The following is a 279870-nucleotide window of genomic DNA, read 5'->3' as shown; positions in this document are numbered from 1 at the left end:
GATTTCAGCGCCCACATTCCTGTGTGGAGTTTGCATGTTCTCCGCGTGCCTGCGTGGTTTTTCTCCGGGTTGTCCAGTTTCCTCCCACATTCCAAAAACATGCGTGGCAGGTTAATGGAAGACTCTAAATAGTCCCAAGATGCGAGTGGGACTGCGGATACGATAGCTTGTATCTTGAAAAGTCGGGGGGGGGGGGGGTCCACAGAGGGCCTTGAAAGGAAACCCTCAAGTTCAAAAGCACAAGACAGTATAAATGGGCTACTACCAGACCCCATACTGCTGACAGTGTCCCACATTCTACTAAGCAATTTTCTAGCCCCTAACCTGCTCAGGGTGGCAGCAGGGAACAGAGTCTATCTGATGTGGTACCATAATCTCATTAATTTAACAAAAATGTTCAAAAGTATTCCATTCAATCTCAGACTTTTTTTTTTGTTGTTAATTTAACCATTTGCAAAATCTTGTTAGAGTCAGGAAGATAACAATATAGTGTCCTCTCACTATCCATGGGAGGTGCATGGGGGCAGAACCCTGCCATAAATAGTGACCACCCAAAAAGGTTTGTGATATGTCTAACATTTTCATGTTAGACATTGCCATTTTTCAGCAAATAACAGGGAATAGGTTGCACAACCAAAAAAAATCCACAAATGGGCAAATTCCTTTACATACTGTAGAGTTTCCGTATCGTGCCAATCTAAAGAAAGTATTATCTTGGCAATGTTTTATAACATCCTTTGTCTTGGTCCCCAACAAACAGCATAGTCCCTGCTGAACTATGTCTAAATCGCACATACCTGTATGTCCACAAATATGTAGACTCACTGTAATCCACATGACATCATTCTTAACATGTAATTCAATGTAAAGTTATGGTAAACAAATGGCATTTCAACCGATCATAAATGGGAAATTTTACACACATGGTAATTCAATGTAAAGTTATGGTAAACAAATGGCATTTCAACCGATCATAAATGGGAAATTTTACACACATACATGTGTGTACAAATGATAGGAGAGGCCATCTGTTTTTAACCCATGTCAGACAATTTTGTGAGTTTTGTGAACAAGGTAAATGCCCATCTAAACATGAGGTCCAAATAGAAACGTGAAAACAACCCTCCAAAATGGAAGAAAATTACAACAAAGTTCTGGAAACTTGCACACAATGCACACACACTCACAAAGACCAAACAGAAACGATCTTACTGATGGAGAAGATGATGGGCAGCAGTAGAGCCATGGCGCCTGCCCGCGACTTCATCATTGGGCTCAGCAGAGTCCCGGGGAGATGAGTCCCTCTTACAACACAGAAGATCTAATGTGATGCTCTTGATGAATGGAAATCCACAAAATGTGAAGCGTCCTTCCACCATCCGTTGGGAATTCATGAGATTGCAAAAGCACAGAATGCGCAGAGGCATGAGCCTGCTGGATTAGCGTGCATATGTGTGTGTGTGTGTGCGTGTCATGAGAGGGTTGGACCAACACATCCTAGCGCAGCACACTAGATTAAAGCATTCTAATTTCCGGTCTTTAGTATTTAGAACCTTTATTGCACACACACACACACAAACACACACACACATAAATACATATTATGAGAAACTATAATAATGTGTCCAACAAACACTGACCTGGAGCAGAATCCTTCTTTCACAAGTGTGACATGGGAGATGTAAAATAGAAACATGATGATGAGTACGTTTTTTTTTTCCAAGTGAACAGATGGTGTCCCAATGCAGATGAGAGGATGTGGCAGCACAGCACCCTTTGAGAGTATAGTACCAATCCAGTGGGCGTCATGCAAAGCCATAATGTGTTGGTCATAAGTTATTTGAAGAGGGCAAAAAAGACACTCTACGCTGATGTCGCCGTAAAGTGATATTTAATATATCTTTTACATTTGACGTTCTACAGAGAAGAGAGTTGTTAAAATACCTTGCCAGTGATTTTAAATGTACTGGTTAACAAATATTTACAATTTTTCTAACCAGTGATGCAAGTAAATGTTTTTAAATACTTTTTTTGGGGGGCGGGAGGGGCGATTTCAAATCTGCCCAACCAATCAAATAATATTTAAGACAAAGGTAAAGACATTTTTAAATCAGCATCAAAAATACGTTTTGGGAATACGGAATGCAATCTCTGAATCAAATTTGCTCGTGAACACTGAAATTTATTTCAATTAAGACTTCAAAATCGTTAGAAATCAAGCTCGCGTTGCCAAACGCTGTGGTCATGTCCACTGAAAGTGTTGAAACCATGTACCGCTGTCAACTGCCAATCAAATGATATTACCGGTACTATGACCTGGAAAATGGTTGCTTCATTATTATGCCTACACATAATGACATGTTTGAGCCAATAAATATACAATACCACCTTAATACATCCAGTGGATGGAATAATGGAATACTGGACATCCCTCACTATAACAACGAGGCGCTCTAAAGCCTCCACCCCCTCCTGCTCTTTTGTCGTTCTCTGCGTGACTAGGGAACACTCATGGCTGACAGCGAGGCGCTCTTACGCCGCCACACCAGCGCACTATCTGAGGGAAAGATAGTGGGAGGTGGACGACTTATGCTAAGTGCATCACTAGGGACCCGTTTTTAGCCACAGCCCATAAAAATCAGGAAAATGGAGAAATGCGTTATCTCTACAGCTGAGTACTACAGTACACTTTCAGCAATTGTCTTCAAACATGTGTCATATGTTTAAAACCAAGACTCTGAATTCACTTAACAGGGTCCTAATGATGCATTGCCTTTACCTGGGCTTGACATCCTCTTCCTCTATACCTGTTGGCGTCCAAATCATGTGCTACACCCATCTACAGATGGCTCACACTGTGCATTAGTGTAAATCCTGGTTCACATCTGTACACTGACAGAGGAGAAATGGGAGCCCATTGTTAATCTGCGGTTTAATACAACCATTAACTGAAGACTAATCTGTCTGTGTCTGACGTTGCTGGCCTAAATCAATACATCATCATGGAAGCTACTTCAGCAGCAGCTGTTAGTTTGGCAGACACATTTTCACATTGTCACTTTGAACATATGCTTAAGACACATTTATGAAGTATGTTGCATCATTAACATTCTCAGGAATTTGAGCTAATCTTACTTTAGGCTTTTTTTAATTGTGGGTTTTTTTCTGCTTCCATATAAAATCACAATCATAAGCATGTACTGATATTTATATGTGAAAGGTCAAACTTCAACAAAAAGGTATGGATAAGAACTTTTCCACTCATCAGCCACAATATTTGGTGCCACTCTGTAATTCATTCAGACTTAAAACGTATACCTCAACAAAGTGGAAACTTCAAAATTGCAATGGGGCCTTGAGGTAAGAGCTTACTTCATTCTGTCAGCACGTTCATTTCTCAAAACTGTTTTATTTAAAACGCCTTCATGACCCCAAAATTGCAATGTGCTTTTTTTGCACTCTATAATATTGTACTCTACAAGAACATACAATAATGCCATCATTAAATAAGTTTCTTTAAAAAAAGAATTAAACAGTTGTTGCTGCATTTTCTGCTTCAATTCAATGAACATTGTGCAGTTACTTCTGCACACAGCAAAGCAGTGTAATACAGATATATGGATACACGTGGGATCCAGGCAAAACTCCTCCGCAGTAATATTAGTTGTTCTTCACAGAGGATAAATAACATATCGTACTGTAACTAAAAGATTTTCCAATAAAAAAATTGTGCATGAGCAGGTCCTTGGTCTGGATGTAAAAGGTTTGCGTTGTAATAATGGCAGCTTTTGAAAAGGAAGCTAGTTGGGTAAATTTGATTGACAGGCCTGGATTAGAGCATTATGTAACACAGAATCAGAAAAAAAAATCCAGATGAGATTAGAGTCTGGGACCTCACTCTGTGGAATACTCACCGCCCGTGCATTCAACCTTACCCTTGACGTCATCATCATTACTTTGTTGTGATTGTCATGACACTATCGACCCACACAGGGGCGGTTCTGGATCAATTTCACTGAGGGGGCCGGGCTGGGGCCAGGGGTTTTGATGGGGGGGCACATTCAACCCAGGGCTAAAAAGACAGATTCGAAATCTTATTTGACTTTTTATTTCTTCAGATTTGGGTGTCTTGAAAGGCGCTTATAAATAAAATGTATTATTATTATTATTATTATTAGGAGGGCTAAAATGTCTGCAAGCGTAACAATACGTCTGTTGAGAATATTCAAGCCAGGGGATGATATGGTACCAGCCTGCCTGGGACAAAAATTGCAAATACACTGAAGCTGATGTTTTACATGCATATAATTATCCAAATTTTAAAAGGCAATGTCTTATATATTGATCCTGTTAAATAAAAATTAAAATAAAAAGGGAGACTAAAAAAGTTACACGCACACACACGCGCGCACACAAACACACGCATACACACACAGACACGCACACTCACACACACAGAGACACGCACACACACACAGACACGCACACACACACACAGAGACACGCACACACGCACGCACGCACACGCGCAAATAGCACTCGTGTCGTGGTAATTTCCTTCTCTGCGGACTGCTTCTCCTTTTCCCGCTCATTTTTAAATGGCGCAGCGCACTAAAGGGTCCGACTAGAATGTTAAATCACCCGCTTTTGTTCCACCTTTCGCGTCGGCGACTCGGCACGACTGCGTAATCTGCGCTCGGAGGGGGGCCACATGAGGGGAGATATGTGTCATATCTTTGTCGTAGTTGCTTGTTGCTACAAACTAGTGTAACTCATAGTGCTGGAGACAAATTCCTTGTGTGATTCACAGTACTTCTTTCTTCTTTTCTGATTGATATAAAAATGATTTATTAGATATAAACACATAACGGGGTAGGACTAGATAAGTTTTTTACTTCTTCCTACTCCCTTGAACATAACTGTGTTGAATGAAGATTGATTTCTTTCTTTTTACTTTTTTTATCTACCTTATTTTCTGTCAAATTATTACTGTATATATGTTTTATGTTCAATAAACAAACAAACATGCTTGGCCAATAAAGACACTTCTGTTGATTAAACCATTGTGCTTCTTCTACCGGTGTACGTAAAACCGCAACGATCAATGCTAACTGTTAGCATGTATTTGTTGCTTATTTTAAATACACAACATGTAATTCTCTTTGTTTCATGTGTAGTTTGAAAATAAATTTACAACGGGAGGGGCATTAAACAATTTGAAATCTCATTTTTCAAGATTTCTTTTCTCGTCAAGAGAGTTAAGTTCACATCCACTGCATGGTGCTCAAAGCAATAATTTTTGCTCTGAGGTCAAACCATAAAATCAGCCGAATGATGGCTGCTACCTCAAAAGGATGCTTCAATCATTTACTCTGCATGCTGAAGAAAGGATTACTAATACAGGTTCTTCCTGATTTATAAAGCCAATGGGACTATAAATGTGCAATTACCAAAAGCAGTTAATCTGTAGGTTTGTGTCTTGATACCTACTGGAAGAGCCAAAATAAGTTAAACAGATGCACTTCAAAATGTCATTTAATGACATAAATATCAGTCCAAAGATCAGAAATGTCTGTAACATATTGTGCATAGAGCACTTGTGAGGCAGCCACAAATCAAATTGTGAGTCGAGAAACACCTCATCATAAACAGGGACGTTCAATCCATCAATTGCACACAAACATGCGCTTATGAAAGACGAAAGCAGAAAGTTAACATGATGCAACTTAAATGCGCTGTAGTCTTGACATCCGTAAGTGAACAAAATAGTCATGTGTTCAAGCACTGTTTTTTTTTTGTTTTGTTTTATATATTCAGAAATAAAATTTTAAAACAAGATGACATTGAAGTTTGATATGGATTCATTGCTTTGAAGAAGGGTCAAAGTTTATTTTTAATTATTAAATGCTGTAAAATATTTTATTGATCAGGCACACAAAGTTTGTTGTAATACATTAATGTCGGTTGTTTTGCATCACATTATGTACAGTCCAACGGGTCAACATTATGGCAATAAAAGATGTCATGTAGTAGTACCGAGAGGTTTCCAAATTTCAAATCTGGGTATTGAGCTGAAATGTTTTTTGAAAAAGCCTGCATAAATGCCTCCGTAGGCATATAGCCAAATCTATTTCTCGGCATGGTAATCTGTCACCAAACACTTCTAATTTCTATCCACTCAAGAATAATGAACATCCTGGACTAAAAATATTCCTTCCCAACTCTCATATTTAAAGTCATCTATCTTGTAAAGGCTAACTATGACTGTAAAGTGGATCAAACAACTGTTAGAGATGACACTATAGAATGTCATTTAAGCATTTACTCGACATTCTTCAAATCCATCATAAATTCTGTGTACTAGTAAGCCAATTCCGCGCACTAGAACTGAAATGTTACAACTAAACTACTGTGCTGAACTCGTAACAGTACTCGGCCCAAATAGGTCATGCAGTAGTCGCCTCCTGGAACTTACTAGCAGCATCAAAATGCTCACTAGTAAAATGTTGTTCCAAAACTGTGTAGTAATTGGTGTGTAGACATGTCAAACAGTCATCGACAAAGATGGTGGTGAACCGCCCCCCCCCCCAAAAAACCACTGCAAGTAAAACAGTCATTCTACAAGTGCACTGAATTTTCTTAGTCCTTTGTCCTCATAAATTTGAGAACTTTTGCATACGAGGACAACCACATGATATCAGTGAGACAAAACTGTGCACTTGTTGACAACTGAGAGCTACAAGTACTCCATGGTCATTCTTCCAGTGCACTGAATTGTCTTTTCAGGAAGGTCAAAGACCATACTTGTACCTGGTCTTTTAGCTGAGCATCAGGATATCGAATAATTATTCATCAAAACGCTTTATGGAAAGCGGGCCAAGTACTACTCACTACTATTGACTTTATAAAATTGTACTATTTAACATCTTGCATTTCAACTGTAGTATGAGTGGCACACAGATTTCAACAAGTGCCTAGCTGCCTCACTAACAACAAGTAGTTGTTCTACTGGTGTGCAAAAATGTCATATACTGTAGTAGTGAAAGGCAGTGAAGGCAAACATGCGACAAAAAGGAAAACATTTAATTGGTTTATGTTTGTATCATTGTTAATGTTTTACCATGTGCTCTGCAACAGCTGCAGCTGTTGTGAAAGCACTAAATAAATAAAATTAAGAGACACAGTCGTTCTACTAGTGTATTCAATTGTCTTACTTGCGAGGACAAAGAACGTACTAGTACACTGATAATCTATACTGGATAATCTAGGCTCAATCCTTGATATGTGCACCCACATGTCAACGAGTGCAGTTTTGCCTCACCAGTAATATGTAGTTGTCCTCTTGGTAAACCAAAGTTTTGCTGTTAGTGTGCCGAAATGTCCGAGAGTAGTAGGGGGCAAAAAGTGAGACAACTGTTGTTCTAGTGCGCTGAATTGTCTATAGTTAGGACAAAGTTTGTACTAGTACATGGACCTTCGAGTGTAAATTGAATAACATGCTCAAAAAGCTTTTCATATGACACTACCAGTTATACAACTACAGCTAAACATCTTTATACATGATCAGGTCTACGAAAATCAGATCTGCGGTTATTGAAAATACAATTGTGTACAAAGGCTGAATGTTCCTCAGTTCGTCTGCACTCCCTCGTCTCCGGCTAGATTTTCTTGTTGACGTTCAGAGGCACCGGGTGGCCGCCCAGCAACCTGTCCCGCTCCCGCACCTCCTCCTGCAGTTTGGCCTCCATCACCCGCAGCTGGCGGATGGTGGCCTTCATCTCCTTCATCTTCACCTCCATGAGGGCGATGATGTCCCGCTGCTCGTTGAGTTTGCGCAGCAGCTCAGCCGACGTGGTGCCGGTGGTCAGCGAGTACGAGTGGTCCAGCGGGCTGCTGGTCACGCTGACGTACTGCACGACCGTCTGCTTCGCCTCTGCCGAGGAGGAGGAGTCCACGGCGACGGTAACGGTGCTGAGTTCGGCGGACGCGCCGACAGGCGCGGTGAACGGCGCCTCCGTCGCCACGGGCAGCCGTGCCGTACCCAGATATTCTCCGTTTTGGCCGATCTGCACCACCGTGATGCTGTCGTCGATGGCCTCGCCGCCGGCGTTGGCCTCGGCGCCCTCGGCCGTGTTCCCCAGCACGGTGTTGATGACGACCCCGGTGGTGGCTCCGGCGGGGGCTGCAGCCGCCGTCGTGGACAACTTCTTACCTCTGCCCCGCCGACTCCTGCGCTCGTTCACACCCCTCAGGGGAAAAAGCGACGGCACTCGGATACTGTAGGTTTTCCTTCCGCCCACGAAGTGCACGCTGCAAACCCGGTGCCCAGTGGTGGGCTGGAAGGTGCTAAAACAGCCGCTGACCCCGGCCCGGGAGATGTTCCTCAGCCACAGCTCTCGGAGTGTAGTGTCCTTCGGAAACGTGTAGAAGCGCAAGTCCCGGTCGCGATGCGAATTGCTGTAGCAGCCGGGGACACAGCACGTGAATCCAGGCATGGTAACACCGACGCCTATCGCCCTCAAAGTCAATGCGCACGGCTAATTGCGACGCTTTTATTGCACTTTCTTTATTGTGCGCGGTATCTTCTTCAGCGGCCTGTAGCCGGAACTACACGTCCCACAACGCTAACCACTTCCTGTTTTGTTTTAGGGCGAACGTGGTGAAAAATCTGCTGGCCCAGATCTTAACTCTGTGCGACTTCATCTGGAATAAGCGCAAATAAAACCTACAGGTGTAGTATATTCGAGGCCTATGGTTTGTAAAAAAAAAAAAACGCTTAGTTATTTTTATTTTGTACGATGTCAACACGGCAGCCCGCCATTTAGGACTAAAAATCCCATAATGCTTTGGGTTTCATGACCACGACTGACAAAAAACTACTGCCACTGCTGGTCATTTTGTGCTATTACATGCGTTTTTCAATCGTACTCATAAATTGATAATTGTATCTATCTCAACGTCTTAATTACAACTTAAGCTAGAAATAAAATGATTTTGCAGCATTGGTTGTGTTTTTAAATGAACTTTTGAAATAGCTTGTTATTGGTACTTCCGGGGAACGATCCCGAGTGACACAACGACGTCAACGCCCCTGTGAACAAACCTCACTTGGATACTTAGAACACATATTGATTTTCTACCATTAATCATTTTCTATCATTAATTTAATAAACGTGTTAATAATATACATCTTGAATATAAACGATGACGAGGAAGATAATGATTTGTAGTCTTGCTCGAAGGGGTTCCTTCTTTGCAAGCATCTTCACTTTTTTAACATCTCTGGTTGAGAATTCACTTCCATGGTCTATGCTGAAGTTACCATTAGCAACAGGGCAGCGCCCGGCTGAGCACTTACTGCTGTTGTCGGGGAAGTCGCCTGCATAAAAACAGTAGGTAGCAAAAGTTACGTGTGGATATTTACATAAATTGACATATGTCAAGGGGCTATATTTTTTAAGAGTTCAGTCGTAACTTTGCTCGTACTCTGTTTGAAATGTTTTTGTCGCGGCTAGCTTGTTAGCTGGTAAACGTGCTAGCAAACCTTATCACAATGCTCACTGACTCGTCTGTGTATGAGGTCCGCCTTGTCATGTTAATCATTGAAATACACTGCCGCGTTCACTTGTAGTTATTCGTGAACAAGAGGGCGTCTGGTGCCCACTATGCTGCGTATATGGTAGGTAGCAAAACAAACATAAATAGCTTAAATGAACCCTGTTTTCCCCCCTCCTCAGAACACAACCAAGAGTGAGCAGTTAATGCGAAAGGTTTAGGGAGGTTTCAGCTAAGCCTCCCGCAAGGAATAACGTTGTTGTCAGGTGCTCCTGCCACATTCCAAGTGCTGGCTCCACAGTTGACATATTTGACCTGAGCCATGAAAATTGGCCCTGAAACGGCCTCAAGAGAAACGGAATTTACATTTATCTTATCAAATAAATATGCCTGATGCACTTTGCGCCAGGCTTTACAAAATCAGGATTTTGCCGCAGATCAGCAAGTTGGGGAAAAATTCCCCATAAATGATCAGCGATCTGATCAGAATATGGAATAAACTTCCCAATCTCTTTAATTGAACAACTTATTTGTTTACTGTACAGTCGAACCCTTTTATTTGACCTGTTATTTGATTCGGACCGTCTCAGCCCAAATATAGGCTAAATCCACGTATAATTGGCACCCATTGAAATGCATTGGGAAAAAATAACGATTCAACCTGGAATATTCTCCCAAACAGACTAATAAACATTCATTAAGTGGATATTGGAGGGTAAAACCGACTCCGGCCCCTCCCCCAAAAATAAAATAAAGCTATTAGAAAAAATACTTGTTTCCTCTCACTTGTCCTTCAAGCTGGTGAGAGAGGACTGTAAGCAGAAATGGGGCTCCCTACTAAAGTATTTACATTTCAGTTGCCTTTTTTTGTTTTTCAGGGGGAAAGTCTCACTTCCAGGGACCACAGAGGATACTGGCACATTGGTGACTTTACAATCACGATGTATGTTTGCACCGCCATGATTTTGACGTAAGGCTGCAGCAAGCTGCGCCGTCATGCTGCCAGGAGTCGGTGTGTTTGGGACAGGAAGCACAGCTCGGGTGCTCGTCCCTATGCTGAAAGCGGAGGGCTTTGAGGTCCATGCGCTCTGGGGGAGGAGCGAAGAGGAAGCGTGCAGCCTGGCAAAAGAGCTCAGTATCCCGTTTCACACAAGTCGATCTGATGACGTCCTGCTACACCAAGACGTTGACCTTGTTTGCATCTATATTCCACCCTCAATGACACGGCAGATTGCTGTCAAAGCACTGGGTAAGAGGTCAGAAACACACACGCAACACTTCTGAACGGTAGCATGGCAGCTGCAGTTTAGGTGTTGTAATTAAGAGTTGTTGCAATCCACTCACATCATAGGAAATCAGGGCCAATCACGTAATTTTCATATGATTGTTTGGTTGAAGAAGATGGGATTTTCTTAAATTGTATTCACTTTCAAACATCACAATGTGACAAAATAATCCAGGGGCCAAAAGATCTTTCCAAATAAAAGAGCAGTGGCTTCGTTTTATGTTAAACAATGTAATGCCTCAGGGTTTTTTGTAGCACCGGTAATTTAAGACTGACAGTGACAAAGCATCAGCGTGTCTACAGCCAGCCACAGCGCTCTCTGTGGTGAGCGGCGTCTCCCAAAGAGCATCCTTCCCCAGGACATGAGTTCGGACTTCAAGCTTTCCCAAAGCCTGCTAAGGTAAAAGAGGCGTAGAGTCAGATGTGGAAGCATTTTACTTCCACAGCAAACAGTGAGGCAACCTCAAAACTGAAATACATTACAAGTAAGTCCCCAAAGCCTGTTATAACATACGATGTGGTCAGCCAACTTGCTGAAAGGCATCTCAAAGGTTAGCAAATGTGTCACATTTATACGACTTCCCTTCAAATGGAAGTGTGAATTAATTTGTGACAAGCAAACTTGTGCCATGCTGGTCGCGTTTGATCAGGCTATTAATCAAAGGTGTTGTATGTAGATGAGTGGAATCGATCCCTCACCCATCAACTATGCGACCGCATTGACTCGTAATAGATTTAAATAAGACAAACAAAAGGAAAGCTATACTCAAGATGGCCAGATGACCAGCATGCTCAATACGAAATAGAGCTACTGTATCGAGTTATCTAATGGAATTCCTGAGCATTGACCTCGGCTTCCTCTTATAGTTGCAACATCCTGGCTGAGGGTGTCCCACCCAGCGTGGAGGTCCTATGCTCGGAAGCCTTCTTGTCTGTGTATTTGATTATCTCTGCACCACATCTCTTGTTGCAGGAAGTTGAACATTTGGCTAATTCATTTCGTACCTGATGAATGTTACTCTCACTGTCTAAAAGCTGAGAGTCGAGCCTTGATCGATTCATACTTGATTAAAAAATTTTTTTTTAAAAACTCTGCTTTCTCACTGCCTTCCCGGTAAATTGTGATTCATCCATTTGCGTTGGGTTATTATCTGAATAATAATAAGAATACACTCTGCCTTTTGTCTCTCTGTAGGCATAGGTAAAAACGTTGTCAGTGAGAAAGCTGCGACTGCTGTGGATTCTTTCCAGATGGTAAATGCAGCCAGGTATTACCCGCAGCTGCTCAGCATCATGGGTAACACACTGCGTTTCCTTCCCACTTTTGCGGCGATGCGGCAGCTGCTGATGGAGGGATACGTAGGTGAAGTGCAAGTATGTGACGTGCGTGTGTACGGGCCCAGCCTTCTGGACCAGTCGTACGGCTGGACTTGTGAAGACCTGATGGGAGGCGGGGGCCTGCACACGGTGGGCTCGGCCATCATCGACCTTTTAAGTTACCTGACCGGGACACGGGCCCAGCGTGTTCATGGCTTGCTGCGCACCTTCGTACAGCAAAATGACACCATCAGAGGCATCCGACGAGTCACCAGTGACGACTTTTGTTTCTTTCAAATGTTAATGGGGCCGTGCACGGGCGGCGTGTGCTGCACGGTGACCCTGAACTTCAACATGCCAGGTTCCTTTTTGCATGAGGTGATGGTCGTTGGATCCACGGGGAGATTGGTGGCGAGAGGGACGCAACTGTACGGTCAGCGCAACGGCAGTAAACGTGAGGAGCTATTGCTTAGCGACGGCAGCTGGGCTGGACCTGATGTGAAAGACATACCTTTGCCGCACCTGCTGGGGCTGGGCGCCATGGTCAAGGCCCTGAGACAGTCCTTCCAGGCACACCAGGAGCGCAGGTTGTGGGCGCGTGGTCCGGTTGCCATGGCACCCACCTTTGAAGACGGCCTCTACGTACAGACGGTAGTGGAGGCCGTGAAGCGGTCCAGCTTTAGCGGAGAGTGGGAGTGTGTTGAGATCATGAATAAAGAGCCCGATCCCAATCACAACATGTGTGAGGCTCTGCAGAGAAATAAGAACTAATATTTGGATATTAGGCTTTCGGCTGATATTTCTGGATGGCCCTAAAATGCCCTTTCACGTTTACAGGTGAACTTAATTTGACCTTCTCTCAACTTTTGAACGCACTTGTCCAATTGTTCAATATTTCAGTCCTGTTTGCGCAATGCGCTGTTCTCTAAGGCCCACCGGGGCTTCACAGCGACGTAAAACTGACTGAACGTCACGTGTCAAAAAACAGGCGAGCTGTGACGTTCACAATGCAAGCCCAAGGGTCCTTTGATTTCAATTTAGGTCAACAGCAGAGAAGACAAAATGTCAGTGCCCTGATATTGATGACTGGATGGATTACTCCGCTTAATTCTTACTTCACAAACGTAGTACTAATCAGAATATTGTGTTTGGCCTAGAGGAGGCACAAAATTTTCCTTGAGTTCCCCTTCTACAATATATTCATAATTTCATTATATAGTTATGACTCAAAAGCAAGGCGTGGAGAGTCTCTGTCACCAAATGTATGAGTTGAGACTCACCAACTAATTTACCAATCGTCTAACTCAGTCGCCTCCGGCAGTGTCACTCAGTGTGTGGCAGGCCAAGCAAGGCGCTGAATGGCAACATTCGCAACACTTGTTCGATTGAGCTCTTTTTTAGAAAACAGTATGAAGTACATAAACATTGGCAAAATGGGCATGTTGATTAAAGTTGAGAGAAGTTCAAATGAAGTTCACCTATAAAGTTAAAGAGCATTTTTTTGATGAATCCTAAAATTGCCAATGAAAGCCCAATATTGCTAACTTGTGAGTATTTTAAGAGTGCTACTACTAAACATGTCTGATGCAACAGGGGCCTGAATGTTTTCACTTCAGCCGCAGTTTACACCACACGACTACTTGGAGCTTTTGGTTTTTGTTTGTTTTTTGCCACCTGTTGAATAGAATGTTGTGCTTGCATGAGGGTGCTCCTCTTCACTATTTTGTTTCTCTATTGAAAACTTTTTTTTAAGACCTATTGCCTCTAAATACTTGGGCTTAAAACTTTTTTTTGTTTTTAGATTGTGCTGTTTGAAAACCATTATTATGCATCCAAGTCCAATGGCACCTTATTTGAAAGCAATGCTGTGATTTGACAAAAGAAATTGCATTTGTAAACACTGGCAGAATTCTACTGATGCTCCATTGACAGTGCTCAGCTTTTTTGAATTTACAAGCGGAATAATGCCGTTGTGCAGAGAGTTTCGTATGTGTTTTCATTTTATAGGACAGTTGTAGGTTTTGGGCAGCATGGTGGTGCAAGTGGCTAGCGTGTCTGCCTCACAGTCATGAGGTTCTCGACTCAGGCCCTCCCGTGTGTAATTTACTCTGGCTTTACCCCACTTTCCCAAAACATGCATGTTAGGTTAATTGAAGACTGTAAATTGTCATAAGTATGAGTGTGAATAGTTGACTATATGTGCCCTGCGATTCACTGGCTCGAGCTCACCAGTGACCTCAAACAGTTTAGAAAATGAATTTTGATGCCATGCCATTGATAGACGAGGGTGTAAATTATATCTGGAATGCTACGGGCTGTGTTTAATAAGCTATGTCAGAAAAGTGATCTCAAGGTAGATATGTGTTCTCGGTCAAAGTGGCTTCAATCCACCAAACAAAAGAGGCTGTCAGCAATTTGCGGTCTCCTTTAAAAAGCAGTGGATGGTTCGGGGAAAATCACATTTTCCCTGCAGCTATCTCATGCTGGAAAACAGACTAATTCCATCAAGTTGTGATTAAAAATAACAAGCAAATATGTGGTTGTGTGAAACAGCACATTTGACAAGTTTTTTTCCCCTATCTGTTACACATTGATGTTTACTCTAAAGAAGGGCCCAAGCCGCTTTGAATGTGTGAAACATACAAAGCGTGCACAGTTCATATATTTTCTCCCTTCCATCTTAATCTTGCACCAGATGAAACAAAGTTTATCAAATCTGCCGTGGAGCAACATTTTAATATTGTTTTAGTTGACCTATTTGAAAACCAAATGGGGTGAAACTCAGTTGTTTACATTTGTTGTCCTTTTTATAAGACTTTTAATTGGTTGCAAAAGCATATTAAGTGATGCCTCAAATACAGCCTTTATTGTAATTGTAATATTTGAACCCTTAGATGCGGTTTGACTAGGATGATGTCATAGTTGTCGTACAGTAGTCACTGATAACAACATTTAGGATTATTTGTTATTACTGTAGTATCCCCCATTTTTGACCGTGACAGTGCATTACTGTACTATAAAATTAAGTTTACATGATATACGTCATATTTCCCAGCAGTGATGCTCAAAGTCCTTTCAGTAAATTAAAAAAAAGCATTACAAATATCTGACTTAGTTTAATCATCATCTTTTTTGCACTGATACTGTAAAATTAATTAGCACACGGTGTGCTTCCTCGACTAGCCGACACACTGCAAAATCAGTTTAACGTTTGTCAATATAAGGAAGATTGTTTATTTATGTTTTGGTGTGGAAAATAATTTCTTGTGTTTGGTCTGTTCCCTTTTGTCAGTCAATCTGTGAATTTCTTTTGAAAACGAAATATTTATTTTTTTGTTTGTTGAATTCAGGCCAAGCCTCATTGAGCACAGTGTGTTGTGTTTAAATCGGGGAACTGTTCATCTGACAGACATTACCTTTAATAAATACAGTTGTATTCATGTCAGTGTTTTTATTGATTCCTGCTAATAAGATACAATTATTTTTAGGAAGAAAAGCTGTTTCAATGTGGCAGGTAATCAAAACGGCGAACAAGTAAGTTTTTCTTAATTTTTTTGCCGGTGTACTTTGTTGACCCCTAGTGTGGAACTGCAGAAAATTGCACCAACGGCTTCTGAACATTCCATTTCTATACTTTTATTTTAAATAAATGCGTTGAAACAGTTTGTCATCTGGGGTTTGGTTTGGTTTGCTTTACTACCGCATCCCTTTTCTATTCTCCACTTCCTCTTCTGCTTGGAGAGAGGGTGAGAGTTGCTATGAGGATTCTGCATCAACCGACCGGAACCTCAGAAAGAGCATTTCCCTGGAACCGTATGCATTTATTTTCATTGAATGGACTCTCAAGATGTTTAAACCAACATTCACGTGCCTATCGTGTGATGAACATTTACCCAACCGGCATTCCTTTGCAGCCTGGCTCATCTGGAACGGGGATTGGCCGGTCGGTTCTTTACATGGCCACTAAGAAGCAGTGTAGACCTTTTCGTGTTATTTGTCAGCATAGAGTGAACAGAAGAAGTCGACGGTGTCCGTCGCAGCCTAACCTACTCGACAATAAAGAGACGCCATTAAACGAAGAGTTTGAACAGTTAAAGGAGAACTAATTTGAGGTTGTACGACAAACATGACGCGCAAAAGAAGTGTCGTTTGGGATTATTTCAATGACGTCTGTCCCGAATCGGTTGCGTGCCTCCTCTGTAAAAACTTACTGTACAAACACGAACAGGGCAGCACCACGGGAATGTGGAGACATCTGCGGGCACAACATCCAACAGAGGCGGCTATGGCCGCCAAAAGAGAAAGCCGGAGAACCTCCATTTCCTCCAACCACGAACAGGAGCCTCTAGAAATTGGCGAAGCACAAGGTACCGGTCGCTAAAGTCATTGTGTTATTTTTATTTTGACTTCAAAATGGCGCCGCGAGAGTGGCTGCCTTTCCAGTAGGTCCTATATTTTGTTGTTCTACTTCTTCCTTTCATAACTTTGCTGCTGTGAATTGGGAATTTCTCCATTGCGAGACTAATAAAGGTCTTCTTATCTTACCTTAAAGGAAGGAACGGAAGTTGTTTTGACAGCACTGAATCCTTAGAATCGATTCATTGAAATTCGTTCAAAAGATTCATTTTCCGAGTCGTTCATCATCACGAATCAGTCCTCACTGCTTCACAGTCACTGGCTGAGCGGCGGTGATTCCCGAATATTATTAACTATGAAGGCTTTAAAAAGAGACAATTAAAATAAAACATCGCAGCCAGTGTTGCTACTTGGAAACTTGTCTTGATTTAAACTAGTATTATTCTACATGAAATATAGCTTCACTACGTTGAATGTACCCATCAATGGCATGTCCACAGCTACTCCAAAACTACTTCAGGTGCGTGATTTTTTTAGTTGTACTCTTGTAGTATGAATGAACACTTGTTTGAAACATTTGTCGATGTCTTGAACTAATGCAGTGTAAACACCGTGTTCTTAAGTGAGCAGTGTACTAAAAATGGGTTACTGTATATTTGCAGATGTGTAGTCATTGTTGTCAATGAAAAGCGCATCTCTACAAAGAGCAAGCCGTTGGAATCACTCGGGGAAACTTTGTTCAATGAGTGACACATAATATTGCATTTGTGGAACATCAGAACGCCATCTATTGAAAGTGGAAAGCTTTGTGGAAGAATATGCTCTGTGTCCCCACTGTGTATTCTTATTGCTATTACATTCATGGAATAATAATTCACAATATCTTCTCAAGTGGAGGTGGAACTGGAGGACGGAAATGGTGACGTCGCCACCATGAATAATGATGACATTGACTCTGCAATGGATACCCTCCTTGCAGCTGCTCAAGGAGAAGAGCCTGTCAAAGAAAGGCCAGAAGAGGTAGTAGTGGTTAGAGAGGAACGCCCTTCCAGCGGTAAATATCACCGTCGCAGCCTGATCTGGAAACGTTTTGAGCCTTTGGGCAGTTTGAATGCTGCTCAATGTTTGATTTGCAAGAAGAAGATAATGTGCTCTGAGGGCAAGACCAGCAACCTGTACCGACACATGGCAAAGACTCACCCACAGGTGAATACACGATCAGGTGAAGCTGTGAATGAAGCTGGTGTTCATTCTGAGTTGAACGGTATCCTCGAAGCTGTCCAAGGAGAAACTGCGGGAGCTGGAGTGGCAGAAAAAAAGTGTAAAGAAGAAAAAATCATGGTCGAAAATCCCCTCCGTTTCAGGAATAAATGCCACCGCCGTAGCTCGATCTGGAAACTTTTTGAGCCTTTGGGCAGTTTGGATGTTGCTCAGTGTTTGATTTGCAAGAAGAGGATCAGGTGTCCTGACGGCAAGACCAGCAACATGCATCGACACATGTCAAAGAGCCACCCGCAGGCGTATCGGCAAGCGGGCAAGGCGCTGAAGCTGACGAAAACAAACTCGCCATCACACAGTTCCAATGTTCAGCAGGAGACGTGTCCAGTCGAGGTAATGAAGGGGAAAATTACAGGTAAGCTTTCATGATCACTATGGGCACTACATAACAAACTCGTTTTTGTTGTGGGCAACTTTGGAGTTAAGTCTTCCCTCGGAGGGCCGTTACAACAATGTAACCGAATAAATGTTTAATCATCACATCGTATAATTACTTGTATACAACAAATCGATGGATTATTAGTTTTGAAATCAGTCAACTATATGTTTTTTGCTCAATTATTGTTCAAGTGAGTGTAAACAGGGTAACAAAATTATTGCAAAATCTCAATGTTATTTATCACATGTGACGATTTTACATTTCGCTGAATTGGAGCTGAAACAAACTTTGAATGAGAATAAAATGTTTAAAAAAGATGGCAACGGCTCTGATCGCAAGCTGCAATTTGACTGCTGAGCAGCTAAAACTTCTGGTGATGCAGGTCACGCGCCACCGTAAGTTAAAGGTGACCTGCTTTTTTATTTACTTTTTTTAATACTTTTTGTGAAACTGATAGGATGCTTAGGGTGCAGTTTACACTAACACAAAAAATATATATTAATAACACGCACGCAGACGCACGAATCTTTCCCCACCGCCTCCCCCTATGCCCCACGCAATCGACTTGGGGCCAGTACACGGGCTAATGGTCGATCACAATTCACTGGTTGGGCACCCCTGCACTAATCTTTTTTATATTACTACAGTATTAATTGTGTATTTTGTGATTTATTTACCCACATTTGAGCTGCTATTCAATTTTGTTGCGCTTTGCGGTACAATGACGGTAAAGGTTTTCAGATTCTGCCAAGCTTCTCAAACTGGCGCTGAACTGCAGTCAGGGAAGGAAATAATTTTTGCCCGGCACCAATTTTGCAACACTGCTCAAATGAGCCTACTCCAAAACCTAATGTGTCAAAATGCTGAAGGCCTCAGGCAGAGATGGTTCCATGATTTTTTTTCTCCTGGGACTCAAGGGAGGCTAGACTGATAAATAGGGGGCCCACTGACAACATTGTTTACAAAAATATTTTATAAGATCAAATAAAATTCTGGAAGCAAAACAGATTTCTGACGGAGCTCTGCCCTGTGGGAACAATAAATCCCTCCCTGTGTGCTCCTTCTTTACCAAGAAAATTATCATCTTTCAGATATGGTCCAAGTTTCAAAGGATACTGCAGCAGAGAGGCGCGTTTTCAGAAGAGAGCGGGAGTTGATCGAAGCTTTGAGGAGGACGCAGAGGGAGGAGGCCAAGGCTCTGGACCAACAGAGGGAGCTTGTCGAGAGTCTGCGGGCAGTCAATGCCAGAGAAGCCGCCGTAGAGAAGAAGCAAATTGAGTCTCTCAGGAGAGCACAGCAGGAAGAAGCTAAAGACTTAATGAGACAAAGAGAAGAGCTGGAGAGAGAAAGGACTGAGCAGCAGAAGAGGTGGGAGGAGCTTGAGCAGGAAAAGAAACAATTGCTCTTGCTTTGCCACGAACCTGCAACGCCAACTTTGGTTTCCCACCAACAATGATTTTTTTTTAACCTGTGCCATTGTGTACCATTGCAAATGCCTCATTACATTAGCATATATAGAACATTAGCATAAACATCTCACACAAAAAAAAGTTGGGAGTTTTTGACTCTCTGGTTACATTCTAAAATGCACTATAATCTTGACAGGTACACTTGACCTTCTCAGAAGTGTCAAACTGTTCGGTCTTTTAGCGCTTTTCGCGCTACTTGGTGATCTCTAACAAAGGGATGAACCGCCAAATAAAATTCCTGGTTGAATTACGGTTGTTATTCACAAAGTCATATTTCCTTTTCATCAAATGCGCTTTGTAAGTCATTTGGATCATTGTTTTTTTCCCCCCACTCAAGATATACACACACATAAATCTGTCAGGTTCTATCATTTTTGTCATTGTTCAGTAGCCATGACAGACAGCACCATTACTGAGTAGGAAATGACTCCCACACCGCCTGCTCAGAAGGCAGGCAAATTAAAGAAAACATTGATTTTGCTTTTATACAACACCTAGAAATTCTAATGAAAATGATCGGCAGTTCCTTGTCCACTGTTACGTCAAGACAAATGAAGCTTATTAAAGTATCCAACGCAAACTCTCTCCAACCAACAAAACCCACAAAGGTATCGACAATTTGTCTCCATGATTAATGATTATCAATAATTTGGCGCTTCAACAACGAAACGAAACATTCATTATGTTGGTCACGTGGTTTTCCTTAAAATGACACACGCACCGATAGGCGGCGTCGGCATGCACCGAGGTTCAGTGTTGTCAGACCCATTACAATTGTATGTTGGGGGGAAGAGGGAGGGTCCTCTTTTTATGTTGTATTTTTGAGTTGCGTTTTTTTATGTATGAAAAGTGCTATATAAATAAAGATTGATTGACAAAGTTGTTAACGCATCTGATGTTTCTTAACAGCGCGTGAGTGAACTGTGTATGGTCTGTTTCCAGTCTTTTTTTGAAGTTGCATGCAATGACTTAAAATCCAAAAGATGTCGCAATTAAAACGACATCAGTCTCAGCAGTGTCGACACAGTTTGGGAAACGTGCCATACACCCAATGAGGCCTCATTTGCCCATCACTAGTTGTGTATTAAAAATATCGCATAAGTACTTGTTGGTTGTTTTTGTTTTGGATTTGTCGACAAAGAATTAAGTAAAATAAAGTTTCAGTTCGGATCATTCACTGGTGGTGCGTTTAACAAAGGCTACACTGCGCATGCGCAAAAACATTCTCCGATATTTTTCTGAAAGGTAAAACGTTTTCCAAAATGCGGGCCTGCAAAAAATGTTCCATTCAAGATATTATTAAAACGTAATGTGTGTAATTTGTACTATGCAAAGTCAATGATTGCGTACACAGTCACTCCATTTCAAGAGGCGGCCGAACAGACTACGATCAGGGAGTAGGATTTTTCAATTCAGGGTGGTTGACAGCGTCTTCATACCAACGAAAAGATGCGATTCTGGCAATTTGTCGTCTGGAAACTTAAGATATTAATAAAAAGGTTATATTCTTAATTGGTACTATCCAGAATCAATTATTGGGTGTCATTCTGTAAAAAGTCACTCCTAAGAGACTAAGATCAGGGAGCGAAAGGTAATACAAAAATGGCTGACACCTTGTCAACGAAAAGATGTGATTCTGGCAATCTGTCCTCTGTAAGTATGGACACAATTTCGGCACTCACAGAGCTGGACGACCTGGAGAGAGTTTATCAGCAACTCTGCGTGGAAGAGGTTCGTATACAATGGCAATTTGTGGCGTTTTAACAGTGAGGAGTATGGTCGACGTGTGCACTTACTTACTGTCAGGTATGCTAGGTAAACTTCCGGATGCGGTCTCGTGTGTGTTCATCCTCACTCACCCACAGAAAAGAAGACCCGAAGCTATTACGTTTGGTCTTACGTGGTAATATTTTTGAGACAATGCAGAAGAAAGACAGCCTGGCAGCATTGCGTGGCTTCTCACGTCTTGTGTCAGGTTTGCAAGTTACTTGCTAATCGACAGTTCAAACCACAAGAGCTGTACAGTACAAATGATATCTGCCTTAACAAAGATGTATGCAAAATGTGGCAAAAGTATTTGATGAATGCATTTATGGAATATTGCGCCTCACATTTGAATTCGACATCACACGGTTGTCCAGTAGTACTAGTTGATACAAATGAGCTTGACATCAAGTAGCAGTTGGTAGATAGTGAACATATAATTGCGTGCTTCAAGCTGTTTATTGCAACTCTCATTTGAGGTTCACTATAATACTAAAAGTAAATCACTGTGAATTACACGCCGTGTATCCTAAACAACCACAAAAAGCTAGCGTACTGCCTTAAGGGAGTACGCTAGCTTAATGCTAACACACAATGCAAAGGATATAGAGGGACGAGCATCGACGTCCTGTCTTATAACTCTATAGCAACTGATATTTCAACCTAAATTGTGCAGCAATATATGTAGGAATACAATAATCATATATTCTTTATTCTCTGTGGGGGGGGGGGCGTTACAGCAATTTACTGAGCAGTTATAACTGCCTTCTTAAATATATCTGTATGTATCTGATTTATTGACCACAAGTGGGTGAGCCGGGCACACCAGAATGAATTAGTCATCATGTTTAATTCTTGAAATTCCAATTCACTATTTTATAAATGTATTTTTTAAATCAAATGTAATGTTGTGCTGTTTTTAAAAACCCCAGAAACATGACTGACACATTTTTTATGTGTTGGTGTTTTATTGGTGGCCTGAAACTGATTTAATTTTCATTAATTCCAATGTGCGATGTTGATTTAAGATACAAATGTTTTCATTACAAGCGTTGTTACAGAATAAATTAAACTTGATTGCCTTATGATGCTGCTGACAGTCCTGTTTTTTCTCTCTGATTTGGTTTAGAAAGCAGTAGAGGTTGAACTGGAGCAGCTGATGGGAAAAGAGGGAACCATTCACACAAAGATGTTGGCACTCCAGAGGATGGGGTAAAGTTTTTAGCTGACCATCCTTTTGGGATCACGCACTGTCAACCTTCAGACTTCACAGACTTTCTGACTTCTTTTACTTTAGAAAGCATGAGCTGACATGGCATGCGTTGCTTCTGTGCTTCTCAGGCCCAACCTACAGTTGATCGGAGGAGATGCCAGCCAGCTTTCCGGCATGATCACATTTACCTGTAGCCTTGCAGAGAACGTCAGCCGCAAAGTCAGACAGCTTGACCTGGCTAAGGTACACACATCAACAACAAAAACCCAAATTATCGGTACCATTCCATTAACATTTATATTTATTATTGCTCTGGTTATTTAGGTAACTGCAATTTTGTCTACATGTGCATAGTAGACATAAGTAACAGGCTAATATAAATTTATGGCTGTCTCAAAGGATGGAAGCTACGGTGTTAGAATTTTGGTAGACGATATTGGAAGTTGATTTTTGATTTTATAGACACGGCTGTACAACGTCATCCAGCGTGCTGATGACATCCTGGATCTGAAGTTCTGCACGGACGGCGTTCAGACAGCTCTCCAAAATGAAGACTATGAACAAGCTGCTGCCCACATCCACAGATACCTTTCTCTGGACCAGTCAGTCATTGAGCTGAGCAGGCAGGGAGAAGAAAGTATGGAGAATAACTCGGTTCACTCGCGTAAACAAGCAGTGTCAAGGTCTGTTTGGCATCACGTAGGACACATGTAACCCTCACATTCTTACACAGGCAGCGCAGTAGATGCCAGTCTGCTACTGCTGCAGGAGGCCGAGAAAAAACTGAAGGTCATCGTAGCGAACAAGTTGGATGAAGCTGTGGCAGCGGTGGACCTGGCACAAGTAGACAGGTTTTTCAAGATCTTCCCGCTGCTTGGTCTTCACGAGCAGGGCCTGGCCCGCTTTGGACAGTATCTTTGTAGTCAGGTCAGTAGGGGGGAGGGGCAACATGGAAATGTGTCGTAAGGGGGTATCAATCGGTGACTCACACATGCTGTCACACACAGCTTGCCTCCAAAGCCGAAGAGAACCTCCTCTTAGCAACAGGGGACTTGGGCGAGAAAAGAGCTCCACTCATATTTGCAGATACGCTGACATTATTGCTCGAGGGTGAGACGACAGAATGGATACCATGAGTTTGATGGAACCCCAGGGGTTCGGTGAATCGGTCTGAGGGGTTTCGACGGAGCCTCTGCCGTGGATCTTAAACACTCCTGGTCATTTGCAGGCATTGCTCGTGTTGTTGAGACCCATCAGCCCATCGTAGAGACGTATTACGGTCCAGGCCACCTCTACACACTCATCACTCACCTGCAGCAGGAATGTGACCAACAGACGCAGAAGATAGTGGATAAGTTCATGCAGCAAAGAGGATACCTCGGCAAAGTAAGCGTCTCAATAAAATTGAGGGTCTCCCGTTTTATATTCTGACACCTTCTGAACACTGGCTGTAGTTTCAGATTATCCAGAGCGGCATGATGAAGAGCGTGCCCGGGGAGAAAATTGAGCCCAGGTATTGCTTGGTTATACACTCATGAGCCACAATATTCGGGACACCTAACTTGCTCCAATTTCAAGAGCCGTGTGGAAAAGTTCATACAAACACGGAAAGGTCTTGGTAATATTTTGGTTACCCTGCTTAGCTTTCATGACAGAAGAAAAAAAGAAATCTTACAATGGGTGCATCAATTAATCGTATCCGCCTCCAACAGAGAGCTGGACCCAGTCTTGGCAGAAGTCACTTTAATGAATGCGAGGGCGGAACTTTACTTGCGCTTTCTGCGTCGACGTATCATGGCCGACTTTGAAGTTGGCGACCAGAGCATCACACCGGGTAACTTATACATGAGCGTGTGCCTATATCTTTGGAATGGAAAATGTACTGATGGATGGGTGTGTGTGTGTGTGTTTGCGGATCAGAACATCACCAGAATGTGGAGAAGCTGCTTAAACATTGCGTGCTGAGCAGGAACATGCAGGAGCTGATCGGCTACTACATTCCAATGGAGGAGTACTACATGAGGGAGTCAGTCAACAAGGTTCACGCCACCATTTTATGGATCATTTTCACACTTTATACATGCACAGTGTAAAGTTTAAATGTACGTTTGTTTAATCTTAAATTTGACTTATTCCTCTGATTTGAGTTGAAATATTCTATTCTAAAATAACATTACCTGAATGCGAGCCTTTTCCTTCCGGGTCCCTCAATTTAAGAGTAATAAAAGTAATAATAATCATAACATTAAATACATATCTATTGACTGATGTGAAATACTTCTGTTGTGATACATTTTTCAGTTTCAATTTACTTGTCGCTGCTTTTTTTTTTTTTTTTTTACATTTTATGGTTGACTATAACAATAGTTTCAATACAAAATAACTAATTTCAAACTCATTTTACAACATGACCCTTAAAAATAGCTTACAGATGATTTGGTTCATATACGTCGCCTTCGAAACCTGTCAAATATCAATGATGGAGTATTAATGAGACCTCATTTGTCAGTTTGTCAGCTATTCACAGGGCCCAACCACGAATAGCAAAAATCTGCAGATTATTGTTGCCCTTTTTACTTAGTGGCATTATAAACATCTTGAATGAATTGGAATTTACTGCCAATAAGGTTTTTCCAACAAAACCACTTTTTTCCCCCTCTCCTTATCAGGCTGTTACAATGGACACATATGAGAAAGGTCAGATGACATCCAGCATGGTGGATGATTGTTTCTACATCGTGAAGAAGTGCATCAGCCGAGCTCTGTCCAGCTCCAGCATCGACTGCCTTTGCGCAATGATCAACCACGCCAACTCGGTGCTTGAGTCCGACTTCAGGTCAGCATTTTTGAAACGCTCTTTATAATCCCGGGCTTGTCATTTGACTTGCCGGGGTCTCCGGCTTGGGTCGCTCTTCCCCCCCCCCCCGGCCTGCCAGGGAGGTGTTGTACAACAAGCTGAGGCAGGGCTTCCCGGCCACCACGCTGCAGGACATCCAGCGCGGCGTCAGCAGTGCGGTCAGCTTGATGCAGAGCAGCTTACAGCAGGGCAAGTTCAACACCGAGTTCAACATTGAGAGCGCCGAAAATGCCAAGGCTGCTTTTTTGGTGAGACCAACACACATTCGAATCACGGATCTAAAAAATAAATATTAAAAATAGATATGATCTGACTACTGTATATCTCTGTCCGAATCAGTGTCATGCCATTCATCGGAGATCAAACCCGCAACATTTGGTCAAAAATGAACAAATGTTGTCAAAGATGATGATCAAGTGGGTGTCATTTGACGCCTTGTTGAGTTTTCAAATCCATTTTGTTTTGTTGCATCTCAAGTGGCACACGTGGTTTCACAGATGCCCAAATTCCATGTAAATATTTTTCACCATCTCAATAGCAGGTAGTGATGACATGCAAGGAATAATACATAAAGAAAACCAATATTAAAATAACGTCAATAAGTTTTCGTCTTACCTACTGTGACGTTTGTCGATTTCAGGTCACTCTAAATAATGCGGAGGTCTGCAGTGACAACATCTCAACCTTAAAAAGGAACCTCGAGGTACAACTCATGTCACGTGCCGCGGATCTGTTTGTATTCCTCCACTTGATTTCGTTTTTGGATTTCGTGTGCAGAACGACTGCTCCAAGCTGTTCAGTCAGGGGGCCAGTTCCGGTGACCGAGCCAAGATTGAGAGCTGCTTGTCCGACCTCGTCAACACATCCACAAAGTTCAAGGACCTCTTGCAGGTTGGAGGCACAAAAACACTCATTGGAGCTTCTCCTGACTGGAATATTTCAGACGAAAGTGCTGTATTATTACATACTCGTTCTAAAAACTCTGTGGATGTTCCAACGCTTGACTTTGCTCTTTTAGGAGGGCCTGACTGAGCTGAACACGACAGCCATCAAGCCTCAAGTCAAGCCCTGGATCAGCGGCTTCCTGTCCATCTCGCACAACATCGAGGAGGTCAGACGATCTTTGGCAAATTCGAAAGCCCTTGGCGCAACCCCTCGTAACGGCCGCTGTCGCTTACAGGAGGAGTTCAATGACTACGAAGCAAATGACCCCTGGGTGCAGCAGCTCATCGTCAATTTGGAGCAGCTTATGGCCGAGTTCAAGGTATTGGCACCATCAGTTAGCATAAAGAGCACGTACACATTATTCTGTACCACCCCCACCCTCCCACCCTTTTTTTTTAAATTCAGACAATTTCCCCATTCTACTCCTTCCATATTTCTCTACCATTCGAACTATTCCAACGTCACAATATTCACAAAATTCATTACATTGCACATATTCTGTATACAAATTTGAAATTAAAATGTAAAATTCACAAATTGCGAGAAATTTTTTTTCCTGCTCTTTCCTGATTTCTTCATAGATTCAAACCATTTCAAAATTCAGCTCTCTTGGGACATCTTGGGAACTGTTGAGCACGTTCCCAAATTTTCACAGTAAAACTGTCCAATAATTCAGGGAATGTTTTTGAATTTTCATTCTTTTTTTTGGTTCTTTATGTTTTTTATTTGAGAGGTGGCAGAGATGTTGAATGTGTTTAGTTCCTTCTTCCAGATTTCTTGACCGACCCAAATCATTCCAACTTCAAAATAACGCTGCTCAATGGGATATGACCACATTTAGCCAGTGCACATTTCCACGCTTCATTTAATTCCCCTTTGACTTCAGTTCTGTTCATTCTGTTTGGTTTTTTTTTTAACTTCTTCTCTATCTCGTCGCCAGACAAGCCTTTCTCCCGTTATCTATGACACGCTGACCAGCCTGATGACCAGCTTAATATCCATCGAGATGGAGAAGACGGTCCTCAAGTGCTCATTCAGCAGGGTAAGGCTCTGCGCTCGGCCACAAGGTGGCAGCGAGCACCTCGTGTGGCACATATGGGGCGCAACTGAATTGAAAAGCCTTCGGGCAATAATTCATGAAGTCCCTCACTGGGAGAAAGCCTCTGGCGTGATCGTCTCTCTCCATTTACAGTAATGTGTTTATTGCTGGTATAAATAGAAAAGCGTTGCAAAAAGTTGACAATATTCGAAGCATTTGGGGCGTTTTTCCTGCAGCTGGGAGGGCTGCAGTTTGATAAAGAGCTTCGTTCTCTTGTGGCCTACCTCACCACCGTCACCACCTGGACCATCAGGGACAAGTTTGCTCGCCTCACGCAGATGGCCACCGTCCTCAACCTGGAGCGGGTAACTGACCTGATGCGCGCGCACTCACACACTCCTGTCACACTCACTCTCACTTTTGTCATACCTGTCACATACACACTTGTCGCACTCCTGTCGCAGATGCACTCGTCACACATGTCGCTCCTATCACTCACTCACACACACACACACCTCTGGTTTTGTGTCGTGTGTCATCACCCAATAAAGGAAACTGAGTCAAGTGATGTAATCAAACCTTGCTTTCATGTCATGGGATTAGCCTCGGAGCATAGTGGACTAAGCACGTGTGCCTCGCAATTCTAAGATTTAGGGTTCGAGTCTCTGCTCCAGCCGTCCTCTGTGGGGTTATCATGAGGATGTCCATCCCTCCAGGATAAGGCAATTTGATACTTACCTCGATACATCTTAAAATGTAATGATTTAGTTTGGCGAGATGAAAATTGATTTTTCTGATTCAAATTGGTTTTCATTACACCCCTAGTTAACATTCATTTCCTCCCTGTGCTTGTATGGATTTTCTCCAGCCACTTTGGCTTCCTCCCACTTTCCAAAAACACGCATGTCAGGTTCAGTGAAGTCTCAAAATTGTCAGGTCTAAGCGTGAGTGGAAATGATTGTTTGTATTTGCCCAGCGGCTTGTCTCCAATATTGCATATCGATATCACAGATTTAGACCTATCGCTGAAGGTTCTGTAACAGTTCATGTTCACTGTACTGTACTTTGTTTCTGTGTCCCGCAGGTAACAGAGATCTTGGACTACTGGGGGTCAAACTCCGGACCCCTGACGTGGCGTTTGACCCCGGCGGAGGTGCGTCAGGTTCTCGCACTGCGCATTGACTTCCGAAGCGAGGATATCAAGAGGCTGCGACTGTGAGCCGTCGACCAGCTAGCTTCGCGGTACATTTCGCAAAGACGATGCCGGCTAAAAAATATATATGTTATAATTAATTCAGGAAGGCAAACGTCTTCTTGTTGGACATTTGCTGCACTCTTGGATGCTGTAAGACGAAGAGCTGTCTACTGAAAGTCACCTTGTATTACATTACTTGAATCAAATTATGTGACATGCTCAGATGTACAATAAATCTGGGGTGGAATAAGTAAGCATCTGTAATCTTGATCATTTGTATTTATTTTAGTTTACTCCAGAACATGGTAGCATGACCATCATGTTAACCATCTGCCGATAAAAAGCTCATGACGATAAAAATACTGACGTTTGATGTCACTCTAAACTTGCCCATGTGTGCGTTGAGTAATATGAAGTTAATCTTTGTCTTAACTCAGAAATGACAGTTACCGCTTATGCAATTAATGTTGAAATCGGGGATCAAAATAAGGCTTAAAAGCTTAAAAGAATATATTGATCACCATTCATAAATGCAAGAAACTCGGGTAGTTACAATCGATTCGTAAATGCACTTTAAAATAACATCGGCATTCATTATACCAAATAAAACAATCACAAGGCCGTCTCTCTTGAAAGTTGAGTTTCTTGGTTTTATCTGACATACCAGCTTGTATGTTTCATTTCATTTCCTGGTTTGCCACGTCCACTCCTTGCGTGATCTTCCCTGTCATTTCAGAGTAAGAGCTCGTACCTGTTGAGCAGCTCGCGCCGGTAGGACTTGACAGCACAGGGTGTGTAAGGTTACCCTTTTTGTCACCGCCACCGGTGTAGATGTTTTAGTCACTTTCTCCTGGAGGTGTTGTGTGCGCAGAAGTCAGCAGCCTGCGCGTAAATTGCGTGCCTCGCTCTAGCGAGGCGGGACTGTTCTTCTGCAGTACGCTCCGCAGTTCAGGCATTTCCTTCGAGTCATTTCTTGTGATTTGATTTTGCAGTCACAAAGATGGAAGGTCGGAAATGTAATGGAGTGAAAGTTACCAGCAATATTAACAATGAAGTAATGAACAGAGATGTGAACATTTCACTGTACTCTGTTATAAGGTTCCATAACGTGAAAGGCTGGCGTCAATCTGGTGCAGGTTCTGACCTACATGTGACTGAGTGCTCGTGTTAAATATGAGAAGAGTTTGAAATGTGTAATTAAAAGGTCTATTAATGGTGTCACGTGGGGAGAAGCAACCCGTTAACCTGTAATTGTGTGAAAGGAGGCCGCCCCGGCAAGACGAAGCGATGCTGTAATGAACATCACAGCCGTGAAAGTGACAGAAGCGGGTCAGACAGCTGATCCAGCCTCGCATTCAATAAAGGAATGGCCGCTCGTCTCTGAGGTTAGAACACTTTTAACCTAATAAATGGCGAGCCGCTCGCCCGTGTCACATTTCTCATGTTCATCCCGATTGGATAATGGGTTTCAGCGCCGCCACACACACACAAGCTGCTCCCAATCTCCTGGATGCCCGACACATTCTCATTCCGCCACCTAACCTAAATTGACCGCGGTGTGGATGTTGAGAGCATGAACGCGCACACTCGGGAATAGTTAGGAAAAGTGTAGCTTTAATGTAAACACAACATTCGATTGGCTCAGCACAAACATTCCACATGAGAGCAACCAATGAACTACAGAATAAGATGGGGTGCAGCACAAAAACATTTACAGTAAAAAAAAGAAAAATCCGGTCTAATCATAATATATTTATATACAATACGGTGCTTTTAAGGTGAGATTGGATGGGATATGAGGAGAGATGTGTATACAGGGAAGGAGAGGCGGAGTTTGGGGTGAAAATGGAGAGCTCTACTTCTGCGTGGTGAGGAGGATGAGATGGGCGGTAGGGGAGAATGTTTTAAGATGGAGGCCTGGAATACGATAGTCCCCTCACAGACAGAGGCTGCCTCCGATGATATTCTCCTTGTGCAGTCTTCTATGTCTAAACAGATTCACATTGAGGGCTACGAGTACAAATCCAATGTGTGGTTGGAGGAAGGGGCGTGAGGCTTGAAACAATCAACAATTCAATGGTCAGGACCTTAAATAATAACCAAGTGGGATCCTGATCTGTTCTTAGATGGTTGGCACCAACATGACGTCCCCCCACCTCCCCCATGTGAGATATTTTCGGCCTACAGGCGGTCCTCGGAGTACAGGAGGCCACTCTACGCAGGATAATACTCTCTTTCTGTCAAAGGACAAGAGAAAAGGAGCGGAAAAGACCTGCGGGCTACTCGGTCATGTGAAGGGGAGGAGAGCTTCCTGGCCATGAGAGCGCCGCCTCCCCTGATGTATTGGCAGCATCGTCTGCGCCATCTTATCGCTCGTCGAAACGGAGCAGCAGACAATACTCGGGGAGGGTTATTTGCTGCTCCTTGCCCCCTCCCCCGGTTGTTTGTTTACGCTCATCAGCAAATCATTCAAACATTCAAAGACAAAACTGGGGGTCGTGAACTCCTAAGAAGAGGAAGGGGAGAAAATCATGACATGAATCCGACCTGACGTCTGGCGGCAGCTCTTTGGGTTCATTTCGGACGTGTTGAACTACATATTTTTGTGTGCGTGTGTGTTTGTTGGTTTTTTTTGTTTGTGTTTGTTTTTTTTAAGTACCATGAAAATGATATAACGCCTCACGCTCTCTGCGACGACGGCCGTGCTCAGTATAAGCCGCACCCTCTCAGGTTGTTTGCGATAATGATGTCGGTGACGGCGTCGAACACTACCTGGATATTTCCTGTGTCCGTGGCACAGGTCAGGTGACAATAGATCTCCTTATTGGGAGAGCGGTTCTTACTTTCGAACTGAACCTGAATGTAGGCAGTAGCGTCATCGTAAGTGTTAGCACCTGGAGGAGAGAAGAGGAATGCATGTTAAGTTTCAGGGAAGTTGGTTTGGCAAATGTCAGCCAAACAGTCACCTGTGTATTCGGGAAAACAGATCGTGAGCGGTGATTTCTTGATCTTCTCCGCAAAGAGGTCCTTCTTGTTGAGGAAGAGGATGATGGAGGTGTCAATGAAGAACTTGTTGTTGCAAATGGAGTCGAACAGCATGAGGGACTCGTGCATGCGGTTCTGCCATAAGAAGATTTGTTTTATGGAATCAGGTGATGCCTTCAGATGCGAGTTTCATTTGTTCCGTTACCCTGCTTGTAATTGAAAACAATCATGCATCTCCTTTGAAATCAACAAATGCTACAGCCTTCCTAAAAGAACCAACAAGAATTGAATTTCTGTGATGTGTTCTTTAATAAGGAAAATAGTACTCGGTATTGTCATTAGTATGACTGGCAAATGTTCATTTTGCAAAATCAATGTGATCAAAAAAAGATCATGAACCTCTGCAAAATCACAGTTCAGCAGTCATAAAATTACCTCTTCGCAGTGTTGTTTTGTTTTGTTTTAACCATTCCTCACTGATTTGCTGATTTTGCGCGTTGACCAAAATATTAGCTGCATTTCCAGTACAGTTTTTTGCAAACAAATAAAAGCGATATTTCAAATAAGTACAGTTGCGACTTGTAGGTGTTCCCTTTAAAAATCTACTGTTGTCTTTTTTTTTCTTTTTCTTTTTTTTAATTAGTTTTTAAACACGCAACCAATGTAAGATAGCAAAACTTCTCCACAAAACATTTCAAATTAATTGCAGGTGTAGCTATTCCAATTCATCAAAGCCAGATGCCTTTTAAAGCTTGCCAGAAGTGCATTTAAAAAAACACACACACACTGAATATACTTCTTAATATATATAACCCTTCATTGGAGTCACACTTACAGTTGTTTCGTCCTCATGGAGCACTTGGTCGTAACCACTCAGGGCCACACAGAATATGATGGCGGTCACATCCTCAAAGCAGTGGATCCACTTCTTCCTCTCTGACCTTTGCCCTCCCACGTCAAAGAGCCTGCGGAATGGCGGCAAATGGGAGCTGAATTCTCTGAACTGGGTTTTAAAGTAACACCTCGGCTACAAGGATTGACCTACCTGAAATGGAGGTTTTTGAAGGTGAAGTGAGTTTCCACAATGCCGGTGGTCTTCACTCGGGTTCTCAGAATGTCTTGCTCTGTAGGCTGGTAGTCTGCAGCCCCGATCCGGTCTAAACTGTCCAGGTAGCTGGTGACGACAAGGAGCAAGAAATGGGAATCATTCAGAAACAATTACAACTCATCCATCCATTTTCTCTTGCGTGTATCCTCAGTAGAGTCATGGGTGAGCTGGAGCCTATCGTATCTGACTTTGGGTGAGAGATGGGGCACACCCTGGAATGGTCATCAGCACCCTCACATTCACTTTTAAAGGGACACCCTGTAAGCATTTATTGATTTTTCAATGTTCATTATTTCAAAAACCCACTATTAATTTCAATAACATGCAAAAGAAATACATATATCTTTTTTGATTCTTTTATGTAATTGAACGTGAAGTAATTGCTAATATTATAAAGGGCGCGCCTCCCCTACAGGAAGCTGCCATGTTTTCCCGCCATCCGTCTGTTACGAATACTCACAGGAGTCAAACTTCCTCAACATGATGATTACAACAAATGTAACAAATGCAATGCACTTACTCCATCACTTGTGGGAATACTAGAATTCGTTTGGGATGACATTTTGCTTGCTCTTCTGCTGAAGAAGTTGGTGGTCGGTTTACAAAGTTTGGTCTCTTCGGCACCAAATTCGCTCGATCTTTGGTCATTGCATTCTATTGGTTCTAGATGGCACAAAACTTTACAGACTCTCCCTTTAAGGACAATTTGGAGTTTTCAATGAACCAAACAAATGCTTTTGGAGTGTGAGAGTAAGCCAGAGTACCATTCCGCCAAAATTCTTTTTTTTCCTACTTTTTTTATGTGTAATTCTGGCCTCTTACTATTGGGCCGAGTCGTTGAGCTGGTATTCGCGGGCCCGGTTGAAGCACTCCTGAGTCCCGGCGTCAGCCCAAACCCGCTTCATGGCGCTGAGAAGCTCCGCTGAGTATGGCTCCGTATCCTCCATGCGACTCACGACATCACACACCAGCTTGGCATCCGCCTGCAAATGAAACCATGATAAATTGGAAAGGATTAGTGCATTTCACATGACACATGCCTTTCCAGGCCACGATGAAGTTCTTCAACTTTAATTTGTTCAACAACCTAAAACAAAACAAAAAAATATGGAATTAATTCTAGGTTTTGGCAGCGGGGGAGTGGGGGCAAGTACCTTATTTCAGTGTATCGGCTAATCGCGACAGCAACTGATACCAGTCACTGACATCAAGCCACTCTCTTGTGACGTACAACCTGAACGGGTTGCCAGCCAATCGCAGGGCACAGACGAGCCTTTCACCAAAGTAGCTCAAAGGGCTTCACAGGTTCACAGTTGACAAATATGAACGACATCCCCTGATCTTATAAACCCAATCCAATGAAGTTGGGATGTTGTGTTAAAAAATCAATATAAATAGAATAAAATGATTTCCAAATCATGTTCAATCTGTATTTTATTGAATACGCTAAAAAGACAAGATACTTTATGTTCAACCTGATCAACTCTATTATTTTGTGCCATTCATCATTAGCTTGGAATTTGCAACACGTTCCAAAAAAACTGAGACAGTGGCACAAAAAGACAGAGAAAGTTAAGGAATGCTCATCAAACACCTGCTTGGAACATTCCACAGGCGAAGAGGCTAATTTTATTTTATTTGACAATAAAAACTGACGACTTTATTTGACTAACTGGGAAGTGGTGGGTGCCATGACATGATTAGGGGGAAAAAAGGAGCTTCCCTGAACTGCTCAGTCATTCACAAGCAAAGATTGGAGCGGTTCACTTCTTTGTGAACAACTGCGTGTGAAAATAGTCAAATCGTTTAAGGAGAATGTTCCTCAATGTACAATTGTAAGGTACTTTAAGGATTTCATCATCTACGGTCCATAATATCATCAAAAGGTTTCGAGAATCTCGAGAAATCACTGCATGTTAGCGGCAATGGCGAAAACCAACATTGAATGCCCGTGACCTTCAATCCCTCAGGCGGCACCGCATCAAAAACTGACATCAGTGTGTAAACGATATCACCACAGGGACTCAGGAACACTTTAGAAAACCAATGTCAATTATTACAGTGGGGCGTCATATCTGCAAGTGCACCTTTCCTATGCGAAGCCAAAGTCATTTTACCAACAACACCCAGAAACGGCGCCGGCTTGTCGATCTTAGATCGACTGACTGACTGCAAAGTGGAAAAGTGTTCAACTGAGCGCATAGGTCGACTTTACTTTCTTTTGGTATTTTCGTAGCCGGGCGCGGTCAGAAACGTGGGTTGGTGCAGTTGTGGGAGTGAATTTAGCCAAATTGAAGTGGCTCATTCTCTTTAAATTCAGTGCAGGAGAGGCGCGCAGTCTATATGGCAGATGCATAGCAGACTTGTTGGAGGCCACACAGCAGATTTGACCATGCAAAGTTTTTAGCAAGCAACTGCAAGATCTCCACTTGCGGATGTAAAGTTGGCCATTGTGAAGTGGGCACTTTTCCATGAGCCCCAAACACCACCACACCACTCCGTTAGGCCCGGCACCACACCACACAACCTCCTTTGCTTTTTTATTACCACAGGCTCTGGGCGAGGTGGGGCCGGGATCAACTGAACTGTGCAACCTTGCACTGGACAGTGCCCACTCGCAGAGTGTGGTGTTCTGCCGTAACATTTCACAAGTGGCGAGTCTCAGCCACTGTTTTTGCAGCGATTCAAAATATGAATTGCAGTTGTGGCGACATCACAAAGTACAGCCTATCAAAGGCATGGAAACTTTCACATATACATCAAAAATCTATTTTCTGGTTTAAAGCAGCCAGACACACTACCGGGACACAACCAGTTGCTGACTGCCCGTCGTCAAGAGAAAAATACAGCGTAAAGACACATATTTTGTGTTTTATAGCAATAATGAACCATATTTACAATTTCATATGTTCCATGGAAGAAATAATGCGATAGTGATTTAGGGAGTGACACGCAAGCGCTCATTCATTCTGAATGGAGAGCACACTCTCATTCATTTAACCACCTCTCCGAGCCAACGGCTCTTAGTCTTCACTCTGCGGCATCCGAAGCCCTCCGGCATCCGCCCAATGCGAGAGCCACAACCATTGTACCAGGGGAGTGGCGATGCTCCAGGCTGCGACTAGAGACCTCATTCAAGCGAATGGGACCCAAGCTTTAAATTTTCAATTTAAATATAGTTCAGCGTTGTTGTCAAACACTATTGTTTATTTACATATTGTATTTATGACTTTGGTTACGACCCGGGGGCGGCTCTGTCTCGCTCATGTAAAACCAGCAAATGGGCATGTGCAACAGAGTTCCATGCTACATCACTGTTGGCTAATCTGCGCACAGTGACAAAACAACCCCAACAGTTGCCCTTTTAGAACCAAGTCTGAGATTATTCTGAAAAGCCGTTCCATTGTAACTGCTCAACGCCAAGAAAGTCTAATGTAAAAGCGACCACTTGGGGCCAAGCAAGGCCAGCTTGGTGTGGAACCGGGCTAATTGAAAAGCGGCATTAGAGAGTGCCTTTCACCTCTAGTCCTGCATCTGTGATAGCACCCCGGGGGTGCTTTAACAAATATAGTAAAGACGATAATAATAATGAAGTCGATGAACTGATACGGCCTGCCATACTACTAAACTAGACTTGCACCAGCACTAAAATCAAGTTGCTACAGTTTTTACCCTGAGCGGACGTCTACTGTATACAAAGATGAAACATGCTTAACTGTCAATAGCAAGAGCAGGATGCTCTTGCTAGTTGCAGGAGCACTGCTGTCAGTGTCAACCAAGGCAAATTCAGTGGAGATGAAGTGGAAAGTGACACAATGTGTGAGTATTAAAGTGGTCCAAACGGTTAATATTAAATATTGATTAATGTTCTTATTACAGCAAAACCAGTGAGATTATTTGCTTAGCAGACGAATGTAAAGCTCTGTAAATGGGATAAGTGTTTTCGAATTCTACTTGTACAGTCCACAGGTGTCAAATTCAAGGCCCGGGGGCCAGATTTGGCCCGCCACATCATTTTGTGTAGCCCGCGAAAGCAGCTCATAGATGTCAACTTCCATGATCCTTTCTAAAATGTGGACCAAATTTTTAAATTCTCATAGCTAATAAATAAGAGTATATTATAAGCATTTTCTTGTTACCAACCCCCTCATGATAGTAACTTAAAAAATATTTGAATCAACAGTTGTTCTTGACTTCATTATATGGTTTCAGTCATAACGGCCCACCAAGTGAAACGGTAATTATCATGTGTCCCGAGACAAAAATGGATTTGACACCCCTGGTATAGTCGCTGATGATATTCAAAGTTTTAGCAGTACTGTACACAGATATGGCGGCCTATGACTGGGTTTGCCTTAGGCCGCCAAATGATCAAATACACCCCGATGCTCATTTATTGCCGAATTTACTGTTTAAGATTTATTTACGAAAATAGTTTTTCCATACAAATATTTACTGTAGTCTGAATTTACTACAGCGGCATAGGTCAAGGCTACATTGTCATTATTTTATATATATACTGTATATATATATATATATATACCTGTATATATATATATATATATATATATATATATATATATATATATATATATATTATAGAGAGAGAGAGAGAGAGAGAGAGAGAGAGTATATAATTCCCTGTTTAATTGTTATATGTATACATTATTATTATATTTAGATGTAAAAATGCTAATGCATTTGCAATATATATCTTCAATGTTGCTTTTAAATCTCCGACAATTTGTGTCTTTATGGTCATCCCTCATCATTTTAGTGTCGGAGCATTTCAAGCCCGGAGGCAACTGACTTTTCGATCCTTGTCTCCAAACTCGATTCCCAGCGAGTCCATGGCTCGCAGGATGGCTGCCAAGCTCTGGATGGTGTTACTGTAGACCACGGGCTTGTACTGCTTCACGTCATCCCCAGAGAAGCCATCTTCATGGATAATCCTGCAGGCGCACACAGATATCAGCACAAGGAAATGTCCCATTCTGCCATATGTTCCTGTTGGACCTCATTTCAAATCTCTCATTTGAATACACATTCAAACTGTAAAGCGAGAGTAAAGAGTTTATCCCAAAGTCAGGGAGGGGACGGGGGGTGCTTTTTAATATTTTGTGCAGCTGGCTGTGTGAAAAATTGTGTAATTATGGATGAGAAGTGGAAAAGACGCACAAACCGCAGCGAGTGAGGATTGAATTAATAAAGAGTCCAGGCTGCGAATAACCATTAGTAGTTTATGCAACAATTTCATCAGCATGGTTTAGATGCTCAGATTATCTTGTTTCAATGTTTGATTTATTTTAATATGTACAGTGGTAAACCTCACACACTACACTGGTCAAAATGTTTAGATCGAAGGCAATGACTGTGCTACTTAAAGGCAGCTTCTACACTCGGCATCCTTTGCACGATTCTATTCAGTTTGATCAGTGTTACTACACGATTGCACACGTTTTATATTGCTTAATGACTATGTGTAGGCGGCCCGGTGGTTAGCGCGTCGACCTCACAGTGCAGAGATACCGGGTTTGATTCTACTCCGGCCTTACTGTGTCAAGTTTGCATGTTCTCCCCATGCCTGAGTGGGTTTTCTCCGTTACACCGATTTCCTCCCACATTCCAAAAACATGTATGGCAGGCTGATTGTACACTCCAAATTGTCCCTCGGTGTGAGTGTAAGCGCGGATGGTTGTTCGTCTATGTGTGCCCTGCGATTGGCTGGCAACCGGTTCAGGGTGTCCCCCGCCTAATGCCCGAAGATCGCATAGGCTCCAGCACGCCCCGCGACTTTTGTGAGGATAAAGCAGTTCAGAAAATGGATAGATGGATCGATGGACTCTGTGTACTCTGTAAATGTGTGAAATGTAGGGCGGCACGGTGGTTGACTGATTGGCTCGTCCGCCTCAAAGTGCAGAGGTGCAAGGTTGGATTCGGGGCCCTGGCCTTCCAGTGTGAAGTTTGTATGTTCTCCCCGTGCCTGGGTGGGTTTTCTCCGAGTACTCCGGTTTCCTCCCACATTACAAAAACATGCGGAGTAGATTAATGGAACACTCTAAATTGTCCTTGGGTTTGATTGTGAGTATGAATGATTGTTTGTCCAGGTGTGCCCTGTGATTAGCTGGCTCGCAGTTCAGGGTGTACCCTGCCAAAGACAACAGGGATAGACTCTTGCACGCACGCGGCCCTCGTGAGGATACGCGGATCAGAAAATGGATGGATGGATGTCCTAAATGTAGACTTTTGTCATTGTGTATTGTTTGCTATTGTACAATCGACTCCCAACTACAGCGGACAAATTCCTTTTGTTCCAACATACTGGCCAATAAAAAAATGTTCTGGTTCTCAAATGTCATTTTCAAAGCTTTTCAGCATCCGCCGCTTGGACCAATCACACGTAAGTGTAAAAATAGAAATTCTCAGACATATCTGCAGCTGTGAGTGACGATCGCAAGTTAGTGCATCGCTGCCCCGACCCCTCCAAATGGGCTGGCTTTTTTCAGTTCAATTATTCATATCCTGTGAGACTCAATTTTTACCTCCTCTGTGTTACGTTACCAACAAGAGCCATTTTGAGCCTTTCTTTTTTTATGGCTTTACCAAGGTTGTCTTCCCAGCTGACATAAAATGGCAGAACATATTTTGACAATATCAGGATCATCACACATGATATTTTTGCGCTATATTTTCATGTAAAATACATACATGTACAGCCGTTCAAGTTCCATCATGGGATGACGAATATACACGACCATTTAGCAAACCTATCCATGCATTTTTCCATCTATCTATATTGATCGACTGGATCTATACAGCATACCATCTATATACAGCATCTACTTAAATCAAGATGTACAGTATTGTATTGTATTATCATCTATCTTTGCATCCAGCTTTTCTATACTGTATCTCAAACTAGCTTTCTACCTACCCCTCTATCATCTATCAAGCTACCTACAAATGATCGATTCATCCATCTTTCTATCTTCATAATTATTGGTACCCCTGGTTAAGATGTGTTCTTTAGCACTGAATAAATTTATGTTGAGAGGGAAGAAATTTCATTTGACAATAAAGTTGTATCCAATCCAAATTCACCTTTTTATCTAAATAATATTGGACATTTTTCAACGAGGAAAATCCAACATTTAATTCAAATGTATCTATTCAGTGGGAGAAAAAAAATCTCACATGAAGAAACAATTCTTTTTCATTAAATTATTTGACATCAAATCAGAGGTGCCACAATTATTAACATCTCTGGTGTTAATTCTGTACAACCCCTTTTGCCCAAAAAACAGGACATAATCTTCTCCAATACTATTTCACAAGATGGGAGAATACAGAAAAGGGGATCGAAAACCATTACTCTTTGCACAATGTACGCACTCTCCTATTTAGCTTTTTCCACAGATTTATTTATGGGGTTGAGGTCTGGGTAGGGCAATTGCCATGCTAAGAGCTAGATTCTGTGTGGTGAACCATCCATCCATTTTCAACACCGCTTATCCTGAACAGGGTCATGAAGGGTTGTTGGAGACTATATCAGCTGACTTTGGGCAGAAGGCAAACTACACTGTGAACTGGTTGTGAGTCAGTCGCAGGGCATATAGAGACAAACAACCATCAACACCCACAACACCGCCACCGAGTGGGGACGATCCCAAGTTGCCCACACACAAATCAGGCCAGTGTGCTGCAACACAATCAGTGACCTGTCTGGCAAATCTTTCTATAATTTTCTGTATGAGAGTATAACTTTGCAATAAAAACTGAATTTATTTTAAGACAAGACACGTTAACCATATGTGCCAATGATTATGGATGGCACTGGATAGATCTACCTATGCAACTACCGTTTCCATCTATCTCTTAATTATCTTTCTATATCTACCTCACATCTTTGTGATGCTGGTTTAAACAAAAAATGAGGGAGCAAGAGGGCGGAAAAAACTAGGCGGCACAATCTAGCCTCGAATGTTGCGTTCAGGGTCGTTGTGGAAAACAGAAATCTGAAAGGGTAAAGAGGTGAAGGAAGAAGAGGAAGCAGCAAAGGGGGGGGGGGGGGGCGAGGAAGCGCACTGCGGAGAAGCTTCACATTACAAAATATACAATAGACTCCGTGATTCCTCCTGAAAACATCTCGAAACTTCACTAAGAGGTTTAGGACCGAGCAACAACAGTGATTTAAAAACATCAAAGAGTGATTTAGCTTAGGTTTAGATGCGGTTTTCCGAGCCGTATTTCTACGTAAATCCTCTTTTATAGGCAAAGTACTCGCGCCGATATCGGGCACTTAAAGCCATTAAGATTAAAAGCAGAGGTATTCACTAATGGAGCCGCGCTGACCTCACACACGAACGCACACTCAGAGAGAGGAACAACACCCACACTACACTACAGTCACTACACTAGCCGAAAGTCCCCCCCCCGCCCCTCCCACAACCCTAAAGCCTCGTTAAGTACATTTCAGCACCAGGGCCGAGCGAACAGCGCCCGCCGAACGGGGCCTCTCCTCCCGGCCGAAAGGTGCGAAAACCTCCGGGCACTTCTCGCGGGCTTCGGCCTCTGGAAACATGGCGGCTCAGCCGAGAGGAAGGAAGGGGAGGAGGAGGTGCAGGGTGGGGGGGGGGTGTCTCGAGGCCCTTTTTAAGCAACAAGAAGCAGTAATAATAATAAAATAAAATGACAAAAAAAAAACGGAGGGACTTACTTCATTTGTTTGACGATGGTGCTTTTGCCGGACTCTCCACCGCCTGGAAAGAACACACAGGGAGGGGGGCGGCTAATGGTAAAATCAGTACCACGGAGAGCACCACCGGCCCGACCGGGAACGGCGTGTGGGGAAGCAGGGAGGGCGGGCCGAGACGGTGGGCTGGTTACCGATTAGGGGGTAGGGGGCACCAAGTCTTACCGAGCAGCAGCAGCTTGACGTCCTTGGCTGCCACCAGCCCGTCCTCCTTCAGATTCTTCTCGATGGCCTTGCTCCGATCCAGAGCAGCTCGCTCCTCGGCGCTCAGCGTACATCCCATGATGGTAACGAACAAGCGAATGAACAAGCGTCGTGTTCCCCCCACGGGTTCCGCCTTGGTCCACCCCGCGACGCCGACTCCTCAATCAGTGCGTTGTCGTCGCTCTTCCTCTCTACGCTACAGCATTAGTAGGCCCGGATTGAGGGCAACCCGAAGCGATCTTCTTCTATTTTTTTCCCTTCTTCTTTTTCTTCTTCCTCGGTGTGTGTCTCGCTCCGTCCCCTCTCTCAGGGAGGGTTGGGGGCGGGGTGGGGTCGTTGTGAGAGAGCCTAGCTGCGGGGCTGAGGTTGTTAGGTGGGGAGTCTGTAGAGGAGGGATGGGAGGGGGGTCTGGATCTCTCTCTCTCGCTCGCTCGCTCTCTCCAGGGCGGTGCTGGTGCTGATGATTTCCGAGTGTCTTTTTTTTTCTCGTGGAGGAGGAAGAGACACACCTCGCGCAAACAATCTTGCTGACGTCAACGCTAGGATCACGTCGTGGAAATATTATATATTTATATATATAGATAGATAGAAAGATAGAGAGAGAGCGATAGACAGATAGATAGATAGATAGATAGATAGATAGATAGATAGATAGATAGATAGATAGATAGATAGATAGATAGATAGATAGATAGATAGATAGATAGATAGATAGATAGATAGATAGATAGATAGATAGATACACACACACACACAAATATATAGAAAACTCCTGAGTGGAGTTTGCATGTAATCACTGTAACCACATTCCAAAGACATGCATGGCAGGTTCATGGAACACTCTAAATTGTCCCTAGGTGTGAGCGTGAGCGTGGATGGTGATTCTTCTATGTGTGCCCTGATTGTTAACCAGTTCAGAGTGTAGTACCGCGCCTGCTCGAAGACTCTCTCTCTCTCTCTCTGTGTGTGTGTGTGTGTGTGTGTGTGTGTGTGTGTGTGTGTGTGTGTGTGTGTGTGTATGTATGTGTGTGTGTATATATATATACACACACACACACATACAGATACACCGGGATGACCAATGGCAAATGACGCTTTTTTAGCAAGTCTAGCCCACAGGGCCTAGTACGACTCTTGAAGCGGTAGTCGAATTTTATGTCACTTTATATGCGGTTTAAAACTCATTCACTGCCAGTCCTTCCAGATAATATTGATACTTGACATCTATAGCCGTCATTGGCACTAAAACAGACATTTTAAGGTACTTGTACTAGTGTGTTCAATGTCGTTACAAGTAAAACAATTCACCGCATTAGTAGAATTACTCTGTCTTTCTGGGAAAGTCATGCAGATGTGCCTAATGATGTGGCTGCTTACAATGAAATTAGTTTGTATTCAGTTTCAGAGTTTTGTAATCCGTGTGTTGAAATCTGAAAATAGATCATTCTATCAAGTTGGCTATTAAAAAAGATGCATGTGTGCCAGTGTCACTTTCAATATAAACTCTCAAATATATAGAAATAATCATCCGCTGTACTGCTGAAAGACGATGAATGTATTTTGCATAATTTAGAAATCTATTTATGTCTGTGTTGGAAAAAGTGTGGGTGTTAAAAGCTTGTAATCCACAAGTCACATCCGGATGGACGGCCAAGTGGCATAAAATAGAGAGGGGGTTGGGTTTTTACACTGGATCTGAATGAAACCAGACAAGATCAAGCTGCAGCAACTGCATCCATCAGTGAATTTGGCCAGGGATAAAACCTCGAAACACACACACACACACACACACTTCAACTATCTGCCTCACTACCCTAAAACAACATGACACAAGCACATTAGCAGCAGCATCAGTAGTTTAATCATATGAGTGTTCGCACGTGTGTGTGTGTGTGTGTGTGTCTGTGTGATGGAAATGAGAGCGAGAAAGTAGGGGGAGGGACGATTAACACAAAATTATACCTGGGGGAGTTTGGTGAAAGTAATGTTTTTAGGTTTAATTACAGTAATGCAGTTATGAGAAGTAACAAAGCACCAGTACCTTGGTTTCTCTATTTATGTCGATTTTTTCGGGGGGGGGGGGGGGGGGCTAGAATTGATTTATCTCGCTGTCCTTTGCTTAATTATTCGTTTTGCTGGAGATTTGTAAAAACCTTTTCATGCCCTATTTCAAAACAGGCATCTGTACTTTTTTTCTTACGTTAGTTAAATGCTGAATCCCAACAAATAAGTTTTAAACACACTAGTTCTCAGTCTTTGCAAATATCCTTAAAATGCCTTATGTCCTAAGAACTACATTTACTGAATTCCCTTGACAGGGCTGTTACTACTCTTTTTTTTTCTGTAATTAGTCGAGTGGGATGACTTTTTCCACCTCTGTACTATCGCATCCAACATAAACACGGATAAAATATTTTAGAGCATTTAATTTGTACACACCCATTTTATACAGGGGAAAAAAAGAAAATCACAAACCTTCAGTTGTGCAGTCATTAAAAAGGAGATCCAACAGGTTCCACGTGTGGAAACTAAAGGTCAAATCATTCAAATAGTGCTGAGAAACGACTTGTGCAGCAGCACCATCCTTCATCTAAATCAGTGTCAAAACAATCAATCGGGGTTCAATCGGGCCTGCAGGACAAATTTGAAAATGAAAAAAATGCAGTTTTGTGTTGTATGAAGAATTATCATTCTGGGAGTCAATTTAGATTTTAAAAACTATTATGAAAGTAGAACAAGGAGTGAAAATTATTTCTTGATCTGTATACATTTATTTTCTTTTAATGTGCAATACTGTACAGTGGACCCCTGCAAAGTCACAGTTTGGCATTCACAAATTCACCTACTTTTACTATGTTTTTCAGTACCAAAAACCTGTGACTTATGCGGGTAGTTTTATGCCTTTATATCAAATCACTGTAACCCTTTATAAACTGAAGCAATTTTCTTAATAAATCTGAGGTAAAACTTATGATCAGAAACACATATGCACGCAGGAATCATTTGCAACAATTTCAATCAAGATCAGACATTCCGTATGTAAAAGCAGGAAAGACAAAGTCAACAGAGACCAGACACGCCCCCTTCATGACCAGTCCACCTTGTGTTCATGTACGCCACAAAAAGTGCACGGCATTAGTCTCGTGGCTGTATGTCCAGAATAGACTCGGCCAGGCCGGTGAGTTTGCAGTCCTCCAGCGCTTTGATCAGCCGGCTCAGCTTGGCCGCCCTCCCCTCCGCCTGGACGAAGCGACTGAGGAGCTGATAGGCCTGCTCGTACAGGCCTTCTCTGGCATACTCGTAGGCCAGGTTTTCAATGGCCGTATCCTTCAGAGCGCGGCACTCCCTCCCCAGGGTCCTCCCCACATGCTTCCACTGACGGCCCACTCCATTAGCAAAGCTCTGAACATCTGCTGTCGTCAGCATTCGATCCTCTGATGGAAAAAAAAAAAAAACATTAACGCAAACTGTACTTAATAGCGATTACGTAAACAGAGGTTGATATAACAACCAGAAACACTTCCGAATCCATTCCGGCTTGAAATGCTCTTTCAACTCACAGGACAGTTCCAGAATATACTTTAGAATCTATACAATGAGATTCTTTGTAGCACCCACTCCATTGCTTATTTACAAAGTACATATAGTGGCACTGAATTAGGATTTGACTTCTTCCTGATTTCTGTGCTCTTTGCATATTTATCACATATAAAAGTTTCAGTTCATCAAACCAATTTTAATACTACACAGAGTACCCAAGGAAACACAAAATGTAGTTTCTAAATGCCAATTTCATTTATTACGGTACAAAAAAAAAATCCCAAACTACCTGCCCCTATATGAAAAAGTAATCGCCGCCCCCCCCTTTGTTAAATCACAAAGTAAGTGTAACTAATGACAGTTTTGAGAAAGGCAACAGGCAACACACAAGCACCACATTTGATGAATCAAGACAAAAAAATTGAATCTGTCAAGACAAAGTGAAGTAGTCAAAAAGATCTCAAGGAACAAATACGTCATGCCACGATTCGAAGAAATTCAAGAAGAACTTTGAAATGTTCCCGAAATCTATCAGTCTGGAAAAGGTCACAACGCCATTTTCAAGACTGTGGGGCTTCAGCAAACCACTGTCAAAGCCATTGTCCATAAATGGATCAAACTGGGAACAGTGGCAAACATTCCCAGGAGTGGTCGATCAGGTAAAATTACTTCCAGAGTGTGACGACAACTCATCCAGGAAGATGCAAGACAACCGAGAACAACACCCAAAGGGCTCCAGCTCTCACTGTCCTCAGTTCGAGTCAGAGTTCATGACTCTAGCACACAGGTGTCAAAGTCAAGACTCGGGGGGCCAGATCTGGCCTGCCACATCATTTTATATGGCCCTCGAAAGCAAATCAAGCATGTCAAGTTCCATGATGCTTGCTAAAGTCTGAACCAAAATTTCAAATTGTCATATGCAATCCACAATAACAGTCATTATTCTTGACTTCTGATTTAAAAAGTAGTTATTCATCAATTTGTTGTGCGCTGTGTATGTAATATGTGGAGGGGATTAAACATTTATATGCTTTCCCAAAATTCATAACGGCCCTCCAAGGGAAACCCTAACTACAATGTGGCCCGCGACAAAAATGAGTTTGACACCCCTGCTCTAGCATAAGAAAGACACTGACCAAAGATGGCATCCATGGAAGGGTTCCCAGGCAAAAAGCACTGCTGTTCAAAGTCTAAATCAAAGTCTGGGTTTGAATCCAAATGAGATGCTGCAGTTGAAGTAATTCTGCGAAGAAGAGTAGGCCACAATTTCTCCACAGCGAAGTGAACGACTCACCACCAATTATCGCAAACGCTTAATTTCAGTTATCGCTGCCAAGGGTGGCACAGCCAATTACTTTTTCACATAGGGACAGGTAGGTTTACTTTTTTTGTGTGTGTGACATTTTGGCATTTAGCAACTGCATTTTGTATTTCCTTGCGTTGTCTCTGTGTGATATTAAAATTGGTTTGATAAACTGAAATCTTTGTGTGTGATATGCAAAAAACACAGAAACCAGGAAGGGAGCAACTACTTTTTCATGGCATTGTACACTTGCAAAGGAAATCGAATAGCATTGCTTTTACTACGGTCGGTTATTTAAAGTAAAATAATATTTTAAAAAGGTAGATAATACTGATTTCTGCATTTCCGATCTTTTTTGTCATTACTGTGAAATGTGGATAAGGAAAAGCAAAGATGTGAAGTACAACTTAATATGGCATTCGGAAACACTAAGTTATGGAGTATTAGTACTAACAATGGCAGTGTGTACTTTAACAATCACGTTAAGGTTAAAACAATTAGCATTCTTTACTCTAGGGATGGGCGAGTACGATAACTGGTACCGAGCCAATACAAGCCTAATTTCAAGGTATCGGGTATTGTGGAGGCTGCCGATACCAAACACAGACACTCAATACAATCCATGTTGATTTAAATAGCACTTTCACAACTGAGGCAAAAATAACCGAGGTGGTCCACCTCGCCAGTAAATGGTGATATGACACAAGCATTGGCAACACATCATATGCGTCAGAAAGACAGAAAGGTCTTTCTTCGCAATTATTTGTCATAATGTTAATTGAAATTTTAGGTATCAAAATACTAGTAGCATTGGTACTTAATATCGGTAGTTGCATCTACTGAGGAGCGAATAATTGCACAGGAATTGGTCGCAAAAACCTAACACCATTTTAACTACTTTAACTAACAACTCAGGTTAAAAATCAGACATACAATATGACGTACTATCTTGACAAGAAATAAAAGCATAAAATATAATAAATAAAAGCTACTGTTGCATAATTTGGATTTATATTAATTGGCCATTGCTTTACATTTGAATCTATAGTGTTAGCTTTTCCATTCCAAGAGTTAACCGTTAGAGCACATCTAGTTGTAATATTGAAGGTGATTTTTTTTCCATTGAAAAAGACCAATAAAGGCTAGAATTTAAAAAAACGTTTTCCCTCATAATATTCAGCGATTACTTTTTGTCAAAGATTTTGTTGTTAGCCCCCCCCCCCTCTTGAAATGTTTTCTTCTCTCCTAATATTGGAACTTTATTCTCATAAAATTAGAACCTTTTTTTGCTCATAATACTGCAATTTTGTTCTTATATTACTTAGATTTTTATATTTTATTTTTTGGGGTAAGGGGATACTTTTTCGTAGCTGACAGCTACTACTTTCAGCACTGGTTTGACCCTCTGTAAAAATGACAATTGAATAGAAAGCTGGCAATTTCAAATTAATGCACTAATCTCCCTTTAGATTGTGACCATCAATTCATAAATGGTTGGATTAGAGAATCATCTGCCAAACGGCAGAGTTTATGTGCAGCTAGCAAACTGAGCACAAAACAAATGCAGCAGATGTTCACTGACATATATACATAGTACATGATTTTGTTTTTTTTGAACCACTTGATCAGATGAAATGAGACCGTCTACATTGAAACACCACATTTTCACAAATTCAACTTTCACTAAATAATTGTCTTGCGGCTTTTGCTGAAAAACCCGCCTAGAGTATAGTTCTTGTGCTCAAGCCAAAGCCAAAAATTGCCAAAGCCAAAATCTTGTGCCATTTCGTCAGGCCGCGTCCTTTGTTCAATACAAAAAAAAGCGCTTTGCTGCCATCTTGTAGCATTTACAGGCAATTACCTTTTGGCATCAATTACTCGCAGAATAATTCAGGTGTATTTGAAAGTAAAACAGCACTCCATAATATTGCACTTCATAAAAACGGAGTAATTACATCATTATTAAGAATTAAACTGTTTTTGTCACACTGCATCAGTTGAAAGCGCTCCTCTTTCAAGTGTGCATGCCTTGGCCACCTAGTGGCAGTAAAAGACAAAAAGGCAGTTAAATGAGATGTTACTATGAATTCCACTTCAAAACAGTCTTGCCTGGATGCAGCAGCCTATCAGATTGCAGCGGAGCACATCCTGCATAGAACTGTAGGATTCATAATCACGCTTCATTGAAACGTCTCCTCTCTAGGTTCGTCGATCCAGCACTAATATTTAGAGCTCAACCAATTACTCGCCCGGTAAACTTAAGTACATTATCTACGCAGATTGGCTGTATGCGATACAGAAAATGCAAACCCCAGCAAAATGGGCGAAGAGGCAAAAAATAATAATAATAATTCACTTCAAATGCTTCATCTGTGCCGACTGGCATGCATTGGTGCCTGACCGTGAAAACTGCATTGACTATATATGGAAATGCTGCGTCAGAAAAAGCTCGAGTTCAGTCTGACCGCAGCATAAACGGTGAAAGGACTGATGCAAGTGTCAATGCTAATACTGTCTGCATGAAACTAGCGGTCTGAAAAGCTAAGATATGGGGCTGTTTTTAATAGCACAAGGTGTAATTCTTTTTGTTTTATGTTTAGTTTGACCATAAACTTCAACTGGGTGTGGCATTGCAACTCTGCACCCGTATATTATCAATCATCCAAATGTATTTTTTCTGCTCAGTCGGTGAACAGCGAGGGTTTACTGTGATTTCTTTTTGCTGAAAGATATCGCGACAAGACAAAGTGAGACTCAACTCACCAAATACTTTATTCTGAAACGTGAAGCAGTTGCTGGGGACTTGCTGTCTGATCGTGATCCGCTGGGATGGAGGAGGCCCGAGGACCTCGAGCTGCAGCTGCTGCTCCAGCCGATCGATCTCTTCATCACGCAGGCGCTCGGGCTGTCACAAAATTTGAGAAAATGTATTTGGACTGCCTTAAGCTAGACACGAAAATATACAATGATACAATCCCAACCCGCCCACAACAAGTGAAACTCTGCTACAGAGATCATTATTGCCCCTCCCACATACTTTAAACACATTTAAACTTATTAAAAGAGACCTTTTAATCATATTCTAAACATATCTGGACCACTATTATAGTTAACAAAAACAAAGTGAAATGATTGAAATAAAAACTACAGTAAAAAAAGTGACATAAAATAACTTTTTTTTATGGTAAGTGACTGAAATTCGATTTGACATTTACAAAACTAAAACTACTATATATATGTGTGTGTGTGTGTGTATATATATATAGTATACCTGTGACTGGTGAATTTGCTGTAGACAAAGCTCGAGCTTGTCCAGACATCGATCCAAGACGTGCGTTCCGGCCTTCAGCTGCGTCTCCACGGTGAACTCTTGTGCCACAGCGAGGAGCCGACAGGCATGTTGGGAGATGGAATGACGCACCGCTCCAGAGCTGTAGCTCTCCAGGAATTGCTGACACACTACTACGTCCATAAACTTCACCTCCACTCCGAGGAAAGGATCGGCATCGTGAACCTTAAGTATCTCGTACCCGCCCAGACCTCCTGCAGAATCTGACCATGAAAAATAGCAATGGAAAAAAATGGCACCTTGTATGACAGTGTACATTTCTCATCCCTTCAAAATAAACTCAACACACAGCCATCAATGTTAATTTATTATTAATCAAACGAATATGTACAGTAAATGTTGAGGTGCAGATATTATTTGCAGTCACTTGGGGTCACTATCCCCATGTTCTACTGAGAATCTGTGACTTTGAGTGTATGTGGATGGCCTGGTGAGTGATGTGGGTGTCAGCGATTGAAAGTGCTAATTACATGCTTGTTTTCTTACTGTTTGCTCAGCAAAACAATGGAAAGTGCTATCGTGTTCAAAATTGCATTGCATATTTTCTTCTTTAAGAGTGAAACAATCCAAAGTTCGGACATGCTGTCTTTTTATGAACTTCTTCCTCCCATCTTGTTCACAGGGTGGCTCATGCTCTGCTTCAGTATGTCACAGTACCTATTTTACCTCAACAAATCTCTAAGGGGTGCGCTCACTTTTCAAGATACTGTACATTTATATAGTGTAGGTTTAAATTAAAATGTCACTGCTCACCTATGAGTGTGAGTTTGATGACTTTAAAAAAGATGAACTTTCCCTGCTGGTTTTTATAGAGGGAAAGCAGGTTTGCATCCGGACAGAGCGACTGCAGAAAGAGAACGGCACATCCTGTCCATGGTTCTTGATCCAAAACTTTGTCTGCCATCCTATGAATATGGAATGATCATATTATCAAATCAGACAACACTCTCATGAGTGTCAAGAGCTCTACAGTTGGAGCACTTCATGTACCTGGGACCTTTTAAAAAACAGCTGCTTCCAAAATAATATCTATTATACTGTGTACAGTTCATACCCATATCATAAGACTGCATCCACCTAGCAAGAGGTACGCTTTGGTTCATGAGAAGCTCCGTCCCTTCTCTATATATTCCTCTTCCCATCATCCCATGGTTCACGGTGACCTTGGTTTCAACAACCTTCAGACCTTGGATGACCGAATCCCCGCCTCCTCCCCCACCACCACTCACCTTTGTTGGATTTATTTGTTTGTTTGTTTGGGGTATTGTTTTGTTTTTTATGGGATATTTTTAGCTCTTCCTTGCCGGTTTTACCTCTGCGGATGTTGCTAATATTTGTCAAATGTGGATTAATGAAGCCCTTTGAGAATTGTATCTATTTTTTTTTTAAATGTGATTAAAAGATAGCCAAATAAACTTGACATGTCCAGCGCTCATTATCAGCTATGGGTGCACGCTGTTATTTGTTACTGACTAAATATCCATCCGACGTCTCTACACAGACCCCAGTGATCAATGCAGCAATTTGGATAGTGGATGGATCTCTCTGGTGAGTTTTAGGTACAGTAGTGTATTTAAATTTTTTATCTTTTCACAATTCCATAAATATTTATTCTGAACTGCTCCAGATGATGGACTGTATGTGGCACAGTTGCGCGATATTATATTGCGTTTTTGTATCACATTGATGGTTTCTATAATTACTACGTCATAGTGGTGGTATTAAGAGATGGATTAAGTGGGGTAAGTCCCCACTGAAGGCTCAGGTACCAATAGCATGGCCAGTCACTGACATTTCCTGTAGTGGTGGTGGCTATTAGCAGATGCCTCATTCCACCTTCCTCTCCATCTTTGCCCCGGGCTCTTCTTGCAACCTTCATTACATAAAAACATGTTTAATCTGAAGCCTCCCTCCCCCAATAGCAACACAGCCCCAATCTTCTGTACTCTGGATGAACTACAGAGGCTTGCTCACTTACGCCCTCTCCATGCACAGGATGCAGAGGGCGCCGCATGGAAAGAGCATCATTTGAGCTGGATTATGCACGTCCTCATATTTCACTAATACACAGTACGCTTGACTCTTGGGTTTGCAGGAATCTCAATAATTTAGCCAGTATTTAATTATATGCAATCTAATCTATCAGTGCTCTGAAAGTATACTGCGAGATTAGTTCAGCAGCGGTATGAGGATTAAATGATCATCGGAGGCTTAAAATATATCATTCAGCTTTTGCTGCCAAAAAGACAACATCTACTATTCCTGCCTGGACAGTCTGCTTGGCTGATGTGGAAAAATGCTAAAGAATGTTCATATGAGGTTTTGCTACCACAAGTTAGTTGTGTCATCACATTGCGATGGTGTTGGGAATTTCTTTCTACCCGTTATTACAAACTAGAGCATTATTACTTCAGATGATGGGAACACATGTGTTACAACAATTATGTCCCATCCGGTCATCTTGTACAACATTTGTCCTCATTAGGGGTGAGGGACAGCTAGAGCCTATCCCAATCTGACTTTTTTGAATTTCCAAAAGTTAATTCTTTACTCAGTCCAAAATTAGAGAGATGCATCAATCAACAGTTCCATCTCAACCATAGACTGAAGTGGAATTAATCAGTGACTCCTCCAATTAAAGTGTCAAAACGCGCAACAGGAATCTAAGTGTTTTTTTCCCCCAACCATCATCAGTATCAACAAAAGGTATTTTTAATCCTGCTATTGCCTTTCATTTAAGTAGTTTTTTCCAGTAATTTATATTTTGAGTAGTTTTTATATTTTCCTTGATTTAAGCAGTGTTAATATTCAAACTTCATAATGGTAATGGGGTTTACGTGAATATACAAAAAAAATACTAATAGAATACAAAAAAATTATTGGAAAAACAAACAAATCTGGAACATGTACACCATTAGGACATTTTACCCTACTAACAAACAACGTGAAAATTAAGCTTTAGACATCAAAAGTTATCCAATCAGTCTGAATCAGACTGCAATAGGATTGAATTCGTTGAAATTAATTTTATTTTGCTGGCTGTGCAAAATAAGGCCGAAATATACCGGTACTCAAATATGTTATTTCATTTCAGCGAAAACTACACACTTAAATGTGTTTAAAATGATTTACATCCAATATCAGCACAAGGGAAAACAAACAAACGTGACTGTTCCCTAAAGTTTAAATACATATGCGTAATACTGTATATACTTGTAGTTGTGTTGTTGATAGTCAGCAGATGAGACAGTAGGAACAACTGCAACACCGTAAAACTTAATCGATGACACAGGGGGGTAGGATTCAAAATCAACTTTACCACCAACTACGAATGTTTGTCAAACTTTTTCACCGTGCCGAACATGCGACGTTTTTTGTTCCCTAAAATCTACGCGAACTTACCTAAAAACTTTTGTTATACTGTTCGGTGACGCTTCCTCCTAAAAACTGACCCACTCGTACTGTAATCAGATTCTCTCGTCCTATTGGCTGAAGGTGAGAATAGAAACCATTCTGATTGGTGAAATCCCATTCAGGGAGAGGCAAAAACCGGAAAGAAGTGATTGTTTCTTTCCGGCAAGGAAGAGAGTTCGAGTTTCTAAGTAGGGCAGCGGTGCCATTCATTCTGGGTGGTTTGCAGCCACTGATAACGCATAAATATTTGATGACAGGCAAGATGTGAATGTATTCCTTCTTTCATACAATTATGAAATGATTAGACCAGATAATTTTTGTCATGCGCTCTATTTTAAAACCAGTGTAATTACCATATCTTTTTTTAATGTTTTACATTTGTTAGGTGCAGTTCACTTGTACTTAATTCCATTTGTCCTTCATTTTAAGTAGTTTGTTTTCTTTTCATTTTCCCATATGTTTAATGTTCCTGTATGTTCATGTTTTTGGAACGTTAGAGGCACTCAGACAACACAGTGGAAAGCAGACTGGTAACCGCTAAACCTAAAAAAATAAATAAATAAACAATGTAAGAGAACTGTATGTCAAACTTTATTCATAATACACGAAAGAGAAGTCATAGAATACGCCAGTAGAAGAATTGCTCTTGCTTCTGTGGTTGACATGCTTGACAAATTTGAGGGTTTCCTTGTCTCTGTAGACCAGAGCGAGGGAATTATCTTCAGGATAGATGGTCAGCAGCTTTAAATGAGAAGAAAAACACAATATGATACTCAGCTAAGTATTGATGGCAGATTTATCTAAAAATGTGCTTAATATACAAATTCACAACACTCACCTCCTCATCCTCTTCATTTGCAACATAACAACTGAAGCCTCCAAACTCAGACTGCCAGCCTAAAATGAAAAAAAAAATTGTCAGTCATCATTTCTATCCATCCTCTTGCTGTCCCTTACGACTGGTTAAATAATGAAATAAAATACATCCTACTTACCACAGATGCTGATAATCAAATGTGTCAATATGTGTAGATTGGTACAGATGTGATTTGATAATCAAATTTGCGTTTGCGCTGACCAACCAATCAGAAGACAAAAAAAATCATTATATTGTTGGACCACGAGCTATAATAATCGAATTTATGTGTAAATGTGGGTTAGTGAGTGATTGTGATAGTGATACATGTGTCTGATATCCCACCATTTCACTAATTTCACTCAAAAGGTCATTTGTTGTTCCCTTTGTATTGACTGACCAGCGCAGCTGAAAGGTAAAATGAGGTCGAGTGCGTATTCCGCTCGTGCTGCCTCTCCATCGTGCAGTAAAGTGTAGCTGCTGTGGGACCATCGTCGCAGTTCACCACAACACGTGGGTGTACTCGGCTCTAGGAAGAGGAATACAAAAACATTCACCGGGAAGACAATAAAAGGGAGCAAAAGAAATCCCACCAACCTGACTCTATGCTTGTTTCATTTGAGGACCCCGTTGCTTTGTCGTCCTTTTCACAGCTTTCCTTCTTCCCTTTGTCTTTATTTCCACCACCATCATCACCATCGTCATCATCAGCGGGACAGAGGTAGTGCAAACGGAGGCCCGTGAAGTTGGACAGAAGCAGGAAGAATGCTTCTGAATGAAGCAGCTCCCAACAAGCACTCACACACTCGGGTAGAGTGTCCAGACGGGCTGATTCATAGCATCTAGAGCGTAGAAATGCAACAGTGATCACCATGATACATCGTGGTTCACCTTTCAGCGGCAAACACCCCTTTCCCCACACCATTACGGCACAGATCTGTATCCGATCATATTGATTAGTCATTATTTTAGAGACGATAGCCTGAATTTAGAGTTGGGCGCCTTCAATGTGCCCCACAACATGCCAGGCAGTACTGAGGCCTACTACTCCATGTGTGTTAAAGTAGCAGTTGTTTGAATATGTCAATGCAAATTTCTATTAGCCCATCGATACCATTTCCCATTATGTTTAAACGAGGGGACATTCATTGTTATATAGTTTGGGTGACCAGGCAATATTTATCTCACTCTCTTTTGTTTTGTGCCAGTTTTTCCTTTCATGTTGCAAAAATGGGTACACGTCAATGAAAGCCTAGCAAAGCAACGTTTTAGATGATAAAGAAAAAAGTATTCAACCACAGGTGCGTAAAATGGTCATCAAAATTCAGAAAATCGTTCCTGTGTTCATTGAGAAATGGACAACAAAGCATACTTTTCAAAGGAGGTGTACCAGTGTAATCTAAGAACCTTCCCTACCTCTTATTGGCCGGACCTTTCTGCGCCCACTGGATCTGAGCCAACTGTAAGGCTTCACACACTTGGCTGAATTTCTCCTCCTGATGACACAATCATGCACACAATCAGGAGAAGGAACCAAAATGAATCCTCCGAAGCACACTTCTGAGGGGTTGCTTTCCTTTTTAGCTTTATTTCAAATAGAATCACTCGTCATTATTAGGATTATGAGAGACCGTTTGGGAAATTGGTTTAAGGCAAAAATAAAGAGTGCTTTACCCTGAGAAAATCTTTCAGCTGTATTTCCGAGCTTTTTTCAAACTCTTCCTGAATCTGTTCCTGGTAGGAAATATCCAAGTAGAGTGGATTGATCCACTCCAGCAGCAACGTCTCCTGAAATGGACGCACAGACACCAAATCAGCACGTAGATCAACTCACCTGGTCATGCATGTTTCGACTCACGTCTCTGGGTAAGTGTTCGTTCCGTGACACGAGAGGCTCGATGTGGCGAGGAGGACGCTCCAGAGACGGTCCGTGAAACCATCCGCTTAAAGACAGACGACACTTGTCCTGTGACAACACCTCGGAGACCTGGTTAAGCACAAAATATGTCAATTTGTTGACTCCTTGGTAGGACAGACGACGCGTATAACTCTTACTTGGTGAAAGGAGACTGGAGACACTTCGAAAAGTACAAGTGTATTCCAAGAAGGCACCAGAGACTTGACAACACTTTGTGGTTGGAAATGCCCTGAAGACATTTTTTTTTTTAAACAAAAGACATCGGGTCACATCACTGAGGTGAGAAGTAACAAGTTACAATATTATTTTTGTTTTTGCAGTTCACCCAAGGAAGAACAACCTTACAAAGAGATAAGGCCTTGAACGAGGAGATGATAATTATTTGTTGTACACTCACGGGTACACTCCTAAACGGTTACATACACGTGCTCGCAGCCTTGCTCTGAATGTCATCAAGGACTTTAGCAGATTTGCTAAACTACTTTGGAAAATCAACTTCTGGGGGAAAAAAAACAGCAAGGATTTAATAAGCCGTACATTCTCTCCTCCCTACTTGGTCAAAATAGGCTTGTTATTTCTTAAAACTTTGCGGAACATGATAGATCCAAAAAAGAAGAAGAAAAAAAAAGGTAGGTAAAGTTTGCTGTCATGTTAACACAGGATTTGGATCAGAATCAGAATTGCTTTATTGTCACAACAAAATTAGGAGTGCTTTGCTACCAATTGCATGAAAAACAGGAAACAATAAGATACCGTGCCAAATACAAACAGAGCAATGAGAGACACGCTGAAATTGTATTTTACATAAAATACATGCTAGTGACAGAAGAGTGCAACAATTCCTGCTAAATACAGCCTATAAATCCTCAACTTAATAGTGTGCTGCATGCTGCTATTTTAAGTGGGTATTTAAAGTTGTGAGACACTGGGGAAGAAAAAAATGTCTCTAAATCTGGATGTGCGAGTTCTGGCAGACCTGTATCACCTTACTGAGGGAAGTAGCTGAAAGTGTCCATGACCTGGATGTAAGGAGTCTTTAATTGTACTTATTAGCTCTGCTGAATGTCACGTTATGAGGCGATGTTGTGCAGTGAGGGCATAGAGCAGTCGATGATCTTTTCTGCCGAGCGGATTACTCTCGCCCGCGAAAGACGTCGGGTTACAGTATGTCACAGAAAGAATTATTCCTCTACAAACGCCATCATTTTGGCAATTTGTAATGCCCTACCTGTACGTGGTTTTTTTTCTTCAGCCCAACATCTTTCTTTTGGTCTACAGTTAAACGACTGTACTTTTTTTTTTTAACTGTGGGCTTCTTTAGTGAGTGAATTGATGATGATGGGCAAGGTTTTTCTTCTGAAAGGAACAAATTTCTATTTGAAAGAGTCTGAAGGTCAGGTGCCGTCAACCAATATAGCGTCAAATAACTGCAGTTATGCTGTACAGTTAAGTGTCCTTAGTTTGTTCAGCATCCATTTCTTGAGATTTTCCCTGTTCGTTTTGGCCTTCTCTCTGTTCAGTGCCATTCAAACACTCTCACGAGCAATCACATGATATACAAAACCGCATCAAGTGGCTTACTTGTTGGCCACCAAAAATATTCTGCAGATTTAACAGCAACTCAAAATGTTGCACTCAGTTCCGCAATCATTTCCTGTCTCTTCCTGTCAGGCCGCATTAGGGTACATTCCCTTTTCTGGGTTATGTGAATTGTAATTTGTTGTGGCTTTTGTTCATTTATTTTCTGAAGTGCAAATTTTTTGGGAGCTTTTGTTTGTTTTGTGAAATGTACCTTTGTTTTGTCATTTGTTTTCGTGAATGTAAATTTCCTTTGGCTTTTATGCATTTTTGAAAAAATGTGAATTGTTTTTTCTTTGTTTTCTGGGAGGGACATTTGTATCATCTTTTCTTTTTTGTGTTCCTAAATGTAAATTTGTTTTGGCTTTTGTTCCTTTACTTTTCTGGAATATAGGTTTTGTGTCAGTTTGTTATTTTATTTTCCACCATATGCCGCCACTTGCCAAACTAAGACAAAAACTCACCATCTGTTGTGTAAAGATCGAGGGAACCCCCATCACTGCTCAGCCACGAAGGGACAAGATAAAGAATGAAGGCAACACGCCTCCCCTCCAGTTCATCATCATGACACAAAAGAATATCTACAAACAGTTAGGAAAGACATACACATCAAATCAATGACACAAAGAATAAAAATATTGTTAATTCTGGTTAAATGCTCACCTGTGTATTCATATTTGGCACAAGAAATATCCACAGTGGGCTCCAGTTTCACATCTAAAACCTCTTCAAGCCATAGCCGGAACTGACTAAACAGCGCTGATCTGGAATTTGACAAAAAAAAAAAAATATTCAAATAACAATGGATATAAAAAGTCTACACACCCCTACTCACATTTTTTTGAGATGATTTTTAATAGTCTTGTTTTTTCACATCACATAAACCAAGCATTTAAACTGCATCAACTTTTTTTTATCCCATGTGTCTATTTTCATACACACTCGCTTTGTACATGAGAATGTCAAACAAGCAGATGATGGGTGTAAAATTTGAGCTGCTGGAGGTCTCAACATCGAGGCAAATTCATTCACTGTTCGAGCCTGCCATGACATTTTGTTGCAGTATAAATAATAAATGACCCCAAGCGGAAGCCTTCATTTTGCATTTCATCATGGTTTGGATTCACCAGGGCGGATGGCATGGGGAATTGTATTTCATAAACACATATTTACATCAAGTTATACATTGCTTATCTTGTTTCTCATGGCTGGTATGGACATTGAGTGTGAGAAAAGCTAACCATCCTCCTGCATTAAACGCGATTTGGTGTTTGATCAATTAGGCTTAAATAAATACATTTTGGACACAGTAATGTGCTGTAAAATATTATTGCCAATTTTGGGATTTATCCCTTTCGAATAAAAAAATGCCCCATTATTCTATCTGGGTGTCAAATGTAATCTCTGGCTCCCTCCGGTGGCACTAATGAACCGTGCAACGTCTCCAATGAAGTTTTTCTGATGTTCACCTGCTGTATTTGACAGTTCAAACTCAGGTAGGGCTGGCGCGACTGTCGAACAATTTTGGAAAGTGAGGAGGAAAACAGGATGTAGGCTTGTCAGTCGGTGTCCTTAAGGTGTTACCGGCTATGATCACAAATACGCCATGAAAAACTCACCTCAGCCCTGCTATGTGTGGTTTGGTTTGCTTTCTCAAGTCATCTGACTGCAGGTGGAAAAAAATAAACAAATGCTCACACAGCAGACCCACCTGCTGGAAAAGTCATGGACGGATCAGTTTGAGGCTCACCTGTTTAAACTTGTAGAGATCATTGGACTTTGCCTGAAAGTTGAGCATGAGCAGTTCTGTCTGCAGATTCTCCAGGAAATTCTCACTACTGATGAAGTTTTTGATGACGCAGTGAGGGAAGGGATCGTAGTCCAATTCCAAATCACCTGCAACATTTTTAAAGACAGTGGATTTTTAAATTGTCTGTTGAAAATGTCATTAATATTCAACGTTGAAATATCACACACACATGTAGGACGTCCTTTTGTCTGACTGCCAGTGCCACATTAAATTAAGCAAATTTTGGTCTACATTTTTACCTTGAAAGTAAACCAAAATATATATTTTTAAAACCCCCACCCACCCACCCAAAAAAAATAGTGGCAGAGTAATTCAATTCACTTGTACATAGTATCTGCATTGGTGACATATGTCTCCCGGGCAGGTGGAGTCGGAGCCAGGTCAGCCGTGTGAAGATACTTTAAGGTAAACATGGATGACAACACTTGACTGACATGCAATTGGATGCTAAAATGTCAATAATGACAAGCTGTTACTCAAAAACTACTCGGCTATTATTTGAAACTTATGCTATATTCACAAAAAGTTTGTTTTTCTTCCTGGATAACATTTGATTAAAATAAAACCAATTTTCCTCATAACAGCAAACATAGGGTATTATATCAAGTATCCATGATATCGATAGATTCATAGATCGATAGATAGATAGATAGATATAAAATGTATGAGTTAGTATTCACGTGTAAGTAACTCGGTCTTGGGAAAAGAATCTTTGTAAATTTACAATTGATAAAGCAGGAAATGACTGCATGATTTCAATGTGACTAAATAATATTGTGGAAAGAAATGAAAGCAGCCATGGATAGATGAAATCCATGTTAACAGGAGACAAACATTGATGAAATATCTTAAATTCTCCATCCATCCATCCCCCCAAAATGCAGTGCAGCTGTTTTTAACAGACGTTTTAGTTTAATAAATACATGCATAGCAATTGTCAAACTACGTGAATGTTCTTTGCTGTCAGTGTTAGCATTGCTACAATCAGCGAGCTAACTAGAAGCTAAGTCATTTGTGTCTAGGTCTGTGTTGACTTTACGGACCATGGGTGTAGTGAGACTTAAGGCTCCAAGCCTCCTTCACCGCCCTCTTCACGTTCTCGTCTCTAACGACTCGACAAAGTTCTGCTGTTTCTTCGCAGTTATTTACTTTCCTTTTCTTCTTGTTTGACTTCATACATTCGCCCTGTTGTCTTTTAGACGCCATGGTAGAGTTTGGCTCGTGACTAATTGAATACAACGCATTAAAATGTCCCCATTACCGTGACGCCACGGAAGCAGTCATCCAGTCGCATTAATATGACGCATTCAGTTCACGCCCCCCCCCCCCCCCCGACGTTACTGTATTCAAGGCAGGTTAAGGATAAAGCGCCTATCTTTGAAATATCGTCCCACGTCACCAATCTAATAGGCTGGTTATTTTACTAAACCCTTAATTCAATTCAATGTGTGTAGGATTGAATTATTTTTAAAGAGTGTTTTTTTTTTTTTAATACAGTGTTGAACCAAATTCTCGCCAAATCCAAATGATATGTCATTTCTGCATGGTTATGGAATTTGCTTTCAATCATTTTAATAAAATTAGAGATAAAAATGACCTCCAGGTTGAATCCTACAACTCCGGACAATCTAGGAAACTTATAAAGGTTGGATTCAAACAGAGCCCTACGGACACATTGTATTGACCCAAGTATGAAACGTGAGCATGGCACATTCGCCCACTGACCTCTGTGAGGCTACCGCTCCATACACTTTCACAGAGCATCACCTCACACTGCCAAGTTTGCAAAGCATATCGTATTCTGCCGCTTTATTTTGATGATCTCAAGTAGGACCACCAATATATGCTATGCAATGTTTAAAATCATCATCCAAGTGGGAGCAAATAACCAATTGCTCCTGCACACTTCATGAAAAAAACCACATGTATGCACACTATTAAATGTAGTTTTTTTATTAAAAAAGAAAAAAAAAGTAGTTTAAAATAACAGTAAACAAAGTAATTGTTGGTTTAATCAAGCCTTTTCCGAGAAGGTTTAAAAGCTGAACATAATGCAATATAAATGTACCTTCTACAAAAAAGAAAACAAAACAATAGTTCAACGAGATTAAAAGAAAAAAAGATTTTTTTTTCTTGACAAAAAGTGTAGCTAAACATCCCCATGGACTCTCAACCATGGACTCTGGACACATTTCTCTCACGTGAAAGTGGAGCCCAAGGTGAGAAGTATAATTTCTCTGCTTTCTCCACATGATCTTCAAGTTTCACTTTGACTGGGCTGCACTCACAGAGACAGCCAAATTGTTTTCACTTAGTTGTAGATGAAATTGAACCTGTGAAAGAAAAGACAAGGGGAAAAAAGTTCAGACTAATTTCAAGAAATATTCAGACAACTTTCCGACTCTCACTCCAATCAGTCATGCATGGTTACATGAAACAAACAGCCCACTAAAGCTACAGATTGAGAGGATATGGAATATATTCCTTCAGTGACATGTAATATAATTACTGGCTCGATTTGGATTATCAGTAGACACAATAAAAAGAACATTACCTGCTCAGGAGCTGCGGTAGACTGGAAATGATGGGTCCATAACCAGGGGCGTTGTCATACAGCTCAAACAACGGGGCTGCCACCAGTTTATAATTTTTGGGGACAGCAAACAGTGCTGTAAACACAACGAACCACACACATCTCACTCACATTCCGTTTGTCATTTATTCAGCTTCGCATGTCGACGATATATACCAACCTTTTTCCTGTAGTTGAACCAGGAAAAGTTTTTTATGCTCCTTAGGTTTGGTAATGTGAGCTGGAATGTAGGGATACTGCAAGACACAGAAATATAGAGAGTAAAGATGCAACTCATTTGCTTGAAAAAGAAACAATGCTACGAGAAGAAATGTAACAAACATCACATTTTGCATATGGTAGCTACTTAATGTCACTGTGACAAATAAAAATCTTGTGACGATTCCAGTTGGCATGAAGGACAAACCTGTGGAGGCTCAAAGTTGGGGCGCCACCAGTTGCCAATACAATCATCAATCACCCAGTCCTGCTTCACACCATCCTGCCGTCCGAGAATCTAAGATGCAAACAAATGACAATATACACCCGGCAATTACTGCATAGAGAAAAGTTCAATAAGAGAGACCATCACCATCTCAACTCAAATGTGGAAAATACGGTATATGTCAGGCTGGATGATAAGGTATCAGTGCGTAGTATTAAATAATTTTTTTTGAGTGACGATACTAGTATTGATGCATCCCTAGTTATTGCTTTTACTCGGTAGAGTCCAAATGTACACCCTAGGCCAACTTTATATAATTTATACAGTCTACCACATATTCTGCAGACCCCTACCTCAGTCATTAGGCGTTTCAGACCTTCTACTTCATCTTCCCCAGGACTCAACTCTCCACCAGGCCTAAAGGAGAGAAACAAAGCATCAGACATGGACTCAAAAAGACACATCTGATGGTTCCAGATAACATGAAATCCTCACAGTTTGAAGAAAGTTGTGCCAAGTTGCAGGAGTAAGACGTGCGGCAGCCTATGCTCGTGGACGATAAGTACACCTTCCACTGTCCTCCTCATTCCCATCTTGTCAAATTCCTCGCGCATCCGCTGGAACCTAGCCGCCACTGAGCTGTCCTTCTCATACAAAGGCTCCTTGGTCCCAAATGTATAGTTGGTGAGAGGGTACCTGGAGACATATACATTTTCCATCATAGGTATCCAGCATTTTGTCTTCACAAACGTAGTAGTGTTCCATTTTATGACGGCGTGGCCTTCCTGAAACATCTCTCCCATTTATCCAGGCTTGGGAACGACACTGGATGTCTCTATTGCCTAGGAACCAAAGTTACTATCTGCAAGAAATGAACCATGTCAGCAAGAACTGCTTTCATTCGACAAAATTACGAGGTTATCATTTGCACTTCTGTAAAACTCCATTTATTAATAAGCTATGAGTATCTGATTTACAGTATTAAACTTTGGAACTCCACTTGTAGTGGTGGAACTATTTGGAATAACAAATAAATAACAAAAAAAAGGAAGACAAAATAATTAGAAATAAAGATTTGTGCACATCAAAATAATTATCAACATAGAATGTCAAAATGTTCTCCAATAATTGAGTTAATTTTAAATAAAATAGCCACTATTAAAAGATTTCATCTTAAAATATCTATTATATACAGTATATTTAATTATTAAAAAGAAGACTAACAACAGCTGTCATTACTTTGCATTGCTGCCATAAACTGCGTGTTTCCGCATTTAGTGAGACATTTTTGGGCTTGTTGTTAACTAAGGACCTTCTTTGTTTTTGGTGGCAGGGAGAAGTGGCTATTATTCAGCTCTTTTTGCATGAATGATACTTAATCTCATATAGTCCCATTGACAACCACTGACAATTCTTATATTACGCTATAGAAGAGAGTACCGTAATCATGTACATTCCCATTAGTAGCAAGGCGTGGCTAAACTGGATCCTCATGAAATTAAAGGTTAGAAACACAGTTTGCAAAAACTTGAAGTTATTTGTGGATAAATAGATGAACTCACAAGTTGATGGTCCTCTCCAGGGTGAGAGGCTTAGCCGGGCCGGGCATGTATTTGCTTCCAAACTGAGCGCTACCACCGCGCGGCCAACCTGCGTTCGAGCGACTAGGAGGCGCAACCGACATATCTTACGTGTGCACGTGGAGATTTAACTACCCTGCGAATGCGATAAATCCAGAGACTTTTTCGGAATAGGCGCAATGCATAAAATAGCTATGTAAAAAATACAGAAGACTACAATGGACAGTACTCAATAACTAGCCCACCGTCGTTTCCGTCGACACTCCACTTCCGGGTGAAACACGACGTTCTGTTCATAATGGCGCTGCCGCCACCTGCTGGTTGGAGTGAATCATCAAGTTGGTCAGATCACAATTTCCAAGACGCTTGTCCAAGTTGATTTGATTTAACAATGACAGTCTCTATCAATTAATTATTGAGTCATAACATTTTAAAAAGCAATTCAAATAGCAATTACCTACCAATCTTAAAAGTCCACAGTTCACAGTCTTTTGAAGGCACCTCCTGGCCTGCAGTAAATCCTCAACAATTCACCACTCCCACCACCACGTCCAGACAAGGAAAAAACTTCTGGACAACCCATTTGGGGAAAATGACGAAACCCTGATTCTATTCTTTTGCAGTGGATGCCAACTTTTGTGGTCAACATCAATCTCATGAAAGAATACATAAATGCCATTCACTGTGAGTTCAGTGTGCGGGAGTCCATTTTGTGATGTTGTTGCTGATGTCCACAAGGACTCATGACAATTAAAAAAAAATAATACAGAAAAGCCCATCCATCCATTTTCTATGCTGCTATCCTTATTAGGGTCATTGGTGAGGTGGAGCCTATCCCAGTTGACAGTGGATACGAGGGAGCTACACCCCAGCCAATCATCTCAGGGCACATAAAGTACAGTACTCACACTCATATTCACACCTAAGGACATATTCTATTCTATTCTATTCTATTCTATTCTATTCTATTCAGTCAACATAACATGTTTTGGAATGTGGGAACATGCAGACTCCGCACAGGAAGGCCGACCCCATTTTCAAACCCATGACCCCAGAATTGTGGATGTCCTAACAATTTTTTACTCCGTACCACCGCTAACCGAAGCAAGTGATGTTGTATGTTTATTCGATCTGTTCTATATACTCTGTAGTCAAAGTTTTGAGTCACATTGAACTTCATAAAACAACTCTCCACTGTGAGTGAGAGTTAATTATGACAGCGCTGTAATTACAATGTACCAGATCACCGTCAGATGTTTCATTGTACTCCACTAAACTACAGGATTAAGTTGGCAAAAATGGCACAATAAATTTATGGAGCCAGGGAAATCTTAGTGTGTTCTGTGCAAATAATGGTGCCTCATTTTATAATAATATCCACAGATTTGCCTATTGATTTGCATTTCTAAAAACTTTTCAATTTGTAAAGAGACTTTATGTGCGCCCTTAGAAGCCGTTAACTGACTCTGAACAGTATTACTGTTTCTTTGTTAAGTGTCTGGTAGTTGTTCATCATTTAATCATTCTTCTACTTGTTTTTATCACCCAAGGCCTCTAACCGCAGACCAGCTTTAATGTACAATACAGTATGTCTTCACTGCACATTGAACACAGGCTGCTTTATTCTCTCTGGCATCCATGACATAAGCCTAGGGGAAGTGCTGTCCACTGTAGCTAGGAATGTTCAATACTGAGGCAGTCAGTATGTAGTCAAGTAGTCATCAGGGACTTTTCTTTGGGCCTACAGAGACATTATATGAATTGTTTCATTTTCTCTCCCCAGCTGTTTTGTTCAGAAGGTCGCCAATGACTTCCAAGAAAAGTTTGTAATGTGCTGTACTATCATAAACTAAAACCAGATAAAGTAAGATTTACATTCTAAATGAAATGCCATTTTGGATGTGTCTTATTGCATTATGGGTTACCTGAGGCTCCTTGTGTGAAATAATATGGAGTATCCTGTGTTCCACGATGAATACAGTACAGCTGGCCAATAAGCTGTAACACATTGAATACGTTTCGGAAAGTCTGATTTAAGCTGATTGTTCCAGGACTTTGAACAACATCTCGTGGTCTGTCTCACTCCACGTAATTTTATGATCTACGCATAATCTTAAGTATAAAAAACAAACAAACAAACATATCAATTGAAGAAAACAAATCCCAGTAACTCAATTCAGTATTCCATTTAATAGTCATATCTATTTGCTCTTATCCATCTATTGTAAACATGGTGTCTTCAAAACACAGTACTTGTCTTATGGTACATAATCACACGTGCAATGTGAAATTCAAACACAAGTTAAAAAAAGGACAAAAGACACTGCTGGAATTGTCGATAACATCACACCATGGATCTCAGTTCTTTGGTCCAGTGGCCCAACCGGGTGTGTTGTGTGCTGCTGTAGTGTGGTGGTCCCATAGGAAGTGCCATGGATCATTTAACCATTTATTTACTGTGACCTAACCTGCCTGTGTCACAGTATTTGGTCCCAAATTCAGCAATACTGTACCATTATATATATTTTCTATTTCTTTGTTTCTTCTTGGTTTGGGGGCTCATTCTCCGGTGCAGGTTCAGCCTCTCCTTCTATTGTTGCCACCGTAACGTCTTCAACTTTCACATTTGCTTCTTGGGCTTCTTTCATTGTTGCTCCATTGCTGCCTTGAGCTGATTTCTCCTCACAATGCTCACTCTCTTTGCCGCCAGCCACGACTTTCTTGCTTTCAGTTTCCTCAGCTTGTTTGCTCTTTTGAACCACCTCGAGCTCCACATCTGAGAATGGAAGAGAGATTGTGCGAATTATACTTACAAAAGCAATGAAAAATAATGCATGAACAGGGGTGTCCAAACAATGGGTTGGGAACCATTTGCAGACAACTGTACATTTTTTTAGCGGCCCTTAGTCTATTGTAAAAATAACATTAACACGACTGGCAATCTACTTTTAAAATAATGGGCCCAATTGGGTGGCATTGCTCGGTGGTAGGGCAGTCGTTTCCCAGCCCAGAAGTTGCTGGTTTGATTGCAACCATGTCCAAGTGTCCTTGAGCAAAATATTGAACCCCCAGATACGCCTAGTGCTGTGTCAATTGTAGGTGAATAAGGTAGTGTAAAGCGCTTGGAGTACCCAAAGTAAAAAAGCGCTATATAAGTGACAGTGCTGCGACTAATAATGATTACAAACTGGCTTTAAATAGACCTTTTGTAGATATGCAAAGACACAAACTATTTACTACACAACTGTTTATCAATCCATTATCTAAGACACTTATCCTCACGAGAGACTTCAAAATAGTGAAAAACCAAGTCAAGTCTCGATACTCAAACACTGTGGGCGGGTCCACTGAATGTGCTGCAATCACGCCCTGCTCGGCTGTCAGTCAAATAGCACTACGGCAACCTGGAAAATGCATACTCGGCCATCCAGCATCTTTCTGATACCTACGCAACCCTACGTGTTTGAGAAAAAAAAATCTATCTACTGTACTTAGAGCTTCTGTGGCTGAAATTCATCAAACCAGGTTGACGCAGGGCTGTTTATGCCGCAACAAGAGCCGCTAGCCACCAGCTAGTTCACAAGCTAGCATGCTTGATGCTCAGTAATAATAACTCGAACAGATGAATTGTTATATAGTGCGGGAGGGATGATGGTCACAGAGGACCGTTATAGCCACACCCAACACATCTGGAAAACTGAAGTGGTGAACGGATTAACGCTGTATCTCCACAATAGACTACTGCATAGTTGTCAGTCTTTGCATGGTTTGAGCAATTATCTTCAAACATGTATAATTTATTCAGAAACAAATCTCTGAAGTCACTTTACAGGGTCTTTAAAGTCAAAAAACCTTCAAAGTGGTCCATTGTTTTGTTTTGTTATTTTTTTTAATTCTACCAGTCGGTGAAAAAAGTTTTGACACCTCTGGTTTTCCTTAAAGTTATCCTTACCTGCACCTTTTACAGTAGAACTCGATCTTTCGTCAAGATTGGTTGGTAAATCTTGCCTTGGGCTATCATGGGCAAGTGCTGGACTGGTCAAAGTATACCCGGTAATACTGGAGTCTTCAGAAGCAGGGAGGCAGGTGATAACTGATGTGAGTGTAGAGCTGGTTTTCTTTGAGGAAAGTGGGTCAGTCGTGAGTGGGGAGCTAATTGCATCTGCAGTCGTTAGATCAGCATTATTGGTGGTGGTGGAGACGATGGAGTTGGTTTCACTGAATGAGGTTGACGGAACAATGGAGGGAGAAGAGTCTGTGCAGTCGGTAGATGTTGTGGTGGTAATGGAGGTGTTGCTGGCAGGAGGAAGGGTGGAGGAGCTGATAATGGAGGTATCAGATTTAGGAGGAGTTGGGCTCGGGGCCACAGATGTCCTTTTAGTGCCTATTGAAGCGCTTGCTGTGAAATCGTCACTTGCTATATTAAGCGAACTGGTAGCCAAATCTGATTTGGTATCTGCAGGTTGGATTGATGCTGGAGTAGACACTTCTACAGTGGAAATGACAGAAACGGTCACTTCACCACATGAAACAATACCATTTGACACTGAACTTGTCGGTTTAACTGATGTATTTGTTTCGCTTTCACTGAGATGACTAGAAACAGTTTCCAAGATGGTAATGGAGGTTCCTGTTGGCGTGTCTGAAGTGGCAGAGGATCTGGGCGTAACAGACTCAGAAGATGTTTGTGGGACAAGGGCGGGGGGTTCGGTAAAAGCTGTCGGGGAGACAGAGATGCATTGTTCTGTGCTAATAAGCTGAACTTCAGGGTCAGAAGGCTTGCCATCTACATCTGTACCATTTGCGATTGTTGCAGTGGTGTTAACAGCAAGCACATCTGACTCGGAAGTTGCAGTAGGAGAAGAGGAAATAGTCATGTCAGCCAAGTCAGGGGTGTCATTTGACACTACAGCAGGAGTAGCGGGGCCAGATGGAGTTGCCGTTGGACTTTTTTCTTTAGTGGGTGTGCTTGTTTTCCCCTCCTCTATTTGAACCAACTCATTCTCAGGCGTGTTGCGGCCAGATGTTGCAGGCTTGAGGATGGGCTTTGGAGGCAATGCGGGTTTTCCAGCTGACTCGTGTGCTGACATGCTTGGTCGAATATGACGCCTTGTATCTGTTGATAACAATGAACAAAAACAAAAAAATCATAATGATAATGCAGTATGATCAAGGAAGATGACTCACATTTGCAAAAGTCTTAGGCCACCATTAGAGCTGTTCTTTTACTATCATGATCATAATAACTACAATGTCCCTCAGTTAGAGTGTAAACCTCCAACAAGACCAAACTATTAACTAAAGAAGGGGAAAAAAGTTAAGTGTTGTAGTCTTGTGTTCATCCATCTGTTTTTTTGAGTTATCAGATTACGTCCAGGTTCATAGAGTTGATGAACAGATGGCGGGGAGGGCGGTTCCATTGATGTCATGTGGTTTACACAACAAGGCCATATCAGTACAGCCCACTTGGAACCCAAACTGACCACCTGCTACAAATTGTTCTTCATAGTATCCTCTCATACAAGATTTTGACAACGGAAGCAAGTCAATAAGCGAATACCACCGTGACCAGGCAAGTAGCTACAGTGACTCAAATTATGAAAATATAATTCTTTGTCACTTAGAATGGGCATTTGACTGAATTTGCTTGACAGACTACAGGGAAAATGATTAATTAATCAATTTGTGCACTCCATTTTGCCTCAATCGAGACACAATTAATCAATCCTGAATTCCAAGAATTGTCAAAAATCAAATAATTGATTAAGATATTACACTGCCTGTTCCTAAAATCTGCACCTTTGTCCAGATTATCAAATTAATTCAATGGATTCTAGCTGTTGCTGTCATTTACGTTTGTGATCATCACACACCACCCTACTAAAAAGTTTGGAGAAAATCTTTTTTTTTTTGGACACACTCCTGTTAACTGTATCTGTCCTAGTGGTTATATTTATTGTTTTACTACGTCTAATTGACTGCTGCGATAAATGTCATTAAAACAACAGAAATAATGGTGGAATAAGACTTCTGCGCATTACTGTATGTCACAGTTGTTTTTTGTGTGATTTACCCGAGGAGGCTGACATAGTTCTGTGTTTTGTGAAAGCTGGGGTTGGCTCAACTTTACTGTCAATAATGGTGCCTAAAACACGAAAAGAAGATAATTCAGATAAGATGACAATGAAGTATTAAGTGTTCGTCCATCCATTTTCTATAGCACTTGTCCTCATTTGCATCACAGGCGAACTGGAGCCTATCCTTGCTGACTTTGGGCAAACGGAGCGGCTACACCCTGGATTGATCACCAGCCAATCGCAGGACAAGTTTCAAATATCTATACACTATGGGAAAACACCCACAAGTGCAAATGTCCAAACTGACCAATTACCCTTTGACTGTACCTTCTATCCTCGTGAGTTTGGCTAGCTAATGTTTTTTGTTTTTGGACATACCTTCAGATTCTGCCTTTTTCATCTCTCTCTCTGGATTCTATGAGAGTATGGGAAACATTGAAGTATGTTTTTACTTGGATAATGGCAAAATCTACATTGTTCAAAGTCAGATAGATCCACACCTGCGTCTCTTCCGGCTGTGCTTTGGAAACCCCAATACGCTGAAGCATAAGATGAAGTTTCTGTTCGAAGCTATGTTGGCCTTCAAATTGTTTCTGAAAATCACAGAGGAAATCTTTTAAAAATGAACATAGACCTAAAAAGCCTGATAATCTTTGAGTGTGTGATACTCACCTTTCTGGCATTGGCAGCCCCTGCTGCTGATCCGGACAGTAAAATAAGAGACTGGGATTTTCCTTCCCTGAGAGCACGGCGGGGTGGCGCCACTTCACCCCTCAGTGGCAGAACATCAGAGGCAGGTGTTTCCTGTGCAGTTGACTCTCCAGTAACACCACTGGGCTGCTCTTTCCCTTTCTCTTTTTCATTCTCCTTGTCCTGCTCCCTTACTCTGTCCTTATCTTTTTCTTTATCAGACTTGGCCGCCTCCCTCAGAGGGCGAATGAGGTCAGCGATGGAGGCTTTTTTGGGCCGACCCTCCTGGGCTGTTTCTGATTTCAGACCTCGTCTCTTTCGGAGGGTAAAGAAATCCCCAAGCTTCCTCCTGAGTGTTTTCGTCTGGGGTGGACAAGGGACAGAAGTGGCAGGAACCACTTCGTCCACTGTGATGGACTCTGGTTCCACATTTTGCTTTTGCCTAGATGTGAAAGATCAATCGTATCAAATCATGATGATTATACAGCGCTGTGTTATATTTTTATGGCACTTAGTCAAAGTAATACAGTAAATAGTAGGACAATTAGTAGAAATATGGTCGAAATGAAACTTAGGAGAGTGTCGTGCATAGGCCAAGCAAGACATCATTACATTTTGGTGAGAATCTGGAATTATGGTGCACTGCCCATCAATTATTTACTATCACTGTTTAAGACCGGGCTGTCTAAACGTATATCTTTGAGGGCCATTTTCAGGAAAATGAAGTACAAGGGACAATTTGACATGCTTCTTCTTTATTGATAACACGCTAACACTGATTAATCAAGAAATTATTAATTGTTTTTACATGTATTATAGTTATTTTGCAAAACTGCTGCATCACAACTTTCTCTTAAAGTTGATAAGGCAAATAACTTTTAAGATCTTTCAGGATTTTGACCTGCTCACGGCCCTTTACTTGATGAGAATATATCGGCCCCGACACTGAACAGCCAAATCACATTCAGAAGTGAAACAAGAACAATCTATAGTAAGTTGACAAGGTCCAAAACAGCTACTATATGATCATTGATGTGATATAGTTACAAATCAGACCATGGCACAGACCAGAAAGTGGAGCAAACCATTTTTGCCTCTGAAAATTAAATGTATTCAAATGAGAAATTGTGTTACTGTTTTAGCTCTCTATATATTTTTTGCGTCTTTGCATAGCTTAAAAATCACTGCACACCGTTGTCTTTAGTAGTAATAGCAGCAGTAGCTGTTAAGGCCATCGTAACGATGGGAGATCTGGGTGTCACACCGCCCCCCCATCCCCCACCCACCCACGTTTTTTTTTGTTTTTTTTTGACAGCAACTAAAAATGCAAAAAAATAAAATAAAAATGGCCCAAGGCCTAATTTTGGACCCCCTTGATTTAAGACATTAATGCGACAACTGAACGATTTGATGGTTGTTTTCAAAATGGCACTTCTGGTCCATCTGTCTGTCTGTCATCACAGGAGATTTATGTTGGCTAACTTAAAACTTTTTGGGTGAAGGATTGCACTCGTCCAAGTCACATTGTAGCTGTATGTGTTTATTCTATCATCTCTAAAACAATGCATCGTATTGTGGCCGAAGACACAGTTCTTAATATGAATGAGGTGGAACGTTAACAGTCACTTTTGAATTCATATGGAAGCTGTTAGAGTTAATATCGCAATAAGGTATGTTTGAAACTTGTTTGATTTCACTGCCCAAAAATTTGATTTCCATTACAATTCATATTCGGCATCAGTAGATGTTATACCATTAGAAATGCGCATTGTCAAGCTTCCACACGTTTAAAAAAAAATACTCTCTATAAATTAATTGCTCACGGGGTGGACAATGACAGGGTCGACATTTTTGTCCATGTGGGCGACCTTTACTGGGCAAGCTGAATTTTTGGTGTTTATTGCTTACATTTGTATTTCACTACGACAGACTTGACATATTAAGCCTGACGACAGCCAACAACACATTATATGAAGATTGCGGGGAAGAAATTAGAGTAAATACTTATTCTGCAACCATCCACCATTTTAACCTCCATTGAAGAAAGACAAAATGTTAGGATGTCACTGAAAACATTACATCTGAAAACAGGCAGTGACCCAAAAAAGACAGAGTGGACATCAATTTCAGAAACAAAATAACTTGTTTCATCAAATAACCTGTTGTAGTTTCATGAATATGCAACATTGCCATGATGACTGAATGATTCTGATGAGGACACCAAAGGCAGTTTAGAGTGACGCTGACCCTATACACACAGTGTCAAGAGACAAAACAGAGTGGTGTACAATGAAAGGCAACTGGTGATACTCACTCTGTATCAGCAGGAAGAACTCTCTTTGTAAAGAACTCCTCCACTCCTTCGTCTACACGCCCGATGAGCTCAAGGACTTCATTTTCACTCTCAATTATAGTCTCCTGATTGCATTTGTAAAAGATACAACAATGCATTTTACATCAAAGTTGAAGCCTTACGGTGTGAGGAAGAAAGGTATAACTGTAACTTCACATGATGTAATACTGACCTCAACAAAATCCACACAGTCCTTCACGAGTGCCTCTATAGGAATATTTTGGCTTGGGCCTCCTTGGAGACAGTTGCTCAGTAACGTACAATCAGAGGCGTGATCGGACTTTACATTCACGACTTGCTTTTGCCAAAGTAGATACTGCAATATCAGTATTGTACCTATATGCAGACTGAATCATACTGATTGCATGAGCATCTGTGCCCACAAGTCACAATAAAAGCAGGGAGGCTTGCTGCAGAGCACAAATTTAGCAGAAGTCACTGCTATACGATACCGTGTCAAGGGAATTGCTTGGATTTTGTCTCCCTGACCTGGTTCCAAGGGAGTGACTGTACTGTATATCTACAGCCATAGAGCTATGTGACAACACCATGAGCCATGAAGAGAAATCAGATGATGCACATTTTAAATGCTCAATCCTGTGAGGAAAAAAATAGAAGGCTGCGGGCTTTTTTTTCAGTGTGAGTGGAAAAAAAGGGACATTCAAACCAAGCTACCATCTGCAATGCTATTTAGGCAATCACGCTCTTGGAAATCACAGCAAATGCCATTTGTTGTGTCTTCACACAGCTAGTTACCGGCACAATGGCACTGGCTTATTCAAGCAAGGGAGCAGGCTTCTTTGCAGCTTTCCCCCTCCATCCGTCCCTTCCCTTCCCCCTGCCTCTCCCCTCTGCACCCTATTACATCTACTGTCTCCCTTCCATTTTCTCCCCACACACACACATTTCACCTTGCCTTCTTGCTCTTTCATTCTTTCTCTTGAATTCATTTCTCACAGTACCTGTGGTCTGCTGGGACGATAGTTGAGTTTTTGTCGGTGAGGTCTCGGTCGGCTCTGGGTGTAGTGCCTGAGCGCTGGTCCGCCCAATGGCAGCTCCATTGGGGAGACACGGCACTCTGTTGCCGTGGAGCTCTGTTGCCTGGGCTCTGTTGCTGAGGCACCGTTGCTAAGAGCACAAGCACCAGCAGTATGTAATGCCTCTGCTGATGTGGGAGGGGCCAGCCCCGGCGAGACTGACATATATGACAACAGAGCCTTGCCTTCCTGTGCCCCCTCCCCTTGGAGAGTAAAACGATCAGGAAAAGACAATAAGAAAATTATGTAGAGCCATTAAGTGACCACATTGACATTTTCATATGAAAATCTAGAAGGTGGACATCAGTGGACTTCAGTGGGGAAAACTGAAATGGACAACATGTTCCATTGGCTATGTAACAAATGAATAATTTATTTGACATGTGTACCCAAGGCACTTACCACATCACACTCATAGTTTTGAGGTGGGAGGTTCAAATCCGGTGTGGAGTTTGATTGTCCTTCCCAGGATAGTAAGGATTTTCTCAGAGTCCATTGTGCTTTGTCAAAACAGCATAAACATAGAGTATTTAAATAGAATGTAAAGTATTAAACTGTTTGTGCATCATGTTTTAATGCAGCAATCATATTCAATGTGCTGCTCCTTGTTGTGTGCCCACATTGGCCACCTAGAGGCCGTGTGGTATGACAGTCATGCAGACACAAATTAAGAAGACGAGACCTCTTCTCAGCGATGAGGCGCGGAGACTATTCACATTTGTCTACAGTCCTTTAGCCAACCGGGATTCAGAACACAATGCACTGTAAACACACACACACACAAAATCCATGAAACAGTGAAGCAATGAAAGATGGACAGTGTCATAGTGAGGGATTACTGTACAGGTAGATTTTTTTAAATTTGAAGCATAATACATGCATGTGAGGTGCAGGTGCTACTTTCATCCATTTGAGGTTGCCATCCTCATGTTCTATACTGTATTATCAGTGACTTTGAATTTGTGTGCCTTTAAAAGGCAAACGCAAGTGTAGGGTCGGCTGTTGTTGGCTCAGGTTGAATGTTTCCGGGCAAGCGTCAGTTGGGGCCACACAGACATAGACACCTTGCATTGAACCATGTTTTTTTAAGTGTGAAATGATCCCCAACTTTGAACAGTCTCTGTCTTTTATGCACTTCTTCCTTCTGGCTCGCAATTATTCCTGTGTAAGTCTGCAGTACCATTTATACGGGTGGCAAAATGATCACCACAAAATCCCACAACATAGCCAAAGGTTCAGGATATAAAATACGATATGTATAGCACCTTTTAAAAATATGGAGAGACCACAAAATGTGAATCGTGATATGTAGAGGAATGACTGTATTCTGGTTTTGTCCTACATTCCTAAAACATGCATTTTAGGTTCAATTAATACTCTTAATAAGCTATAGATGTGAATCCCATCCATCCAGCCATTCATCCATCCCTCCATCACATCAGCCTAAGCAGGGAAGCACAGACTCTCTTCTCCCGAGTCACTTCATCCAGATTTTACAGGGGGATCCCGAGGCATCTTCTCCTGGGCCTCCTCCCGGTGGATTTTGGATCAGTACAACAATATCAATACCGAATTCCAGTCTGCTTTTATACATGGCCTTGAGTTGATGAGAAGTCAGAACAAAGACATTAGGACATATTACTCCAGTCCCAAAGTCTTTATTTTAAGTCCCAGTCATCTGTAGAACAGATTAAAATGTTGCTACTGGTCTAAAAATCGCTGAATTGTTTAGTTCTTGATCATCATAAAGGGGAAGACAACTCCAAATTTTTCTTTATGTGTCCTCTGCGTCCCCACTATTCGACACATGTGGTTATGATCAATTTTCCGTTTGTGGATTATGGATTTGGCAGCAAAATCCATCCGCTCAGGTACGGACCAATCACGGCTCACCTGTTTTCAGAGTTTAGTCAAGAGATATTTGCAAGATGAGCTGTGACTGGTTGGTACACGGGCGCTGGGCAACTGGAATGACATTTTCAGCGGATAGCAAATGGCGAAATGCCCACCTCCTAAAATGAATCAAAACTGGGTGGATTTTGCTACTTAACTCATAATCCACAAACAAAATATTAATGAGAATAACATGTTTAGGCTAGTAGGACCATAGAACATATGATTGTAAAGAAAACTTGTGCATTACCTTCCCCTTTAAAGAAATGATAATGGATATAAAACCAGTAAGGCTCAGGAGTCCGCATACTGAGGTCAATTAGTGGAGCCCAGAATTCAAAGGAAACATGGTGAAGCAGCATTTAGCTGGTATGCTGCTCGCAAATGGAATAAACCTCCAACAGAAGTGACGTGAGCTCCAACTGTGTGTTTTTAAATGCAGGTTAATTATTTAGTTTTTTGAAAAATGAAAATGTATATTTAATGGACTAATTCTAAATTAGAAAAACAATGCGACATATAATAGAAATTATTGATAAATGTACATGCTCAGTGGGCTCGTTTAACCCCTAAAACTGTATGCAGAAGTTCGAGCACAAAGGGGGTCGACAAGACAAGACTTCATGATTGCACGAGTTAGCAGATTAGTCGCCCCCCTGTGGTGGTTTCTGTGAATGACTTCCTAATTCGCCTAAATGTGTTTTTGGGGGGATAACCTTAACTGACAGAGCAAATAGGGCTTACTTCCGTAAAAATATATATTTCGCCGAAATAGTTTCCAAATTTTGACGTGCATGCCGTCATGTTGAGCAACTTGTGGCTGTCGCCACGCCCACGCGTGAATTCAAAACTGGCGCCTCGGTACCATTTGGGCCACGCCCATTCACCGCCGGGCCTTGGGTGTGCGCATGCGCCTTCGCTCTTAACGCCCGCCATTTTGTGTGAGGCCCTCTATTCTAAAGCGGGAGAAAATTATCAGGCCTGCGCACAGCTTTTTCGCACGTCCACGGAGGATTGAAGCGATTGGCCGCACTCGACAGGCACTGAACTTAATATAACCATAAAAGAGGCACTCTGCGGTAAGTCGAAGCGATTCTTTACCCGCAAACACGGAAACGTTTTTGTAGGAGCTGGCGTCGGCCTCTAGGTGTCACGGTGGGGCTTAACGTTACCGACTGGCGGGGGGTGTTTGTCTCCCTCTATCGTTATCCAATATTCACTAAATTTGTCTCTAAACTCCAACTCCCTGTGTGGGGCGACTGTTTTCGTGCTTTTTGCGTGCTATTTCGTGATAACCACTTGGCGATGGTCGTCTGTATGTGTGCTTCTCTTTAAACTTACTTTAGGCCTGACGTCCATCTTATCGTGCCCTTTGTTTCCTGTTTTCAATCGTCCTCGCGCCTCCCAGTCAACAAACAAATTTAAGTTCTCGTTTTAGTTTGCGCCGATGAGCCGTTTAGTATGAAATCGATCGCGTATACAGCGAAACGGTCGATTCGGATCCCGGCATTTTTTTTAAATCAAAAGACGCACTTTTGGAATTGATCCACTTGGCAAAACCGCAGCACGCTGTCGTAGCAGATATTCGCCCACGTTAGACTCACGAGGATGCTAAGTGCCACATTTTTTATGTGCAAAGGTTCAATCTACCGCTTTGATGCCGTTTTGCGTCCGGTTTATCGTGCACGTTTGGCTGCCTCGCGACAAACGGATCCCATATGTCACCAAACTAAGTTACACTTGCAATACCCGCGTGGAACTCATGGCTTCATCAGGTGTGTGTCCGGAGAGAGGTCATTTTTTAATGAACTCACATAAATTGGCGTGGGTTATGTTGTGCTGTATCTCGTTAACACGTAATCTTCACCGCTCACCTTTAGCCATCTGGTTTCCGGTTACGAAGACCTGAAAACCCGATAGCTCCAAAGTCTAACGTGGTAAAGGACAAGCACACAAACTACTTTTCAGTGAAGTATATACATCTCCACTTACGATCCACTTCATTGAAAGATACTAACATTAAGACGGCACGTTGCCGGATTGCTTAGTTCATCTGCCTAGCAGGCTTGAGGTTGGTAGTTTGAATCCGGGCCGTGTTTCATTTTCTACCATGGCTTCCTCCCACAACCCATGAACAATGCATGTTAGCTGGGGTCAGTTGTGATGGTCTCCAGTTTACCTGCTACCCAAATTACTACAAGAGGTACAAAAATGGGCGAATTGATTGTTCGCTGCAACAACAGAAAAAAATTGAATAAATCACACACACCACAGGATAATCTTTGAGTCAACCGGTAATATGTTAGTTAAAGTGAATAATAAGGTACAAAATTGTTCCAGTTAAATATCTATTTGTGCATATGTATACAGTACATATTTCCCAACTTGTGACGTGAACACATACATGTGTGACACAATGACACTAACATAACAATTCTACTGTTGACCACACTCAGAGTGTTGACTGGCCCGTTACCATGGAGGGCGATGTCGTTTCCATGGAGACCGCCCTGGCTCCCGAAGAGGGGGTACTATCAGAAGCAGGGGATGCTGTGATCCAAGGGTCAGCGGAAGCCCCACAAGCAGTGGAAGTTCCGGGCAACATGGAGATGATGGTGATGGATGCCCTGGATCCGGCCCTGCTGCAAATGAAGACAGAGGTGTTGGAGGGAGGGGGCACAGTTACTGTAACTGGTGGAGATGAGGGTCAGATCATCACCCTTCAGGTCAGTTGGCTGATTAGTCATTGAGAGCTTAAATACCAAATGTTGTTTCTGTTGGTTATAATTCCTGAATGTTGTCTGTAGGTTGTAAATATGGAAGAACAGGCTGGCGCTGCTTTAGGGCTTGGACAGCTTCAGCTGGTGCAGGTCCCAGTCACTTCAACTACAGTGGATGGCCTCCAGGCAACCTATGTAGATGGATCAGCTAATAAGGATGCAGAGCCAGTTATCTGTCACACCCTGCCCTTGCCTGAAGGCTTCCAGGTAAGCAGTAACTATGTTAATTTGTTCAACTCCTATACCTCCTACGGTATGGGGAGAGATTTTCTCAAAATCATTCACACAAATATACCCGCAATTTTAATGTGTTTTTCAGATCCACAATTTACACCGTTTTAATATCATGTCTGCATTTATCATAACTTATCACTTGTAAATATTCAGTTCTGCATTTACTTTGGAGACAAAGGCCCCACAGTTTTGAAGATACACGGACATTCCAAACATTGGAAAGACCCGTCCCTCCTCTGTCCACTAAGGGGCAGTGTTGCAGGAACGAGTTGTCTCCCATTTTTTTGGTTTAAAAGTGGAAAAGATTTTTTTCCTGATCTTTGATGATGTTTATTCAACAAGAAACAAAATACGGCTGTAATTTTTACAGTAGCACAGTAACTTACAACCATATTTTAAATAGACTGCAGAGGGAGCATTAAAACATATGCTCCTTTGACCGGGCGAAATCTTTGGAGTCCTGTCTTCTCTGTGTGATTAAGATATTGCAGAGATTAACTAGAAGTAGACATCTGTGTTAAAAAGTACTGATTCAGTCATAATTTTACAACAAAAAAACCAGTCTGAAATCTATTTGAGTACAAAAGTATGAATTACTTTTTCTGTTCAGTTTATGCAAGGCTTGTTTGCATAGAGGTTTCTTTCAGACCTCTTTTCAACCAAGACCTCGCTAGGTTTGATGTTTCCACAGCTTTGCTAATGCTTTTAGCTGACTAGCAAAAAATGCTAAATCGGCAAACGGTGATCACTGAAAAATATACGTGACCTATGTATGTTTTTTTTTGTATAATTGGGGGCCTGGCACACAACGTAAGGTAAATAGTGGTAGAAGTAGCCACAAATCGCCCTTGGAATCCACATTATCAAACAGTTCTCTTAATCAAGGCAATGGATACCTGGAAAATCTAAATATGTACAGTAACAGTGTTTGCGTTTTGCTACTTCCCACCTCCAAAAGAGCATGACCACAAAACATGAATATGTATATTCATTCAGGTGGTGAAAGTGGGGGCCAATGGTGAAGTGGAAACTGTAGAACAAGAGGAGCTTCAGGCAGTCCATGATGAGCTACAAGGAACCGGGGGGGAGGAGGAACAGGAGGATGCCGACGTGGCTGATCAGGAACCTCCAGAGTCTCAATCGGCATGGCAAAAGGACCCCGACTTCCAGCCTATTACAACTATCCGAAAGGGAAAGAAGGGGAAAAAGAGCCGCCTGCGCTATGCGGAGGGTGACAGAGACATGGATGTTTCCGTGTATGACTTTGAAGAAGAGCAACAGGAGGGGCTGCTGTCAGAGGTCAATGCAGAGAAGGTTGTTGGAAACATGAAGCCCCCCAAGCCCACTAAGATCAAGAAGAAAGGTATCCCCTGTTTATATTCACAGGAGAAATAGGCCAATACTTATTACTTGTACTTAACTTGACCAGGTGTAAAGAAGACCTTCCAGTGTGAACTGTGTAGCTACACTTGTCCACGACGCTCCAACCTGGACCGACATATGAAAAGCCACACAGATGAAAGACCGCACAAATGTCACTTGTGCGGAAGGGCCTTCAGAACGGTCACACTGCTGAGAAACCACCTCAACACTCACACAGGTGGAGAAAATATCATAGCCACTGAGCGGTTGATTTCCTGTTTGATTTCATCTTGTGGCAATTGGTCAGAACTGGAAGAGAAATGGTCCTCTTTATTTTTTTACCCCAAATCCTTTAGGCACCCGACCACACAAATGCACAGACTGTGACATGGCCTTTGTGACTAGTGGAGAATTGGTGCGTCATCGTCGTTACAAGCACACACACGAGAAGCCCTTCAAGTGCTCAATGTGCGACTACTGCAGTGTGGAGGTGAGCAGTCACATCAGCTAAGACAGATCATCGGGCTTGTCCTTTGTTACCTTTAATCCATGCTGACATAAAAACACTTTCTCTACCAAAGCTAATTCTTGTGCATATATTCTTGACAATGTATTCATGTTGCTCCTTTCCCAGGTGAGCAAGTTGAAGAGGCACATCCGGTCTCACACCGGGGAGCGGCCCTTCCAGTGCAGTCTATGCAGCTATGCTAGCAGGGACACATACAAGCTGAAAAGACACATGAGGACACACTCAGGTGAGACACTTCCAGCGGTTTGAGCTGCACTTAATCTCCCAGGACCTTGTGCTTACACGACCCTTTTCTCATTCCTGCTGTAGGCGAGAAGCCGTACGAGTGCTACATCTGCCACGCTCGTTTCACCCAGAGCGGCACCATGAAGATGCACATTCTGCAGAAACACACAGAGAATGTGGCAAAGTTCCATTGTCCACATTGTGACACCGTCATCGCACGCAAGAGTGACCTTGGTAGACTGTTCATTCACTTTTGATATCTGTGTTGGGTGTGTGTAATTTGTCAAACTATTGAAAATATACCTCTTTCACTCTCAGGCGTTCACTTACGAAAGCAGCATTCATTTATTGAGAAGGGAAAGAAGTGTCGTTACTGTGATGCTGTTTTCCACGAGCGATACGCTCTCATCCAGCACCAGAAGACTCACAAGAATGAGAAACGTTTCAAGTGCGACCAGTGTGACTACTGCTGCAAACAGGCAAGCCAATGGGCAAAATGTTGCACATGTGGTCCGAAACGCAGTCACGTGTGTCATAACGCCGTCCTGCCAAACCTCACTTCCCACAGGAACGGCACATGATCATGCATAAGCGTACGCACACTGGGGAGAAGCCTTTTGCCTGTAGTCAGTGCGAGAAAACCTTCAGACAGAAGCAGCTTCTGGATATGCATTTCAAACGCTACCATGACCCCAACTTTGTGCCCACTGCCTTCGTCTGCAGCAAGTGTAGCAAGACGTTCACCCGCAGGGTAGGCCTGAACCCGAGCACAGATTTGGGACAGCTTCAGATCACTCGGCACTGCGTGTAACTCTTGTCATTCGTTGCATAGAACACCATGTTGCGCCACAGTGAGAACTGCATTGGTGAAGTTGCCGGAGACCAAAACGGAACTCAGCCCAAAAAGAATCGCCGGGGCAGGAAGCGGAAGATGCAAGACAGGCATGATGATGATGAGGACACAGGTATGGCACACTTCTCAGTAGATTTCCTTGTCGGACGATCGCTTCAGTTGTGAACTTTTTCCGCTGCATTTGCAGAACCTGATATGGATGAGATTGAAGATGATGAGGACTTGTTGGATGATATCGAATTGGAACAGGCTCCGCCAGTGGTTCCCGTTGCTGCGCCCGAAGAGCCACCAGTCAAGAGGAAGCGTGGGCGCCCCCCAAAGAACAAGCCAAACGGTGAGTGTCACAATGCACTTGACTTTATATCTCACAGTGACGTCACACGTGCTTCCGGGAGACAAAGACTCCAATGGCGCTATGAGTCAACCAAATGATCTAAAAAAATAGATGTCGTGGAAATTCTAACTTGGTTAAGATGATTAAGTGGCTGGCTGATTAGTTGCACATATTCTGTATTTTCATGACTATACGCCGCACCCTATTGAAAGGCACAGTGGCAGTTATGGGTGTTATTTTTGGACACAGGCATGGTAACATGTATGCTATCTTAAAAACATACAATAGCATGTATGAATGCTAGCGTATGTTTTTAAAAAAGCTGACTGGAGCAAAACTGAGTTCGCTGGTACTTTATTGAAGTATTTAACAATGTACTCACATTCACGTTCCGAAGTTGTTTTGCCTAATGCACGTACCGGCATTATATCCACCTACTGGTGGACGTGCGTCTCTTTAGCGTCCTCTTCCACGCCCACCCTTCCCCTTTTACATCCGCATGCCGTCCGCCTTTCCTCTATATGAACAGCATGTCTGCATAACATGAGATAGTCAAGCTCATTGTAAGTCACACAGCAACATTCACAGATTTTGGAATTCGATGCATAGATTAGGCACCCCGCGTTATAAAGCGCATCGTCCATTTTGGAGAAAATGTAAGGGTTTAAGGGTTGTTGTTTTTTTGTGTCTTGGTGAAATAATCAGGGGCATCCATGAAAGTGACATGACCTGGATGGCACCATATGCTTCTACAAAATGGTGCCTTCACAGATGTGTACAGTAAAGTTAGCCACGACATTGGCACTAACACGGGCTCATACCATCATGGATGCGGGCGTTTGAACTTCGCGTCCATAACAGTCCAGGTGTTTTTTATTCTCTTTGGCCCAGCAGGTACAACATCCACAATATGCAAAAACTATTTGAAATGTGAATTCATCAGACCACGATCACTTAGATGAGCTCAGGCCCAGAGAAGCTGGCAGTGTTTCTGGGTGTTGTTGATAAATGGCTTTTGCTTAGCATAATAGAGTTTTAAGTTGCACTTGGGGATGTAGCGCCAAGCTGTATTTACTGACATTGGTTTTCTGAAGTGTTCCTGAGCCCATGTGGTGAGATCCTTTACACATTGATGTCGGTTTTTGATGCAGAGCCCCCTGAGGGGTTAAAAATCACGGTCATTTGGTGTTGGTTTTCGGACTTGCAGCTTGTAATGCAGTGATTTCTCCAGATTCTCTGAACCTTTTGATGAGAATATCGTAGATGATGAAATCCCTAAATTCCTTGCAATTGTACATTGCGGAACCTCGTCCTTAAACCGTTCAACTATTTCCTCACGCAGTTGTTCACATAGAGGTGAACCTCGCCCATCTTTGGCAACTCTCTAAATTGTCCCTTGAAATTACTGTGTGATTGGTTGTTTGCCTATGAGTGTCCTGTGATTGGCTGGCAACCATTTCAGGATGTACCCCGCCGACTACCCAAAGACACCTGCGATAGGCTCCAGCAAGCCCACGACCTTTGTGAGGATAAGCGGGTTGGATGATGGATGGATGGATGTATAGATGTATTCTCATTTTATTTATCTTTAATGCAGATGTCAGACGACATAAATGTAGCCCGATTTTGAGCCAAGAGATGTGTCCCAGATTGGTCGTGAGGCATTTGGGACACTACACAGCGAAGTCTGGCATGTCAGAATTTTCGTTCGTCTGGCCACACAGTGTCATCCTTCGAATGGTTCCTTGGTATTGACTAATATGAAGACGGTGCCACTCCTACTAATGAAGAGAGGCTGACATGGCATACACAATCACAATGTGGTGTACAGTATTTCAAAAGTGACTTAAAAGGCGCAATATTAGAAAGTATACATAGCATTTCAACTTATACTGTGTTTGCTAACTGCAAAGCTAGTAGCTGATTAGCAAACGTGATGTCATTAAAAAAAATGTGTTCCCTCGAGTTATTTTTTGGGAGAATACCGCCATACCATCCATACCGCCCTTTCCGCACCATCCAAGAACACGTAAAAAGCAGTTCTCCAAATAAAAATACGCATTCAGTAAAAATACCGTTCTAATACAGAGTAACTTCTGATTTATATGTATATTTTTTTTTAAATCAAAGCATGAATGTCAACTCGACCGGTGTTTCCCAACCAGGGGCGTATGTAACCTTTGGGTATACTTGAGCACTTAGAGGGAGGTACAGTATGTGAAAACATTTAATTTTATAAATTTTTTCCAAGATCAAACCCTGTGGCACATCCTCCCAAAAATTGTAACAGATGTGTGTCAGTTCCAGTCGTATTATAGCTTAAATGGATAATGAAAAGTAAGTCAAACTCTTGTAGTGGTCTGAACATTAGTTCTCTTTTAACTCTTTCATTGCACAAGACGTACTGTACTTGTGTCTTTTTAAAATTAGGCCCCGCCTACCAAGGATGCACATCTTAAATCATTTATTTATTTATTTATGGTGCCATAGAGAGGATGGTCAGATGCAATCTGTGAATGAGAATAAGCCGTTTGCATTGTAAATCATGTTAAAAAAGCGACCAGTAGGTGGCAGTGGTGCCTCACGTGCTTGAAATGCATGCTTTTACAAAAAGCTCTTTTTCTCAATTTTTTGCACAGGAATCGCCATTTTCATGAAACTTAGCCATTTTGTAATGCTGATTGCTGAAGAATGGAAAAAGATAGAAACAATTTTTTTTTCTGCTGAAAGAAGAGAGTCCAAACTTTATTTCAGTCGGCTACATGTTTATATAGCATTAGAACCAAATATTCTGTGGGGCTTGCAAGATCAGTCAAAATCCAGTAAAACGCTGGGATTGAGGGGGTTGCTCCAGTGAAAATGGCTGGGATTGAATGAGTTAAGTGTAAAAATAAAAATGAGTCACTTTGAAAACTTAGTTTTCTGTATGATGCCATGGAAACTTTGTGTGGGGTCATGTGAGTGACAACCTGGATTTGTTTGATTATTTTTGTTGTGCGTTTTTTTTTATTACTCAAGCAAGCTACACTGACAAGTCAAATTTATCTCCAAATTGACTTTGACCTACGGCTCTCTCAACAGTGGCCGCCATCATCCGCGTGGAGGACGAGACCACCGGAGAGGTGGATGACATCATCGTGAAAAAGGAAGTGGGCGCCGAGCAAGATGAAAATGAAGAGGAGGGGGCCACACAGGAAGTGGTCGTCGGCGAAGGTGACTCCACTATCCAGCTGGAAGAGCTGTCCCAGGAGGAACAGGAGATGCAGCTGTCGGAGGCCCCGCCAAACGGAGACCTCACCCCCGAGATGATACTCAGCATGATGGACCGGTGATGGACGCAAGGCGTGAACCTGTAAAACACACACGCAGATCCCTCCCCCTTCTCAGCAACATCTAATTCTTGGCATTTAGGGTTACAAACACTTTACGCATCCTTCATAGACAAAAGATCGCTGTTGTAATTTAAGGCTTGCTTTTTAATCTTGCATTGACATGGAGGAGTGATAAAGACTTTTAATACGGATTTATTGCCCCCTGCCCAAAAAAAAAAAAAAAAAACTTTTATTTTGAAATTTTCTGTCCGGGGCTGGCTGTAATTGGCCGCAGTATCTCAAGCCTTCTCATTGTTGTCCTTGATGTTTAGAGCATTTGTAGGAAATAGGTACATCACAATTTAATAAATCTACTCTGGCAACACTATCAAAGATTTCTTTCCCCTGAATTCAGATGTGCATGTATCTATCCAAAGGATCATGGTGCGTAGTCCTCTTTTGAGACACCTAAGCCCAATTTTTATCTCTTGTGTATTTTATTTTATTTTTTTTTTACTTGGTACATACTCTATCGTTGGGAAGGATCAATCACGTCGTGTGAACATTGTAAGTACATAAATCACCCCAGTCATGGATCGTTCTGCACTTTTTCAATTCTTGTTCAATGTCCTTGCTGAAGAGTCTCTCTCAGTTGGGAAGACTGCTCCCCAAAAGCCATCTTTTGAATCGGCTTTTCAGTTTCACTTAAGCCTGCCGTTAGGCCCTGGAGATAAAATATTACTGTCTGCAGACCAGAAATGTTATTGTTGGTAATTACAGCCAAAAAATTATTTGGAATATTTTTTTTTTGTATTTTTTTATTTTGTTTCTTTGCTGTGGTTAGTAAAACCCTATTTTAACACCTATTCTAGTTTATCAAAGCTTCTAGAATGCTTACTTTATATCTTCCCTTGCTACTGTAACATCCCTAGATTATGCATAATGTACAAAACATCATTTATGTGCAAAGAAAAGGTTTGGGTTGTTTTGCTCCTTTGTGTAGCCATTCCACTTGAGTTCATGATTTCTTTTTTTGTACCGATTGCAATACTTTCTGGGCAGTGTGATGTTGAAAATGACAGGCAGTTGAGAACAGATGTATGATGGTACAACCAATAAAAAGTAGACATGGACTCATGTTTTAGGTTTGTGCAGTTGTATGTCAGAAAAGTGTTCTGTGCATTCTTGGTACAATGGAACGGCGGTGCTTTTGATTATTGACATTGGCTGAGCACTAACACAAACACTTGTGTATTTTGCTTGCAAATATATTTTATTAAATGGAGGACTTCATACTAAAACTCAGTTCATTTATCTGTTGACCTCAAGTATTTTACTAAATGACCAATGAAGGAAGGGGCAAGGTAAGTATTTCTCAATCGCAAGTTGATACAAAATCGTTCCAGAAATACAATTTAGTCATGTAGCTTAAATTCAATACATTTTGCAATTAGCCTTAAGAATGATCCATTTTGAAATATTTAGGCGGGTACAATTTAAACTTTCATTAGCAAACCTGTGTAATTGTTTCGTTAATAGTGATTACAAACTGTACATCAAACACGTTGAGCATAGCTTGGCGCATAGCTTGGCTCATGGTTTATTTAAAGAAAAAGTTAACTGTGTAGATACATACATACTGCAAAGTATGTGTCTGTCACATGAATGCTTGTGTGAGATGAGATTAAGATTACTAAAGTCAATTACCACTCTGCAGTTTTTCTGCATGGCTCAATTAGTTATGCACTGAAGGCAAGCGCATACTTGTTAATTTTTGCGTTGGGGAATGAACAGTTAAAATGCATTACAAAAAAAGAATGGCATTAAATGCATGATTTGCCTTTGTTTTAAGATGGATTTGAATAATAAATGTACATTGATGTGATTGTATGTAATAATCTCCCAGTTTATTGGTCAAATACGGGTTGCATAAAATTTCCCTCAGTATTGCAATTGCTAAATTGTGTACATATGTAATTGCGTTTAAAATGATTGAATTTTATCTAATGTAGGGGAGTGTATCAGTTCTGTTTATCGGGAAGTGTGCCACGTTTCCCCGCCTTCCAGCCGCACTCCGCCGCCTGACTTGGACCAATTTGGCCCTGGAGCGGCTACTGTACCTGGAGGTTGGCCGAACGGAACCTACAGCCTTCAACGGCGACACCCTTGAAGAACTGCCGCATTTGTGGACCCGTTAGAGGCTTCATCGGCCGTGGAAACCCTGCGTCTGCTTTTTATTTCCGTTTGGACTCAGCCGTGGAATCTTCAACTGACGAGAAGCAAATTCAGTGACAGAGTGAGGGACATCCTTGTTGCCACAGCAACAACGGATATTCATTTTCCGGGAGGAGGTGCTGTATTTCAACATAAAATACTTTTTTTTCCGGCATTGCTACTTCGTACTGTGATGAATTTGTATTTACAAATATACTTGTCTTGCTTCACCGTGCTACTGTACACAAAGAAAGAGTTATCTTCTAAACGGTACACTGTTGTATTTGCTTTTGGTTGTGCTTGAAACAGACCAGAAACTGCACATTTCCACATATTATCTGTATATATGTTAAGTATTGAAGATTGTCAGGTATTTTTCAAAAAGTTCAAATTTTGGACCTCTGTATTGCAAGGTGGACATGTTAACCAGTTGACCAAAGTGCCACCCCCTCTGTTTATTTTACTGTACAGTATTGTATTTAATAAAAACATGCAGTTATGACCTAATTGATAATGGAAGGAATTGAATAGTTTTTGATACATTTTTGTTTTATACAATGGATATTGTCCTGCTCCTTCTGATGTACGTGCCTTGGCCACCAGGGGACAGTATAATACAGACGAAGATGTACATGGAGCTGTACATAGTTAGTCCTTAGCTCTATAGTAAATTACAGTACTGTATTCATTTTTTTTCAGAAAATAAATTATGCCACTGAGTGTTGTTTTATTTTCTATCTATATGTGTCGAAATGGAATTATATCTTAGTTCGGTTGGGCTGAACTTAAAATGTTTACATTTTTACCTAGGATATTTTGACTTTTGTCTTTTGTTTTGTCACGTTTGTTGTTTCATCGTGTGGACCTGATATGTCCGTGTTTTATGTTATGTGTTGTGTTTATTATTTTACTTTATGTTAACTGTTTTGTTAAGCGCTTTGTTACAGCTGCCGCTGTTGTGAAAGCGCTATATAAATCAGCATGTATTGTATTGTAAAATTACACATTTCAGATATTTTTCTTTTTGATTTTTTTAATTTCTTGTCATAAAATTCTTTGATATTTCTTGTAGTATTAAGTATTAATGCTCAGATCGTTATTTTTTTCTTTCTTGTAATATTTTGACTTTATTCCTGTAAATCTCTAGGTGTTGTCTTTCTCCATACGAAAAACGCCATACAATTCGTTTTTTTTCTCATGACTTTGTTGATGTCGAATTTGACATTTTTCATGAAAGCATGTACTTTAATTTTGGAAGTGATATCTTTTGTATTGTAACATTTAAATCCTCAGTCATTCAAACGATCTCTGTTTTTTATAAGTATTCAAACCTGCTTCGCTACTGGATTATACTGTTGGTCATTATAGTGGTAATATTTATTAGGTGTTTTGTTTCGTGTACCCCTGTTATTGCTTTATTTCACATCATGATTAAAACAAACAAAAAGTAAAATAAACAAATACATCACAACCAAAAGTGGTGAGAGCTATTTACCTCCCCAAATCGTGATTGTCATGGTGAGCTTTTGTTTTGAAGTGAGAAACAGGAAGTCGATTTTTGGCGACTACTCAACTCTGTGGACACAAAAAACCCAGCGAAATCGAGGAGAAGGACAGCGCCCAGAATAACTCTGAAGAAGTGTGTGGAGGAGCATCGTGTTGGACATGGGATTGCGGCCAAACTCCCCGGCCTGTCGGACTTCCAAAGAGAGGTAGGAGGAAGCCTGTTTTAATCACCAAGGTCACAAAACAAGGCGCCCGTTTAAGATTTCTCTCCATGGGCGACGCCAAGTCGCTTTGCTGGGATGTTGTCCGACTAATACCCGCCAGATCGTCGTTCTTATTTTTCTCCTTTTTTGGCTTTCTCGCTCCAGGCGTGTTTATGTTTATTTCTCCACGAGCGATTATTTAGGCGTAAAAGGCCTTGTTTTGGCTCTGGTTCGTGGAATGTAAATCTGGTTTCCAAGTTTTTCGCTGCTCGGGTCTACTCTCCATCCTCCGCCGAGAACCAAGTGAAGCGGCCCCGGCTGTGATACGACTCTGTTTATCCGACTATATGGCCCGCTGCCGCCGGGTTAGCTAATCCGCTAATCTCGAAGAGAGGAGGTTGAGTTTTTAATTGCAACGCCGCTACTTATCGTCACTGCTTTCTCCCAGAAATGGACTCAGCAGGCTGGATTACATCAATCGCGCTAGCCTTAGCCTAACAGCGGAAGAAAACAAGTCATTGTTATTGTTTGACTGCCATTTTAAGATGCTGGCGTCACAATTAGGGCTTGCAGTTTTCCATTTTACGTGTTTTTAATTGAATTCCTGTTAAACTGTGAGTCATTACAAGTGCATTACACCACTTAACTAAATTGTCCATCCAAGTAAGTTTATCAAGTGTGTACTCTCACATTTTTATCTAAATGAGTGATTAGCAAAGTAAGATAAAATAAGATAAGAAACAATTTATTAGTCTCGCAATGGAGAAATTCCCAATTCACAGCAGCAAAGTTATGAAAGGAAGAAGTAGAACAACAAAATACAGGAGTTGCTGAAAAGGCAGCCACTCTTGTGGTGCCATCTTGAGGTCAAAATAACAAAAATAACACAACACAACACAACACAACACACAGGACACAGACAGTTGTGCAATCTTCACCACTTTCCTGCATACACTTTGTTGTCTGAAGCAGTTATAGATGAAAGAGGAGAGGATCAAGGTGTCCTTTCACCAGTGGATCAGAGACGTGTGGTATCGGAATGACTCCTCTTGAACAGTTCAGTCGTATTTAACTTTTAAATTCAACATATTTGCATATCAATCTTGAAGAACTGTTAACTTCTATATATATTATTCAATTCATGTGATTGATTAAATATTAATAAGGCGGCCCGGTGGTCCAGTGGTTAATGCGTTGACCTCACAATGCAGAGGTTCAATAACGGCTCCAGCCTCCCTGTGTGGAGTTTACATGTTCTCCCCGGGCCTGCGTGGGTTTTCTCCAAGTACCCCGGCTTCCTCCCACATTCCAAATACATGCATGGCAGGCTGATTGAACACTCAAAATTGTCCCTAGGTGTAAGTGTGACCATGGATGGTTGTTTGTCTGTGTGTGCCCTGCGATTGCCTGGCATCCGATTCAGGGTGTCCCCTGCCTACTACCTGAAGATGGCTGGAATAGGCTCCAGCACCCCCCGTGACCCTTGTGAGGATAAGCGGATTGGAAAATGGATGGATGAATCATTCTACTGATTTGAGTTCTGCGCATAGTCACAGACTGAATTAAAGAATTATCTCAAGACACCACTATCCAGACCACATGTAGACGATCACACGCGCTTACGCTCCCTTGTATCACCGCCTTCATTGTTCATGTCTTGTGACCTGTTGTAATTGTCATATGCTTGTGCAGGAGTTTTTTTGCCTAACTCAAACTATCCTCAAAATGAGGATAGTTCGAGCGTGGGTTTTTTTTTCTCTCCCTCTCCCTCCCCTGTGGTTTCTTCCGATTTTCGAGGTTGAGTGAACGCTGGCGCGTCTGGCTGCCGCTGCTCAACCTGTCCTGTGTTTTATTGTTTTTGTTCCTGATTGTAAAGTGTCCTTGGGTGTCTTGAAAGGCGCTTATAAATAAAATGTATTATTATTATTATTACTGTACAAGTACAAATTTCCTTCAGTTTTGCCAGTGTGAGACTAGAGTTGCTCAACTTGGTATGACAAATCATGCAGATAGGATGCTGAACCCAGTCCCATCACGATCTGAGATGCATGTGAATCCATGTGGTACATATTCATCCGACCACTTTGTTTTTTATTTTTTGTTTGACATAGCATGTATTAAAACAAATCACATGACGTACTATCACGACAGTCACACGTTGACTACTGAGCGAACTAAATTTCCTGCAGCACTGATTGGACAAGCAATGTAATGTGATCATCTGCAGCCAGTGATGGCCAAGACGGAGTGTCATAACTAATTGACATGTTGAGTCAGGTGTGTCTTAACCTCCATGGCAGAGGCTCCATCAAACACCCTGAGACCGATTCACCGAACCCGTGGCGTTTGATCAAACCCAGGTTAAGAACCACTGGTCTAAATGATTGATCAAAGGAAGTCATGTCAGGATCAGGACGTAGTAACTGTGGCAGCAATGACTTCATTTATGGTGCATCTGAGTAATTTTTCAAAAATGTTTTCATTTGACCAACAATATAATTCACGGTATAAAAATCTCTATGTTATGGTTTGGAGTTGGGAAAAAGTTAATGATTCCAAACACAGCCAAGATACAGGTGTTGAGTGTCCTTTCAGACTTTTTAATACACACCTGCTATAATACATTTTAGAACATTGTCATTAATATGTCGGTCCAAACGAGCCAAAGCATTGTGTGGCTTGTGCGTGACATTTTCTTGCAAAGAAAACTCCAGTCTTGTGAGTTGCTTTCAAACAGTGTCTCTTTGTTTGCACCCCCCTTGCTTGGAGAGGATTAATGCAGCTAATGATCTGTAATGTAGGGAAAGGGATAAATGATCATCAAATTGAGAGGAAAGCCCTCAGTGTTTGATTCTTTATATGGTACCGGTATGTACATTTGTGTGTGTGTGTGTGTGTGTGTGTGTGTGCGCAATGGTATCTACTCAGAATCTGTTGTTTGCCTAGGAGTGTCAAAAGTGTTGCGGTTTTTAAAAAAATTTGTCTCAAAAGTGTCACATGGTAGCATATGGCGCTTTTTCCGCTTTTTATTTTTAAACCCAATCCCGGACCCCCTCCTGTTAATCCTCCCAGTATGTCACCAAGATTAGTGCTTTGTCACTGAGGGACCCTCCTGCCTGCATTATGAGTTGTAAAGACAACAGTGCGTTTACAGATTCATCCGACAACAAATGTCTGCGTACGTACAGTGGAAGGTGATGTTTTTTTTCTTTTTTTTTAATTGATTGTATGCATTTTTAAATGTTTTTGGTTGTGAGTGGGAGTTAAAAAAATGCAGAACCACCACCAGTTGCTCGAGAGCCCTTGTTCATGCACAGAATCCACGTGTTAATGTGGGTTTGGTTCTTGCTTGACAGATTTAAGTCAAAGACTATAATCTCTTTTGTAACTAGTTTAGCTCAGGCACAACCCTCCTCCTGTAGTAACCCTGATCACAGTATTCTGCACGGTTTTTCTATAATTCCTGAGGGATTCTTCTTTTTTTGTAAACACACTCACCCACATTGCGGGAGTAGTTTTTATATTCTCTGGCTAAGCGTCTGTGTAGAATTTCCTGTACAGAGGCCGCTAGGAGACTTCCTGCTCTCAGCTGCTGCATGTGGATGTGGAGGTGGGAGGGGAGTTGCTGTAAGAGTATGGAAGGAAGACAATGAGAGACGAGCTGAAGCAGACTGCATGGTGGCCACTGTGGTCGCCTCAAATGTGTCATGTTGTGACTCAGCCAATTAAAAAAATTTCCAAGAGTGGAAGTGAAAGAGGTTTCTGTCTATCACTTTAATATACAGTTATTTTTGAAAAAGCCAATTCCAATGAAGTTGGGACGTTGTGTTCACATAAAGAAAAACAGAATACAGTGATTTGCAAATCATGTTCAACCTATATTCAATTGAATACACTACAAAGACAAGACATTTCCTGTTCAAACCGATAAACGACTTCTTTTTTTTTTAGCATATTTTATGGCTTCAACGCGTTCCCAAAAAGCTGAGACAGGCTCATGTTTACCATTGTGTTACCACTTTACTGTAAGCATTTGGGAACTGAAGACACTAATAGTTGAAGCTTTGTCGGTGGACTTCTTTTCCATTCTTCTTTGATGTACAGCTTCAGCTGTTCAGCAATCCGGGGTCTTTTGTTTTATGCTTCATAATGCGCCACACATTTTCAATGGGAGACAGGTCTGGACTGCAGGCACTCCAGTCTCGTACCGGCACTCTTTTACTACAAAGCCGGAGTGTTGTAAGATGTGCAGAACGTGGTTTGACTTTGTCTTGCTGAAATAAGATAAGATAAGAAAACATTTATTAGTCTCGCAATGGAGAAATTCCCAATTCACAGCAGCAAAGTTACGAAAGGGAAAGAAGTAGAACAACAAAATATAGGAGCTGCTGGAAAGGCAGCCACTCTCGCGGCGCCATTTTGAAGTCAAAATAACAAAAACACAACACAACACATAGGACACAGAAGCATTGGCGTCTATGAAAAAGACATTGCTTGGATGTCAGCATATGTTTCTCCATAACCTGTACGTACCTTTCAGCATGAATGTATGTGAATGTATATGAATATTTTTATTTTGTCATAAGCAGGCATTAATGCAAAATATGTAGCTGTCTTTGCCCACATGCAAGGGCAAACAAAGACAGCTAAATGTACCTTCATTGCTTCATTTTATTTATTTTTTGGTTTCACTTCACTTGATCCGTGACTTATAGCTTCCTTTCCTCAAATTTTGGCTGGCAACACAAAACTAAAAATCGACCAAACGACAACCTGTAACTGGAAAAACTTTTCACTTACGGCACTTGGAATTCAAGTTCCCACCGTACTTGCGTGAAATAAGGTTGTTTTTCGTCAGGATCATCCTAAACTATAGTTTTCCCAACTATGTTATGTTACCTTTTTGGAACCAACCCTTAATTTTGGATATAATTCTCATGGAAAGTTTCCAACTTAATGGGTTGCCAGAATTTCACACTCCTCGGTGTAGAGCTGGGACGGGCCTCTCACTTCAACTTTGTGCACCATTACAGGACATGTCCTTTGGTTTGTTATAGCCCCAGTGCTACAGTCGGCCCTGCCAGCATGCTCCAGTAGTCATTGGACCCTTCAGTCTGCAGGTACCACCCTCCTTCTTCCTCTGGTGTGCTTTCTTTATGATAGTCTTATAGCAAAAATTAACATTGCCTTTGGGCTGCTCGCTCCCTCAGCGCTGTTTGATCCAAGAGAAACGTGCCTTGTAAGGAAGCAGGATGTTCACAGGCTCCACCAAGCTGCCCCCCGCCAAAACCCCCCAGCCCGAGCGGCTGGACGATGTGTACGCCGCCTTACGCAGAGGCTTACAGTGAGTGCCAATTTAGTGTGTAGAAACATTGGAACATCACTGAAACCCTTTATTATTGGTTGTTGTTAGGTCATACTTGCAGGTCCACCAGCTGGAGCTGGACACTCTAGGCCAGCAGATCCGAGAAAACAAGAGAAACGGTCGACTGGTGAGAGGCCGCCTATTCAAACAAGTCTCGCTGCTATCGAGTGGTGCCAGGCGGGATGCAATTTAGACTCTTTGTGATGCTAAATGTTTTATTTTCTTCCACAGGGCTCTTTGTATGAACAGGATAAGGTTGGTTTCTTTCACATCTGTTGTGTACATTCACTGGTCTCAACTTTAAGTACACTTACACAATCCAAGAAGATCCAATATAAGATCTGTATCAGAAAATATGTCCAAAAGAAAATAACGCTCAGTTTTGAATGAAACTCTCGCAGCGGTACGAACGTGACAATATTCTTATTGTGGTTTGCAGTATTATGGCACTACACACCTTAATGCTGAGAGCTGCTTCTGATGTTAAACCTCATGTTTCAAAATACAGTTTATCCCAGCCCTGCCACAAATAGAGAAAATCTGCAACTAACTAACACCAACACAAAAAGGTTTGTAGAAACCACAAAATGGCAACAAAGCACTTTTTCTATTCGGTAATCTATGGTCTGACCAAATGAAATTCTTCCTCACAATCTAATGAAAATGCTTCCCAGAAAATGTCGCCAAAGCACTATTTTTATGTTAGACATGGCATTGTCCTCAGCATAAAAACAGCAAAAAGGTGACTTTAAGCAGATAATTTATCGCACAAATACATTTCCTGATTGGTGCCAATTGGGCACCTCGATGAAAGGCTGTGCCTGAAAAAAGGAGGTGTAGTTTTTGATTCAGCTCTTATCTCGGATCACATTAGATTCAGGATGCAATATGTTATGTATTATCTTTATTACCTGACCTTGCTTTCCTTGTTTTTTTATTTTTGGTTTTTTTTTTTAGCAAGTGAAAGCCATAGAGAGATTCATGCGGCGTTTGGAATTCCATCTCAGCAAGGTGTTTTTCAATGATTCAACTCCTAACTATATCTTATACAGGTTATGGTTATTTCCATTCAGTGTGTGTGAAACCCTGTTGTCTTGTAGGTGGAGGAGCTATACGATGCTTACTGCATACAGCGGCGGGTCCGAGATGGAGCAAGTAAAATGGTGGCAGCTTTTAACTCTGCCACTGGGAGCAAAGAGGCCAGGGAGAGCTTGAGTGAGGCCAGCAGGGGCTTTAGGGAATGTACGGAGGTGAGTTACGAACCCTAAATCAGTGTATTGGGTTAAATATTTGGGGAAATATATTTACTTGATGTTAACAGTCATGTTGGTTTGCATGCAGCACATGTGCTCGCTTGAGAGCGAACTGGAAAGCCACATGGGAGAATTTCATGTCAAGATGAAGGGTGAGTGACTCATTTTGTAAATTCATCACTTTCACTTCCTTCTCTTCACAGCAATATTTTTTCATTCATGTTGTAGGTCTTGCTGGTTTTGCACGGCTGTGTGCGGGTGACCAATATGAGGTAAAAAAAAAAAGGGAACAATTCAACAACACACATTCAATGCATCCATTCATTTTTGAAAAGTCTTATTTTGGTTACTTTTTGAAATTCCGTTTTTTTTTTTTTTTTACAATAAATCACTCCGGATTATAAATTTCACCAGTCAAAAAAATGCATCCTGAAGGAGAGAAAAAACCTATATGTCACTCTGGACTATAAGTCGCATTGGGGGGGAAAATATATTTTACAAAAACCTAGACCAAAAACAGTAGAATAGAGGTCAGACTCGCCCCCAAAATCCCAGTTAACTAATCGTGGGTGTGTTTGGAAATATACTCCGAGCACGCACCGCTTCACTCCCAACAGTCCAGAAACGCATAGCGTTGTTCAAATGTGCCGTTCGGTTATTCAGATGGCCCAAAAAGAGTGCTAAAGCTCAGTGCGTCGGGCGGAACAGACGGAAACAGTTCAAATTCAAGAGCTGGTTTAGAAACATCCACTGGTGAAAAGGACACTTTGATCCGCTCCTCTTTCATCTATAACTGCTTCAGACAATAAAGTGTATGCAGGAAAGTGGTTGTGATTGCACAGACTTTGTATTATTTTGTCTTTTTTTGGTTAACTTTTCTTTTGATAGCGGTGTGGACACCCGCAGCGGCTCCTCTTGTTTTATGTGAGAGGGAAGAAATTTCATCTGTGCTGTATGTTACATGTTACACATACAGTACATTTGACAATAATGTTTTATCCAATCCAATCCAACACAGGTGTCAAACTCAAGACCTGGGGGCCAGAGATGGCCCGACACATCATGCAATCAGAGATGGCATTTGTGTGTGTGTGTGTGTGCAAAATACTGTAATTGAAATTGACATCCAAAAAGAGTCTGGTACGTTGTATTACAAAACGTTTTACTTTTATATTTTTAAAAAGTCATTATCCAGCCATCCATTTTCTGTAGCCCTTGGTTTCTAGAGTTGCCAATGAGCTGCAGCCAATCCCGTCCAACTTTGGGCAAGAGGCTGGTTACAGCAAATCACAGGGCGGATCTTGATATTGATGTCCTCATGATCAGAATCTTGCCTTTTCACCTTTTTGGCTGGCAAAATATGAGTGTTCTATTGCCTTATAGTGAGTGTATATTGGTGTCCATTTAGCCTCTAAATCACTCCAACAATCAATATTTTGAGGTTTATAATATGGAGGTCGTTGTATTGAATGTGAGAGGTGCTGTGAATGAAAAGGGCGAACTACTCCCTCATTTGCCAGGTGCTCATGCGCTACGGGCGTCAACGCTGGAGGCTACGAGGCCGCGTGGAAGTCAGCAGCAAACAGATGTGGGACAGCGAAGACTACATTTTCCTGCCTCTCGTCGCTGAACTTTTGTCAATCAAGGTAAGTGAATAATGGGGCGTGTTTTAATATTTACGTCCACCAGGGAATTTCTGTTTTCCTTAGTGCAATGTTCTCCATTCAGTTGGTTTTGTACTTCACATGGGATTTTGGTCACCAACCGTACATTAGTGACATCATAAACATGATCACTTTTCAGTCGGATGTTAAGATGTTCAAAGGCTCTAACCCGTCCCTCCAAAAATTGGGGGAAATGTTATGGTTCTTAAGCGTTTTGAAATATTAGGAAAAAAATAAGTACCGGTAGGTATACAGTATGATCTGTTTCACTCAGTATCTTTGCATGCACGCGCGCCCGCGCGCGCGCGCACACACCCACACACACACACACAAATCCCATCTGTGATTGCATCACACATTTAGTTTGGGATTTTAAGGACATAGAGTATTTGATTTGACAATTTTAACACACTCACACAGAAAATAACAGAAAAACACTGGTCATGTATCGCTGGCATTGGGTCAAAACCCCCGATGTCCAAATTTGTTCAGTGTCAGATTTTTTTTCACAAATTGATACTGTTGCTCAGTCCCCAGGTGGGTATGTCATCTTTTCAAATCGTTGACCAAACGAAAGTGATGGTATCTTTTGAAGATAAGGTTTCCGCCTGACGCCAGCGATATGAAGGCTCCGTCACATCAAAAACAAGGAATTTCTCATGGGGCACTGCTATGATTGATGAATCTGGTGGAACGCTCCAGTGATTGGGCCATTTCACAAAAAGTTGCGGTAACTGGAAGAAATTGCAAGCTTGTGCAAACAGTAATTCACGGTGGTTGGTTCATTTTGCATGAATTGTTGCGAGTACGACATCTTCAACTGTCAGCTCTCATTGGCCCAGTTTGTAATGATTGGCTTTTATTTTGGACCTCCTTGTATTTTATGTTATTTTGGATCGAGTTTATTCCATAACCAGCTCAAAGAGGAAAACACAAAATGAAACAGCCTCCAATGGCTGACTTTATTTTCAGGTGACAGAGCTGAAGAGTCTGGCCAATCACGTGGTGGTGGGTAGCGTGTCCTGCGAAATGCTCGACCTGTTCTGCCCACTCCCCCAGACGCTTGCTGTGGATATTAACGATCTGGGAACAGTTAAACTGAACTTGGAAGTCACATGGAGGTAATTAAACTTGCTATATGCACGCACCCTTTAGTCACTCAACGTAACTCTATATAAAGTCATCATATTTCTTCCAGTCCTTTTGATAAGGATGACCAGACATCGTCCTGCAGTACCGTTTCCAAACGTCTGTTGTCCAATCAGAGCCCTCCAGACACGCCCTCCATGCGGGAACAAGTGTTTTATGTGAGTCAACACGAACTTTCCCATGTCATCATTCTCCATTTAAACCTGTTTCTTCGCCGGCCACTTCATCTGGTGCACCTTATATGATCCATTCAGTGCAGCTTCAAATTTGACTTTGCTGTTGGTCTGTCATTCTAGTTAATGTGGTAGCTAGCTGCAAGCAGTGTTGAGCCCCACGCTGCTTTGAACAGAGAGGTGCCTAAGACACTGTTGCCCCACTATATTGTGCTTGACTTCTCGCTGTCCCGTTACATCATGGATCTTCTTGGTTGTCGATCTTACTTGTCCATCACGGAACTTCCTACTACAAGGTGGAAATCTGTCATGAGAGTCACAGTTGCTGATACGTCTCTCTGTGTATAAAAATGAAAACACGTTAAAATGTGGAACACTTGCACGGAGCTGACACGCAAGGACTCAAGCCCAGACTCGTTTGCCAATGTTGTGCCACACCACGAGGCCCCGCCTCTTAAAGGCAAACACATAACACTGAGATACTACAGTATGTACAGTACAGTATTTTCTTTCCAATATATGCTTGCCATTATTTTTCTTTGTGTTGAACTACGTTTACAATGTACATAAAGTGCATTTTAAGGCATTTAAATTACTTTTTAGTGTGTGGGTAAAATGATGTTATCCCTAATCATTTAAAATAAGGACAAACCTTTCAGTATGATTCAGTGAGGTTTAACGGTACTGTAAACTACAACCAAATTCATCAATATGTTGCATAATTCATAAATGTTAAAAGCATCAGTCAACTAAACATTGTCAGTGTTTTCCCAGCTATATTGCGGGTCATCGTGGGCGCCTACACTATACTGTTTGTGTGTGTGTGTGTGTGTGTGTGTGTGTGTGTGTGTGTGTGTGTGTGTGTGCGTGCGTGCGTGTGTGTGTGTTTAAAGGGTTTTTACAGTATACTTCCCTTCAGTAATAATGCACTTTCCAGCGACTGATTGAATGCCGTAAAACAAATCACAGATCACATTCACGCGGAAGGTGCTCTGGGCCTAAGCTCTCACACACCACCCCATCTACCCCCCCCCTCCACCCCCCCGCCTCTGAAAGGCACAAGTATGTACACAAACACTACATTACGTACAGCATTTTCGATACATTTGATGCTTGCAGTTTGTTTTAATGTTCAAAACAAAAAACAGCTGTTTTTTTATTTGTTTAAATGAGTAGTAAATAAGGCGGCCCGGTAGTCCAGTGGTTAGCACGTCGACTTCACAGCGCGCACCGGGTTCAATTCCAATTCCATTGATTGATCATTCCAAATTGTCCCTCAGTGTGAGTGTGGGCGTGCATGGTTGTTCGTCTCTGTGTGCCCTGCGATTGGTTGGCAACCAATTCGGGGTGTCCCCCGCCTACTGCCCGAAGACAGCTGGGATGGGCTCCAGCACCCCCCTCAACCCTAGTGAGGATAAAGCGGTTCGGAAGATGGATGGAGGGATGGAGTAGTAAATAGTTGTGCTGTAAAACTGTGTGTGCGTGTGTGTGTGTGTGTGTGTGTGTGTGTGTGTGTGTGTGTGTATATATATATACACGCACATAATTGTAACTTTTATCATGGATTTTCACCTATTGTGGGTGGGTATGGTACATATCCCCCAGGGGTTGTATTTTGAAAAATTATGCTTACACCTGTGAGCATCCAGGTGTACCTAATAAAGTGGCCAGCGAGGATATCCATCGATCTGTTTTGCCTCAATCATGGCTTGCTATTACTTTCATTTCACTGGCTTGTTCTGTTTCAGCTGCTCCCCACCTGCTTTGTGTGTAGCAGTAGCACTGATGTGTGTGAGAATAATCGCACAGGACTGTGTGTCAGGTCATGTGGTTGTGGAAGTGGCGTGCCTAACGCAAGTAGTCCTGCGGCCAGTGATGGCGCTCGCGGGAGGTGTGACAGCGGAAGCGTGTATGAGCGGAGCTGCGGCCCCTGTAGCTGTTTAATAGTGGTTGAGTAGCCGTCCAATATGTTCCTCCTCTTCCTCACCTCGCTGAAGAGCATACCTCCCGGGGGCGCCGTGCGAAGACGCCGGCCAACAGAGGCGGTCAACGAGGGCGTGATGGACAGGACGGCTTCCTTAAAGCGCCCATTGAGCCGTGCAAGAGCCCCATCCAGAGATGTACCGTTGGTGTGTGGAATGTAGTTTTAGTGTTGGTGGACTTTTGTGGTTCAATAGTGATAGCAAGTGACTGACCTGTTGGATATGAATCATTCCCTTATTTTCCGATATAGGGAGAGGGGTCCTCGGTTTACAATAGCACTGATGATACTGTGTGATATTTCGAAGTTTCAAACAGTGCTCAATGAGCTAGTGTGTACCTGTTCCACGATAGAAAAAAGTCCGCTCAATTGGCATCATTCAGTGTATCCCCCCCATTTCCAGACCCACTCACGATAGGTGAAAATACACAATACTGTATTGAGACACCTTATGAAACATGTGTTGCACAGTTCCCACACACTTTAAATAAATTAGGCAAATTATTAAAACACACTTTTTAAAGTATTCCTGAGCGCCTGCTCTCACTCGCTCGCTATCAATAAATGGGAAATCTTATTATTACACACTCCCCAGAAGCTAAACATGCTTGCTTCAAACTGTTTTTTTGTCACAGTTGAAGTTCACTGTAAAGTGACACATAAAACAAAAGGGAATTGAACATTGTGTTTTTAAGATCATGTTCAAACAAATGTATGATTTAATCTTCGGGAATTCCGCTAGCTTAATGCTACCATGTCATGTGGAATTCCATAGATATGCTAAAGCACTCCATAAAGCGTGGATTTGTTTTATATATAAGGCCTAGAAATATCTTTGATACAAATATCAATCCTGTAATTGTGATTAAAGTACTGCTAGACTATGGTATGCATCAACTTGAAAATCGAGGTTCCATCATTGCCGAACGAACTGAACATAAACAAGCGCCTATTGTAGACACAGGACAGACAGGCAAGGCAGACAGACAGAGAAAAAAAGATCACACCAAAATAAGCACCTTTAAAGTAGTGATATTGGAGAAAAAAAACAAAACAGCCTTTTATATTTAAGCACCTTTCAGATCAGCAACCCAAAGTGCCTCACAAAATAGGAATGAAGATTACAGCAACAGCTAAAATAACAGATACTGTAAATAACCAGGAGTCATTTACGGTTAAATTTGTGTTTCTCAAAAAACATCAATGTGTATTTCCTTTGTTTACAAACCGCGGAGCAAAATACCATGTTTGGTCCTTTCCACCTGTTTTCTTTTTCCTGCTGGCACTAAAATGTGCCCATTGTTCTTGATTTCAGCATGCTCCCTGAATAAATCTGTTTAACCTGACCTGAATCGCAGCGGCCTTATGGGTTTGAAAGCCCTCATTTGTTCCACATCCCGCATGGAACACATCCATTGGACATTACTTACACACCACATTTGTGAGCTGTGGTCATGACCGTCATGTGCAACCTTGAGACCTGACTGCAGGGAGCTTTGACAACCACTGTTGAAGTTGTTGTTGTAATAGTTTGTCCTTCTTGTAAAGCAGTTTGATCAGGTGGATGGCATCACCAGCAAACGGGAGTTGTAGCGAATACTCTGCCATTTACTACATAGAAATGTCATAATGAAACAGAAAAAAAAACACTTTGCCACCTAAGCTGCAATATCATTGCTAGATGAGTTAGCATGTTGGTTTGTCATTATGTGTTAGCATTAGCTTTATAGTCACTTGACTTGAAGATAAAATGGGTCCTACTGGGATCATTTTTCCTTGATGAAGATCTCTATTCTACCGAGTGCCATCTGTTGCTGATTTTTTTTTCATACAACTCTTGTATTCAGATTCATATTGAAATATGAAAATATTGGTCATCACCAAAAGAACACCATTCCTGCACTCAAGCAAGGTGGCATCATCATGCTTTGAGGCTGTTTTTCTTCAGCTGGACCTGGCATAAGGTGGAAGGAATTATAAACAGTTTGAAAAAGCAGTCAATGCTAGCACACAGCTTTCAGGTTTCTACTAGACAGCAAAAAAAAAACCAAACAAACCCAAAAAGTCAGCTGTCATGCTGTCATTCTACTACAGTGCAAATTTAATTTGGATTTGATTAATTGTTCAGCCCTAATTCTGAACACAGACACATCCCAGTTGTAAAAGGGGTGTGCATATTTGTGCAATAACATTATACAACCTGTTTGTTTTAATCATCTCATTATCTTATTTCCTCAAGTCACTGCTGAAGCGACAAGGAGAGCTCGACAATGGTACCGTCTGGTCCAACTCCTCCGAGTCCTCCGACGACTCATCCAGTCCAGCCCTGGCCCACCACGCTCAGAGGCTGTCGGCCTCCAACGTACTGCATACCAGCGTCCCTGCACCGCACAAGTCCAGCGCTTCAACGCCGTCGTTGTCGTCCAATCAGGAAGAGGACGAGAGCGAAACGGTCGAGGTTTTCTCCCCGAGAGATTCGGTGCACAACGGCCACCCGCAGACGTCCTCCTCTGGTAGCCGAGTCGGCGAGACCGGCCCAGAATGTACTGTGATGGACAGGCTGTCTGCCCAATCGTCCGAGCTTCTGGAAACCTCAGCGGAGCTGAGCTGCTCGTGCTCTGACGTTTCCTCCACGGCTGCCGAGTCATTAGAGAGGACGGATGAATGTCTGGGCAAAGATCCACCTGAGAACTCGACAATCCTGACCGGAGCAGGGACCGCTGAAGGTGAAGGACCAAGCCAGACAGATCAGGATTTAAAACATTCTGATGGAGCTCCAAATGTAAGTTGACACTTGTGTTTATTCTCTGTTTCTCTAGTCCCGCCTTTAACCCCTTTTACAATCCATACAAAATGAAATATTTCCGTTGGACATTTTACACTTCTCAGAAGTGTTACACTAAATAAAACATTTGACTCCCCAAGTACCACCATCATGACAACAATAAAATCCACAAGGCCCAACCACTCATCAAACATCAGGTATATTTTATATTATTCTAAGCCACTGTCACATTATGACAATTAAATCACGCACTTAAATATAGACAAATAATTTTAATTACTTAAATAATGGCTCAGTTCAAATGTATAAATGATTGTTTTTGGTGGTACCAACAATTTTCTCCTCGTGTGCACGCTTGAGCCTCAGTCTTTGCCTATTTCGGGTGATTATCTTCAAACATTCATCCATCCATTATGCGAACCGCTTATCTCCACGTTTATTGTATTTCGAACAAAATCTTTGGAATTACCCAGAAAATGATCATTTGCTACTGATTGGTCAAACGGGTAGTTGAAGTGTTGACATGTCTGGTTTCTTCCCAGGTCCCGTTTCCCACTTCTTCGAGTTTCACTCAGGAAGTGGAGACTGCTCTTGAGAGTTTTGACTTCCTCAACTGCTCTGACCTGGAGGAGGAGGAGGAGGAGGAAGAGGGGGAGGTTCAAGAAGAGATTCAAGAAGAGGTTGTCCAGAAAGAGATGGACGAGCTGCATGAAGACAATAAGCAGCCAACGGAAGAGGAGCATCAAGAGGAAGATGAGCAACAAAAGGAGGAAGAGCCTCAAGAGGAACACAAAGGAGCAAAGCAAGAAGGCGAGGAACAGCCTGGCGAAGATCAAAACAAGAGTGAACAAGACAACATAGAGGAGGAGAAGGCAGAGGAGGAGGAGGAAGAGAGCAAAGAAATTTTGGACTCCGGAGCAAGGTTTGTGTTTTCCTTTGAGTACCGTCAAGAGTGACAGAGCCCCTCTGCCAATTGGAGAGTAATCAACAAAAGGTTTGTAATTGCCAGAAGATGGCGCAAGAGCATTTTTCTTTTTTCCTGTAAAAACAAGGCTACGGCCTGACTAAATGAAGCGCCTCCCTTCACTTCAATAACACAAAATCCCGCATGGCAGTGCCAAAGAATAGATAGATTTTTCAGAGAATGACAGAGGATTGGTTAGGGAAAAAAAATCTATAATATAAAAATATATAAAAATGCATTTTTAAAATGATACCAAATAATTATTTTGGTATTAAAGTAAACAATTTTACAAATGCATAAAAGGCTCCAGCACGCTTGCGACCCATTTCAGGATAAGCAGATTAGAAAATAGATCGACGGATGGATGGATGGATGGATGGATGGATGGATGGAATAAAATAACAAGTGAATTATGTTTTCACTCATTATTTCATTCACAATTTAATTAATTATAAAGAATAGAATTTAAAAAATGATCGTGAATTATTATGACTGTGCCCCCGAAAAGGGGAAAAAAAAGCTGACTGGAAGTCATTTAAACACAGAATTGAAATTCGAAAGTCAAACCTTTTCCTATGATTTTCCGTATTTTGCACCGACAGTGATGAAGAGGCAGGAGACGTGCTGGAGTTCCTCATGGAGGCTCCGGAAGGATTTCGAAACTCTGACGAGGACCGCGTCTCCGAATCGCAGGTGCGCTGCAAGGCTGACCGGCCGAGTTCGCTTTCTCGTCGTCAACATGCTCAAGTATTCCAAAAAAAAAAAGTGAACCCAAAATGTTTCTATCAGGAGTCGAGTGCAGAAGAGGAGCAGGATTTGAGTCAGGTGCGGCTCCCGGGGGAAGAGGAGGGGCACTGTGAGGAAAAGGGAGAAGAGCCACACGGTGAGTGGGAGGCGGTCCTAAACTTCAGTTCTATTTGTTCCATGAAATTTTATTAATTTATTCCAACTGTCCATTCTCCGTCAGTCAGCGAGACTGAGAGGTCTGTCGGCATTTGACCCGGTTCGTGATGATTACACTGTTGGACGAAAACCCGCTTCTGTCGGTGCTTAGTCTGTCATTTTTTGGGGGGGTTGGTCCCCCCCGCCATCATTCGTCAATTGTCAACAAATGTGCGTCCGTCAGTCCTGACAGAATGCCCGCCTCTGCTCATGCCTGCGAATATCGAATCCAATCCACTTGTATTTGATAAGTGCTGTACAAATCAATATATACGCAACATCATAGACAAAAAAGGTTCACATGGCACAATTGTGTTATTTTGTACAGTAGTAGAAACCAAAATAGCTCAACTTATGGTTTTCTTTGACTTGAATCTTCCAGAGCAGGACACGTCACACAATGTTCAAGAGGAGGCGGAGCGTCCCCCAACTCCCAGCCACTTGGCCACCACTGTGTTCTAATTGGCCGGCCCACAGCGCGACCATTTCCAGTCTTGTCTAAACGTGCTCATTGCCAAGTTGACAAGCAAGCTCTTCCATTACTGCAGAGTTTGTGCACAAGTTCGCCTTGTTCTGACCAAGAACCACAAACACATTTCTTCATTTTCCAAAGTCCTCAGTCTTTCAAAGGCATTGTGTGGCCTATGTTCATACCACTTTGTTTCAAAATAATCCACAAAGAGCGGGTTCAATTTATTTAAGTGATGAAACAATACGAATAGGATGCTTTTTGCTTACCATCAATGACTGGGGCCAGTTCAGCGTTTGCAGTACTGTTGGGACTGGGCACTTTTTGCAGTGTTTTCCAGCAAGTGAAGCTCTTTTTGGTCATTTATTTCCACAGCGCGCTAATGTATACTAGTCGTTTGACGTTGTCTTTTAAGCTACAACAGGACTTGAACTGCCTTATGACTTAAGCGATTTAGGGATACATATGTACATTTGGCAGGATTGTTTTAAAATGATGCAATATGCGGTGTAAAATTATATTTAAACCTGCATGAGTGTACCTGCCTCACACTGCCAGCATGTCTGTTGTTACGAGGCTTAACTGATTCATTTCGGCGTGTACAAATTCCAGCCTCAGTGGAGAGCTACCATGTATCTGCATTTCTTTTTCTTTGTCGTCATATAAAAAGCCTCTTCATTCAGAAAGTGCCTCAAGTGACAGATGTTATGGTTGTAAAAAAAAGGGGGGGGTTTGAACAGGCAAATGTTTCAGTGTTTATTTTGGAATTACTTTTAAGAGTGTTCACTTTAAGAGATATTTCCTGTTTCATATAAAGAATTGTACCTGTCCTGAAATGTTTTATGTTCAGAAATGTTCAAACTTTATAAATTTTTCTTTAAAACAAACATCCTGATTTCTTTCCAAAGTAAAAACGGTTTGCAAAAGAACCATGTTTATTTCAGTTGAAGATATGCTACAAAACGGTCAATTCATGTTTGCTTTCAGGCAGCGTTTGTCGACAAACTGTGCTCTATAAATACTGTTGACTTGACTTGACAACACAAAGTGAAATAAACTGACATTTTAAAAAAAACATAATACAAAGAATTCCCGTCAAAAGCAGTGCATCAAATATTAACATGCAACCTGTGACGAGCATGAGCATCACAATTTAAACACTAAATAATCAGAGAAAGAAAACAAAATGAAGAGCTCAAAAAAAAAAAAACAGTTAGCCAATGTTATACGCAAATGTCAAATTTCAATATGAATATCACATATATGGGCATGAATTATCGGTAATTTATTCTTGCATAAACACACTTACAGGTGAGAAGACTACGAATTAAAACACAATCCCGCCACTAGTTTAACCATTCCTAGCAGCAGCAATAAAAGCTCAATAAAAGCTATAAAAATAAATACTGAAGTGAGATTTAAAATCCTTATTATATCTCCGCAGTCATTCTTCAGGTTATAGTGAAATATTTGCAACTCATGTTGGGTCATCTTTTCGGTTCCTTGCTAAAAGCTGAGGGGTTTTTCCACTGAGCCTCCAAGGTGCGACAAGGCTATGGCGAGCCTGGCTTTCAGTTCCGAGTAGTCCGGCTGCTCCGTGTACTGCAGCTCCGCCACTGAGCTCACGTAGCTCTGAATTGCACCTAAACAACAAAAAAATCAACGTGTAAGCTATTAATCACTTACTTGTCGTGATATTTCTACATATTTACTCACTCGAAGCTTTATTTCTGCCAAAGCAGTGACTCAACAGCGCTGGAATGTCATCCATGTATCTAAAATAAGAACAATGAATACACATGAAATGAGAGAATGCACACGGCAACATCAGTACCGGTGCCACATGGAACATGGATCCCCTGTCACCAAAATTTGCATACAATGCAAATAATGTCATGTTCTTGACTAAAAAATACATCAAACCAATTTCTTGTAAATAATTTATAGCGTGTGTATAAAAAGTCAACACACCCCAGTTCAAAGGCCAGCTTTGTGATATAAAAGAATGAGACCAAGATAAATCATTTCAAGGGGGAGAAAATTATGAACAGTTCCAAATACCAGTGAGTGTTAGCACAAAATATTCAGGCTTCTGCTGAAAGCAGAAAAAAAAAAAAAAGGTCAGGAAAAGCATACTAGAACACCTAAACTTCATGCTTGTGCAATCACATTTAATTTTTTTCTTCCCATTTAAAAGGGAAGCCTACCTACGTTCTATGCTGTCCCACCAGTCTGAACTCAGCATTTTGATGATGCTCACCTCTGTTTGAGGTCAGCCACTTGGTCGGGATCGGTGAGGCCACTCCATGGCAGCGCACCCGTGTGCCACTGCAGCATGCAGTAGCCCAAAGACTGCAGGTCACTGCGCCGCGATGGAGCTGAAAGAGCACCATGAAACCTCACGCCGGCTGACGGTTCTTATTTCACAACAGTGCTACTCAAACTTTTAACGCAGAGAATTACCTCCCAAAAAATACTTTGCTCATCAAACCTTCAGGTGGAGGGGTTGTTTGTGCTTTTATTACGATTTACAGTGATGCACTTCAGCCACTCATGGAGGACGATCCTAAAACGTGAACTCACCTGCTCCGGCATGCGAATCAATGCTGATGAACTCGAGTGATCCTTCGTGTGGTTCTTGGATGCCTTGCCGATATCCCACGTGGCGTCCACCGGGACAGTAGCGTGAGGCGTGGTAGTATCCTACCAAATATATCTGAAAACACACGCGCAGGTACATGCATACGCAGAGACACAAGCACACAAACAGATAACACATGCACACAAGCACATACATGATGATCACACACAGTCATTTGCAGACACACAAAGACAGATGGACATGCCACACACATCAGACAGAAATAGGCAGACGGATGCAAAAGACAGGCACGCGCACAAACATGCAAATGTGACACAGCCAAAAGCGCAAACACAAAACGCACACAATGAGTGGGGTGTACAGTGGGGGCGCCACAAATGCATCAGCGAGCGTCCTCCCAACCTGCGTCGGGCATCCCACTTGGATGTAGACGTTTTCGGCATTGATGTCAGCATGCACGTACTCGTTGGAATGGATGTAATGTAGCACGTCCAGCTGCAAGGGACGCACAACACATCAACTTCTAGGAGGATGAGGCGAGGGGACCAAGGGGCAAAGGAAGCTCGCTCACTATTCTGCAGGCAAGATGAAGAACCGTCTTCTCGGGAAGGCGACTGTTGTCCATGACAGTCTGGAGCGACTGGCCCATGGCGGAGAAAACCAGAAACCTAAAAATGGTGACAGAAAGGCTTTACCACACTCTGGCTGTGAAGTGAATGGGGGTCGGGGGCTGCGGTTGGGGCGATGGTAGAAAAGTGCAAACTCAAAAGTGCACCTGTAAGAATCCGTGTGACCGAAGCTGAGACAGGACGGAATTCCAAGGAAATCCAAGTCATGTTGCTTGATCCACTTGGCCACTACAAAGATGCAAGGGAAGCCTTACGATAAAAGCACTTGAAAACGGCAATTCTCAAAATCCAGTAAATTTAGCAGTAGCTTGTGGAATGTCGAATGCTTTTTGTGTGTGTGGGGGGGGGGGGGGGGCAAATGCTCACCAGATGAAGGCTTCGCAGCCCTCTGCAGAAAGTTCTGCTCCTTGTAAATTCTTCCTCGTTCAGCACCCTGCAATTCAAATGTGCAGCTATTCATTGAAGAAGATACATGTTGTGGTCGTAGTTAGCAGGGGGTGTAGTAGTGCACCGCATTGGCAGCTGCAAATTCATCTATGGTAGCTCATTTAGCTACATGAGAGGACGAATCATTCACTAAAAATTCACGGTAAAACCGAGATTAAGCCTGCCACCGCCAACCCAAAACCATAACGTACAGTATATGTTATGTTTTAAAATAATACTTAACTATATTCATAATTTCATATCTATATATCTGGGGATGATAAAGTGAAGCGTCTTTCAGCAAAATGCATGTGCAATAAAGTTGATCAGTTTGAACATTAAATATCTTGTCTTGGTAGTAATCAATTAAATATAGGTTGAACATGATTTACAAATCATTGTAATCTGTTTTTACTTACTTTATTTGAATTGGGTAGCTAGCTCGCTAGCTAGATAGATGCACTAAAGAAGAAAGGTTCAATATCTGCCAAGCTGCTGCTTGTTATCAAGTGAGTTCACAACACGGGCTCTCAAAATTGTTTTATTCTGTCTTGACAATTACAATACTACCTGTAGTTTGCGGATCACGAACAAAAACATTTGAATGCAGCACATCAAAATGTTTTGCAATAAGAAGGCTGGGGGTCATAGTTTTTCCATTGCAGCGAGTTGATAACGTGTGTGAGGATCAATCAGCTGCAGTGTGCGGTGCCGACTGTATTTTATTTTCAAACTAAATATTAGACTCACCAGTTTAAGGATATAATCAGGTTCCTTCGAGGAGGACCACGACCCTTTGTGCACAACTGGAAATAAATCCAGATATTGCAGTTAATAGAGACGTTGCAATTTGGTTTCATGTACTGGCTGACGTCACACGTGATCTGTTACCTTCATACACAAGCTCTGTCAGGCTCTGACTGAGCAGCTTCACAAGTGTCCACTTCCTGCCCGTCGTGTCTGTCAGCTCCTCGCCATCCTCGAGTCGCTCCACGGCAGCCACCTTCTTCGCTTTGTTCTGTCCTCTGCCTGCACATTCATTCGGACAGGCACACTCTTTGAAAATCGTCCTTGGATTCAGATGAAACAAGAGCTCTATCGAACTTTCTGATGGTCCTTATTTGGCATCATCCATGTTGTTTTTGCCACAGCCGGTCTATTGGATGTCAAAGGATTGTGCAGCTGCAGGGTTTGTCTTTAATGGTGGCTCGATGGCCCGCGGTCACCACGTCGCTGTATAACGTTGTGGTTGGTGTGCGTGTTTGGTTCACCTTTGAAAGGAGATTTGGAGGCAGGAGAGGAAAGAGGAGAGAAGGCAGTCAGAGGCAAGCTGTCCACCGTGGATTCTTCTGCGTTCCTCATCGTGACATCTGTCGTTCTTTCTCCTTCCTCCACAGGTTGCAGGAGCGTACCTCTGCCCCTTCCTGTAGATAATGTTGACGGATGAGACGTCATTCCGGTTGAGTTTCACAACAAGCATAATACTCACAAACATCTAGTCTTTACCGTCTGCAAACTACGACCAATATTATTGCAGCCTATTGAGTCACTTAGAAACTCTTTTTTTGGCTCATGCAGGTCCATATTAAAATTCCCTCTGTCGGCCAAGGTATGCACAAGGAGCGCAATGTCAAAGAACTTTCTCCCACGTTCCAACCACAGGCACGTTGGGTTCATTATCCATCGTTGTCATCTACTATAGAAAGTTGGATTGTTGATTTTGTCCAAGCTTACCAGATCTGGGGGGTTTTAAGATGGGAGGGGGAGAAGCCCCAACAGCTGCCGCCTTCTTGACACGTTTGACTGGAGTTTGCTTTGGTGAAGACATACTGTTATCTGTAAAAAAGGAAAATACAATGATGCAAATTACCGTTTTATTAATCTGGATATCTGTTACATCATTAGCCTAATATCATAAGAGCCTCAGAAATCTTTGAGTGATATTCACAATATCTATAAAAAAATGCCAATGTGTTTTCTAAAAATTTGGGGTTTTTCCTTATGTCTGTGTAGATTCTCAGTAATCCAGGTCATTGCAATACATGCAAGCTGGATCGAGGCAACTGCACTTTCCTATTTTGTGCGTGTGGGGAAGGGGGGGGGGGGGTAGAAAATGTTCAAATGTGACCTTCCTATTAAATGGATGGACTTTCAGATTTGAGAAAAATATGGCGTGTGCAATTTAGAAATTAAAGACATTTCATGTGCAATTATTCCTTTTCAATGGGGTAAAATGAGTTTATATTGCATTCCAAACACAGGAACTTCAGCCCAGAACTAGAGCCCTTTGTTTGTACCGTGGATACAATTGGCTACATTTTGATATTTTCTTTTCCAACATCGAGGAGGACGTTCAGAAAAAACTGGAAGCAACAGTCTAGGATACCTACAAGGTTTGGAAAGTTCATAATACAGTAGCATGTGAAAACAAACAAAGAATCATAAATGAACTTTATAAAAAAAAGAAATATTAAACTAAGTGGGTAATTATTACCTTGTGCCACTGGAGGAGCATCTTCTTTTTCAGTTAATTTGACTTCCCTGTCCAGGCGGAGGGAGTTACGAGTCTTACGCAGTGCAGGACGAGGAGAAACTAAACTTTCATCCACTGTAAATGAAGAAAAATATTGATGGGTTTCCAACACTTCTGATAGAGTTCTTGCGTCAGATATTACTAGAGTGTGCAATTGTACTTAATGTGTACATTGCAAAGATAATCTTACCATCTGTTGCCTCATAGCACATGCTGGATGCATGGCTTGTTTTAATGGCTTCATCCCCTTTAGGGGGAGAGAAATTTGGAGGCTTGGTAGCCTCCAGCGCAGATGCCTCGGTGGGACAAGGAATTTTCTCCCCGCATGAAGGACAAAATTTAAAACCGGACTGCAGCTTTGTGCCGCAGTGAGGGCAGAAACGGAAAGTCATTCTGCAAGAGAACGTGTGTATAGTTGTGGTTAATATGAACAGATGAATAAAACATCACAATAAGATGGTGTTGAATAAACTGGTAATATAATGTTAACAAAACAACAATCTAACTCAACATGTGGCTAATGATAGGAGAGTATACATTTAGAAAATCATCTGATCATTTATTCATTATCATTGATATCCATTTTAAGGTCCACATTACTGAGACCTTGTGAAACAAAAGAGTCACATGGCACACTTATTGAACATTAGAACTTCGTGGTATACTTATGCTATACGGTTCAGATGTTCAAATATGTATGTTAGTTTGAGGGGATATTAAATTTACAAGCTTTACAACAGGCTACTTCACACTGTAGCCAAGTGGCATTTCTTCAGAATTATGCAAAGATAAAGTACACTAAAATAATCACATAAATGTGCAGGGTTTACGCACTTCTGCGAGCTACTGCATATCAAAGCTATTATTGCAACCCCAGATGAGCTAACATACAGTATTGACTTGCTGGTTATGTACGGTGTCCATGATAAATTAAACGTAATGTATTGGTATAACACTTCGTAAGGGCATTAATATTGTCAAATCCGGTTGTTGTGAAAAGCCAATGAACATACAGCATACCAAATACTTGAAATGGCAACAAATAATCCAGACACGAGTGGTCATAAACATAAACATATCTTGATCGGTCGCTGCGAACACTACTGGCTAAGCTATTCGAAAAGATATAAAAGCCTGCCTTTTGAAATGTGTCATCGATTTGCATACTATTAGCGTCTAGAAGAGATAAATCTTGTACCTGTAATTTAAAAAAAAAAGACACCAAATGGACTTTAGAAGTACCTTTCCAATCCCTTCTCCATGATCAGGACGTCTGTGTTTACGTCTTTTTCTTCTTTGATGGAATAATATTGCAGCCTCTAACAGCATGCAAAAGAATGCTGCCCCTATAGGAACATAGGAGAACTGCACGTGGGCTGATGAAAGCATAGGACATAGTAGACGGACGGACAGCCAGCAGCCAGCAAGCTAGCTCGCTCGCTAGACTCAAGTAAGACAAAAAAAATAAAGACTATTGGATGTGTAATCAATATGGACAGAATGCCTATCTCCTAGAAAAATTTCAATCTTTTGAATAATTCACAAATGAAATGACAAAAAACATCTTTCCTGATAAATTCACGTGTTTATTTTATTCGAAAATGGACATCATGCATTAAACATTTTTGAACATTTTACATTGTCTCATGTGTAAGGCACAAATTCTGTTTGTATTTTCTTTATTTAAATCAGCAGAGGGGCAATATAATCTTAGACCAAACATGTACAGTATGTCCTTACATTAAAACATTGAAAAATAAGTGATTTTTCTTTTAGAAACAGTTGCAAGTGTGAATATAATTCATAAGTTATGTACAGTAAGCATAAGTACACACATACTTTCTATAAATACATCTGAAACGAGATTAGTTTTGAAATGTAAACTATGCAGATATGTGTTGCATTGTTTCTCAAAGAGTAAGAATAGTAAGAACAAGATCTTTAAGGAGTCTGCAAAAGAAATCTATAAAAAACTGAATGCATATATTGTTTTAAATTTACATTTGAAAGAAATGTATGTTCTTTGGACATATACCGTGTTTCTCGATATTTCCGTATTACTTACAGGACGGAATTGTTCCTTATTAGTATGGACAGTAATGATGCAAAATAATCAAGCCTATTTTTTATTGCCACTGTATATGCCTTGCCAAGTCTGAGAGACCTCCAAAGTTATTAACAAAAATTAGCTAAGTGTAAATTGCATTCGTAAAAAAACATAAATGTATATGTTGAGGAGTAAACTTGGCATTGACATTCAATATACTGTAAATTGACCATCTAATGAATACTTGAGTGTCTGAGTAAGACCTTAGATGCAGCATTACAATGAAATTTAGCAGAACAAACCTTCCGAGGAATAGCAACTCACTTTGCTGGATTACCATAAAGAAGGAGGAAATATGTTTAGTTTCACTGTCACAATTGGACCTTTCAGCATTATGGTAAATAACTATCCACCACCCCAAGTAACACATGTCCATCTTTTACTTTAAAGGCAGATAAGTGACATACAGTACTACACAGTATATCAAAAACAGTGTATCACCAATCAGTAGGTTTACAGGGGAACTAATTTGCATGTTTTAACTGAAACAGATTCCACTGTGTCCTATTTTATGCATGCCCAGTGTATGTAAACGTCTCCGCTGCACTCTTAACATGCACATTTGCTCCTTTCCGAGTTCTCTGCCAAGTCTGCGTTGTTGTGACCATTTGTTCTGAAGGTGCCGTCCGGAATCCATGATTTGTCCACGCATCGTTCCATCCTCTTCATGATGAGGTCGAGCAGCACGTCGACAGCCTGGCTGACGTTCTGTCCATTCGCCGCACTCGTCTCAAAGTAAGGGATCCTGTCGGGTGGTAAATGTTAAATCTGAATTAACATTGAATAATCCCGGAGATAAATACAAAAAATACAAACAAAAGTAATTGTTTACAATACAGTACAGGCCACTGCCTTTCTTTGATAACTCTACTAATCTTCTCAAGAGGCCTTTCAAAACTCTGCATGCAGCTCTTTTTGATTGGACTATTTGTCTTTCGGTACAGTTGAGGCAGAGCAAGATACTTGACACATGTGGACAAATATTGACTTTTCCAGGAGGGCCAATTTAGTCTGACGCTGTCTTCTCACTGACTCGGGCAAACAAATTGGCCACTGCCTCCTAGACAAACATTTAAGGAAGAGGCTTGGTGGGCGGGTGACACCTACCCATACTTATCTGCCAGCTCTCGGGCTTCTGCCTCACTCACGGCTCTCTGATCGGCCAGGTCACATTTGTTGCCACATAGAATCACGTCTGGATTCTCACAGTAGGCATGCACCTGTAATTGGCCTGAAACAAACAGTTCTTACTTTCTGTGACCTTGTCAAATATGGAGCGTAACATGAAAATCTAATTTGTATTTATGGAAGGACTATCCAACAATAGAAACATGCGTGGGATCTGACAAACATCCAAGGAAAAGAAAAAAATGCATTGTAAAACACTTTTATGGTATGTGTGCAAATGTTCGGCCACTTATAAGAACTCAAGAGTTTCATTTTCATGCTACATTTTCCTGTTGACGGTGATTCTAATGTGGAAAAAAGAGCCACATTATTATGTCAGGACTGAAATCGATAAAGTTTTAGCTGAATTCCAAATCGTATCATATCAACATTTCCACTGTAGCGATTGCTCCATGATACCCTGTACAATTCAAAATGGTGAAATACATAATTAACATGATCCACGCTCAATATTGTACATTCAGTGCGACATTGAATGGACCTACTCATCCAGTTTCGGACGTTGAGAAAACTTTGCTCATTGGTGAGGTCAAACAAGAGAATGAAACCCATCGCATCCCGAAAAAAAGCCGTGGTCAAACTCCGAAACCTGATGAGAAGGAGCAAAAAAAGAAGAGCAGAAAGACGATTGATTGAAGGGACAGAGAGTGTTAAATACAAAATATAGATTGGACTACCTCTCCTGTCCTGCAGTGTCCCACAGCTGCATGTGGATCTTTTGTCTCCGACCTGAGGAGCCATCAGGACCAGGAGAATTGTATGTCTGTTGAAAACACACATTACGCCTAAAAACATGATCTCACTTTCGGAGTGTTGGTCCGACCAAGTGCAGTAGAAATTCATCACCACTGCAGCAGAGTTAACGGAATCTGGATGAAACAGGCCCCCCATTCAACACTTTAGATTGCTCAATAATTCGTAAAAATAACACCTGCGCGTGTGGACTGACCAATAGTATACATTGCGGGGGGGGGGGGGGGGGGGGGGGGTTCCCCAATTTTGACTTCTGAAGTTTTGCCCTGATGCCAGGAATATAATGTTATGCCTCCAAATTGTATACACTATAACAATTTGAGGAATTTTTTATGAAGTAAATTCGTTTTTAAAATCAAGAAGTTGGTACTGGTGTGTACTCATTTTGCTGCCCTGCAACAGTAAATATAAAGTATTTGTGTTCGCATTGACAAATCCCATTTGCAATCAATAGCTCACCCTTGTGGAAGTGTTTTATGCTGTAGTATGTTACTTAATCAAAAATAGTGATTCCCTAAGGAAACTCAAGGTTTTCTAACAAATACGTCGGTGTGTACTTTTGTTGCGGTTTGTGGATGGGGGGCTCTTTAATGACCTACTTGGTCCAAAAGGAGAAGCTGATAACAAAACGTGAAGCAATAAAACAAAATAAATATGTGTTAAAGGTAGATGTTGGAATGAGATAACTTGTACTATTTTTGTCCTCCTTTTTTTCCAACTATAAAGAAAAGTAGCAGCTTACCACTCGCTTTTCTCTGAAGTCAATTCCCACTGTGGTGATGAACTTGGAGTTGAACTTGCCATCAGTGTACTGGTAGAGGAAACTGGTCTTTCCCACACCAGAGTCGCCCAAGGCTAGGAACTTGATGAGATAATCATATTCCCCATCAGACATAGTGAGAGATGAATTTCTACAACACACAAAAGAACATAGTTTTCCACACTGTAATGACTACAGGAATTTACAAAACACCTTTGGAAGTGAAAAGGGATCACCAACAAACTGTGGTTATAATAAAGTGCAATTCTTGTTTAGGAAAGTCAAGTCAGTTTTATTTCTATAGCACCAATTGACAACAGAAGTTATCTCAAGTCACGTCATGTCACACATGAGGCATAAAGGTCATTTTTCACTTAATTCAATAAATAACAGTGGAGACCCTTGAAGGGTTGTTTTTTATTTTTGCCATGGGAGCGTTGCTTTTATACGAGTAAATGCCTCCCATACTGAAACAGCTATGCCCTAAGTCTTTTTTGATTTTTCATTTCATATTAGAGAACCTAGTAGCAAAGACGAATCAAGAGATAAACACTTTAACTAAGTTGATTTAGCGAAGGGCACATTTATAGACTTCCTGTGGTCAACTAATTCCAGCCAAAAGAACGTGTGCACGTGTCATATGACCAGCGTGCAAAAAAAGAAAAAAAGGATTCAAACAAGCCTAACATTCTTCATTCTTTTCTGTGACCCCCCCCCCCCCCCCCCCCGCACTGATCTTTTCATGTCGAGCCATAAGCTGCTTAAAGTCCTTTTGCGTAACCAAGATCCATGATGAACTCACTCACAGTGATGCTAACAGCTAATACTAGCATGTTTGTTCTTGCACCAAGAGCTAAGACCACCAGGCCTATTTTGAGACGAAAAAAATAATAATAATAGCTGAATGGTTTATTTTGTCAAATGTACCTGTTATGAACAGTTCTAACACTAAACACAATATTTTTTTTTCAGGCTCAGGATTTACTCTAATCTTCTTGGATGAATAGCATCAATTACCTTGTATTGATCTAAAGATTAAATATTCATGAAATTACCTCCCAGTTCCCAAGCTCCAGTTGAAACTGAGTTCCCATATTAATGTACAGTGTTGTAAATGAGGACCAAAACTGCACGAAAGTATGACTTCTACCATATCCAAGTGAAGTTTATTTTACTTGACTCATTTAGTTTCTTAGGAAACGGTCATTGGAACGTATCTGGTATTAAAACCATGAATCAATTCCGTACTGGAAACTGATTGTGTTGATGGACAACTTCATTTTACAGTATATAAACAATTCGGTGGTGGAATACACTATAGTTTATCATGCAGTATAACAGTAATCCCTCGTTTATCGCGGTTAACGGGGACCAAAACCACCTGCAATAAACGAAAATCTGCGAAGTAGCGTCCAATTAACAAACAGGTAAAAAAATATATATATATTTTTTGTTTAAAGTCCGCAAACGGTCCGCGAGAAGCTGCAAAACAACAGCAAGTCACATAGAGCAACATATACAGTACTGTACTCCATGTAAATGTAAAAAAAAAATATATATATATATTTTTTTATATGTTTGAAAAAATCCAAGATGCACTGAACCCGCGATAAACGAACCGCGAAGTAGCGAGGATCACTGTACTCAGTTTGTAATTATCAGTACAACTCCAAATGCAGAGTTGAATACACTATTTAACATCAGCAAGCCAGCCAATAAGCTAATTCAGTTACATTTCCCCACATTCCGTTGCTTGTCATTTTTTAAAAGTGCATTGGATCCCAAAAGTGCTACTGATCCTTCTTAACTGTAAATCACTACTTATGAATTGTAAAACCACTACAACCAATTTGGCCTGAATAGCAAAACTGTTTTTTTAAACTCTACCCAATCTGATGTCAAAGACGAATATTTTAAATAAATGAATTACAATTGATATTTAAAATCGACATACTGTATTCCATTAGTCAGGGTTTTGGAATGTGAAAAAAAATGAGACCTGGTGTGATCCATAACTTGTACAATTCATTTGGAATAAAAAATATCTATTGAGAAGCGTAAGTAAAAATGAACAACTGAGACAATGTAGTCACACAAGTTTGTACATCCTCTTGTAACTTGTGTCAGACAGAATAAACAAATCACATGAAAAAAGTGACACTTTTAACCCTGCAATACAAATGGCAGTGAAATGAGTCAAGTGTTTGTGTCCTGCAAGTAAAACTGTAACCATATATGACAATAGAGCCTCACTAAATGGTGGAACGCTTCCTTCCAATAAGGTCCAGCTTAGCTTCCTGACAATTTTGTTCCATCCAGCTCAGTCAAGTAGGTAGCTAGACAAAACAATCATCAGTGGTTCATATGACTAACAAAACCCCCCAAAACCTACCAGAGAAATAACAACACCTCGTTATCGTTCCTTCCGCAATGCTGAAAAGGAAGCAAACAGGCAAGCGAGACTTTCCGTTTTGTTGGGAAACTCCAGCTTGTCCAACTGAACTTGAACATCTAGTGTACTTACTGTGCTATATAAGAAACACACAAAAACTGAAGACAGAAATGTTGTTCTGTCATTGCTCCTGAATTACTGAGACATCAGGCTGCTATGTGTAACCCCAGCAAGTATAATAATAATAATAATACATCACATTTGTAAGCGCCTTTCATAACACTCAAGGACACTGTACAACCAAGAGCAATAGTAAAACACAGATAAAATAATAAACAAAGAAAGAAAGATTTAAGGCGGGTAGGCAAGTCTGAATAGGTGGGTTTTGAGCTGGGTTTTGAATATGGAAAGAGAGTCAATATTACGAATGTTGGGAGGAAGTGAGTTCCAGAGTTTGGGGGCAGAGCGACTGAAGGCTCTGCACCCCACTGTACTGAGACGGGCAGAGGGTAGAAAAAGGTGGAGGGAGGATGAGGACCTGAGTGAGCAAGAGGGAATGGAGATTTGAAGAAGATCTGACAGATAGGGGGGCGCAAGGTTATGGATGGCTTTGAATGTATAGAGAAGTAATTTGAAGTTGATTCTAAGTTTGACAGGAAGCCAGTGGAGCTGTCGGAGGATCGGGGTGATATGATGGAAGGAGGGGGTTCTCGTGATGATAGTCTTCCCAGTTTTGAATTTCAAGCCTTGGGGAATTCAAGTTAACCGAGGGAATTATGACCAGTTCCAAATACAATTCAGGGTTAGCAAAAAAATTGCCAGGAAAAGCCTTTTACACGTGGCATTTGAATCCATCATGACTGCGTAAGACTTTTGACACTTGAACAAACACTTCATGAAGTATGCCATCACAATCTACAGATGAAATACCGGTACATGAACTAAAATGACAAAACGAAATCACTAAACTCAATTAACGGTAGGTGTACATGGTCCCACACCACTGTACACTATTCACAATAATAAACACATTGTCAAATATAAACGCAAGGTGCCCCGAACATCCCGACACACTTCCTTGATGTTCGGCCATCATATCATTCCCTTACCGGTTTGTCAATTAACATTTGAGCAATGTTGCAAAATTGTCAAGTTGGAACTTGTCCGCCTTGCACACCCCCTCAAGTTCATTCCCTGCCAGAGAAATGAAATTCCATGTCCCGACAGCTAGCTTCTGTAGACAGGGATCGTACTGCCAAGGTCTCCGCCTTTGGCCGCCACCCAGCTCGCGAAGCACTCGACCCCTTTGGCCCCTCCCACAGGTTGTCAGCCCACGGGGAAGGGGCACCCACGTTGCCTCTTCGGGCTGAGCCGCACCGGGCCACCGGGCCACCAGCTGTCTCATTTTGGCCCGCTAAAATTAACTTTACGATACTGGTACCGGTACTTGGTGCAACACAAGTATGCACAACTATAAATCAAATGTATTATCTGGTTGAAAGAGCTTCATTCCTTAACCACCATACCCATCATTTGATTTTTCATGCATACCTGTGCCTAATTGAAGAATTGAAGCTTGCAGCGCTTAAGTTCAATTCAGCCACATTTTAACTGCACCAACCTGAGTCTGTGCAGGCCAAGTAGTTCCACTGAAATTGAAAAAAATCATCAGATAAAGTAATGGGGCTTTTCCTGCAAATTTCCAAGAGTAATGTCAGTTGACAAAAAGCAACTTTAATCATTTTGACAAGTAGAAGTTAAGGACCCACCCTGGGCAGCAATCCAGCTCAGAGGATGCAATCCGGATACATACACTACACAGCAGCACCAGTTACTGCTTGTGAGAGACACACACACACACACACACACACACACACACACACACACACACACACACACACACACACACACACACACACACATCAAACTGACACTAAAGTGAATTAAGTGAAACAAATAGAACACGTAATGACCCTCAGCTGGTCCTCATGTGGCTGCACTATGGCAAGATGTTTACACATTTTTTCGAGATTCTTGATTTCCCGCTTAAGCTCTGTCAACTCTACTAGTACGCTCGCTGTCCTCACGTGGAGGACAACTTTGGCGGACAAGTAGGAACTCTTATTTTTATGATACAAGTGAGGCAAAAGCGTGAACCATTTGAAAACTGTTTGCTACTAGTGAGTGGCATTATGGAATTCTCCTGCGGGTAGTTCACATAACATTAATGCGCAGTTTTGTTTGTAATTGTCTTATTAGTATGCCATAGTTGTCCTACTGATGTGGAGAAATGCCATTGTCGTTGGGGAAACACATGACTGGCAAGACACAGTAGTTCTACTAGCACGTTTGAGTCATTTTACTAGTGCTCTGAAATGTCTTATGAGTAAATGGACCTTAAGATGGATATCACAGTTAATGTATAATTCAGCATTTATTTATTATCAACGATATTCAGCTTGAGTTATACTGTATGTACTAGTAACTACACTCTTTGTCCTCAGGTCAACTATGGAATACAAGGACAACTACCGTACATGTTACGAGTTGGACAAAACTGAACTGGTTAACAATGGTGCGCTACTAGTACTAATAGTGACATGACAAAAGTTTACTAGTTAACATATTGTATGTGATTCATATGCACTACTAGTAGTGTGCAGATGTCAACTAGCGCAATTTTGGAGTAGTCGTTCTACTCGTGAGGCCAAACTGCACTACTTCAGAATGTTGTGCTGGCACTAAAAATAAGTGACAACATTTTACTAGTTAACATATAGTGTATCATAAAGAACAGTAGGGTGCAGTTGTCAACTAAAGAACACTTGTGCCACACTAATAACATGTAGTTGTCAAAGCTGTCCTACTAATATGAGCAAAGAGTGTACAAGAACATGGATCTAAAGCTGAATATCGAATAAATGCTCAATCGCTTTATGTCCTTGATATCCTGCATAAGATGAAATGTTATTTATTACTGGAAGTCATTAGAGCAACAAACATGACTAGCTAGACCCAGTCTTTCTACCTGTGGGCCCTTGTCGTGTTACTAGGGCTCTGAATTGTCTTACTAGTGAAGACAAAGACTGTGCTGGAACATGGACCTTAAGATTTATATAAAGGATATGATATCAAACAATTGAACATCTATTCGAGCAAGGATATTCGGCTACTAAGGTCAATGTACTAGTACGCCCACCGTGATCCCCAGTTAAATTTTAAAATTCAATAAGGTCAACTACATGTTACTAGTGAGAGGCAAAACTAAGTAACTGTACAACTTCTAGTGTGATAAAACTACACGAGACAAAAACTCGCGCTTCAAACGAGTAGTGCCAGATGTCAACCAGTGCACAGTCGCTGTCCTGCAAGTGTGCTAAAGTTGCACAACTATTGTGCAGAACTGTCATACGGTCGTTGAGAAAGACTACAAGGTACCAGGGGGGAAAGTTGGAGCTAGCTGCAAACAGATGCTACTTGCTGACATTTCCTGAAAGTTGACTGGCTTCACTCACCTCTTGTCGCTTGGAAGAATGAAAAACAAGCGCACCAGGTTTACAAAAGAAATTTAAATGACTGACTCTTCCGAGGGCTAAGTGAATGTGTCTATCGCGTCACCTCTGAGCCATGGGATGTCGTGGAGCCTGGTTAAGGTCAGCTACTTCATTTGCCAAAGCAAAATGCTACTGAGTTGAGAAAGAAAAAGGAGCTCCTCCTCCCCGCCGGCTCCGACTTGTTAATTTCATCACAGTTTCACTTCGAGGAAACGTTTCTAAACATGCCCGGGGAACATCTATTGTTGTACATAAGTTTGGTATTTGGTAACCTGTTGGTCTGGCGAAACGCCTACTCAGTATCCATTCCCGACGGAGACGGGCGAGGAGAAACGCCAGCAATTATACTGAGCCGAGACGAGTGATGTTTTCAGGACAGGTATTAATACGGTTCAAAACACCAATTCAAACCACTAAATGTGAACTTTTTTTTTTTTTTACTTTATTCAATACATTTTTAAAAATGTAAAATACAATCCTGGAGGGTCTGAACCGAGGTTACACAGATTTGTCACGGGGCTATTGCACCGCGTGGCCTCGGTGTAGTGCCGAATCGCAAGAGCCCCCAAATGTTTTTTTCACTTCGAGATGTGAGTGCGCGAACTCAATTTTTGTCAATGACATTCACTTAAAATAATGACATACATTGACACCTAAGCTAAAGCGCTACTATGTGAGTTACGTGGGATGTTTTGCAGGAGGTGAAGACTGGTGCAACTCATTATGGAAAGTGGGCTTGACCCGGTGGATGCACCAATGCAGAAACTTTCAACCAGAGTGCGAGAGATATATCTTCAGAGTTGTGCCGGTAAACTATCTAATTCCCCTTAATTTGTCCAAAATTTGCTATTCGATATATATAATGATACACACAACAATAGATTGTGTTGAAATTTGTTTGTTGATTAACCAGAGGCAAATCAGATGGTGGCAAGTGTGTTCTGACTCCCATTTCACATGAGTTTGAATGTGACTTGAGTACAATAACATGACACACCCAGAAGGGTGTGCACACCTATGTAAGCACACATCTCAATTGTTTTAGATGTATTGTACAGTACTGTTACTGTAGCCCAGTGATGATGAAACTGTGGAACAATTACCACCAGTGGTACGCAGGCTGAAGTGATACGGTAATCACTTTTAAAACTGCTGCTGTAAACTATGCAAAATTTTATAGTAGCTTAAGATTTTTAAAATGCAGTCCAGTACATTTGTTAAATAGAGTTTGTTTGTATTTAACATTTAATTAGATTTGCATCAGGGTTATACCCCTCCAAAAGCCATCACCTTTTCGTGGTGGACGAGTTTTGCTTTTCTTTTTTTAAAGCATTTTCATTTTTATTTCACAAAATATTTTTCAATTTTCGTTATTTTTCCATGTTTAAGGCAATGTTCACATTTAGACTTCATAATGCCACTGTTTTAATTCTAGTCATTTTGTTGGTACTTGGTGATCGAAGTACTTTTTGAAGTGCTTGGTTTACAACATTTGAGGACCACTGCTGTAGCCTCTCCAAATACATGTACAGTATATTTATCACAACGTGTGCACAATGTATGACACTAGAGGGAGCCAAACAAGTGTTGCAGCAGTAATCGTATGCAATAACTGCTAATTTGGTTATAATTACTGTACCACTATTGTTTGGGTAAAAATGATTGTCAGTGCGAGTGACTGACACAGATACACGACACACTACAAACACCGAAAAAAATGTTTTTATTTTTGCTTCATTTATGATCAAATGATATTGACGAACTGAGTATTGCTTTGCTGGTTTAGTCCATTGTTGCACTTTAGCCGGATGAGTTCTTTCCACTACTTCCATTGTCCTTCAGTGCCACATCCTGGTTCTGCGGCGTTGTGGTTTTTGGCACGACGTCATAATAAGGTCTGTAGATATAGAAACCACCAGCTACACCAAGCAGTGTGGCAAAAGCCATCTGTGTGAAGGGTATTTTTTTACGAAGCATCCCCCTCCAACCCCCAAATCACAGGTTCAGTGGTGAGAGCAGAAGGTGGTCCTGGAAGAAAGGAAGAATACAGTACTTTACTGTACAGAATAATGAAAACAAAACACTTTCACTGCAGATATCGCGAGACTTAGTTGGTTCGTGTTAGCATAATGGCTGGTAGGCTGCCAGTCCTGTTTACCTCTTGAGCTGTCTTGAGTTTTATGTTGATACAGTACCAATAATTTCGTGGCTATTTAAAATCACAGAGGAAACGTCCAAAGCGTGTTACTGTAAGGGAAATAGGAGGGAGAGAGAGATCGAAAATTAAAACACGACGTTAGAACGTCTTCAACGAGAAGGACACCGAGGAGACGTGTTAGCATGACGCTCACTTCCTTATTCTCTGCTTTCGACTACAGCACAATATCCAACGAGTTCGACATGTTGACCCCTGCTGGACAAAAATGTACAATTTACCTCGTCATCTCGTCAAATAAGTCCAGTCAAAGAAAGGCGTATTTGTAATATATACTAAATGTACATTTCTGGTTGTATTTGGTTTAGGAATATTTATTACAGTACTGTGCATTTAAAAATGCACTTTTAATTTGAAAATAGGAATCACAGCGGATGTATACGGAAGTGCCATTTCTGTCTTCCCGAAGAACCTGCCGAGCCATATCGAAGTCCAGTACTGTACTGTACTCCTTTTCAAATCAGCACCCGTGCACCAAACCAGTTGGTGGCGATAAGTCACCACTAAATTGTTTGCCAACCGCCAAAAATAACAACAAATAGAAAAAGAAGAAGAATAAACGAAGAATTGCGCGTACTCGTGCATTTCATGCTTATGGATCACGCGCCCCGACCAAAGGTATGGCCTAACTTTGTTAAAAGAAATGACCGCATTCTTTAGTGGAAATCGGGCAAACGGATTTATATTGTGCAAACTAACAGGATCAAACAACTCGGGGTAGATGCATGGTGCAAAAGTAATCTTCAACACCAAACCCTGCGCGACTGCTGTCCAGAGGTCCGACGTCAGAGGTGAGACCAGCCGGCGCGCCGAGGAGGGCAACCCAGGACGCGATGACCGCCTCGGCCACCTCATTTTAGGTAAGACGATGACAGGGGAACCACCTCTGACCACCTAGTGATCCTGCCCACCATGGTGAGGAGGTGAGTATACATGCGGGAGGGAGGTGGGCTGTCCTACCCATCTCCGGCAATGCAAACGGGGCTCAAAAGGTGTGTCGTCGTACCCTACCATGCTGGCATGCCATGCAAGAGTCTTTGAAACTTAGCTTGGAGCCGACGTGTGCACATTTTGAGCATGACGTCTCTGATCCACTGGTGAAAAGACATTTTGATTCTCTCCTCTTTCATCTCAAACTGCTTTAAACAACAAAGCGTATGAGGGAAAAGTGGTTAGGACTGCACAACTTCCCGTGTTTTATGTTATGTGATGTGTTTATTATTTTACTTTATGTTAACTGTTTTGTTAAGCGCTTTGTTACAGCTGCTGCTGTTGTAAAAGCGCTATATAAATCAGCATGTATTGTATTGTAAGAGTCAGCCAATGTCCTGACGTGACTCTTGGGGCCTGACCAGACAAACCTGGCCACCACCAGTTTTGTGGAAACCTTCACACCTGGGTGGGAAAGGCTGTGGATTGTGTCCAAAACATGGTACAGCGAGGTACTAGGCAACATGGGAAGTCGTTCGCCGGTGGAGACACCACCGAGGAGTGCGGCATTGGCGTCATCAAATGTGATGTCCTCCAAACGCTGTGCGGTGGCGGCCGTACAGAGGTTTTTGGAGGGAGGAAATGACTCGTGCGGTGCACACAGGCACTGGAAGTGACTTGTGTCTGCTCGTCAGAGTCATGATTAAAAAACATGTTTTGTTGTTTCTGTTATCGTGAATTTTCAGATTCGAAGCTCTTGACAAACATAAAATCCCACTTATCAGGTATTAACTTTTTTTGAAAGATTGTTTAAAGACTTTCTTTTACTGCCAATTAAGGCCTTATTTTTAGATTTATTGATTCAATACCTTTGAATACTTTTTAAGGATCCGCAGGAACCCAGTACAAAATATAATCCGTCATGTAGGCCAATGTAATCATAAAACGTAAGATGGTTTGGTCTTTTGGAGATGATTATAAAGTTGTAATGTTTACATGTTTCCTTCACCAGACGTTAGATGTATGTCTTCAGCATTCACGCCAAAGGTTGCTTCTACCACACATGGAGACTTTCAGACAGCGTTTGAGGTTCGGGACAACCGAGGAGGATGTCAAACTCAGGAAAAGAAAATCACTACTGTACACAAAGGAAGATAATGCTCCAATTAGGACAGGTGGGTTTCCTTGTTGGTGTTTGATGGTTTTCTTGAAAATAGTAATTCGTTACTAGTTTCTTTCCTCAAACAAAGAAAAAGTAATTTATTAGGTTACCTGTAACTTGAAAACAACATGCAAGTACCGCCATTATTTTTAACACTGGTATCCCCAACGTTGGTAATTGGTGTTTTTCACTCTACTGTAAAGTCATTCTTCTTTCTCTATACAGAAGTGATGCGAGTTGCAGCTTTTTCTGTGATTTTCCGTGTCGTCAACTGTTTCCTGGTTCAAAGCAGTTTTGTTCCAGATGAGTACTGGCAGTCTGTGGAAGTAGCCCATCACATGGTCTTCAAATATCCTTTCACCTCGAATCATTTTGACACCATTCATGCATTTTCTATAGTGTTTGTCCTCATTAGGGTCAAGAGGTAGAGTATCTAACCCTCAACTGCTCCCCAGGCAATTGCTTTTATATCACCTAATCAAGTTTTTTTTTTTAAAAAACTTAACAGTGTGACTTATGGGCATCTGACATGGGAATGGAAGGAAGGCATAAGAGGCTTCACCTATCCTCTCTTCTTTGCTGTCATCTATAAAATACTACACTGGATAAACTGCGACTATGTGTATCTTCTGGAAAGTATTTTCTCTATATTCAGCCATGTTTGGGTCATATGTGGTTGTTTATTCAACCTGGTTGGTTTTCCCTGCAGATTTGGATTCCCCGACTACTTCAAGCACTCCTTAGTGCGTTTGCAGACGTGAAGTTCTTCTTCCTCATGAGAACACTGGAAGATCGAGATATTGCAAAATGGACGGTAACTAGACTTGTTTTTTTTTTCTTCCCAGGTTTAATGTCAATTACGTTGGATGTTGACTGTATTCCCATGTTTGTGCAGTTCTTCTGCCATCTGTGCTCGTGGTTTACATGGTTCCTCTGCACCCGAACGTTAACGAACAGCATGGAGGCCACCATCACTTGCCTGGCTCTGTCTTACTTTCCGCTGCCAGCATCCAAAACACACAGCAGGTCTCCTTGACGTGGTAAACTCCTCTCTCTCTCTATGTGAAGTCAATTCCCTGCTGACACCATGTTCATGTTTTATTTCCCCTTCAGCAAAAAATATTTGACCCTCGTTGCCCTGGCGATCATTGTTCGCCCAACGGCCCTGATTGTCTGGCTTCCGCTGTTGGCTTACCATTTCTGGCAGTGCAAAAACAAACTGAGGCTATTCGTTCATGACTACATTCCCATAGGGTTCGTTGTGTTTTATGTTCACAGCTTTATGTTTCAGATTTTGTTTGTTTGAATGTAACAGCATTTTTTGTTTTTTTCAGGGTTTCAGCCGTTGTGATTTCGACCACAATCGACTGTATCTTCTATGAAAAGGTGAAACATACATTGAACAATTCATTAGGTACTCCGACACAGTTGTACAACCATCATGTTAGATGTTCCAACAATTGTGCATTCAAGAAGTTAATATTTCGAAACTGTTTCCATATGAGCTTGAAAGGCGTGATTGTGTGATATGGGCAAAATGTCATCTCGATATTTTTGCCAGGTATCTTTAACAGTACAATAATGTTATTACTTGTGACCTGTTGTAACTGTCATATGCTTGTGCAGGAGTTTTTTGCCTCACTCAAATTATCCTCAAATGAGGGTAGTTCGAGCGTGGTTTTTTTTTTCTCCCCCTCTCCCTCCCTTGTTTCTTTCTGACTTTCGGGTTGAGTGAACGCTGGCGCGTTTTGGCTGCCGCTGCTCAACCCGTATTGTTTTGTGTTTTTTGTTATTGTAAAGTGTCCTTGGGTGTCTTGAAAGGCGCTTATAAATAAAATCTATTATTATTATTATTACTAAGGGTTCGTGGAAAGCAAGCATTTGAAAAACCAAACAAACAGAAGAATGTGTAGGTTTTTTTTTATGAGAACTTACTGTCAGATCTTAACATTAACAAAGTCAGCAAAAACTTAAAAATGAAAACTTTCACATTGTACTGCAGCCTGTGCTTTAATGATGAAAAAAAATGCTGCAATTGAAGTGTTTGTTTTGTTTGCGTGCGTGCGTCTGCAAACTGCATCGTGTGTGTTGTTCTATATCAATTCGTCCATGCACGACCCCAGTCAGTATAAGCAGAACCCAGCACACTGTATGTGCAGTGGATTTCTGCCACTTACAGTCTCCTACAACTCAGTTAATCATGCTCCAATTGATTGGTGCCTGTTCTGAAAAAGAAACTGAGGCCAGGCCAAGCCTATCAAGGCCGGGGGGCAGAGCGGGGCCAAGCCTTTCTGTAACCTGTAACGGAAAAGCGCATTTAGTGCGGAAATTAGGTAAGAGCCTCATTTAGGGGAGCTTAGTCCTTTGCTGTCATCTTGTGGCATCTCTGAAATCATCGTGTCAATTTTTTTTTTTTTTAGGTTTTCATTATTCATGGATGGGGTCAGTTCCTATGCACTGGGAAATAGTGTGGCTTTACTGGACTTTTTGTGCTATTTTTAGTTAATGGTGTAGATTTCTGTTTTAAAATGTGTGCCTAGTCTCACATTCTGGTCTCTAGTGTGAACTGCAAATGAAAAGGATGTTTTGGGTTCATCAGTTGTTCTCTGTTGTGTAGTGGATCTTTGTGCAGTTCAACTTCTTGAAGATAAATGTCTTCCACAATGTGGCCGAGCTCTACGGCACCCATCCCTGGCACTGGTACCTCACTCAGGGCTTTCCAGTCGTAATTGGCCCCCATCTCCCATTCTTTTTTCATGGATGCTTCCTGGCTTTCCGACGGTACAGAGTCCTACTGGTGGCCATCACCTGGACCATTGGGGTTTACAGGTAAAGCATCGTAATTCTCTCTCACTCGTTCTTTGCTCATATCTACTAATATTAATGTCTAGTCACCTCATGTCATGTTTAAATTCTTGTCAGTCTGCTTCCACACAAGGAGTTTAGATTCATCTACCCTGTGCTTCCCTTCTGTTTGATCTTCTGTGGTAAGTTCCTTTGACAACTGTATTAACAGCGTAAATTCACATAATAATAATAATAGATTTTATTTATAAGCGCCTTTCAAGACACCCAAGGACACTTTACAATAACAAAAAACACAAAACAATACGGGTTGAGCAGCGGCAGCCAAAACGCGCCGGCGTTCACTCAACCCGAAAGTCAGAAAGAAACAAGGGAGGGAGAGGGGGAGAAAAAAACCCCCACGCTCGAACTACCCTCATTTGAGGATAATTTGAGTGAGGCAAAAAACTCCTGCACAAGCATATGACAGTTACAACAGGTCACAAGACATAAACAATGAAGACGGTGAAACAAGGGAATGTATGAGGGAGGGGGTGATGGTGGGGGACTAGCTTCCGTGCGTACTTCAGGGGAAGGTCAAGATAGCAGATGTTGTTTTGGTAGCAGGCTGCCAAGAATTTAAGACAGCCTTGAGTCCGTGGCTTATGTCTCTTTAGTGGCGTCGATCAGCCAAATCCGTGATTCTTCTATTAAAAAAATAATAAGAAAAAAATCACATGCCACTCGAACTGCGTTTGCCATACTTTGCCCACCCTTGGTTTATCCAAACGTTGTGTGTGCGTGTGTTAACAGGTGTATCGGTGGGTCATATGAGAATGTGGCGACGAGCAGCCGCATGTGGTTTGTTGGCAGTCAACCTGCTCATAGCCCTCTACACTGGGCTGATTCACCAGCGAGGCGCTCTGGACGTCATGAGCCACGTGCGTACACTTTGTCACAACGTGTCAGAGCCGGACGTCCTCTTCCTCATGCCCTGCCACTCCACCCCTTACTACAGGTACCAACTGCGCGATAAGATATGGATACCTGTAACAAGATGTAAAGTTTTCTATCCTCTTGCAGCCACATCCACTGCCCACTAAAGATGTCATTTCTCGAGTGCCCGCCTGATCTCGGCCAAGCGGGCCCCATGGACGAAGCGGACAGATTCTACGATGACCCGCTTCTCTGGCTCCGGACATCATTTCCACACAGGCAGTCACGTCCTTCCCACTTGGTTCTATTTGACGTTTTGGAGAAGGTAAAAGTGCTACCACATCCATCAGAGTGGCTTATGGAAAGCTGTTTTAGCATTTCTTCAATATCCTTGATAGTCAACTTAAGGTCCAGGTACTAGAGCCTTTTTGGGATATTAAGGACATTGAATAAATGCTCAATTGGCATGAGGAGTGAGTTTAAAGGCAGACATGTTACTAAATGCTCATACGTATTATGTTGTAGGAGATCTCCATATTTCTGCAGGACAATAACTACAAGAAAACAACAGACATATTTCACACTCATTTTCCCGAGGGAAGACTTGGAAGAAGAATCTTTATTTATGAAAAGCACTAACAACCATGGGAACCTCTTGGCAACAATGTCTGATATTAAAAAAGGCTGGAAGTAACATCAAGTTCTATAAAATCACCCCCCCCCCATTACTGTTTATTAACCAATTATTGTTGGGTTTCTGTGGTATGGTTTAGGGATTAATATAAATAAATAAATTGACCAGATCGGGTTATTGGCGCATTTGGAAATACACTCCGAGCGTGCAATGGTTTACACCGACAGTTCGAATACTCAGTGCATTATTGAAATGTGCTGTTCAGTTATTCACAGTGCACCAAAAAAGTGCCGGTGTGCTCTCCAGGCGCTCTGACTGAGGACACGGTGCACCATTGTGTCTCGTGGTCCGGAAACAGTTCAAGACGAGCTGCTGACTGGTTTAGAACAGAGCCTGCATTCAGAAATGAATGGGAGGAGAGCGCGCTCTGCATCTCTTTCCGATTGTTTTCCTTTCAATCTATGCTATCGGGGTGCTAAACAGTGACCCTGTCATTGTTGGTCATTGTTTTTGTTATGTTTCTCTGGACAGATTGAAAATGGGAAAGTTAATTCCTTATGTGTTTTACGTATTTGGTCAATAAATGATTCTGATATTGTATATCGTTATTCTTATTATTATGATTATGAAAATCCGATATGTAGAGAAAAGACGAGGGCAGCTTTAGAATCAGCGCAAAAAAATCATATTTGAAGATCATTCAGAAATGTAGTAAAGATTTGTTGACTGTTCATTTAATTTGTATTTATTACTTTTATTAGATCCCAGCTGTTTCTGTGACCACTGTGGGGTTTTCTTTCATTAACAGAGCGATACCAGCAATCTGTGTATTTACAATTCTGTACCAGATATCCACAATAGGATATTCCTGGGTGAATAATAGATGTCTGCAATGACAAACCTCAAAAAAAGCAAAGACCAAAAATATACTGTAGGTCTCAGAAAAGTTTTTTTTTCACGTGAATGTAATATTTTTTCACAATAAATATGCTACGTGTATAATGTTTACAGCATTTATTGTTAATGTATCTGTATATAAAGAAAATTGAATCATGCGTCAGAAATCCTTCTATGAATCAAATCTTTGCTTGACATGCCACAGTCCTAGTTTAACCCACATTCCGTACCAGTAGGTGGCGGTAAAATCCATAATGTTAAGTACCAACAATTAAATAAGAAGAGCCTGTCAGAATGTGATATGTGATTGGAAGGAAAGGCCAGAGGGGCGGAAAGAGTGTTAAGCGAGTGGCTACAAATAAACTCAATTGGACAGGACAGTTGATCGCAAGGTACAGTGGAATGGAGGTGAAGTGAAGGCACTTGTGGAAATGAGATTTAGAGAAATGATGTGAAACAATGACCATATATTGAGAGAACGGTTTGCACATTGTGGTTATGTGTTAACATATAGATTTTCTAAAAAATGATTCAGGGAATATGTATATTAGAATATCATTTTTGGACATCTCAGACAAGCACAGCTGATTAGCGGTAATATACTGTCGTTCATTTAATACATATTAGATATTGTGGTTCACACTTTTAACCGTTAGGTGGCGGAAATGTACCATCACGGTGTTTGCCAACCGCCAAATATTCAGAAGAAGAAAGAAGATGGTTGCAGTTGACAATTAGGGTTGGCTTGTGTCCGATTTGGGCGTTTTTACGGTTGATAGTAACTTTCTGTTTTGGTATTAAACATCCTTTGTCTTCTTTTCGGCGGCTGGAAAGTGGGCAGGCGCGACGTTGCTCTCGACTGCAAAACAAAAGACGGTTGTGGCAGCGCAGCGGAAAAGTACGGCCACTGTCCGAGAGTGAACGAGGAGGTGATGGACAATTTTTAACGTGGTGCATTGGGACGTGGGGTAGATTCCCTCCGTGTTTCAAATCACGGTTGACCCCCAAAACAGACAGTCGGGAAGAAGATCAACGCGAGAGGAATTGTAAACAAAGGTGGCAGCGCACATTGTTTCCAGCAGCATGTGAAGACACCGAAATACGGAGGTATCTTGACTGACGAGCCTCGTTCGGTGTTTTGCTTCGTGTCTTGAGACCACATTTGACGAACGCCACTACATCCGACAAGTCAGATCTAGTTAATTTGTGTAGCCTTTAATCGCAAAAGAATCTCAAAGGGCGTCACCAGCCCATAGTGGACAAAGATTTTTGACATCGGCCTGATCTAAACCTCATTGATTCCGCTGAAGTGGTTAACTTACAGAATAATTTTTTTTTCTTTTGTGGAGTTACTTTGCCAATTGTTTTCCTAACCATGAATGCTGGGAAAAAAGTTATTCCTGCCAAGAAGAAGAAAAAGATGATGTCCATTCAATTAAAGCATGAAATAATTGAAAAATATGAGCGAGGCGTACGCGTAGTCGACTTGGCGAGGCTGTACGACCGTAACACTTCAACGATATGTTCCATACTGAAGCAGAAGGAGTCGATAAAGGCTATAACACCAGCCATGGGTGTTAAAATAATTTCAAGACTCCGCACCTCTGTCCATGAAAAGATGGAGAGGCTGCTGCTGGTGTGGTTAACGGAGAAGCAGCTGACGAGGTGTCCTTTGACGGAGGGTGCCATCTGCGAAAAAGCGCGGGCCATTTACACCGACTTGCTGCAGCAGACCCCAGGCTCTTCAACAGACGGGGCACCAGAAGACTCGTTTAAAGCCAGCCGGGGTTGGTACGACAATTTTAGGAGGAGGATCAGCTTTCCCTCCGATGTTGGGCATGTTGGCGCTGCGAGCTCCAGTGTGAACAAGGATTACCGCAAAACATTTACAGATGTGATAGCAGCCGAAGGATACGTCCCTCAGCAGGTCTTCAACTGTGACGAGACGGGCCTCTTCTGGAAAAGGATGCCAAGGAGAACTTTCATAACGATCGAAGAAATGAAGATGCCTGGTCACAAACCTATGAAAGATCGATTAACCCTCACACTGTGTGCCAATGCGAGTGGCGACTGCAAGATCAAGCCACTGCTTGTGTACCATTCGGAAAATCCCAGAGCCTTTAAATCGCACAAGATTATTAAAGAAAAACTGCAGGTTATGTGGAGGGCCAACCCCAGGGCGTGGGTCACCAGGCAGTTTTTTGTAGAGTGGGTCAACCTGGTCTTTGGTCCTGCTGTGAAAAAGTACCTCCAGGTAAAAAACCTCCCCCTGCAAGCCCTTCTCGTCTTGGACAATGGTCCCGCTCACCCACACAACCTCCAAGATGACATTCTTGAAGATTTTAAGTTTATAAAGGTTTTCTACCTTCCACCTGATTCCACCGCCCTGCTGCAGCCCATGGACCAGCAGGTGGTTTGTAACTTTAAGAAGCTCTTCACCAGGCACCTTTTTCGCCGCTGCTTTGAGGTGACGCAGAGCTCAAATCTCACCATTCGAGAATTCTGGAAGGATCACTATAACATTGTATCATGCCTCAAAATTATAGACCTGGCCTGGCAGGGTGTTACAAAGAGGACCTTGATTTGTTCATGGAAAAAGCTGTGGCCTGAGGTTGTGTCGGAAAGAGTCATGTTCGAACCTGACTCTGCGGTGGTGGAAGAGATTGTGTCCCTTGGTAAATCCATGGGCCTGGAGGTGGACGAGGAAGATGTGAACGAGCTTGTCAAGGAGCACTCCCAGGAACTGACATCGGAGGAGTTGAAGGCGCAACAGACACAGCAGCACGCAAAGGTTTTGCAGGAAATCGATACTGCCGCTGAGCCGGAGATTGATGAAGTTATCTCTACGAGTGAGATCATGGAAATGTTGGGAATGTGGGAGAGACTTTCAAATTTTATTGAACGGAAACACCCGGAAAAAGTTGCAACTGGATGCGCGTCGTCGCTATTTAACGACACCTGCCTAGCTCATTTCCGAAACATTCTGAAGGAGCGGAAGAAACAACTGCTGAAACGGCCTGCGGGTGAAAGTGAGGAAAGCCTGATGAAAAAGCCCAAAACAGAAGATGATTAAGTAGAGTGCGCTAAAAAAATGGCACTGTTATTTCAATACAGACTTGCACCTAAATGTAAACCAGTTTGTTTCTCTACACTCTGTTTATAATATTTAGCTTTTGTCCCATACAGTGTTGTTTTTCTGTATTAGCTATGTAACAAAATATTGAGGTGGGTTTATGGTCTGCCAGGACAGTAAATCAGAACAAATGAAACTTGTAAGTCACAGTACCACTGCCAGAGGACACTCCAGTGCCATGAACAAGCCTTCTCCTTCGTGTTGCTGCTTTGCCAAAAGAGATGACGGTGGGGCTTGAGTTGTTACCCAACAGTGGTACTATGGATATTGAACCAACCTAATGTTCTGCGCTCAGAGATTTGTTGAATATTAATGTCAATGGAGTGGCTGAGGGATACAGCGCACTGGCACCTCCCTCCTGGCTCTGCCGTCGCGATTGGACCCCCTCCTGCTCTTTTTCACGAATGCGCCCTCGATTGCAGAAGGTACCGAATCGTACTGGTGGCCATCGCCTGGACCATCGGCATGTTCAAGTGAATCATCAGAATTCTTTCTTACAGCTCATCTACTTTTATTACTCCTTTTTACCTCTGCCATGTTTGAATTCTTTCAGTTTACTTCATCACAAGGAGTTGACATTCATCCGCCTTGGGCTTCCCTTCTATTGATCTTCTGTGGTAAGACCCTTTTACAACTCCACAACAGCACGCAAAATACTGTATATGTGTGTGTGTATATAATGAGCATTTAAATGATTTGAATCATGATTCATAAACACAATTTTTTGATCATTTTAAAACATTGTATTTATACAACTACCAAAACTCACTCTAAAGATAACTTTAAAAAGAAAACAACCTGAAAATGAATCCATAACAATAGGTTAAACTAATGTCAATGAATAAAAATAAATATGCTCCTTGTCCTCTTCGGGGCAGTGGGGTGCAGTGCATGCATGTACAGTAGACAGACATTAATTAACATTCAGATAAAGAATTGGATAAAAAGGTCGTGATTGATTTTTATTAATATTACTCTTTTTTTATTCATATATTGGGAAAAGTATATGCTTGTGACTCTTGCTATATTACCTGTCTTGTCAGTGTTAGTACAGCACTTGTATGTGAATGTTGGTTATTTTATGACTCGAAACTCAATGCTAATTTTCTACTAGCACACCAATTGGATTTCCCCATTCACTATTAGCATTCTGTCAGCACTAGTTCTCTTGAAATAGTAAATGCTTGGTGGGCCGGATTCAGTTGGACCAATTTCTGTGTGTGTTAACAGGATTACTGGTGGCGACGAGCAACCGCGTACGGTTTGTTGACACCGGACCTGCTGCTAGCCATCGACACATGGACCTGATTCACCAATGTGGCGCTCTGGACATCATGAGCCATGTACACGCAATTTGTTGCATCTCAGACCACGGCCACTCCACACCATACGACAGGTGGGAGATCATCACCTGCCACCATGGACACCCCAGTTTAAAAAAACAAAACAAAAACACAACACCCACACACGGCTCCAGTGTGCCTGAGCACAGACCACGAACAATGTGTGTTCACTGTGATGGGTCAAATGCACAGGTCGAATTTCATGTAACATGTGAAACAAAAACTATCTGCATGATTAGGGGAGGGTTGTTGACCCAAATACAGTGGCAATACAGGTCCAAAGCGTGACACTTTCCCGGCCAAACAGCCACACATCCAGGACCAATGACTTGTTTTATCTGCTGTTCCCCCCACATTCTTCCCTTTCAAAAGCTCTGAACCTGCTCATCAGCGGGTTCAGCTGAGACTGCGAGTTTGGGAGATGAAGTGACTTAATATTCTGAAATTTTTTTTCCAAGCAGTTGAGCAACCCTGCAGGTGTCTTTTGAGACCTTGAATGTGAATCATGATTGGATGAGACAGACAGTGCAAGGGTTTTGCAATAAATAACTTTGCTTATTGACCATGTCTAGTCATCTTTCGAGTGCAGTTACGTGTAATATGCTAATCAACAACAATTTATACCTTCGTCTATCCCCCGTCCCATCATGTCATTTGCTTGGAACTGTTTATGTTCGAAAAGTTATCGCTCCCATAAATTCATTACACAAGCAAATATTTTTCATTCGCTTTATTGGTGATAAATGGGAACACTGGCTGGTGGCACGGAGCCGTCATTTTAGAAATCGAGCAAAAAATGTCATTAATAGCGACGAGACTTCCAATTTGGCCACGATGACGTTACATCAGCATGACGTCCGTCAGCAACATGTCACGCCACATTTTCAGCATTCTGATGCTTTGCACGTTGCGAAGCCGGTTTGTGAAATCCAGCTGCTGGACTCCGTTGACGGTCACGGAGAAGCCGTCGACGTCACACTGGATGATAATCTGAACAAGAAGACAACATCAGGGTGAACAACGTGCCCTCAAAATACTTTTAGTGTATATCTTAGCACACTGGTTGCTGGTCAGTTTCAGGGCACATTTGGATCTCAAACTAAAATTGAAATAAAGACCACTAGACTTGATGCCACCAATAAACAGCTATTGTGGTAATGGAGATGTGTTGAATGGCGCAGTGAGTCATATGACCTCAAAGTCAAGTCCGGGTTCAATGGGGAACGAGTCTAACGTCGTCTCCTCTTTGTCTTCGGTACCATTCAGGTTGGAGACCATCACAATCTTTTGGTCTTTGATGTGAAAGTCCAGGTGCAGTGCGGTGCCTTTGGTCGTGATCAGTTTGAAGATTAATCTGCAGATAAATTCATTGCGATATCGACAAATCCGCAAACATGTTACAGTAACATTCTCGGTGAGGGGTAGTGGCCAAGTACCTCTCAGCTGATGGCTTGACTCGTCCTCTGATGGCAATGCTGCGGCCAGCGCTGAGATAGCCCAAAAGGTCAACTGTGAATCCAAACTGTGCACACACATTTCGAATTGAATGCAATTTGTGTCGAAAAGGCATGAAAATGCTGTAAAAACCGTTGAGACGCAAACCCATTTCACACCAAAACTCACCCAATGAGGCGATGCAACAAGCATGCACGAGCCTTTGACGTCAACGTGCATGTGATCCCAATAAGATTTTTCATTCCAGAGTATGACACTTCCTGGTTCTGATGTCGTCAGGTGGGCAGGAGGAAGAGAAGGAGGCGCAACAGATGGACATGGAGTAGGAGCGACCCAAGCGGGACAATTACACTGAGGACAAGTAGACGGAGGGGGACGAAAGTCCTTGGCTGCAAGGGTGCAACAGAATTTCATATGAGCGCCTACATTCAAAAATATTCAAAGTACGCATGACTTTCGGACCTTTTTTACAGATGAATTGCTGTTCGACTTTGCAAATGTAGTCATTGAGATGTCCATCTCGTGTCAGTTCAACGCATTCCTCTTTGCGGAAAGCATTGTTGGGCTCTCTTTTATTCCACCGGAAGTAGTCCTGTGCATCACATGGGGAATGTGGCTTTAGCATGTCCTCACAATGTTCTCTTATAGTATAACTTTTAATATTACAACCTTTTTATTTGGGTTATTCAAACTTTTATTTCTTCACCCTGCCCGTTTGCTCTCATCAAATAACAGCTTTTTACACCAAAAATACTTGGTCATCAGTGTTGGTAATAAAGCCGTTAGGTAACTTTTTTTTCGTAAACGGAGTACTGTAACCTATTTTCCTTGTAGTTGCAACACCACTATCGTGACTTTACGTTAAATGCGATGCGTTCCATTTATTAGTTTACAACTACTGAGTAGTACTGTAGTAATGCACCCTGGCCCCACAAATAGCCTGCTGGTTGCGCAGAACTCCGTGAACAGAGAAGCGATCATGATTGGCAGTCATGGCAGCCAAACTGAGCCATTGTGTTGGTAGTCACTACTCTGGCGAGATGAGATGATAAAACGAGCATCTACATGGGGGACCATATTTCTGACCGTAAACAGTGCTCCATTTGAGCCCCCCCTCCCACCACTTTTTTTTTTTTTTGGTCACGTCTCTCGACGAAAGAAAGTTTGATTCCAGTTACTGCAAACCGTTTATATAGTTGAACTGTTACATTTGAAAGAGGTGTGCTTGAAGCACAGAATGTCTACCAAGACCACTTCTCACGGCCTTTTTTGTGTGTACTTCTCAATTACAACTTTTGGGGAGAAGCGTCATAATGATTGACTTACCGCAGTGGTATTGTCAGTATTGCGAAAGGCGTAATCCCAATAGAAGAACATATCCCACCACTCGATGCTAACTCCCAACCATGCGCTGCATCGTCCCGACTGAACCAGGAGATCTTTGGGAAAGAACAACAATCAGTTTGAGCACGAGGACGGAGGGAGCGGCCAAGAACTTGTTAGCATCAGTGGCGACATTTAAAAATAGCCCAATCTATCCCAAATTTATGTTTGAGACAGCCCAATAGCCCTAGTTTTATGTTCAAATGGATTAAAAACCATCGAATCATTAATGTTCATATTTTAGTCTGTTAAAAGTCGGTAATGAAGACCTTTCCGTTGACATATTACATAAATTTATAGACCTACCGGTTTAAAAAAAATACACCCTCCTAAACATTAAGCGGTCTATCCGAGATGCATTTGGCCGTCCCCAGAAGCCAGATTGATGAATGTTGTGAAGCAATGTGGGATCATTCCTGGAAGTTTCAGGAATCCCCAAGCTGCTGTTTTGGTGCTTACTTGTCAAGAAATCCAACTCCGCCTCTGAGTGGACGCTGGCTAAGTGAGCTTTGAGATTGACACAGTACTTCTCGGCCTCAGTCCAACTCAGATCTCCCGCCATCAAATAGCAATGACTGCAGTATGGCTGCCACCCGTTGTTCACATCGCACTGGAGCTCCGTATTGGCTGTGGCAAAGGACACATTTTGAAGATGAGTCTCGGCAGGTGTTTTTTTTTTATGCAAACCGTTCAACATTACTAGCAGGAGGGGGCACGAGCAGTTTTTCCCGAGAGAAGCGGTGTAGGGTCACTGCGGCCATTTCCGGGGTTGTTCTATCTTTTTTTCTTTTTTTTTTCGATATACTGAGCATGTATTTAAAAAATTTATTCAAAATAAAATCACTCGACAGTCATACGGCTGAGTGAACTAAAATGCTGATTGGACAAGCAATGTTATGTGATCATCTGCAGCCAGTGAGGGCCAAGTCAGGTGTGTCTTAACCTCCATGGTAGACCCTAGCCCCTAAACCCTTACCCCAACTCTCTATAACCCTAATCCTAAACCCTAACCCCTAACCTTGAACGGCTAACTCTAACCCTCTTAACCCCAGCCCCCTCACCATCTAACGCGAAACCCTAACCCCTAATCCCTAACCCTCGAACTCTAAGAATAAGACTAACATCTAACCCTAACCCTCATCCCTAAACCCAACCCTCTGACCCTAATCTTCTAACCCTAACCCCCAACACTAACCCAACCCTAACGCCAATCCTCTAACCCTAAACCCTAACCCCAAACCTAAATCCGAACCCCAACCCTCTAACCCTAACCATCTAACGCTAATCCCGAACCCCTAACCTTTAACTCCTAACCCTCACCCCTGACCCAAGCCCTCAACCCTAAACCCTCTAACCCTAAGACTAACCCTAAACTCTTACCCTAACCATCTTACACTAACCCTAAACCCTAACTACTACTTCTACATGTAGGCTACGCTGCTTGCATGTGATGAAAAATGTGGTGACTGCCCCCCATTAAAAAATATATATACTAATTGTGTGTATGTTTAACACATTTTAATGGTGCAACAGGAAAATGAGTAGTCTCTTTTTTCCAGAGTGCACTCATCGATCTGAAAAGAAAACACGTTGTGCTTTATTTTTAATTAAGCAGCGCCAATATGGACGCTTACTTCTGCAAAATCACTGAAAAATGTCATATTTGAACAAGTACCGGTACACGGGTTTCTCTTCTCTAATTTTAAGAAATAAATCTTTTTACTACATTTTCATCACGGACAACCAAGCAATATGTTTAAGTAACTCAAAACGATAATAATTCGAGGTTGCCCTATGCTATTTTGGGTGTGGGGGGCCAAATAAGACGGCCCAAAACCGCACATTTTCATACAATAGTGATTCTGTTTCGCGCTCCCATTATTTTATGCAATCGACTCTCACCGCCACCCCCTGCAATCGCTAACGTGAACAATGAAATTTATTGCTGACTTCTGTTACGCCAAGTAACGTAATCATTCGTGTACTGACAAGGATTGCTGCTGGTGTTGTGGTACACTCGCTTGCCTTGTGTGTGGGCAGCGTTAACATCGGTTCCCTCGCAGTGGCGGTGTGGATGTCGATGTGGGTGTGAATGGTTGTTCATTCGTATATACCGTATTGGCCCCAATATAAGACGGCCCTGATTATAAGACGACCCCCTCTTTTTCAAGACTAGTTTGGAAAAATACTTTTTGAACACCAAATTAATTTCTATACAGAAAATAATTACAGTACATCTGCAACAAATGATGATAATATATTTGAGAGAAAAAGCATGTTATTTTGCCTCATTCAAATCTAAAGTGCAATCACATTTGTAAATGAATGGCTTCTGGTTTTTGAAATGTAAATTACATAATAACTTCTCAGCTGCCGGTTAACCTGGACGATCTTCGAACCACTTTTCTCCCATTGTCGCTACGTTTCTCCATTTTCTGTTACCTCTTCTATTATTTTCTTCTCTTTTCTTTCTTACGGCTATTTTTTATTTTTCTTCTTCGTGCTACCACTATTTTTATTTTTATTCTTCGTGACAGGGGTTCGCTTTGGCCTGGGGAGTCAAGTTCAGCATTCGCTTCAATGATATCTGGCGCCATCTAGCGTTGTGAATGTCTAGACCCCGGATATAAGACGGCCCCCACTTTTTCAGTCTTATTTCAATGCAAAAAGCACCGTCTTATATTCGGGCCAATATGGTACCCTGCAATTGACTGGCAACTGGTTGAAGGTGTCGTCCGTATTTCGCCCGAAGCCAGCCCCTCCCTTTATGACCCTGTTCAGGATAAGCGGTGTGGAGGATGGATGGATGGCATTCATGTAGTACTCACACATGACAGGAGACTGCAAAACGTTGGCCAAGAAGGCCATCAGGAGATGCGGGTACATGGCGAGTGCCGACTTCCAAAAGTGTCCTACTAACGGCCCACATACACGCATCATAGAGTTTGAGGGCACATCAAAGCACGCATCATAAACGCAGGGTCCCGACTTAACCTTTGTTGAATCATGTTGTCATTTCAAAAGCAACGTAAATGGCAAAAGAAAACACACTCGTTTTGATTTCATTTCCACTCTTCATTGTGCGGACATTATCCTTCCATGATCCTTGCTTAAATCCGTCCCAAGATCTCAAATTGTCATAAGTAATAAATAACGGTGACATTTTGGAATAATTGTTTTACGCCGTTTACACTCACTTGAGCAATAACAAATACTTGAATGACTCCAAAACCAGTGTCATCTTTTTTTTGTGTGTACTGTACAAGTAATAATGCAATGTGATGATTAAACATTTATTCGGTTTCACAGTCTTTAACGTGCCTCCGAGATAAGATGTAACTCCAAAGTGTCCTGTGATAAAAACGAGTTTGACACCTCTGGTCTAACGCGTTCCACAGTCTTCCTCATCCCAAACCTCATGACCTAAAAAAAACACGTTCTTTCGAAACCGCATGCTCTGCCGCTTGAGTTCATGCCAACGGGGCCTCAATGACAAACTAAGGACACTTTGTGTGACCCCTCCCCTTGGAGAGAGGTTCTCTGTAAGAGCAGTGTAGCAACCATGCGGATATACGGGTTAACAGTTCTTTAAATTCCGTCGGTCTGTGAGGACTTGAATGTGATTTGGGATTAGATGTGAGCAGCAAGGAGGGTGTGCCGGTGTGGGTGTAAACCAGTTTGTGTGTACAAAGAAGGTGGAGTACGGCGAAGGCTGACAGTCACTCAAGCGATTTTGAAATAAACAGTTGATGTGTCTCGAGAGCTTTGCGTAATCCGGGCAGACATTACATGGAATATGCTCATTAGTGGAGAAGTGTTGTGTTATGTCAAAACAGGTTTGAATTTGAAAGCTGTGAGTTGAAGACTAATGACCCCGTCATAACCTGTGGTTCACCGATTTTTGTTGCCCTCTCAGTTGACCCCTCCCTCTTTTTTCTCAGTTTCGTCTACTTTGTAGGTGACAAGGTGAGTTGGGTTGAGCAACAACATAGGGGCCACTGGTAATCTACTCTGTGCCCAGATAAGCAAGACACGAGATCGTTCCGTCGACGCCGCTGATTGCTGCACCGCATCCTGCCTCGCTCCGGCGGGTTTTGCTGTATGACTTCTTGCCGTTGTGTTCTGAGATCCTACTGCCGTAAGTTTTGGAATCGTCCAAGCAATCCTCGTTGCTTAAAACTACGATTAGAACCCCGTCCACACCTTGTCAGGGCGCTTTTGTTTGCATTTACCTCGTCTTGTTTGGTTTTCCGAGGTGTGTTCTTTAAGACTCTTTTTCATAATAGTCAGTAACGCTTTTCATTTGTAACTTTGTTTGGAATCAAGGCTGGGTTGAATAATTTGCACAAGACTCTTAATTTCCAATTCATGATTGGGGTCGGGCCGGCCTCCAGCAAATATAATGCATGACAGCGACAAAGAGCAGTGTTGGCCACCTTCAAAATATATGATCAACAAATAACGCATCGTTGTTTTGCATTTCTAATACGGTTGAAACGTAAACTCTGTTTTCAGGCAACTAGTCCACCTGAGGCCTGAGTATGCAAACTGTTTCAGGATTGTACCAACAAAAGCTCTAAAGCTTGAGTTTGAAGTGAACTTTAAATATCCGTCAGTGCCTGCAATTATGCCTGATTTAAAAAAAACAACAAAAAAACTAAACATCAATCTCTTCTTATCTCACAAACAGTGCACTTCTGGGGGGAAGCAACACTACCGTGGGACTCCAACCAAATTATGTTCATTTCAAAATAAAACACCAATAAAACATACAAATTTAACCATTACCCAGGATTTCAGAAAATATTACAAATTAAAGTTTAGAGTATAAAGGTCTTTGGTCTTTCCTTCTGTTTGATATATTATAAAATAACCCACATGCCCGGTATCATAACTGCATATCTGATGTTTGTAACAAACTAATCTGAGTCAAAAATTGGTCAAGAATTAAACAAGTTATGATTCGTTTATTGGAGGCAAACACAGTTACCTCAATACAAGTGAATGGAAGAGATCGCCGGGGACACCGGTGGCGGCTCGGTCTGCACGTCCTCAACAGGCCGAGGCGCTTTCTAATGGAGGGGTCTCAAACGGGCAGCAAACACGGTACATTAACATATCATCCTGCGGGCCATAAATGGCCACCAGGATGCTATTTTGTTAAGTATGAGTATGAGCGTCAAATGACACGGGCTCAATTTGCTAGCACTTGGAATTTCTTTGATGTTTTCCACTCTTTTTGAAAACTGCTTGGTAGCCGCAAAAATATGGACCTTAGTCATAATCCGGCGCGCTGCAAGTCGCTCATGAATGTGTGCTTAGTCCCTTGAAGTATGAAGAGCGCAGTACATCTTCTCTATTCACACATGTACTTGAATGGGAAATATGCACTTAATTATGAAATAAAAGATTTTTTTTTAACTCTTCACTTGCAGAGTTGACAGGGAGGCTCTGCCTTCCCTGCCTGCTCTGACCACACGTCCCTGGCCTTTCAGGTCACAACATTGACATGGACACTTTGAGACAGCGTTCGCATCTCGAGAGGAATGAAGAGGATGTGAAACTTGGCAAAAGCCAGTCTGTGTTGCTCAGAAACAAATATGATCCTCTCCCAAGGAGAGGTGGGTTCATTTCCCGGTTGGTGCGATGTCATCGGACAACTGTCGGAACCTGTGATTGTTGTCATTTTCCACTCCGGTGAAAGTCATTCTTCTTGCTCCATGTAGATGTGCTGAGAGTTGCAGCGTTTTCTGTCATTTTCCGTGTCGTCAACTGTTTTCTGGTTCAGAGCAGCTTCGTTCCAGATGAGTACTGGCAGTCTGTGGAGGTCGCTCATCGCATGGCCTTCAAATATCCTTTCACTGCATTTATTTTTGCACCGCCGATCCGCGGATTTTCTATAGTGCAGATGCTCAGTGGAATCATGGTCTCGAGAAGTCGTTCTCAAGCGTAGTACTGCAAGTACAACGCTACTAAGATCTCCAAAATACCACCAAAACCAGAAGTAGGCATACAAGTGTTAAAAAGTCTTGCTCTTGTCTCGGTCTTGCCGGACTTGGGATTTTCCGTCAAGACCAGCTAAGATTTGCTATTCTTCAACTTCAGTTATGTGATAAGGAGAAAATACTCTGCCGTATGCAAATTCTGTGCTCTTCAACTCAGTAAAACGGTGAGGACAATGTCAAACTCGAAAGAAAAGAAACAGAGGTAAGATGACGCTCACTTTAAATAACACATGAGAATCAAATTTTGTCTTTTAGAAATGAACATGTCTGGAAAGTTTTGATTCCGCCTTAAATTGGCTTTATTTGACAGTTATACTTGGCTATGGCTTTTGCCAAATCAACTAAACTGGCAGTTTTTTCACTCTTTATTTCTCAATATGTACGACAGATTTACTATCTGCAATAATTTGGTTGGCAAAAACTGTTACCATTTGAGATTTTTTTTCCATGTTGCCCTTTGAAAGGGTTACAGACACAACGGTTTTGGCGGTCACATGTATTCAAAAGAAATACAAACTTAAATACAGGGTGCTGTTGAACGATGCAATCTTTTTATGGTCTTCGTCATGTCATGGTTAACTTGTCTCGGTCTGGAGTCCCAAAAGTCTTGGTCTAGTCTTGGGTCTCAGACAAGGTGGTCGCAAGCGCAAAACTCGTGTTATTCTTAGTCACTGTTGCCAAGCTTCAACATCAACGCTGTGCTTTCATTTTGGAAAATATGAAAATACTTGATCTGTTCAGAATGCACAGGCTGCCCTGGACCAGTCGCAAACTATTTGCAGTTAAAGCAGTGATTTTGTTTTTTTAATTCTAACACCCATTATTGTGACCTTAACTGTGTGACTTCTGGCCATCTGACATGGGAATGGAAGGAAGGCATAAGAGGCTTCATCTATCCTCTCTTCTTTGCCGTGATTTATAAAATACTACACTGGATAAACTGCGACTACGTGTATCTTCTGGAAAGTGGTTTTATTGATTTCTCTTTTGGGGTCTTGATATTTAGGCATGTTTCGGGTCAGATATGATTGATGATTCAAATTTTGTTTTCCCTGCAGATTTGGCTGCCCCGCCTACTTCAAGCACTTGCCACTGCGTTTGCAGATTTCAAATTCTTCTTCCTTGTCAGAGAACTGGAAGATCGAGACGTCGCGAAATGGACGGTGACTAGACCGGTTTAACTTTGAGGGACTGCCCATTCTATCGCATTTTGATTTAGGTTGTGTGTGTGTGTGTGCAGTTCTTCTGCCATCTGTGCTCGTGGTTCACATGGTACTGTTGCAGCAGAACGCTGACTAACAGCGTGGAGGCCACAATCACTTGCCTGGCTCTGTGCTACTTCCCCCTGCCAGCATCCAAATCACACAGCAGGTCGACTTCACGTCACGAACGTCTCAAAAAATGTGCCACGGATTCCCGGCTGACATCTTGTTCGTGTTTGATTTTCCCTTCAGCAAAAAATATTTGAGCCTCGTTGCACTGGCGATCATTGTTCGCCCAACGGCCCTGATTGTCTGGCTCCCGCTGTTGATTTACCATTTCTGGCGGGACGATAAGAAACTGAGACTCGTGGTTCATGACTGCATCCCCATTGGGTTAATTCATCTTCACAGCTTCACAATTCTGATCTGGTTGTGTGCGTGTGTGGAGATAACAGTGTTTTTGTCTTCTCTTTAGGGCTTCCGTCATTGTGATTTCAACCATCATCGACTCCATCTTCTATGGAAAGGTGAACTATATACACACTCGCTGAACAACAACCATGCAAATTGCAGAACCAACACACTAGGCCAGTGGTTGCCGCCAATCTGTTTGAAATTGAAAGCTTCTTCTTTCAATGTGAAGGGCTGCCAGGTTTAGACACGGTTCTGAAATAACACATTTACTCAAATTATCTTGAATAACATTGCATACTGGAGTGCTGAGTTTGAATTTTGGGACCAAAACCATATCCGTTCCCAAGATGACATTATTCAGTGTCTTATATTTCATTAAATTAAAAAACATATATATATATATATATATACTGTATATATATTTTTTTTTATAGTCCATTCTGTACTGTGTGCAGTTAATTTTTTAATTTATGTTGTGCATGCAAATACTTCATGTTTTTCGACTTCCTTCCCTCCAAATTTTGCTGCTGTAAATTGCAAATTTCTCCATTGTAAGACAAATACATGTTTTTTTATCTTTTCTCAGGGGTGTCAAACTCATTTTTATCAGGGGCCACTTTGGGGTTATCTCTTCCCTCGGAGGGCCATTACGACAGCGAAACTAAATAAATGTTTACACATTACTTGTACACAACACATTGATGGATTACCAGTTTTGAAATTAGCCAAAACAATATATAATAATTTGGTCAATTATTGTTTGAGTGAGTGTGAACAGAAACAGAAAATTATTGCAAAATCTCAACGTCATTTATTACATGTGACAATTTGACATTTCGGTGCAGATTTTAGCAAGCATCATGGAAGTTGACACATGATTTGCTTTCGCGGGCCACATAAAATGATGTGGTGGGACAGATCTGGCCCCCAGGCGTTGAGTTTGACACCTGTATTTTTATCTTATCTTAAAAAAACAACAACAACAATTTAACTTAGCTAAAGGGGCCCATACAACCTATTCAGAATTAGCCTCCTTCCACGATCAATTTTTCACAAAACCTGATTTCTGATAATGTGCCAAGACATCGTTTTGAAGAAATAAGTCCAGTGTATCTAGTGTGTGCAAAAGAAAGAATGTTTTGGGCTCATCGGTTGTTTTCTGTTGTGTAGTGGATCTTCACGCAGTTCAACTTCCTGAAGGTGAACGTCTTGGATGGAGTGGCCAGTTTATTCGGCACCCATCCCTGGCACTGGTACCTCACTGAGGGTTTCCCAGTCGTAATGGGCCCCCATTTGCCATTTTTTTTGTACGGATGCTCCCTCGCGTTCAGAAAGTACACTCTCCTGCTGGTGGCCATCACCTGGACCATCGGGGTGCACAGGTGAAGTATCGAAATTTTCTCACTGGCTCTCGTCACAGACCTACTAATATTAACCCTGGTCGCATCAGATCATGTCGTGAAATTCTTTTCCAGTCTGCTTCCTCACAAGGAGTTGAGATACATCTACCCTGTGCTTCCCTTTTGTATGATCTTCTGTGGTAAGTCCCGATTACAACTTCCTACAACAGCTGTCCAAAGGACTCATTGCCTGTTTATTAGGGGAGGTTTTTTTTTCCCAGTTTCTGTGAAGGAAAACACAACACTTAATTTCATTCACATATTTGGGGTGTGCAGAGCCAGAGTAAGACTCAATTTTCAGGCTTGGGAGTTTCAGAGTTCAGAGCAGACCAGTTTAGTTCATGTTGAATGAGGATTTACAATTATTAAGGGTGCAACAATCACAATTTTCTGGCCAAACGCCAAGTCCCGATCTTGAAAAGCCCGACCTGCCAATCCCATTTTTTTGTTTGTTTTCATAACTACAAGCATACAGTGTACTTTTCAATTTTACTGCACACTCAACTGCATATAAGATAAGATAAGATAAGATAAGAAACCTTTATTAGTCTCGCAATGGAGAAATTCCAGAATCACAGCAGCAAAGTTATGAAAGGAAGAAGTAGAACAACAAAATATAGGAGCTACTGGAAAGGCAGCCACTCACGCGGCGCCATTTTGAAGTCAAAATAACAAAAATAACACAACACAACACAACACGTATGAAGTCATATTTGAAATAAAAATGAAAAGATTTGTCATCTTTCAGCGCAAGATGCAAGGCAAGGTGGTTTTCATGACAAATAGCATGAAAGTTGAACCATCCCACGTTTAAGTATTTGTGCGCGTCATCAGGAACAACGATGGCTCGGATGAGAGTTTGGCGACGAGCAGCCGCTGCTGGTTTGTTGGCATCCAACCTGCTCATAGCCCTCTACACGGGCCTGATTCACCAGCGTGGCGCTCTGGACGTCATGAGCCACATCCACGCCCTTTGTCACGACAACTCACGGCCGGATGTCTTCTTTGCCATGTCCTGCCACTCAACACCTTACTACAGGTGCCAAATGCGGAAAGCAGTTGGAGTGCTTCCATTTTTTCCCAGATACAGCCTTCTTATGAAAGGGAGCATCATGGTACAGGTTATGAATGACGACAGTGGATATGAAATGTCTCCACACGGCTACTCAAAGATAAATCAATTCCAAATCAATTTCCAGCATTAAAGTGATCTATGAACTGTGCAACTCAATTGAAAGAAAAAAAAAGATAAGCAAGTTGCACAAGAGTGCACTTGCACTCTGTTCAGAATTAACCAATCATATTCAAACTCATGTTATGTGGGAGAATGTCTGATGAATTTAAGATGTTCTAGTAGGCACTCTGTCTTTTGTTTTTTTAAAAATACAAATTACATTTGGCAAACTGGTTGTGACCATTCACCCAAAACAACATTGGGACTCTATGCCTCAGGTCCAAAAGAAGGCCCTGGACGATCCAGCAACCCTGGTGTTATTTTTTTTTCTAGCAGAAGCAATGAGGAGTGTGTTTAATACTGACCAATATTTCAAACAGGTCATAATTCCTCTCATATGGATTAGGGCGCCGCTAGTTCTAGCGGAATAAAAACAGCCGCACACACCGATCGTGACTCTATAGCCGCTCTATGTTCCTCATTTATTTATTTTTTCTTAATACATTTACAAAACTTAAACTGTTGTCATTATAGAGTGCTTTGTGGAATTTTGAGTGAAGGAAAAAAAATTGATTCAATTTTAGAACAAGGCCATAACATGAGAATATGGAAAAAAGTTCAGCACTGTATACTGTCTGGATGCACCGTACATAGATCTTCAAATTTATTCTTTCTCCCCTTGCAGCCATGTCCACTGCCCACTAAAGATGAGGTTTCCCGAGTGCCTGCGTAATCTCAGCCAGGTGGACGATGTGAACGAATCGGACGTATTCAATGACGACCCGCTTCTCTGGCTCCGAACTTCGTATCCACATGCGCATTCACTTCCTACTCACTTGGTTCTCTTTGACGTGATGGAAAAGGTAAAAGTGCAGACAAATCTGGCTTCAAAGCAGACGTGGTACTTTAATGCTGACTTTTTTTTTCATATCTTGTAGAAGATCACAGCATTTCTGCATGAAAACAACTACACGAAAACAGTCGATATATTTCACACTCATTTTCCCGAGGGTGGAGTTGGAGGAAGAATCTTTATTTATGAAAGGCAGCGACAACCACAGGATCATGTTTGATTTTATGCACTAAATGTTCAAAAAGGTTTTAAAAGATTTTATGCATAAAAAAAGCTTGTGTGAATTTGTCATCCGCCCCCCCCCCCTTTGCACACGCACGTTAGAAAAAGAAATGTTTGAACAGCAACCATTCGAAAGCAATCGCATCACACAAGCTTGAACTTGGGAGCTTGAAATCCCTCCTCATCACTATGGCTTGAGCTGCCAATCGGCTATTTTAAAGAGTATATTATAAGAGCACACTTTCAGGAAGAGACCATAAAGTGTTAAGATACTGAGCTATAGCTCGATTTTAAAAACAACCTTGACAAATTAAGCGATTTGTCTGTGCAGCTTGAAAATCAGACCGGCACATATTCATTGCCACTTTGCTTCGCGGTCAACATTTGTAACTTTTCTCAAAACTTAGCAACGTTTGGAGGCCATAACAGCATTCGTGTCTCATTTGGGTAGAAAGGTATTTTAACACTTTTTAGTCTAAGATGGGACTAGTTAGTTGTTGCAAAGGGGGGGGGGGGCATCCTCAAATGCAGATTTGTATTGTATTTTAGGGTTTCATCGTTTGCCTTCCAAATCAGATGCTCTTTTCTAAACATAAAAAGATCTAAATCCAAAGCCACTACATTTAAAGTGCGTCTGAAAATGTTCCGATGGAAAAGCACACCTGACATTCAGTAGCGTTAAAACATATCAAAACATTGTGCAAACTGACGAGAGCAACCCATTGTGGCACGAAGGAGGTCTTCCCACACCACGACATCAAAACTCTCCAAAAGTATTCATTCAATACAGTATTTGCGATCCAACGGCATGGGCCCCAGTTCGATTTTGACGTCGGCCATGTGTCGGTTTCGTCGCTCACCCTGATGCCGCAATTTTTGTCTCTGCTGCCGGCGACTTTGATGCTTTGTCCTCGACTCCTCTCGGGAGTCCGAGTCTGGTCGTTCGAGAGGCCCGCTGGGAGATTCAAGACTGAACAAAGGGAGTATTTACAAGTAAGAACACAATGATGAAAGAGAGTCATAGGCGACTCACGCATTTGACAAAATTAGAGCACTTTGATTCTCTCCTCTTTCATCTCAAACTGCTTCAAACAACAAAGCGTGTGACGGAAATGTGGTTAGGACTGCACCACTGTCGTTTATCGCGGGTGGTTTTGGTCCCCATTAACCGCGATAAATAAATAAATAACACAAACACACACACACACACACACACACACACACACACACACACACACACACACACACACACACACACATACCTCAGGTCATTGAGGTTTTGGGGTGATTCCTGAATTGGTTGCCAGCCAATCGCAGGCCACACACACACAGACGAACAACCACCCACGCTCACAATCACACCTTGGGACAAATTCGAGTGTTCCATCATTAACCTGCCGTGCATGTTTTTGGCATGTGGGAAGAAACCAGAGTACCCATGGGGAAAAAAAAACACACAGTCACAGGGAGAACCTGCAAACGCCACACAGGAAGGCCGAAACTTCACCTTTGCACTGTGAGGCAGACGTGCTAACCAGTCGTTCACTGTGCCGCCCTTTTTTCAAATCACCAGGCCACCCCCCCCCCCCCCCCCACACACACACACAGAGGGTCATGGGAATATTGCTGGAGCCTATCCCAGCTGATCCTGGGCGAAAAGCCGGATAACCCCTGAACATAACTACAGTCTCTAACTTAAATTAAGATTAGGTTTAGTGCAGGCAGTATCACTTTATTTTACACTATTCTACAACGGTGTACATAGCTATTTTTTGTTATTGAAAAGCACCTAAGGGGGTTAATGAGGCAGTTTAGTTGCCATTCATTTCACCTGGGAAAGGTAATCTGAGATATTTTAGATTTGAGTGGAGGGCGACGGCTCTTTCCCCTTTACCTTGCGGAACAGTTGGGACGTCAGCAGTCTGCTCACCTGGGCCCATCGCTTTTCGCGTACGCGTCTCCGAAGAGGTGTCTGTAGATGAAGTCGTCGACGTCTCCGAAGACGTCGTCGTGGAGGCCGTGGTACTCGGGCATGTTGACCAGGTAGTGTTCCACGCTGCTCACAAAGTCCGTGAAGAGCATGCGGTCGTGGATGAAGAGGCCGTTGTGGAAGAAGCCGTTGATGAAGCTCTCCAGTTCCTTCCAGTGATGGAAGTGGTGGACTTCCCGCTGCAAGTAGCTCCACAGCAGCTGGTGGAACTCGTCTGCTCGTATGGGCTCCGTGGCTTTGTTGAAAACGCTCGTGGACTCCCGGTAAGCACAATCGAAGACTCCTCGACATCCTTTGAGGTTGGCGCTCTGGCCTTGCTCTTTATGGACTTTATCCCCTGGTTTGCGTGTGTTGGCGTCCTGTTTGGGATGATCCTTTTTTTTCTTGTACTTTCTCGCCTCATAATATTTTGTATCTTCTCTCATCATCTTGTCGAGGAAGGTGGACGCCGAATCCTTGAAGTGGCGGAAAGTGGATTTGACGGAATCGGAGAATTTGCGCAGGTTTTCCTTCACGGATTCCTTGGCTTTCTTAATCTGCTCTTTGTGATGGTGGACAAACTCCTTGGTTGAGTTCTTGACCGCATCAAATGTCTCTTTCACGATCCCCGATGTGCGCACTTTTGCTTTCATCACTTTGGGGTCCATGTCTCCTTTAGCCTGGTTGTCTTTGGTTTCCAGGTAGAGCCTCTCCCACATGTCAGAGCGCTGCTGCTCAAAGACCAGCCTCTTCTCCAGCTCCCGCAGTCGGGACCTGAGCTCCTGGGCTTCTGCCTCATATGTAAGCTCCCTCTCCTTCTTGAACTTCTTCCTCAATTCCTTCTCGCCCTCCAGCTCCGCCTTCAGCCTCCGGTTTTCGGACAGCAGCGCATCGGCTGTGGCCCCCGTAGCCTCCAGATCTCGAATCCTGGAGCGCAGGCTCCTCAGCTCGTCCTGCAAGGTGGACAGGGACTTTTCCTCTTGCCCCAAAGAGTTTTGCAGCTGGTGGTTCATGGTGGTCAATGCCAGGTTCTCCACCTCCCTCTGTCTTGCTAACAGTGCCTGGGCGTCGAGCTGGACCTAATTGGGATCAGAAAAAAAAGAATGGGGGGTGGGGGAGACAACTCCTGTGAACTGTAAAAGTGAAAAAGTGAGCAGAATAGAGAGAATAAATGATTGTGTTTAGTCAGGTGTATGCTCCATTTGTATATGTTACCGCTTCATGTGTAAAGCAGCAGTTGTTTGAAGGTTTATGAGTAGCATAACAACTATGCTAACGTCACGAATGATGTAGTGGTGCATTGGCCTGACTTCAGCGCAGGCAGCGTGAATCCAGTTGCCAATCAAAGAGATCATCTGAATGTCAGATTGAATGTTTATCTTTCTTTGTATGTGTCCTTATGACTGAGTCTAACTATAGTGAGGATATTGGCCGACTGCATACGGCGCGAGAATTCCGAATGCGACCAGGACCCAAGCACTGCTAAAAAAGACAGTTGGCCACTCATCAACTCACATTGCGGAATTAAGCATAAGACTCCCCGTGATGTGAACTGGGTGAGTCTGTATTGGATGCTGAGGCTCCTCATACATTTTGTACCTCATCGCTTTTTTTCATCTCTAAAAAGATAGAGTGCCAGTCAAGGAAGATGCAGTTTGCTACAGAAAGACACGGGCGAGGATGAAGATGAAAAAATGGGTATTTGAAAACGCGGGGCTCATTCCCATTCTTTTGAATGTAACCGGCAAAGAACGTACGCCACTCGCCTTTATTCGTAACTCATAATTGAGCTATTTCATTCACAGGTTTATAGGAAATTATAAATATGCTTAAGTATTGCTGTAAAACACAAACTGTGTACTGCATGAACTGCATTTCTCTCGCAGAGTCGTTGCTAGTCCATTCATATACTCTATAAGTGCATGGACCTTACTATTGCATAGGCAGTTTGCTCACTTGGGCCCGCAAATAAATGCCTCGCCTCTGCTGGTAACCAGTCGAAGAAATCTTTTCATTCGTGCCTTTTGAAAGGAAAAAGAAGTTACCTGAACAAATTCCTGCATGGCGTTGAGCTCCATGTTCTCTTTGCTCATCTTCTTGATGACCTGTGTGAGCAATGAAACAAGCTGCTGCTCATCCCAATCGTCCAGGCCAACACTGTCGCTCTTGACCTGCACAAGGAAACAAAAAGGACACACAAAATGATGTAAAAGTCACCTCAATTGACTGGAAGCCATGGATAGTTGTCTTTTTCCATGAAACATTAATACATCCACTTTCTAGAATAAAAGATTGATGAAAAAGTGGGCTATCAATACTCACATGATCATGAAGCACGTCCCTCACACTGTCAAGCTCACTCTCTCTGACTTTGTCTGCAGTTTTCTGTCTCTCTTGTCGTTGCACAGTGCCTGTAAAGAAGACACAATTCATGTTAATGGGTCAACAAACATTTTTCCTTTCTGAAAATATGATGGTTTTGGAAATGCAAGGATGCACTTATGCACTTATTGTGATCGTTTTATTTGATACTGAGCTGTTTGATTTTTTTATTCAGTAAAATTTGGGCAAGACAAAGGCTGGCAAATACAGCCTTGAATTAACCTAACATGTGGGAGGAAGATGAAAACCATGAAAACTCCACATCGGAAGGGCCGATCCTTGAACCTCCCATGCGTGAGACAGATGCGCTAACCACGAGTGCAATGTGCTACTCACACGTAAAATAAAAACACGTTCGGTGGCTGATTACATACCATAGAAGTGTCCAAAGCCCATGCTGAGAGCAATGACAAGGGTGAGTAAGATACAGGAGTTGAGGGTCCCACTGCCTTGGCATCGCGCTCGCGGCGTCGCCGGTCCGACAGCGGTTTGCTCCAGCTGTTGTTTCTCATCTTCCTCCTCAGACTCCACGGTTGTCTCCTCCTCCTCCTCGCAAGACTCTGTTGCGGCGTTTGCTGTATTCCTCCTCATCCTGCGCCTTCGCAACGTCAAGTTTGGTGCCGCTTCGTCATCGCTGCTGCTGGAATTTGGGGCTGCGGGTGGCGGCTGGCCTGGGAAAACTTCCAGAGACGCATGCAGAAGTCAATGTAGTCATCACAATGTGTATTCAATAAACAAAGGGGAAATGAGTAAATATGAGATATATAACATGCATACATACGTGAGGTTATTCATGCCAAAATAATTCTGATGTAAGTACTTTGTGTGTACTTTTTCATCATGCAGAGGCTTTCATTTGAGTCATTATGACAAATGTTTTTTTCATTCAGCAAAAACTACTCGATCTAATTTAAAACGAGCCATGTGTTGTAATTCGACAGCGCAAAATAATTTACATCACTAATTGCATAATGGTAGAGGAATAATTTACATTCGCATATGTGACATCTTTTGAATGGCCTCACTGTGGAAAAGTACGGTACTGTTTTCTTTCTTGGATTAAAAAAAAAACCCAAAAGAAAATTCAATGTAGAAATGTACTGCTCTACATTGAAGAGTGACAACATTTTTAAAAAATTGTCCGTACTTCAGAGTGCCTGTAATGATGCCAAACTATTTCTTAAGATGTAACTAATGTAATCAAAGATGAGTCAAAACCGTATTCTTCGGACTGTAATTTGCTCCAGAATTCAATTCTGTCGCATTTGCCCATGTGGTGATATCCTTTATATATTGATGTCCGTTTTTGATGCAGTGCCGCCTGAGGGATTGACAATTACAGGTTTTCAATGTTGTTTTTTCGCCTTGCCACTTATATGTCGTGATTTCCCCAGATTGTCTGAACCTTTTGACGATATTAGGGGTCGAAGAAATCACTACATTCCTTGCAATAGTATGTAGTATGTTTTGAAACCTCACCCAACCTTTGCTTGTGAATGAAATGCAGGGGAGCTCCTTTTATCCCCAGTCATGGCACTCATGTGTTCCCAATTAGCCTGCTCACCTGTAGGATGTTTCAAACCAGTGATCATCCGATTACCGGGGCCGTTATTTGGCATTTTGGCGGTTATCGACATATGCGTTTTGTTTTTTGTTTTTATCAATCCAACGGCGAGCAATTAAAAACAGTTATTTTGGCTCTGTCTGCCGAGACCGTGGCTGTGACTCTCTCGGGCATTGGCCAACCCACAGCACCATCTAGCTTGGTTGCTCGTGCAGTGAGTAACTGCCAGTCGACAGCGAAAACTGCATGTTGCTCCAAGAGGTTGCTCTGCCTTTCAAGACTCACACACTGGGAGAGGAGAAAATATTGCTAACCGTCCAGTAAGCGAAGCTAAGTTAAGGCTGCAGACTTTAGCTAAAGTGTAATAAATCTGTCTTCTACAAATCTTTTTTTCTTTTCTTATCTTAAATCACAACTACAGGCACTTGTATCATTACCCCTTAATATTATATAAACACAAGCAAAGAGGCAGCTCTGCTCGCTAGCATCTTGCTACACGCGGCAGGAGTGTTAATCACTTGAAATGACAGCATTTGTACTTTCAATCGTATAAAACATGCCAAGGTTTTTTGTGTATTAAATATGCTATATAAATAAAGCTACCCCCCCCCCCCACACACACACACTCACTAGTAGTCAATAGGGAGGGGTAAGCTTGCAGGCTAACTAAGAACTAGCCGCTAATTTGCTACGTCAACCAACATAGCTCTAGGGACAGGTTGAACCGCTTGAGATAAGGTTGCCGATCAGAGTGATATGGAAAAAAGTGGGTGAGCGAGTGCCTGTGTGTCTGTGTAAACCACATTATAGCCGGTGCAGAAGTTGATCGCAAAGTGCTGCAAGTCAAAGTCAATCATGGCTGCGCATGTTTCACGACTTTTTGCCACAGAAAGCCAGTATGACAAAGAGGTCGAGCTGGCTCACACAAGAAAAAAGGAACACCCACAAAGGGCAACGGAGAGAAGGCGGTCGTGTGGATGTGATGTTCACTTCTCTGCTGGCCAATAGCTGTGTCGAGGATACACTTTTTTGTTTTTGAGCTTTAAAACAGAGATAAAAGTACGCGGAAAAGATGAACTTTTCTGTTAAATAACACTGACTTTGTAGAAAACCATTACTGTAGTAAACTTGAAGGAGCTATTTGTTTTCATGTAACTTTAGACGACATGCTGCTGAGTCTGGGAGCTCCCAGTTGTCCATTTTGTAATCTAAAAAAAACTTTAACGCATTGCAAATCACAAAAGCCATTTAATAATACAGATGTGCTGAAAGGCATCTAAACAGTCAAGAGCTGGAGTTTTTATTATGAAAAAACTGACACCAATTTAAAAATTTTTTTGCAAATCCTAATTGTTGCTATTCGCAGCAGGGCTCCATCCCTATCCCCCACAAATAGTGAGGATTCATTTTAATAGCTCCGTGTTAACTAAACAGACCTCAACAACTTTGCGAGGAAATACAGATGAGATATGATTATTTCAATAGGCGATATATACTTGTTTGATGGTGTGCCACCAGATTTTTTCCAATGTAATATACGGTGTCTCAATAGTTTGGGGAAACACAAGTCTTAAGTATGTGCGTGGCAAACAAGACACCAAATACAAACCAGCAGCAAAACGGTGCAAAACAGCAAAGCATATTAGTGATCAGGATTAGTCTGGGCATGTGTCCCGACTGCTTTCTCTTGTTGATTAGTTGATCGCGAACACGTTTTGACCACCTGAAAAAGCCCGGCCTCTTGCGAGCCGACTTCGTAGTAGACGGCAGCCAAAGTTCACAAGGCTTTGCGCAACTTTCCAGTCACTCAACCTCAGACCTGATTTGGTGATGTAAAATGAACAAATAACAAGGTAGATGTCGCGGGATAATTTTTGGGGGAACATTCTTCCCCAACGTAACGAATGGTTCAACCAGAAGTCACGAGCATCGAGGCTTTGAGGTCCTACCAGGATCTGCGGTGGCGGTGAAGGCATACTGGCTGCTGCACGACATGCCCAGAAACGAGCCCTCGTCGGCAACTAGCGCTCCCTCCGCGCCGTCGCACTCATCCTCCTTCAGCTCTTGTAGCGTCACAATGTGCGAGTGGTCGCTGAAGGACAAGACAGCGACACGGTCTTCCCCCGCCGGGTCATCAGCTCCACCCTGAGGGGGGGCGAGGTGCCGTTTGTACAGAAAGTCGCGACCGTGTGGCTGTGAGGTTACCCGTGTGACGTTCTTCTCACCTCTGAGGTGCACATTGTCTTGTCCATGGTTTGGTCTCCCAGTGTGTCATGCAGCGAGCTATCTTTGTCATCATTACATGCAGCTAGAAATTTCAGAAGCATTAGTTGGGAGAAATATAAAATGAACGCCCTTTCCAATCAAATGTGAGGAAAAGCTCAAGTGAAAAGTCAGTTATTCAATGTTCTTGTTCTCCAACTTGAGGTCCATCCATGTACGTGTGCTCTTGTCCGACTCCTCACTAGTAAGACAATTCAGCGTACGAGTATGACGACAGAGCACTAGCAGAACAACTGTCTTACTAGTTAATGTCTTTCTCCACTACGAGTGCCAATTTTGGCCTAACTTCACTTTCAAGCTTGTAACAAGAATATCCAATAAATGCTCGAGGCCTCCCTCAAAGACAATTGACAATTTTTTTTCCCACATTCGTGATGTCCAGGAAAACTTTGGCATACTAGTTGAACAGGTAAATGTTACTAACGATGCAAAGTTGCACATTTCTTTACAACTGTGTGCTATTCGCACCATGAGTGACATTATAAAATTATGTTTGTTAGCACCTAGGGTTTCACCAATAGTAGTGGGCAGATGTCATCTAATGCAGTTTTGCCACACCAATAATGAGTAGTTGTACTATTAGTGTTCAGAAATGTCAAAAAAGTAGCGTACGGCAGCAGTGGAAATAACGTTACAATTAGAAGTTATTCTCATGCACCCGACTCATTTTAGTCTTACATCTAAATTTTCTTTCAGAACCGGTCCCACTTTTGGTCTATAAGTATGCGATTAAGTTACTGTGCTGCTCTTGTGACACATATTGACCTGACTAGTCGGCACGTGTCATGCACTAGTAGGGTCCCGCACCCGACTTTTCGCACTGAGATGACGACTAATTTTGCCTCACTAGTTATCGTGTAGTTCTACTAGTTTGCCAAAGTCATTCTACAAGCGTACAGAAATGTGTACACATCACTAGTAAGAAGTCAGTCATTCTTAATGTGCCCTAGTTGTTCTGCAAGTGTTGAATTGTCTTAGGATATTGAATATATGCTCAGATGGCTTTCCATAATCTCTCACATTTAAGAAATGGTTCATAAGGTATTCGGTATGCGAGGACCCCGCTTAACACGAAACTAGATCGTCTTGAAACTGCAGCAGAAGGTCACTAAAGTTTGTTCAACGCAGCCTTCCAAAAGGTCATATTCAGATGTACCGTTAACGAAATGTCCAAAGACATGCTTCAGAGTAATACTTTGTACATTTATGATTCGTATCAGTGTCGCTCTTAACAGGGGGATGCATACAAGCAGAAGTTGAGTCTTGAGAGTCCTGCAGTTCGGGTTCCACCAAAGCAGAACCTTCTTGGGCATCAGCTACAGGCTGTCCCGTGATGTCTGCCACCAAAGTCTCAATATCGGAGCCCTATAAGCATAATACAAAGTGTGGAGACATTAGAGGATTTCAGCGCACAGTTCATTTGATGTGAACTGTTAGGCTCCAGCAAAGATAATTTTAGACATATGATCTAAAAAGATCATAGTTGACCACAATACACCAGAGCTGTTCTGATTTGATTAGTATTCAAAAGGGGCATTGATAAATATTCATTGGGCACTTAATTAGGCAATCATTCAATCCAATGAGACTTACTCAACTCAACTCAACTGTATTTATAGAGCACTTTCAAACAGCCATCGCTGCATACAAAGTGCTGTACATGGAGCAATTTAACATAAACAATAAACAGTAAAACAAATCGGTAATAATGATGGTAGAAAGCACTGGCGGAAAAAAAACAAAGTATTTCTTAAACGCTGTCTCATATTAATGAATAGGGTAGCTAGCTAATATGATAGATAGATAATTCAACTGAAATTATTCAAATTCTTCACTCTGCACATTTAGACATGAGTCTGATGCAACAAAAGTGAAAATTGTCTTCAAAAGCCAGAGAAAAAGTGGAAATCCATGGAAATGTTTTCAGTTACAAAATGGCAAGTTGCGCGACATCTACGGTACTCAATCATGAACAGTTGGACGTGTGCAGTCAAAAGTTCAGAGGTTAAACTTAGTTTGCCTGTAAAGGCGAGAGTGCATTTTAGGCTCAAGCAAAATTTCCAGTCATTTTCTGTGAGTAGTAAATATAACATATATGTTCCCAGTAGGTGCTTAATAAATTTGACTTTTTTGAATGCATACATTTTTTCATTTTAGTGGGTATCATGCTCAAGCTGTGACGATATGTGCAATCAATTAGTGATAGTAGGCTTTTCGCGTGTCGAAGAATGGAAAAAATATTTTGTTGGTTTGCTATGTTTGTATTAGTGTTAATGTTTTCTCTCGTGTTCTCTAAAGTGCTTAGTTACAGCTGCAGCTCTTGTGACAGTTGAGTGTTTCACCTCCATGCTGATGATGCTCCAGCCACAGGACGACTCGGTATCACTGGATGTGTTTGACATGATGCCAGTTTGACAGCAACGCTGGGGAAGTTGCAAAAAGATGAACTGAACACTTACGCATTTTTTATTTACAACACACGAGTTGCACCAGGCAACGTTTTATTCAACGAAGGGGCCTTGTTGCGTCATAAAACACCAACCACCACCATGTGTCAGAGACTCTGACTCATGGGTCGAGTTCATCAGTTATGCTCGTGAATTTGAGTTAATATGTCACCATTTTGAAAAGCGTGACGTTAAGTAGTTTATAATAAGACATTTGAAATGGCAATAAAAGCTGCCGTCCTTGCATTTTGCTAAGCAGCACACTGGCAAAGTCGTTGAATATACGAGTTAGTCCATTTGCCCCCCCCAAAAAAAAGCAGAACAGTGACGTTGCGCGACAGTGTTTTGCAATGACGTTATATTGCCTTGATTAACTGGTTCTAAACGCGCTAAGTAACAAGAAATAATGTGCATCATCACCAATTCGTGTCAATAACGTCAAATCATTATCCCGAAAAACTAGCGAAAATAATTATTCAAAGAAAATGTTCACAGAAGAAACCTGTATTTTAGTGTCCACCGACGATGCAGCTGGTTGCAGGCAGGCCAATAATTATTGCACGACTCACGGGCCAGGGCTCACAGTCACAACAAAGCCGGTAGTTCCTGGGAAATGTAGTTTTAAAGTAGAAGAGGATGGCGAAGAGAAAGTCATGTATCGAACTGACAAAACATCATTTCCCAACAGGCAACGCGTTAGCCAAACTAGTTGAGTTGGGGCGGGACCAACCGTGTGCATGTTGGAAATTGACGACGTCGCTTTTTTGAAAACATAAACAAGAAAACGTGACTAAATAGAAAGCATACCGCATTCCTAACGTTGGAAAGGAAATCATGCGTCCATGTTTAACACATTCTTCGCTTGTACACTATATGAAACCATTGTCATTGAAAAAAAATGACAATGTTTAATAATGGTTAAATCATTTTATTTGGCCTTTTTCGAGTGACGGGAGCCCAAGAAGACAGAACACGCGGACATTTATGATTCACTACTGTATAATGTATCATTTTTCATGAGCTGCACCCATGGCATTAAGCATTTTCCAACGTGTATTATTTTTAACAACATTCCAAATATGTCGTTTGTATACCCAGAAAAATTCTGACAGGTTAGCTCATGAAAAAATGGGAGGAAAAAAGATTGTATTTTTTTTTTTAGTGCCGATGACTCCTGTTTGATTTCATAAACTAGTGCAATGTTTCCCCTACCTTTATTTGCAACAGAAACAAAAAGCATCCAAATCTGTCATGCCCAACACGGCTTCTCTTCTGGTGAACCAATTACGTCACATCCAGACGTGCTAAAAGGGGTTACTATAATGCAATACTTATAAATGGCAACCGTTGGACACACGGGTTTAATGTAGCTTTTAGCCATCCAAGGAAAGATCATTTAATTGCTCTGTCACTACAGGTATATGTTGCTGGCAAGGATAGATGAACAAAGGTATATTTGTACTTGATCATTTTCAGACCAAGGAAGTGAAATTTGATCATTTCCCATTTACAGTGGCATGTAGTCACTCAACTGGTGCATATGACAGTATACAGTATGTTGTATATGACTTTATATTTTTAAACGTAAAATAAGTCCAAAATCTGATAAACATGTCGATGGCAAACCAAAGCTACAGAAAGAATAAACCAAGATGAAGTCTTGAATGTTAGATTAGCATCCAGGGCAAGCAGAATGGGGGTCATAAAGACAGTGTTTGTATTTTGTCCTGATCTAAGAGTATAAGAAAACCTTTATTAGTCTCGCAATGGAGAAATTCCTAATTCACAGCAGCAAAGTTATGAAAGGAAGAAGTAGAACAACAAAATATAGGAGCTGCTGGAAAGGCAGCCACTCTCGCAGTGCCATTTTGAAGTCAAAATAACAAAAATAACACAACACAACACATAGGACACAGACAGTCGTGCAATCTTCACCACTTTTCTGCATACACTTTGTTGTCTGAAGCAGTTATAGATGAAAGAGGAGAGGATCAAAGTGTCCTTTCATCAGTGGATCAAAGAATTGATGTGTTCATTTGTGCTTCGTGTTCATGGATTTAAATGACTGCTAATGGTGTCTGATGGTACCAGTTGTCAAATAAAATTAAATAATCATCAGTGAGGTTTAGAGACAGCTATGCAGGTTTTTGATACACTAAATACTCAACACTTGTTTGAAAAAAAGACAAGTTTGTTATATTTTTGTGTTTTATTGAGACTCAGACTTTTCACAAGTAAACACAGTCTAAAATCTAAACAATTTTGTGAAAAACAAATTCATTGTGATGACATGACAAACAGACAAGCATTAACAAAAGCATGATAATAATAAGAGATACATTCAATTATCCTGACTTTGTCTTCTGAGGAGGAGCAGCCAGGGTCCCCCTGAGTTTTATATAAATGACCCACGGCTCTCGACACTTGAACTCATTATCACAACATTACTGCCCAAAGGGGGAAAAAAAACGAGAAACCTGTTAATTCCATTCTTTGCAATTCACATCATCGGATAGCAACGCATGAGAAGAGAGCAGGACAACATGCAAGGTTGTTCTCATGTGTGAATAAGTTGCATTTGGCCAGATTCTCAGAACCACTGATTCAAAAAACCCACGACAACACCTCCCTTTAGCGGAATCCTAAACACAAAACAAAATACCATCACAATATTTCGCGCAGTGTGCCGTAGTTTCTTCTCAACCATATGAGAAGACTGGCCAAGTTCAACAAGCCACAAATAGAAACGATGCATTTGAACCGATCCGTTCTCGCCAATATGCAACGGTGACCTTTTCAAAAAAAATCTTTGGTTTATAATCTTTGCTCCTGAAAAGAAAATGTAACTGATTGTATCATCCAAAAACGACTTCCGATTAAATCCTCTGATTAGAAGCAGCCAATGTATCTGTGCACCCGCTGACCTTTCTGCTGCAGTCTTTTGTTAAAGGACTTGAATGTTTCACTGTGCTTTGATACTTCTTCAAAACACATCGGGTCCTTCCTGAGGGGAACGGAACTATTCATTTCGATATTCATGTCATTTTCAATGAACTTGTAAGTCAAGATAGAGCTGCATCGGAATCATAGAAAAGATCATTGGGTGCACGTTTGCAAACACGGCCGCACCGTTGCAACACAGATATCACTAAGAATGCATATATTTCTCACCTACAATGTACAAAACATCTGGTTGCATCAGTTTTGGAGGAACTCAGCAAGAAGGTCATTTGTTTTTGTGCGCAGCATAGGAATGATTAGCAATTGTCACTCATGGACGTGAATGCTGCTGGCACTTTCCTGGGGGGAACTTGTCCTAGTTCAAGGCCACTAATGTGCATTAAAGGCTTGGCTTTGAAGAACAGCGCCTCGGCTGATCTTCATCTTTGGTCAAATGCATTTGATCATTCCACATTCTCCTCTCCGCTGACAAGACTCAAATTAGGGCTGAACAATTTCTTGAATTCAAATTGACATTTGACATACATGTTTACGCCACACTTGCTTGTCGCAGTGAACGCTTAAAAGACTGCAAGTTAGTCAGTTCCCAGCTTGAATTGAAGTCGATAAATAAACGGTCGTTCATATGCATTCATGATTCATTTGATTTGATTTTAGCGTAAACATGATAAAGCAGACATTGTTTATTTTAATAGCGCTTGTTTTATTGCTACTGTTTGTTAAAAATACATGTAAAGAAGAACTTGAAAGAGAAGTGGCATATTAATTCCCAAATGCGATATTGAGGGAGAAAATTTGATCATTTCTAAAAATCATTCAGCCCTAATTTAAAACAAATTCAATGTCAGGTATGGAAACATGTCTTTGGGTCCTAGCGTCGGTCACCGCTACGCATTGGCCTACTAATATAAAACGACTTGGCAGACAAGTGCTAATCATTATCTACTCTAGAGGAAAACAAGAAAAAAAGATATCTGGAGCGAGATTCAACGACATCGCGTACTCAGTAGTACAAAGCCTCTCATAAAAATAGACATTTTCAGGAAGTTGAACCGTATGTCGTTCATTAAGATTCTTCACTTTCATCCCTGATGATTTAACACTCGCGGTGTTACTCCAATCACTCTTCATGGATTCGCGTCCTCTACCTGAGAAACGGGAAGCCGCGCTCGGCCTCCCAGAGGTGAGATCCGTCCACGTTAAGGCCAATTATCAGGTGGTTCAGTACCTGCGTGCCACTGCCGGCACCAGTATGAAGCCGTTTGAGCATTTCGTTCAAATCTTGATATACAGCTTAAGGTCCAGGCACTAGCATGCCGTTTTTCCTCACTAAAAATACTCCTAGTGAAGTGCAAAATTGCATTTGTGGAATTTTATAATATCACTTCACTAAGCTGTAAAATAAAATACATTCAACTCAAATGAAGTTTTAACAAGTTGGGTGAGCTCACAATTTCAAGGCAGGAAATCAGATTCATTTCTTTATTTGGGCACATTTCACGAAATGTTTTAAGCTTTACCTTTGTGACAGTTGGCTGTCTCGCATTTTACAACAAAAAGTTGACAGAAATGTTGTCCCTTCTATCGAATCCCAAATGAAAGATAAAAGTACCAGCAACTCAGCAAATTGTTTTGGAGCAAACGACGACCTTGCTTCGTTGTTCCAACATTCTTGCCATAAATGTCAATAACACATCTTTTATTATTCTATGTATGTCTTCATTTTATGCCAAAATATGCATGTTTTTTTGTTTTGTTTTCAACCGTGTATGACAAAGCAGTCCTAACTAGTGACGACAAAAAGTGCACACATCTTCAGCTGGATTTGAAATGATTACATTTGAGCATTTATTTGACATGCTGCAAGTGTGCTGAATTGCCTTCCTCATGAGGGATGAGAATGTACTTGGACCTTCAAGTGGCTATCAAGCATATGGAGGAAATGCTCAAAATGGCTGGCCATACGCTTGCTGTGTGCCCACGGACACAAGCAGAAGGTAGACGTAGAAGACAAACAATACAAAAAAAAAGAATCACATAAGGATTCGGGTCTTGTGTGGAAAGTCTCAGCTACTGGCACAGAGATACATTCATATCGAATCTATTCGGCATTTCGACACACAGCTTACTTAGTACTGAGAAGATACCCTGTCAGTTCACCATGTAACACTACATGATTTTTTTTTCAATGTACCAAAACTTTGTTCCCTGAGTTTAAGAAAGCCGACAAAGAATCAAATTAATGGGAGGTAGTATAAAAACAGGAACAGCGAGGGAAGCTGTCCACAAACATAAACACAAACAAACAATAATATACATTACTTGCTTCCACGCCGTGACTCAAGAATGGATTGGAAAACACGTCTTAATACTGGCTCAGGACCTCGGCAACACCCGAGGAGACAAATGTGTGTTTTGCATCCGGCGTCAGAAAGGAATGGAAGCCGCGCCGCCCTTACTTACATTCCAGTGAATAAGAAAGGGAAAAGGAAAATCAAGACGAAATGGGAGGACGATCAGAAAAAGAAAAAAAAATCATCATGAAGTATCACAGGTTATGGAAAGTCGCACAAGACAGTAGTTATTAAATACACAGCGGAGGTTTGGCTCATAAGTGAACCGAGGTAGATAATCAGCGAAAAGGACTTCCCTTTCGCTCCAGTGATAAACTCTCTTAAATAAAGTTTTTTCTCTTTAACATTCATGGTGGGTGAGATTTCGTTTTTTAAAAAATGATCCACAAAACAAAGAATATAAAAACAAAACAACAAAAAAAAAAACCAAATGCCTGCTGAGATAAAATGCTGAAAATTGAGCAAGCTTGAGGATGAAGGTTTGAAAAAAAAAAAAGTCTCACACAGGCGCACACACAGGCAAAGCGCTTTGAGCATACTCAATATCGATGATTTCCCGCTTTGGATCCATGTACTTGTACATGCTTTGTCTTCACTGGCAAGACAAATCAGTGCACTAGTAGTTAGTGTCATACAAATCATGATTTTTTCCACGGCGATATGATATTTTTGCGTGGTGCACTGCACTTACCTCCACTTTAGTAGTATTTCGGACTAGGCCAACTACATGCGAGGCAAAACTGCACAAGTTGACACCTGCACACTATTAGTATGATTTGTGACATTAAAATCGACTAGTTATCAACTCGAACTTCACTGATATTACAAGTAACACCCAGATGTCAAGTATTGCCTCACTAGTAACTTGTTAATTCTCCTACGAGTACCGGTATTCCAAAATTGAAATGCTACACTAGTGCGCTGAATTATCTTCCTAGTGATGGCAAAGTGGTTATTAATACATAGACCTCAAGGCCATACTACGTACTAGTAGGCAGTACTACTGCTAAAATGTTCCTAGCAACTTAGTCAGACACAGATTCTACTAGTGCACTGAATTGTCAAGTAGTACCAGTTGATGAACCTGAAGCTAAATATCAAGGATATGGAATAAATGCTCATTAGCTGTCCTTATCCAGACACACATAAGATACTCACACAACCTCACACACTGAGAGCAGAGGCCGAGCGCTTTGAGATTCCTGATGACAGCGGAGATCATCAACCGACTCCACCAACCTCAAATCCGTCTGACCGTCCCGGGCTAGACGACACGCTTGTTCCTCTTCCTCGCCGCCACCGCTGTCCTCCGCCGTCGTCACGGACGACTGGCGGCTGCTCGGACCAGGCGACAGGTGGCTCATCTCCGTATCGTCTTGCGAGAAGCGACCGGAGTCTGTGGTGACGTGGCTGCCCTCGCTGTTGGAAGATCCTTCCGAATCCACGGCATGCCCAAGCAGACTCTGCGGGGAGGCGGGCTGCTCTGCGGGGACCGACAATTCCTCTTTGTAGGTCAGTACAGTGGTGCCCGGCTGGTAGGAAGCAGTCCCGTGTCTCGTCTTCTACAATACAGAGAGCAGAAAAAAATATATATAACACATCTAGGTTACACACAAACTTGGTTTTCCATGTGTGAGCTTTGAGGGTCACATTGGTTGCACCAGAGATTTTCATTTGTGTTACAGCACTAGCGCGACTTTTAGTACAGGGGTCACCAACGTGACACCCAGCCTGAGTAGCTCGCAGGCCTGAATTAGAAATAGTGGAGCTCACCAGTGGTAAGACATTGTGATGTTGCAGAAATGTTGCAGAAGTAATCATTATAAGATGTAAACATTGGCAGAGGTTTATCAAAAATAATGTGTTGTATATCGATATTTCCTAATTATTGTGAGAAATTATGCCCATGAGCGTTGTCCATCTCCAATAAAAGACAATTGGATACGTATCTCGATAAATGGGGTGCAACACAAACAAACAATGGTGTATTTTAACCCTTTCATGCACCAATAAAGATAACCTGGAACCTGATAAGCCGTCCACTGTAGTAACCATGAAAGGGTTAAAGTAGAACGATTCGAGTCGGTTCCATTACACTTTGGCATATGCTTGATTTCAGTGGCGGTATTTACTTTACCTGCACCTCTTTACCGCTTTTGTTGCCATGGCCACTGAAGGAAAACCATTTGCTTTTCTTCTCAGCACTAGACTGAACTGGACCAAGGGAATTTATGATGAGGTTTGATCCACCCTAGGAAAGAAGGCAAAGTAAGCATAAGCAGGATACAAAATATGAACCCAGGGGGATGTCGAGTGTACCGCTATTAGAAGCATGTCAGAAAAGCGGCATGTAAATTTGATGCGGTCCTATAGAAGATTTGGTAACTAAAATAGCGTACACTGTACTGTAAAAATTACAGAACACAGTTATTATATTGCCATGTACTGTACTTCAAAATAAAGTATCGGGACTGTACTTTTCAAATAAATTTGAGTGGGTGCATTGCAAAATAACAGTAAATTACTGGCATCTATGCTCCCAGTAATTTATTCTGATTTAATAGAGAAATTCTTGACAGAGCTGAAAATGGATTAGTAGATGATTCAAAGCTGCGTTACATTCCGTGTTAAGCACCTTGGCATCGATGAAATAATTCTGGCTCATCACGGCAACGCTCACATCAGGGTTCTCAGCCAGGCCCTGTGAGCCTGCAGTAGAGGCGAGCGAATTCCTTCCTTCTCTGTGCATTTTGACGGCTGATTGTTTCCTACGAGGAACGCACAAGATACTTGAAACTGACTGAATCGTGGATAGCAAACAACTAGTAGACTGTACCTGTGTTTGCCTCTGCATACTATGATGAAAGCACAGATGATGATGCACATGAGCGCAATGGAGACCCCCACAGTGATGCCTGTCATTGACGTTTGGTCTAGGTGGTAGAAGCCATCGGAAAAGACTGTAAAAACCAAGATGAGGAGGTCAAAATAATCCTCTGGGCTCCATGGCGACCATTTGTTTCCACTGCACTTCCTTTTATAAACCAGTTTGTTTCGATTCATGAAAAATATAATGCTACTTCCCAGTGGTGGGGATTTTAACTTCAGCTCTTTCAATAGATCCACAACGAAGTCTTTATATCCATTTCCACTTTGTAGTTCTGTCATGGCCACGTGTGGCCTGTTGACAACTGCATTTTGTCATTCCTTGTTATTTACTGGAATGATTCACACAATTTGGATAAAATCGGTTTCATTCTAGACTCAATGCAACACAACATAACACGCGACAGATGTTTTTTTCTTTTTATGTGTTCTACCAGATTACATCATTCATCAGTTTTTGGAAAAGGGCAAAATTACATGTTATCTAATATTCTTAGTTTCTGAATAGCATTTAATGGCGGACAGCAGTCCTGTGGAGCAAATGACAGAAAACCTTGGTTTTAAAAAGTGAAGCAACATTCTGGTGAAGAAGTAATTATTTTGCATTGCAGACTATGCTTAAGTCTAGTAAAACTGAACAGGCCGTGAGTTTGAAAAAGAGTAGACATGGAACGAAATGAAGACATTGCTGACCATTGGACCGTGCGGAGCCCTGCGAGAGCCGAGGGTCGTGACCAGAGGAGGGATCTGCTCGCACTGTCAGCTCCACCATGTGAGAGAAGGGCCCATCGCCCATGTTGTTGGACGCCGACACTTTCACCAGGTAGAAGTGGCCAGGCTTCAAGTTCTCCAGCAGCGCCATGGTGATACTCCCTGTCAGCCATACAGAACAACTGCATTGCTCTTATTTTTGTTTTGTGCTCATGACTATGTTTACATGGAAAGTTGTTGAATGAGAGGGAACAAAATATTTTGACACATCATTTGAATATAAAAAGCCTTGTAATCATCTCTGTGGTAGCACAGTGCACTGACAGAGCAAATAAGTAAAGAAAAAAGAGGAATAACGACTTTGTTGGGGGGAAGAAAACTCGACTAAGTCGAATAATTGCACCACAAAAATAGGTCGGCACAAATTTTTTGCCCCAAAGATTTGCCAACATTATATTATGGCACCCGCGCAGACTTTCAAGGCAAGCGTGGTCAATACATTCTGATGACCGTTTCAGTTTACTGGCACCCTCTATTGGTGAAAAGTAGTGTCTACAATCAAACAATAAAATAAGTCAATCAGTATTCGCCACAAGCTGGGCGTGCTGGAGCCGATCCCAGCTGTCTTTGGGCAGTACGCCCTGAACTGGTTGTCTGACTGGTTGTCAGCCAATCGCAGTGCACAAATAGACGAACAACCGTCCATGCTCACGATCACACCGAGGGACAATTTGGAACGCCCAATCACTGCCATGCATGTTTTTAGAATGTGGGAGAAAAACAGAGTGCCCGGAGAAAACCCACGCAGGGACGGGGAGAACATGTAAACTCCACACAGGAAGGCCAGAGCCGGAATCGAACCCTGGACCTCTGCACTGTGAGGCCGACGCGCTAACCAGTCGCCCACCGCCATCATCAATACCATCATTATTTTTCATGTTTTGATAGCAAATAGACATGGATTTCAATTACTTGCTTGTAGATATGGCTCAAAAGATTGTGTGTAAATAAGGTGAAAAGCAAAGTAATCACAAAAGAACGACAAACGCCGCGAACTTAAGCTGTCACGCATCACAACAAAGGGAAGAGAAAATGTTAGTGAAGATGAAATAACTTATTGATTTCCAATGGACAATTTGTCGAGGACTGGAGCAAAGCTTTGTGAATGGATTTATGTGTCTGCCTGCCTGTGTAGCTCTTTTCTCTCGCTTCTCACACATACACATACCTTCTCTTTGCACCACCTGCCATTCTCCGGTGAGCCACTCATTTCTGGAGGCATACAGGATTGTGTACTGTGTAACAGAAAGATTGGCCTCCTCTGGGGGTTTCCACGAAACCAGGGCGGTGTCCTCCTCGATCAGAGTCACTTTGATGTTGGTGGGAGGCAGCGTGGGAGCTGTGAGAGATGGAAGACAAATCATGTCAATCCAGGTGTCAGATTTTTTTCACGGGCCACCTTATAAGTATGCGGGCCACCTTAAGTTTCCCTCGGATGGCTTGTATGACTTTGAACTTATAAATGCATGCACGCCTGATGTTATTACGTTTACACAACAAATTGATGGGGAACAAGCCATTAAATTGTGTGTTCACCTAAGTTTCAGTTTATTTTAAAGGTGGGATTGGTAACAAAAACTCTTGCAGTATCTCATATGTCAGTGTTGTGAAGACAATTTGCAAAAACAATGAAGTCAACGGACATGATGTGACTTCTCGGGTCCCAAAAAATGATGCCGCAGGGCACATCTGGCCCCCGGGCCTTAAGTTTGACATCCATGCCCTAATCAGAATCAAAAGCTGTGCCAAGCTTGAATCCAAAGCGATGTAATGTTGCCATCTGCTGATGTCCCTCAATCCGGTTATTTTGAAGCTTTAATTTCCCAGATAAATGGCATGAGACCCTCTTGCACGACTACCTGTTTGAAAAATGGACTTGACAAATGTACATATTCGTCAGTGGGAGTCAACAGTTGAATTCCAGCAGATGAACAGAAATGTCAACAGCAATGAATGAGCTGAAAATAACAAGTCACCTTCTATTTTAATACTGTTACAGTGAAGATTTGTTATTTGGCGTGAATGAGCGTGCGTGGGCGTGATCTGTAGCTAAGAGCAGCTTCTGCGCTCATTAGAACTGTGAAGTAGACATGCTAACCACTAGATCAGCGTCCACGTTGTGTACAAAAAATTGACGTGTGTTCATTGCAAGCCTTATGATTCAATGATAGGATTCAGCATCTGTGATTTACAGATGCAAAGGCACTCACCCTCGGGGAAAGTGCTCTGGTAGACCACGGGGCTCCATGGGCTGGACAGCTGGTCAATATGAAGCCGGATAGCAAATTCATACTTGGTGTTAGGCTGCAGATCTCGCACGAAAAGGCTTTGCTCATTCCTGAATGCAAGATCGATATTAAAAAAAAAGTAAGCCTGATGAATACATTCACACATTGATGGCACATGCATGAAGAACAAGCTCTTACGTTTGCAGGTAGAGCACCAGGGAGGCGTTCTGCAAGCCGATGGGATTGCATCGGACGGTGTAGTTGACCGCGTGACTGGAGGTGAAGGCCGGTCGGCCCCAGTGAAGAAAAATGGTCGACGAACTGTTGGTCTTTGCGTACACGTTATGAGGCGGTGGGGGTGGCGGCACCAGGCGATCTCGGACAGCTGAGAAATGCAAAGGAGGGAAATGATGCTTGCCGTTGGCATCGGAAAGATATGTATTCAGTAGGGCCTGGCTTATTTGATCAGTTATTTTTAGCTCTTTTAAAAGCTGCAAAAAATTGGCCGATGTTTTGCTGATTTTTCTCTCTTTTGTAAAGTTGAACAAATAAAGGACAAAGGATTGTAAAATACATTATCAGGTGTTCTGCCTGTAATTCATACATTTATCATTGTAAACATTAAGGGAGAAAAGGGGAGTTATTTCATTCATTATAAATATAGTTTTTAATCGGCATATTAATCGTTTTCAGAATTTTATCCTGACCAATATCGAAATCGGCATGAACCGCTAAAAAGTAGGGCCCCAGTAGTCATTGAACATCTCAAAGGTAAAATACAGTGAACGGCAACTAATATTGCAGTTTTTCATTCGTGACCCCGATTTTAAAGCAACCATTATTTGATGGATTTTTACGGTATGCAAAGTATGTGCAGTCTAGTCCAAATTTAGACCTGTGCACTTTCAGTGTTGTACCACAGCGTAGAAAAAAACTGTGTTTTGTTGACACACGAGGTGTTTTTCAAAACTCACAGACACATCCGGGGGTGCTGATAGTCTGGTCTGCCTGGTAGCCATCGCCAATGAAGTTGTAAGCCAGAAGCTTCACGTGATACTTCCTCCGTGGGTCTGCATTTAAAAAGAAAGTAGATAACAACAAAATCAAACAATGTCGGGGTTCAGTTGTGGACGTTGATTAAGAACGACAAAGATTTACTGCTTGTGATCACTGAGAATTAAGAGTACGGTATTTATCCTGACTGAGTGGGTGTAGGGTCAATGGGGGCGTTGGATGTTATGGTGTGTTGGGACTGAGAGCGATGTCAGCAGGCCAGATGCTCTCACTATACGATTTGACTGGATCAATGACCCAGTCATAAGTCTTTTGAATGCAAAAAAACCAAAAAAGGTCCTTTATCTTGCCCAGGTCAGCCTTCGCTGCTTAGTGGTCAGTGGACACTTCTATTCACAGTCACAAGTGGGGGGTTAAGGGGTGGGGACTGGACTAAGAAAATCTCCAGGGAAGGACATTGGTGGTGGTCAACAGCAGTTGTGGGCCGCGGTGACCTTAAGGACCCTGACCATGTGACCAAATTCAATTGTTTATTTCACACTCAGGATTCAGAAACGGTGCAGATCAAATCTAGTCATCCAGTGCAACATGATATATTTGAGGATATAAAATAACATGACGTTAAAACCACATTATTCCACAACTTCCATTCAGAACGTGAACACTGAATTCAACAAATAAATAGAGTTCATTTTCAGATGACCATGACTTGGCTGACTGACAATCTACAAAAGCATGAAGGGGAGAAACATGCAATTTCGCAAGCACACTAGTATTTTGGTATTGATATTGTGACAGTAAGTTAAAAATGACTTGCACGATTATGCCATAGCTTTCTTCAAACATGATCATGAATGTCCCTTTCTATGGTTATACAGTATATACATTCGGTACAACTGCATCCAGTGACAACAGCTGTATAGTAAAGTTTTACCAGAGGTATGAACTTTTGAGAATGTGTTTATTCAGTGATGTTGAAGTGCACCTTCCTACCAAGGTTACATTATTTTGCTACAGATCAGAGTATGGTGCGCATAAGACATGAAAAAATATTTTTATAAAGTGGGGCCTTAAGATACAAAGTAATTTTGTTCTGTGACCATGTTCGTAACTTCCTTGCATGTTGCGTAACACTTGCATCGAAAATAATCTTTCCACATTGAAATACATGGAAATAAGAAACATGGCACTGTGTAAAATTGTACTTTCTAAAAACATACAGTAATGAGATAATTAAATCAAAAGCATAATTAAATAGGAAATTAAACAGGTTTTGACACATTTTTTGTTTCAAATTCCAATGGACATTGTGCTGCTCCTTTTGGTGTGCATGCCTTGGCCACTCGGGGGCAGTATAATAACAGGCATACTGACATACTGTACATGGAGCCAGTCTCAAGTTCTTGCTTGTAATTTAGAGCAAAAAAAAAAAAGTGATTTCAGCCACTGTCTCAAGGCACCACTATACCTCACTACTACAAAATTACTCTAACTCCAATCGCAAACAACTTCCATGCACGTGTACCTGCAGTTGTGGTCATTTACTAAGAAGAGTGATAAAATGTGACTGTTTCAGGAGAACAACATCAAGATGTTTAATGCTAAACATTAGCAGAATAATCAGAGAACAAGTTATGTGCACAAGGTGTTTAGGACGGGTCAGGAGTGGCTCTCCTTCCACCACCCCCCACACAGGCCCGAGGAGCCAGACCAAGGCCAGGGGGTCAACCTGAGATAAAACTCTGAAAACTCAGGTCACGGGTGTGGAATATGAGAAGAACCTCACAGGGATTCTTATTAGTTCCCCTAAATCTGCCATCATGCTTTGCATAGTTAGAAACTGTTTGAGAGTTTTTGATGCCAAGCTCAAGGACCTAATTGAACACTTAACTTTGATGCCTTTTTGTCCACATCAAAAGAGAAGCATAATGTGCATCTCAATACAAAGGACCTAGCGTAATTATGTCGCAGAGGATCTCTGACGGGGTGAGTGGGGTGCGGGGTAGGGGGCGTAAGCTGTGACATCTGGGCTGTGACCTTTGACATGGAATCCGGGCAAGCTAAATCCTGCAAAAGGAGGGGATATTGGGCTTTTTTAGAAGGGGGGGAGGGTCAAGCACAGGAAGTGCAAAAGCAGGACAATACTACCGAGAGACAAATCTTAATGCTGAAATGTTTGAAATGATGAAGGAAGTGTGGCTCATTATCAATACAGCCTGTTGTTGTGTTTTACTACGGTCAACGTTCCAAAAATGGGTCCATTTTTAATTGGCTCATTCACTCATTCACTGTCGAAGTAAAACTCATTTCGGTACACATTGGAATGAATGGGAATGCCATTCGTCCATTCCCCCCCTCCATAAAAAAAAATATAATTAAAAAGGAAAAAAGTACGGAATAAAAAAATCATACCATAATTAGACAAAATGAAAAGAACAGTTTGTGTATCAATACAGCCATGTACACATTAATGAAGATGTTCATAACTTCTGTGAGAGTGAAAAAGCGACACTAAGATTTGCCATTCTTTGCAGAGGATAAAGACCACATCCCTGTGGGAATTGTTATGTCTGTTACTGTACCATTTGCATTCAAATATCCTTGAAGCATTATAACACCGCCACCTAAATGCTATTCGTTAGCCTGTCTATTATGTTTCCTATAATGTGTTAGCATCAAGCTAGTAGACTTTAAAGCAAAGTTTTGTGCTTGTTTTAAATGCAGAACGTGATTATTTTGTTTGTGTTTAATTTAGTAAGCTTCAATCAAGACTCGCAATAAAAAGCGAGAAGCCACTTTTTTGAGGAAGTTGCCAAAGTTCTGCTTGCTGTGAAGCAAGTTGGATTGCCTTCCCTGCCATTTCATTTCTCAAATATTTGCATGCAAAACAGCAAAAAACAAAACAAAAGAAAAACATTGGCTAAATGACGGCTCGTAACTTGTAAGTCTTGTCACTCACATCTCAAGGCACCACTACAATGAAAAACTTGTACATTTTTCTAAACAATTCATCAATGAAGCAACAGCCATGTTATGGTAAACTGTAAATTCATTTCGACCTCTAACAAGGCACTGAAATGTTTGAACATATAAAATTCCAACATTTGGAAAAAGTTATTACTGATAGTTTAGTTATTTTTACATTTGTGACTTGTACAAGAGCTTTAAAACCACATTTCCCGATGGCTCCTAAACCATTTTTTTCTTTCCATTTCAATAGGAATAAACCCAAAGTCACTTATGAAAGTTCCTACAATATAGCACTTTATGTAAAGGTTTTATTGGCTACTCAATCGAATAGGGTTAAATTATTCATTTGCCTAGATTACAACAAATTGTATTCTTAGAATACAGCATTCTTCAATTCGTAGGCATTCCTCGAGTAAAGTATGCTCCTGTCCTTCCCACTGGTGTAAATCTCTCATGGCGTGACTTCCATAAATCAATGTGTTTGTATTAAAGGGCACATTTGAGCCATTAGTGGTCACCCTCTTCTTTCTTTTTTTTAACTGCAAAAATGCAGACCTCATTGGCCTCTAAGGTTTTGTTCTGCCCTGCTAAAGGCCCCCCAGGCCGTAAGCAAGCCTACCCTGAACAGGGGTCGTAAACGTCAGGCCTCACCCCGGCATCTATCATCCCGTCCCCCGCATCCTCACTCTCACCCTCTCTCTCTTACACACACACACAAAACAAACAGAAATGTCAGCGCAAAATGATCCTTCAAGTGAGCTCCAGAATAACATGCATCATGCATATTTGGGTTGCATCAACAAAATGAACAGATGATGTGTTGTCATGAGGCATGAATGTCCAGTTGGGTACACACCGCTGCCTGGTGCCAAAAGGTTTGAGTTATTTGAGCTCACCTCACAGGCCAGGCAAAGGACACAGTCCACACACACAGACGAGGTAAAGGTCACACCTTTTACACCCGAGCGGAACCTCCGGAACACATTCCTGTCCCTCCTGGTGCGCTTTCAATCATTTGGGACTGTTATACTCTACTTTGTCAAACAGCTCAGAGTAGGCCCTCGTGAAGCCATACACACCGTGCTGAATCAGGAGCATCCGCTTTGGTCACAACTGAGCATTCCGAAATCAATGTTATTGACAACAGAAGGCTGGATGAGTAGACGTATTGGAAATGCTATTTAGAGTACAAGAATATTCAAATGATAAAGATCCCCTGGTCATCAGGAAAATGAACAGGCAGCATTTTTGTTAGCCGCACAATATCTGTTTGGATTACAGCCTCAATATGTGCAGAAGTCAAAAAAAGATGTGACACTCGAAATCTTCCTCATTTTTATCTACTCTGTTAGAGTGCTCATTCAGGACAAGGGAACTCAATTGTGGAAAGGAGATGAAACCATCTACAGTAGTTACAAAACAGCTCAATAGCAGTTCTAAAAGTACTTAAAATGCAAAATATATATCCATAATCCATAAAGACAGCACAGGGAATCTGAAGGGGATTTCGATGGCCTTTAAAACACTTCTGAATTTGTTCAAATTGGAATTATCACGTTTTGGTTCTTCGTGTATGTTGAAATGACAACAAAGAACAACCATGCAAAAATATAGGAGGTGCAACAATTAGAGGTCAAAAACAGGTCAAAAACAATTTATCTTAACTCTCGCACTACAAAAATCTAAACCCAAAACACACTTTAAAAAAAACATGCGAAAAATTTCTCACACACCCAGAAAAACCTTTCAGCTGCACAAAAAAGTGACGAAAAAAAAGCTCTCTCACTTGCAAATTTTTTTTCGCATTCCACAAAAAAGCTGAAGCTCAACCAAAATACCCAGAGGAACACTTCCCTCCCCCAACAAATGCACATGCAAACACCCACAAAAAAAGCCACTCATCCAAAAAACTCACACTCACAAGAACAACTCTCACATTCACCAAAACAACTCACACACTCACCCCAAAACTCTCTCACACTCACAATGCTCTTACACGCCATTTTTCTAAAACAAAACCCCCCACAGAGAGAAGATAACAATCTTTTTATTTAGTTATTTTTACTGTGTGAGACTTTTTTTTGTCCAAGTGAGAGTAAAAAATTGTGCATGAAAGCAAGCTTGAAAATGAAAACAGAGCCATATAAAATCTCAGACGCTGATTGGCTTTGCCGTGTAAAGGGACCCAGGAGATCCCTTTAAACATCCGTAGAGGGCGTTCAAAGTGTATGAACTCCACTACATGAAGAATGCATGCCCCTAAGCAATGCTAACACGATTGGAACACTAACAAGCATGAAAACAAGCTGGTAAATTTTTCCATTGTGAGACTAATAAGGTAATCTTAAAACTTTAAATATGTTAATAGGTAGTCCCAGGAATCCAGTAGGACTTTCACTGGCACCGTTTGTGTTGTTGCCTCACAGGACGCCAGATGTTGTGTTTTCCATGTTAAGAGCAACAAGAACAAGGCAAAGCAAAAAAACTAAAACAAAAGAACACACTGTAAGATCCTATAATGTGCGAACACAATACTTTACGATGAAGGTTCTCACAGAATTATTATGATTTTGTATTTTAAAACTCTGCTTTAGAGGGCATTTTTAATGTACAGGTATTCATCCATTTAATGTTCATGATAGAGTCGAATTTCTGTGTCCCTTTCTTAGATTAAATTTGATGAAACGGAAACATAGTGTGACCTATTGCGGATTGCCTTCTTCGCACTCACTCTATAAAATATCTACTGTATCTCCTATGTACTGTACTTGTCAGAGTAGTGTTAATGCAAAATAGTATTAACCTTCACATGAGTAATTTTGTTAAATGATACTTTTAACGGCTACATTCTGCTAGCTATTTATATGAGGTCTATTATTGCTTGTGTGAGCTATGTTTTGGTTTGCCTTTACGTCTACCTTGTGCGCTATCACATGACTGTTCCTCCTCGCCAGTTTTTCAGTACTTGAGTCGCTTTTTCAGTTACTATTAAGTAATTATTTGGAGGACTGCTTTGAACTCTGACTCCAATCATGTTATTGTAAAGCAAGAGTACTTTTAGTTGAGCTCAATTTGTGGCGAGCCTACTCACCTCCGTACTATTTATTGACTTGTGTCATTCATGATGACAACAAGACGCCAAATTGAAGACTATTCCATGTTTGTTGATGGGTGCTACATCTAAATTGTTATGAAGTTAGCTAGGTTCGGCTTCAGCACGCCCGCAACTCTCGTGAGCATAAACCAGTTTGGATAATGAATGGATGGATGGATGAACGAACAAGATACAGGTGCGTTACTTTCATTTTAATTCTAATGTGGTAAACCTGATATGTGGACGCTACATGCAGAAAGTTGCCACTTGTATTCGATCGATGGAGTCTGAGTGTGTTAATCTGAGTGAGCTAAATGAACTTCTAAAAAGCAGAATGTTCACATTAGGTGCATTTGAAAAGTCTACTTTCAATAGGTTTCATGCAATGGTTGAGTTTTCTTTTCACGTAGGTAAACACACTGATTGTTTGGCCTACAGCTCGGCCGGTGAGGGGCTGCAATGCTTTCAAACCTCGGCCAATAAAGCAGCTTTGTGACTCTTAAGAGCCAAACACAATGAGAGGCTTTGATGTGGGCAACACTGCTTGTGGCCATAAAACACACAGTAAATCTGCCTTCACTATCGCTCGTCCCCACTTTTCTAAACACCACCAAGACGCTCCTTTGGCAAAGAGGATTTATTTAGCTGAAACTTTGGTTTGATGACAATTTAAGTTCACAGAGTGGCTTAATGTTTATCAGCGGCTCGTTCCACACACTGTGAATTTATTCTTCAAAGTACTAAGATAGCTGTCCAACATCAAGTGAAAAACTAAATATTTGATCGTCATGTGAGAACAGAAGGAATGCAAAGGTGACAGCTCAGAAATGTCTTTTCATTTTTTTTTCTATTTTGGTTTGCTAATATAGAATAAAATATGAACAGTAAAACATGCTTCAGGAAAATTCTAAAACCAAAAGAGTAAATGAAAGGAGCACGGTTTTGCTCCATAGGTCGTAATTTATTGCTCGTCTCTTTTGAATGCTATGAAAGCATCACACCGCCTAATTTACAAGTCAGCTGTTGGCCACCTGGTTGACCCCCTCCGGCCACAGATGGTCAGTTGTCCACTGCATTGCATGAGACTTACTTCCTCTCCCCCCCCCCCAAAAAACAACCCAAAAAAAAAAAACAAAAGCCAGAATGAATGCGAGTGACCTCAAAGGCCAGAGGAGCTGTGATGTGCTCCCGTCCAACCGACACTATCCAGCAGCTGCTGAAAAGACACGCGCGCGCGCGCGCACACACACACACACACACAGAGTCGGTCCAGCACAGTGCCCATGGAAGTGGGACGTGGTCCCGTTCTGTTCTACAGCTAATGAACCTCTGCTGAACACAAGACAAAACTTCAGCTATTTCATCTGTCATTAACTCATTCACTCCCAAAGACGTTTTTAAACGTCTTTTCAGACTTGGTCCAGAATTGGCTGGTACCGAATGAGTTAAAGATGGAGGAAAATCCATCTCTGTAGCCATTCGGTATAGGTAAATAGGTATACAACAACAGGCTAATAACATTTGAATAAAAACTACAGAGACAATAAAGATCCAACAACAGCAGCTCCAAAGGTGACCATATAGTGTTCAACCCTCAGATTGATGTAGTGCAGTAGTTCTTGTTGTTGTGAATTAAAGCCAAGTATTATTATCTTTGCAAAGGCTGCACTTTTTGATCCAGCCCAGGTATTAGATCTCTGTACCCAATGAATACAACGTGCAGTGTAGTCGGTGGAAATGAATCGGTACGCAATTCACCTTTGTGGCTGATGCGCTCCTTTCTGCAGCCAAGCGTTAACAGCTATCCATTTTTCGAGTGTAGGAAAAGGGGGAGTTTTACTACTGAGACAGATCTAGTGTGCAAGAGAGCGTTTGAGATTGGTCAACTATTTGTGAAAATAATCTACCCCATAAGGACTGTGTCTTGTCCAGGGAAACCAAGACAACAAGTAGTATAAAAAATTATGAGATTTATTTGGAAAAAAAAAAAGCATGGAGGGACACCGTTCACAGATCTGTCAAGGGATCCTTCTCCCTCTCCGCGTCTTGCGCTCTCATTTTATCTTGTTGGGAGGTGGTGAAGGTCAGCGCAATCAGCATTTTGGGCAGCTACACTGAGTGCAGACTAGTGCATGAGCAGGCAAGTTTGCTTATCCGCAAAATAACTGGTCAGCATTCAAAGGTACGGTCAGCATTCAATAGTACGAACAGTTACTTCCATTTAGCGCTGTTACATGTCGAATTGCCATTACAATTGACTGGCCAATGGAATAGATTTGTGAGAACATTTTTTTTCGACATTTCCAATCGACTTTGATACCCTTTCAAAGTATAGAATTGTAGTTTTGTAATGACTCATTAATGCCTATTCTAATGACAAATAACACATGTCCATCATGAACACAATACTGGAGTTTTCCTATTATGGAGCCTAATTTTGCCCCACCAATTTAAAGATTCAGAGAGCGCAATATTCAGTGTAACCAAGAGAAGTAATTCCAATGAAAGGCCAACTCACCGAGGCCTCCAATGGTGTGTGAGTGATCCGAGGCACGCAGCTGAAGTGGGGTGCTCTCAGACTGGCTCTCCTCGTGGTAAAAGAGCTTGTAGCCTTGTATGCTGGCCGAATTTCTCTGCGCCGGCCGCCAGCGCACCAAAATTGTGGTGCAGTTCAAGGGTTCCAAATGCAGCTCAGGAGAAAGAGGAACTGTGGATGGCATTCATCATCATCATCATCAGAAGGATTGGGTCATGTTGCACAAACAGTCAGATAGAAAGCTGTTTAAACATTTATTTGAAATCCAGCTTCAGGTGCATGTAATTGTGCGCTGTTTGTCTTTAATCGTCACACAATTCCGCACGCTAGTAGGACGACAAGGATACGCCAGCAGAACGAAAAATGTCTTTCTCATGCTGTACTATGTTAACTAGTAGAATTGTATAATGTCACTACTCATTAGTCGTGTTAATGGGACATAGTTGTCAACTAGTGCACGGTTTTACCTCAGCAGTAATATGTAGTTGCCAACTAGTATTCCACAGAGCTTACTAGTCCATGGACCTTGAGCTGGACATCAAGGATATCAAAATAAATGGCTTCATCATCTCCATATACCGGTGCCCTTTTTTTTATCTTCACTAGCCAAACGTACTGTGCCTTACTAGTAACACTGTTTTCCACTACTGCCTGATATTTCTGCATATTACTATTTGGCCTAAAACTACACGTTACTCGTGAATCAAAACTTCCAGTGTTTATCTTTGGTAAGTAAGGTCTGTATTAACCCACTATTGCGTGACACATGGCTACTAGTTAGATCTATTCTTGTTACTAGTAGAGCATAGAAGTTTCTGTGTAAGGTTTAATTGCATACTAGGAGGCCTTAAGTGGCACTTGTCGTGAAAAATAATCTATTAAAAGATGCAGTTGTTCTACGACTGCCCTGAATTGTCTTATTAGCAACACCAAAGAACATATTAGTACTTGGACCTTAAGCTCGCTATCAGGTAAATTCTCAAATGGCTTTCCATGCTGTCAAATCAGAACAACTTTTTCTTGGCAGGAAGCTAGAGTCTCTGCAGGAAGCTGTTTCTAGTCAGAGTCGTCGTCTTTGAAAAGGGAAACTCATTTGATGTTTACCAGCTGCTCCACACTTAATCCACAGCAGGCACGACCTCCCTGACGACAGAGGGAGCGATTTCACACATTCTCATTTTCGGAATGATGACTGTTAGCAGACACCTGAATTTCAACAGAAGACACACGGCAAAAAGAATCCCACAAACACCCCCCTATTTTCCTACCACCTCAAAGCTCCTCAATGGCCATCTACTCTTTCCCACCCGGGGGGCTGAGTGGCTCCCTTTATGACCCATGACTGAAACCCTTCCAATGTTACTGACAGCGCAGGGCAAAGGTCAGCCAGTAACAAACGCAATGCCTTAACAAGATTATTGGCAAACTTCTCTAAGCAGTTCGACAGAACGCAGGAATTTTGCGTTGCTTTAAATACAGCAGCACCTTCGCCATCAGTGTGCAATATAATTCAAACTTAGATCAAACACACTTAGATTTGATGGTTTAACACAAAGCAGATCATTACAACTAAGATGCGGTCATGTTAGTAGTATGTCTGTGAGTAATGTTTTTCTTTTTTTTTCTGTCCACGTGTATGTGTACAAATTATTTTTGCATTCTTGAGAGAAAAATGTGAAAAGGAAAGAAAAAACATGTCTGTTGCTTAAAAGGTATAAACAACTTCAACATTGATGCTTGTTTCGTTAGGCTATCTATGGGGATTTGCAATGTGTGTTAGCATTAAGCTAACAGACCTTTGTAAAACAAAGTGATTTACAGTAGTTACTGTAAATACACAATGTGAAATTCTCTTTGTTACAATGAACTTTATAACTGTGACAGTTTAATTTGCACTTCACTTTTGCTGAAGTTAGACATCACAAATTTTTGCCATGCTCATTCATATTTTTCTGCTTTAACCTTTAATTAACTGGACAACAACAGTTCCTCTTACCACTCTCTATGTAACCATCCATCCATCCATCCATCCATTTTCTGATCTGCTTATCCTCACAAGGGTCGCATGGCGCGGTGGAGCGTATCCCAGCTGTCTTTGGGCAGTCGGCGGGGCACACCCTGAATCGGTTGCCAGCCAATCGCAGGGCACACAGAGACGAACAATTATCCGCACTCACACTCACACCTAGGGACAATTTAGAGTGCTCAATCAGCCTGTCATGGATGTTTTTGGAATGTGGGAGGAACTGGAAGTACTCGGAGAAAACCCACACAGGCATGGGGAGAACATGCAAACTCCACACAAGAAGGCTGCATTTGGAATCGAGCCTTGCACCTCTACACTGTGAGGCCGACGCGCTTACCAGTTGACCATCGGCCACTCTCTATGAAACCATTGTTGGGGGAAAAAAAACTATTTTGGCAAAATTCCAACACACAAACACACACACACACACACACACACACACACAAAACCACTGCCGCCATATAGTTGGTGAGGTGCCTGAAACTCGTTAAAAAGTTTGCAACACAACCCCCACCCCCACCCTCCCAAATTGCCCAAGTTACTGACGGCTAACTCGAAAAACTCAAATTGTGTTGGGGCACTTTTAAGTCACGGTACCACTTTACTTGGTGCCGTAAATGCGATTAAAACACGCCTGGGAGTATTTAAATAAGTATTATGTCAGAGATTTAAAATAAGGTGGTCTGCAATGTAACCCCCGCAGTGGAGGGGGGATTATTGTTGATGAATAAATTTTTTTGTTGTTGTGATTTTTAAAGCCATGCAGACCAGAGCGAATGTTTACCTTGAGCACTGGATGCCTTTGGGGTGCGGTGGGAGGTCCAGGCTGACTGCTCACCCCACCCAACACTGGTGGCCGCAGCAATTCGCAGGAGATAGATGGTGTCAGGCTGCAATTTTTCAAGGAGGTACTGTGTCTTTTCTCCAAGCAGCTCAATCTGAGAGGCTGAGCTCTCAGCGCCGGTTCGGTACGACAAACGGTAGGCAGAGACTCGGCCGCGGCTCAGCTTGTCAGGGAGGGGTTGCCACAACACCTGGATGTCGGTCGGGCTGCGGCTAGTGAGGCTGAGCTCGGGGGCACGGAGAGGAACTGGAAACCGACAAGACGGGAGGGATTACGTTTTCCTTGGCAATGTGAAATTTCAATGAACTCTAATGGAATTTTCCTTGTTAAACCATATAGAAACATAGACTGCATGATTGTTCTGTTGGTGTGGACATGGCCTCAAAGCAACTTGGTGAAGATCACAAGTAGTCATTAACATGCAGGCCAAGGGATCAAATGAGGTTCTCCAAGAACCCAAGAAAGTGAGACATTAACACTAACACAGCCATAAATGAGCTTGTGCACACAATCAGAGACAAACAGCAACACAGGCAGAGGGATATTTGACCCCGCCTTTCTGTCAATAACAGCAACAATACTCATTAACTGCCCTAAAACATCTTGTAAAACAAACACGAGAGTCAAGCAGCATCCCAGTTCGTCGACATATAACTTCTTTGAATTTTTTAAGGGTGTGATTGTTAAATTCCTCACCATCCTCGAGCGTGTGCTGAAACATGTGGTCGGACATGCGACTGGCTCCCATGGGCATGTAGGCCACCACATAGAAGGTGTAATTGCGAGCTGGCTCCAGGTCATCAATAATATAGCGAGTCGTATCATTTCCAATAACAACTTGGTACTCCTCATTGTTTAACCCTGGACAAATGAGAACATTTAAAATGACTTACTTGTCAAGTGTCTATTTTTCACAACATGATTAACAAATAATCACTGTGTTACATTGACCACTGAACAGGTAATCCAGAAAAATCGCATTCTATACATCCACGAAAGAGTTTAAAACAATAAAATTCCCCAATTTTTCGAAAGATTTTTTTTTGGGTCCCTACCAGGGTTATTATAGTTTGGGATTTTTCATTGTAGTTTTCATTCCGTTTTGACATTTCTTTTTTAAAATTTTAAACTACGGGTACTTGTTGACTCTACCACATTTAAATAACTACATTACGACATAATAATTTGTCCGCTACTTTTGTTAATTTAAATCAAACAGCCAAAGCATTTGTGTTTGGTGACAAAACTGGTTTGATTTCCTGAAAAGAGTAACAAGGTATGTTTTCCTTTCTAATTCACACGCTCTGACTGGCTTCCCAGGATATGTAGTCTTAGACACTCCACCACACAGGCTAATTAGTTTCTTCTTTACAGAGACTCTATTTAGTGCTAAGCACTTGCAGCCTCAGGTGCGGGGCGGACTGTGTGCTGCACTGACAGCAATTCTCACAGCCTGTGGATATGTCCCTGCATCTAAATCACAATGACAGAAGCCTGCAGTTCAACAATAACCATTTGCTTTTTTTTTTTTTTAACTTATTCATCTCTTACAAGATCCAGCAGGTGCTCCTTTCCCCCCGTTGCATTCTGTACATTTCGCCCCACTAATTGAAGTCAGCGGAATTATAATGAAGTGTGGCACTTGTTGATTTTTTTTTTCTATCGGTGCAACATTGTTCTACTGTGACTCTTCTTGTCACTAGCAAGAGTTCCCAGGAAGACTGAAAGTAATTTCTGCCGCCACACTGCAATCCTTGTGAGTTTTTGAATAGCTTCCTCTGTTGCTTGAATGTTATCGGCAAAAAGAAGGGCCCCAGGTTCTTGAAACTTCACTGCACTTTTGCTCTAAAAGGGGTCTAATCCTGTTTGTCAAGATAAGGAGGTTTTTCCTCTTTTTTAGATTTTCTTTGTCTGACCTTTGCCTGCCAAGCATAACAACAACTGCATTTGGTCAGCTACCTCAGCATTTCAAAGATATACAATAAGAGGCAGAATTTAAAGATAGTTTCCCAACATATCCATCTGTATTAAGAATGGTATAAATGTGACATAATAATGAGATTAAGAGGTTAAGAGTGCACGATTGTCTGTGTCTCATGTGTTGTTTTGTATTATTTTGTCTTTTTTTTGTTAACTTTTCTTTTGATAGCGGCGCGGACCCCCGCAGCGGCTCCTCTTGTTTTATGTTGAGAGGGAAGAAATTTCATCTGTGCTGTATGTTACACATACAGTACATTTGACAATAAATCTTATCCAATCCAAATCCAATCCAATCCAAGATTAATTCAGTATTTTTTTTAAAAATTTCAATAAGAGATTAATTCTCATCAATAAATCACTGATTGGACTGACGCCACCACCTGCCCACACTTATAATCAATCCAAATTATAAAAACGTTTTTTTTCTCCTCCTATTTTACATACTGTTAGGTGAATGGATGAACTGGGCAAAGGAGAGGTGCTCTCTAACACATTTAGAACAATATTTCAATGAAATAGGCCTTTTACGTACACAGAACATGTCTTGGATCTTTGAGTTCCACTCATTTAAAAAGGGAGCAAAAATTATAATCTGAGAAAAAAATCTAAATGCAACACATATTGAACATTTTGGGAAATGGTTATATAAAGCCCACTTCTGTTCCCAGTGCACATCGGTAAATGATCAATGTCACATGTTCTCACGCATTTCTTCACTCACCTTCAGCCTTCATGTAGTGCACAGAATAAGCGATAACTTTATCGGAGTTATAGAGCGGCCTGTCCCAAGCCAGCAAGATGGCGGAACTCGACACAGTGTCCGCTCTGATATTTCTCGGCGCGCTAGGGCGGTCCTCTGACATGACCACGATGAGCCTCGCCATGGCGAGCACAGAGCCCTGCTCGTTTTCAGCCTGGCACTGATAGATGGCATCGTCCTCAGGAATGATCTGATTAATGACCAGTTTGCTGTGACACACACACCCACACACACACAACTTTATCATCATGTGGATCCTTTCCAATTGCCAAATTACCTTTAACAGGACCGATAATTAAAAGAGCAAAAAACAAATTCAAGAGAAACTAAACTGAACCCGTTGTTTTAATGTAAATTATAAAGTTTCCTTAATGATGTAAGGACATAAGTTAATTATTCATAAGAACTGTTTTTAGTAAAACCAACAGTGGTAAAAAGAAAAAAAAATTCCAAATTAAAAACGGGACATTTCTGAGTGGAAAAAAGCAAATGACCCCTGCTGTCCTGAGTTGAAACTATGACAAAAATGTGTTGCAGTTGCTTTTTTTTTTTGTAGGGTTGGTTTCAATTTATGAAAAAGTAAAGAAAATTCAAAATCAATCCAACAGAACTTGTGGGTAAGCAAGAAAAATCAAGTGGATGCCGTGAATAACTGTACAGTGAGAACTGGAAGACTGCCTCTTGGTGTTGTGGCCGCTTCCTAAGGGACAGACTGGGAACAGAACTTCCATCACCTGGTTTGTGGAGACATCCTTTTCTCACAGTTAGGGTTGAGTGGTACTCAAATTTTGACACCGGTTTATCGTCTATTCAGTACACCGGGCGAATACTAATACCAGCACCGATTTTGGAGTTATTTTGTAGCTTGCACCGACCACCGCAAGTCTGTCCAGTTAATGGTCACAGAGTATTTCTATCTCTCGCCGTTACTGTCTTGGTGCAGATTTTGCAAACCGCCCTCAACTGCATTTGCTGAAGTCAAAATGAAGCAGTTGACATTTTTGGGGGGAGACCAATGAACTTAAGTCGTTGTCAGGTAAGTGGTGCCATCAAAGAAAGCTCATCTTTTGCCACCCGGAGGTCTGTGATTGAGCACGGTGAAGAGGTCTGTTATTTTCCCGTTTTTATCTTCTATCATACTGATAAAACTACAAAGTAAACGAAGCATATTAATATTACTTCTGTGTGAAGAACTATACCTGCTGTACATCTTAATTCGACCGTTGGAGTGCACTCTCTCTCCATTCTTGAGCCAGGTGATCTGAGGCGTTGGAAACCCCTCAGCTTGACACACAAAGCGAGCCGTGCCGGCACGCGGACGCGTCAGGCTCTCTGGCCACTCAACCAAAGAAGGCGGTGCTGTGTAGGAAGCGCATCAAAAGGAAATGAATAACACCACTGAAATGACCACATTTCGCATTGCCTTGGAAACAGATTTGTGTCCACTGCGCTTCATTTTTCGGAATTAACTATGTCTGTCTGTGGACAAAAATGGCTCCAAACAAGTAAAGCCTGAGAGGTAAGAGCACACACAGCACAATAAATTACAACCTGATCAAATAAGAAAGGATTTTGCAAACATTCATTTTTATGAGCTTATATGACGTTAGCAATGTGTGCAATCTCGCCAAAACTGAGTGAGAAAATCATTTCAAATTTCTTAGAGGTTAGCATCTTCCTCGTCTTTTCCTGCTCTCTCTTTTTGCTCAATATGTCGGATGTTTAGCGATACCTCATCCTTCTTTTGTGATAACAATACTTGTCGGTGTGATAGCCTACTGGCTGCCATTAAGATTAGTGACTTAGAGAAAAGGCCCTGCATCGTGGTTAGCCGGGCACGTTAGTTTAGCGCCTAGCATTCACACCGCCCATAGTTCGTGAGCAGCTGGGAAAGAAGGAATGATGGATGATTGATCGATGAAGACACACATATGGCTGGAAGCTCCTCCAGATCCGTGGTCATACGAGTCCTCAAAGTCATTTTCACACTGAGGCAGGTATGATGACGTCTTCAACAAGCAAATCATGAGAGTCCAAATCTATACTGTAGCCCAAATTTATACTGTTAACTACATATATACTGTGCAACAAAGAAATTTCCATGAAAAAGGGCGTAATACATAAATCTGTGTATCCTTACCAAGTACGGTAACGTTGGCTGCTGCGACGGTGAAGTTTCGTGTCCCAGGGGTGGTGGCTCGGCACACGTAGATTCCCCTGTGCTGGGGCTTGATGTCCGTAATGATGAGGTTACCATTACCCAGCACTTTGGTGTGATAGACGTCAATAGATTTGCTGTCTGCGCGACTCCATGAGATGATAGGTCGGGGGTTGCCTGTGGCAATGCACTCCAAAGTGGCGCTCTGATGCGTCGACACTGAGATGTTCTGCGGCCCAGCTATGATGAGTGGCCTCTGGGGCTGCAGGGGGCTAGGAGCTGCAAGACGGTGGGGGAAGCATTAGTGCAGGTTTCATGTGCCATACGCTATACGATGATGGTGAGCCGTGCATTTGGGAGTGTGGATTTACTTAATCCACATTTTAATAATCGCCACTATCACGATGCAATTAGAGACAGCATACTATACAACAATACAATATAAAAAAGCACAACTGTACGCAGTTCAAAATTACAACACTCTCTCTCTCCTCCTTGACTACAGAGATGCTAACAGGTCAAAATCAATCTCTATTCTTCTTCTTTAGCTTCAGTGCACATGACCGCGTGTGTATAATACAGAACGTTGGAACCACCAGAAATAACAGTGAGCATGGCCTCCATGCTACGTCGCCGGTTCACGATGTTGGTGGCGACGCAGCGGTAATTGCCGCTGTCTGTGCGCTGCACCCCGTGAATCTGAAGAGCGCCACTTGGCAGGACTGTGATTCTGGATTACACAAACAAAAGAAAAGCAACATAACACTATCATGACGGCAATAGCAGATAGGCTGAGCTTTTCAAAATAACTCAACTGTCCAACAAGCATGAGAAAAATAAATAGGACGAAGGTGGAGTGAAAAGATCTGAGAGCATACCTTTCAGTAGCGAGGGGTAATGTAACCCGATTGAATTCCCAAGTGATGATGGGAGGAGGGTGCGCGCTGATTCTGCAGGAAAATCTGGCAACTGATCCTTCGGTTACCACAATGGAAGTTGGTTGGATTGTAAACGATGAAATACCTGGAGCAGAACAGAGCAAACCATTGCTTTCACTGTCGTATTTGAAAAGTTGCATGAGTGGTTAATTGGTCCATTCAGGTCTTAGGCAATCAATGTCAACCATGTGACAAGTTCAGTTGTCAAATTATTTATTTTCATATACCGGTACTAATACAGCACTTCATGTTATTAGCAGGAATGGTGAGAAAAGAATAGACTAAGCCTTTATTAGTGTTGCAATCTGGAAATTTCAGGTTGGAGACAAGGTTGGAAACTTTGCATGGGAATGAACAGAAATCTATCCACCTTCAAGAACTTTGGCATGAATTATGGGGCACGACTTCTGGTATGAGCCAGAATGTTTCATTTGCATGGTAAGTATTTGGCCAAGTCCACTTTCTATGACAGTTACAGACTTAAACAATGTGGTAATGCCAGTTGTCGCACCTTAAAAGAGAAAACATTACAATCCTGTAGCCTCCTCATACAGCGGGACGATGACATTAAAAGAAGTGGCCAGCGACAACATCCAGTCGCATGTTGAGCTACGTTTTGAACTCTGTCTCTTCAAACGGTGCCGCAATGAGTAATCTCAAAATTTAAAATTGGTCACGTTTTGTTAAAACAGATTGGACACAGTCTCAATGGTAGTTAAAAGCATACGTAGAGCCCAGCCAAACTGGAGAGGAGGACCACTTTTGAATTTTCCTTTTTCTCTTTGCTGTCAAGTTCTTTTTTTTGTACACTCTCAGTCTAGTAGACACCATTTTGATAAACAGTTTGATTTTGGTCTCTGAAAAAATAAAATACGAAAAATACCTTTCTTCCTTTTTCTTTTGCTTGTCATTTTTAACCCTTGATAACAAATTGCTCAAACTGGCTGATTAATATTCATATTGTGCTTGCGTTGGTTCTGTGACGGTGAACTGTGAAGAAATGATCCTGCGAAGGTTCAAGGCAGAGAATCAACATTTTTTGTAATCAAACGTTTGGAGTTATTCGTTCTTTCTTCATTGCAGTCCTAAGTAAACTACAGTTGTTTTATTAACATCGCTGATGTTAAAATCATAGCTTTGTGCTAGGTCAGTAGCATTATTGCTAGACAAGAGGCAAACTTTTGTCAGGATCCGGTCTTTTTTTTGGGGGGGGGGGGGGGTGATGGAGTGGGGTAGGGGATTTTGGGGGCAATCAGTGTCATGTTTAATCAGATTAGTCCTGAGCTGTTGCCTCTCTGTTGTAAAATCCAGTGGCCGCTGGATGTCAAAACACAACCGGGCAAAGGCATGCCAGCTCCCCTCTTCTCCAGGGCTCTGCACTAACATTTGGAGCGGTACCACTGCTGCGACAAAGTTTTCAGTTGATCACACCAAGACAGAATTGGATGCGCACAGCATGACCATATTTGTTGATATATGGTCATCTCCATTGACATACCGTATTTTTGTATAATGTCGCCAGTATTTATAATTCCACATGTACCACTAAAAACAGACAAGCGCGCGGTCTCCGTTGCCAGACTTGGATATTTATTGAATTTATACAAGGATTTAACCTGATGCCTGTTCCGTCTTCCATGTGCAGTCCGGCAGACGGATGCACAGTTGAAGCCCCTTCGCTGTATGAACCAGTAGGAGCATTAAAACACACTCGCGCTGTGTGACCAGATGAAATGTTTACGAGCACGCATTGAAAAAACTGGAGCATTTGCGAGCATAACGGTCGCATTTTTGAGCCTTGTTCTCACAAACCCACACTGTTGCCCACCCTCCTGTTAATGCTGGAGTGAAATGGCTGGAGGGCATGAGCGATGAGCAGCACTTATCCTTTGCCTCCCTTCTCGGGAAAAGCGTGCTGGATTCACAAACAGTGGGGTAATCATTGAATATTGATCATCTACTAAGTCAAGGTGAAAAATCGATCATTTTATGGACATACTCACAGCTGAGAATAGATCGCTGACCTAGAGACTTTAGGTGGTGATGTTTTACAAAAGGGCATCTAATGTGCACATTAATTCATCAAGGGTAACACATGCCAATTGATAGACAGTAACATACTGACATGATTTACAGAGTGGTGTCAATTTTTTATTTTCACGGCCCATTTGGATTTATTTTTTTTTAACAATCGGAAAGCATGATAGATAGTTGAGCCCATTCCACAAAAGCAAAAAGAAGCTGACCATCTGCCCTACCCAGCAGGCTGACCTCTGACTTCTGACCTCCACAAATCCCGCCGAGCACCCAGCTCAGGCAGAGCTATGCATGGCCAGGCCACCCCTTTGCTGCTCTCTGCAGTTTTATAGACTGTTTAGCTGCTGATATTTTGCCATATCACTATGCTGACCTTTAAAGGCCAGGTGTGAAGTAAACTTGGCCAACCAGCTTTTAAGTAATACTGTGGGGGGCTAAAACTCAATAGTAATACTCAAGGGCTAAAACTATTTCAAGCATACTTTTTTTTTTTTTTTTTTTTTTTAAATGCAACCCACCCAGGTATATAGTTACATCCATAGCAACATGCTGAACAACGAAAATCCTTTTGTTCGGCAATCTCCGGCGAGTGACGTCATTTACAGAACGCCGAGAGAAAAATGGAAAATTGATACGGTGTTAAATAATGCCAACAAATGTGGCTTGTACTTTGGTTTAAAACAACAACAAAAAAAAACTGTCCTACATAAGCTTCAAAGGTGGATGTGACTTTTTTTGTTCTGTTCCTTGTAACAGATGCCAACAACTAAGCAAACGGGAGGTCAGTGGACAGGTCAAGCCCAAACAAAGGTTCCCTTACAAATACCAGGAATTAGTTCAGCCTCTCTGCTCTGGTTACTGTGATCAGTCTCTGGTCTATACTGCAAAGCACTGCACTCAAACTACAAAGCTATTAAAGAGGCACAAAAGACATGCAGTTTCATAAATGATGTGATTGCTCCAAAATGATCCCACAAGCCTCTTTCTATTAATTTGTCCATTTTCGCACCCTTTGAGTATTTTAATTGTGTTTTAGCAATACAAGAGAATGCACAGAAAAAAAAAACCTGGTGACTTAATTACATGGATGCTTCCAATAATGCGCTCTTATCCCAACTCAACCCACCCCCGAGGGTCCAATCATTTAAGAGAGACATTAAAATTGATCACCTCATTCGTTAGGTCGCACGCTAACAGAATGTCGTCTGAAAAAATAAATCCCACACGAAAAGCGCCACTAAAAAAGTTTGAAAAGCGCTCTGGTCACTGTTGACAACAATCATTGGAATTCTGTTGAGTTGTGTCACTAATTAATTGGAGAAAAGAGGCCTTAACAACACGCAATGGTTCCAAAGAAAGAAAGCCTGCCTGATAAGCGAGAGGAGAAGAATGCAAAACTGAAAAAAAGACGTTAACAAATCAATCAGTGGCGGGCTGGCGGCTGCTCAACCCAGCCTGCAGGACAGTCAAGTGACCACTGGCCTGACTGCACAAAGAACGATTCCCATGGGCGGCATGACCCCTGAAAGCACCGTGCTGAGGGGGAGCACTCATCCCCCTCCTTCTGCCCCTTATCTCGTCTGCAAAGTTTTTCAGTCATTCAACACGAGCCTTCTACTCACCGCACACAGTGACTGCATTGTCTTTAATCTCCGAAATAAAGGTCAGCGTGTCAATAGGTATGGATTGTTTAACGGCACCTTTAGTTTGCTTTGAGATATCTTGGGAATAAAAGAAATTGGCCACTTGCGCAATTTAACAAAATGCTGAACATGGACTGTATCTAGAAGATCGTGCTCAGTTTTAGATGGGTAGGGAGTTATTCGCTGAGGTTCAACATCAAATTCAAATCGACTTTGCAATGTGGTAGAATACAATTTTGAAAAAACAAAAATGCTTAATTTCGGTCGGAAGACTTGACTGTTGATATGGCTGGACAACATATTTCATATAGCTTCTAGATAAGCTCAGTGCTGAAGAAGCATAGTCCAAGTGTTTCCATAGTGTTTTGTGAAACATTAAAAAGTTTAAATAAAGATTAATTCATTGCGTGTGTCTGTTCCAAAATACAGAGGAAGCAGACCTTGTAAAAAATAATCACATATTAAATCGCAATTGCAATATTGAGGGGGGGGGGGTGCCATTATCAGTATCTACCGTGTTGTGTACATGTCAATTATTCTGGTTGCAATCAGCTGACCTGCATCATTCAAAGAGCCACCTCTCATGCAGTTAACCAGGTTCACAATTACAAACATTTCAAAACGACTCTGTCATTGCTCTAGATGTAACTGAGGAACTTTAAGTATTACTGGATGGAAGATAAGAGAACAGGGCTCTCTTTCGCTGCCCTCCATCCACTGAACAATTTAGGGAGACCTTTGACCTCTGAGCCTGCCACTGAGGGGAACCATGGTAACTTTTTGCGTCCGGCAGAGGAAGAAAAACAAGATTCTGCACTTTCCGTTGTCTCGCTTATGGCCACTTCATTCATCGACGCCACAGCTTGCCCGCTGCAAAGTTTGCTCTGCCCCTATTAGAGTTCCTCATAGTGTCGCACCAGTCCAAGACCTAAGCAACTATAAATAACGGCATTTGAGGTTTAATCCATTAGAACAAGCCCTATAACGGCAGACCAGGGCACAATAAATGACATCAGTGTGAACAGCCTGCTAGACTGGTTTTCTGGAATTCCACTGGTGTACGGAGCATTACTGGCTCCTTTAAAAACACTGTTTTTTACAAGTTACAAGACCTGATACGGGACTTGTGCCCCAGGGGGCTTGAAATATACGAGCAAGTTGACAATAACAAGCGTGTCATCCCACATTTTCTAATGGATCATGACCTTTGTCCATGTCTATTGGTTTAGCTATGAATTGCTAGGGTAGCACACTAATGGTACCCATTGGGACTACACTGGAATTCAACTGGTACCCTAAAATATAGTTCTGTGTAAAAGTAGAACATTGCTGTTTTCATTACCTTTTTCAGAGCAGGGATTCTGACATAAAATGCAGTGTTCCCCCCCACTGTATTGCAGTTGATTAAAAAAAACAAAAAAAACACAAACACTGCAAGTCTGTATTTAGAGTTGCGTGCTTTCCAGGCAGTACCACTCTCTGCCACAACATGCCAGGCAACAATGACGTCTACTGGAAGAAATGTAGTGGAACGAAGAGAAAGTAGAAAGATCCCCAACTAAACTCCAGTTGGAGTATCCACGGAGCAGATAGAATATGTGCATGTGGGCATTGTTTTATTCACTGTTTGTATGTGTTACTGCTCCAAGAGTGTAGAGTAGCAGCTCTGTGAAGGCTTATGACTACCGTAACATCTACAGTATTCTTAATTCCGTAAACCAACCAATGGAGTGTCACATGGTATGTTGGCATTAAGTTAGCTAACATTTGTGAAACAAAATTATCATTAGATGACATTCAGCACAATTTGAAGATTTTGGTTGTTTAAATTCTCTTTTGTTTTCTGTGTCAACTTCACAGTATGGTAGTGAGATTAACAAAAAAAAACAGCTTTAAGAAAGCACGTATTGCCTACTACTTAGAACTGTGTTAGCAAAACAGTCGCCTTCTTTTCTTTATCTCAAAGATGCATTATATGTCTTCCATTTCTTAATGGAGCCCGGGCACTTAGGAATACTTAAAAAAAAGTTTTTTCATAAATGTAAGCGCATTTCAATAAGTTGAAATGTAGGCAGATGGGAGTAGGTGAAAATATGTTTTTGATGGAGTTTTTTTTTATTATAACGAGTATTTTCCTCAACGCAGGTGGGCGTGTAACACGTGCCCCGCAATAAGTGGGACATCACTGAAATAGTACAGATAGAAGTGCATGATAGCCACAACAGAAGATCCTTCTGCCTTTTCCACCTAACCCAGCAAGCTGTAAGTCTTTTCACAAAGCCAACACACCATTCAGCAATCAGATAATTAGATCACAATATCAGTGCGAGCGTCTTGTCAGGCAATTGTGCATAAGACAATTGCTTTAAGTGCATGAGGGAGGAAGAACTAAGTGTCAGGTGTTAAACTTAAACCCCCATCTCGGAGCATCGCGTAATATACTTACACACTGGCAGTGTCCCTTCCATGTTAAAGGTGTGATACGATCTCTAAAGGCAGAAAATTGAGTATGGATGGGGGAGACACATGAAAAGGCGCTGGCTTCCACAGACAGTGTGAATGGGGCTTCAGTCGTTAGCAATGGCATTAATTAGGGTATCTTCTATTTAGATTCAAATTAGGCAAGTTCCTGCTTGAATGGAAGGCTGGTCACTAAAAATGTTCAACTTTGAACTACTGTAGGTGCTTTTTGTTTTAAACCATCTCCCCAACAACCGGTATTGTTGTCAGCATAATTTCTTGATTTTTTTTGTTTATTTTTATTTGTTATAATGATTAAAATGATTATAGTTCAAACCGAGTGGAATTCCAATGTTTTGTCATTGTTTTGTAGTTGTATGTAGACATGGGCTGATTACCGGTTTGTCGTTTTACAGTGGTTTTAAAAAGTCGAGGTTTATATACTCGCTGTCACCGGTAATGAGCTCTTCTTTTGCTTTTTGACTTCTAAGAAAGGCACAGTATGATTGGCTCCTTGCAGAGTTGAGTAAACGAGCCGCCACTTTAAAGTGCATTGCCTCCAATTAACTTGTATCATTTCTCCTTCTCAGCGAACAAAGTGGGGAGGGGTGAGCAGTTACACATGGCGGAGGAGGAGGAAGAGAGCAAGACGAAAGACACACTGTCCTTTTTGCTCTGTGGATTAATGTGCATTGTAGTAAAAGGAAGTTCGAAGCAAAAATAAACTGGTGCCAGTGGGTACGATTTAGGGCCAAGGACGACATGTGTAGCCGACGGGTCTGTTCGAAAGACTCACCAGTAATGGGACACTGTGACTTACTAAGAAAAAATAAATAAAGCATAAGAGGAATGTCAACATTTATTTGTTTAAACTTATCATGGTCAACATTTCCTCTGGACCAAATATTGTATATTTTGTTTGAGATAAAATGCATTGTGTTCAATGGTGAAAAAAGGCTCTTTCTATTTGCCTTTTGGAACGGTTTAATTTTAATACTGTGATACCGTGCTATTGCAATATTTTTGCTCACGGTTATCATACTCTCAGAATTTACGATTGGCCCATGGCTAATTGAAGCACTTACAGTATCCTTACAGCAACCAGGTGTCGACCACAAAACCAGAGTTGTACAAGTAGCCTGAGAGATGTTGGCAAGTAAACCTGAGCTGACAAGCTATAAGAAGCCATAACATCGAACCAAGCGATGGGCTACGATCCCCCATTAACCTGAAGTCTATTGACAAAAGTCAAATGACGTGGCTCGTGTGTCGCATTCCACTTCATCGGGGCCAAATCCCTTCTCACCTTTGTGCTCGAGTGACCGTCACATTAGTAAACTAGCATCCCCACAGCACAAACAACATGTAAACTTAGAATCAATGTCTAATCCTTCACTTAACTGATCTAATTAGCCTGGCTGGTGTTGAACAGCTCCCGTGGTTCTGCCCACCGATATTAAGCCAGATAAATATAAAGGGCTTTTCTTTTGGGGAACACAGTTGGAATAATGGAGCAAAACAGTGAGGGTGAACGAGCCTTTCAGCTTGTCACTCTGTCGCCAGGGGAGCAGGCAGAAGAACAAGCCTGCAGCCACAACAGACCTGCAATAAAGTTGGGTCATTTAGGCACATTCACATTCAATCGAATCAATCAAACTTTATTTATAGGCACTTTTCATGCAACAAAGCAGCTCAAAGTCCTTTACATAAAAACAATAAAGTGAATAACAAGCACAAAGATATACGCCTGAGCTCCCACACACACACTTCGAAGTTTCGTGCGTGTCCTTGTGTGTGTGTGTGTCTGTGTGGCACAACAACCCCCCCGCCCCCTGTTACCACCATGTCCTTCAAGTGAGCATTTCTCAGGTATGTGCAAATTTTATGAGCTTCCAGATAGACCCTCAAGCAGGCCTAAGTGTCTTTTTAAAACAAACTAGCCATGCTTACAATCCGCTTTTACACTTACTATTAACTTAATATGCTTCCAAAGTCAGGCGGGATAGGCAACAGCTCAGCCGTGACCGAAATGGTCAAATGCAATAGCAAATGGACAAAAGGAACTCTGGCAAGACATTTTCAGGAAGGGGACAGAAAACTTCTCAACGCAGAAATTCATGGAATATGAATTTTTTTTTCCCTCTCCCTACCCAGTGTTTTCCTTTCTGAATTCTGACTGTAATTTCCCCATTGCGGGACAAATAAAGGATATCTTAAAACAATTTATTCGATATCCTGACATCCATCTTGATTGAGCTGAACATTGGCAAAAGATTTGTTTGTAACAATTATGTCAGGCCAAGCTAGCATGTGTGCTGTTTATTTTTTTGGCATCAATACGACAATACAGTAGCTGTGTTTTGGTTGTTAACAAACGTGAGTTCATTGACTAATGCCTCATAACCCATAGCATACGCTAAAATATGTTAGCATAAGAACCACCCATGACCTGTTGCTGCAGCGTTACATCAAACACACACCGTAAACTGTGTGGTCCGACTCAGGTTAGCTTCCAGGCGGCAATGTCCCAATACTGTAAAAGGAATCAGGCATCAGCCAAAATGTACTTTTGTTTTGTTTCGCATGAAGTGTTTTGGTTGAAACGCACCTTCATTTTCAGAACCTGTTTCTAACACGATTTAGCCACAATGTTTCTGTTTACATCACAGATGACACGAATTATCACTACTACACACATGCATCGCAGACCGGCAGAGTGCCAGCAAGAGCAGATAACAAAAAAAAACCCCTGCAAAAATAATGATGAAATCACTATTAAATTAGCCGTTGACGGATTTGGTCGTCAAGGAAATCATGACTAGTTGACTTGGCAGTCTCCGTCAGTATTTCAGGCCGACCAACGTGGGCCCAGTCCATCCCTCGTCGCCGACAGCCAATCGGCAACGTTGACGTTGTTTGCACATCACACACAGTTCGGAAAAGCAGACACACAGCCAAATCAAGAAAAATAAAATAAAAACAGATGTCAAGGATATTGAATAAATGCTCAAACAACTTTCCATCATGCAAAATTAGTCGCATAATCACCACAAAAGTGTTACTTAATTTCACTGACCGACAAATCTATTCTAAATATCAAATGTGTAAAATGTGACTGCAAAATTTCTGTCTTTTTGGTGGGAGGAGGAGAAAGAAAGAGAAAGAGAGAGAGAGAGAGAGAGAGAGAGAGAGAGAGAGAGAGAGAGAGAGACATCCCACAACTCTGCCTGGACATTCTCCCTCCTCCCCCCTTAAAGTAGAAGCACAGCATTGAGGGAGAATGCATTCCAAAAGAACAATTCTTCCAACGATCAGGGTGCAATAACATGAAAGCCCGGGCCAGTAAAGAGGGGTCATCTGTTCCTTAGCTTTGGGAGGTGGTATCCTGGACAGCGCTGCTCTTTCATTAACACACCAATGGACACGTCCTCTTTCAAACAGTATCTTTCTTTCCTCCTCCACAGCTAGCCTGATTGCAACACTTTGCTGAAAAAATAACTTCTTAAAGTTTTTGTGCGAATAAATGAGGGCTCAATAATTAATTGAATTCAAATCGAAATGGCAATGTAGTAAAATGCAATTTTCAAATCTCAAAGGCTGCAATAAAAAAAGAAAAGAAAAAAGAAGCTTCATTTCCGTCAATTAGTATGCTGACAGATAGCAGGTTTATTTATTTATTTATAATAATAATAACAATAATACATTTTATTTATAAGCGCCTTTCAAAACACTGAAGGACACTTTGCAATCAAGCCTATCCCGGTTGTCTTCGGGCAGTAGCTGGGGACACCCTGTACTGGTTACCAGCCAATCACAGGGCACACATAGACAACCATTCGCGCTCACAATCACACATAGGAACAAGTTAGAGTGTTCTATTAACCTGCCATACATGTTTTAGGAATGTGGGATGAAACCGGAGTACCCTGAGAAAACCCACGCAGGCACGGGAGAAAATGCACACTCCACCCAGGAAGGCCGGAGCTGGAATCGAACCCTACACCTCCGCACTGTGAGGCGGATGTGCTAACCAGTTCTTCACCATGCCGCCCTTTTTCCAAATCATTCAGCCCTAAAATAAATCATCATCTATGCATACTTTAGGAGAAACAATGAAAGCAAATTGCTCTTCAACCAGCCAGAACACAGAGCAGGGAACACAATTCCAATATCCATACTCACTTGCGATTGTCAGCCGGGCCCTCTGGCTGAGGATAGCTCCGTACTTGTTCTGGGCAAGGCACTGATAGAAGCCTTCATGTGATTTGTCTCCTCGTCTGCTCTCCACTTCGGAAATGTAAAGCGAGCTGTTAGAGAGCAGGTAGACCCGCTCATTCTCCACCACTTTTACACCATTTCTCAGCCATCGGACGTCAATGGGCGTCTCTCCGTGTGCCTGACAGTCCAGAATGACAGCTTCTTTGCGCATGACCATCACATCGTGGGGCTCCTTAGTGAAAAATAACTCACTGAAGCAAAAAATACCTGAAAAAGAGAGGAAATCAGTCAGAAAAAAATTCTCAGGGCATTAAACATTGAACACCTGCTTTATAGTTTAGGGTTGCACAACTTGAATGTCGTATCACGTTGTGCCACAACATGCTGGGTAGCACTGAGCTCTACTGGAAGAATTGCAGCGTAAAGAGCAAGAGCAATAAGAAGAAGATGAAGAAGAGGAAGAGAAGGCCCCCTACTAAGCAACAGTGGTTGTTTCTGCAGAGCAGAGAGAAGATATGCTTGTGAGTTTTGTTCCTGCTCTGTGTGTTAAAGTATCAGTTGTATGAATGCTCATAATTCGCACAACATCTAAGCTCATTTCCTTTAGCCCATCTATGGTGGTTCGCATTAAAATGGAAGACAACATTTTATAGTTTGGTGTTTAAAATTGGGCCGACCGATGGCTGATGCCGAGTACGATAACCGATTAATCAAGCGATTAATTTAAAAAAAAGTGTAAAATATTTTTTGTTGGTCCTTTAAGGCTTACAACAATAGGGACATGAATTGCAGGCAGAACATTTGACTGTTTTACAATGCTTTACAAAATTGGCAAAAACGGGATGATTTTTGTTGTTTTTTGGTGTGCGTGTGTGTGTTTGTGCGTGCGTGCGTGCGTGTGTGCATGTGTGTGCATGTGTGTGTGTGTGTGTGTGTGTAGGGGAGGGTTGAATATCATTACTTTTGTCTTATGTTGGTAAGTGTTTATGTGCGAAAAAAAATGGCCAATTTAATTTGACCTGACAAATAATCATCACAGCCCTAGTTTAAATAAACAATGTTTATTTTACTTTGTTTAGTTTTATGGGTCAGTTTTACAGTAAACTTCAACTGCGAGTGACAATGAAAGCTTTAATCAAGCACACTTGGCATCTTATTTGAAGAACTGTCTAACCAAGTATTCTCTTCAATTCCTCCAAGTGATGTTATATGATAGTAGTCCACTTTACAACAGCAAGAGTGTGTTTTAATAACTTTAAATGTGTTTAAAGCATGTGTGTAGTGCAAACTTTAATGCAACTTTACTGCAAAGGACCACTCATCAATGTTATTCATAATAACCAGGTGCCTGTGCAACACTCTTTCTATCATGCAACACATTATGAATACATTTAAATTAAGAGCAATGTCATATTTCATATTATTTCAACGTTTGTGATGATTTGTTTACTGTGCAAAGAGTTTCTTTTTTTTTTCAATGACAACATATTTTTTAGACTGACACTGTCGTTTCGGGTCCTTTCTACTAAAAGATCCTATTTTAAAAGAGCATACTATCAATAACCAGACTTCCTTAAAAAGATTCAAATGCCACGCTCAATTTCAACACACAGTGAATGCTGAGGTCGCCAGTCGTCCCTCGAACTACCAACACTCCTGTGTGTTGTTGTTACGTCTGCTCATGTGCTGACTGACTTCGAAACAGCTTTTTTTTTAAAAAGTTGAACGTAAAAGAACCCCAAACGTACCTGAGATTGGAAGAAAAGCGGCAAAGAACAGCAAACGCTGATATATTTTCCTTTTGACAAGAGCCATTTACGTGAATTGTCCTTGCATGCTAGCTAGCGTGTCATAGCGACTTGTTCCGAAAGAACCGCGGTGCAATTGACTAACTGAGTAGCCGGCCGCCTGGGACTGCTGAGTGAAGTGAAGCTTGGGGGGGGGGGGGGGGGGGGGGCACTAAAAGCACCCCCTCCTCCGGACTCATCTTCATCAATCACCGGTCCCCTACTAGCTGAACGTTTCCGGGTTATGGCGGCATCTAGCGGTACAGCTATACATTGTACGTTTCTTCTCACTACAGTACTAGTGCCACTTCTCGTCCACTAGTATAACCTTAAAATGGACACCAAATAAATGATCAAAAGGATTTTATATCCTCGATACTAGTATGCTCTTTGTCCACCTTTGGCAAGTATGATACTGGTAAGGCAAAAGTGTGCACTACTGAACTGTGTGCTACAAATACTACTAGTTAACCTCAAACGCGTGCATGTAATTTCCAACTAGTGTACTGAAGTTTCGCGAGGGATACAGACCGAGCCCACCAACAGATAGCAAAAGCCACCAATAATTCAAGTGTTGAAAAGAGATCTATAATTTAAAAAGTAAATTATACCACCAACCATGCTCTCAAAACACAGAATGACAGACATACTGCAGACACTGTATTGCAGCGAAAACATATACAATTTGCAAAAGGAAGAAATAAAATGCGAATACTGTAGGTAGGTTTTCGCAAATAATGGCAACTAGATTCCTCAATAAATATCTGAGAATAGATAATTTACAAATGCTAAACCACAAAAATATATGTTTACAATTTAAACACATCGAAAGTTGTTGAAAGACACTATTTTTTTTTCTCTATGTAATGTTTATCAGTGATTTACTACAATAAATACAGACCTTCAGGAGCTCCGTAGATAAGTATAAAAAAGTTTTTAAAAAATACATAAATAGAAACTAATCATAATTCACAAATTTTAGGAAATAAAACAGCTAAACCAATGCAATAGATATAAATGTGTGCATTCACTGTGTGGCCTGTGATTGTTGACGTTTTGAAATAGAGACTTCAGCACTGCAAAGAGCTGACTGCTACACTTTTATCCAAACCTTTCACTTTCCTTTATCAATGTGAACAAAGCTGATAAGAGCAGACCCCTCAATATCAGTAGCGAACTGCACGCCAAATGTTTGTCCACTGACTGGAAAAAAAACATAATGGAAATGAGCTTGTCCTTTCAAAGTGGGCCCCTTCAATTACATGAAAGCATTGATAGTAGGACAGCTGCCTAGTCAATGTCGATATTGATCCTATTTCCATCACTTAGTCTCGCGACGAATGGAACTCTCTTCCACGCCTTCCCTTTGTGAACCTTTTTATTCAGCAACCCAGCAGTGAAATACGTATTCTCAGTCACCACACACCAAAAATGCATAACTCACTATTGTATTTAAAACATAAACATAACACCAAAAGCAAAAATGGTGGTGTGCTGATATGATATAATATCAGTTTCCTGTACATAAGTGACACATTTGATCTTGACAATTGTACTTGAGACTCAGGTAACATTCACTTGGAGCCAACAATACCGTGTGCAAATACTGTTAAACATAATACTATTGTTGAGCCCAATCATGCAGTACAGCAGTGACAATAACAGCATGTAAGCTCCGCAATACACAAATGCATAAGTGGCTTAGGCCTTGCAGTGGGCTGCTGACCTCTTGCTTACATAACGTGGGAAAGTGACTTACTAGTGATCAGCCAGACTCCCTCGGATTGTCTATTTAATCACCAACGGTGGCAAAAGTACCCACACTTGAGTTAAAAACAAAAGACCGTTCGATTAAACTCCTGCATTTGAGTAAAAGTGGGAGGAAAAAGTACAAGTTGATCAAAATTTTTTGACCTACTTACGGAGCTGTTTGTATTGAGAATTTTTTTTTTAAAGAGAATGATGAGAGCTAGCTAGCACTGGCACGACTATTATTTCATTAAACTGACATACAGTGGCACCTTAAGATACACGTTCTTAAAAGTTTTTCGAGATACAGGTAGGAGTCGTAATTATGCCTATATATATATATATATATATATATATATATATACTGTATATATACAGTATAAGCGCCTTTATTGTGCAGCCATTGAATTGAAGCACAATGTGGCAAATGAAGGAAATCCACTTAAGTACAGCAATGAAATATTTGTACTCTGTTCCTTCCCACAGCCGTCAAATATAGCACAGATTGTAGGCCTATGAGAGCCAGATCAATGAAGTAAAAGTTATAAATGCTGGCCAGAGGGTGAGGAGGAGGAAGGAGAGCGAGGAGGCCCGCAGGTCGCCTGACAGCATGGCCGCCACCCGCCCATCCCCGCTGACCTCAGCGATGTCCGAAAGGTTGGCCTGAATCGTGTGTGACCTGTCCCCTGACCCCCTTGAAGGAGATGGTGGGTTGCTTTAGTGCACATCAAATGGGTTGGGAGGGTGGATGGGGGGCTGCAGAAAATATGGCTCAAGGACACAAAAGGTTCCCACCATGAAGATGTGGAAGAGTCCACACCACAGAGCACGTGCTTGTGAACAGTAAACGTGATGAGGGATGCAAGATGACAACAAGTGCTCTTAATAAAGTTAAGTCGTGAGGCAAAACTAGATGGTATTTTAGTGCTACTTAATGGGATCGAGGAGGCTACTCGTGTGTGACATATACCTAGGAGCTAGGCGGTAGTTTACTAGTAAGGTTTACTTAAAGCCCACCATAAGTGGCACCAGTAGTGTACAAAAACTTAAGACTGTGCCTTACCAGCATTTTTTTCCACTACTGCCTTTCACTAAGAATTGGTAGTGGAAAAAACTACAGTCCTGGTAGCACACAGCCATTCTTCTAGCACACTTTAATATGACTTGTGTGCTGATTTGTCTCCTAGTGAGGACAAAGAGCATACTCGGATGGACCTTAAGATATCAAGATTATGGAGTAAATGCTCAAATGGGGTCCATACATGATAATCTTGACATTTTTGGTACTGTTCAACTTTGATTTCATTACCTCTTAAGGTGAACATGAGATATTATGCGACACTGGCTGACTGTTTTAATTTTACCATAAAGTTCATTCATTCCATCTTGGCTGGAACTGAGAACGTTTAAAAAAAAACATTAAAACACCAAGTTGAGGCAGAGTTGTTTTCACATTTCTTTATTAGTCAAATATATCTGTATTTGTTTGTGGTATCAGCAATTTAAAATTTTCAAAACTACATTTCATTCCATGCTTTAATATACATTATGTAGCATGAACGTTTGCTATAATGCACTTACAGGTGACATTTGAAAGTAAATATTATTCCATGTATTATCTCATAGACAAAATGCACATTTAACAGTCCTTGCTTTTCAGAATTAGAACATAATGGATATCTATGACAAAAAGACGTGAGTATATATATATATATATATATATATATATAATTTTGAATACGAGACAGAAAGAAGAGAATGTGCTAAACTTCAGCAATGTTCACATGTAAACATTTCAACAGGTGCACTCGAAGCAGAGGATCATTTTCAGAAGTTCGCAGGTGGCAGTTCAGAAGTAAGACTCGTTGATACGAACAAAGTACGTAACTTTATAAAAGCGTCATATGGCCTTGTTGTCCGTGACGAGAAGAATAAAATATTGATGAAAAACTTACGACGAATACCACGGTATGACAAGTCCATCTTGAATAAACAATATGACATGAACAGTACATTGTTCGTCAACGCACATAAACTTTGCTTTAAGTTGAGCGCTGCATTTCGAGTCCTGATAAATGATTCAGCCACATGTTTTTGCATGCTACCGTCCAGCAAAAAAAAAAAAAAAAGATCATACATCTTACTCCTGTACAGTAGACGGATTTGTATAAGATATGACAATAAGCAGAAGGCAAGATAAAAAAGAAATAAAAGGTTGAGTTTTGCAGCTGTGCACCAATGACTGTTTTATTTATTTTTTTGGCTTGAGTGACTTGTGCAGCCATAGTAAAAGCTTCATCATTTTGTAGGAGGCAACAGTTTTGCATGTAATAACAGAGGCATTTGATGCATAGGATTGTAACATGCTCAAACCTCTTTGCATCTGTACATAGACACGGATGTGGACGAGAATCTGTCGAGCATTGAACTGGTCCTGGCATTGGTACATTTTCAACCCATATACTATACTTATATGTAGTTGGCTTACTTGCACATAACCCACAGATTTTTTGTATTTAAGGCGCATACACTTCCCGCCTCAGAGTGTCTAATATACTGGAATGAATAATGTAAAAGCATGTATACAAGTTAATCGAAACAATCCATTTTTTTTAAGTTGTTAGACATTTAGTAGATTATTTTTTAAGGCAAAAAGACTTCAATGTCGGAGTAGATTTTAATTAAAGAATACAGTGGTGCCTTGAGAGATGAGCCGTCGTTTGAATGATTTTTTTGTTTTGCGAAGCTGGCAACAACACCTTGGCAGAGAAGTGAACAATTCTATCAAAAAGGGGCATCAAGCTGTTTGTAGACATCCCCAGTTGAAGTTTATTTTCAAACCAAAGAAAACAATTGCGTATTGAAAGCGACCACACAACTTAGCCTTTAGGTCCGCTAGCTTAATGCTAACACATGGGAAATGTCTCAGATGGGCTAACGAATAGCTTCACCTTTGCATGTGGTGGTGTGAGAATGCTTCAAACAATGAACATTTAAATATTGATGGTGGAACAACACATGTAAATAGATATAACAATATTCATTGGTATATAGTCTATCCTTTGTGGAAAAAAACCCCAACAAGTATTAATATGGCTTAATTGAACTTTCTTCATGTCTATCTGAATGCCTGTATTATTACTGCCCCCAGGTGGCCAAAGCATGCTGACCAGAAGGAGCATCAAAATACAGTAGTCATAGAATTTAGCAGTGTGACAAAAAGAGTTAAGTTTTTATATTCTATTGAATGATATCATTACTTTGTATTTTTATGAAGTACAATATTACAGAGTGCCATTTCTCTCTCATTAAAAACACATTTCAAAATGTTTTTGGGGTTATTTTGGTTGGGAAAACATGATGGATTAATGGCATGCCCATTCATTTCAATGTGGAAAGATGATTTGAAATGTCAGCATTTTGAGTTACAAGGATGGTCACTGAACGATTTGAATTTAATCTCAAGGCATCACTGTGGACGACTTCGCCGTCATGTCTTTGTTTGCTTTTAAATAACAAATAGATGCAGGCAGTGATGCCACACCTGAACCCACAAGAGTTGTATTATTTACACAATTATCTCTTTAGTTTGTACATGACCCTACTTAACTAAAGTGAAGTAGAAAGGACACCTTTCAAAAAAAGTGACGTGAAAACAAAGGCATGAAACATATTGTCTGGTTATATGAAAGTCTCATGCAGGGTCGGAATAATGCAAAGGCTTGCACAGGGTCCCACGTTGCTCGGCCCATAAATGGCCATTAAAAATATATATAATTTGATTTAAATCTGCATCACAGGAACAAAAAAACAAATTGATAAATTTCACTGGTTTCAAAATTATAATACAGATGATCGGACAGAAGGCGGCAATTCCAGAGAGGCCCTGAAAAGCCTCAATATGGCTCTGGTCTCATGGTTGGTGTTTGTCATTTCACTCGAGGTGAAAAGACTGATTTGTAAACTTCAGAACACTTGTAGAGATACGACACCTGTCACTCCAGACATTGTCGTTTCTAGAGTTGTCAGTCCTTCGTGCGTCTCACAACTGCTGGCCGTGATCACAACATCCGGCACCACATAGCTTCCCATTTTGTGTCATTGAACTGACTAATCAATTTCAAAGCCTTGTGCATTCTCGATGGCGATGTGAAGTTTCTCCCTCAGTTCCTCGAAGGACTCATAGGGTGGAAGGTCCAGACGGTTAAAGCTTGATGGAAGGAAAGACAATCCAAAATGAATCACGATTAGAGTCCAGACGAGAACTTCACAATATACATCAATGTGGCTGATCATCAACAAAAAGGTGCCTGTTTTAAGGTGATTACTGCAACACAGAGAATCATATGTAGTGTAATTGACCAAACTATAAAACTATGAACAACGGCTAGCTTGATGCTAACACACAATACAAAACATCATATATGGGCTATTGAAATTAGCATAGATGTTGGGGTTTTACATTGCAGCAACAAAAAGTAGACAGGCAAAACTACTCACAGTCTATGTTCTTTATCCTCTGAGAAAAACGACTAATATTGCACCTTACGGAGAAGTTGTGACAGTTTTCCGTGTATGAACATGTGCATCTGTTACTACCCCCTGGTAACTGCTAAAAGATTTGTATAAACCAGAAGCATAGCCCTGTCTTAAGCAAACTAGCGTATTTCTTTTTAGACAATAACGAGTGAAAAAAGTTAGGTGAGACACATTTGGGTAGGCTCGATTTGTTAAAATCGAACGCTGGAGATAAGTGATTCATTTCAACTCTGCCATGTATAGATTGGATCACTCATGGCTTTGAAAAAGAGTTTAGGATGACGCGCACAGGTGGTGTTTGCTTTTGTGAAGTTAAAGGGTGTGTTCAGAAATTTAAGATGATGCCCTAACTCTACTCTGAGAGTGCGAGTGCTCCATTCTTTGAATGTACGAACAAAATCCCCCGTCAGGCCACAATGTTCGAGTGCCTCTAATTTGATATACATGGGTCACTTCACAGTAACGGCTGATTTTTCTTTTGGCAGATCATATTTATCATGTATTGCTGTCAAGTCATCATGATTGATCTAAGACATGTGTTTGTGCGTTAACTTATGAAAGAGTGGTGCAAGGTGCACGAGGCATCAGATAAAGGAAACCAGACCTTCAGCATTAAATACTGAGAATCTTTGGAATGTGCTAGGAAAAAAGCCTGAAAAACATCAGCACATTGTCTTGTAATGTTTCCACAATGCTGTGATGTCTCCCTGCAGCAAGGAGAGAGGAATGCAACCTAATTGCTAGTTTGCACACATTCACAGTAATTCTATAAGGTCAGAATTTTATATGGCGGGGTCTGATTAGAAGAGTACTTTTTTATAATATTTATATTATACAGCATACTTCACCCCTGATCAGCCCATCGCTTGACAAAATGAATAAAATTCCCACAACTACGTGACAAACAATCTAGGAAGACTGCTCACCATGTGTGCGCTCGGGGCAGTTTGTCGCGCGTTCCCCACAGCTCAATGGTGAACCGCTGCGGCCCGTTAGATCCTGGAAAATTCATTAAATTGCAGACAAACACAAGGGTAAATACAGATTTATCCAACATGTGAAAGAGGCATTCCAAAAAAGACGGCAAACTTGTGGCCTGAAACTGCTGTACATTATATATCTTACCGTAGAGTTCAGCAAAACCGTTCATCGGCACTCTGGAGGTTCCCGTCACAAACTGCAAAAGACGAATTCGTTTTTCGGCATCCATCAGCAGCACTGCCTACAAAAACGACAAAAAGACGGAAGGACAATAATGAAGCTCTTCTGAAAAAGAACAACATCAAACATTCATCCCCAACTATGAAGTCCCTTTGAGATCAGTTTATAAAAACTGTGGCGCCTTGAAATACAAATTAAATTTGCCCTGAATCTGTTCCTGCCTCACAATGACAAATAAAAAACGAAACGAAAACATTTTTAGAATTTATTTTATAAGAAAGACACCACTCCATAGTATTGTATTTTCTAAAAATATAGAGTAATGGCATTTAGTAATTAAATCCAATATAAGGACTGAAACAGTTTTTGCTTCAATTAACAGGACATTGTACTGCTCCATCTAGTGTGTGTGCCCTGGCTACCGAGTATTATGTATTCCTACGTTTACTAATGCACCAAGTTAGAGCAACAAGTCTTTATTATTTGCAGCACTGCTTAATTACAATTGTAGATTATATTTAAAATTTGTTCAGCCGCTAGAAAATAGAAGAAAATAAAGAAAGGATGCCTGCGAATAGTTTCATTGCCCGTTCATCATATTGTTGCTGAACTTAAGCTCATATCTCCCAAAACAATGTTACTTATTGTTAACGCAATTGGGCTTTTTATTTTATCGCTGCTCTGAGTGCTTTATATTTGTACAAACCAGTCAGCTCTTCTTAAAAGGAAGCAGACAATAAACTGAGATTCTTGGTCTTGTGGCTCCAGGCTTGGAACATCACTTACTTTCCAGAACCAGTGGATAACTACGTGATCAGCGCTGTAGCCACTCTTGTACTTGGTGTTCTGTCTCCAGTCGTTCACATCCACATCTCCCAGACCACACATGAGCAACTGTGGGGCAAGAAACCAAACATGAGATTCATTAATCACATTCATGAAATGAATGACAAAATCACAGATGGACAGAAAACTCACCTCGAGCTCATTCTCATCAAAGATCTTGATCAGATCTTGAGGGATCAACTCAAAGAATCCCTGGAAATATAAGCATGCAAAGATTGCTACTGAAACTTTAAAAAAAGTGAACTTTTTTTTTTTGCCAATGAAAAGTGTCATTACATCCTTAAAGGCAGTCATCTGCTTCTGGATACGGTTTACAAAGCGCCACTGCATCACAAGACTGTGGATGGGAAAATTGTGTGGAAAGTACAATTTAACATTAATAGTTTGAAAGTGTTGCTTTGAATTTTTTTTTCTCTCCAGTTACTTACTGGATGTATTCCTTCTTGTTTTCATTTGTGACGACAATCTCTGCACCGTCGGGCTTGAGCTCATGCTGGTGAGTCTGGTGAGGGCAATCCGGATATGAGTTACACAGAAAAGGTGTCAAAACAATATAAAGTGCGGTGGAATAGTATATACCCCCTTCATGATTTCTGTGTTCTTTGCATATTTATCACAGACAAAGGTTTTGGTTCATCAAACCCATTTTAATAACACACAGAGACTACCCAAGGAAATACAAACTGCCGTTTCTAGAAGGAAAATTGAATTTATTAGGCACACAAAAAATATCCCAAACTATCTGTCCCTATACTTTTTCACTGCACTATAAGAAGGGAATAAGGCAGACATATGACAAAGAACCGACCTGTCCAAAAAGTTCCTCATCAATGGTGAACATCAAATCCAGGTCAGTTGGATCATTCTCCAAAATCCACTTGAGTGAATTAAAATATTCACTGTCCTGATTAGACATCAAAAAATAAATGAAATAAATAAAAAGTCATGAGTTCATTTGTAACGAATTCATCATTCACCACAACAGAATGTACACGAAGAGACTACCGGTACTTGAATTTGGACACTTACGACAGACTCCATGTCCTGCAGGGTGATGGGTTTCTGCAGCATCATCTTGTAAAAAGGTCGGATGAAGAAAGCTTGATGTACATTGACAATAGAAGGTCAGAAACTTTAATTTAATCTACAGTCCTAAAATCCATCATTGTTATGAAACTAAACCACGCACAAAAATTTAAGGATACATGTTTCATTACTTTTTGCATAACTTGCGGTTCCCCCCCCCCCCCCCCCCCCCCCCCCCCCCACAACATTCAACAGTTTGAGAAACTACCCAAGGACTTTTACATTATGCCTTTCAGTGACTTCCAGTCTCTCTGCATTTCGGTCACAACCTGTTTGCTTCTCTTCAATTGACTTCAATGTTTAGGTGTTGTCTTAGTCTCATGATGGCAAAATGTGAACAGCATGATGACAGGAACAATTTTAAAAACAAATTCAAACCAAATTACAACAAAAGAGCAAGTTGCGCAAAAAGTACTAAAACACTGAAAAAGTGGACACGTAACATTAAAATTTTTTTGAAAAAGAGAAATTTAGTTACCTGCAAAGGTTCTAGTGCATATCAAATCAGTGTGAATTTGAGAAATGTTGCCACTTTCCTCAGCTAGATAAAGTATAAAGCCTTCAAAATCCTTCTTGAGGATTATTATTGAATAAATAAATCTAAAAATCGAATAAGTAATCTTGTCTTTTGCTGTAATTGATGAGAAAGAACATTGATCAGAATTTATAACAGATTACCATTTCAACTACCGGTACTTTTTTTTTGTACTCAGGTCTTTTGTGGTAAAAAGGTTTTTATTTATTCATTCATTCATTTATAATCTTTACTTAACCAAGAATAGTTCCACTGAGATTCATAATCTGTTTTGGAAATCTGCCCAAGACAGCAGCACAATACTTCCATGAAGAACAAACATAGCATTGTGTCGCATTATTAAGTCATGAATTAAGAAAAAAAGAAAAACAAATTGCTTTCAATCAAAAAGACTTCTCAGCCTTTAACCAAAGTTTGGAGGCCCCGCGCATTGGTCTGTGTTTCATACTGAAATTTCACCTGAAAATTGAATATGCCAACTCTATGTGATCAGTGCATACTAAAGTGAACGAAGACTCACCATCAAGCAGTTTTCCATGCCAGACTGCCATGCCTGCCACACGGCCAATGCACTTGAAGTAAGTCAGGTGGTCCTCATTACATAGACCTGAGTTGGGATTAATCTGCAGTGTATAGTTGTCCCTGAAAGACCAACCATACCAGAATGAATATTCCTTCAAGGCGTAACATTCTCTTAGATGACCTGCCTCAATGCTTTTTCATGTTTTTAATATAAATATATTTCCGCACAAATGTTCTCCAACAGCACCGTTTTGAACTCACGTGGCAGAATATTCAAAGAGCCCATAGTAGGGGTTGAACATCTCCTTGGACATGAGGAAGAACCACTCCCGGGCCAAACCGCCATAGTCCAAACCCTTTTCACCCTCAAACTCCACCCACAGTCGTGCTTTCAACAAGTCCGGCCGCTTAACTAGGAGGATTTGGCGGTACGAGTCCTCCAGTACTGCATTTCGTCTCACCTTCATCGCAAATTTATTCGGGATGTTGACCTGCAAGAGAATATGTATTATAGTTCCTACATAGAAAACACACTAGCAGGTTGCTCAGCAAAGGTTGACAACACTCACTGGTTTCTCCAGCTTCTTGCGGAAGTAGTCATACTTCTGTTTATAATCTCTGGAATAAGGCACTGCCTGTCGACAAAGCATACAGGCAACCAATCAATCCGCGACTCCGTTTTTAATGATGCACACAGGTGAGAATTAGATGTGATACACAATTTATACTTACTGGTCCAGTTATTGCAGAAGTTTGTAATCTAGGATCATCCCACTGTGTGATTTTAGTGTCTGTAAAATACAGACAGAAGATTATTAGTTTTCTCTCTCTCTCTCTCTCTCTCTCTCTCTCTCTTTCTCGATAAAAGGATGAGATGAGGTGAGACGCTCACTGTGATCAATGTAGAATATCCTCCCATCTGAGTGGACCCTCTCCTCCCAACCAGGCTGGGGAGAATAAAAATGTGAACAAAAGCTCAGACAAACATATAAAAAGACTTTCAATGGATCTCTCGTATGAATTTACCGGCAATGGTCCAAGATCAGAAGGATCAAGTGAGGTTCTCCTCCTCACATGAACAGGAGTCACAAGCCTGGGATCTTTCTGATGAGAAGCAAACAACCTTCTTTCACTCAACCGGGAAATACGAACATACGGGGTTCGTTTGAAGTGGACCAAAACGGTGCAGGTATGAGTTTTTAATTGGTTGATTGCAAAATAGATGGGTCACTCAGATTGCACTCAGATTGCAATTTGGAGAGGGATGATTTGATCGAGGTCTTACTCTATTGCTAGATCAACAAATATAACAGTGGCCAACAATTTTTGCAAAGGACTGTACACCTTCAGTTCTCACCCAGGTAGTCGTTTTTGTATTGTGGTCAATGAAAAAGGGTCTTCCATTGGGAGCGCTGCGGACCTCCCAACCAACCGGCATGGAGCCAGATGCAGTTGCGGCTTCCAGGCTGGAAGTGTTCTGGGTAGATACTTCATGGGACGCAGGCGGTATGGATGGTGTACTCACACTATTGTGTGGAACTATTGGTGTTGAATTTGTTCTCTGTCAGGAAAAAAAAGAACATTTGAAAAGATGTTATAGCGAGAGTGCATGTTTTTGTTTTGACCCTGTAGAGCATCGGTGGGCAAACTACGGCCCACGGGCCGGATCCGGCCCGTTGGTCTTCTTAATCCGGCCCGCCGAAGATTGGTGCACAATTAAGGTTTGATTTGGTTTTTCAGGAGACGCCTGGAGTCGGAAAGACTCAAATCTATGAGACTTTGAAAAACAAGGAAGCGATTCTTACTCAGTCCGATTCTGGCAATTTCCATGCTCAGAGTGAATTGCTTGTGGCTCGAGTAAATGAACATTTCCTAGAGTGATTTGATTGTTATCATGTTAAAAACTTTCCGCAAACTGGACCACTAATAAGAGTCGGAGAGCAGTCAAATGTGTAGAGCGTGAACAACAGGGGGCTCAGTACACATCCTTGAGGAGAACCGGTGCTGAGTGTGATGGTGGAGGAGAATGTTCCATTATTAAGATAAGATATCCTTTATTTGTCCCGCAATGGGGAAATTACAGTCAGAATTCCTGGCATACAAAGACATTGTGCTATCTTCTTTATTTTCTATTTCTATTTCTAACTTTTGGCCCGGCCCTCCACAATATTTTCTGCTTCTCATTTGGCCCCCCTGGGAAAATAATTGCCCACCCCTGCTGTAGAGTGTCAAAAGATATATCTTGTAAATTTGACAAAACAGAGAGTATTGTTAACAAGCCTGCCAAATTTAAATAAAGAAGGATCCAAAGTCACAAAAATAGAACCTGCCTTCCAACTGTAAAATGGTATAGGTGTGTCCTTTAAGGAACTAGAAACAAACCCTGCTTGTCCATCACCTGTCTATCAAATACATTCCTTCGTACGGTCTGTGCACTAGTATCTGCAGCTCATTAGCTCACATGCTGGCAAATGTAATAAACAGTTAAGGTTACCTTAAGCGTGTCTGTTATGCGGGCACCACCCACACCCAACAGAGCTAGGTGTTGACAAATTGGACTGGCGAGCTCGTTGGCTCGTTTGCATGTTTGCCTGTGAGCTAGCGAACACAGAAAACACTTAACTTTTCTTTTAGAAGTGTCTCTGCTGCGCGGCTATCCACATAGTGAGGAGGCTGTGGAGTAGTGGGGGATCCAATGCTGGTCCGTGAGCCCACTAGTGGCGCATAGCTACGAGCGATGCCAATTCACAGTGAAGCTCTCCACGGTTCACCGCACATGGCATTTTTTTGAGTTGTGAGGCACTGCTAAGATGGCTAACTTCACACTATATTGGTAGAAATGGGCCACGGATTTATTACTACTGTGACAATGACAGTATTGAATAACTTATATAGTGGGAGGCGGCCCGGTAGTCCAGTGGTTAGCACGTCGACTTCACAGTGCAGAGGTACCGGGTTCGATTCCAGCTCCGGCCTCCCTGTGTGGAGTTTGCATGTTCTCCCCGGGCCTGCGTGGGTTTTCTCCGGGTTCTCCGGTTTCCTCCCACATTCCAAAAACATGCATGGCAGGCTGATTGAACGCTCTAAAATTGCCCCTAGGTGTGAATGTGAGCGTGGATGGTTGTTTGTCTCTGTGTGCCCTGCGATTGGCTGGCTACCGATTCAGGGTGTCCCCCGCCTACTGCCCGAAGACAGCTGGGATAGGCTCCAGCACCCCCGCGACCCTAGTGAGGATCAAGCGGTTCGGAAAATGGATGGATGGATGGATTATATAGTGGGAGGGCTGACTCATGCCAGGGGCCCAAGTGTGTCACTGGACCACCATTTTAGCATTGCCTAAAAAAATCCAGACAACCGAGAAAGTGGCAAATATTTTCACGCTATAACTAAAAAAATTCAGTCCTAAAATTGTTATCTGTCTTTGCGCATATTTTCAGCACTTACCTTAAAATGATACGGATTTAGAAACGCATCAAGAAAATTACAATGGTCTTTCATCAAAATAAAAATGCAACTGTGTGCTGTACCTGCAAGTGGGGTCGTATCCATGAGGTGGTTCGGGTATTGTGATTGATATAATAGCGTCTTCCTTTAGTGTCCCTCTTTTCCTCCCATCCTTGAGGCAGCCCCGTAGAGGTCTGATGCTGCTGTTGAATAAAATTAAAATAAATAATGATCAGAGATCACCCATTGAAATCCTGAGAGTCCCAGTGGAGCAAAAATAAACATCTTCTGAGTTTGACACCCCACAAAGAGTGTTGAACAACCCTGTGAAATTGATGGAAGAAATTGCCAAATATGATAAATGAGACATCAAATCCAACCCTTGTCTTTGCTTTGCTAGGCTGTGGGTGTGTTGGCATGCTGAAAAAAACGGATGCTGCTTTGTCGGGCAACTCTCTTACATTCTTCCCATTCAAATATTTTTGAGCTGCGAAAATGCTGCATATCCACTTCAAGCATCTGGTGGCTGGAATTTAGTATGTACAATATATACGAGTCATCATGGGCCTTTTTCAAGCTGTGACAAAGAGCCGCTCTAAAGCGGTGTCCCCACCAGCACAAAGTGAGCATAACAATGAAAGGGGTGTGGCATAACTATATCGCTAAATGCATCTTTCAATTGCGTCAGATAACCACTGCTCAAACGAAGGCGGTCAAGTTTTTATATGGTGGGGGTCGGGGGGGACTCATGTCGGACCCCAACCTGTTTTAGCCACAGCCTAAGAATCAGGAAAACTAAAATAGCAAAAAAACAGTTGCATGGTATATCCTCACAATTCAGTGTTACACAGTTCTCAGTCTTCACAAGTGTTCATCAACTATCTGCAAACGTATACAGTACTGTCATGTATTTAGAAATATCTCCCTATATTTACCGAGTACACCCTGAGCGCTAAGAGACCTAACAGTTTTAACGTAAATTTGGGTTGGTAAATCTGAGAAAATGAATGATTTCATAAAGGAAGGAAATACCGCTGAATTAACAGGATGCTCCTCTGATGCTGATGTGTGAAAACTTCTTGTGCGAATGGAATGGTTTGAATTGCATGCATGATCCTGCAAGCAGAGAGAAGAGAAGCGTCAATGACAAGACTTGCCCATTAGTGTCGAAACTGGCATTTCTGAGACACATATTACATATTGATCCCATTTTGGTTTGACTTCAGTTTTGTAATCTTAGCGCAGGGGTCAACAATGTGATGCCTGCTGGCCACGTGAGTAGCTCGCGGGCCAATCCTAAAAAAATAGGTTACCAATGATGGGACATTGTGATTTTCTAGCATGTTGTGGAAGTGATAATTTGAAAATGTAAACACTGATAGAGATTTATAGATTTCTAAATAAAATGTTGCACATTGATAAATATTGATCTTGTTTTCTAACGATTGTGAGAAATCATTAACATGATTCGTGTTTTCTAGTATTAATTTTGAATCATAACATATACCATTCTTAAAGGTAATTTCAGCCAATTTGTTATTTCAGAAGTGTTGAGCAAAGCAGTATCCATTTGCATTCATTAGTTCCCAAGGAGCAGCTCTCAGCTTCAAAACGGCTGGTAAATCCTGTCTTAGAGGAATGTAACAAAGACAAGACTCACCACCTGGTGCTCACGAGCTGTGGCCCCTGGACTATAAAGGTTTCTTAGCTCCTCAGTCAACATTTGTATCGCAGGGGGAATCTGAGGTGAGGGCGACGTGAGCGGGGTGCCCTGGTTCGGATGGACTTCATCTTCTCTAAAAACCTCCCATTCCTAGACAATAGGACGGTTACAACAAACAAACAACTTTAGGTTAGGTTATTTACATATATAACGTGTGAAAAATTGTGTCTAGATAAGTGCTTAAGAAGTGCAGTCCACATTTACAGCTCATTGTTACATAAAACGTGAACAGGTGAAGTGATTAAGCCACAAATGTGTTTGCAGTATTGTTATAATTATGAGTCATAATCACAAGTTGTTTCATAGTAAAAAAAAAAGAAAATACCTCATCTTGTGTCGTGGTCTCATCAGGGTCTGAGATCTGTCTGCGTGTAATATAATTCTCCGCCCTCTGCCTTGCACTGTTTTGTCGCCTTGTGTCTGCATTACTGTCACTGCGAGACACAAATACACTGACCATCACGACCGCAGCATTGTGTCGGTCTCGTACCAGAAATATGATGTCATCATCGTGTCTTAACTGTAACGTCGGTGGCCTCCACTGTGTGGTTCTGCTCTCGTGGTGGACATAGAAGGTTCTTCCCAGGTTGTCCTGACGCTCCTCCCAGCCAGGCGGCAGAACAGGTGTTTGCTCGCTCTGCATGGGGCCTGACATGTCCTGAGATTCCAAAAGGTCCCATGCAGGCTGCGCAAAAAAAAGCAAATATATTCATGCTGCGATCTCTTTGTATATATATTTTTCCCCCTACTGTAGGGAAACTAATACGTTGAACCGTAAGCTAAATATTGCAGTTAATCTTTTGCAACTCTACTACATATATCAGAGATTTTAATCCGTTTTACACATTTTTACGTTATATGGGCATTCAGAATATAAAGTGACGTGCGTTCGGTCGTACTATATTGTGCCATAACATTGTGGTCTATTGGAAAAGATGCAATGAGACACAGTAGTTGTTTCTAAACCACACTTACATCTGTGTTGTCACTTTGATCTGTTGATTCCTCGCCTGAACCGGGGTTTCTTGGGATGTAGGTCATTTTGAGTCGCAGATGGCCTTTAACTCTGGACTTGTGACTGCACAAAAACATTTTTTAAAGTATTTTTGTTATGTATACATATCTTTAAAGGTGCCAATTGTTTGTTTTTTTTGGAATGGACAACAAAAGATTAACAGCATAAATAGACATGACATCTACCTTCTGGGATGAAGCAGAAAATCCTTGAATGTGTATGGCCTCGCAATAGGTGAATTATTTGTCTGTGAAGAAGAAAAACAACAGAATAATAAAACAAAAAAGTAAAATACTTTTCAATATTCCGACCGAGGCAAGGCATTTTTGAGCCATAGCGTTGTATGTACATTTTTACATATACGTCACATGTACATGTAAGGGTTCATTTGTGAACATTTTGTTGACCATAAAACAAACGCAGTAATGTGACATAAACATCTTGGACCGTGTTTCCATAACGGGTGACAATGATGCGGAACAGACCCAACGCTAAGGGTGTTCATATTTATGTGATGGTAAGGCAAGTTGGGCAAAGCGGAGGTCTGTGCTTGTGCTTTGAACCAACTTGCATGCAGTGGCCATGAACGATACAGCACAATGAACAAAGGACTTGTGTCTGCTCTTGGCCAATAACTTACTGGTATCTGGCTGAGAGGAATATCCACCTGTCCCAGAAAGTCATCACGCGTCTGATAAGAAAAAGACACACAAACACGTGCACATGAGTCATGACTTGGCAGTACTGTACTAGGATACAATTTTTTTATTTTTAAATACTCAAATTAAAATGATCAGCCTATGTACAGTGGATATAAAAAGTCCACACACCCCTGTTTAAATGCCAGGGTTTTGTGATATAAAAGACCAAGATAAATGATTTAAAAACTTTTTCCATCATTAATGTGACCTATCACCTCTACAACCAAAATAAATAATTTGAGAGAATAAGTAAAAATAAACAAATGCATAAATAACCCTGCAGAATTAATGAATCATATTCAAAATCATGGTAAATAACAGTCACCACATACTAGCCACCGTTTAAAGTGCCTCTGATAACCCCCTCGCCCCCAAAAACATCTTGTTTTTGTAGGCTTTGCCTGTCATTTTTATTTTTGCTTCCAATCAGTAGCCTGAACGCTTTGTGCAAACGCTATTATTTCAAACTGTTCATAATTCTGTTCACCTTGACTGAGGCCCCAGGGTCCAGCTGAAAAAGAAAAACAAAACCCCAGAGCATGATCCTGCAAACACCATGCGTCACCTGTAGGTATGGTGTTCTCTTGGAGACAAACATGTTGTGTTTCCACTCAACATACCTTTTAAAATTATGGCCAAAGAGGTCAAATTTTGTTTCATTAGACCAGGGCAAGGGGGGGGGGGCAAAAAAAAAAACGGCCAAACACACGTGGGAAATGTGTCAAGGTGTAGGGAATTCTGAATAGTTTAAAATAGCAGTCAGTATTATCGCAAAATTCAGAAAGCAAAAAAGAAAAAAATTTGAGGAAAAGCCAAATAGAACAGCTCGAAAGTATTCAGAGTTCGAGAAATATTTTAATGTCAGCATGTGTGTGCTGAATCTCGCTCAACATGAGCTTGAATTTCATTGGTTAATTCGACAAACCAGATAAAGAGGATGGGTGCACTTGGGCAGCCAGACGTGCTCAGCTGTTTATTTTTAGTTTCCCCCAATAAAAATATTGATTTTTCACAATTCTATTGAGCGGTCCCGTTTACAGGCCACATTGATGTTGGGAACATTTTGAAAAACATCTTATATTGATCAACAAAAAACATTTTTAAAAAATCTTTCTCTACTTGAAAGGAATTTTTTTTTTTAATCATATTTTATTACGCAGATGGAACTGTGCTTAAATCAGGCACAAGCCAAATAATTACAGCAGCTGTATCATACATTTTGGAAAGTAAAATGCTGAGAGGCCTAACAGCAGAGGAGTGTCTGACGGCAGTACTGTATATGGTGTTGACGTGAACAAATATAAATCAGAGAATCCTTCATCCTAACCATAGCACAGCTCGGAAAGTCCTGAGTGAAAAAGACACTGCCATCAACGCACGTGTCATGTCGGGGTTTTCGGCTCAAGACCCAGTTTCTCCCTGGGACCTGCCCAATTATACATGTATTTCCATTGTCAATAGGCTAGTACTGGAAAATAACCAAATGCAGGAAGACAATAAACAGACTGGCAAAGCCGCAGCATTTTTATGTGATGATCAATGAAACAGAAAGTCATGTGCCAGAACACAAGGCAACACTTCCTTTCACTCCATGCGTCATCACTGTCAAACGACATTTACACCATTTTTTCAGTATTATGTATCTTGTGCACACATTTATTCTGTGATCTTCAACTCCCTTTTGAATTTCCATCCATCCATTTTCCGAACCGCTTTTCCTCACTCGGGTCGCGGGGGGGTGCTGGAGCCTATCCCAGCTGTCTTCGGGCAGTAGGCGGGGGACACCCTGAATTGGTTGCCAGCCAATCACAGGGCACACAGAGACGAACAACCATACCTAGGGGTAATTTTGAGTGTTCAATCAGCCTGCCATGCATGTTTTTGGAATGTGGGAGGAAACCGGAGTACCCGGAGAAAACCCACGCAGGCCCGGGGAGAACATGCAAACTCCACACAGGGAGGCCGGAGCTGGAATCGAACCCGGTACCTCTGCATTGTGAAGCCAACGTGCTAACCACTGGACTACCGGGCCGCCCCTTTTGAATTTGAATAACCTATAGTTTAGTTAACTGCTAAAATGCGGCGGTTATGACTGTAGTCCACTGTAACTGTAATATCTGTATATATTTTTTTCTTTCTTTCTTCCCACAATCTTGCTGCTGTAGACTGTAAATTTCCCCAGTGTGGGACAAATAAAGGATATCTTATCTTATCTTTTCTTAACCCAAATAACGGTTGATGCTGGTTCTAATAATGTGTGTATTTTTTATAGGTTGCATAAATCTTAATATCTATGGACTTGACTTTTGCACAATCATAAAAAGTGTACACAGTAAAATATTTATTTTTCTAAACAAGGAAATGGCATTATATAGCCTCCATATGCCCACAATGTGTTATCCAAGAACTGAGGTTCATTGTAGTTTGCTCTCATCATTAATGAATCCATGCATCTTCATCTGAATTCGATCATGTTCAAACTTGAAATACCCTTTTAGAACAAGTCAGATTCGAAAGATCAGAAGTCAAATTGTACAAATGATCTTGTGCCTAAATGGGGAAAACGATCCTTTCAATAAAATGTCAGCGCAGTGTTTCACAGGCCAAAAGTGATGGGAATCCCAGCTGGTTTTAAAAACATCGTTGGACATTTCCTTATCTGTATCATCCACAAACAATGAACGTGTACTTGGTCAACGGCAAAATTACACTTTCAAAAAGCATGCCAGAAAATTGCTGTGACTAAATTCGGCTCATTTTTGAGGTTTGTGGCAAAGAGTCAACACAGTGAGGCATCGGTGAAGCAAAGTATCGTCAGTGATATTCATCTCCACTTGGCAATGTTAAACTACTTGACAGGTGGAGCGCAGAGCTTGTGAAAGTGAAACCTCAACTTCTGACAAGCAGGCCAGCTTGTGTTATTGAAACGGCAATAGTACAAAGTGTCAAAAATGAAGCCGGCCTGATCAGGTGATTAAAAATATATTCAACAAATTCACTGACAAATTGTTAAATTGGTCATCGGCACCAAAACGACAGCAGAAAATCCAATACAATGCAGTATCAGTGTGGCCTTCTAAATAACTAGGATACAACAAGTTACCCTTCTGCTACTGCTTTACATATTTACACTGTATTATCGCAAGGCGGGTCTTGGAAAATTACTGGGCTCTGATCCTGTTGAGATTAATTCTCATAACAACGCTAACACTCCTGAAGGAATCTGGGGGAGTTCCAACTTGAACTCGGAAATGTAGACAACCATGGCCCCCACACAGAAAGGGTGGCAGGTGCACTGCACCACTTAGCCTGTCAAGCGCCTCCATAATGGCATTTAGGTCAAGTTGTATGTCGCGGATATTCATGTTATTGGTGAGATCACTGGACATTTAAACGACATCTTATCACTCTATGATGTGCGCGTGTGCAATGCGATTCTAAGTCGTATATATATTTATACACATTTGAAGATGGCTTGTGGAACTTGTGGTCAGTTGTTCATTAACTCATGACATCATCCATGTGCTGATAACAGTTGACCCAAGCGTCAAAGATATTTTTACTCAGCTTTTACACCCCACTAAACTTATTGTGAAATAAACACATGATGTAGCATTTTTGCATATGGGTCTAGTTTTAATCTTTCCAGTCCTAATGTAGTCTCAATTGACTACTGAGTTCTGCTTTATTCATTATTAAATCAAGAAAAAATATTATTAGAAAGAAATAATATTTCTGAATTCTAGTCTTCCTTGGTAAATGTCGCATCCCTCCATAATCTTTTTTTTTCACAGCAGAGTGGTGCCTTGAGATATGATTGATGCTACTTGGGAGTTTTTCGACAAAGGAGCCTTCGTCTGGCAAATGTTTTACCTTGACTTGGGAGCAAAAGTTAAAGATACGAGTGTTGTATGGTGGCAGTGAACTCAACTTCACAGCAAGCAGCAGTTTGGCAGAACGGATTAGTAAATAGCATTTTTTTTTTCGATGAAAGGGGCTTAAAGCTACTTATTGACTATCCCAGTTAAAGTTTACTGCCAAGCTAAACATAAAACAAAAGACAATTATTTAAAACAACCACATAACATTGCCTTCTGCTAGCTTAATGCTAACACATAATACACAGGTGTTAAACCAAAGGCCTGGGGACAGATCTGGCCCGCCACATCATTTTATGGGGCCTCGCGAAAGCAAATCAAACATGTCCACTTCTACGATAATGGCTAAAATCTCGACAAAAATTTCAACTTCTCACATGTAATAAATAAGAGAGCATTTTCTTGTTACCAAACCCTTCATTACAGAAGTTGACTTCTTTATATGGTTTCACAGTCATAACGGCCCTCCATGGAAAACGGTCACTACAATGTGGCCCGTGACAAAAATGAATTTGACACCCCTGACATAATACATGCATTCATCCATCCACTTTCTAATCCACTTACGCTCATGAGGTTCGCGGGCGTGGTAGAGACTATACCAACTGTCTTCGGGCACTAAACGGGGTACACCCTGAACTGATTGCAAGCCAATCACACGGCACCCAAACAACAATTACCACTCACAATCACAACCTGGGATAATATGGGGTGTTCAATTAGCCTACGGTGCATGTTTTGGGAATGTAGGAGGAAACCGGAGTACCCGGAGAAAACCCACGCAGGCACGGGGAGAAGATGCAAACCCCAGACAGGAAGGCTGGGCCCTGGAATCAAACCCCGCACCTCTGCACTGTGAAGTGGACGTGCGAACCAGTCGATCATCATGTCGTCACGCACAACACAAAATGCTGTTATTCACAATATCTCAGAGGTGACCAGGAAAATGCCACATTTTAATTCATCTGAGATGTTGTTCACATACCTCAGTACGCACGGCGATTCTGGTTTCCAACAGAGTTATCGACAAGGTTGGTTTCAACAGTTATGTTTTTTTGTGAGCAAATGTGTGCAAATCTTCAAATGGGGGTGATTACAACTATTACCTGTTTTTTTATTACCTGATTGAAAAAAGTGGGGAGAAAAGACCTGTTAAAAGTGGACAACACACCTTGAGTTATAATGGCCACCAGAAATCAATTATAGTAGAGGTCATTATTTGATTAACAGCTCTTGTTGCTCATTCTCCAATGGGATAAAACTCATTTTTTGTCTTATTGAAAGGAAAATCCTGCTACTCAGTGATACCGGACAGATTGCAAAAAAGAAAATCCAGGTTGAAATAATTAGCCACGATCATGACACACAATCCTCACAAAACAAGTAACAACAACAACAACAAAAAAATTGGGAATTACAGCAAGATCTTTCCAACAGATGCACTTTAAATACTGCAGACTCTTACTTGACAAGATGCTAAATGCGGGGGGTGCGGGGGGGTTACACACTTGATACTTAACAAACACAGTATGACAGGGGCACCCAGAGAGGAGAGCGCACACCATGCTTTGACTGAGAAAGGCTCACGCTCCCACCCTGCCAACATTGACACCCACCAATACCATCCCACTCCATTTCCAGACATGGTTAGTGTAGCTGTGCGCTGCTCTAGTATCACGCTGTTAAATTTGAATCCACGGGACTGAGCCGTGCTACAGACCACCAGACTATCTGGAGTCACAGGCAATATTTCAGAAGCACTTTATTTATATCAGCACGGTGCAGTGCTTTTCTCACCACTAATATTAGCTTGGGTAAATACTTAGAGAGATTACTCATAGTGCAAAGAGAATAATGGTATTATATTGTAAGCAATATAAAACAGGTTGCATGCTTGCGAATCTCAAAGATCATTAATTTAGGCCATTCGAGGTTCAATATTTCAGGGCTTTTCCTTAAAAAAAATCCTTGCGAACAGATTGACAGTAAAATAAATGAATATCTGATTGATTGTCCACATCGGGGTCATTTAACTGCGTGATCTAACTACAACAATCTTAGTCACCGAGTGTACCTTTTTTCTGCATTATGTTGAGCTAACTGTCGATATAAAGACTCTCAGGGATAAAACCAGTGGAGTGATATGGAGCGAAATTACCATATATTCAATGCAGAAAATTATTCAGAACGTATCAATAACGGGTCTAGCAAAATGAATAGCCTTGAACAATGAACAAGCAAAATTAAGGTTGAGATGAGCACAGTGTTTTGCTGACACATACGTTTGCGTTGCACGACTCGGCACCCGTCACACTCTTTCAAAAATATGTCACTAGAAGCTGTGAGAATCTTCTTCAACCGGTTTAACAACATTATACGCAAATGAAAACTACCTTTGATAGCCTTGAGGGGGGAAAAAAGTCAGAAAGAAATATATGAGTTTTCAACTCAGGGATCAGGAAGCAACAGGCATCGTTCAAACAAAGACACTCACCTCAGCACTTGGACTTAAATTCTTTGCAGCACTGTTCCCTTTGCAGCTTGCGTCTGTATCATTCGGCAAGCTCGGTAACTTAGTTGGACAGCATGGAGACAGATGAATATGCACATGCGGAGAGCACGTACTACCAAGTTTTGTGTTTGAAACATGACATGAAATCCCAGTGTTCGGATAGGGCACCTCCAGGGAAAAGCTGCGTTGAAAGGCACGGTGGCCATGGTTTTTCTCAAACTTTTCTTGCCCTTTTGCTAAGCCGCAGAATTTTTCCTCTGACGGTTTCACAGATGAGAACAAACAAGCCGAGGTACTACGGTACAATTTTTTCTTAGTGTCGCGCTCAGTCTCAGGCTCTGCAACTGAGTAGGGAGCATCAAGCCATTCTGTATTGACTTCGCACGATGACGCTGCTCCTTTCCCGGCCGGAACTGGTCTCTGATGGGCAAAGTGTAGCAGAACGCTCCTTGAGCAATGATGAGAGTTATCATGAGATGATAACTGTTCCATCGTATCATTCCTGTCCACCACTTTGCATTTAGATTCGTCTTGGAAGGGAACATTAAAGTGTACCATATGTTTACTGTCCCGACACTCAGATGTAGGGTTTCCCTTGAGACAATGTAGGCCACTTGTAGATGTGGAAAACTCCTTTTTCCAAGTCACTTCCTCGTCATCCCGTGAGGAATCAGTGGCAGATGTCTGGAGAGGGGCTCTTGTTTCAAGCAGAGCAGGAAGAGCAACTGGGTTTACCGGAGAAGCAGGTGGCGTGGTGCAGGGGCTCTTGGGGAAAATAACCAAGGAGGAACAACGTCTCAGGGGAACTTTGGACTTGCAGCAGAGAACACTCTTCTCTTGGGTAGTCCTGTGTTTTTCTGGAGCCTCTGACTCAAAGATACTGTTGCTACTCCAGTATCCGGCATCGCTGGCCATACTGCTGCTACACGAACCCCCATCCGAGCCTGTAACCGCTCCTTTTTCAATAGTCCCAGGGTCTCCATCCCCCACAGTGCCATCCGGGTCTCCATTGAGCGTGGCGCAGGGCTGTAGCGAGATCTGCACAATACTTTTTTGACTACATCCTTTTGTTTTTACCCTGGGTATCAACACTGAAGAATAGCGTTGTAAATTTCCATGGTCAGGTGACAGCGAAGTCACCTTGAAGTGTAGAGAACTGTGCGCCAGACTCTCTGCGAGGCTATCAGCTGACAAAATGACTCCACTCTCCTCACCATGGCTGCTGAGACACTCTGACAGCGGGTCGGTGTGGCTTCTCTTTGACGCGAAGTCCAGACGGAGCCGGTGTGCCATTCGTTTAACTCTCTAACCCCTGCAGCACTGAGGTGCGCTGCATGATAAAAGTTGGCGGTTGGGAAAAAAAGCAAAGCAAAGCAACTGCTCCCCGTCGGGCTTTGCGATCACAATCATTAGTGGGTGTAGATAGCCAAAATAGCTCTGGTGACATCCTACATTCCACTCCAGGCAGATCGCAACTTTTACTTAGAGGAGGTCAGTGGTTCTGTTTGGAGATGTGACCCAAATACGCAACCTTTTGCAATGAGCAATTCCCAAATTCTTCTGAAGTTAAAAGGACAGACACTTTGCCACTAAAGTGATTAATAACCTTAACCTTTCTGCTAGTTACGTTCAACCCGGGTTCCAGGCTGTTCAGTGTCTCAAAGTTCCGGTCTTGTCCAATTGCCTCAGTCAAGTGAACAGCCGAATCCAAAAACAACACTGTATGCTACTATGTTGCATCTCAAACCGAAGGACTGGTACACTGTTACCTCTGCCTCTGCCCTCTCACGCTCAAGACTCTTACTTCCTGCTGCGGCTAGGCTTCTAATCTTTCTGCAGCATGGTGCCCCCTCAAATATTTTTACCCGCTGCTATTGAATTTCAGGAAATCAAAGGAAATGAATCTAAATGACTCTCTTGAAAACAAGGGCGGTAAACAAAATCACATAACCAATATCATTCAATGGTAGTTCGCTTGCATGCTTTTGCTAGCAACAGAAATAAAGTTGTAAATCTGTAACATTATCTGCCCCCCAACAGAAAATAGAAGATAAGAGCAAGGGCGACCTGATTTGACTGTGGCGTGACTGCTGTTATACGACACCTCGTGTAACTGTCTGGACTGGTCTGATTTCCTTTCACTGCTGTTGCTGTTTATTCATGGTGGGCTATTGTGAACCAGGTTGTGCTATTTAAATGACCATGCTCTAAACCTTGTGACCGGCTATTAATTGATGGTGCATGGAATAAATTATGGATGACGCATGTGCATTTCTGTCCAGTCATCTGTGGTAGCACAATGACCCGCTCTGCCTCTGAGGTACTATTACAATGTACAAAGTAATCTCGACACCTTTACAATGGTTACGTGGCCCTATTTTAAGGCAGAAAAAGCCTAAAGGATCGCCACGATGTTTTAATATCATTTGATTATAAAACCATCGAGAGATCGTGGGCAGCATGAGTAGCAAGCTGAAGTTTGAATGTCATACACTCGTCACTGTTATTCAAGATATGCTGTCATGAAACATATAAGGCCTAACAGTAGACAAAAGGCGAAGCTGTAGCGCTTAATTAAAAACAAATAAATAAATAACTACCCCCCCCCCCCATTCTATTGCAGTTGGTGTCATTTTGTAGTCCATCAATCAATGCAAGCAGTGTTTCTAGCTCCAACCAACACTACCTTCGAGTACTGTCCCATGCCAAGGCAATTAGTACTCCCAAAACAGGGTGATGAAAAGCGGTATTGTCAATAGCCATGATTTTTGTGACTTTGACTTTTGACAGTGAAAATGTAAAACAATGCAGACTGAACTGAAGGTAGCAGAAACAAAGAGCTTTTTGAAAACTTAGACGTGGCTCAGAATCACATCAGATACAGATATTAGATCAAGGAAGGTTTTTACTTGCCATAATTTCATACACTAAGAGTGGACAAGCCTTGGGCAGGACACTACTGTCATCTGACACAATTTGAGCCAGGAAAAACCCAGCGCATTCCGGTCAAGAGCCTTGTTTGTTCATGGTTTACGAACTTGCGTATGTGCACGGTACACTGCATTTATAAGGTGGTTGTTTTTGTCTATTTTTGCTAACAAAATTTGAGGGCTAGGACTCATAATCAATGAGTTGATTGATCATTTGAATTCTAATTTGGAGAAGTGATTGTTAGAAATAGCAAAATGGAGGGGAGCAGAGGCACTTTTTATTCAGTAACATCTTGTTTTTGTTCTAAAGTGAAACGACATAATGTGTGAATTTGAGCTCCTTCCATGCAGACCTCCACTAGGGCAACTCCTCTGGGCAGCATGATGTTCCTGGCATCAAATCAGGAGTTCAGAGAGTCTCACATCCACCATGTAAACAAGAATTTGAAAATGCATTTTCGGCAAATACATTTCATCGGCAATCTCTTCACATGATCTTTCTGAAAGTGTTTTATGATGCACTAGTCACATGCAAAACCTCACATGTGAACGAACATTCATATGATCTGGACACAACAGCCCATGGGACGTGAGAACCGTTTTCATTTGTTTTTAACTCCTTTAGGCAATGTGTGCTGGGATGTTTCTCCCCCTCCCCCCAAATAGAGATTTACCCGTATTTACAGCTTCAGAAAATACGGAGCTGCGTTTGTCAAACACTATGCTGTACATCATGGCAAAATAAGGGCCGCTTAATCTTTAACAGGCAGTCAAACCTAACTTCACCTTTCCTCATCTGCCAAAATAAAACGTCATTACCTGAAACCATAAAATATGACAAAATGAAATACTAATATTGTTTCATAGTTTGAATTTGAGTGTACAAAAATTTCCTTTGTAACACTAAAGCCTACCTCTAAAAGCTCAGGAGAATTGCCATAATCTCATTAGCCAATCTGTTGTAAGGAACAACACCAGAACAATCCACTCAGGCGTGATTGTTGTAGGAGTTCTCTAAGTTTTGGTCCAAGGTAGAAGACAACAGTATGAACTCAAAGGGCCTTCTGAACAGGACCAGTATTTCAAGCGGGTGCGTAAAGTTCCCAAACATTAAAAAATGCAGATTGTCTAAATGTTCTCAGCGGATACAAAATCCCAATAAATTCATCCCTATGCTTTGTACGACAGGCACGTACAAAGCAGCAATTAGATGACAACATTGCAGTCAGCCAAGCGGGCAAGTCATTTTAGGTTGGATATGTGCGTATCACTTACCAGGCGGTTTTCATCAAACACCTCCAGCAGGAGGCGGTGCTTCCTGGGATGGACCTAAAATATAAAGGATACCAGAACCACTTAATGACTGATCAGCTGTGTTCAACGACGCTAGATATTCAGCAAGGCTAAACGTTTAAACTGAAGTACTGCAGGTTCATGGTACGTTCCTGAGAGCAAGGAGGAGTCGCGGTTAGTATTAGCACCTCTTCATGAGTTGAGGTTACACGTTCTCCAACTTGGTCGCACATTCTTGGAACATGAATGTTCGGTTTATTGAAGACACTCAATGGTGCGTCGATGTGAATGTGAGCGTGAGCGCTTGATTGCCTCAATATGCCAAAGGGGTTGAACCGACGAGATGACGCGTCGACTTTACAACTCTGCAATAATGGTTACATCCTGAAGTCTATTAATTGCATATTTGGCGCATTAACAACATTGACTCATCGGTGAAATAAACAGGTGGTGGATTTGTGCAGCAAACTAGCAGCACAACCTAAAGTGTGTGCAAACAAAAAATGGTGGCACGCTCACTTGCAAAATATACAAGTATAACCTCCATCCATCCATCCATCCATTTTCCGAACCGCTTGATCCTCACTAGGGTCGCGGGGGGTGCTGGAGCCTATCCCAGCCATCTCCGGGCAGTAGGCGGGGAACACCCTGAATCAGTTGCCAGCCAATCGCAGGGCACACAGAGACGAACAACCATCCACGCCCACACTCACACCTAGGGACAATTTAGAGCGTCCAATCAGCCTGACATGCATGTTTTTGGAATGTGGGAGGAAACCGGAGCACCCGGAGAAAACCCACAAATATAATAAATGCACATCCATATAAAAATGATTGTATCCAGTCAAAGTTCGAGACTGAGACCATTTTGGGTGCCAACAGTATGCCTAAACGGTACGCCCCCCCCCAAAAAAAACAAGACACCCCTACCCCTTTCGAGGAGTATGGGAGGGAGTCTCTGCGACTCGAAAAACATCTATTTGGTTCAACAATAGACATTCAGCACATCGTGGTATGAACCAATCAGAGAAAGTGAAGGGTGCAGCTACCCTCTGATTGGCTGTGGGCCACATATTCGCACGTGTCCATTTGGAGATGCGAGGACCGGGAAGATTGTCAGAGGAGCGAAGCGGCAGAAGCTACACTTGTTTAGGGAATGAGGCGACTTGAGACATGGACTTAAGCTGACATTGCATCATTGAAACGTGTCACAAATGCGTGTAGAGCATGCTCGTAAATATGTACATCGCCTTGTGTTTGTTCCTCATGTATTATGCTGAACAAATGCAAAAACAGAGTACAACTATCATTTGCGTTTCAAGAAATGCTGCTTTCTTTGATAGGCTGTACGAAGTGGCTCTGACCAGCTTATCGTGATGTCACTGTTCACAAATTGATGTTGTTACTTGGCATTTATTGTAAACCAACTCGTAACTTGATTGCCTGTTAAAGTACTCGTGACTCTGAATACCTTTGTGCCAAATGTTTAATATTTGCTGAAGCGCAAGTTTGTGAACTGAGCCTGAGCCCGCTTTATTATTTTATTTATTGTTCTACATTTCAATGCCCAAGTTGAATGTTTTTGAGAGTAAAACGTTCTTTGCTCTTGAAAAGGATATACTCGATTCAAGATGGTCGATCACAATATAAAAAAACCCCAACAACATCAACGATATTATCGTTTATCATGAAATATATCAAACGTGTTATTGTGACAAGCCTGGGTAAGTGACCTACGCCCATCAGATATTGAGTGGAAAGAGCTCCGGATGATAAGAACGAGTGACAACTTCTTGATTGTTAAACCCCGACATGTTCAAAAGCCAGAAAACAACAGTCTGTCACAGAGCATGACAAGCACCGATACGTTTGAGCAAGTTAGCCATCTTGTGGAATTGTGCATCAAATAAAGAACTTAATGATGATGACCAGATTGTTGCATAATCAGTTGTTTTGGCAAAATCAATAAATGACTAACTCATGCTTTAATGCCTCTTTTGGCTGTTCAATATGGACACACCTCCCTCCCGCCCCCCCATTCACTTGATGGGACATAAATCTAAATCACTGAATCTACATCACTTATAATATTCGAAAAACTGCACTCAATCGGCACCAAAATGTATCTGGACATCTCTACTTCAACCCACTCCAGCCTCTGAAAATATCACAACAATAAGCCTCTCCATAAGTGCTCACTAAGAGCATGAAAAAAAATGTGTGCATGGGGTGCTAATCTTTTTTTCTCTCATGAAGTAAGTGCCAGTGTTTGCGTCATTCAATTGGGCCTTTAGGGATGTTGAGTCAGTGAACGAGAGTGTAGGCTTTACTGGCTGTTAGTTGACTAAACAGTTAACTTCTCTGTGTTGAGAGAGCGCATCTGGTGTGGTCAAGGGCATTCAGATGTAATAGGTCCGCGTGTTCATTTTGTTACCTTTGTTTTGTTATTTTGACTTCAAAATGGTGCCGCGAGAGTGGCTGCCTTTCCAGCAGCTCCTATATTTTGTTGTTCTACTTCTTCCTTTCATAACTTTGCTGCTGTGAATTGGGAATTTCTCCATTGAGAGACTAAATAAAAATAAAAATAAAAATAGCAACAATAATATTAATAATAATTAAATGATGTGGAAAACAACTGTAAATAGCACTGCGATTTATCCATTTTGTATTTATATTGCACTTAATTGAACGGTGTTTGTTTGTTTTTTTTTCTTCTTTCTTCTTTCTGCCTACATTCTTGCTGCTGGAGGCTGTAAATTTCCCCAGTGTGGGACAAATAAAGGATATCTTATCTTATCTTATCTTAATACATGTTTTCTTATCTTATCTTATCTTATAGTCCACAGGCAGCTGCGTCTATCCTTGACCGCCATTTGAGGGCTTACAATTTGTTTTAACTAGCAGCGGTAGGCTATATTAAATTAACTGATTATGTTTACTTTACTGTAAATGTGCGGTTGTGCAACTTCAGCCAATTGCACTTTGCAATAGGCACTTGCCACTTGAGGTTCTTCTCGTAAGTGTGAAATGATATTCTGTCTTTTATGTACCGGTAGTCTTTCCACCTGGCTCACATTTTTTTGCTCTTTGGTAACATTTAATGTAGAAAATAATCACTGCGAAATCCTACAATGCAGTCAAAAATCCGTAATAAAAAAAAAAAGTATGCAGGATATAAAAATCTGCAATACAGTGACGCTGCAAAAAAATGACGCGTGCAACATGTTGACAACTGAACGAAATGTGAATGACATTACCCATCAATCTGTGCTTCGATAATCAGTAGATGGATAGTATGTTCGTGTGTTGCAATTCAATATATACTTACTCGAAAATAGAATTCCTCGTTCCATTTTGGATCCAGCGACTTCAGGTAATGGGAGATGAGCAAAAAAACAAACAAACACATGAGTACATCCATTAACACATGCATTAGAACTGCAAAATATGCGTGCGCTCTGTCACCTTTTTAATTGTTTTCGTTTGGTGAGTTGCTATTTCCCCGCTGCATGGATCGTAGAGAGACAGTCTTGTGTACGGGTCACTGTAAAAGAAACAAAATATATTGAAATGTGGACATGAAGTCAACATTGATCTGCAGAGGACAGTTGTGTCTAAGTATGTATTGCATTAGTGGTCCTCCGTGAAAGGGATGTGACCAAAGTAACATTAATATAATGGTTAATGGTTCAGCTATTTTTTACTGCACACAAAATGGACTGTAATGGTTATTTCATAATAATTTGGGTCAATGTAACGCACATTAAAACCACATTCAGTCTCATATTGCCCATTAGTCTTAGACCAGTGCATTAGTAATGCATTAGCAGGCTGGAGGCACACTGCAATTTTACCAATTCATGTCCATAACTCTGGGAAGAATTATGCTAGCAATTCTTTTTTAAATTCTTTTGATAAAATACACCAATTCAAATACTAAATGTAATTATTAGAAAACTGCTTTTTTTAGCAGAACTAAATGTGGCTGGTAACTAATAGAACCGTTACATATTAACCTTCATAGCTCCCAGAGAAACCAAGAACATTTCAAAGGTCAGAGAGCTTCAAGAAAAATAAACAGATGTTTAAAAAAAAAAAAGTTGCAGGACGATATTGCAAATTTGAATATACTTTTTGTAACTCAGAATTTCTTTTTCCGTCTCAATGAGGTTATGGAGAACAAATACAGTCTTTAAAATTCACAGATAGTCATGAATGCATTCTCATTACCGAATGTTGTAATGCGATGAGACAAATTCTGATGTATAAAATTATTGTGTGCGGAATGGCAGTGGTTAGAGCTGCTTCACTGATGACATTTTTTCCCAAAGGGAACAGTAAAGTTCATCCTGATATTTTTGTGGCACTGAATACAATTTAAGATCACAATATAATAATAATAATAATGACATTGATTATAGTCGTTGTGGTTCCTCAAATATTTGACTTACCTTGCCCCAAGGATATCTTTTTTAGCGAGTCCGATCCCAGCAATGACCTCGATTTTAAGGACTCTGGATTCACTCTAAAATCAACAATAAAAGAATGAGATTATCAAGCCAAGTCACATTTATTTATACAGCCCTTAATCACCAAAACAGTCTCAAAAGGCTTCACATGCCTACAGTTGACAAGTATTCACAACATTCCCTGACCTTAACCCCAAGAAGGGCAAGGAAGAACTTAAAAAAATAAAATAAAATAAAAACATCTGGGGGAAAACTTGAGACCTTGAGAAGGGGCCGCAAATTGGAGAACCCCCTCTTCCAGGATGACGAGGCTGCAATGGATGCCGAGTAGGTAAGATTTGACACAAAATGGTACTGTAGAATGTTCTTTACAATTATATAAAATTCCATTTAACAAGATGCACGCAAGCTTACTTTTTTCGACATGCTATTGGGTGGAATCAAAAGTCGGAGGTATAGTACTGTAATTGATTCATCACTCCCTACAACTATATAGTGCACTGTACAGTGCTCATTTTGTACTGCATATCAAATGTATAACAGGCAGAAGAGTTGTGGCTACCGATAATTTCAGGAGATTCCTGAACAGCTGGTCAATTTTTTTCTTTCTTCAAATCCGACCTGTGTCATTTTCATATGTGGGCCGAGATTGGATACGTATTGGATTTTTTTGCAATCGGACTTCAGTCTGAACGGCTCGGTTGCATATATCCAACCGATGCATCATCACAAGCAATGTTGCCTCTCAATTGCGCGCATGAGCACTATGCACACACTACATTTCTTCACTCATTCCTTCATTTCCACTCCACTTTAATCTAAAAAGAGGACACCTGACTATTCCCACATCCGTGACAGTTTTTGTAGTGAGACCGAGGATGCGCACTCAGTTATACGATATTTTGATGCATACATTGACACACATTCACTCACACCGACCGCAGAAGAGAGGCGGCAAGCGAGGTGTGGACCGCTCCATTCAGGAAGTCCAAACATGGACATAGTTTACGAGCCCCTTAAATGAGGCTCTTTGGCGGTTTCAAAGGTCAGGTGACTAGGAACTTGTGTGTTTTATTAAATGACATGTTTTCCATTATTTATGAGTGGATAATGTGTGACCATAGTTATACAGACTGGGTTAATTAATTATGCTTAAAAAAAACATGCGTGCGAAAATAGAAGTAACAAACCTGGGCCAGTTTTATTTGTGTCATAAATCTCCATTTAATGATGTGATGTATTTTGATATAAAGATAATGTGATTTTTTTCACAACATACTACATCACATACCTTGTTATGATCGCAGGTTTTGGACAGGTGTGATACTACGTGCAGCAATGATGTAACGTCATCTTGAGTAGACGCCTCCATGAGATAGGGAGATCGAAAAGCCTCACCTGATTCCCCCCCAAATATTCCTAACTGCTTCGGCATTGCTCCTCAGTAGAGATGGGACGATAAAAAGATGACCATATTTACTTAAGTAAACCCTATGTTGTGAGGACACTCAGAATCTGACATGAGCCTTAACAGTTTGATCATGTATCAAGGATTGAGAATTCATTTGACATATTGATGTCCATCATAAGGTCCTTCTATTAGTATGCTCTTTATCCTCACTTTGCATGACAATTTTGCTCACTAATGTTTTTTCCCCTCCAGTACTGTCCTCTATTACCGTGTGATATTTCTGCACACAAGTAGGACTATTATGGGATACTAATAAAACTACAAATACCACTGAGGCAAAAAAAGTGGTAATTTTGGTGCAGGACGAGGCTGCTAGCGTGTGACACTTGCCCACGAGTTGGGCAAACTAACGTTATTTGTGCAGCACAGTAATTTACGAGTAAAGTCTCACTGCATGCTCGTAGGCCAAAAGTTGTACAAGCATTAGATAACATTACTAATACGACTCTTCCTAGTGCACCATCGCCATTCTACAGGTGTGCTTAATGGTACGGTATTACGAGCAGCGGTGGAAGGCAAAGTACACTACAATATTGCACCTAAGTAGTTTTTTTAGGTATTTAAACTTGAGTATTTCTTTTGTGACAACTTTTTATTTCTGTACTCCCTTCTGTATTTGTCTACTGTGTACTTCTGTACCCCCTTCTGTACTAGTCCTTACTTTGTCACAATACTTGCCGTTCACTGTATAAAAATCCCAATCCGGTACTGTACGGTGAATTGGGAGTAGAGCATCAGTGTTTCCGAAAACAACCTGTGATTTTCATCACGTAACCTTCGGTGAAAGTTTCTTTTGACGTCACATGCCGATGACGTGTACAAGATTTCGCAATGACTGACAAGAAAGACATGACGATGGGTTGCCTCAAAACAGGAAGTCTTCTAGAGATGAATAAATCTTGAGTCCGAAACACTGCAAAACCTTTCTTTTAAAAAAACAACAGTCCCGTCAACTTTTTAAGCAGACTTGACGACAAGTAGTCAGTTGGAACAAGTGAAACGCAAACAGTAGCTTCGGTGTTGGCGCTAATTAGCTAATTGTCGAGACGTTAACCAGTTCCTCGGTAGCAAGCTAGCTAAAAGGAGGAGTTGTCACGTAAAGTGAGGCAAGTCGACGTTCACCGCCGCCAAAATCTGTTGAGAGACTTTCTTTTACCTCCTCGTCGCTCCAAAGTCCTCGGATCTCTGACGAAAGTGCGGCCATTATATTCCAAACTTTCGCCTCGCAGGAGAAGAGAAAATGGCACTTATACTGACTCGCGCACAGTTCGCAGTTGCGACTGTTGAGATGATTTCCTCCGTATGTTTACGCGAGGAAGTGCGACATGGCGGTCACTCCCTCGATCCCTCGTTCCATCCCTCCCGACCTCCCGCCTTCACAGCCTACTCCTCCTCCTCCGCCTTCTCCTCCTTATACTTGAGAAAAACACCCTCAACATCTTCAACCTTAACCCGATATCCACAAGCCAATTTGCTCGAGTTTGTATAACCCTCCGTATGCACATGCTTATATAGTACAGTATACGTTTGAGCAGTAATTACGCCCTTACGTCATTAAAAGTACAAAATGTCTTTAACACATTCACGGCCAGTTCTCGAGCATTTTAGCTGATCTTTGGAGACCCACAGACTACTGTCTTTTGTGGCAATATATGCACGGAACGTACCAAAAGAAATACTTTAACCAGAAAAGAAGTTTGTTTTCTAGCTTTTGTAGAATATGATTTGGTTTTGCCCCACCCACCTGTTTCTGACCAAAAAGCGGAGAAAACAAGCTTTTTACACAATACAGTACAATCTATTTCTATTAATGAAGCGCTTTCACAACAGCCATAGCTGTTAAAAAATGCTTTCCGGAACCTAATAACAACTGCATTCATCAAAGAATAACAAACGCTACGAGACTGCTCTGTGTTGTTACTATTAGTGTCATAACACTTGTTGGCATATGCTAAACGGCAGATTCGCACCATCAGCAATGCTGACTCGCAGCATGGCCAAGGTGAACATCAGTGGCATTTTAACATTAATAACAACACACTTTCTCCTACCTACTGCAACACATACATTGTTCCATACTGTGTGTGTTCAATGCAGTACATGTTTGCACCGTGGTTGAGAGAGGAAAGTAATTTCATCTGTGCTATATGTTACACGTAGAACATATTTGACAATAAAAGCTGACTTGACAATAAAAGCTGACTTGACTGGACTTGACCAAAACATGTCCTGCTTTCAACGCTTGGGCATTTCTTGCCATCATAATCGACGAGACAAGCTGAGATTCACCACTTAGTATTTATCTTCTACTCAAAAGGTATGCTGATGTGAAATACAAGGAAGGCCAATCAAATATATGTTGTCTATTTTGCGTGAGAGTCCATTTTACAAAACTGACTATAGTTTGTCGAATTAACTGTGCAAAATATGTACATAAACAGAATTGTCTATCCATTTCTTACCAGCCGTGACCAATGGCCAGCCACATTTTCACACAGAAAATGCCATCCATTCACAATTTCTGCCTTTGCAAAACAGTATTTTAGAATTTTGGCACTGCCTGAGAGGAGTTAATACAATGTGTAGGTTAATTACAGTTAAGTGAAGTGAATGGAAACTGTGACTAAGGTTAAAACATCAGGTTCCATTTAGTTAGGCTGTCCTGCCTAACTAAGTGGAACAAAACACATTCATTATTTATGCCACTAGTTACACCTGAAGGTTGTCTAATGGAGTGTCTGTGAGTCATAGTAGTGGAAAACACCTGTGACGATTTAAAGGTACTTTGGTTTGTGAATTGGGGACCAAAAAGCATATTCCTCACTCACGAAAGTTTTAAATACACATTTGTTCAAAATGTATTGGTATGTGTGTCTTGATACTTTTGTCCAACCAAGCACTTAAACATTTTACACTTCTAATAAAGACTTAGTTCTCTAAGTAGTACTCTAGTGATCCACATTAAAATATAGCAACGATCCTAAGTGTTCGTCAAAAACAAGACCAAGGTTTTATTACTAAAATGTATGTTATTGTTAGCCACCGTAGCATTATGCATAACATATGGCTTAAATACAGGGGGAAAATAGTTTTGATTCAATTACAAATATATTGCAATTAAGCATTCAAAAAGTTAAATAATACAATGCAAATAAGTGTATTGCTCTTGAAAGTTAAATACAACTGAACTGTACTTAACTCTTTCATTCCACAAGACGTACTTGTATGTCTTTTTAAAATTAGGCCCCGCCTACCAAGGACGTACTTGTGCGTCGAAGTCTTTTTTTTGCGTCATAGAGGAGGGTCTGATGCAATCTGTGAATGAGAATAAGCCGTTTGCATTGTAAATCATGTAAAAAAAAGACCAGTAGGTGGCAGTGGTGCCTCACATGCTTGAAATGTATGCTTTTACAAAAAGCTCTTTTCTCCGTTTTTTGACCAGGAATCGGCATTTTCATGAAACTTAGCCATTTTGTAATGCCGATTGCTGAAGAATGGAAAAAGATAGAAACACATTTTTTTTCTGCTGAAAGAAGAGAGTCCAAACTTTTTGTTCGGCTCCATGTTTATATAGCATTAGAACCAAATATTCTGTGGGCCTTGCAATATCAGTCAAAATACAGTAAAATGCTGGGATTGAGGGGGATGTTCCAGTGAAAATGGCTGGGATTGAATGAGTTAAAAAGTGGAGTTGAAAAGTCTTTTTTTAAATGCATAAACAGGGTGTATGCAAGCTTCATTGTCATAAGTTTTGTTGTATTTGGGGTTTTTAATGTTAAATGAGCCCTTGTACTACTCGTGGTATTCGTAGCGCATCTTTGTGATTTGCAGACATTTAGTCAATGCCAATTTTGGTGTACTGAAAATGGTTTATTCAAATATTTTAAAAAAACAAAACACGCTTTAAAAACCAAGCACTTCTCCTTTAAAAAGCACATAAATTATATTGCTGTTCACCTGCAACATAACTGAATCACGTACAAGAGGAGCAGTAAAGTCTTAAGAACATAAATAAATATCAGTGCAAACCAAATTGAGTATTCTTAAACAATAGACACGCAAAAGCTCGACAAGGAAAAAAAAACAGTACAGATTTAGGGTTGAAAACTACAATGAACACAAGTTTAGAACTGTACTTCTCTACTTGTACAGCATGATACCATGAAAGTTATCCTAACAAAGTAGAACTAATAACAATTCAACCGTATCCGTGCTAATATTATGCACTTTGCCGGATACTTCGAAACAACATAAGATGTGCAAGGTTACATGGTTTTGACAACAACACATTGCCTCCTAACTGTACAATAAATAAAATGACCAACACGCCTACTGTGAACGAGGGGAAATCATAAAGAAATTAGCAACGCTCACTTTAACCGCTCGTTTTGACAGTGCTAACATGTTTCCCCGCAAAGTCTTCCACGTACAGCATCGCTTGTTTGAAGCCCTTGAAAACCGCGGCAATTATGTCCACCATTCAAGACAGCAGTGATGACAAGATGTTAGTGCAAGTTACGTTTCAAAATGGATCTTTGATATGCACATAAGGCCTTTGGACTCTTTCAGTTCAGGACTCTCAGAGAAAAAGCACAATGAATTTTGGTCGGAGAAGCACATATTTTACAGATTGTCTGTGCAGCATGACGATCATAACGACTGCCTCAATCATACTCATCCGTCGATCATCTAATTGCATAATATACAGTAGTTTAATTTGCACATGACAAGTTACACATGATGTGAACATGTTGACATAGTGGTTCAGGAAACTTGAATTTTGCTTTGATTCCATTTCCAAGTGCATTATGGCTTCAACCGAACGCTGATTTGAAAATGGCCGAACTAGCATCTCTTTGGCCTGAAGGAGTGAGTTCATGGACATTTGAGAGTTCACAGGCAACCGACCTATGTGTCGTGATTTAAATGTGCATACGTATTGGACAATGAACCACGACATCCAGTTATTGTTTCTTCTAACTGGTTAACTTGCATTTACTCCATTTGTGATACACACCTTTACATGTAAGATTGAACAAATCAGGGGTGGGGAAACCGACGGAACTTTTACATGGACCGGATGTGAGCATTTCATCCAGGCTTGCCATATCATTTCAACCTCAAAGGAATTGAATTGCAATTTTAACACGCAAATTATCGTACGACACAATGATAAAAATGTTTTTTTTAATTGGTTTTTTTTTTATAAAAGGCCTCTGAGAAACAGTTACCCCACCCCTCCTGGTATAAAAAGTACACACGGTGTTAAACCTTCTATACACACAAAGTAATGAATCTTATTAGATGTAATGTTTACTGAATATTCTGTACAAAGTGCTCCAATTTCCTCATGCCCACGTGGCATCTCTTCAAGTTCCATCACATTATTTGTTTAAAAGCTCACATGTGAGTTGGAAAGCGAATCCACATTGCACAACATCACGGGCACGTCATTATTATCAAGTCCAGTGGCGAGCATAATTTCTTGGGACTTTACTAGATAACTCTTGTCAGCGATGTAGAATATATTCTGCCAATTTAGCAATGTTTCAATTATGTACAGAAAATACAAAACATTTTTAATTGAATTGAATATTTTTTTTGGTATAAAATAGATGGAAAAACATTAAAAAGGTAAGAATTTCATCCCCAGCTTTTGCAGGTGTCCCAAATGCTGTTACAGCAAAAATATGACATGAAAAGAAATGACCAGCATTTTGATAAAAGGGCTGCAGCATTATTTCAGCTCAGGTGGGCACTTAATTAAACTGGACAAACCGGATAGCGTCCTGTTTGCTTTCAAAGTGGGAAAACATTAAACCGCTGACGGTCACCACGGATTCAACATGATTTTAAAAGGCTCCACATTCATCCCATCAGCCCGACAGTTGTGTGATCTTTGCTCTCAAGCCACTCAAGTCCACCAGAATGTGTCGTGTCACTGGCGATTTGCTGAAAAAGTGCCTGTTCGGGAAACTCTTCCGGAGCTGCACTTTGATATTGCCCTTGCTGACGACTGGGGTCAAAGAGAAGATTTGCATCCAGTGTATTAAGGTCATTGATGCTACTGGACAGATCCGAGGTCATTCTGAGTTCACATGGAAAATCGGCCCCGCCCGCCGCTAGCTCCGACACCTGTTGCACCAGCGCATTGCTGGTAGTCAGGCTGTTGTCTGGTTGGACGTCTTTAAAGGGGCCACTGAAACCCAACTGCTGTCGCTGTGAACTTAAAGGTTGCTGTGTGGACTGGGCCTGCTGCTGCTGCTGCTGCTGCCGCCCCCCAGAGGCCGACTGTGCTCGGCTATCACTTGCAGAGAAAAACATTTGTTCATTATTGAGGTAATTTGGCCTTTGTGACATGAGTGTGCTGGTGGAGTCCAAATGGATTGGGCTGAAGTTCTCAGACTCGAGGATCTGAGTGAGATTCATACGCGCCGTGTAGCTCGAAGGCACATTTTTCATGCCCATACCTCGCACATTGTCATGGTCCCCATCCAGCTTAGTCAGAAGAACATCAGCGATATTTTTGCCGCTGCATTGCTGGCCCGGCAATGGTCGAACCTCCGTCTGCATCATGATGTTGAGGGGCACGGAGCGACTCCTTTGAGCCACGCTGCTCACCGCGAGATTTCCCTGGTTGTTGGCTAAAATGTTTAACACCTCAGGCGTTACCACAGAGTTAAACGGGGAGACACACTGCGTGTGGTGGATACTGTGAAGGCCACTAGTTCCTGTGCTCCCCACCAAGTTCCTCTGGTGTATGGCGGGGCTAACACTGCGACATCGAAAAGATCCACTCGCGGGGAAGCTGCTGGCTTTGTTATCCAGAGGAGCAGGCACGGCGAAGCCCTCCTGCTTGGTCGCGCTCGCCATGCTGGCTACCTGCTGCTGCACAGGGGAAATGGGAGTCAAACGGCCAAAATGGCCGTCGTGGTGCCTTGCGTGAGGGACGGCGAAGGCGTGAGGCTTTTGAAAGTGGTCATCTATGAGGCCTTGATAGCCGGGCAAGATTCCCACGTCACTGTTTGATTTATTGAAGATCCCACTGTTGCTGTTGTAGCTATTATTCATCCAGTCCAGCCGGGTCTTATCCGGGTGGGTGGCTGTTGGCCTCTGCATGGGCTTGACGGGGCTGCTGGAGACCGTGCTGCTGTCGTGGAAACTAGTCATGCTCGAGTTGATGGGTGTAAATGCAAAGGGATTCCTGCACTCCACGGGGCTGGGAGGGACAGTGCTGCTGCAGTTGGAGAGAGGAGTACCGACGGGAGTGTGTCGACTGCTTCCGAGGGCGCTGTCGACTGGCGTTATAGGGGTGATCCGCGAGCAGGGGCTCTCTCCGGTCAAACCTTGAGCACCTGTCATTTCTGCCGTAGGCGTGGGCGTTGGTGTTTGGACTAGATTGCTGACGCCGCTGCTGTTGGCGGCATGGTAAAAAGTGTTCACAGTCTGATTGGTGGACATCATGTTGTGTGGCATCACAGCCTGCTGCCCTTGCGGCGTGACGCCGTGTCCAAACTGTTGTTTATTGTTCAGTTTCATCTGTTCTTCCATCTGGACCAGCTCTTCCACAATGCTGTCCTGAGTGACATCATCCTCAAATGGGAAGTACCCTATTTCTGTCTGTATAGGGAGTTGGCTTGACGTCGATGCTTGATCCAAAAAATCCAAAGGTCCAGAAACAGGGTTCACGTGAGCGTAGGTCTGAACATGTTGTTGACTGGCTGACAAATTTGAAGTATTCGGTATGGAATGCACGTCGGACATCATGTGCTCCTCTGGTTGCTGCATTATTGGGTGACCGACACTGGTACACGTTTCCATAAGATTGCAGGTGTTTTTCCTCTGCATTGAGCTCTGTGTTTTGGCAACGGAGAAGAAGCCGCTGGCTCTGAAAGAGGCATTGCCAAGTGTATGGACTTGACCGGGCAGGAGAGAGTTCATTTTCACCTCCATCTCCCGGGCGACCGGCGCACTCTCAGGTCTTCGATTGCCGTATCCAACGCCAGCAGTGCCCTCTTCTGGATGAGGGGACAGAAAAGCCCTCTTGATAGGAGAGGGGACGGGACTGAGGCCTGAGCGCTTCCGGAAGCTCTTCGTCGCACAGATTGCTTCCCCAAATGAAGATACTCTGTTGGGGTTGCATGCTGAGGTAGGTCTCATATTCTGACAGAAGGGAGCTAAGTGCAGAGAGCTTGTATTAGTTGTGTTGTTGTCAATGCTAAGGCCAGCTTCAGTGACTGCTGTGGGGTTGGTGCTCACGGGGATATTTGCATCATAATTCGAGGTGGAAGTTTCCTTCATGGCGTGGAAGCTTTTAGTTTGAGGTATGGGCACGCTAGCAGCCCTGTGTGTCATCATTACACTGTTCGCATTTTGGTTTTCTCTGTTCTTGTGTATACCCTCAACCTCCATTTCGACATCGATATCATGGGCGTCAACTTGCTGAGGTCTCGTCATCGGGGCCAGAATGGGGAGGGCAGAGCTACTCCTCATATCCTGACGGGATCTCAGGGTGTCGTCTGACATGGTACAGCTGCTGATGCCTGCAGATGCTGGCCTCAAAGTGGTGTTTGTAACTGAAGTCGTGGCATTGCCGCCGTAGGCTGCGAGTGAGATGGCCGTCATCTTGACCAGACTCACAGGGCTGACGTGACACGTGGTCATCACGGTCTTGATGGGGTTGCTGGCAATGATCATGGTGGACGGCGAACACAGGGCGATAGCAGTGGTGGTCGCTGGCTTGGGAAGGATTTGAGGATAGCGCTGCCGAGCTGTGCGTTCCCCCACTGGACTCGACAGAATATTTTGGGAGCTCTTGGGGGTTTGTATCAGTGGCTGAACTGGCTGGGTCACCACTTGGAAGTTTATGGGCAGTAGTTTGCCCTCCCCGGTTCCCACTGGACTGGCAGACATCAGCTGGCCGCTTTGCTGTGTCTGCAGACAAACAAAGTCATAAGGTGCTTGTTAAAAAAAATACATGAGAAGAGGACCTTAGGGAAAAAAAAAATTAAATCGCAATTGCAATTTTGAGGAAAAAGAAAACAAATCTAAATTGGACTATTTTTGAAAATCGTTTGTCCCTACTACTGGTATTCATGTTTCATGTCAGTAGTACTGCAGTTTCATCTGTTTCCTTCTGTTAAATATTTATTATTCTCATGTATTTTCTTCACGTGTACGTAGGTTAAATAGAAAATGAATAATGAACCCTCCCTCTTGTTTCTCACCGTGACGGGTCTTGGGACGGCAGCAACCACAATGCCGATGGTTGGCTGAGGTGAAGGAGAGACCGGACTACCACATTGCCTGCTGCTGTCATCCACCGCCTTGATCAGAGCCTCTCCGGGTAAAGGTGAGTGCAGCTTTTGTTCTTGTTGCTTCCTCTGGATCTTCCTCTGGAGCTGTTGCTTGGCATCGACAGTTGGAGATGACAGAGTTGTCGGTTGAGGCTGGAAGCAGTGTGCGTCGGTGGTGGACACAAAAGCTGAAACTGCCTGCAGAGGCTTAACTTCTGAAATAAATGAATAAATACAGTAGCATGAATTAAAAGTATCATTTCCGGAGTAATAGCACCAGAATGCGGTCTCTTTCCAAATTAAATATCATGCAAAAATGTACCCTAGTAATTACTTGTGCCTCAGCACATTAGTGAGTAGTGTCGTGAGACATCATCAGTTCTGCTGTAGAAAAGGATCCCATTTCACTTGTGGTCTGAAAATTATTATTCACCTGCTACGATAATGTATCTTTGTTCATCTGTCTTGATATTGCTGCGCACTCATTAGTCAACTTTGGCATACTGGTAAGATGACAGTTTAACAATGAGGCGCAACTGTGTACTACTTGACCTTCACAAGCTACTAGTACTACTAGTGAAGCACTAGATGTCAACTAGTAGCATTGTATAATGTCAGGATACTGAATATTCAAAATCCTAACACTGTGGGTTCACATCCAGTTTAAGCTTCAAAAGATAATTTAGCATCCTTGTACAAGCACTGTAGGGCACACCAGTAGAATGATTGTGCTTTAAAAGTAATTTTTTTCCCACTACTGTATGACATTTCGGCACACTAGTAAGGCAACTTTAGCAACGTAGTAGATAGGAATGTAACAAAAATAGCAATATCGTGATACTATAATTGCCACAATGTCATCTGCGTCATGTCAAGACATGAAAAGCACCACTTCAGTTCCTTTTATGCTGTTCCAGCACCATCTGGTGGTGAGTTTATTACTCCAGTATAATTTGAATTAGGCAGGTTTTGGCCACTAATAGCCAGATGAAGGGGAACATCACACATTTGAGTTCCTCCACAAACTGACTTATTTACAATATGTGTGTGCATCACTGAGTGCCTCAATAGTCAGTGTTATCAGCCGAACACAGCATTGTGAACTCCATAGAACATGATTCTTTGTGCCACTGAGTCAAATGAACAATTGCCAGTAAAATGATTGGCCAATCTGTGACAATTTCTTTGTCACAGCTGTTATGTATAAAAACATAATACTCTGCTTTTTTTTTCAATGTGAGTTTTTTTAACAATATTGTGAGTCTTTATACAATATTGTGAGCTTTTTTTTTTTATATCACCGACTTCCCCACAATATCGTGATAGTTACCGTATGGTGAGGTTCATATTGTGATTTCGTAACGTGACGTTTGGATATCATTACATCTCCAGTTGTAGAACAAGTAAGTTATGGCTGCTCCCAGTTACAACTCAATTAGCGCAATACCAAGCCACTGCCACCAGATGTCGCTGTAAGTGTGCATGAGGTGCCACCCGGCTACACACCTGTTGCCGCGTCCGTCATAATGGTGAGAGCTGCCAGGGACTTGTTGCTGATGTAGTGGCTGTCCATCAGGAAGCGAGCCAACTCTTCCACTGCCTCAAACGGCCGTTTCAACACCTTTTGAGCCCACTCACACACCAAATCACAAGCGGCGAAGCGAACCTCCTCCTTCATGCTGCCGAGGTGGGCTGCGGAATCTAGTCCATCACACTGCAGCTGAAACACAATCAAATATGTGCTTAAATCTCAGTGTCTCAGTCCGAGACCGATGAAAAAATCCTTCAGGACCCAAAGATTGATTCTGAATTGTAAGAAAGAAAGATGAAAATGGGCTCACTCCTTCTCCGGTTTTGTGTAGCTCCAGGCTTGGTAAACATGGAAAGTGAACAAAGGGCCTCTTCCTCAGCCCACTATAGCAATATGTAATGCGGTGTTAAGATAAATATGTGTAAAATTGCAACAGATTTTGTTAAGCATTGATAACACTGTCAATATATAAAGTACAAGTAAACTGTGCATTATTACATGTCGAAAAAAATCTTAAAATGTGGTTTACTGTAATAACATTTTAGCACCCTAGGTGAGTGAAGGTCATGAACCTAATGTTTTTCACGATAGATGTCAAAAGAAGGACAACAAGCCCCCCAAAAAGAGTTATGCGTCCTGAAGGTCAAGATCACAGCGAACCTCTCCAACACTTGTGTATTATGCCCCTGCTTGAGAGGGGGGAATTTATTTCATTTCACGTCTATATTTAGAGAGCTTATGAACTGTTAGAGCAGATGGCCAGTGAGTAGAGACAGTCCATTCCAGTAAAGGATATTTTGATTTCCCTCTCATGCCCAGTCGACGTGCCTTCATGTTGGGGAAGACATTTTTCATCATTTTGCCAAAGTCTGCAGCACTGAGTGGATGGTAGTTGAGATTGTCACAGAAGCTTCTGAAGAAAAAAAGAAAATGAGAGTTGGAAGAAAGGTAGCCAGTGTACACTAAATTGATTAATTAGGACTTGTCTCCTTTTCAACAACAATAAATCCATGAAGCAAAATGTTCTTAATAAGACAGGATTTAATTACAGCATATTATGCACACAATGGGGTTGCTTTCAGCAGTTTGTGACTACAGTATCTCACTCACAAGATCGAATCCACAAGATATACACATTCCTGCCATGATGTATTAGTGCTGAAACGATTCATTGAATAACGCGGTTAAAAAAAAAATCAAGGCAAAATCGATGTCTCCAAGCTTTGCAGTGATCATTTCTCAACAAGAACGACTCGCACACCACTCCCAGCTGTCTTCCGGCAGTAGACGGGGGACACCCTGAACCGGTTGCCAGCCCAATCGCAGCGCACACAGAGACAAACAACCATCCACGCTCACACTCAGACATAGGGACAATTTAGAGTGCCCAATCAGCCTGCCATGCATGTTTTTGGAATGTGGGAGGAAGCCGGCGTACCTGGAGAAAACCCACACAGGCCCAGGGAGAACATGCAAACTCCACACAGGGAGGCCGGAGCTGGAATTGAACCCGATTCCTCTGCACTGTGACGTCGACGCACTAACCACTTGGCCACCAGGCCGCCCTACTATATATACACAAAAACTAGTTATGAAAGCAGGCTTGCTGGTGATCAAAATGTGATTTTAGGAATAAAACAAAAAACAATTTATCCGGATCAACCATCGTTGTTGTTTACATTCGCCTCGAATGTTTTGATGTCGCATCTGGTCCAACCCGAGCGGGACAAATTTGTCTTCCCACTTTTCCGGAATATGCAGCATTAGCAACAGTGATATTGCGCTTTAGCTTTTTTTGTATGAATGATGAAACGATGCCAAAGTTTTGACATTCTCTGTCTTACACACTCTTTCCTCCTGGCTCTCGCTTAGCGCGATGCAAGTTTGTCGTTAACAGTCGCTGTGGAAAAATAATCACTGAAATATCTGGTGAGAGAAGGCATCATCGGCAATATAGATTAGATGAAAAATAAATAAAATCTGGCTGTCGAAAGGGAACCGTCATGTTGAGAGGCGTGACAGTATTATTAAATAAAAATGAAATGGGGATGAAAACGGCTTATGTTTAGGAGTGGTGTACATAGTGATCCTTCGAGCCTTTTCACCTGTCCACCTCAAAGGCGCCAATAGATCTGGTGTGTGTGGGGGGGGGCTGAATTTAGTGAACTCCGAAAGACAGTTATGTAACACTGCCAGAGAATGGCTGTCTCAGACTTTCCATTCTAATATTACCAGCACATGCTGCTCTACGATTCTCAGGGCTGCGGCGTCTATTTATAATGGCGCTTCAGCCGGGCAGCAATTTGGAGGACTCTGATGTTCATGTTGGCGGTTGTAATGAACTTCTGTGGCCAGTAACGATAACACCTTGACTCTTATCAAGGAAAACATTTGAAAGCACTTACTTGTATTCATCGTAAACTTCCTGTTTTGGGAGCGAGGTCTCTGGGTACTCCTCCAAATGATTGCGGATCCAGTTGAACGCATGCATCTGCTGCATGCGGCTTGATGACACAGCGCTCTGATCACTGAGAGAATGCAATCACTCATTAAAAAAAAAAATAGAGTACGCATTCTGCACCAACCGCCACTTGTATTACTGTTTACCTTTTCTCACTGCTGCCGCTGCTGATGGGACCCGAAGGCAACTTGAGGTACAGGTAGAGTTTTTCGATGTCTGTGAACTTTTCAACATCTTGCTGTGGAAGTAGCAAAGTGGAAAAAGAAAATGTTATTTTGATCAGAAAACACCGTCTTCCACAAAGAGCAAAGGTTGTGTATTTCCCCGCATGCATCAATCCACCCATCCGTATCTTTGCTGACACTATGGGCTGATCATCTGTCAATCACACCGGCTTCCCAGTAAATTGGCGGTATAATGACAGAGTCGAGATTTGCGAGCACACCGAAGTGGAATGTTTCTGTGTTTGAAGTGCACGTTCATACCGCTAACGTACGCATAATGGCATAATTACACCGTGGTGTTTAGTTCAGTTCTTTGTCACAAAAGGGAAAGTTGTCTTGCAGAGGGTGTAAAACCTAAAAAGTCACCATATTCAAAAGTCGGACACACCCGTCACAGTTCAGCTGTTTTGTCATACGACACATCGAGCAATTTTCTTGGTCTCGGGACAAAGCAGTCTCTGGTACGAGGCGTCCTGTTTAAAACCCATTCAGTGCCAGACATATTCAGAACCGGCTTTACCTTACCACATGAAAAAAAAAATCTAAATGCATAAAGAAATACCTGGGATTGAATGCCTGGATTCTTAAGAAAAGTTGAAAAAAGTGTTCTCGGCATTGAATGAGTTTAAGGGGAATTAAAATCTTTGGGAAGGACCTCAAAACAGTGGTGAAAAGGATGTCATTCGTAGAAAATTGCTATATGAGTCTTTAGCATTTCGGAAGACCTGCTTTTTCAAGACAAGGGAGTCTGTGGGACACCCATAAATCTGCAGCCATTTTGACATTGTGGGCAATGCTCCTTTTGTCTGTCACAGCGGTGTCATACCAAGCAAAAGAAGCAAAAGTATGAACAGACCGGATAAAGCACTGGTGAAATAGGGACTTCAGTTTACCGACTATGTTAATATAATTTGTTACCATCCGGTAAAATGTTGGGGAAAAAACTGGCAGGGATTTTTGGTGTGTAAAGTGCGAAACAGACAGAAAACCGATCACACTTCACTCAGAAGCAAGTTGACCGATACAACATTCGATACACTTTAGACTTAGCTTGGGTCAAAGGCTGCGGTACACCTCAAAATCCGAACACCCTACACCCCAGAAAAACTAACTTGTGTATGAACTGATGTATATATTGGGAGAAGCCAAGCAGCCACTGCACATTTTTGAAATAGTCTAACTCTTTAGGCCGAGACTCGGCTGTCTTCCTCCACGTCAAAACGAAAAAGCATTTTTTAAGGACCAAAAAGTACATACTTGAGACAGTAAAGACAGATGCTTGGAAAGATTAGTCAAGGTTGAAGAACCATCTCTGAACAGAGGGGGAGGTCTACGACACCACCCATCTCTCACATATACTAATTAATCCTGTTTCAACATCCCGTCCAAAGCCATTCAGTCACTTACTGTGGCTCCGAAATAACAGACGACACAGCCACTTCTGGCCTTCATGACCATTGTTACAACTGGATGGAATACTAACGACGGCTAATATGCATCCTCCACATGCCCTCAAACGAGACCTTTCTCGTCTTTTGAGCATGAACTGATGAAACCTGCTTGTCCAGTTGCGGTGGATTCAATGCTCTGAGAACACACTGGCTGATTTAAGAGTCTTTCAGTGAACATAGAAGTTTTTCGACTGTGGGAGTAAACTGGATTATCTGGACTGAATCCACGCTGCACAAGTAGAACAAAAATAAATAAATGAATAAACACAATCAAAGCAAGATTTGAACCAAGAATTTTCTTACTGTGACTTAAAGAAGCACTCCTCGGCAGTGCTCGAGGAGTGAATTGGCCTTGCCATCAGACACAATTTCCATACTTTCCCTACGTAGCGGCGGGTAATGAACCCAACCCAAAGTAACATCTGAGCTACGACAAGTGGTTACCACGCCTGTCTCACGTTCAAAAGATGAAGCGAAGTCAATGTGAGTGAATGGTTATTTGTCTGTGATTCATTGGTGACCAGTCCAGCGTGTACCCCAACCTTTGCACAAAGTCAACTGGGGTAGCTCACATAATCGGTACGAGCACTAAAATGGATGGCTGGAGGTGATCATATCAGATAAAATTTCAACACAATAAGTCCATCAATTCATCCATCCATCCATTTTCCGATCCACTTTATCCTCACAAGGGTCGCGGGGGATGCTGGAGCCTATCCCAGCCGTCTTCGGGCAGTAGAGGGAGGACACCCTGAACCGTTTGCCAGCCAATCGCAGGGCACACAGAGACGAACAACCATCCATTGCTCACACTCGCACCGGGCCGCCCCAACACAATAAGTAACATGGAAAAACATGGGCGGAGATCTTTTTCTTCCCCTGTAGCCATTTTGGAACCTGTCACTGGGCAAGTAACAGTGCCGGTCAAGATAACCTTGACTACCTCCTGCCAGGAATGAGTTATGTTGATGAGGCATCCCCTCTCCATTATTGAAAAATGCATCCCGAAGCTGAAATTTTCCCTAAACTGAGCTAAACACAGATGCCATTTGAATTCAGGGTTTGATTCGATTGAATAGATGACGAAATAAAATAACCACTCGTTGTAGAATCACCTTGTGGTGAGCAGCAGTACTGCGATTAGTGCAACCCACCCAACATGTAACCTTACGTACGGCCTCCGGGACTGCTGTTGCAAGGCTTTGTTTAATCACATCTGTGTAACCTAAATAGACACCGATCAGTATTATGGAAATACAAACAGGCAAAGTTTTCTCACATTTTCGAGAGAGAAGAATATTCTTTTGCCTAGCAGTACCGTAAAGCCCCAAATCAAGGCTGAAAGCCACCCTCTTTTGGGCATGTTTTGAACACATTCGCCTGGTGTTCATTCATCATTTCATTCATTCATCGCGCTCAGCTACGTCTCACTTGCCCTTGACGTTGCCTCCTCAGCCGAGTGCGGCACTGTGTACTAATGATGCTCAAGGATAAAGGGACAAGTAAGGATGATGAGATGACTGCTAAATGTTATCTTTGCTGTGAGCAACATGGGAGGCTCATGAACAGCATTCAAACTTGGATACTTTGCATTCAGTTCACCTCTTGGCTTGGAACACATACATAATGTGTACAAAAGTATTGGAACACCATGCCAGTACACCGACACGAAGTGAAGTACAGTGAAACCTGCCTCGTCGCAGCTCACTGTTCACAAATTCACCCGGCGATAGCATTTTGCATTGTTTGCTAGCATTAAGCTAAATGGACTCGAGGCAAAACAGCCGCCCTAACAAATTTGGGTTATGTTGCAGCTGTGGGAAGTGAACTCCGTCCTAAATCAAGGACGCGCTGTATGCATTTAAGGACCTTGCTTTGTACATGGGAAAAGAAAAGGCCCTTCCTCCAACTGTTCCCTCTCCCCAGGGGTGTCAAACTCATTTTTGCCGCGAGCCACATTGTAGTTACGGTTTGCCTTAGTGGGCCGTTATGAATTATGGGGAAACCACATAAATGTTTAATCACCTCCACATATTACATATACAGTACACAACGAATTGATTGATAACTAGTTCTAAAATCAGAAGTCAAGAATAATGTCTTATTGTGAATTATATCTGACAATTTGAAATTTTGGTTCAGACTTTAGCAAGCATCATGGATTTTGACATGCTTGATTTGCTTTCGTGGGCCACATAAAATGATGTGGCGGGCCAGATCTGGCCCCAGGGCCTTGACTTTGACACTTGTGCTCTACACTAAAGTCCAAACTAAATAAAACACCAACCTTAACTCACCAGTAGTTAGATCAAAAGTCACATGTTGCATCCCTTATTTTGATCGCGGTCTATGTGGGCAGTCATTTACAGTTGTATTTTAACATAATGAAAACAACAAAGTATGTTTGAAACCGAAAGAATACTCACCAGAATGTTGTCCACTTTTGATTGAACAGTTTTGCTGAAATGAAAAGATAATCGAAAAATTAGTACGCTCGTAGGCTGCTAAGTAACACGAGCGCTAGTGGATTTATTTATAAAGCAGAGGAATGTCTGGCATGAGTTGACCCTCCCCTTCAGCATCTCTCAGGTCATGTAGCCCACCACACAAGCGGTCACATGTAAAAAGACAAGGCGGTTCATATTCTCTCTTCACCTGTTACAATCCCAACATGAAGGTACACTAGTTTCAAATGTGAAATGAGTTCATTTGCGTTCAATAGCACAAAATGTTTGCAAACTTCGGAAAAAAGGAGGAGTCTCAACAAACAGATTTCTTAACATTACATTTCATTTCATTTGATTTTCTTTTCAAGTTTTTACAGGAGGGCATGTAAAACGCCACCCAGAAAGGCCATAACTGAGATTCTAACCCAGAACCTCAGAAATATGAGACAGACAAACTAACTACCTCAATGTGCCACCCTATTTCCATTATTTCCTGTGCGGAAATTGTTTTAAGCATCCTGCACTGGCTTATGTTTGAATTAAAAGTGTCCACTGTGTATTGGGTTTATAGAACAAAGACCTACCAGCGGGCGTATCCGTTAGGGGCAAGTGAGACAGTGCACCAAACATATTCACTCAGTGATGTAAGTGTTGTTTTAATGGTGCCTTGCCATTTTTTTCTACATCAAAAAAAATTCCACTGGTCCTATCACAGGTTATGAAAATGCAAATAGTTGGCTGACAATAAACGGCTGCTGGACTGTCTTTGCTGATTCATAGTGGGATTGCAACAGTGGCGGTGGGCAGACTTGTCCAGGTTTAATTCCTAATCTGCAGACAGGTCATCTTGTTGTTTACAGCGAGACAGAAGGTACACGCGGGTCACATTTAAGGACAGCGGCTCGGCAAGGGTCAGCGCGGTGGCCCTAAGCTGCGCCGAGAACAGTTCACTTTAATTTGCTGTTACGAGGAAGCTAGGGATCTCTCGTTAGCTTGCTTTCAGGACACATTTAGCAGGCACTCTGGATGAGACCTCCGATCTGTTTCTTTCAACCGACAGAGTAGAGACGAACTGGTACTTGAGGATCCGTGAAAACCCAGTCTCGATCCTGGGGTAACGATAACCCTCACTGCCACCGCTCCCATCACCTGCTCAGTGGCAAGTAACTTTCCTTGTCTTCAGACGTATGGAACTCCTAGTTCCGACATTTTGAAAACATGAACTGGCAGTGCACAAGTTTGTTTAGCCAATCGCAGAAAGGGGTCATTTCAGTCCAAATGTGACTTTAAACCAGCAACCACGGACAATCGCTACGATTTTGCAATCTATGTATCAATTTGTCAGGTCTGTAATATGGCTCTAGGGTCAGCTGGGGTAGGCTCCTGCCGGAAATACATTGACGCCCTTATTGTGCTCATTCATTCTTTCTTCTTACGCTGTAAGACATCCATATTTGTCCCTCATCTCACTGTATCAACATTTATTTATGGTTATGGGTAATACTTTTTATTAAGGATCTTCTAAATTAATGTGTATTGAGGCAAATGTAACTTTAGAATAAATATATTGAAGTGCCAAAAAGGTCTTCGATGTCATTTGAGCGCAAATTCGGACAACTGCAAGAAAATATTTAGTCCAAACATTTTCAGCCATTTTTCAACAGAGAGGGCAGCAACTTTCATCCGATCCGAACCTTTATTTTCAGTGGTGTTTATGTAGTAGTTTGGTTTTCAAGGTTACGAGATGCACCATCGAACGATGCCGCGCTAGGCGTGGCTCTTGTTTTTTTTTTTTCTAAATGGCGGTTGATGGCCTTTGCATTTGAATGCTTTATATGTATGGTAGTACAAGACAAAATGGCCGCCCCGACAGATGGAAACAAACTGGTGGATTTTTCTGCTTAATTCCTACTCCACAAACAAAATATTAATCAGAATACTGTACCGTGATTAGGATAGTGGGAGCACATAGAACACATTTTCAAAAAAAACTTGACTTCCTCTTTAAAATATTTTGGGATTGTAGCTTGTGTTCGATTAATGGTTTCAACACAACCATATGAATCCCTGCTATTTTCAGGACACGGACTGTGATCTGCTGTGATTTATTAATAAATAAATAAATATCCACCCCCCTCAAAAAAAAGGTTAATTCTGTTCTGTGTCTATAGTTCAAGTCGACTTTATTGTCAAATGTGCTACATGTGCAACATACAGCACAGATGAAATTTCATTCCTCTCAACCACAGGAAAGAGAGGAGCCGCTGCGGGTGCCCGCACCGCCATTGAAAACAACAGTTAACATAAAATGACAAAATAATACAACACAACATAAGACAGCCAGTCGTGCAAACTCAACCACTTTTTCTTTCGAGAGATGCCCCAAGATGGTGGCAAAAGTACAATACTAATGTACATTACCTTATCCATCCACTCATTTTCTAATCAACTTATCCTCACAAGGGTCGCAGGCCTGCTGGAGCCTATCCCAGCTGTCTTTGGGCAGTAAGCGGGGTACACACTGAACTGGTTGCCTGCCAATCACAGCGTATGTTCCCTATTTTTCTGAAAAGAAATGTTCCTCTCTCATGAATAATGTTCCATTTCTGCTACTTAGGTCAAGTTTTTTTGACTCGTTGATTTGAAGAACCCCAAATAATTTCGCACCTTACGCGCTTATTCGTGGTCATTTTTAACTGGAATTTGTCAGGGGGTTCCGAGGAGCAGACAAATTGAAATGGTAGAACAACAGATAGGTGTTTTGAAACAGATTTTTAAAAGGTGGTATCACACAACAGGTTTTTGTTATTGTTGTTTTAACACACACACACACACACACATACACACGAAGAAAAAATAACTTTCTCGCAAACCCGTCATCCAGGTTTTCAAAACTCTTGATGTATTGTACTCGGGTTCAAATGGCGAGTTCCAACACACTAGGCAATATGGGGGAATCTTGTCATGTTGCTAATTTTAGTTTGCTAATCAGTGACCCAATATAAATGGACCTGCATGCCATTTGGACACCATGCTTAAAAGCAGTGCTTCCCAAACGCTACTTTGAGAAATCATCAGGTGTGACATGATCAATTTTCACATAATTGTCCCAAAAACATTATTTATCTATTGCAAATAATGTTGTTGTTTTTTTTTAAAAATCTGTTCCAGTAACATGTATTGGCAAGCAGAACAAATACATGCTATTCTACTAAATGGCAGAAGGTACAAGTCACCCGAGTGTCCACCTTTGGGGCCAATTTTGTTTGGTAGTGGACCGTGAGATTTTCTCATGTAAAATCTAAGTTGTTAAATCCAAACGTGCAAGCATGGGCGCCCCTCACCAGATGGAGTTCTTGATCCGGAGCTGCAGAGCCCCGGCCTCGGCGCCCTGCAGCCCGGACAGCAGACCGGGCTGGAAACTACACGCCCCTCGGTCCGCGTGCTGCTGCTGCTGCTGGGCGTCCTCTTCGGCCATCGCAGGAGTACCGGTCTGAACCGCGGTGCACCAGACGAGGAGCCCCTGGAAGGGCCGACTCGCCCGGGCGGGCTGGCCGGCTTTAAACAAGGGGAGGTCGTTGCCGAGCTAAGCGCACATCGTCATCATCAACAGCTCGCCGTGTTGTTGTTGTTGTCGTCGTCGTCAGCCCGCAGCCCTCCTCCGACATCTCGCCCCTCCAGCCCGCCGCACTTTAGAGTCCTCCTCATGGGAAAGAAACGTCAAACACTCACTCGTCGCTGTGTGGACACACTACGTAAATGTCCAAGCAGTGAGCGGACGTGTGAGGAACAACAAGCTCGTCCCTCCGGTGCTTCTCACCTTACGGGAGTTCTCCAAGACTGCATGTGCGTGTGTGCCGCGTACTCGCGTAGTAGCTGTCAGACACGCGCATGCGCAGTGACGTCCACAGCAATGAAAACAAGACGTACGTAAGCGCGACGTAATGATGCCACTTAATTAACAGGAATATGCAGCAGAGAGAGCAGGGGCAGCACACTTATGTTCAAGAGCCACATCTAGTTTTTAAAAAGCACAAATGGGCCAGTTCACTCCTAGATACAGTATGAAAATGTGACAAAAGAAAAGTGTATATAAAATAGTCAGTTTACATGTACACTACATGTTTAACTTTAAAGTACAATACATTGTCATTGAAAATTTAAGACATGTATTTTTTGTAATTTATATGATATTTTAATTTAATTCTAATAGGAATATTACTATTGCAATGATAGTTGTATTTCACTTGTGCAATACATTTTAAGCTTTTAACCTTTTTTTAAAGAGTGGTGCTAATGTTACAGTGACTTGCAAGAATACAAAACCAATTCCAATGAAGTTGGGATAAATAAAAGCAGAGTATAATGATTTGCAAATGATGTTCAACCTACGTTTAATTGAATACACGACAAAGACAAGATTTTACCTTTCAAACTGATAAACGATTGTTTTTAGCAAATAACCATTAACTTAAAATTTTGTGGCATGAACACGTTCCCAAAAAAAAAGCTGGGACAGGGTCCTGTTTACCGATGTCACCTTTTCTTTTAACAACATTTTTTTAAAAAAACATGGGAACTGAGGACACAAAATGTTGAAGCGTTTTAGGTGAAATTCTTTCCCCATTCTTGCTTCATGTACAGCTTCAGTTGTTCAACAGTCTGGGGTGTATGTTGTCATATTTTATGCTCGATAATGCGCCACACATTTTCAATGACAGACAGGCAGACAGTGCAGGTAGTAGACTGGCCTTTCTTATTAAGAAGCCACACGGTTGTAAGACATGCAGAATGTGGTTTGGTTTTGTCTTGCTGAAATAAGCAGGGACTTCCATGAAAAAGAATTTGCTTGTTTGGCTTCTTCAAAACCTGCATGTACCTTTCAGCATTAATGCTGGCTTTTGAACGTTGCATACATAACAGTCCGGATGGTTCTTTCCTCTTTGCCACAGAGGACACGACGTCCACAATTTTCCAAAACAATATGAAATGTGGACTCGTCAGACCACATCAGTCCATCTTAAATGAGAAGAAGCCGGTGGTGTTTTGGAATGTTGCCGATAATTAGCTTTTGATTTGCATAACAGAGTTTGAAATTGCCCTTACGGATTTGCCGTCGAACTGCATTTACTGACATTGGTTTTCTGAAGTGTGAAGCCTCGCCCCTGACATGCAGTGATTTCTCCAGATTCTCTGAACCTTTTGATGTTATCAGGGACCGTAGATGATGAACTCCCAAAATTCCTTGCAATTGTACATTGAGGAACATTGTCCTCAAACTGTTGGACTATTTTCTCACGCAGTTGTTAACAAGGAAGTGAACCTTGCTCTATCTTTGCTTATGAATGACTGAGCAACTCAGGGAAGCTCCCCCCCCAATCATGGCACCCACGGGTTCCCCGTTAGCCTGTTCACCTGTGGGATGTTCCAGACAGGTGTTTGATGAGCACTCCACAACATTCTCAGTCTTTTTTTTTGCCACCTGTACCTGTTTTTGGAATGTGTTTCAGCCATAAAACTCAAGTTTATTTGTTTGTAAATTAATTATCTTGTCTTTGGAGTGTGTTCAATTAGATATAAATATCATCATATTCTGGTTTTATTTATGTTTTACACAAATCCTCAACTTGATTGGAATTGGGTGTGTAAATACAGTATTCCTTTTCGGAGTAAAACTACTACAACGCCTTTAAAACTGCAAGGTTCAAAATAACCAAAATTGGATTAATTGCATCACCCTACGCATTCCAAACATTGGACTGGCTCAGTCAGTGGTTACAATAGACCGGCTGGGCTGGATTATGGGTGTGACCCTGCATGTTGGGTTGGGATTGAATGACACAAATATGGGTTAAAAGTTGACTGCTGTTGGGTGAAATGCGACTTTGGTGCTCGGTTAATCCAATGGGACTCAAAATACAATTACAATGAATGTATTAATATATTCGAACATAATATATCACCAATTAGTTATTAAATGTTTTATGGTCCCCAGTGATGTCATGTGGATCTAAAACTCATCATAGCACTGTTGTCTGGTAAAGTATTTTCTCATCACCATGAATAACTAACATATTCAATTAAATAGTTCTATGATTCTACTCCTATTATATATTATCCATCCATCCATTGTTTGATCCGATTATCCTAACAAGGGTCGCGGGCGTGCTGGATCCCATCCCGTTGTCTTCGGGCAGTAGGCCGGGCACACCCTAAACTGGTTTCCAGCCAATATCAGGACAGCATAGTCAAACAACAACCATTCACAGTCACAATGACACCGAGGGACAATTTAGAGTGTTCCATTAACCTGCCATGCATGTTTTTGGAATGTGGGAGGAAACCTGAGTACCCAGAGAGAAAATCCCCGCAGGCACGCTGGAAAACATGAAAACTCCACATGGGAAGGCAGGCGCCGGAATCAAACCCTGCAACTCTGCAACGTGAGGCGGACGTGCTAACCAGTGGCGCCCTCTAGTAATACACGCATACCTGTCAACTTGTACGTTTTCCCCGTATTTTATACGTTTTTTATCATTTCAAATCATGTACGGCGTATTACAACTTTTATAGGAAAAAAAAAACAATTGTGAACCGATCTCACAAAGACTATTTTGGCTCAAATCCAGATGTCTCACCTGCTGGTAACCAACGACAATCCCGTCGTCGATCGCTACCATTGTCACGGAAAACCAGCAAAAGTAATCCTCAATCGTATATATTTTTTCATCGCTGCGTAAAGTCGGATTGATAAAGCATGATGTGCGCATGCGTTGTAAACCGTTGTACGGGTTTTTGTTGCTTTGTAAGGGGAATCGTAATGATTTATAAGGGCAGGTATTAGCCGAGGTTGACAGGTATGTACACGAAATAGTTGTTTTTCACGATTTTTCTACTCGAGAATGCAAAGCGAATGACTGAAATGAAACAAAAAGAAAACAAAAAAACATCGTAAAAATTGCGGCAGTGCCAAACAATTCGTCAGCAGGTTCAGTTTATGCTGCGGTTCATCTTTTGTTTATTTCACCTCGTACGCATCACAGCCACGCGATAAGAGCAGTCAGATGACGCACCAAACGTAATTTTCTTTTTTGTATTTAATAATATATGTATGTTTATTTTGTAGTTTCGCAAGCCCCTTTGTAAACAGAAAAGCCCCGCCACTCATCTAATCTGTTTCAATTCTGGGTTGTTGCGGTAGTTGCTAGGCGACCAGGATACTCTTTTTTTTTTTTTTTTTTTTTTTTTTGGTAAACGACCACTCCGTCGTCTCCCTGGTAAGCCATTAAATAACATAAGTAATATATCGATAGATTACTTTATTAATAATGATTATTTACGTGAGGCGTTAACCAATGTCTTTGTTATGCTAAAAGAAAAAGAAGCAAAAATGCTTTCTTCGCTACTTTACTAGGGTTGTTGTACTGTACTGAATCTCAGTAAACACGTATTTGGACACAATTTAGAACGTTTAGCTGTACGAAATGCATAGAAAATAACGTTCCCCCCCCCCCCCCCCCCTGGCGTTTGAGTCATATTGAGCCATTGTGCGCATTTTACTTTCAGATCGAAGAATTTTGAAGACCAACGATGCCCGCGAGTGACCTTTTGGCGAAGGAGGAGAAATACAAGTAGGAGCCTTCTGCTTCGTGGTTGGAATTAGGGTTGCAACGAACCATTTATTAATTTGCCCATTATTTCGCAGATTACCGGTAATCGATTTGAATTTCCATTCTTGTGTTAAAAAAAACCGGGCATTATTTCAAATTGACTGCAGAAAATGGAGGTCCGTAACATGTCAGAAAATGGGCAAAAATGTTGGTCTTTGTTCTTAAAAATAAAATATGTTTGCAAATAGTAATTTTGATTCAGCCCAAAAGTCAGTTTCATGAAGAATTACAGAAATCTGAATATTTTCTGTTGAGGGTTTGAAATTCTCAGATTTTGGACAATTGTAAGTGAAAGAATGTACCGAAATGATTAACTGAATATCAGAAATAATTCATTCAATATTCGATTCGTTATTAATTGATGCACCTTTAATTTAGGAATTTTCAGTGTATTCTGTGTCCAAACATTGACCCAACGGAGACTTTTGATTAATATAAATAGCAATATTAGCCCTCCGTTTTGATTGACGGCAAAGACCCTAAACTCATTTCTTAGAAAAGGTTGGTGTTCAGTACTGTTAACTCTTGGCACTTACTTTCTTCAGGCTGCTAAATGCAAAGCTGGAGGCCAAAGCGGCAAATCTGGTCATGCAAGCAGATCAACTAAAGGTGAGTTTTTACACAAATGCGCCTCAATGTGACTCTTGTTGTATTTAATGTGATGTTATTATTTACATATTTTTAGAAAGACCGGGATGATTTTCTGTCCAAGCCTTCAAGTACGCTCCCGCTCAAGGATTTGGAGGATGAAAAAGCACCAAGGTGATCATTACAAATCGAGCAAATGGGCTGGGGGGTAGCAGCACAACTGCCTTGCAGTATGCTCCTTGCATGGATCTTCTAAAGCTTCCTCCCACATTTCAAAAACATGCTCATGATGTTCATTGTAAACTAAATTGACCTTAGGTGTACACGTGAGGTGGAGTGATTGTTTATTTCTATGTGGCCTACAATTGGCCCGCAACCAGTCCATGACTTACCCTGCCTCTCGACCAAAGTCAGCAATAGAAAATGAATCTATGACCAGTTTTATTCATGTCTCTTTAAAAAAAATTCCATTCTCTTCTAGTAACGGCAAGGATAGAGAAACACCTGTGCCGAAGCCTCGCAAGGTACCACTTGGAATAACTGCTGGACTATTTATTCAGTATTTTTTATATCCTGTTTAACCTTTTTGGGGACAGCGGTCACTACAGTGGACAGCTTATCATGTTATCAGGTTACAGGTTGCATGAAGGGGTTAAGGTCCATGCAGTAGTACGCACTTTGTCCTCACTAGTAAGACAATTCAGCTCACTAGTGGAACCACGAGGCTGCACTAGTGGAACAGCAGTCTTATTATAGTGACACTATAGTGGCGCTTTGGCCCATTAGTACCCAACTGAACCCTACTGGTAAACTACTGTGCATCACTAGTGACATTTCAAGTTGCATCTAGTAGACGTGTTTTTTCTCACTATGGCTGAAAACTGCGTTGCATCTCAAGAGCAATGTAGACAAATTAACGCAATAGTAGAAGAATGAAGACTAGTACAAGAGGAAGACAGTCATTCAACTACACCGAGGACAAAGAATGTACTAGTATATGGACATTGAACTGGATATCACGATTACTGTATTTTCCGCCCTAAAAGGCGCACCTAAAAGCCTTCCATTTTCTAAAAAGCTCACAGCGCGCCTTAAAATCAGATGCGCCTTGTGTATAGTTATTACGATAATATGTCGACCCCCCCACCCCACCCCAAAATGGCTCCTTGCTAGAGACATGCTTACAACGCGGAGTTCAAACTGAAGGCGATCGGGTTACGCAGTTGAACACAGACATAGAGCAGCGGCAAGGGAGTTCAACGTTAACGAGTCAATGTTATAACTTGCTGTTGGTTAAGTGAACTGTGTCACTGCTTTATTAAGTACGTTTTACTGACATCTGATCGTTCTGCTGGCGTTTCCTTGACTGTACCTCCATCTAGTGGATGCATTGTAAATTGCGTCTTATAAAGCGGTGCGTCCAATATATGAAAACAAATTACAAAATAGGCCATTCATTGAAGGTGCGCCTCATAATCCAGTGCGCCTTTTAGTGTGGAAATTACGGTAGCTAATATGCACTCAAACTGCTGTCTACATACCACCGTAGAATATTCAGAAATGTGCCTCTCAAGTAAATGCACAGCGTAACAAGAACGCATTTCATGACCTGTTCTTAGGTGGAGCTCAAAAAGTCACAAAAGTCAGAAGAGTCCCATTCGAACCCAGCGTGAGTTCAAATTAGACGGAATGAGCAGAGAAGCAGTCAGGATTCGTTTGCCGGCCACGTTCCCTCGGTAACGTTGGTTTTGTTTCGACTTTTAGTGTTTGCGGGGATGCTTTAGGAGCGGCGGGAGATTCAGCCGAGTCCTTCGTGGCGAAGACGATACAAAACGTGGAGGACAGGATGAACCGTTTGGTCCCTTATGACGTTTTTAGCGACGGAGACAATGAAGGGACGGGTTTGTGGCTTTTGACATCCATCCTTGCGATAACTAATAAATGACACGGAATCTCAAAATCACTAAAGTGAAGATTTTGGTCAATATTTTATTATATCTGCTCTTAGAACAACACTGAGCAAATGATACTTTGCTACAGTCTAAAATTAGTCATTATATAAAGCAGTATAAATTTACTGTACATTTAATTCCTTTTTTTCCATCTGTCAAATAAAGTGGTGTGAAAAATCAAACAACCCCTGAAGGTCAAAAGTGAATCTGTTGACTGTATTTGACTAGTTTGTTTGTTTTCAGGTGTTTCATGTGCACAAATTCATGCGCTGATGGCCAACATCAAGATGATGCAAGAGGAAATTGATCAGCTTCTCAACGAAAGAAAAAATAAGGTACAGTTGCGTCCAACAAAATGTATTGGCCGCCTTTCACCAGTAGGGAGCGACAGAGATCCTCATTGTCATTGCGGCTGGATCAGGATGATGAAAACATCAAGCTGAACACCAAAGTCAAGCAGCTGGAGGAGGATCGGATCAAGCTCCAGAGGACCGTCAACATCCAGCAGACAAAGATGGACAAGCTCAAAGCTTCCGAAAGCGAGGCCGCCGTCAAATGCGACAGCCTTCAGCTGCAAGTGTCTGCTTTGCACAAGGTAAGCAAGGGAGATCTCCGGACTTTTTCCGATGAGGGGCTCATACAGGCAAATGGAAGAAGAGGGCCACTATCTTGTGTTTGTGAAACATGCTAAAACCAATCCAGCATATGATAAGCTGCAAAAGAATCACTACCCGAATACAGTTCAGTTGTATTTAACTTTTTAGCACAGCTGCATTTAATCTTCGACAACAGTTTTAAAACTTTTATTCAGGTGAAATTTATGACTTAGGTTTGTGCACTATATTTTTATTGAATCCTCGGTAATGAGGTAGATGTGCATCATCCTGCAGTGGCTGACAATAATATTACACATACTTTTTAGGAATGCCGTATTTTAGGTGGTGGTGCTTGGTGTAAAATGTTGTGCTAAGCAGTCAAATGTATCGAAATGGGAATTTTCAAAAAGTGTCTACATCGAGCTTTGTGACATTAGCGACATAGTAAAAAAAAGTGGTTAGTATCAGTGTTATAGCTTGTAAAATTCAAAATTTATAGAAATGTTTCATATTTGTTTTAATTGCATATCTTTTATCTTTATTGAATGAAATTATCCAATATCTTCTACAACTGAACTGTAACTAGTTTTTTCAACAAGTGTAAAAACATTTTTTTCGATAAAAAGTGGAATATCGTGTAACATTCTACTTTAAAAAAAACATTTGTCATTTTGAATTAAACAGTGTAAGAGCTTATTTTCTCCTATCCTTTTGATGCAGTTTCAGTTTTTTTCAAAATTATTACTCCCAATAGTCAACAACAAATTTATTGTCCAGATTATTATTATTATTAATTTTTTTTTTAGCAATGCACAGGTATTTTTGTTTTAGAGTTTCACAGCCTGCCCCCCTCGGAGTGTTGTGAGTCCTTCCATGTAAGAAATGAAGTACACAGTCGGAACGTTGTGGGGATTATCCAGCCTTCAAATCCTCAGAAACCGCTGTCATTTTCAGATTCAGCAATGCAAAATTGCCTTAAAGCAGATAACTGATCAAAAAAATAAATAAAACACAATCCAGCAGCCCCACCCCCCCAAAAAAAACCCAGCTGGCGGCAAATGGCTCCGTGGTTGACCGACCCGATAGACCACCTTGGATATTTGATGATGCAATGTGACCCGCAGGAAATGGAGAAGCTGAACAAATCCAGCAAGCAAGGAGCAGTTGCGCACAACACTGTGGAGCTTCGTCTGTCCAGAGCTCTGGATGAGGTGGAACGCTTAAAGTCGGAACTCACCAAAACCAAACAGATGAGCAAGGCAAGCCGGCTTATTATTCAAACACTGACTCTGGATGAGCGAAAATACTTGAGCTTTTTTTTTTTTGCTCTTGCTAGTAGTCATTTGTATCTTTTCCATCAAACAAGGACAAGTCCAGTGAAGAACAGCAGACTCGAGAGAATCTACTGGCAGAAAACAAACTGCTAAAAAAGCAGAAAGGGGAGCTCATCGTCGGGTTGAAGAAGCAGCTCAAGCTGATCGACGTTCTCAAAAGACAAAAGGTGCCCTCTTCATCTTTAACTGGCAAACAATCCGTTTGTGGTCATGTTCAAATGTCTTTCTGTGCAGATGCATCTTGAAGCTGCCAAGCTGCTGTCTTTCACAGAGGATGAGTTCATGAAGGCCCTCGACTGGGGCAAAACATAAATAGTTTGAACCATAAACTGGCTCTGTACAGTCAGGCTGGATTTTGTAAATGTATTTGATGTCATTTCTCTACACACATTGAATGTTACCTAATAAAAAAAAAGGACTTCACATCAAGGTATATTTGTCTTTTTTTCTGTAGTTTTAAACAACTAACTTTAATCTGTATATTTTGACCAAATAGTGAACAGCGGTTGCGTTGTGCAAAGAGTTGTGTAATTTCCCAATGTGAGGCAGTGAATGTATAGCCTCAGTCTCGTCTTGTGATTGGATGAGAAAGCCAAGTGGTAAGGACGAGTAAGTTGCCAGAGGCTCAACAGCATTGAAATGTGCCAAACTTCGCGACTGGTATCTCGCATATGATCAGGGACCACATCGGTCGAAGTAGGAGACCAATTTTATCACTTTACTTACAGTACAACTGTTGCTTTGCGGCTAGAAAAATACTCATCTTAGAAATATATACGAACAAACCACAACATTGTTCTACTCTCACACAATCTGCTAAGATCCGATACAAGAATTGTATTTAAAAAATAATAAATAAACCACCATTAAACAATGACACTCGCTTTTGACACTGAAAGCCACTAATTCAACACCATGCTAGTCAATGTCTGGAGCTGTTTAGAATATTTTGACCTTGTCATCAGCACCTCCTGTGTTAAATGTCAACCGTGATGCATGTGTGTGTGTGTGTATGACCGTTTACTGGAGATTGGCCATGAAATAATGATCACATTCAGTCACAAGGATTGTTTGCAGTGGTCCTTAAGGGAAAGGGGAAGTCAACCCAAACCATTTCTTTACAATGTCCTATGTGCCTCAACTCCTCTAAACATGGCACTCTGATTAATTTTGCATATGTGAAATCTGAGTTAAGCGGCAAACTCTACCCATTTTTCGTCATTTCGGGGGAAATTGACATTCAAGTTACGACCAATTCAGGTAACGACCAATCATGGCTGTGATATCATTTTCAGTTGACAGCAAGTGGTGAAATGGATGTCCCCTGAGATGAACAAAAACAGGTGGATTTTGGTGCTTAAAACATATTCCACAAACACATGATTATTCGGAATGCCGTGTTTAGACTAGTAGGGCTGCATGGAACTTATTATTGTGAACAAAATTTGGGGGTTGACTTCCCCTTTAAAAATGGCACCCAAAAAAGACTTTAAAATGAATCAATCATCTCCATCTCCACCTCCACCGTGATTTTCAGAGTTCTCTGCTGGACGTGTCTGGAAGTTTTTCCTGAAGTCTTCATCAAAGTGCTTCAGGTCATCTTCCCGAAGTAAACCCTGAAAAGAGACCAAGTGACATCATGTACAAAACTTGCTTTCCAAGATGAGATGTGTGTGTAAAATAATAGTGAACAGAGCTATCTTGTCCATTAGGCAGTATTGGCAAATGCAAAAAAAGGGCACTGTGGTCTACATGGGATGACACAAAATCTGGGGTGTGGGGGGCGAGTATTACCTTCAATATAACTTTATTCAAACTAATGATTAGGACTGCATCTTTTAAAATTGAAAAACTAACATCGATTCAGATGTAAAGCAATGCCCAAATAGTTTTTATACTGTCTCTATATCATGAAATTTCCCCCATCACAAGTGGCTCTGGAATGGGTTCACAATATTTGAAATAAACACATTTATTGGCCCAAGTACCGTATTTTCCGCACTATCAGGCGTTTCGGAGGATAAGGCGCACCTTCAATGAATCGCCGAAGTTATAACTGATTTCATATACCACATTATAAGGCGCGTAGAATAGAAGCTACAATAGTGTCTGCGGTTGCGTTATGTATCCACTCGATGGAGTTACGCTAAAGTGAATACAATACAATACAGCTTTATTTGCATAGACCTTTCACAACCGCTGCAGCTGTAACAAAGCACTTTATAGAACATTTAAAATACTGTGTCCCAAGAAATCATAATATTGATCCATATGCTGTATGAGGCGCATCGGATTATAAGGCGCACTGTGGGTTTTTGATCAAAGTGAATCCTTTTAAGTGCGCCTTGCATGTGGAAAATACGGTAATTGAAATTGGATAATTTACAGCGGCACAACCGATGATCTCTCGACGCACACCAATGTGTGGCGACACAGTAGTTGGGAATCAGTGCAGTGTAAGTCAGACCAGTGAGTTACCTTTGGCATGTGTCCGAGAAGTTTTGTTGCGTGTCGTTGGAGAAGCTGTAGTCTCTCCTCTTCGATAATCTGTCTGCACAGCGCCTCTCGCTCTTGCTCCATTGCCTCTTCTCTAGCTTTCATATCCTACAAGGGAGGGAAAAAAAAGCAAAGGCACAGTCAGAGAAAAAAAAATCAATTTGTCTCATTGACATTGACGCAGAAGTTAGTGACATTTGGAAAATCATTTGAGCATTAAAAATGATTCCTGACATCCATTTTAATGTCTGCACTAATATGCTCTTTGTCCACACTGGGAAAAAAACAAGCACAGAAGCCAAACAATGACAAAGATATTGTCTTAACTTGAAGTCACAGACTTATTTTAAAATAGTCATAGATTTAGTCTGTTTTGGATCAAACAAAGACAATTGCAAGAAGGTGGATTAAAGCTACCCTCTGACTAAATTGAAGTTTGTATGAAGAGGCAGGTTTAACTCCATTTTAGTACCGTTTATGAAAGGGAGCCCACAAATGGTTTGGGAGTATTTGTAAAACCTAAATGATGACCAATATTGTCGACCTAGGCCAGCCAAACAAACACTTGTGGCTCGGAGTTGATCCATTGAATCCGTTTGGATGACAAAATCCAAGACCGCCTTTGCATGCACAAAGAAGTAGTACTGGCGATAACCACTTGGCTTGAGCCTCGACTTGCCTCCACGTCTCGAAGAAGGAAGCCCTGTTCGCAAGCTCTGATGACTTTGAGGTTCTTGGCATCCGGAACCTTTCATCGTGAGCTGGTGATTTGTGCGGTGTCAGTGAAGCAACGGTGTGTAGAAGAGTTCATAATGTTTGCAGTGACACTAGTCTGCATACTAGTTGGGACAATTTTGGCATAACTAGGACTAGTGCATAACCCAAATCGGGTAAAATTGTGCAATATTTGCTAGATGTTAACCAGAAGTATTTCATCATGTGACTCAAACTACTAGGACATGGACCTTAACCCTTTCATGCACTGTGTAACCAGATAACATGTCCACTCTAGTGGCCACTGTCCCTTAAATTGTTAAGATGCAGATCAAGAATATGGAATCAATGGCCAAAGGTCTTTCATGACGCTGATGCTCATTAGTGACAGAAGAAGGACGGCGGGTACCATATCAGCCTGGTGCTGCCGTCGTCTGTCGTCGATCAGCTTCTCCACCTCGCGTTTGTGCTCCATCATCTTCATGCGGCGCCTTTGGGCGTTCATCTGCTCGATGCGGTCGTCCTCCGCAAACTTGTCCATGGTCATTTTCCGGAAGGCCTCCTCTTCGTCCCTCTCCGCCTGCCGACGCATCTCCTTCATGGCCATCTGCTCCTGGCAGGTCCGCTGCAACATCAGCCTCTGTCTGATGTTCCTCTCCATGTCTTCCTGCAAGGCGGGGATACATTTTGACGTCAGGTCTCGTGCTGAAAGTTTGCCCCTCTAATGGGACTGTCCCCTCAAGCGGTTATGCAACATATCATTGCTTAAAATATTCAAAACTGCGGCAAATAACACAGTGGCTGTTGGACAAGAAAGAACATATTCTTACAATGTCTTTCTTCCTAAATGCTTCTTCTTGTTCCTCGAGACAAAGCTCCTGGCGCATTCTCTCCATGTCGTCACGCTGTCGCCTCTGTTCAGCCATTTTCTCCGCGAGCTGGATAAAAGCAGACGCGGTTTGCTGAATGCCACCTTGACACGTTTCCCCCTCCAAAAAAAATATCTTGAAGTCCTATCAACCGTATCTCTGAGGTTCTGTATTGCTTCTTCTCGTGCTCTGATCTTAGCCATCCTGTCCTGCTGCGACTTCTGCTGCCTGCTCGCGAACTCCCTGATGCGTCTGTTCTCCTCCTCCATCCTCTCTTTCTCCATACGCCGCCACTCAGCCTGCTGCGTCTGGAAGTCCTCGATGTGCTTCTGGGTGGCGCGCACCCTCTCCAGCTTCTTCTGTCGCTCCCTTCAACACAAGACCAACTTGTTGGAGCTGTTTGACGCTACAATGTGATCATGTGAAATTCCGCTCAGTTAAACGGGACGATCATTTCCCACCAAGGGAGATTGGCACACGGATAACTTTCCCCCCGTAGCGCGACCACCCGCAATGAGAATTGCAATTACAAGAGAGAAGCGTGAACCGTGTCCGATGAAGTGTAAAAGGTGACCATCAAGACTCACATCTGATCCTCTTCGTAAATCTTGCGCACGATGTCATCCACCATGAGCTTCTCCTTGAGAAAGTCGTCGTAGGCCACTTGTCTCTTGTGCTCTTGCTCGACGAGCTGCAGGTTGAGATCGTGCTGGTACTGGAGCTGTTCCTCTTGTTTCCTCTGCTCCAGCTTCTCCTCTTCCATGGTGGCCTGGTCAAAATTGCTCTTCATCTTGTTGTAGAGCTCCGCCTCTTCACGCTGGCGCCAAAGAGGAGACAGGGACAGTACAGGGGATCACCACGGCCCATTCGTTTTTTTTTGGGGGGGGGGGGGGGAGATACCACTCAAGAGGCAACGTTTTGAAGGTAAAAAGCGCGTATGAGGAGGTCACCATTGTCTCACACTTGATGGCTTCGTGCTCGGCCATCTGCGCCACTTGCTCCTTGCTCACGTAGGCCAATTTCAACTTGGACTCTAATTCTCGAAGCTCAATGCTGAGGGAAGTTGTTGGAAGAAAAAACATTTCAAAATGAGCGACAAAGACACCAAGGCAGAGAGGAAAGAAAACACACTCGTCTCAAAAAGATGATGGATATTCAACTTTTGAGTGGAATTTCAAGATTCATTTAAACTTGAGTGTCTCGAACCTTCTGAATGTTTCAATGAACTTGCTGTTTTATAACAAGGAGTTGAACTGAAAAATTCCCAAACTGGTGTTCGATCCATGAAGGGACCAATACATTTCCTGGTTCAATGAGAAAGGGCTCTTCGTATCCTGTTCTGGTTTGGCGTATACGCCGGCCGTATTCCTTTCACAATCTTGTGGAAAAGGGCCAAGTAAATGTCTCAAAAAAATGTAGGAGATCAAACAGTCGAGTAAGAGTCTTTAAAAAAAATCTTCTCACTCGACAAGCAACACAAACAATAAGATGAACATTGTTGTGTTCCAAAGTGCACATCGTCATCCAACTTCAACCACAGATTTCCCAGCGAGGTTTGACCCACTTGTGATTATCTCAAACATTTCACACAAATCACCACCCCCAAAAAATTGGCTCTCCAAGTCCCACTATACTGACCAACATGAAAATACAAAGCTTAGTAGGCAAATTGTGGCACCAGCCAGCATTTAAGTTGCCTATCCCTGCTCTAAGGAAACTATGAAATCAATTGGAGACATAGACGTTTTCTAGAAAGATTGAATGAAAAAAGAAACCTGTATTAGACAGTATTTGTTTCGATCCGATGATGACAGTAGCTTCTTACGGCTGAGGTTTGTGAGTAGTGTAATTGTACGATGAGCGCGTGCAGTACCTGTTCTCTCTAATATACTGCCTGATCTTGCCTTCTCGTTCCCTGTCATGGTTGATGCGGGCCAGCTCTTTAGCCAGCTTCTCCTCTTGGACAAGCTGCTTATCTCTCAACAGTTTCTCAGTGTGGGCCTGCGAGTTGGTTCGGGAGTGGCAGTGAGAAGCAATCACATATCACGCGCATGAGGCGACTTATTAGTACTTGTACCGTAATAAGACAGACAACCATTGGCATTCATGCGCTTACTGAGTGGGATCTGAACCCACGTTACCTGCACCAATTTAAATCATTTTTTAAAAATCAACAGCTATATAAAGTGAGGCTTCAAAATTCGGATGAATCAAGCCTTTCTATCCACTCTCAGTTGCTGAATGTGCTGAAATCACTACCTGCTCAACTATCAACTGTCACTCAAATAAATATTACTACGATCCTGGAAAAATGGATCCCCATTTCATCTGGTCTACACATATCAACACTTGCGAGCCATGAAAATGGCTAAAATAATTCATACCGGGTCATTGCAAGGCTTTTCCGTGCTGCAACAACGAGGCACTCTGATCTGGCCACACTGGCTTGTTTTTTAACCTCCTCGTACTTCTGCCTTTCTCCCTGGAATGTGTACACACTCAAGGCTGATAAGAGACTCGAAAGTAGCTACACCAGTGCAAAGACCCCCAACAACTTGTCGGCAGTCAAGTCGGACACCCCCTTCCCTGCCTTTTCTCGTCTTGGAGCTTTTCGGCCTTTCTCACAGTGAGGCGCGCACATTTACAAATGACAACAAGGACCTCAAAAGGGTCCCTGCCGGGGTGAAGCCAATGTCCCCACGTGTCTTGTCATGTCGAAATATTTTGGTTTTTTTCCCCCCACCTCTCTGTGACGTGCACACACTCATGGCCAGCAATGAGGCGCTCTTAGGCGGCAATGTCAACAGATGATTTGAAGGAAAGAGGTTTTCCTAATCTTGGCTCTTTCACCTTTCTCTGGATGATGTGTGCACACGCATGGGCATTAATGAGGCACTCTGAAGCAACCACGCCAATGGATTAGACACAGTAAATATATTTATTTGGCGTGTACGTATGGGTAGTTAACTAAATGAAAATTACAATTGCACCGGATAATCACTGACAAACGAAAGCACTCACAAAGTGAGGGAGGGGTGACTCGTGGCCAAGTGCGTCACTCGACATTGTTTTAATCTCATCCCACAAAAAAAAAAGAAATGGTGACAAACAGGTGGATGCTATATCTCCACAATTGAAATGACGTTGTTCTAAGCCGCAACCAGTCAAAACATGTTTAATGGACTTGGAAACAAAAATTCACTTTACAGACAGACAGGACAGTTGGAAAGGGCGATTCAGCGGGGAGAAAACACACCTTTATCATGGCGTTCTCGATCTCTCTTTCTTTCTGTTCCTCCTGCACCTGTCTTAAGAACCTTTTTCTGTCCACACTGTCCTCTTCCTTCATGGCGGCCACCATTTTCCGGTCTCGATCCACTCGCTGGGCCTCCAGCTGCTTATGCTGCTCGTGGGCGCGTCGCTGCTCCACCAGCCGGTACTGCTGACTGCGACTCAGATTACGACTCTTGAATCAGCAGGAAAGACAACACACACACTCATGGAAAGCTGTTTGAGCATTTATCCATCCATCCATCCATCTTCTACCGCTTATCCGGGGCCGGGTCGCGGGGGCAACAGCTTTAGCAGGGAAGCCCAGACTTCCCTCTCCCTAGCTACTTCTTCCAGCTCTCCCCGGGGGATCCCGAGGCGTTCCCAGGCCAGCTGGGTGACATAGTCACTCCAGCGTGTCCTGGGTCTTCCTCGGGGTCTCCTCCCGGTGGGACATGCCCGGAACACCTCACCAGGGAGGCGTTCAGGAGGCATCCGAATCAGATGCCCAAGCCACCTCATCTGGCTCCTCTCGATGTGGAGGAGAAGCGGCTCGACTCTGAGCCCCTCCCGGATGACCGAGCTTCTCACCTTATCTCTAAGGGAGAGCCCGGACACCCTGCGGAGAAAACTCATTTCGGCCGCTTGTATCCGGGATCTCGTTCTTTCGGTCACGATCCATAGCTCGTGACCATAGATGAGGGTTGGAACGTAGATCGACCAGTAAATTGAGAGCTTCGCCCTTTGGCTCAGCTCCTTCTTCACCACGACAGACCGATACAACGTCCGCATCACAGCAGACGCTGCACCGATCCGCCTGTCGATCTCTCGCTCCCTCCTGCCCTCACTCGTGAACAAGACCCCAAGATACTTAAACTCCTCCACTTGGGGCAAGATCTCTCCCCCGACCCGGAGGGGGCACTCCACCCTTTTCCGACTGAGGACCATGGTTTCAGATTTGGAGGTGCTGATTTTCATCCCAACCGCTTCACACTCGGCTGCGAAACGCTCCAGTGAGAGTTGGAGAGCCCTGTTTGAAGGAGCCAACAGCACCACATCATCTGCAAAAAGCAGGGATGCAATACTGAGGCCACCAAAACGGACGCCCTCAACGCTTCGGCTGCGCCTAGAAATTCTGTCCATAAAGATTATGAACAGAATCGGCGACAAAGGGCAGCCTTGGCGGAGTCCTACCCTCACTGGAAACGATTCCGACTTACTGCCGGCAATGCGAACCAAACTCTGACATTGGTGGTATAGTGACCGAATAGCCCGTATCAGGGGGTTCGGTACCCCATACCCACGAAGCACCCCCCACAGAACTCCCCGAGGGACACGGTCAAACGCCTTCTCCAAGTCCACAAAACACATGTAGACTGGTTGGGCGAATTCCCACATACCCTCGAGGACCCTGCTAAGGGTGTAGAGCTGGTCCACTGTTCCACGGCCGGGACGAAAACCACACTGCTCCTCCTCAATCTGAGGCTCGACTTCCTGACGGACCCTCCTCTCCAGCACCCCTGAATAGACCTTACCAGGGAGGCTGAGGAGTGTGATCCCTCTGTAGTTGGAACACACCCTCCGGTCCCCCTTTTTAAAAAGAGGGACTACCACCCCGGGTCTGCCAATCCAGAGGCACTCTCCCCGTTGACCACGCGATGTTGCAGAGGCGTGTCAACCAGGACAGCCCCACAACATCCAGAGCCTTGAGGAACTCCGGGCGGATCTCATCCACCCCTGGGGCCTTGCCACCGAGGAGCTTTTTAACCACATCGGTGACTTCAACCACAGAGATAGGAGAGCCCACCTCAGGGTCCTCAGACTCTGCTTCCTCCAAGGAAGACGTGTTGGTGGAGTTGAGGAGGTCTTCGAAGTACTCTGCCCACCGGTTCACAACGTCCCGAGTCGAAGTCAGCAGTGCCCCATCCCCACTGTACACAGTGTTAGTGGTGCACTGCTTCCCCCTCCTGAGACGTCGGATGGTGGACCAGAATTTCCTCGAAGCCGTCCGGAAGTCGGCTTCCATGGCCTCACCGAACTCTTCCCACGCTCGGGTTTTTGCCTCGGCGACCACCGAAGCTGCGTTCCGCTTGGCCAGTCGATACCCGTCAGCTGCCTCTGGGGTCCCACAGGCCATAAAGGCTCGATAGGACTCCTTCTTCAGCTTGACGGCATCCCTTACTGCTGGTGTCCACCAGCGAGTACGAGGGTTGCCGCCACGACAGGCACCAACCACCGCCACCGACAGGCACGGAACATGGTCCACTCGGACTCAATGTCCCCCGTCTCCCCTGGAACATGGGAAAAGCTCTGTCGGAGGTGGGAGTTGAAACTCCTTCTGACAGGGGATTCCGCCAGACGCTCCCAACAAACCCTCACAATACGTTTGGGTCTGCCAGGACGGACCGGCATCTTCCCCCACCATCGGAGCCTACTCACCACCAGGTGGTGATCAGTTGACAGCTCCGCCCATCTCTTCACCCGAGTGTCCAAAACATGCGGCCGCAAATCCGATGATACAACAAGGTCGATCATCGAACTACGGCCCAGGGTGTCCTGGTGCCAAGTGCACATATGGACACCCTTATGTTTGAACAAGGTGTTCGTTATGGACAGTCCGTGACGAGCACAGAAGTCCAATAACAAAACACCACTCGAGTTCTGATCGGGGGGCCGTTCCTCCCAATCACGCCCCTCCAGGTCTCACTGTCATTGCCCACGTGAGCATTGAAGTCCCCCAGTAGAACAAGGGAGTCCCCAGGAGGAGTACTCTCCAGCACACCCTCCAAGGACTCCAAAAAGGGTGGGTATGCTGAGCTGCTGTTTGGTGCATATGCACAAACAACAGTCAGGACCCGTCCCCCCACCCGAAGGGGGAGGGAAGCAACCCTCTCATCTACCGGTGTGAACCCCAATGTACAGGCACTGAGCCGGGGGGCAATGAGCATGCCCACACCTGCTCTGCGCCTCTCACCATGAGCAACTCCAGAGTGGAAGAGAGTCCAACCCCTCTCGAGAGAACTAGTACCAGAACCCAGGCTGTGTGTGGAGGCAAGTCCGACTATATCCAGTCAGAACTTCTCTACCTCACACACCAGCTCGGGCTCCTTCCCTGCCAGAGAGGTGACATTCCATGTCCCAAGAGCTAGCTTCTGCAGCCGAGGATCAGACCGCCAGGGTCCCCGCCTTTGGCTGCCGCCCAGCTCGCATTGCACCCGACCCCTTTGACCCCTCCCACGGGTGGTGAGACCATGAGAAGGGGGACCCACGTTGCCTCTTCGGGCTGAGCCCGGCCGGGCCCCATGGGTGTAGGCCCGGCCACCAGGCGCTCGCCAACGAGCCCCACCTCCAGGCCTGGCTCCAGAGGGGGGCCCCGGTGACCCGCGTCCGGGCAAGGGAAACTGAGTGCCATCGATTTTATCTATCATAAGGGGCTTTGTGAGCCGTGCTTTGTCTGGTCCCTCACCTAGGACCTGTTTGCCATGGGTGACCTGCCAGGGGCATAAAGCCCCAGACAACTTAGCTCCTAGGATCATTGGGACACACAAACCCCTCCACCACGGTAAGGTGACGGCTCACGGAGAGGTGTTTGAGCATTTAGTTGACACATTTTATGGTCCATTTACTAATATGCTCTTTGTCCTCACAAGTAAAAAAAATCAGCACACTTTACAGGTTACTTTGTCCTCACAAGTAAAAAAAACCAAACAAATCAGCACACTTTAGAGGTTATTTGTCAAAGAACATAAGTAGTGGGCCTTTTGGTTCTACTAGTAGGGTCCAGGAGGCTACAAAGTGCCTTGAGACATGCGCAGGGGTTGATGATAGGTAGGTTAAATGCACACTGAAGGTCAAATGTAGCACTAGTATTATATGATTCTGATTCTAGAAGTGGAAAAAATGTTAATTGTAAGACAATCCATCGTATTAGCTGAACACTATTATCTGACTGGCAATGTTTTTCCGTTATGGCCTCCCAACTACTGTATGACATTTTTGCACACTCGGAGGAGGACAGCTTTGGCATAGCAGTAGGACAACTACTGTATATCCTACAAGTGAGGCAAAACTACAATTGGGCATTTCGGTGCTACTAGTCTTATCTAGGAAACTACAACTGCAGGACACACACTTGCAAGTCGGTCCTTGTTGTTACTAGTAGTGTTGAAAAAACCCCTCTGCAATTCAGTGCACTTGTATAATAATTATGCCACACTAATATAATGACTGTGTCTTACTAGTAACTTTTTCCCCACGATTGTCAGACAATTATGCACACCAGCAGACCAACTTCAACGTACTAGGACAACGTTACTTGTGCGGGAAAGTGCATGAGGCATCTGAGGCAGAAGATGTTAACTCGCAGAATTTTGTAATGTCAATAGTACTAGTAGCACATAGTTGCCACCCAGTGCATAGGTATGCCTCACAAGAAACGTGGCCGTCCAACTAGTAGTGCGGAAAAAAGCGTACTAGTATATGGGCCTTGAACTGCAGAGAAATTCTTCTCAAATGGTTGGTTGTCATTTGAGCATTTATTCAAGATGTAACTACCGTAAAGTTGTCCAGTATAGTAGACATGGAGCTAGTAGGTACATGTACTATGAACTGAATATCGAATAAATACTGCGCTCGTTTCACAAAATGCGCGCACGCACACGTACACACACACACAAACACAATTGGCGATTATGAATTTACACGCAAGATTTACCATCTTTGTCGTCTTTTACGTCGTGTTAAATTCAACCGACTTGGCACGTGACGCCTTGGCTTCGAGTTCTAAAATAAACGCACAAAAAAAACCACAATAATACATTTTAATGGGAAACCCCAGCTTCAACAGTGATTGATAATATTTAGCCTTTCTTTTCCCAGTACCGTGTCAGAGTAAAGCTTTCAAGTCGTTTGAAGCGTTTCGACGACGTTTCGGCAAATGTTTGTGGATTCGTCTCCCTGGGAACCGCATCCAGTACTCAGCCAATAGGAAAGGTCGGTGGCAGGTACGTCATGACCCGGAAATCAGAAGGTAGATTACTGAAAGCAGGGCTGCTGCTCCTTCGAGTTCTAAAATCAACGCACAAAAAACCCCACAATAAAACATTTTAATGGGAAAACACAGCTTCAACAGTGATTGATAATATTTAGCCTTTCTTTTCCCAGTACCGTCAGAGTAAAGCTTTCAAGTCGTTGCTGCTGCTCCTTCATGTTGGGAGGAGCCAGATGATTGGTCAGGACATCTGGTAAGGATAAGTCTAAAAGCTGGCCTGGGAACAACTCTGGATCCCC

At 41.9% G+C, this 279870-nt stretch overlaps 24 protein-coding genes across 52 annotated transcripts in view; 8 read left to right on the top strand and 16 right to left on the bottom strand.

Moving 5' to 3' along the window:
- nrn1lb (neuritin 1-like b) overlaps positions 1-1476 on the bottom strand; it is a 4964-nt gene extending 3488 nt beyond the window's left edge. Inside the window, exon 1 of the mRNA XM_086106787.1 lies at positions 1213-1476. Within this exon, the coding sequence (XP_085962913.1) occupies positions 1213-1270 (58 nt within the window). The 5' untranslated portion in view covers positions 1271-1476. The remainder of the gene's footprint in view (positions 1-1212) is intronic.
- Positions 1477-5519: 4043 nt separating this feature from the next.
- thap11 (THAP domain containing 11) lies at positions 5520-8928 on the bottom strand. The gene has a single exon (XM_086107032.1). It carries the CDS (start codon positions 8493-8495, stop codon positions 7659-7661), a length of 837 nt encoding a protein of 278 aa, XP_085963158.1. The 5' UTR covers positions 8496-8928; the 3' UTR covers positions 5520-7658.
- gfod2 (glucose-fructose oxidoreductase domain containing 2) lies at positions 8618-15597 on the top strand. Of its 4 annotated transcripts, XM_086107030.1 has the most exons (4): positions 8824-9392; positions 10434-10804; positions 12036-12094; positions 12182-15597. In XM_086107030.1, the coding sequence occupies exons 2-4, from the start codon at positions 10552-10554 to the stop codon at positions 12926-12928; spliced, it is 1059 nt and encodes a 352-aa protein (XP_085963156.1). In that variant the 5' UTR covers positions 8824-9392; positions 10434-10551; the 3' UTR covers positions 12929-15597. The 4 variants fall into 4 exon arrangements, with proteins under 4 accessions (XP_085963154.1, XP_085963153.1, XP_085963156.1 ...); XM_086107028.1 differs by lacking the exon at positions 8824-9392 and adding an exon at positions 8618-8731 and having other exon boundaries at positions 12036-15597; XM_086107027.1 differs by having other exon boundaries at positions 8821-9392; positions 12036-15597.
- Positions 15598-16148: 551 nt separating this feature from the next.
- Positions 16149-20526, top strand: LOC147207624 (uncharacterized). The gene is made up of 3 exons (XM_086107026.1): positions 16149-16524; positions 17406-18146; positions 19262-20526. Exons 1-3 carry the CDS (start codon positions 16284-16286, stop codon positions 19624-19626), a joined length of 1347 nt encoding a protein of 448 aa, XP_085963152.1. The 5' UTR covers positions 16149-16283; the 3' UTR covers positions 19627-20526.
- Positions 20527-21040: 514 nt separating this feature from the next.
- Positions 21041-28906, top strand: cog4 (component of oligomeric golgi complex 4). The gene is made up of 19 exons (XM_086107610.1): positions 21041-21370; positions 22533-22615; positions 22745-22859; positions 23079-23253; positions 23350-23543; positions 23624-23726; positions 23845-24002; positions 24071-24129; positions 24329-24450; positions 24537-24655; positions 25286-25452; positions 25553-25721; positions 26114-26176; positions 26251-26364; positions 26492-26584; positions 26654-26737; positions 27359-27460; positions 27694-27822; positions 28542-28906. The coding sequence occupies exons 1-19, from the start codon at positions 21242-21244 to the stop codon at positions 28674-28676; spliced, it is 2313 nt and encodes a 770-aa protein (XP_085963736.1). The 5' UTR covers positions 21041-21241; the 3' UTR covers positions 28677-28906.
- A 1340-nt stretch (positions 28907-30246) lies between these two features.
- On the bottom strand, positions 30247-42148 carry gnao1b (guanine nucleotide binding protein (G protein), alpha activating activity polypeptide O, b). Its single transcript, XM_086107025.1, has 8 exons — positions 41663-42148; positions 41462-41504; positions 37556-37697; positions 33568-33728; positions 32683-32811; positions 32473-32602; positions 31619-31772; positions 30247-31546 (listed from the first exon to the last, which is right to left on the bottom strand). The coding sequence occupies exons 1-8, from the start codon at positions 41778-41780 to the stop codon at positions 31359-31361; spliced, it is 1065 nt and encodes a 354-aa protein (XP_085963151.1). The 5' UTR covers positions 41781-42148; the 3' UTR covers positions 30247-31358.
- Positions 42149-44449: 2301 nt separating this feature from the next.
- tradd (tnfrsf1a-associated via death domain) lies at positions 44450-53351 on the bottom strand. Of its 2 annotated transcripts, none has more exons than XM_086107814.1 (5): positions 53296-53351; positions 50647-50798; positions 49816-50096; positions 49308-49449; positions 44450-45135 (listed from the first exon to the last, which is right to left on the bottom strand). In XM_086107814.1, the coding sequence occupies exons 2-5, from the start codon at positions 50795-50797 to the stop codon at positions 44837-44839; spliced, it is 873 nt and encodes a 290-aa protein (XP_085963940.1). In that variant the 5' UTR covers position 50798; positions 53296-53351; the 3' UTR covers positions 44450-44836. The 2 variants fall into 2 exon arrangements, with proteins under 2 accessions (XP_085963940.1, XP_085963941.1); XM_086107815.1 differs by lacking the exon at positions 53296-53351 and adding an exon at positions 51682-52448.
- Positions 53352-53876: 525 nt separating this feature from the next.
- On the bottom strand, positions 53877-60728 carry ogfod1 (2-oxoglutarate and iron-dependent oxygenase domain containing 1). The gene is made up of 13 exons (XM_086107657.1): positions 60513-60728; positions 59410-59555; positions 59279-59325; positions 58323-58423; positions 58124-58240; positions 56219-56310; positions 56022-56150; positions 55838-55951; positions 55580-55659; positions 54761-55005; positions 54564-54692; positions 54146-54204; positions 53877-54048 (listed from the first exon to the last, which is right to left on the bottom strand). Exons 1-13 carry the CDS (start codon positions 60673-60675, stop codon positions 53899-53901), a joined length of 1572 nt encoding a protein of 523 aa, XP_085963783.1. The 5' UTR covers positions 60676-60728; the 3' UTR covers positions 53877-53898.
- Positions 60729-61406: 678 nt separating this feature from the next.
- nudt21 (nudix hydrolase 21) lies at positions 61407-64333 on the bottom strand. The gene is made up of 7 exons (XM_086107718.1): positions 64049-64333; positions 62982-63182; positions 62840-62903; positions 62469-62558; positions 62223-62298; positions 62024-62138; positions 61407-61802 (listed from the first exon to the last, which is right to left on the bottom strand). Exons 1-7 carry the CDS (start codon positions 64168-64170, stop codon positions 61781-61783), a joined length of 690 nt encoding a protein of 229 aa, XP_085963844.1. The 5' UTR covers positions 64171-64333; the 3' UTR covers positions 61407-61780.
- A 1904-nt stretch (positions 64334-66237) lies between these two features.
- On the bottom strand, positions 66238-74388 carry LOC147207618 (uncharacterized). Its single transcript, XM_086107732.1, has 8 exons — positions 74149-74388; positions 73148-73251; positions 70816-71275; positions 70644-70736; positions 70522-70558; positions 70140-70211; positions 68019-69182; positions 66238-66842 (listed from the first exon to the last, which is right to left on the bottom strand). Exons 1-8 carry the CDS (start codon positions 74386-74388, stop codon positions 66595-66597), a joined length of 2418 nt encoding a protein of 805 aa, XP_085963858.1. The 3' UTR covers positions 66238-66594.
- Positions 74389-77050: 2662 nt separating this feature from the next.
- ctcf (CCCTC-binding factor (zinc finger protein)) lies at positions 77051-86877 on the top strand. The gene is made up of 13 exons (XM_086107024.1): positions 77051-77195; positions 78573-78842; positions 78924-79103; positions 80127-80493; positions 80560-80730; positions 80849-80982; positions 81127-81247; positions 81331-81480; positions 81565-81725; positions 81815-81997; positions 82079-82211; positions 82287-82433; positions 85515-86877. The coding sequence occupies exons 2-13, from the start codon at positions 78594-78596 to the stop codon at positions 85763-85765; spliced, it is 2247 nt and encodes a 748-aa protein (XP_085963150.1). The 5' UTR covers positions 77051-77195; positions 78573-78593; the 3' UTR covers positions 85766-86877.
- Positions 86878-89525: 2648 nt separating this feature from the next.
- Positions 89526-107299, top strand: ripor1 (RHO family interacting cell polarization regulator 1). 4 transcript variants are annotated; one of them, XM_086107018.1, is made up of 18 exons: positions 89526-89670; positions 94725-94787; positions 94878-95011; positions 95081-95159; positions 95264-95287; positions 95990-96043; positions 96133-96282; positions 96374-96437; positions 96514-96557; positions 97806-97931; positions 98922-99070; positions 99148-99256; positions 101269-101400; positions 103492-104034; positions 104580-104959; positions 105604-105694; positions 105791-105884; positions 106326-107299. In XM_086107018.1, the coding sequence occupies exons 3-18, from the start codon at positions 94920-94922 to the stop codon at positions 106403-106405; spliced, it is 2211 nt and encodes a 736-aa protein (XP_085963144.1). In that variant the 5' UTR covers positions 89526-89670; positions 94725-94787; positions 94878-94919; the 3' UTR covers positions 106406-107299. The 4 variants fall into 4 exon arrangements, with proteins under 4 accessions (XP_085963144.1, XP_085963143.1, XP_085963145.1 ...); XM_086107017.1 differs by having other exon boundaries at positions 94701-94787; XM_086107019.1 differs by having other exon boundaries at positions 94701-94787; positions 105969-107299.
- A 25-nt stretch (positions 107300-107324) lies between these two features.
- Positions 107325-113905, bottom strand: vrk3 (VRK serine/threonine kinase 3). 2 transcript variants are annotated; one of them, XM_086107021.1, is made up of 15 exons: positions 113845-113905; positions 112793-112995; positions 112564-112677; positions 111804-111905; positions 111341-111493; positions 110961-111098; positions 110820-110875; positions 110010-110076; positions 109790-109871; positions 109586-109682; positions 109417-109509; positions 108996-109128; positions 108673-108790; positions 108129-108187; positions 107325-108055 (listed from the first exon to the last, which is right to left on the bottom strand). In XM_086107021.1, exons 1-15 carry the CDS (start codon positions 113862-113864, stop codon positions 107919-107921), a joined length of 1572 nt encoding a protein of 523 aa, XP_085963147.1. In that variant the 5' UTR covers positions 113865-113905; the 3' UTR covers positions 107325-107918. The 2 variants fall into 2 exon arrangements, with proteins under 2 accessions (XP_085963147.1, XP_085963148.1); XM_086107022.1 differs by having other exon boundaries at positions 113801-113874.
- Positions 113906-114167: 262 nt separating this feature from the next.
- Positions 114168-123579, bottom strand: rab27a (RAB27A, member RAS oncogene family). 8 transcript variants are annotated; one of them, XM_086107011.1, is made up of 8 exons: positions 123318-123579; positions 121572-121639; positions 121424-121451; positions 117393-117561; positions 116575-116660; positions 116383-116486; positions 115817-115940; positions 114168-115454 (listed from the first exon to the last, which is right to left on the bottom strand). In XM_086107011.1, exons 4-8 carry the CDS (start codon positions 117543-117545, stop codon positions 115259-115261), a joined length of 663 nt encoding a protein of 220 aa, XP_085963137.1. In that variant the 5' UTR covers positions 117546-117561; positions 121424-121451; positions 121572-121639; positions 123318-123579; the 3' UTR covers positions 114168-115258. The 8 variants fall into 8 exon arrangements, with proteins under 8 accessions (XP_085963137.1, XP_085963135.1, XP_085963134.1 ...); XM_086107009.1 differs by having other exon boundaries at positions 121354-121451; positions 121572-121636; XM_086107008.1 differs by having other exon boundaries at positions 121572-121636.
- A 1481-nt stretch (positions 123580-125060) lies between these two features.
- On the bottom strand, positions 125061-125716 carry pigbos1 (PIGB opposite strand 1). Its single transcript, XM_086107015.1, has 2 exons — positions 125515-125716; positions 125061-125384 (listed from the first exon to the last, which is right to left on the bottom strand). The coding sequence occupies exon 2, from the start codon at positions 125331-125333 to the stop codon at positions 125157-125159; it is 177 nt and encodes a 58-aa protein (XP_085963141.1). The 5' UTR covers positions 125334-125384; positions 125515-125716; the 3' UTR covers positions 125061-125156.
- A 118-nt stretch (positions 125717-125834) lies between these two features.
- LOC147207612 (GPI alpha-1,2-mannosyltransferase 3-like) lies at positions 125835-133072 on the top strand. 2 transcript variants are annotated; one of them, XM_086107004.1, is made up of 14 exons: positions 125835-126189; positions 126273-126431; positions 127514-127676; positions 127889-128012; positions 128178-128295; positions 128373-128477; positions 128559-128689; positions 128777-128917; positions 128998-129049; positions 130281-130492; positions 130586-130650; positions 131261-131465; positions 131531-131708; positions 131909-133072. In XM_086107004.1, exons 3-14 carry the CDS (start codon positions 127565-127567, stop codon positions 132020-132022), a joined length of 1557 nt encoding a protein of 518 aa, XP_085963130.1. In that variant the 5' UTR covers positions 125835-126189; positions 126273-126431; positions 127514-127564; the 3' UTR covers positions 132023-133072. The 2 variants fall into 2 exon arrangements, with proteins under 2 accessions (XP_085963130.1, XP_085963131.1); XM_086107005.1 differs by having other exon boundaries at positions 126273-126362; positions 127535-128012.
- A 5033-nt stretch (positions 133073-138105) lies between these two features.
- On the bottom strand, positions 138106-143114 carry LOC147207611 (uncharacterized). The gene is made up of 8 exons (XM_086107079.1): positions 143057-143114; positions 140688-140855; positions 140172-140284; positions 139308-139437; positions 139014-139234; positions 138827-138912; positions 138585-138744; positions 138106-138380 (listed from the first exon to the last, which is right to left on the bottom strand). Exons 1-8 carry the CDS (start codon positions 143112-143114, stop codon positions 138231-138233), a joined length of 1086 nt encoding a protein of 361 aa, XP_085963205.1. The 3' UTR covers positions 138106-138230.
- Positions 143115-143945: 831 nt separating this feature from the next.
- LOC147207610 (GPI alpha-1,2-mannosyltransferase 3-like) lies at positions 143946-151507 on the top strand. Of its 5 annotated transcripts, none has more exons than XM_086107003.1 (13): positions 143948-144366; positions 145724-145849; positions 145955-146078; positions 147078-147195; positions 147292-147396; positions 147453-147604; positions 147688-147828; positions 147911-147962; positions 149020-149049; positions 149181-149231; positions 149325-149389; positions 150084-150288; positions 151109-151239. In XM_086107003.1, exons 1-13 carry the CDS (start codon positions 144330-144332, stop codon positions 151154-151156), a joined length of 1254 nt encoding a protein of 417 aa, XP_085963129.1. In that variant the 5' UTR covers positions 143948-144329; the 3' UTR covers positions 151157-151239. The 5 variants fall into 5 exon arrangements, with proteins under 5 accessions (XP_085963128.1, XP_085963127.1, XP_085963129.1 ...); XM_086106998.1 differs by adding an exon at positions 151362-151507 and having other exon boundaries at positions 143951-144366; positions 149020-149231; positions 151109-151286; XM_086107000.1 differs by adding an exon at positions 151362-151507 and having other exon boundaries at positions 143952-144366; positions 147474-147604; positions 149020-149231; positions 151109-151286.
- ccpg1 (cell cycle progression 1) lies at positions 151306-162751 on the bottom strand. 3 transcript variants are annotated; one of them, XM_086106995.1, is made up of 11 exons: positions 162646-162751; positions 162039-162119; positions 160944-161061; positions 159639-159721; positions 159363-159558; positions 159137-159232; positions 156224-156529; positions 155790-155878; positions 155513-155638; positions 153429-154546; positions 151306-152468 (listed from the first exon to the last, which is right to left on the bottom strand). In XM_086106995.1, exons 2-11 carry the CDS (start codon positions 162096-162098, stop codon positions 152276-152278), a joined length of 2385 nt encoding a protein of 794 aa, XP_085963121.1. In that variant the 5' UTR covers positions 162099-162119; positions 162646-162751; the 3' UTR covers positions 151306-152275. The 3 variants fall into 3 exon arrangements, with proteins under 3 accessions (XP_085963121.1, XP_085963122.1, XP_085963123.1); XM_086106997.1 differs by having other exon boundaries at positions 152320-152468; positions 153393-154546; XM_086106996.1 differs by lacking the exon at positions 159137-159232.
- Positions 162752-164371: 1620 nt separating this feature from the next.
- Positions 164372-203887, bottom strand: prtga (protogenin homolog a (Gallus gallus)). The gene is made up of 19 exons (XM_086107535.1): positions 203770-203887; positions 201986-202288; positions 191604-191748; positions 191322-191455; positions 190708-191004; positions 189767-189926; positions 188529-188776; positions 186524-186688; positions 185768-186073; positions 182940-183128; positions 174318-174413; positions 173542-173728; positions 173326-173453; positions 172284-172454; positions 171038-171217; positions 170295-170418; positions 170094-170226; positions 169596-169709; positions 164372-169020 (listed from the first exon to the last, which is right to left on the bottom strand). The coding sequence occupies exons 1-19, from the start codon at positions 203834-203836 to the stop codon at positions 168613-168615; spliced, it is 3555 nt and encodes a 1184-aa protein (XP_085963661.1). The 5' UTR covers positions 203837-203887; the 3' UTR covers positions 164372-168612.
- Positions 203888-207000: 3113 nt separating this feature from the next.
- On the bottom strand, positions 207001-239037 carry nedd4a (NEDD4 E3 ubiquitin protein ligase a). Of its 3 annotated transcripts, none has more exons than XM_086106993.1 (29): positions 238839-239037; positions 236194-236267; positions 235208-235286; positions 235071-235109; positions 231725-231778; positions 221069-221119; positions 220614-220675; positions 220389-220491; positions 219935-220098; positions 219739-219847; positions 219351-219503; positions 218723-218806; positions 217774-217890; positions 215604-215807; positions 215273-215350; positions 215139-215193; positions 214979-215037; positions 214816-214881; positions 214508-214737; positions 214245-214366; positions 213133-213203; positions 212912-213007; positions 212532-212605; positions 212380-212440; positions 212236-212295; positions 212044-212151; positions 211222-211318; positions 211023-211095; positions 207001-209767 (listed from the first exon to the last, which is right to left on the bottom strand). In XM_086106993.1, exons 1-29 carry the CDS (start codon positions 238884-238886, stop codon positions 209668-209670), a joined length of 2691 nt encoding a protein of 896 aa, XP_085963119.1. In that variant the 5' UTR covers positions 238887-239037; the 3' UTR covers positions 207001-209667. The 3 variants fall into 3 exon arrangements, with proteins under 3 accessions (XP_085963119.1, XP_085963118.1, XP_085963120.1); XM_086106992.1 differs by having other exon boundaries at positions 217774-217893; positions 238839-239036; XM_086106994.1 differs by lacking the exons at positions 231725-231778; positions 235071-235109; positions 235208-235286; positions 236194-236267; positions 238839-239037 and adding an exon at positions 227502-230070 and having other exon boundaries at positions 217774-217893.
- Positions 239038-241531: 2494 nt separating this feature from the next.
- LOC147207606 (DNA-binding protein RFX7-like) lies at positions 241532-258953 on the bottom strand. Of its 2 annotated transcripts, XM_086107134.1 has the most exons (10): positions 258913-258953; positions 258437-258792; positions 255072-255105; positions 251117-251208; positions 250915-251037; positions 249306-249422; positions 248820-248904; positions 248485-248698; positions 246910-247193; positions 241532-246616 (listed from the first exon to the last, which is right to left on the bottom strand). In XM_086107134.1, exons 2-10 carry the CDS (start codon positions 258568-258570, stop codon positions 243551-243553), a joined length of 4149 nt encoding a protein of 1382 aa, XP_085963260.1. In that variant the 5' UTR covers positions 258571-258792; positions 258913-258953; the 3' UTR covers positions 241532-243550. The 2 variants fall into 2 exon arrangements, with proteins under 2 accessions (XP_085963260.1, XP_085963259.1); XM_086107133.1 differs by having other exon boundaries at positions 258437-258946.
- Positions 258954-260261: 1308 nt separating this feature from the next.
- tex9 (testis expressed 9) lies at positions 260262-267661 on the top strand. 3 transcript variants are annotated; one of them, XM_086107416.1, is made up of 12 exons: positions 260262-262369; positions 262659-262723; positions 263308-263371; positions 263448-263524; positions 263832-263874; positions 264970-265019; positions 265115-265246; positions 265547-265637; positions 265724-265897; positions 267023-267157; positions 267265-267399; positions 267467-267661. In XM_086107416.1, the coding sequence occupies exons 2-12, from the start codon at positions 262683-262685 to the stop codon at positions 267542-267544; spliced, it is 1020 nt and encodes a 339-aa protein (XP_085963542.1). In that variant the 5' UTR covers positions 260262-262369; positions 262659-262682; the 3' UTR covers positions 267545-267661. The 3 variants fall into 3 exon arrangements, with proteins under 3 accessions (XP_085963542.1, XP_085963541.1, XP_085963543.1); XM_086107415.1 differs by having other exon boundaries at positions 261161-262369; positions 265115-265251; positions 265546-265637; XM_086107417.1 differs by lacking the exons at positions 260262-262369; positions 264970-265019 and having other exon boundaries at positions 262658-262723; positions 265115-265251; positions 265546-265637.
- mns1 (meiosis-specific nuclear structural 1) lies at positions 267572-279545 on the bottom strand. 2 transcript variants are annotated; one of them, XM_086107413.1, is made up of 11 exons: positions 279463-279545; positions 279296-279363; positions 274568-274777; positions 273185-273312; positions 272262-272364; positions 271899-272128; positions 271464-271680; positions 271273-271380; positions 270852-271109; positions 269711-269836; positions 267572-268848 (listed from the first exon to the last, which is right to left on the bottom strand). In XM_086107413.1, exons 2-11 carry the CDS (start codon positions 279296-279298, stop codon positions 268732-268734), a joined length of 1500 nt encoding a protein of 499 aa, XP_085963539.1. In that variant the 5' UTR covers positions 279299-279363; positions 279463-279545; the 3' UTR covers positions 267572-268731. The 2 variants fall into 2 exon arrangements, with proteins under 2 accessions (XP_085963539.1, XP_085963540.1); XM_086107414.1 differs by lacking the exon at positions 279296-279363 and having other exon boundaries at positions 279463-279515.
- Positions 279546-279870: the final 325 nt, after the last annotated feature.

The sequence above is a fragment of the Hippocampus guttulatus genome, chromosome 3 (assembly GCF_054856545.1).
Source record: "Hippocampus guttulatus isolate MCC_2025c chromosome 3, RoL_Hgut_1.0, whole genome shotgun sequence".
NCBI classification, from domain to species: Eukaryota; Metazoa; Chordata; class Actinopteri; order Syngnathiformes; family Syngnathidae; genus Hippocampus; species Hippocampus guttulatus.
Note: the sequence above shows the minus strand (reverse complement) of the source record. Positions and strands in the feature narration are given on the sequence as shown.

What these genes read in the sequence shown, in the direction of transcription:
- tradd (XM_086107815.1), bottom strand. Translation starts at nt 51,785, where the DNA reads ATGTTTTTATGTAATGAAGGTTGCAAGAAGAGCCCGGGGCAAAGATGG. An exon ending in CACCACTACAGGAAATGTCA is followed by an intron (nt 50,799 to 51,681) that starts GTGACTGGCCAT and finishes CCATATTCATAG; the next exon opens with GATGGCAGACAAAGTTTTGG. An exon ending in GTTTCAGAATAAAGTATTTG is followed by an intron (nt 45,136 to 49,307) that starts GTGAGTTGAGTC and finishes TTTTTCCATCAG; the next exon opens with AGGATCGAATGCTGACGACA.
- mns1 (XM_086107413.1), bottom strand. An exon ending in TCGAGAACGCCATGATAAAG is followed by an intron (nt 273,313 to 274,567) that starts GTGTGTTTTCTC and finishes ACCAACTCGCAG; the next exon opens with GCCCACACTGAGAAACTGTT. An exon ending in ATTTACGAAGAGGATCAGAT is followed by an intron (nt 271,681 to 271,898) that starts GTGAGTCTTGAT and finishes CTTGTGTTGAAG; the next exon opens with GGAGCGACAGAAGAAGCTGG.
- LOC147207611 (XM_086107079.1), bottom strand. Translation starts at nt 143,114, where the DNA reads ATGTACCCGCATCTCCTGATGGCCTTCTTGGCCAACGTTTTGCAGTCT. An exon ending in TTGTTGCATCGCCTCATTGG is followed by an intron (nt 138,913 to 139,013) that starts GTGAGTTTTGGT and finishes GTGTGTGCACAG; the next exon opens with TTTGGATTCACAGTTGACCT. An exon ending in GTCAAGCCATCAGCTGAGAG is followed by an intron (nt 138,745 to 138,826) that starts GTACTTGGCCAC and finishes ATTTATCTGCAG; the next exon opens with ATTAATCTTCAAACTGATCA.
- pigbos1 (XM_086107015.1), bottom strand. Translation starts at nt 125,333, where the DNA reads ATGCTTCGTAAAAAAATACCCTTCACACAGATGGCTTTTGCCACACTG.
- nudt21 (XM_086107718.1), bottom strand. Translation starts at nt 64,170, where the DNA reads ATGTCGGTTGCGCCTCCTAGTCGCTCGAACGCAGGTTGGCCGCGCGGT. An exon ending in CTGGAGAGGACCATCAACTT is followed by an intron (nt 63,183 to 64,048) that starts GTGAGTTCATCT and finishes ATATGTCTCCAG; the next exon opens with GTACCCTCTCACCAACTATA. An exon ending in CCAACTTTGAGCCTCCACAG is followed by an intron (nt 62,299 to 62,468) that starts GTTTGTCCTTCA and finishes TGTGTCTTGCAG; the next exon opens with TATCCCTACATTCCAGCTCA.
- ripor1 (XM_086107018.1), top strand. Translation starts at nt 94,920, where the DNA reads ATGTTCACAGGCTCCACCAAGCTGCCCCCCGCCAAAACCCCCCAGCCC. An exon ending in GCCTTACGCAGAGGCTTACA is followed by an intron (nt 95,012 to 95,080) that starts GTGAGTGCCAAT and finishes GGTTGTTGTTAG; the next exon opens with GTCATACTTGCAGGTCCACC. An exon ending in ACAAGAGAAACGGTCGACTG is followed by an intron (nt 95,160 to 95,263) that starts GTGAGAGGCCGC and finishes TTTCTTCCACAG; the next exon opens with GGCTCTTTGTATGAACAGGA.
- ogfod1 (XM_086107657.1), bottom strand. Translation starts at nt 60,675, where the DNA reads ATGGCGTCTAAAAGACAACAGGGCGAATGTATGAAGTCAAACAAGAAG. An exon ending in CTCCAGTCTCCTTTCACCAA is followed by an intron (nt 56,151 to 56,218) that starts GTAAGAGTTATA and finishes GTGCTTAACCAG; the next exon opens with GTCTCCGAGGTGTTGTCACA. An exon ending in TGAAACAAGCATAGAGTCAG is followed by an intron (nt 54,693 to 54,760) that starts GTTGGTGGGATT and finishes TCCTCTTCCTAG; the next exon opens with AGCCGAGTACACCCACGTGT.
- prtga (XM_086107535.1), bottom strand. Translation starts at nt 203,836, where the DNA reads ATGGCTCTTGTCAAAAGGAAAATATATCAGCGTTTGCTGTTCTTTGCC. An exon ending in GTATGCAGAGGCAAACACAG is followed by an intron (nt 170,227 to 170,294) that starts GTACAGTCTACT and finishes CGTTCCTCGTAG; the next exon opens with GAAACAATCAGCCGTCAAAA. An exon ending in AAAGCGGTAAAGAGGTGCAG is followed by an intron (nt 169,021 to 169,595) that starts GTAAAGTAAATA and finishes TCTGTATTGTAG; the next exon opens with AAGACGAGACACGGGACTGC.
- ctcf (XM_086107024.1), top strand. Translation starts at nt 78,594, where the DNA reads ATGGAGGGCGATGTCGTTTCCATGGAGACCGCCCTGGCTCCCGAAGAG. An exon ending in GCGACTACTGCAGTGTGGAG is followed by an intron (nt 80,983 to 81,126) that starts GTGAGCAGTCAC and finishes CTCCTTTCCCAG; the next exon opens with GTGAGCAAGTTGAAGAGGCA. An exon ending in ACACATGAGGACACACTCAG is followed by an intron (nt 81,248 to 81,330) that starts GTGAGACACTTC and finishes TTCCTGCTGTAG; the next exon opens with GCGAGAAGCCGTACGAGTGC.
- LOC147207606 (XM_086107134.1), bottom strand. Translation starts at nt 258,570, where the DNA reads ATGGCCGAAGAGGACGCCCAGCAGCAGCAGCAGCACGCGGACCGAGGG. An exon ending in GGCATGAGAGGGAAATCAAA is followed by an intron (nt 248,905 to 249,305) that starts ATATCCTTTACT and finishes ACACCGCATTAC; the next exon opens with ATATTGCTATAGTGGGCTGA. An exon ending in TACACAAAACCGGAGAAGGA is followed by an intron (nt 248,699 to 248,819) that starts GTGAGCCCATTT and finishes ATTGTGTTTCAG; the next exon opens with CTGCAGTGTGATGGACTAGA.
- vrk3 (XM_086107021.1), bottom strand. Translation starts at nt 113,864, where the DNA reads ATGGAGAAGGGATTGGAAAG. An exon ending in CTGATTATATCCTTAAACTG is followed by an intron (nt 110,077 to 110,819) that starts GTGAGTCTAATA and finishes TTTGAATTGCAG; the next exon opens with GGTGCTGAACGAGGAAGAAT. An exon ending in TTCATCTTGCCTGCAGAATA is followed by an intron (nt 109,510 to 109,585) that starts GTGAGCGAGCTT and finishes CGTCCCTTGCAG; the next exon opens with CTGGACGTGCTACATTACAT.
- LOC147207624 (XM_086107026.1), top strand. Translation starts at nt 16,284, where the DNA reads ATGACGCGCAAAAGAAGTGTCGTTTGGGATTATTTCAATGACGTCTGT. An exon ending in AGAAATTGGCGAAGCACAAG is followed by an intron (nt 16,525 to 17,405) that starts GTACCGGTCGCT and finishes TATCTTCTCAAG; the next exon opens with TGGAGGTGGAACTGGAGGAC. An exon ending in AATGAAGGGGAAAATTACAG is followed by an intron (nt 18,147 to 19,261) that starts GTAAGCTTTCAT and finishes ATCATCTTTCAG; the next exon opens with ATATGGTCCAAGTTTCAAAG.
- LOC147207618 (XM_086107732.1), bottom strand. Translation starts at nt 74,388, where the DNA reads ATGTCAGTCTCGCCGGGGCTGGCCCCTCCCACATCAGCAGAGGCATTA. An exon ending in ATCGTCCCAGCAGACCACAG is followed by an intron (nt 73,252 to 74,148) that starts GTACTGTGAGAA and finishes AAATGCAATCAG; the next exon opens with GAGACTATAATTGAGAGTGA. An exon ending in AACTATGTCAGCCTCCTCGG is followed by an intron (nt 69,183 to 70,139) that starts GTAAATCACACA and finishes TGTTATCAACAG; the next exon opens with ATACAAGGCGTCATATTCGA.
- LOC147207612 (XM_086107004.1), top strand. Translation starts at nt 127,565, where the DNA reads ATGGAGACTTTCAGACAGCGTTTGAGGTTCGGGACAACCGAGGAGGAT. An exon ending in CATGACTACATTCCCATAGG is followed by an intron (nt 128,918 to 128,997) that starts GTTCGTTGTGTT and finishes TGTTTTTTTCAG; the next exon opens with GGTTTCAGCCGTTGTGATTT. An exon ending in TGGACCATTGGGGTTTACAG is followed by an intron (nt 130,493 to 130,585) that starts GTAAAGCATCGT and finishes AATTCTTGTCAG; the next exon opens with TCTGCTTCCACACAAGGAGT.
- ccpg1 (XM_086106995.1), bottom strand. Translation starts at nt 162,098, where the DNA reads ATGTCAAACACATCCAGTGATACCGAGTCGTCCTGTGGCTGGAGCATC. An exon ending in AGACAATGTGCACCTCAGAG is followed by an intron (nt 159,559 to 159,638) that starts GTGAGAAGAACG and finishes GCCCCCCCTCAG; the next exon opens with GGTGGAGCTGATGACCCGGC. An exon ending in GGGCTTTGGACACTTCTATG is followed by an intron (nt 155,879 to 156,223) that starts GTATGTAATCAG and finishes TCTTCTTTACAG; the next exon opens with GCACTGTGCAACGACAAGAG.
- gnao1b (XM_086107025.1), bottom strand. Translation starts at nt 41,780, where the DNA reads ATGGGATGTACGCTGAGCGCCGAGGAGCGAGCTGCTCTGGATCGGAGC. An exon ending in ACCATCGTCAAACAAATGAA is followed by an intron (nt 37,698 to 41,461) that starts GTAAGTCCCTCC and finishes GTGCGCCTGCAG; the next exon opens with GATTATCCATGAAGATGGCT. An exon ending in CTCAACGACTCGGCCCAATA is followed by an intron (nt 32,812 to 33,567) that starts GTAAGAGGCCAG and finishes TGTCGTCACCAG; the next exon opens with CTACCTGGACAGTTTAGACC.
- gfod2 (XM_086107028.1), top strand. Translation starts at nt 10,552, where the DNA reads ATGCTGCCAGGAGTCGGTGTGTTTGGGACAGGAAGCACAGCTCGGGTG. An exon ending in GATTGCTGTCAAAGCACTGG is followed by an intron (nt 10,805 to 12,035) that starts GTAAGAGGTCAG and finishes GTCTCTCTGTAG; the next exon opens with GCATAGGTAAAAACGTTGTC.
- cog4 (XM_086107610.1), top strand. Translation starts at nt 21,242, where the DNA reads ATGGCTGACACCTTGTCAACGAAAAGATGTGATTCTGGCAATCTGTCC. An exon ending in AGCAACTCTGCGTGGAAGAG is followed by an intron (nt 21,371 to 22,532) that starts GTTCGTATACAA and finishes GATTTGGTTTAG; the next exon opens with AAAGCAGTAGAGGTTGAACT. An exon ending in GCTGACATTATTGCTCGAGG is followed by an intron (nt 23,727 to 23,844) that starts GTGAGACGACAG and finishes GGTCATTTGCAG; the next exon opens with GCATTGCTCGTGTTGTTGAG.
- thap11 (XM_086107032.1), bottom strand. Translation starts at nt 8,495, where the DNA reads ATGCCTGGATTCACGTGCTGTGTCCCCGGCTGCTACAGCAATTCGCAT.
- rab27a (XM_086107006.1), bottom strand. An exon ending in GACACTGCAGGACAGGAGAG is followed by an intron (nt 116,487 to 116,574) that starts GTAGTCCAATCT and finishes CCTTCTCATCAG; the next exon opens with GTTTCGGAGTTTGACCACGG. An exon ending in CAACGTCCGAAACTGGATGA is followed by an intron (nt 115,941 to 116,382) that starts GTAGGTCCATTC and finishes TGTTTGTTTCAG; the next exon opens with GCCAATTACAGGTGCATGCC.
- tex9 (XM_086107415.1), top strand. Translation starts at nt 262,683, where the DNA reads ATGCCCGCGAGTGACCTTTTGGCGAAGGAGGAGAAATACAA. An exon ending in GAGGATGAAAAAGCACCAAG is followed by an intron (nt 263,525 to 263,831) that starts GTGATCATTACA and finishes ATTCTCTTCTAG; the next exon opens with TAACGGCAAGGATAGAGAAA. An exon ending in TCAACGAAAGAAAAAATAAG is followed by an intron (nt 265,638 to 265,723) that starts GTACAGTTGCGT and finishes CGGCTGGATCAG; the next exon opens with GATGATGAAAACATCAAGCT.
- LOC147207610 (XM_086106998.1), top strand. Translation starts at nt 144,330, where the DNA reads ATGACTTCTTGCCGTTGTGTTCTGAGATCCTACTGCC. An exon ending in GCTCATCGCATGGCCTTCAA is followed by an intron (nt 146,079 to 147,077) that starts ATATCCTTTCAC and finishes TAACTGTGTGAC; the next exon opens with TTCTGGCCATCTGACATGGG. An exon ending in CACTCAACACCTTACTACAG is followed by an intron (nt 150,289 to 151,108) that starts GTGCCAAATGCG and finishes CTCCCCTTGCAG; the next exon opens with CCATGTCCACTGCCCACTAA.
- nedd4a (XM_086106994.1), bottom strand. Translation starts at nt 228,812, where the DNA reads ATGGCACACCGGCTCCGTCTGGACTTCGCGTCAAAGAGAAGCCACACC. An exon ending in ATACAAAAACGACTACCTGG is followed by an intron (nt 215,351 to 215,603) that starts GTGAGAACTGAA and finishes GCTTCTCATCAG; the next exon opens with AAAGATCCCAGGCTTGTGAC. An exon ending in GATATTCTACATTGATCACA is followed by an intron (nt 215,038 to 215,138) that starts GTGAGCGTCTCA and finishes TGTATTTTACAG; the next exon opens with ACACTAAAATCACACAGTGG.